Here is a 288,358-nt window from a genome sequence, read left to right on the forward strand (position 1 = left end):
GAAAAGTTGAGCCTGTAAGAAAAACCCTCCTGGCAGCTCCCAAGCAGGCTCTCCCACTGCACACACTTCTCCATCCCAGAAGGGAGGAGAGTGAGCTGACCACAATGTCTCTCAATCACACCAGTGAACACCTTCCCTACAGTGTTACGTTACCGTAATGCACATCAGGGAAGCCTGTACAGGAAAGAATTAAGCCAGAAGCCTCAGGAGTGTTAATTCAGGAAGGTGACAAGTAAAGGGGACATACCCGAGTGTACAAGAGGACTGGCAGGGTAGGAAGGTGGGTACAGAACTCCTGTAAGCCCCCTTGATAGCACCCAAGCGTCGGTGCCTTCAGCATGTTTGAAGGCAGCGGGTTTTGAACTGATTAAAAAAGGAAAAGCCTTATGTAAACTTAATGCATAATTAACCTGAGAAACACACTCACAGAAGACATTATTGAGGTCATGAGAGCATTAGAGCCACAAAAACAACTCCGTTGGTATGTGAAGGATGAGAACATCTACTGTAAAATTATTTGAATATTCAGCTGATGCAAAGGATAAAACCTGCTGTATCCGAACCGGGATGAGCCTCCCCTCCAGGCAGATTATAGGTTTCTTACATCTTCCTCTAAAGTATTTCATGCTGATGGGCAGAAAGGAGGACCTGGGCTGGACAGGCACCTCTGAGGCTTTCTGTCCATGTCAGGTCTCTAGCAGAGATTGTAGGAGAGACATTCCTGCCCTACTGTGTGCACTTGTAGGTGGGACACAGAACTCTGCGTGAGTTACCCTCGGTTGTCTTTGCACTTGTTTGAGAAAACCATCCCTTACAGGAATGATTCCTCCCACCCCACACACAATCAGGTGAATGGTCCTTGCAAGGTGCCAGCCCTGGGGTGCTCCAGCCCCACAAGTTGCCCTGGGCAGCACGTGCAGATGGGAGATGCCGTGGGGTACTCACCGAGCTGTGCTTGCCATGCAGCCCCAGAAAGCAGTGGGCTGTAGGGCTCTGAGTATTTTTAAGCCTTTGCAAGTCTGGGCAAGGACACATAGAAGTCTCACCCTCTCCATTTCACCAACTTCTCCCACAGCCCTGCACTCTCCTTTGCCCCTTCCCTGACTTAACTTCGCTGCCATCAGTGGTTCACAGCACAGAGGCACCTTCCAGACCCACCCAGCTCTCTTAACTTGTGTTTGGGGTCCCAAGGTCCCAGAGATCTTCCTGATGCCAATTAAAATTAAAAAAAAAAAAACACACACAAAAAACTCCTGTTTGCCAAGGTCTAGAAGTGAAACACTCACAGGCTTTGCCCTCCTTGCCATTTCTGGCTGGTTTACAACTGTAGCAGCTGTTTCACATTCCCCACTTTTAAAAACTCTTGTTAAATGAAAGTCTCTCTTGCCAAAATCCAGCTAAACACAGACTTCGTGAAACATTTCAGAGAGATGGAAAGCCATCTTTCCCCCGGCTGCCCCTCTCTCAGCAGACTGAGACTTAACTACTCAAGACTCCCTTTGGAGAAAGCCAACCATGGTACCTGCAGCAAGCGGCTGGCCCGGCATCGTTCTGCACATCTAGTCTTGCTCTCTTTGCTCTGCACCCAAACGTCTCCCGTGCACAGCACCTGCTTGGGATCATCCCTGCAGCACTCCATGGGGTGACCCAGGACGAGTCCTCGTGTCCCCCCCTGCCCTCGGGCAAAAGCTTTGGTGCTTCCAGCACACACCAACTGTGGGCACTGCCAACAGTGCCGAAAGGTCTTCCTCTTCCAAGCAATCCAAAACAATAAAACAGGATTTCCAAATAGTTTTACAGCTAATTTCATCATATTTTGATATAATAAGCTTGGGCTCCTTCTACTTGCAGAAAGCAAGTATTTTAGGGCTCCAGGCTTCACTCGGTGAAGCACCTCTCTGCCTCTTCAAGAGCCAGAAACACTCACTGGGGGAGGAGGGATTGCGATCAGATCACTGGGCTCCAGGAGAAATGAAAACACCAGGTGTCACAAGACTCCTGATAAATATAGCAGCAGCACCACCAGCACAGAACAAGCCCAGGGCCAGGTGAAATCAAGCGTGATCCAAGATCAGCTTATATCAAGTTCATCCCACCACACAGCACAGACCTCTCTACTTCAGCAAGGCGAGGCAGGTGGACTCCTCTACTTTCTTCAAAGGCCTCAAGGACTGGATTATTCCAGCTGTTCAGTGCATTTAAAACCCCAGCTCCACGAGTAGGACAAGCGTATAGACAGGGTGCCAGACCTTGGCATGGGAAGGCAGCAGCCCTGCAGCTGTGGGACCCGGCATGAAATGGGGGACTTGGGCAGTGAAAGCCAGGGAATACCCTGGCTCATGGACCTGCAGTGATGATGGCAGACAGGGCATATCCTTAAAAAGCCTCCAGGAAAGACGAGTTTCCATCTATTGCAGTTACTGGTTGAGATCTGCACTTTCACTCCAGGAAATGAAAGCCTGGAGCAACCTGGTCCTTCAAAGCAGCAAGTGTGCAGAGTCCTGCAAAAGCAGGGCACTTACCACACATTGCAGCCTCACTTCCTTCATCCTCTCTTATGCTGGGCCTCCTGTTACATTTAACGAGGATAGCCATCATCCAAATACTCCTCTCAAGTACCATGGAAGAGCCCCAACAAGCACAACATCTCATGTCCCTCATTTTGCTGAAGAGGAAAACCAGCGGCGGCCCAGAGCTTCTCTGAAATGCAGTTCCCTCACCAACCAAATAACAAGAAAACCCAACCCTTCCTCAGCTCGCATCCATACCTTCCTCCCACAGAGCTTTTGATCCACCTGCACAACATCTGACAACTGCTGATGCCCCTAAGCACCCCACTGGGAAAAGCCCATTCCTCTCCAGGGCTCTGCAAGCACCCTGGATGCCCAGCTCTTCTCCACAGAGACATGACACCACCAAAGCAAACTGATATCTCAGCTTTGGAGAGCTTCCAGAGATCAACTGCTCCTCACTTGGGCTAGTGCAAGGAGCATAGAAATCTCACCCAAATAACCAATGCCATTTTTCTGGCTCAATGTCAGCACTCCAGGCTGCTCCTCAGGTTTAGACCAGCTCCCTCTAAACATCTCTGCGCTTCTCCTCTCCTTTCTTTTTGAGCATATAGAGCTTGCCCCTCTTTTGCACATAACTTCCCTTGGACCTGTTGATTTCTCACCCATCAGACTTAAATTTACCTTACCTGGGTCGCAGCCCAGACTGCCCATGTTGATGGCAGACCATTTCCGCTTCAGTAACCCCGTGCTGCCAGCCCTACGCTGAACATCCTTCCACTGTCAGCTCAGCACAGAAGAGAAAACTCAACATCCCACGTTTAAAACAGGTTTTGGTGGGTAACGGGCGCACACGAGAAGTCCTGCAGGATGACAGGAAATTGATAACAACAGCTGGACTCTGGGCTTGGCATGGATGGCACTGCCCAGGAGATGATTTTTTTGTGTTCTCCTATGCCTGGAGATGGCCATCCTCATTTACATCTCTGAACAGAGTGCTTGTTCTCCCGAGCATCCTATGGCCTCTGCAAGTTAAGGAGCAGGTTGTACCAGCTCAGGGCCAAGCTGTGGTTGTTTTTTGAGAGGCATTTTACACCCAGAGCTTTGGCAAAACCCACTGCTCAGGGCATCCTCTCTGGGCTGTTCCCATTAGCTGGCCACCCTGCAGAGCATCCAGCAGAGAACGGGGGGAGGACTCGGGCCAGTATCTCTTCTTCATGTACAAGAGCACTGCTAAAGCAGCCTCCCATCAAACAGGAACCTGCTGATCCACCGGGTCCTCGTTCCTTCATCAGAGGGTCTTAAAGTCCCCGACATCAAGGGCCCTTTCATTGCTCCTTCCCCAAAGCCAGGAGGAAGCTGCAGATATACTGTGAGCACTTAGGAGGAAAAACATTACAGCATCTAAAGGCACTTTAAATGATTTAGATACAAACTTGCCTGTAATAAGACATCTATTTGGTTAATCTCTTAGTTGCAAATCTTGAAACTCTTGAACCTGCCTCAGGCTACTGTCAGCAGCACTTCATTTAACACTGCTTATTGGGAATAACTGCTATTTCCCACTGTAACCTCCAAACCTCTTAAAGTCTCTCTTATTGCTTTGCCCAAATATACTTGCCTTGAGGATACAGAGGTTTTTTCTCACTAAGAACTGTTAAGATGATTTGAACAAGCTGAATCAGAAGAGACCGTTTCCCAGGTGAAGTGGCCAAGACTCAAAATACCTTCCCCGCAATATTTAGGGAGCAATTCTTTTTTTGAGCCCTTTGCTTGGGTTGTGAAATCAAACTGCTGCACTTTGATCACTGCTCACAAGTGAGGGAGTCAGAAGGATGGGTGTGTGTTCATCTCCCGGAGAGTTGCTCAGGGTCAACCTCCCCTGCCTGCACCAGGGATGCAGAGACAATCGCTGCTCCGCTGTGTCCGTGTTCAAAGCTCTGCAGAGACTGGTGGGGGGTTTAGCACCACCGATGCAGCACTCTGGTATTAAGGTCAACCACATTTTTATTTTAAATGATGCAGAGCCACAGTGGACACCGAGCTGTGCAGTGCCCAGGCATTGCTCCAGCACTCACCCATCCCATCCTGGCTCTGCTCAGCAGCCTTGATTTTAGACACAGCCATTCACATTGCAGGCAGTTGGACCCCAGACATAAACAGCAACGACTGTATCGATGGGCTGTCACAGCTCCAGTCCCAATAACTGATGGGAAATGCAGTAACCCTGAAGCGGGGTGGTGACCACCCTGCCCTGCTGACACGGGGAGCAGCATTAAGCAACTGCCCGTTTTGTTCTCAGGCAGCAGCCACATGTTCCAGGTAAGAGCAGCAGAGCAAACAGAGGTACAAGAGCCCTCCAAGCATGTCTTTTAAATATGATACTTTTAACCATAATAGAGGATTTTTCCAGCCCAGTCCTGTGTCTGAGGTAACCAACCATCTTTTCAGGTTTGCCGACCCTATCAATAGTGCAACTTCAGTTACCATCTTCTCTCTGCTCGAGGGGAAAAGGTCCAGACACTTAGTTTTGACCCACATGATGCAGGACACAGAGAGGGCTATGATGGTGGTAAAACACTGGAACAAGTTGCCCAGAGAAGTCGTGGCTGTCCCATCCCTGGAGGTGTTCAAGGCCAGGTTGGATGAGGCTTTGAGCAAGCTGATGTAGTGGAAGGTGTCCCTGCTCATGGCAGAGGGTTTGAAACTAGATGATCTTTAAGGTCTCTTCCAACCCAAACCGTTCTATGAACCATGACCTCAAAGAAAAGGAAAGGGGCTCGCACCATGCTGGCTCAGAGCACACACAGACTTGACTTGGGATGAGCTTCTGTTCCCACCAACATACCTGATAAAATGCTGCAGCATTAAGGGATCACACAGCTGGCAGGGGCTTAGAGACACACTCTCCCATCTACCTGCACCAGGTTTTACACAGGAGTTTTGATGCAAAAAAAAAAAAAATTCAGTATGAAATATGTATATACAAGCTATGCTTAAATAAAAGTGTAGCTGCGTAGGCTCTGGCTGCTAAAGGACCCCACCTGCCATATAGATACACCTTGGTTTAGCAGGAATGAAAACCATCAATTAACCCAGTCTCTGACAAACTATAACCAGCACAGCAAAAACCAGTGTGCTGCCTGCAAAGTTAATTGGTATCAAACTCAGAGCACTCAGCTTTGGCACGCCACGGTCCCTAGATAGCTGCAAAGGTCTAAACGGTGTCTTCCCAGCCAGTGCTCAAAGCTTCTTCTTCCACCTGTGTCTCCCTGTTCTCTGCTTCTGCCTTGGAGCCTACCCTTAGTCTGAGCTCAGATCACAGATAAGAAATATTCCACTAGATTTCAAACAAGCACTTATCTCCCCTTCCCCCCGAACATCCCACTTTGCATAATCAAAACCAAACACTCCAAACCTGCTTTGTTCCTACTGGAGGCAAAGCACATGCAGCAAGGTACCCCCACTGCCCTGGGCCGCTGCAGAAAGCTGACCCATAGTGCAAAAACTTACATTTAAAGAAGAATAAAAACTCACTGAACCTACTTCTTCACACACGGCAGCTCCCAACTGCAGCTCCAGCTCTCTCAGAAGTTGCCAGCAGGACAGAACCGTCTCAGGAGCTCTGCTCAGACCAGCCCCATGCGTCCTGGCTCAAGGCCACGCTTCCCACCCAACACTCTCCCAGCCCCATCACTTCTGATCACAAGCAGCTGCTGCTTTTAAGCCCTCCGGAGAGTTTAGGAGTGGAGCACCTGCACCCACAGCTGACGGCACTTACTGCTCTTCAATTAAGCTAATTTTGCACCAGGAGGGACAACAACTGTGCAAGTGCTGGTCAGGCCACCTCCCGTCCCCTGGTCCTTGCACTACAATGGTAAGACAGAAGCAGGTACTGGCGCTTGCTGCAGCACCCGGAGATGCCTCCGTGCCCAGCGGATCCTGCCCATGCCGGCAGCAGGAGCAGGGAAGGGCAGCCGTGGCCCTGTAGGAAGAGTCCCTGTGCCCCTTACCATAGCACAGCTACTACTTTTGTGCTCTGTTCCATCAGCAAACCTTGCACAGCCCAGCTTTATGGCAATGCAGAAGCACTCGCTTTGTTGCCCTACAAAAGCCCACGTTGCGCGTGCTCCACAGCTGATGTTTATGATCTGGCATGCTGGCCTGGCTGACAATAGCAAACAAACCCCCTTTAAATCAGCTTACTCCTGTAGCAAGAAGCGCTAAGAGCGCGGTGTGCTCTGCTAAAAATAACAAAGGTGCCAGATGGAGGTAGGGTTAGGTGGCAAGACCAGAGCCTCCAAACCAGTGGGAAGTGTCCCAGCTATGACCGCTGGCACCATTTCAAATCTACCCGCTCCTCCTCCACTCCAGTCTGCAGAAATGCTCAAGAAGGAAACACCAAGAACCTGCTCCCTCTCTTTTCCTCCACGGTGCTGAAAAGACGTGTTCGGTGCCTCTATCTGCTCACGCTGGTGGAGACAACCCACTGCAGCCAGCGCTTGGGGAAGGACCACAGTGGGTGCCAGTGGGACAGGGGTTTCTGTTTGGGAGCAGAAGGCACCTCCAAGGTGGTCTGGTCTTACCTTCACCCACGGACATGTCCCTCAGAGGCAGCAGTGCTCAACATCCATAAATCTGTATATCAGGACAGATGGTCATTAGAGATGTTCCTTCAACCTCCTTCCAAATGCTTTGTATCTTCATCCGTCAGTCAGCTTGCTCCTCTGCTGGACAAGCTCTCTTCCATTTTGGAGAGTTTCAGAAGTCATTTGCAGACGTCTCAGCTTGCTCAATACTTTTGTTCCCTATTAAATATTGCTAATGACAGGGTTTTAGACTCTCGGCCATACATCCACTTTCTGTTCTAGTATAAATTTTAATCTCTCTTCCTTCTATTCAAGTCTTTAAAAAAAATATTACTGGAATAAAAGGAAAGCACCAAATAATTGAAAGGAGCAGCTAAAAACAGAAAGGAAGGAAAGCTGAAGAAAGTTATGATGATTGAAAAGTTCAATAAAATTGGAGGAAAGAAGGAAAAATTGCAATTTTTAACCAAATGGATTATGAAAAGGTCTTTTTCAGCTAAGTATTTTTAATACAGAAAATGTCAACAGGCTGTAATTGTGACGTGGGCCTATTGCACTGTCCTGCACCATTTCTCATTTGTGCAGACAAATCGGGCCACAGTTCTGCCCAGGTAAGTACTTTGCAAGAAAAATCCTATTTGAAATCGCCCCAGCGCACCGGGGCCATGCTATCCCACCACGTGGAGCATCTGCATGACCCTTCACTGGCACACGGCAGCAGATCCCTCTGCCAAGAGATGTTTCCCCTCTCCCAGCTCAGACTCCCACCTCCACAGTCCATCCCAGACACGTCGCCCCACTCCACTCTCCTTGGTTTTATTGTCTGGAGGTGCATTTTCACCTCTCCCTTCATCCCCTGAATCTTTTCAGCTCATGTTTTCACAGCCTAGCGTCAATAAAACGTCAAACCCAATAGAATTACTTGTGGGGAAAAGTTTTCTAGAAAAGACAGAAAGCACGAAAGATGACGGTTTGCAGAAAGCTCTGAGCAGAAAACAGGAGGTTCGCGTTGAACCGCTCATGCAGACGAAGCTCCAACAGTCTGTTCTCACCATAATAATGAGCACATGCATGATTAATGAAAATATTTATCCTCGTAACCCACTGCAGCAAGTTAATATTTAATCCAAAGCCCACGTGAAAGCCCAGCCCCTCCTGAACTCCACAAACTGACCTGAGATTTGGCTCTTTGGGGCTGATCTAAGAACCCCGCTGGCTTTTTCTCGCTTTCTGCATAAGTACCACACCTTTTGATCCCGTAACCGCCATCACTTGGGACCTACAAGGTTTCTCAGATAATCCCGGAGAGTCGGGGCGCTTTGTAACTCATCTCACTTTGATTTTCAAGGCAAAGCTGGACAGCCCACACATGAAAAGACACCCTTCCCTTTCTTCCCAGGCTTAATTTCATCTGCAAATTAAACATATCGAGACAGATATTTATAGAGGAATGCCCTGATCCTCCCGGGAGGGCCGTGGAGTCTCCAATGTGTAATTTTGCTTTAGGAATATGATTTTAATCTTGACTTTCTTCTGAGGCTGGTGGCAGAAGAGGAGAAGGGCAGGGAAGGGGGAGCGCTGGCAGCAGCGCTCACCGGGCTCCTCTGCTCCCACAGCAATTTAAGCCTCGGGCTAATGGGGTGTAAACTGGTGTGGATGTACACGAGGGGACTAAGACTCTTTCTGCTTCCCTGTCTTTGTTCTCTGCAAAGCTATTTCAGGACAGCATTCTTAAAAAGCCACAATTTTTACTTAAAAATCAAAACCAAAATGGGATCTGTAAACTTTGCCAGCAAGAGCTTTCAGCTGTGACTTACCAAAAAAAAACCCCAACAATCCACCCCAACAAGCCACCTTTAAAAATGGTATATGGATTAAAATAACTGCTACGCCCCGAGTCTTGATGATTGTCTGTGAAAAGGAGCTCATGCGCACTCATCCATCTCCCCATATCCCAGCCCTTCCATCCCACACCGGCACTGCGGGTGGCCTCCAGCACCAAAACACTACAAAAAAGAAATATTTTGGCTTATGTAGTTTTCAGAGAAGACTCAGAGGGCAGGACAAAGGACAAAAGGTATCAGTCTTCCTGTGGCCTGACTCCTTCTCCTGAAATCAGCTCTTAACTGCTATCGCTCAGAGCGGTAGTGGATCAGTGATTCCTGCCTGCTCCTGATGCTGTGAAAGCCCCCAAAAGGTTGACCTGGCACCCCGCAGCCCGACTGAGCCCGCTGGATGGCAGTGGTGAAGGACACGCAGGAGCGAGGAGGTTTGTGCAGGGCAGGCTGTGAAAAAACGTGTCCGCTCTCCCGGAGCTGCTGCAGGAAAGCGAGGTGGGCACCGAGCACCCGCGTCTCACCGTGGGCTGCCAGCCCAGCGTATCACTTCGTTAGCGCAGGGTTGATTGTAACGATGCGGGTGGTGTGTTGTAAGGGCTTGGCTGGGGTGTCTGAGCCCATCACCACCAGCCCCGTGGCAAGGCTGGGCACGCGATGCCGTCCTTACAGGGCTATTCGTGATGGGAATAGTTCAGGGGGGAGAAACGTGCAGAAAAGATGGTTTCAGTAATAATAATGAGGGACTTTGGTACGTTACTGCATGCTATAAGGTATGTCTTTAAGCTTCAGTAAACTTTTGGAGTCCCTGGGAAGCTGGTAATGTGCCTTTGAAGGAAGCATGACTTATGAAATTGCAGTTTTTAGCTTAGCTGGGTAATGTTAATGAGAAAATATCGTGGTCTGCGGGTGGAAGCCTCCTGAATCCCATAAGTTAGGAATAAATTATTCTGTTTTCCTAAACGAAGCATCGCAGGGCAATACTGCTCCTAAATCAGGCTGATGGTGAGAATTAGTTGTTAATTTGTGCAGGAACAGACACAAACTCAGCCTAATAAATGCAAAGCAAAGTGTAGTGAAGAGTTACAAACTTCAACTCGCCGCAGGCATGGAAGAAAAGTTGTTGCTGTGGTTTTCAGAAGGAGCAGGCATGCTGGGACCAGCACCCTGCGTGATGGAGGTGGCCCAAGGAGGTAGCCCAAAGGTGGAGATGGAGGGACAAATCCTTCTTTTGCTGGAGCCGCGGTGAAGATGATCAAAAAAACCTCAGGCTTTCGACTGCACTGCAGCAGCTTGGCAGTAATTAAAGCCTGAGCTCGCCAGCTCTGCCTGCTGCAGCCCGCCTCGCACATCAAAAGGAGATGTTTCCCACGAGGACGGGTCTCACGTCACCAAATTCAGGTTTTGATGAGCACTACGGGCCAGTGCATAAGAGCAACGATCCAGAAAAGTCTCTTAGCAGCTCAAACTGAGCAGGTGATGATGCATCATCCCCCGTGGGTACCCCGGGCTCGCAGTGAATCGGCCGTGCCCTGCTTTTTGGTTGGCACAGGCTCATCCCAAGGGACTATTCCTGGAGCAGGGGGTGGCCCTTTGGGGCACAGCGGGCTCCCAGCTCCAAGGGCTTGTGCTCCGCAGGTACCGTGCAGCCGCGACTTCCCCTCCTGCCAGCACCTGGCCTCCTGCCCGGGGAGGATTTATCCCTCTCCAAACAGGTCTCCAATGACGGCATTAATCAGGGAGCTCGACGCGTACAACGCAGCTCATCGTGCACTGCGGATGAGCGATACGTCTGGGTGCCGATGCCCGGGACAGCAATCAGAGAGGGCGGGCGAAAGGGAGAGGAGGGAAGAGCAGCATTATGGGTAAATATCCGTGCTTCTGCTGGTGATTACCCTCCAAGTAATTAGTTTTTGAATCAGGCAGACGTTTCAGGACCTACTCGCTACTCGCTGCTTTAATTATTTATACTCCCTTTTATTCTGATTATTTATAGTCATGCGCTTTGGCCAGTGACGCTCTCTGAGTCGGGCTGGTCAGGTGGAACTTGGACCCATCTCCTCCTCCAATGCCACCCATAGCACCAGGCACCCTGAGAGCCTGGCTGTGCTGGGGGGGGTTCCTCCTCTCCCTCCCGCAGCCAGGCGAGCTCCCGTAGTGGCTGCAGAAAGCCCTGCTCTGGTCGGTCATTAAACTCTCACTCATCTTCATTTCCCTCATCCGTTAAAGCAAGGCCACTCAATAAGCCATTAGTGCAAGGCCCTTCCTGGCACCTACGGCATCGTTTGGCAAATTTCCCTCTAAGAGAGCTTGGGAGGGAGCGGGCGGGGGAAGCAGTCCCTTGGCTGCCTCCTCCTCTGCCCAAACCTTCCCCATCCGCCCCCTCCCCGGCCACCCCAGCCCTTCAGCCAAGGCTCTGGGCAGATGGGGGGATTTTGCAATGGCAAACCCTTCCCCCAGCCGTGATTTTTTTTCCCTCCAGCACCACACAAACCCCCTGCTCCATCAAAGCATCTGGCGTCGCTGCTCTTCCTTCACCAACCCCACCTCTCCAGAGCTTCCTCACATCTGGAAGCCATTCCCCGCACCATTCCCATGGACGCACCGCCGACCCGCCGAGCTCCTCTGGGCTAAACAAAAGCCGCCCTTATTGTTGAGCTCAGGAATTTTGCCTGCCTTCCTCTTGCCCCAGCCACAAACCACTTCTCAATCTGTCACCAGGAGAGCATCTGCCTGGAGAGTCCTGGAGGATCCTCTGCCCCATCTCCCTTCACAGGCACGGGCAGATGCTGGCATTGAGGAAAGCTGCAAAAACCAGACATCAGCACAAGAGAAAAACCACCATATGGGGAAAAGTTGCTGCAGCCTTGTCCACAAGCAAAGCCCATGGTCCGTGTTTGTAAATTACTACAACTACATGTTGATTTTTCCCCCCTCCAAGAGCATTTGCTCTGGTTCTTGCTCTGGTTACAACAGCAAGAACACCTTGATCTCGTCAGGGCTGCTTCTCCCCAACAGACTCATTTGGTAGAGAAGAGCCGTGGGGGTGAGGAGCCTCTGAACTACAGCAACCGTGGAACTGCAGCATAGCACAAAACCCAGGGTATTGCTAGGGATGGTTTTAGCTGGGGTAAAGGTGGCCCATCAACAAACTTTACAGCACACCTCACTGGATGTCCCACAAGACGAGCTGATTCATTGCTCTGAAACCAGGTGCCAGCAGAAAAGCAGAAAACTGTACATAAGTCTGTCTTGTACTCTACACACCCATAAGAACCCAACCCAACCCAACCTGACTTCCATCCTGTTGCTTTTGTCTTCATACAGTTCCAGAATCCCAGAGCTGTTGATGTTGGAAGGGACCTCTGGAGGTCATCTGGTCCAACTCTCTGCTCCAACAGGGTCACCTAGAGCCAGTTGCCCAGGACCATGTCCAGATGGCTTTTGAGTTTAATCGACTTGGGGCAGGGCAAATATAATAGACACGTAAGATACAGATTAAACCACCAGCCTGGATGCTGTCTCATCTGCGACACCAGGGAGAAATGTGTTCAGGAAGGTGAGTCTTCAAAGTCAAGCCAACTTTCAAGGGCATCCCAAGGCCAACCCTACAGTCATGAAAGGTTTTGAAGACCACCTGCCTGCGAAGTCAGAGCCGCATTGTGTGAACTAGGCACAACTCACTTCTTAACCAAAATACCAGCAACTGCAGTAGAAAGAGCTCCACCATGGAAGCAGAGGGAAGGGACCCACCTGCCTCCCTTAGAGTTTGCAAGGACACATGGTGCTGGCTCGGTTCCCAGGGTGCTCAGCACCAGCAGCTCCAGTGTTCTGTGGAGTCCCTGGGGCAGATATCCGAGGTAGGAAGAGCTAAGGGAATTAGGAATAAATAAAACCTTCACCTCAAAGTGGGCAGAGCACAGGAGCTCTGGAGCTGAACCATCCCATTGCCCCCAACCCCAGAGGGTCCATCCAGTAACCATCACACCCTGGCTGGGAACAGACATTTCCAAACAAGTTTCCTCCTATTTGCATTTGAAACATTTATTTTGGGAAATACATATTAAACACTATTATTTATACAAAAATGGACTAAATTTGTCATAATGCTTATAACCCCCAAAAGGCCATTTTAATAGATCTGGATGAAGGTGGGTGGTTTTTTTATTGTGGGTTTTTTTTTTTTTCCCAAAAAAATAATCAGGTTACAAAGGAGAAAGCGGCACGTCTTGCTTGGCCCAGCTTGAGATATCAACTAGAGGGAAACAAAAAAAAAAGTCTGAAGATGACATTTGCGGAAGTGCCTCACACAAGAGACTTTTCTCCCCTTTTCCTAGTCTTTTTTTAAACACTTGAAACGTATTTTTTTTTTCAGTTAATATACTTTTTCTGGTTTCGTTTTTGCTAAAATATAGCAAGTCAGCAAGTAGATAGTTGTTCTTCCCCAACAGCTACATCGTGCTGCAGTGGTGGGGGGAAACATGAGTCAAGGGGGAGAGTGGATTCTCCTTGCAATGAACCCCCCCACACACCCCTTTGGCTGCTGGAGGGGGGCACATATGTGGGGAGCCCCTGCAGACCCTCCGCTGAGCAATGTCATCTGGGCAACCCCAACAAGATGAGGGCGACCTCCTCCTTCCTCCTGGTCACTTGTGCTGAAGAAGGTGGATCTGCCCCCACCGTGGAGACCAGGGGGTGGGCTCCGCGATGCGACACGCTGCCCTTTTAGTATGTGCCCCCCCCAAAAAGGGCGATTTGCAGAAAGTTTTACCCCTTTGAGAGGACACGGAGATGGACAGAGCGGAGAACAGAAAGGCAAGCGGGGCCGGGGCGGGCCTGCAGATCCTGCGTCACAGCGTTATTTAACCCACCCCCTCGTAGGGTCTTATTTACTGGAGACTCATTGAAGGAGGAGTGGGGTGGGGGAGGTTCAGAGCAGGGGGGCCATGGGGTGCAGCACCCACAAACGTCGCCCCAGCCCTCCTCGCGGCTGCAGGGCTCGGTCTCCGCATGCACCGTCCCCCTGCGCCAGGGCTGGTGAAACAGCGGAGCGTGTTACACGTACACGCATCATACAAGGGGTCCAAAAAATAGTAAGTAAAAAAAAAAAAAAAAAACCAACCCAATGGCCTCCTCTGACATAGGGAAAAGCCCGAGAATCACGAGGGTCAGACAGGACAACCCTCCGCCTCCCATCACCGCTTTGCAGAGACGTTCCGCTCTCAGCCTCCTTCGGATAAACCCACCCAACTGAATGAAAAATAAATATACAAGTGTTCCCAGGATGTCAGCCACATCTACGGCCCAAGGGAGAGGGAAAAGGAGTCTCTGCTTCCAGGGGCTGCAAAGCCAGCCAAGGCGAGGCCCCCCTCCCCTCTCCCCACTATTGCAGGGTAACAGTCTGAAAAGGCACTTCTCCCAAAACGGGTCGCTCTGCCTGGCCGGGGGTTGGTGACGGGCGAGGTGACACCTAAACGCTCCCAGTTTATTGCATGTAGGCAGGGTGGAGGGGGTGGGTTGGGGGCTGGCGGGTCCCAGAGGGCTGCAGAGGGCTCGGAGATGGCAGGAGACAAGGATGGCACCATCTTGCTTCTCTTCAGACCACCACACCTCGCTTCCCAAGGCTATGTTCACCTGGAGAAGCCCTTGCCTCCAACGGACGGAGAAGAGCATCTGCACGGAGGGGCAGGTGGGGTTCCCAGGGACACCCCGACCCCACAGATCTACTCCCCGAGCTGGGCTGTCGGGCCAGCACTGGGGGCCAGCAAGAGCCCGACCTCCACGGGGGGACAGTCCCCAGCCCAGGGATGTGGACCTGGGGGAGCTGAGAAGAAAACCCGTGCCCAAAGCGGGGAGGATAAGCGGCTGCCCCGCTCTGCACAACAGAGACGGCGTCTGGTTATTTGGTCAGTTAACATTGGCAGGGGGCTGGGGGGTGGGGAGGGGGACAGTGGCAGAGGATTTATATAAAAATAAAGAGGGAAGAGGGGAGAAATAGCGAGCGTGAGCGAGCAAGGTCCTGGCTACGGAGCGAGACGGTTACATTTCGTTAGCCACCAGCTCTTTGTCGGTCACGCCGTTGGAGAGCGAGCTCTGGCCCTCGTTCAGCCTCTTGACTCTGTAGGCTTCGAAGTGGATGTTGCTGGTAATATCCTTTATGTTCTGCATGTGCGTCCTGCGGGAAAGGGAGACAGGGGCAATGGCACCTCGCTGGGTGTGGGTTCAGCCAGCCCAGCCTCCGCCCCCCCACTCTTGCACCCCCCAGCCTCTGCTTCCAAACACCCCCCACTCCCAAATTTCCCCTCCTGCGTTACTGGTTAACGGTATTTTTAGGGCCCAGGAGGGAAGCAAAGGCACGCATGGGCAGCCAAGACCAGAAGCCTCCACTGGTACCAACAGCCGGTGCTCGGGTACGCAGGAGCCCTGGGTGCACGACACCCACCCGGGAAGACACCCATCCTGCAGCCCAGTTTAGGAGGAGCCCAATGTCCCCTCCAGCAAGAGGGGGCTCAGCCTCCCATCCCCGGCAGCAGGGACACCTCTTTGCAGTGGGACCAGCAATTGCCCAGACATCTCAATGCTACAATCCTGGGACACAGGAGGGTGATGTCTTCGGACTGGGGGTAGGACCTGGAGCTGGTAAGGGATCACTAAGGCTAAAAGGCTTCCCAGCTGCTTGCAGGTGAGCTGGAGCCATGCTGCAGGCTACCAGCAATCTTGGAGACTGTCCTGGCCCATCCACTGCTCCTCTCCTCCCTTAACTCAGCATCATAGCTAAGAAAAGCCCCCTGAAGCCATGTCCCATTGAGAGGGGCCACCCCACGCAGAGGGGCTGCAGCGTTGCAGCAGGCTGAGAGGGGAAGGAGGGAGGGAGGGAGGAAGGGAGGGATGGATGGATGGATGGATGGATGGATGGATAAGCAGAGTGAAGCAGTGGCTGCTTGGATCTGGGCTGGGATTTCCCCTTTCTTTGGATGCCACCTGGTGACCAAAGGCTACAGAGACAGGGCACAGTCCAACCCACCTGATGAGGAGGTCCCGCAGGTAGGCGAACTCACAGTGTGTTGTGTTCTCCACTGGCAGGAAGAGAAAGAAACCCATCAGTGTGCACCCACAGCATGAGTACAGCAACCACTCGGGGTAAGGAGGACCCTGTGGGGCTTCACTAGTGTGTGGAGGGCTGAGACAGGGACTTACCCCAGGGGCTACAGGGTGCAGGACTCAAGAGTCTGCTTTGCTGCTGCAAGGCCAGTGATTTACCCAGGTACCTGCCTCAGCTCAGCACCACCAACTGGCTGGTGAGGTCTGACTGAGCATGTCCAGTCTCTTTCCACCATCTCCCACCAAACGAGGGAGCTCCCAGCAGCATCTCTCACTGTGATCCCCCGCTTTGGACCTACACAAGCTTAAGTGGGCTCCAAACGTGGCAGGAATGGGACAGGGTGAGCTTTGCAGCGAGCGCCGGGCATGGCTCCACAGAAGTGTTTCATCTATAGCTTCACCACGAGCATCCCACGACATCCCAAGCAGTCAGTGACTGTGCAGCTCAGGCTGCCGGCGCGGTGGGAGGACACGATCTTGCCACACAAAGGCCACTGCTGCCTGAACAAGGCTGGGAGCAAGCAAGAGTGTTTGCAAGAGGCAAAAATCAAGGGGCGTTGCTCCACCACAACTAGTCTGACAGCTTGCAGTTTACCAGGCATTTGAATTTCAATGATCAACTCTCTTATTTTGATTTTTTTTTCCACCAAAAAACGCCTGAACATAATGAGAAATGGCAAGACAAGAAATAACGCGGCTCTGCCAAGGCTGCCTGTGGCCATGGCTGGGTCCTGGGGTCTCCCCATGCTGAAGGCAGAGGCCACACGCAGAAGGTGAGTGGTTTAAGGAGCCCCAATACACTCAGAGCTTCCAAGGACAGAGCACGAGAGGGCAGCAGAGCTTTAAAATACATTGATTTCCCAGGCAGCTTCCTTAAGCCATCCCTCAACACAGGATTCCTATCAAAAAGACCCATAAATGAGAGAAACCTACTAAATGAAGGGGAGGAAGATAAGACGGGTGGCACTGGAGACATGCCAGTTGCCTGTCAGGGACAGGGAAATGCGTACACACACTGGACCCAGGAGCCTTCATCTAGCCTTTAAACTATCATTTAAAATAGGGGATAAAAAAGGAAGACCCTGGTGGGATGAAGATGGAAGGAGGAAGAGATCCCACAAGGGCATCAGTCGAATACGTGGTGGAGGGTGCAGAGACCTCCAGATGCCAGGGGAAAGGCTCTAACCTGGGCTTGAGACACCGGGACGTCAGCAATGTACTCGTGTGCCCTCAAACCCAGCCATCAGGCACTTAACGGTGCAGCCAGCAGAAGCCAGGCTACAAGAAACCCAAAAGTGTCCCCTTTGGCAGCCCCTTGAGCCACACAAAGACCCAGGAGCACAGCCTGAGGTGTTTTAAGTCCCCAAACACCAAGGAAGTGATTTTCCTTGGAGGGGCAGGGAAGCACTATATACACCACAACTTCTGCTGCTGGTTTTGGACCTCATCACCTTCTGGCAGAGCAGGGAGATGGGCTCAAAAGGTAGAGAAATGAGGACAAGGTACCTTCAATGGTGCCCCACTTGGTCTTCCTTCCAAGGATTCTTCTTCCGTTAACCTGGTACTCCTGGTCACTGCCCACCACTGCAAACGGGATCATTTCCTGAGCGAAGAGGAAAAAAAGTTGCATTTTCCTCCTCAAAACTGGTCGGGAAACCAAGTTGGCAAGCAAAGTCCTACGTCGAGCTGTTTTCAGGAGAGTTCCATGGGAGGAGCTGGTCTGTCCCCGATGCTCCTGAGCAGCATTACCTGCCAGGGACCGCAGGCAGCCCAGGATCTGTGCCCAGTCCAAAACCAGCCCCAAACCAGCCCAGCCCAGAACCTCACTGGCAGGCGCCAGCGCTCAGCCAGGGCAGAGGTATTGTGATGCCCCAGCATCTGGCAACCTGATCCTTTCCTGATCCTAGGTGGTGTTTTGCACTTAAGAGTCCCTAAAAGACATTTTTTTCCTTGGATTTGTCCAATCCACTCTTTTGAGCCAAAATACCTGTTAGATACTTCCTATAGCAAGGAATTGACAGCCACAAAAGCAGAGCAGCCTACAGGGAAATTCCCTTCAGGTGCCGGGACAGCTGCTCCCTTTGCCAGGATGGGCAGACACTGGCATTCCCTGCCCCAGGAACAGGGCAAGAGGCCACGGGACCTCCCTGTCTGATGATTGCTGAGGGCACCTTTGAGGAACAGGGCTGGAGGAAGGAGCAGGGACATGGATGGGAGAGGACACCTTCCCCAGGTACCTTCCTCACCCTCTTTGTCCCTGCTCTGGGCTCTGGCAGGATCCTTGGTCCTGGGCAGACCCCCTGGCCAGGAGCATAGCAGCTTTGGAAAGAAACAGAGGCACTTTGCAAGAAACCTGCCAGGACACCACCAGCATCCGGAGCTGCAGGGCCCATCCAAACACACCCAAACCACAACACCGCACACTAACCCTGAATTTCTCATTCACTAGCCGATCTTCAGAGTCTTCATCAAACTCCTTCTGAGGATACACGTCGATCCCATTGGCAAGAAGATCGGCCATTATCTAGGAGAGAAGAGCAGAGGAACACATGAAGGAGACACGGGCAGAGGAGCTGCATTCCCACCACAGCAGCAGGATTTTCCCTCTCCATCCTAAACACTGTCCACCTTGGGGAGAGAGACCTGTGTTTAACTGCTACACATCTACCAAGTGCTTGCCCTGGAATCTCTGCCAGAACCTGGTGCCAAGACACGGAGTTCAGCCTGAGAGGGACGAAGCTGTATGAGCTGGGTGTTGCTTTGGGATTGAAAAAGGCAGTAAGACCATACAAGCTGCACCAAGCAACGGGGAATGCAGCTGCCAGGCACGCAACTCAAAATTAAGAAATTGCAGTTGGTGTCTGCTTGTGCTCCTTGGAAAAGGAGTCACAGCAGCACCTGATCCGAGGCGACAGGGACACAGACAGCTTGGAAGAGCGGCCTGTAAGGATGCTGCCTTTGTGCAAGGGGAAGAGATGCTGAAATCTGATTCCTGGGTGGAGGCTCAGCTCACGGAGAGCATGGAGGATCAGCCTTCTCCAACAAAGCTGCAAATCCGAACCCAGCCTGAGGAACCCATTGCTTCCTACAGCAATAAACTCCTCCGTGTCAGCCCTACGTTGCAGGCTGGCAAAGGAAGTGGATCCAGCCCGAAGAAACCCCCCAGCCAAACCCCTACACTATTTTTAAGGGAACAACCCAACAAAGCCAACCCTGCAGGGCATGGGAGCCCATTCCACTAACTCGGTGCAGCAGTGGCACCAACCTGGGCAGCCTGCAGCCAGCCTGGTGCTTCACCATCACCTGCCCACCCCGATCCAAACCCAAAAACCTACCACCTCTCCAAACCACCTACACCTCCAGACACAGCTGGGGCTCTGCTTTTTGGAAGCACGCAGGCAGGCATGCCAGAGCAAAGGGAGAAGGTCCCAGCCTGTGCCCACCTGGACCCATCGCCCACCCTCTCGTTTGCCCCAGGAGATCTGGAGCTTGGGCGTAAGCAGGGAGAGCCCCTTGCAGAAGGAGCACTGCAAACACGCCATGTGGCTCCGTGCTCTCCCTCCATCTGGAAGGATTTTGGGGGGTCTGGTTACAATCAGGAATGTAATTAGAGATGAGACGAGCTCATCCTGCACAGAGCCACTGCAGAGTGGGTGAGCCAGGTGGTCTCCCCGTGGTCTTTCATCACACAGGATGGTATCAGCAGCCGAGAGCACCCAGGTGACATTTTAGGTCCCAGGCTGACTTTGTTGTCCCAGAGCCAGCCAGCCACCCACAGGCACCTGGATACGTGCACTCGTAACCTCTGAATGGAGGTGGCAGTCTGCAAAAGCCACTGCAGAGAGCAGATGTGGCACCGTGGACTCACACCCCCATCCTCCTGCACCAGCTCCTCGCAGATCTCCATGCAAATAGGCTGCCACGCCGACAAGCCCAGGTGGGATTCCCTCTCCGCTCCATTTCCAGCCATCCTCGAGCTCACTGCAAAGGGAACTGCTTGCAGAGTTTGGGTTCAGCCCCCAAAACCAGGCTGGATATTTCAATGCCTCATCCTGCTCTTGAAGAACTGGGAAGAGCACTGCTGCAGGGAGGGGTGGCCCATCCTCTTCTGCACAGAGGCATTGAACCGGCCAACGCGGTGGCCTCTCCATAACTAGTGGAGGTGGCCCCTTGAACTGCCCTTTGGGCAAGACCCCCTCTCCCTTTGCTTCGCCCTGCTGCAGTTCAGACTCGCAGACCAAGAGCTCGGTGGCTCGTTTACTGCTGCAGGGAATGGCGAGGCCACCGCGTCTGCAGCCACATCCATCACCTCTACGAACAGTCTCATGGCCCCTTACTGAGCCCCAAAGTGGAGCATCTCCACCTCTCAGCAGCACCAGGGGTGTGTGTGTGGAGGAAAGCCCATGTCTCACTGGGGATTCACACAGCCCCTCCTCGGCTCCCCACCAAGCGGATTTCATGCCTTGCTTCCCCCATAAATCTTGCCCCAGCAAACCCACACATTTTTTTGCCTGGTTCCTGTATCGGTGCATGATGCTGCACAGGACGGGTTTTCCAGCCTCTCCGTGCAGCACCACCTACCTCCCAAAATAACAGAAACCAGCCTGAAAATAACAATGACAATAACAAAGGAGGCAGGAGAAACAAGCTCCGAGACTTTGAGCTCGGAACTTATCCTGCACTGACAAAGATCCAAGAGAAACACAAGGAACTGCTCGGAGCGCAGAGCCTTTCCTGCGGCCACGTGGGATCGCTCAGAGCGGCAGCCGGAGGAATGCACTGGGCTCCTGGCCAGGCACTCGCCCTCCCAGCCCGGCCAGGGAGGCAGGGGAAGGGGAGGGGGAAGGGGCAGGAGGGGCTGGGGGACGAGAGACAGGAGCCCAGCTAAGAGCCACCAGCCCCTTACCCTTTGTTTGAAGTAGTCCCTCTCCTCCAGCGTTAACGTGTCGGCTTTTGCAATCACAGGGACGATGTTGACCACTTTGCTTAGGCGTTTCATGAACTCGATGTCGAGTGGTCGGAGCCTGAAAAAAATCCAGCAGAAAAAAAGGGGATTTGCACATGGAAAGCGAGGCGAGGGCTGCTGCAATCCCCTGGTAGAGAGGAGGTGTTCAAAGACCAGGCATGGAGGGGGAATCACTTCCTTTCTGATAGTGAAAATACAGACATTTTCCTAAAAGCACGACAGCACGTGTCCGTCTCAGAGGTGGTTTGCAGACAAACACTTAAAACGTTTCCCTTTCTTGTTTCAAAGCACCCTGCGAACCCTCGCAGAGCCCCGTGAAGCAGGAGAGGGCTTTTATCTCTGTGGATTCTCGCCCACAGAGGGCTGCAGGAACTTGCCCAAAGCTACGCGTGTCCTTGGCAAAGCTGGGATGAGACCATGGCGATGTCAGAAAACCTCTACGAGGAATGTCTCAGCAGAGCAAAGCTGCAAAGATTGCATAATCCCAACGATCAGCCCCTCGGGAAATCCCTCCCTTCTGCAAACGCTCCTGCTGACAGCATGGATGCGACCTCCGGTGCCACGCTGCTCTGCGTCCGAGGGCTGCGGTCCAGCTGCGGACGGCGATGAGGGCACTGGGCTGTGACCTTGCCTTGCTCCTCAGGCCTCCCTGAACGTTGTTTTACTGCTGGGGGTTCCCAAGCCAGCTACAGGAAAGCCCTCCTTGGGACACCTCTACTTGCTGCAGGTCCCCCTCGGTGGCTCTGGAGGTGATGAGGACCTCCGGCCATGCGGAACAGTTGAGATGTCACCTTGAAAAAGGAAACTTGGGGGTCCCAGGGGAGACCAGGGTACAGGAACACCTTCGGGCTGCTCATGCATTAAAGGAGCCTGTTTGAAACGAGCCCTCACTGAAGGCGCACAGGGGAAGGGGCAGGAAGGCCAACGCCACAGCCCCAGAAGCAAAGGGACACCTCTGCCACCCGTACATCCTCAGGACCTCCAACAGTGGCACGTGCCAGCAGGACACCACCCAACTCATCTTTGGTGAAACTGGGGCACAGAGAGGTGAAGGCACCTTTTGGAGGAGCCATAGGCTTCAGCAGCAGAGCTGGGGCCAAGAATGAGACCTCCCCAATGGCAGGCCAGCCCTGTGCCACAAACCAGAGCCCCACGGCAACAGGGAAGAACCAAAACTAAATGGGATGGTGACTTAAAATTCCCAGGTGCAAGTGAGTACGCACAGGAGCCCTGCGTGGGGGAACATGGAGCAGAGTGGAGAGCGCGGGAAGAACATGGCCAAGAGAGAACCTGCTGCCAACACGCTCAAGCCAAACCCCACCATGGTCGTCTTGGGCCTTAGGAAGGGCTGAGAGACCCCCTGCAGACCCAGTATGGCTCCTGCAAACCCAGCAAGAGTCACATGAGTGCAAAGGGGGAGGGGCTGATCCTGCTCCTTGGCAGGCACCAGGCAGCGTCCCCATCCCACGAGGCCACCCCTGGACAGCTCCAGTGCCAAGGGAGGGACAGTGAGCCCCGGACAGACCCGCTCAGCTCCAGCTGATCCAAAACCAGCAGCTCAAGGCTGCTCGGGCACAGCCAGCACTGGTGACTCAGCCAAGCCCTTCCCTCGTCAAACCCACTCCTGTCCCAGGGATCGGGCCAGACCATGCCAGGTGGACCTTCTCCGCACACACTAACAGCACATATAGCCCAGAGCACATCGTTAGCGTGCGGACAAACAAGTTCCTAACATAAACTCAGGAGTCACAGATCACCCTGGGCCCCAGGAAAGAAAGAGTTTGGCTATTAAAAAAAAAAAGAAAAGAAAAGAATAAAACACAAGGAAACCCCCATGGACACATCTAAGAAGACTTGCTGCTGGCAAACATTGTTTGGAGCTCTGCATAATGTATTTCCCAGACCTCCAAGGAAGCAATGCAGTTATGCTCCGTTCCCAGCAGACTTCTTTCCCCTCCTCTTTCTTTGCTATTTTTCAAACAATTTTTCCCCTCTAAAAGCCTCTTCCCTACCGAGACTTTGTTCCTGCTTCTTTCATCAGCTCTTCTTTGAGAGTGAAGACCAGGATGCACGTGCAGCTGATGCAGATGAATTCACAATCAGCCAGACATTTGAATTTCAGCTCGACTGACACGTAAGAGCCCTGTTACTGGGGCAGTAACGGAGGATGCTGGCAGAGCCAGAGCCAGCCCACACCCCTGCCCGCATCCACCAGCATCCATGCAGGCACAGTGACTGTGTCCCACACTGCTTTGCACCCATGGCCAGAAGAGCCCAAGGCACCTTTGATACAACTTTCTGCTCCGATGGGCTTCTGCAAGTGTCTCATCCCTGGAGGTGACCTCCCATGGGCACCTCCCTGCAAAACCCTGGAGAACAGGAAGGGAACCAAGGGACTCTCTAAATAAGTAAACTGTATGTTTTCAGGGTATTTTGCAAGTTCCAAATCGCACTCTACCAATTCCTGCTGGGTAGCCTCAAAAAGCCTCAAGTATTTAAAAGAAAGTGATTCTTTTCACTGAGAACAAGACCTGCTGCCAGACGTCATGTTCAAGCGAAGACACTAAAGCAGAATAAACAGCTTAAAGACAATTACGAGTGCAGAGCCTGGTTTGCACTAACGGCCCTATAGAGTCCCAGGTAGACATGGCCACGGTCACGATGGGGCAAGTCCAGACCTAATCCCTCTTAAACTCCTGCTGCGAGGCACTGCTGAGGACAGCAGGGACTTCTGCAGGTACCTGCAGGGATCAGCTTTGGTGTTCAGCCACCATCATCCCGTGACAAGACACAGGCACAGCAGTGCTGGCCTCCACCGGGTATCTCAACTTGGTTCACCTGCACAAAACATCAATGCCAGCACCTGGATCAGCACTGAAACCCTTATACACACAAATATGCAAAACAGCAAGAGAAAGCAAGTTGATTTCAGGTGTGTGCAATCTGCTCCAAGCAGATCATGAAACAGAGAGTAGAGCTCAAGAAGAAAAAGCATCTGTGTTCCTCCCCTTCCCCAAACGTTCCCCGACATTACTGACTTGTATCTAGACACACACACACTTCGGGCTTTGCTGGGAGAGGGTGGAGGAACTCTAAGGGGAGCAGATGGGCTGGAGCAGGAGCTGCAGGAAAAGCTCCAGCCCACCCCAGTCAGTGCTGGTTGCTCCCCCGTCCCCTCTTGCTATGGGGCTGGGGAACGCAGTGCAGCTGGGTACTGGGTACCCGTGACCACGGCTGCGCCCACACTATTTCTGCCTGGCTCGCAGCCACCATGCACAGACAGGATCCAAGCAGAGGCTCATTCCTGCTGCTTCCCTTGGAATTCCATTATAGGAATCACAATTTACATCGAACTGCGAAGTTATTTCCTTTTGGTTGTGCCTCAAATGAAACTAGCAGCAAGAATTTGAGCAAATACCAGCGAGCACCCAGCAGCCACCCAGCCCCATCCCCAGGACCCGCCAGCCTGCTCGAGGGACCCGCTGGGCACCCGGCAGGATGCTGGCGAGGAACGCAGCAGCGGGTGGCAGTCGGTCAGCCAACGGCTCCGGTACAGGCGGCGAAGGGGCTGCCGGGCCCGTTTCAGAGCCGAGTGGTGCTTTGCAGGGGTCGGAGCTCAGAGATTTATGGGGTGGCAAAGAGCCGGGCTCGTGCGGGCGCAGCCAAAAGCCCCCGCGCCAGCGCGTCACTCAGCCTTCGCAAACACGGCTTCACAGGAGTGTTACAAGAAGGACATGGTGTGTGCCAACTAGATGGGTCAAAAAGCCTGTCCCGAACTCCCTGGCAGAAACTTCTCCACCTATTAACCCTTGAGCTGCCCGGCTGGGAGGGTTAGACTGAAACGGGGCCGAGCAACCCTCCATTCCAGCCTCTGAATCTGTGCACTCGGTTAACTTGGCTTTTTTTAGCCCTTTCCTTCCCTTTTTCTTGAAGGAAAAAGCAAGCTCTCGCCCAATGACCCGGCAGGCTTAGCCCCAGCTGCCTGTAGCAGCCGTGTGCCAGGGAAGGGACACCGGGTCCTATGCCGTGCCTGACTACACAAGCGAGGAGGGACAGATGGACACGAGTCACCGCTGCTTTGGCTGCATCACGAGGGGAGGGCAGCAGCTCCTGAAGACAACACAAACAAGCCCCGTGCAATCGCTATCCTGGCACGAATGGCACCAAGCATCCTGGGACAGCAAGTGGCACGGGAAGCACATGGATGGTGCCACATAGGCATAGCGGGGTCCTCCGCAGCCGGCTGCGGCTGTCCCTAGGGCAGGTCCCTGCAGCACTATGAGCCACCACCCTTGCCAGCCGTGCTCCCCATTGCATCCTGGTGAAGTCAGAAGCACCAAAGCAAGGACCTTGATGCCCTTTCCATAGCTTTCCACATGGGATCACGGATCACCTGCCTTGGTGGAGGCACAAACCTGCATTCAACTTTGTGTGACAGCCCCAAGACACAGCCTCCCAGACCCTTGACCTCTAAAATCAGCACGATCCTCTGCTCCCAGCGCTGCCACAGCACCTCCACCCCACAGCAGAGGTGGCCACGTCGTCCATTCCTGTCCACGGACCACGGGCAGCGCTGGAGAAAGTCCATCTGTGATGATGAGAAAGGTAACATGGGCTTCACGACGGAGAAGAGAGGAAATCCAATGCCTGCTTGAGCTCTTGGAGAAGCAGAATTTCCCACCGACTTCTCCCTTCCAGTGGGGTTTGTCCCCCTGCTTTCATCCCTCAGCTTATCTCCATCCCACGGCAGGAGGGGACGCGCAAGCCAGAGGCCAGCTCCGACACCGGGGCAGGAAAGCACAGCCCCCCGAGCCACAGCCAGGGAGCGAGCGCTGGCCCCAGCTGGGCTATCGGGCTACAGGGAAGGAGGATCAGCGCAGAGCTCAGCAACAAAGGCTGCCAACCACTGGGCTCGCTCCGATATTGGAAACACATGTTTGTTGGAGAGAAAGAAAAAAAGCAGCTGAATATCCATGCAATTGCTGTTAGCCGGCGGGTGAGAGAAACCAGAGCGCACGGCTGGAGAGGCGCCGGCGGGGGACAGGGGGACGGGGCAGCCGCCACCGCCCAAAATTTGCAACTTCCACGCAGGTCAAGCATCCGCAGGATCCAAGCACTGGATGCACTTTTAAGGGTTAAAAACCCAAAGTGATGAAAAAAGCAAATGCTGCAACACCCTGACCTGCCAAGGCAGGGTCTGCAGATGGGGGCTGGGATAAGTGGGACCAACACACTAGACTGGCCTAAAAATGTCATCTCCCTTTGAAATGTTTTCTGCTTTATCGTATTAAACCATAAACGTTTCGTCGAGCCCTTCTGCTCCCAATCGGCGGCCGGTTACACAAGAGGAGCATAACTGGCCCATGCAGTCATTTTATTCCAGCGAAGGATGCATTTTTGGTCTACCCACTGACAGAAGCAAAACAAAGTCTTTTCTATTGGAATAAATCTCTACACGGGGAAAAGGAAAAGGCTGACATTAATACAGTGCTGGCAGCTTAAATTTACTTTTGAAAACAGACCCAAAAAAAATCCCCATGCAGACAGAGCCAGAAGTGGAAGGAACTGACACAAATCAGAAGGAAACTTCGGTCTCGTTTTATCTTGTGATACTTTAAGTCACATTTTTCAAGCCACTTTAAGCGCCCCAGATTTTCACTGCGGGCTACATGCCTAGGAAAAAAAAAAAAAAAAAAAGAAGAAAAAAAAGTAGAGTGAGATCTGGGCCTTTGATGCTGTCGCTTGAGAAGTGCCAGAGCAAGGAGAGCTCTGCGCTGAATAAACTGCATCCCACTTGCAGACTAATCAAACCACCTACAGAACAACCTTAAAGGGGGAAGGCGTTCGCTCCCTCGGTAGCATGAGGAAAACTGGCTTCTCCCCTTACAAAGGCAGGGGCACAGCAAAAAAATAAATGTTCTGTTTGCAACAGCAGCCTTTCTGTCCAATTTGAGAGCTCAATGACCGGTATCCATCCTCAGCCGAGCAACCAAGGTGACCAAAGCAAAGCAAGCAGCTAACCATAGCTCAGGGACGTTTTGATGGTGCCTTGGAAGAGGAAACTCCCTGTTTTTCCGGGGTGCAGCAGCTATACAACGTTATTGCGAAGGCTCTAGGTGCTACAGCCCTAGGAGGGACAGCTTCACGCTGTCCTCAAGCTCCTCGAGTCCCCAGGAAACTCAGGGACATCTTGAGGAAGACTCTGATGGCTGAGCTGCCTGAGACTGAAGGCAGGAGAGGGAAGGCACGAGGGTCTGAGCAAGGGGTCAGGGTACGTACGAGTGGCCGGTGGCTGGGATGAAGTATATACAGCAGTGCACGCGCGTGTCGGGGATCCGCTTCTTCCGGTTAATGTTGATTTCCTCCTGCAGGTACTTCTCATACTGGTCGTTGATGAACTTCATGATGGGCTGCCAGCTGTGGGGAGAGGAAGATGGGACACTGGGTTTGCTCAAGGGATCTGGACCACCCCGAAGCTCCCACCTGGCCTGACCGGGCGGAGCAGAGCCTGCTGAGCAGGGGATGCTCAGCATCTTACAGAATACCATAAAACAAACAAAAAAACACAAACCACACTCACACGGGGAACATTTTAGTTCCTGGCAGCTCCCGTTCGTATAGTGACTGCAAGCAGCAGGGAAATCACAAAGCAGGTTCACCGCTTGGCAACTCCCCGCACCATGGCAGGAGGGAATTTACCGGCTGGTTTAGACAATTAAGTACCTAAAAAGTCCTCCCTTCTCTCCTCCAGGATCCAGCTGCTGAGGACAGAGCAGGACTGGGAGCATCCCTCAGCTCCTTGCACCGCGTCACAGCACAGGAGCAAGAGCAGCATCAAACCCCACAAAGCCCAGCCCAGCTCGCGGTGAGAAGGCACTGGGCGGGCAGGGCAGTCCGGCCCTGGCCTGGCAGGGCCATCCCGCACAGCCACCCACTGTCCCGGGGACTCCTGGCAGAGTTCAGCCTTCAGAGCCACATGAGCGATGTCCAGGGACCAGCCATGCTGGCACACAGCTGCTCCCGGCCGCAAACAAAGGTTGTCTCATGCCCGGAACAGCAGGATGCTTGTGGGCTCTCGCAGGGTCCAGGATCAGCCGTGGGGAGCATGGCACCGCGCTGCCACCCACATCAACCCTCTGCCCTGCTCCTCACAGAGCACGGGTGGCACAGGACCAGGCTATGGTCCTTGGTGCCAGCACTGGGTCAGGATGCCCTGGGGCTTGGCCGGCTTCCCTCTGCACCGGACCCCAGCTCACCAGTTCTCATTGTTGATGTGGTCTCCAAAGCCCGGGGTGTCGATGACCGTCAGCTTCATGCGAACCCCCTTCTCTTCAATCTCTGAAATGGAAAAGAAAGCCAGCACATAAGGCAAGTGTTGATGGGTGCTCTAGCTCAGCCTGCCCTCCCAAAATCAGCTGGAGAGCTGCCCCCAGGGGAGAAATGCACTTTCACAGCTACTAACAGGCACAAACCAGTCCTCCAAAGGGATGCAGGACCACATCTGCCCTCAAGTGTCACCCCCCATGGCCACCTCACTTGTTCCCTTCCATCACAGTTAAGTCAATGCTGGTGGATAAAGAGAAAATAGACATTTTCTCAGCCCTGCAAGTGCCTCTGGATGGTCAAAACCCCTTCAGACAGAAGGGGCTGGAGGTTTAGTGGAGGTGCACAACCCCCACGAGCCCCTGGAGACACAAGGCAAGGCAGGACCAAAAGCCAAAGCACCAGGTGGGATCTGCAGAGCCTCACCATGAGTGATGGATTTGATTTCAATGGTCTTGGGGATCCGCTCTTCAGAAGTCGGCTGTACAGATTTCCGGCTGATTTTGGATTTGAAGAGGGTGTTGATTAACGTGGATTTCCCCAAGCCGCTCTGACCTGGAAAAGAGCAGGATAAACCACAGTCAGCACTCACACGTTTCTGGGCTATTTTTCTCAGGGGCCAGAGGACGGGGATGCTGATGGACTCAGCCTGCACTGGATCTGCAGGAGGGAGGCAAGAGGAGCAGCTGCTCCCCTGCAGCCTCCCCGGCTCAAGGAGCTCGAGCCCATTCCAGGCAGGAGGGTGCTGCAGGCAGCAAGGACTCTCCCTGGCTCCAAAGCAGCCGGCTTGCAGGGAGCAAGCAAGGCAAGAGCCAGTTCCCTGCATCCAGCCGAAAATGCAGCAGCTCCAAGGACTGGCAGACACCATCAGGGATGTTTTAAGGGCTGTGGGGACACTCAGCAGCCCTAAAAAGGGCATGGGGACCCAGGAATCCCAGGAAGGAGCATCCCGACACATCTGCAGCCTCCCCTGTTCAGCCGCACAGGGAAGACTTGGGAGCAACTTGGCAAGCACTTAGCTGGACAGGATTAGCAGCAGCAACAGCCTTCCAAACCTCAGCCCTGCAGCATCCACTGCTGCTTCCCGGCTGGATTTGCTTTTGCAATTGGACCAGCTGGCTGCAAGGACCCTTTTAGGCAGGTCCAGGCCAGGAGCTCATCTCAGTCCCACAAACATCATCCCAGGAAGAACATCAGATTCCACAAAAAAAACCCCAGCTTTTACAGAGAAGTGTTTTCATGCTTCATATCCCAGAGCTGAGGTCGATCCAGGCAGTAAAGGACACCAGCAGCTCCCAACTCTCCAGACCAGTTGTATCACAAGCTTGGAGAATAATTTTTCCAGAGCAAAGAAAACAGAGAAACTCCTCAAAACCCAGGGAGCAGACACTTGGCTCCAGAGCAGATGCCCCGTGCCCCCCGCAATCACTGCGCAGCTCCTGCACACACCACGGGGTCCTTTTGTCCCCGTTGCAGCCCCAGCTACGGCGGCACTACACAGGGCAGAGGATTTCCAAAAAGCCCCATCGCAAGGACACGGTGTGGGCACAGTGACCCCACCCCAGCAGTGGGGCTCGATTCCCACCTCCCGTGCAGAAGCCACCTCCCTCCTTGCATCTCCCACCTATAAAACAGGGATTGCAAACATTTCAATGCAAGGACTCGTGGCTTAGACTAGATGGGAATAAAGCAGCCAAATTAATCCCTAGAAGCCTGACCATCCCCTGGAAAATGCAACAGGACGAGGGCTGGCTGCTGCCTCCCAGCCTCGGCAGAGCATCCCCTCCCCAGGGGCGAGGTGCTGCTCCTCCCGCATCCCTCCCCACGTCTTCTGGGAGGGCCAGAGCTCAACTTGTTTATGCTGCCACGAATTCCCCAGCCTGTAAACAGTCAGCCCGGAGCCTGCCAAGGGAAGAACAATGTTTTCCAGCCGTGCTGCGGCACGGGTTTCCATACCACACACAGCGCTGCCAAGGCAAAGCCAGGCCCTTGCCTGAACATCCCTCCGCATCTGCAAAGCAGAAAGCCGAGGTGCCGGCGCGGCACAGCCTGCTCGAGGAGGGATGGGCGCTTCGTACAATCTCGCCTGCAGACTCTCAGGATCCCCGGGAGGGCTGCTCCACCCACAGCAAAGAGCTGTGTTTGTTAAAAAGCCTCGCAAGAGCTGGTTCTGCAGTGAACAGGTTTGCAGTGATCTCCCAGCCCAGGGGAGCCCTCCCCATAGATCGATTTGTGTATGAAAAGATGAAAACGGGAAAGGCAGAGCACCAGAAGAGCTCACTGGGAAGCTACAGCACACTAATATCTTTTACAGAATTAGCAAACTCTGCATCAGGCCCTGCCGTAACCCCAGGGCTGTGGGGGCTCCTACCCCCCTGGCATCCCTGCACAAGCCTGCAGCCCTACGTGGCTCCTCCCAGGAGGAAGCGAGATGGTGAGACCGCACCGCCGCGGCCTGGGCTTTACTCTTCTCATCCCCCTGCACAGCCCAGCCTGGAGAAGCACAGCCCAGTCCACCCAAGGGGCTCTACAGGGCCAGGCCAGACACCGACAGCTGGGAAAGAGTAGAAAAGGCTAATTTCCCTTTTCCCCCTCGCATGCCCTCCCACAGTGCCCGCCTGCCTTTCCAGTATACCCAGCATTTTGCTGGTGAGTGGCTGGCACAGTCTCGGGCACCGGGAGCCCAGGGGCTGCAGGAGCACAGACTCCCTCCGCAAAGGCTGCAGCCACAGCAGCAGCAATGCAGCCAGCGGCCTCTTCATCCCATCTGCTCTGCAGCCTCGGAAAGCTAAGGAACAGGAGCTTGCAGGCAGCTGGGTTTGGACACGCAACCTTCCAGCCATTCCTCCCTGCATGCGGACACCTCCGGGACACTCTCATTCCCTCCTGTGCCACACTGCAGATCCCCAAAGGAGCCACCAGTAGCAGAAGCCGCCCAAGCCGAACAACCCAGCTACACAAACCCCTCTTGCTGGTCTTCATTCCCACCAGTAAATCCCACACGGCATTTCTTCCCTGGTACTTGTACGATGGTGGCATCTGCTCTTTGAGCTGCTCAGCACAATCTCTTAAATACAAGAAAACTCACAGGCAGGACCTTTTACCCCAATTTCTGGAAACGCTAGCAAAGATCCAGGCTCTGGTATACCAGCAGCAGTGCGACTCCTCGAGCCCAAACACGCTCTATGACTGCTCAAACCAGAGCAGGGTTCCCAGGAGAGCCGGCAAGGGAGCTCCCTGCAAGGCTCTGGTAAGTCCTGACACCCCTCGGGGTGATCCCCTCCAGCACTCTGGTGAGTCCTGACACCCCTCGGGGTGATCCCCTCCAGCACATGCCTATGGGTAACGCACCCCGAGATGCAGGAAGATGCACGAGACCATGGGCCACGTCACATCACCAGCTTTAACAACAGCCGGATTCAAGTCAGCTCCCTGGAAGGGGAGTTTGCTGACTGACTCCTAAGGCAGAGACCCCACCGCTGAGCCCGAGGCTCCAGAGAGGACAAACATCATCACAGAAGAACAAAAACAACTCGCTGAGCACGTTGCGGGCAGCTGGCGCGGAGGGAGAACTCACCCACGACCATGATGTTGAACTCGAACCCCTGCTTCATGGCTTTCCGTCTCATCTGCTCCAGGATGGCGTCTATCCCCACGTAGCCGAAGTCCGCAGCCGGTTTCTCCGGCCGCGTCGGCGCCGCCTGCTTGGGGCCGGCATCCCGTGGAGTGTCCGTCATGCCGGATGCGTGGCTGGGAACTGCCTCTGGACCTGTGGAGGCAAAGAGAGAGCGGTCAGGGGTGGTGGGCAGTGCTGAGCACACCGGGATGCTGCTCCTGGCAGGGAATGAAAGGAGCTGCCAGCTGCATCAAAGAGGGAATAAAGCACGTGCGGAGACTCAGAGCACTGGGAGTCTAAAAGAAAGGAGGCATGTGGGATCTTCTTTCACCTGCAATTACATTAAATATGGGATTCCCCTTCTTACTGGATTCACCTTGATCCCTGCCTGCATCACCAACCCTGTCACAGCAAAGGGATGCTGCTACAGGGGGAGCAGGGACACCAGGGCCATGAGTAGTGGACGTGCTGCCACGCAGCAGGGCTCAGCGCTGAGAAAAGTCCTCGGCACAACTCCGGGAGTTTATTTAGCGAGTGATGAAGGCTTTTAGCAGCACAGCCCTGTGCCCGGCGCTGCCGCGGAAGGCTCGCAGACCCACGCAGCCCGCCCGCTCCTCTGTACCACTGTAATTACAGTACGATGCAGACTGCTGGTGGGAACGCCTTGCGGCCACGTTTCAGGGAACTGGATGGCTTTGCTGACACGGGAAAGTCCTTGGCATCTACCGACACGTGCCCTCCTCGAGCTCCAGCTGTCGTGGCACAGCGGCTGCTGGCCCCAGCTCGCTTCCCACCAAAAAACCAAAACCCAACACATCTGCATCAAAACGGGTCGTGCCAGACAACACCCACACAGCCACGAAGCTTTTGCAATCTTGGTCCAATTCTGCTGATATCCACCTGAGGAACTCAGTGAGCTCCTCTGATGTGGGCACGGAGAGGCGAGTTTTAGGAAAACACACTGTGAGAGCCCTCCCCACCGCAGGCTGCTGCTGACCGATGCCCAGGGCCCTGCAACCACCAGTCTAAGCAAGCGTTTTATTTCCATTAAGTTTTTTGCAACGTTTACTTATTATTTTTATTATTATTTATTATATTATTATCAACAAAAACATTATTACATTATAATTTGCAAAGGACTTATTGCAAAGTCCTCATCCTCATTCCTTCAAACAAGAACACAGCGCTCAGCTCATCTCCTCACTCCACTGTTATTTCTGGCCTTTGATGAGGTGCTGCCTGTTTTCCTTCCCCTCCCTCTGAAGGGATTTGTCCGTAGGAAGGCGGCAGGTCCAAAAAGGCTCCTCCAAACACAAGCCCATCATCCCTTCTCCCCTGGTGACAGGCCAGAGCCACGGGAGCAGCATCAGACTGGAGCCTGCCAAGGTGTGCGAGGCGGAAGCGCTCATTTCCTGCGAGCACAGTGCGCTTCCATATGCTCAAATATAGGCCAAGCAGAAAAAAATACAAAAAAGTAATAAAAAGCAAACCCAGAACTGATCCCAAAGACTGCTGGGTCACTTTGAGCACTTTTTTCCAACTGTCAACCCCGGGCTGCGCAGACCATTACTCACAGAGTTAATGCTAGAGAGCAAACACGCCGTAGCTGGCACACACGGTAGCAACATGCTCCTTCCGGGACACACACGGATCCAGGCTATTGCACAGCTGGCAGTGCGCTGCCACGCTGCCCCTTGCAAAGCCCATCAGCCTGGCGTGCCCAAGGTCTTGCTGCAAATCACAAATTAGCCCTGTTCCAAATGGCGAGGCCAAAAGTAAAAAAAAGTCCTTACATACCACTAGAAAAAAAAAGACTAACACATGGAAAATATGCTGCCACGGGCAGCAGCACTGGGTTATGCAACAGTTTTAACTCCTGCAGGCTCCGCTTGCACGCGCAGGAGAGATCTCAAAGCGTGCTGGCCCGACAGCCTGGGAAAGCAGATAAGGTCCAGCAGCATGCACAGAGAAATTAAACAAACGGAGCAGAAAGCCATCCTCTGCTTGCACTAAAGGCCAGGGGCATCTCCAGCACCTCCTGGGTGCTGCTCATCTCTCAAGCTCTGCTAAGGAGCAGCCAGCAGTGCGCGGAAGGGGCTGACCCCCTCCCTGGGCAGGGGGACCTGCAGGAAACCTGTCCCCAGCACAGGGAGCAGACACTACGTGCTGCCTGGCCACATTGCCTCCGGTGTGAGAAGGAGGGCTCGGGCATCCGCAGCCCCCAGCAAGACAAAAGCCGCAGGAAGCGTGGAGCACGCGGACGCGCTGCTGCCCAGGATGCGCCCGAGCAGCACAGCTGGCAGCGTGGCCCAAGCTGCTTCAGCTCGCCTGCAGGGAAGAAGTGATTTAAAGGTCATTTTTTTCTAGTACCTGGCTCCTGGTTGGGAAAAAATAAAATAAATATGAATATATTGCAACTAGGAGCGACTGCAGGACAGCAGGGAGGCAAAGACAAAAACGCTGCGGCAGCACGGGCAGCCTCCCAAGGGACATGCTGCAACTCAGACCTGTGCTTTTCTTTTTAGCTTCCCAGCACTGAGCTGGTCTTTTCTTAGCAAGGACCCAGTATCCTGCTTGGCTCCAAGGGGATTGTGCTGGCAGAGCCAGCATGTGGCCAAGCCACGGGACCACTCTGTGGCACAGGAACACAGGGACGCAGTGCCAGGTGGCAGGGAGCACTCCCGGCAGCTGCTTGTTCAAAATAGAAAGATCCTAGAAATAAATTGGAGCAGAAGTGGTGGCTGCCCGAGATGCGCCACGGGCAGATCCTGTACTTGTTTGACCCGTTGTGTTCTCCGCAGGGACAGCACCAAACCTGCGGCACTCTTGGTGCCCGCACCGCTGAGCTGAGCCTTCCAGAGTGCTGCAAAGAGGGATGGATTAATAAACATCCAATACTGTCAGAAATTCCTGATTGCCACCGAGTCCCTGGCAAGAGCAGGATCGGACCTCACGCACCATCGCTTCACCGGTGCGACCATAACACAGGGCTGCTTGGCCCTCCCGCGGGAGGGAGGCTGGGGAAGCTGCTCGCTTTGCTGATGGGGGCAGTGAGCCCAGAGTCCCCAACTCCCTCTGGCTTGCGCGTTTCTGGACAAACATGAAGCACATGGGAACATGTGCTTGTGCTGTATTTAGACCTCCTCTGCCAGGGAAATGCTCTTCATGTGGGCACGGGAGATGTCGAGACCATCAGTGCAGTGCTGTGCTGAGCAGGAATAGCCCCACGGCTCTAGCCCGGGCATCTGGCTGACTCGGGACAGATGCTCCAAAGTTGATTTTGCCAAAGACTCCGGGCTGTTGCACTGTAATTGATGCGCACGTCAGACACAAGCCAAACCCAACATCTGCGAAGCAGCAGATGAAAGGCACCCTGCGAGGAGGGGAGCCCCAGGGACTCCCCGGGGAGCCTCCCCCACCCCGCTCCTCCAGCCAGCTGGACACCATGCGCAGGCAGCCGTGGGATGGGCTTTGCCAAACGCTGCTGGCGAGAGGCTTAGAGACACTACACCGATGCCACACAGCTGCAACAACCTGGGTCGGCTGCAGCCAGGGGATGCCAAGGCAGTCCCTGGGCTCACCCAGACCCCGGGCTGGCAGTCCTCATTGAGGATTCAGAAAACGGATCTGTAGGAGACTGATGTTTCCACTGCAGATACACAAAGGTTAAATAACCTTTGCAGAGGCTGAACCGGGAACATCTCGCGTACCCCAGCTCCCAGCTAGACCGAGCAGCTCTATGCTCTGCCCCAGCCATGTACGGGGAGCAAGATGCTGGTGATCTGGGAGGGCAGAGCTGATCCTGGAGCAGAGCTAGTCTTGGATCTGGTGCTCAGCAGCTGCATGGAGCCACTGGAGAGAAGCCAGGCGGCTGCACCTCTGCCACTGCCACCAGACTCAAACCATTCGCACACTAAACGGATGCACGAACAACCAATGGAGAAACGCTAACGCTTGCTGGGTAAATCAAAGAAACATCCCTCAAGCATCCGCTGCCTTATGGTGGTTCTGCAGCTGGTTCTGCAGAGCTACAGGCACCCAGAAGACCAGGACGCTGCAGTGGGGATAACTCACTTTCCCTCCACGCAGCAGAGACTGGAAACACCACAGGCTTCCAGATTTTTTGGACGGGTTCACACGAACACAGAGAGAAGATTCCCAGCAGCGAACATCAGTATGTCAGGGCGTGAAAACACAACCGCTTCCCAGGCAGCTGAGCATCCACAGATGTTTTAGAGGGAGCAGTGCAGACCAACTAACCTTTCAATTTTTGGGAGCAGCAATCGTACAAAATTATGTCTGTAGGGTGTAACAGAGATGTTTTTAGAACCAAAGAGTAAATTTATAGTTCCTGGTTAACTACAGCCAGCTAGTGGGACTGCAGCACACGCAGCCTCTGGGGCTTCTCCCCTTCGCACACTGAGCCGGTGCCTGTGAGCTATGGAAATGGAGCCGACCTGTGGAGGCGGTAAAGTCACAGCTCTCCCTTCCAAGGGGACAGGAGTCATTGGGAGGGAGGGAGGCAGGAAAGCCAGGGCTAGATGCAAACCCAGCGTGGCCCAGGCACCACTGCTTTCTTCATGGCAGGACCCCCCAGTGCTGAACGCAGCAGCTCCTACTGGTCCCACAGGGACATGTGGGTACCAGGGGACACGAGGCACAGCTCAGTCTGAAACTGGGGGAGCAGCCAGCACCCCAGAGGAGGGCTCAGCCTGGTGTGTGGAGCCACTGCCGCAGACCCTGCAGCACCAAACTGTAACTAAGGGACATTTCTGTTATTCAACTGCAATCATCTGAGCCCAGCTGGCACAACCAGGCCCGAGCTGGAGCCTGTCCCTTGCATCCCTGGGCACCAGGCTACAGTTGCAGGCTGGCTGTCAGCTCAGGCCCACCTACCAACCGGTTACGTTTCCTTCTCAGCTTGCATTCCCATCCAGGTGCCAACAGACACGACCTAGAAATAGCAGAGGATTCTGAACTACACTTTGTTAGACCAGATGCACGCAAGAGCTGTCAGAGAGGTGGCCAGGCACCTCCTGAGCACGCAAGATGCTCCAGGCTTGAAGCCTTTTACTCATATGGGGGAGGATAAATCCATTTTCAGAGATCAAAAAAGGAGGCAGCGATTCCTGCTCTGGAGCAAGCACTTCAGTAGGTGACCACACAGGGCCACAGCTAAGCCACAGGCACACACCGCGCGCAGCTGCGCAGGTCCAGCCGTCCCCGCTTGTCGCGTGCGCTTCCGTCCTTGCTCACTGCCTGCTTGCTTCCCCCTCCCTGCTCCGGAAACCGTCCTCTGCAGCTCACCCCTTGCTTGCTCTTTCATTCACAAGAGATGGATGTTCCAGGGTTCCCCATCCCCACTTCCCTTCCCAGCTTAACCCTCCAGCTGCTGCAGGCTCCAGTCACGGGTGCTTCTGGGCTGGGATGCAGCGAGCTCATCCCAGAAGTCAAACCCTGGTGCCAGCTCTGCCTGGACGCAACCTCCAGCACTCACAAACTGCTGCCTGTGAGCTCGGGCGCAAGCCCCCGTGCCACCTCGGTGTGCCCTGGGTACGGTGTGAGGCTGACCACCGCCGTCCTGCCCAGCTCAGACATGTGCCCGCCCTTGCAGTGCAGCCAGCAGCCGAAGAGCCTCATTTCTCCAAGCACGTGAGGCAGCAGCTCTAAACCACTCACAGAGACCTGCAATGAGTCGGTGCGTTGTTCTCCTTCTGTTTGCCCAGAGAAGTTTAAAGGGAAGGAGATGATCATCAACGAGCCCAAGCCTTACCTGCTCCGGCCTTGCAAACCGAGCCCCGAGCCTCGGGCATGCAGAGGTCTCCAGCCACAGAGCCCCAACGATCCCATCCCGCTCTGTAAGCAGCTTCCCGCGGAGGTGGAGCAAGAGCTGCCCCCGAGAGCAGCCCTGCCTCGCTGGGCACAACCCGGTCGCAGGGAACTTGAACTCTCCTGCACACCAACGCCAGCAAAAGCTACTCCATCAGCCGGCCCCACGCAGCGGAACTGGGCAGCCAGCACAACCCTTGCTCCCTGCAGCCAGGCTCGGGGGGTCTGAGGACCTACCCAAAGCTGATTCCCCGGTGGGTCTGGGAGGGGAACCCTTCCTGTCCACCCTGGGCGATGGTGGCAGCACAGGAAGGACAAGGAGACCCTTCGCAGCCCCCGGGCAAGAGAAAACACCCCTCACCCGGTCACCACCTCCCCGCAGAGCCCCGGGCTTCGAAAACAAAGGGGCAGGCACCGCTCCTCTGCATCCCGACTTGCCCGGAACGCGCTGCAGGACGAACGGGTCCCGCACGGGCACCCGGGCCTGGCACGGCTGCGTGTGCCCAGAGCTGCCCTGCTTCACACCCGGGGCTGCCCCTCCGAGCTACCGACTGCTGCAGCTACGGCAAAAAAACAACCCAAGGCAGCGGGGCCATGGCTGCCAGCACCCCGAGGTGGGGAGGAACCAGTGCTCACAGAGGGATTTACATCCTGGGGGGTTCAGTTGAGCTTTAAAATTATTTTTACTTTGGGTTTCTTTTTTTTTTTCTTTCCTTTTTTTTTTTCTTTCCTTTTTTTTTCTTTCCTTTTTTTTTTCCTTTCCTTTTTTTTTTCTTTCCTTTTTTTTTTTTTTTTCTTTCCTTTTTTTTTTTTCGTTTTAGTTTTTGAGGGGTAGGGACGTTTTCTGTTTCTCTTTTGTTGTTGTTGTGTTTTGTTTTGTTCTCCTACGAAGGGCAACTGCGTCCCAGACCCCCGAGAGCCCGTTTGTGGGGGGCAGCGGCAGCAGCAGCGCGGGCGGGGCCGCCGGGACCCCGCAGGAGGTGCCCCCCCGGACACAGCCGCTATTCATCCCCGGACAATGCCGGCATCGCGGCCAGGCGGCCGTCGAACAACGGCCCCTCTTGTGGGGCGCAGGGGCGAGAGGGGCCGGGCGGGAGCTGCGGGACGAGCCCCCCGCCGCGCCCGGGTACCCCTGCCCCGGCACCCCCCACCGCGCTCGGGTGCTCTCCGTGGGAACCGGCGGGACGCCCCCGCGGCCTCAGGCCCTTCACCAGAATTATTCACCCCAAAAAAGCACTTCCCCTCCCATCAGCCCCCCCATCCACGCCGCTGCCCCCCGCCTCCGCGGAGCCCCCGCCCCCGGGCACCGGCGACTCACCCGCGGCGGCGGCGGCTCCGGCAGCCGGCGGCTCCCCGCCTCCTCCCGCGCTGCCCTCCGCCTCCTCCCCCATCGCTCTTCCTCCTCCTCCTCCTCCTCCCCCATCACCCTGCCTCCTCCTCCCCCATCACCCTGCCTCCTCCTCCCCCTCCAGCCCGGCCCGGGGGGATGGAGCCTCTTCCCGGGAAGTTTGTTTCGCCCCAGGGCGGTTTCCATCCCCCAACTGCTACGGGCCAGTCTCGGGCCCGGGGAGGCTCTTAGAGGGGGAAGGGTTTGGGGCGATGTGCAGCGGCACATCCCACCCCGTCCGTCCACCCGCGGTCACTCCCGGGCCCACGCAGGCCGAGCGTGGGTCGGTGCTGGGGATTTCCTCGGGGAAAGAGCGAGGCTGGGACAAACTCAGCAGCCCCAGCACGCTGCCATCAGCACACCCTGCCGTCCATCCATCCACCCCACAGCTCCAGGGATGAAGGCACAGGGGCACGTCCCATCCTCAGCACTCAGTACAGCCCTTTTGGCACCCACCAACCCTCAAACTTGCCTTTTGCTTTCAAGCATCCTGAAATTCTCCCAGCAGAGTCCAAAACCCGTCTCCGGTGGGTGTTACCGCCACTGACCGCTGGCTCGATTTGCTCTGCAGCTGTTTGAAGACCCCTGGGCTGCATCTCGCATCCGCTGCGGACAAGACGGCAGCCTGCACATGCTGGCCTGGCTGCTTTTTAAAATTATGTCAATTAAGCTGAATAAAGATGTTATCTGCCTCCACAAGCCCTTCCTGCTTTTTATCTTGATTAGCAGAGCCTCATCACCGCCTTTCTCCCACCAGCGGAAAGAAGAGCCCCCGCCACGGGAGGGGATATGCACGGGGCCAGGCAGGTGGGCTGCACCACCTGGCCCTGCTCCCACCGGCAGCATGAGGTCCCCACCAGTCCCAGTGTGGGTCGAAGCCCCCTCAGTGCAGTTCAGTTCAGCGGTGGTGGTAGGAAGCCCTGGGCAACAGGCGTGCGGAGCCCAGCGATGTCTGCAGGGCCAGGAGCAGAAGGGGCTCTCCCTCTCTTCGCAGCTGCAACGCAAAGCCAGCCAGCCTCTCTGGGACCCCTGGTTCCGACATGATACTTTGACTTATCTCATGATCTTGGGATATTTTTTCCTTCAGCTCCCAATAGTTCTCAGAAGATCTGCATTCCCAGAGAAAGGCCTGCAGGCGATGAAAGGGTTAAGATGGATTTGCACATTTGCAGTCCTCAATACCCAAAGGACTCCATTTCCTAGCACAGCCCCTGCACAGCCCACAGGCCAGGGGCTAGTACTTGCCCAGTTATCAGAATCGACAGGCCACTGGCAAACTCCTGCTCCAGAGGCAAACCCTGCCACCCCCACAGCCTGCCCTGCCTCATCACTCATGGGTGATAGACACCCATGACTGTCACCCATGAGTGACAGACACCCGTGACTGTCACCTTCCTTCTCCCCTCCAAACCAGTGACCACTCTCTCTTCCTCCATGCAGGGCAGCCGCCACATGCCAGGCTGGCAGCATCCTCTCCCCGCCATGCCCAGCAAGGCTGGCATGAGATGCCCTGGAAGCAATGGGTGCTTGAAGCGGTGAGACTTGCATCCCTCCACTTCAGCAAGTGTCACAAATACCAATTTCTGAGAAACCTCCACCCCAGCACCCAGGCAGGAAACCCAGCCTCAGTCTGCTTACGCTGCAGCTGTGCGTAGGTTTCTGCTGGATTACACCACTTTTTATGACTTAATAAAGCTTTAACCCTTATCAATGGGCATTAGTGTTTTAATCTCCCTAATCTCCAGGAAAATCCAACGCTAGATGCCAAACTAGGCTTGCCCGAGCAGCAGCTGGGTCTGTTTGCAAGTCACTCCAGCCTTGCACTAGCTGGAAAAATGCAGGAGCAGAGCCGGAAAGCAGCTCAGCTCAGCTCTGCAAAGCTCCGCTGTGCTCGCTCAGGTGCTGTGCTTGCACGGGGAGTAACGGGGGGATGGCAGGTGCACGTGGGCTTTGCAGATACGATCAACTCTTCATGTTCCTGCCGTTAAATTAACCACATCTGTAACGTTGTGCAGATGTTAAGCACCCAGCACAGGGTTCACTTGCCCAAACCAAGACCAGAGGGGGTGAACGCAGGGTGCTCAGCCACGTGAACCAACACCAGGGATGTCTTGCCTGTGAAGTTGAAAAAAAACTCAACTACAGAAAAGTCTCCCCCCTTGGTCACTGAAGCTCTGCAAAGACGTTTGTAGCAGAATGAGAGCTCACACTGTGAGTTGTTTTTCAGATTAATAATTTGTAGAAAATATTTTGTTTCAACTCATATCTCATTCTTCCCAGAAAAGACCTGAGGTGGGGGAGCAACCAGCTCAGGACAATAAAGTGGCATCCTTGGCCTCAAAGCAAGCAAGTACATTGGACTTTGGTGACCATGCTTGTCCTCATGAAGGCTCTCAGGTGGCTTTGGGGCTGTTTGCACAGAGGAGGCACTTGCAGAGTAACACCTCCCCATCAGGATTTGTTATTAAAGGAGCATCTCTCCATTCCTGCAAGGAGAGCAGGACCCTGCCGTACTTGCTCTCCCACTGCTCGTTTCTGGCTGCAAGAGCTTGCTCTGCAAACAGGCAGGACCGACCGGCGGCAGAAGGAAGCAGCCTTACCCCTACAGTGCAGATGAACAGGAGAAAGATTAAGTGACTCACCCAGGGTCACGCAGAAAACTTACAATAGAGCCAAGAACTGGATCCAAATCCCCTACTCAAGAGTTTTAAAATCACAAAGTCATTGTTCTTCTCTTTAAAAAAGTAATAATCAGAGTTAGGAGCAATTCTGGCGAGGCCCTCTTGCTGTTGTAAGTTCTACCAAGGGATTTGAAGTAACCACAGATCCAGTTCTTAGTCTTGCAACTAATCCAAAATAATAAGGAAGGTTCCTGCCTGCCTTATGCAGTCCCATCTGTACTGCTTCATCTGACATCTCTGCAGGTGAAAGCAGGTCCCCATGTCACAGTCACACCACACAGGGCAGTGGGGATGAGCCCCCGTGCTAGCGCAGGGCTGGTAGGGCTCAATGGAGAAGGTGGTCCACAGGTGGTCCAGCACTGATGCTCAGGAAAGGTTGGGAGGCAGCAGAAGGAGCAGATCACCAGCGATGGTTTCCATAGCATTTGAGTTTTGGGGAAAATCCAACCACCATTCTTTACCTCGCACCAGTAAACTGCCTGACAGCAGGGCAGTTCCTGGGCCACGCCAGCCCTGCTCCATGTCAGCAGCACCGCAGCTCTCCCCTCCGCCGGGCAATGCTCTGCCCTTGGCCAGCACCTGCTCCGACTCCAACCACAGAGCCCCAGCTTGGAGGAATAACAGATCTGCGAATGAAGATAGCTTCACCAGGAGTAATCAGCCTGCGAGGGAGAGCTGCAGCGCTGCCAACAAACATGTTTCACCCTAAGCTGCCCAACTCTAAGAAAATATTAAACGCCTTGAGTGGAGGGAGCATAAGCAGGACGTCTTCTCCCACAGGAATGCTGAAGGGACATTTCCAATTTGTATTGCACCACACCAATCCCCAGTTAAAAGTGCACCGTTAGGGCTTAGTAAATAATTTTTAATCTTTTAATAGTGCAGCAATGCTGACCACCTGCAAGTCCCCAATGACTTCGACAGATAGCTGGAAATCCCGCCAGCTATATTTATAATCTCAGATCAATAGCAGAAGGAAAAGCACATCCAGAGACCTTGGTGAAGCACCAGCAAGCTCAGCGGAAGGAAGCGTGACCAAGAAAAGGAAGTGGGTTTGCAGACCAGAAGACCAAAATTTAATTTTTTAACACTGAAAGAGACACCATCATTTCTAGCAGGAGCAGAAAGTATCCCTCATTACCAGGAACATCTAAAACCGACCCCAGTGCTTTTCAAAGAGCCTTGGCTGCAGGTGTTACCACCCGGGAAGGGCTCTGGCAGGTAGCCACCGCGGTCCCTTCTGAACGTGCCGGGTAACTCTCCAGAAGGTCTGTAATGGTAAGACATACAGCACAACGATATTTCCTCTCTTCTGGCTGTACTAGACTCCCAAGTCTATAAACGATGCTGGGCTTTTTCTTTCAAGCTACCTGGCTTTTGGCACTGAGCAGCTTCTCTGAGCAGCCCATGTCAGAGACACATATCTGCAGGGATCACATGAGGTCCTGCACAAAAGGAGTTATTTGGTGGTTTAAATCTCCCTAGACAGAGACAGCAGCAGAGCAGCAGGTACCACGGGGTGCAGGCGCTGCTGGCAGCATCTCGGGGCCCTGCAGGCTCCATCACACAGAGCAGGAACGTCGAAGTGGATTCAGCAGCAGGGGTAGAGGATGAGTTTGGTGAAAATAAGTCACCTTTGCAAGGGGGGATGGCATGGAGTGAAAAATTCGGCCGTCTGGGTCACCCCACAGCTCAAGCGAACTTGCTCAAGTAGCTTAAACTATTTTGTCCCGAAGTGGCACCTCCACTCTAGATGGGGCAACACCCAGGCAGTAGCAAGGGGATGCTCCAGCGCTGCCCAGGTAATGACATCCCTGGGGGTCACAGCATCCACCTGGTACAAACCAAGCTGCAAAGTGGGCGCTGGGGTGTCCTGCGGGTCCCTGCAGACCTTCTGCACATGCACACTCATCGCCAGCAGCGCGGTGGATACGCGTCTGTGCAAGCCCCGCATAAAGGGCCTTTCTCCATCCTTTGTGTGTGTCCCCTTTTAAACCTATAAATTCCCGTTGGAGGCAAAGAATTTAGGGCACCCTAACCTTGAAAAGAAGGAAAACTCCATTCAAGCTGCCAAGCTGCTGCGGCCGTCTCCTCCAGCTTAATTAATAGCAACCCATCCCCAGCAAGCTGCTTGCAGCCCAGCTGTCTCCTCTGATCGAGGTGCTTTTCTACAAATAATAGTGCTTTGTATTTCAGTGGGGAAAGGTCAGGGGGATGGGGGGGAGGAGGAGGACAAGGGGGAGGGAATGCGTTGCTTCCCTGCAGCTCCCAGCGCTATGAGTGAGTCCCGCTCAGTCCCCATCTGCTCCTGGGGTCACATCTGGGAATGGCCACATCCCTCCATCAGCCCTGGGGCGATTGTGTCCTAATACTCAGCAGAGCAGAGGGGCATGGGGAGAATTCAGACCTGGGGTCTGCAAGGCCACTGCTGCCAGGAAGCCTGTCAAGTTCCTCCTGGGGACACTTTGATATGGTCCAGGACCCCCTGCGGGGAAAACCCTGCTCTGCTCTTATCAGGAGCCGCCCTGATAACAGCACAGGATCTGCGCTGTAGGGAGCGGGTGCTGGATGCCCCTGCCAGCACTGCTGGGACACCAGAAAGGGACGGTCCCTGCTGCCGTTTGGCTTTTGCATAAATACATAAGCCAAGCGGACACTGAGGACAATGTGGATGAAGCCAAGGTGATGCAGCAATGCGGCACAGCAGAAAAAAAAAGGGGAAACAACCCAAGCCCTGGGTGTGCGGCACGAGATGCCGACAGCCACTAGTGCCCAGGGCACGGCCATGAGATCACATTCGTTTCTGCTCGGCCACAGCAGATTAGAGCCAAGCACCAAGAATCAAACCAAGCTGCCTCCTCGGACCCTGGGCAAGGGAGACCAGGGCTTCCCTGGAGCCCTAACGGGCACTTTCTGCCTGCAGTTGCCCTGCTACTAGCTGGTAATTAAGTCCTCCAGCTCTCCTGACAAAATGATGCTCCTGCTCAGTGCCAGCCCCTGGCTGGGCACCAGCCTCTGCCTGGGCACGGGTGCCCAGGGAGCACCACCAACATAATTGCTCTCGGAGGAGCACACAAGCAGCTCTCGCCAGCTGGCTCAGCCTCAGCGCTTGCTGTGACTTTTGTCCCCTCCCTGTCTCACCCATGTTCCTCTGTGCCATCCAAGCAGCCTGGGGCTGCCCCAGCACAGACGGGGCTCTGGTCCCAGCGCAGGACTGGGGCATGTCTCCCCCTTCACCAGTTCATCCAGGGGAATAAAGAGATAAAAAAAAAAAGCACCAAAGAAAGGCAACAGAAAGTGCATATGGGCTGGTCCCTGTCCCACATACGTGCCAACGCAGTTCCCCACCCAGGCATCAAGGCTTTGCCACTTTAGCCCCCGGCTGCACAGGGGAGGACACAGCCCGTCGCCGTGCCCCTGGTTCCACCCACAGCTGCCTGAGAAAAAGGTCCCCGTTGCTTAGCAAAAGGCCATTCATCGCCAGGATTGTATGGGATGAGAAAGGGTTAACCCGCTGCAGCTGGGCCAGAAATACTGTCTAAGACAAAGAGAGACTTCATGTCACCCGCATCCGCCCAGCACAGAAAAAGGGGCCTTAATCCAATTCCCAAAGAAAATGTGGCTTTTACAGCCCCGCTTGACCAGGCCCCTCCAGCAAGTTTTGCATCCGTGGTAAGCGTTAACCCAGTTTGGGAGGGGGCCAGAAAATAAGAAGAGAAATCACTTTTCCACAAGTTTGTGAGATGGCAGAGCTGGGTGGAGGTGGCTGGACCCAGGCAGTGTCCCTGCAGCAGGACACCGCAGGACGCCTTAGCCTGGCAAGGTCTGATGGCCCCAAAGCACCTCCAGAGCAGCCAGACCTTGGCATCGGTTCTTCTGGGATTCATCAGGGACTGGAGAAAGCACCACTGCCGAATTCCCACCGGCTGATGCTCGGCTGCACCCCACCGTAGTGATCACCGATGGCGAGGGTGTACAAGGAGGGACCCGCGAGTGTGCCAGCACCACCTGGCATTTTGGGAACCACGTCTCGGGATGACAGGGGTAAGCCAGCACGAGCTAGAGAGCTTCGGGGTGTTAACAGCAGAGCTCTGCCTCTTCCAGGGAGGACAGGGACCCCAGGGAACAAAGCCAAGGTGCTGCTGGGAAGCAGACAGTGCTCACACCCACTACCACGCAGACAAACTGTTTTTGGCTTCATCCCCCAGCTTCTCCACAAAGCACCTACCAAATTTTAGAGATAAATGAAATAAAGTATAGCTGAATTCAGACATAACATCACAGCACCCAGCAGGCACAACCCCAGAAGAGCTGTCCTTCCCTATCCCAGCCTTGCCTTTCCCACACACCAGGAAAGCTCAGACACGTTACCCAAGGATCAACATCTCCAGTGCAGGTTTCGCCCAGCATCGCTTCAACAGGGCTGGATGCAGCATCACAGCCATACGGAAATCACAGCATTTAAAACCACAGGCTATAAAAATTCCACCGTGCTCGGAGAAGGGAAGTCTGGATTCCCCATGGAGAGGCGTCCAGGAACCGCCGTTGCCGGTTTATTAGCCACCAAGCCATCAGACCCCGCCACATCTGCATACCTCGAGCTATGGCTGGTGTATACTAGTGAGCATATACGTGCTCAATAGCTGTGAGGTCAAACACATTCAACACACCATCAAGCTACCCACCAGCTACACAGGCGTTTTGCTCTCAACATGGAAAATCATGGACTGAAACGACAAAACATGGAAGAGGTCACAGCTCCCACAGCTATTACAGTCCTCCATGTGCTCCAAACATATTTTTTCTATCCCGACATGTCCTTATCAGCACTCAGGATGCCCTTACAGCTGGGTTGTAAACTGGGCACGCACCCTGGATGGGTGTACTCCTTCTGGATGCTGTATCCTGCAGTCTGGAATCACACCTGGATGGGGCAATGGTGTTTAGAGATTCACATGTAATCTCAATTCTTGCCTTTTTTTTTTTCTGGAGTGGTGTCTGAGCCACCACTCATCTCAAAACCAATGCTCAATCGAGCGTGCTGGCACATGCAAATCTCCCGTCACCCAGCCCAGGCTCACCTATCCCACAGGGGAACTCAGTCAACCCAACCAACGGTCGTTAGCACCAGGGAACCCAGGACTCTCCGCCAGCACATCTCCAACAGCGGTGTAAAATCTTGCCCCACCTTAGAGCTGCACCACCAGTCTGCTCCAGCCGCTGCACTCACCATCTGCAGCGGAATTCAATTAAATTAAGCAACTTGCTTAACACAAGGGATAATTAACCCAAAACTTGCCTGGCGCTAGAGCAGGATGTACCTGCGCTCCTCTGGTCTGTGCAAGTTGAACCTTAAAAGCAGTTAGAGCGAGCCCAGCGTGCCGTGCAGGGCACGGGGCTGCTCAGCTCACAGAGGGCTGGACGTCCGTGGCTCTAAGAGGGGTTTGGGGGTGACATGGAGTGACCCATGATTTACAGAAGGGCAGATACAACTCTCTGTCGGTTCCTTCCGGCCTTTAACTATGAAACCGCCAAGGAACCCTCCACAGACAGCTCGGCGTACGCTGAACGTGAGAGCACAGGGAGCAATATCGGCCCCATCGGAGCCCAGCTGCTCCCGCGGCCTCACATCTGCCCTCGCAGAGTCAGAGATAGTCTCGTCCCCAAATACGTCAGCTCAGATCCATCCCGGATGCTTCTTCCCTGAATGAAGTGTGGTCGCACCAGGGACGGATATAAAAAGCCTGGTCTGAAATCCTTTGGCTTTGCGCCTTTCCTGCGCGGAGGCTGCCGGCGGGCAGGACCAGCAGCCACGGCGCGGGCAGGAGCGGAAACCGCCCCGGCTGCCTCCGAGGGGGGTAAAGGTGCCAGGTGACAGCGGGGCACCGGGAACAGGGGAAAGGAGAGATTCCTGCGGGCACGCACCGCACACGGCCGGGGCTGCCCGGGCCCAGCACCCTGCCTCAGCCGGACTAAGAAAAACCATGTGCTTCCCAAGTCCGGAGGGCTCCTACCGCGTCACTTAAACATCCATGTTCCCAGTCTTCCACGATCACTGCGCAAACAGCCATCGCGACCAGCGACCGAACGAGAAGGTGCCATGAAAAATACATTAAAAAAAAAAAAAAAAAAAGAAAACAGGGAGGGGAAGGGGGGGAAGCCAGCTTCCCAGCCGGGACGGTTCGCACAGCCACAATGCTGCGACATCGTGGAACAACAACAGCACGGAACAAGCCCGCGGGCGGGGAGCGCGGTGCCCGCAGCGCACCCACGCGAGAGCGAGCGCGGCGTGACCCGCCTGCCGGCCCCGCGGAGCCCCGCTCCCAGCCCCCGCTTCTCCTCCCGCCCCGGTGCCCTCCCAGCCCCGCTCCCCGCGGGTCCGGCCCCTGCCCCCCCGTTCCCCCCTCCCCCGGGGACCCCCATCCCCGTCCCCCCCAGCCCCATCCCCGCGCACTCACCCGGGCGGCCGCAGCTCCCGCGCGGGGCCGGGGCCGGAGGCGGCCGGGGGAGGGAGGGGGTTGGACGGGGCTGGTTCAAAAGAGCCAATTAAAGAGAAAAGCCGGGGGAGGCGTTCTCGGGGCGGGGGGAGGCGAGCCCGGCTGCTCGTGGGCTGTCCCACGCGTGGGCACTCGCGGTGCTGCTGGGGACAGCGAGAGGCCGGCACACTCCTCCCCCCCCCGTCCCGCTGCGGGGCCGGGGGTCCTGGGGCCAAAAGCCCAAACATCTCACCCCTTGGAAGGGATCAGACCTCCCCGGCAGGCAGCTGGGCGTCCTGATCCTCCTGCCTTTTCTGGGGGCAGTGGGGGTGTCCCCAGGGCTCCGGGTGCCTCCAGTGCACCCCGCGGTCCATGCCCCTGTGCAGGCACGGACACAGATCCTGGGCGCAGGCTGCAGCTCAGGTTTGGGGGGTGCTGCGTGTGCGCTGGGGCAGGATGGGTGAGGGGAAGAGAGAGCAGGAGGCTGCTTTTGGGGATCACTTCCCCCATGGGCACTGACAGCGACAGAAAAGGGCCAGGGAGAGGAGGTTCTCCCCCATCACCTCGCTGGCCTTGTGCCCTTCGCCACCTACCAGCACTCACAGGGATGCAGGAGACGGATTTTCCTGGTGCTCATCAGGACAAGGGACCATCAAACACCAGGAGGTTCCTTCCCCATTAGTTCACAACCAACTTCCAGAACAGAAACCAAGGTGACACACAACCACGGGCTGTCAGTCCTCCTCTACGTCATCAGACATGCTCCCCACGATGCTACAGAACTGTATTTCCCAGGGGAAGTAATGCAGGAGCATCTCCAACGCAGCCAGCAAAGCCCATACAGCCACATGGCTGTCAGGCAGGTGAGGCTGCAGCCCCTTCCCACTGCCTGTGACCACACCTGGCCCCTCTGGCTGGGGCACAGCTCCCAAATTCAGTATGGACCCTTTGACAGGCAGCTTTCACCCTTGCTTGGCATCGCCTGCAACCAGGGTCCCTTTTCACTGCAGGGCTGCAGGAGCTGGGTGAGGGCAGCCTGCCTGTGGCAGGGTCCCAGCCTCCTGGGATCTGACACCCCAGGGACCCTCATCACCTGGACCATGTCAGGGCAGCTGCTGCCACATTTCAAGCCCAGGACCCAGCACCAGCCGCTGTGACTCCCCTCTCCCACCCCCTGCCTGCTCCAGCCCTGGTGCTGAGATGCAGCCCAGCACATCCCCGTCCCATGGCAAACCCAAGTGGGTGGCACAGTCAGCTCTGCCTCCTCCCTGAGCACAGGCCCTAACAAAGCGTTCCCCTGCGCTGATGCCTGCATCATGCCCCTGGTATTTTCCCCTTGCTAAGCCACTGCTCTATTTTCCCCCTCCAACCTCCCTCGCACTCATCGCATGGCCAAGGCTCCAGCTCGCCCGCTCCACAATGGAGACCCCAGCACAGCCCTTGCCACGGCTTTTTATTCCCTGAGGCTGGGGAGAGCCCAGGCAGAGACACTTACTCAGCCGAGGATTACGAGAAGGACAACACACGCTGCCCGGTGTCTGCAAGAGCCAAGGATGCTTCAGCACCTATTTCAGCTGCCGCCCCAGCGAGTCTCCCCGCTACTTCGGAAAAGTTTTGCTCGATTCCCTTCGTAAAGGTCTCGCAAAGCAAATCTCTCCTGGCTCTCTGCCTCCCTCGCCACCAGACATGAAAAGCACTCGAGTTTCTCCCCGGGTAACGCGGGTAAAAGCTTCCAACATCAAAGGCACCACAAAAGTTATCCCCTCCCCGTCCCTCCCATGCGGCAGCGCTGGGGCTGCCTGCCTGGAAAGCGCGGCAGCCTAACTGGTTAAGGCGCCAACTGTGCTCGAGACAATTTTCCTTTTGTTTTCTATCTTTTTTTGGTTCTTTTTTCTTTTTTTTTTTTTTTTTTAACTCAGCCACAAACTGGGGAACTTGAGGCAAATCTCACCCAGGCTTTCCTTCGGGGGCAACGTGAATAGCCCAGTGCTGACGGGGGTTTGCCCACTGTCTGGGGTGTGCGGTCACTCCAAGAAAAGGAGAATAAAAATATTCCCTGTGCCAGTCCTGTCTGCTCATTGCCCAACGTTAAAGGAAGCCACTAAATGTCCTGGAGCAAAAACACAAGCACCCTCTGAGCGAGCAGATTCTCACGGATTCCTCAGGAGCCTCTGCAACTCCGTCCTTCCATCTGCAAAAGAGAAACACCGTCTCTCCCGCTTTGTGACGCACTGGGATATCTCTCCAGCAAAGCAGGGCGAGGGAGGGGTGTTTACCTTCCAGAAACAGGGAGCAGCATTTACACCCAAAACACCAACAGCCTCAGCACAAAACACTGGGGGAGAGGGAGCAGTTGCAGACACAGCAGGAACGGCCGTGGATTCTGAAGATGGGGAGGACCAGAAAATAGCTTCAAACACTGCAGGGATTTCAAAAAGTCATAGGTCCACATGCTTTCTTGGCCCATTTAAGAGCGTTCTCCATCCCTTCATCCCACACAGCAGTTGTTCCTGCCAGATCACCGCCTGCCCGGGCTGCGAGGTTAATTTTATTGCCGGAACATTGAAAAAAACCTTCATTTGCAGGGGGGAGGTGGGAGGGCTCTGCCGTTTTAACACTTGGCCGCGTTCGTGCTGTGATTAATATCACCCGATGCACAGATACCAGATGTTCTCAGGGCAGGCTGGAGCGTATCCTAAATTGCACCAAGATGGAATTTCTGGGCAATTTGCAGGGAGTGCTGAGGGCAGGCACTAATGGGAGAGCAGAGATTTACACAGATACGCAAAAATAAAAAGCTCGTGGGGTTATGGCACCGGTCATAACCCCTGGGCTGGTTGCAATGCTGTGGGCTGCACTTCTTATAAGCAACAACTTGTCATTTTGGGGGCAATTACTCCAATTCTTGTTCTTCAGTGGGTCATAAACCTCTGATTTCCACATGTTCGCAGCAAAAAAAGACTCCAGTTTTGCCCTTGCCTTGGCTGCTCCCCAGAGAGCTCCAGGAGGGAATTGCTGGTATAGGAACAGCAAACACTCATAAGGTTCAACCTCTCCATGTTGTTTCACCAGGGTCCCACTGCAAGCCCACTCCAAAGCAAACCTCCCCCAGCTGAACACCTCACTCCATCAGCAGCTTCTCCCCACCCCAATGGAGCTGCCCATTGGGAGAAGCACCCCGAGGTCACCTACGTGGGCATCTGTTTAATTAGAACCAAATCCTATCATGATGGAGACGGGGTCATTCCAGCTTTTTGGAGGCCACGCGCTGACCTGTTGTACAGCTGACCTCCATCAGGGTGACTTCTCCTGGCTCATCACTGGGTGCAAGGTGATGGGGAACATCTGCCCATGGCGAGTGGAGCTGAGACTGGTGGCCTGTCCATCTCCAGCAACTCAAGGCTTGCTTGGGCAGGTCAAGAACCTCACTGTGCCAAGAGGCCATGGAGCAACATTTGCAGTGAAGTCTCTCTGCAGCTCACACTGCAGCTCTGCAAGCGCGGGAGGGTTCAACTGGCAAACACTAAAGTCCAAGTCAGCAGATAATTTGCTGGAGCATCTTCAGCATGGTAGAACCATGTAGTGCCCAAAAATCTCCCCATGGGATTTCAGAGATCTCTCTTTGCATGGTTTCTTCCTGCTCTGCACCTTCCTGCTGATCCCACACCAGGGCCATGGCTGATGTCCTCAGAAAATGAACTCAGGCAGTCCCAGGACCTGCTGGTTTTCTCTTTTCTTCTTTGTCTAGGTTTGGGAGCTTGGAGCTGAAGTTTGGGTCACTCTCAGGTTTCTCAAACCAGGTCATCCCCATACTTCATACTTAACCACACAGAGGTGGCCAGGCTGTGGTTCACACCACACTTGGACAGTGCTGGGTGCTGATGAGTATATGACTGGTGACAGTCACCAGCACCAGTGTCACCAGGGCTCGTACCACAGGAGACAAACTAGAGACTAAAAAGAGAGTCCAGGGCAGAAAAAAATAGCACCAGTTGAGCCTTCTGCCATAGGCATGAAAAGAAGCAATGAAAAAGAGCATTTCCCATCCCTGAAACACCATCGCTCCCTGCTGCCAGAGTCGGACACGCTTGGTGCCAGCAGGGAAAGCATGGGAGCGTGTGCGTGTCCGTGCGTGACCTGCAGCGCCCGCGGGCGTGAGAAATCCCCCACCCCACGGGGCTGCCTTTTTGTTTCTACTGAAATGGTAACATCTGGCCCGCACCTAAAGCCTCGTCTGGGGTTTGTTGGAGCAGGAAGGAAGGGTAACCTCTCTGCAGGCTCCCCGTCCCTGCTATAAAGGACTTCACCCAAGTGAAGTCTCTCTCTGTCTCTCCTCCAGCTTTTCCCACCATGGAATTGTGCTGCGCATACAAAACCACCACTGAATCGTGAATTTACACCCAGAAACCAAAAGTAAAAGATCTCTGTTATTCACTTCTTCGAGCAAAGGTTAAATCCAGCCAAATACATCAGCTTTCGCAGACAGGACGAACGTTTGGCAGCCAGCGGGAAGGAACGGGAACGTGGGAATTCCTCCTACGACTTGGCAACGGGCTCTTCCCCGGCACAAGAGCCCTCTGGGGTCTGCTCAGCCTCCGCCAAGCTAAGAACTCCCCTCATGCAAGCGCTCCGTAATCTCACAGGACATCTGTAGCTCAGGGAGGAGTTTGGATGAGGGGCTGGATGGATTCAAGCTGCCTAATTGCTGAAGAGAGAAATAGGAAAGGTGGGGTGGCAGACCCGGAGCTCAGATGTCCTAACCTGCTGTTTGGAGAAACACCTCTCTTCCTACTGGTGTCTACAGCAATTTAGCTACCAAGTCGGCCGTGCTAAGCAGTAACACGAGGTCTGCCTGCGATGGGCTCCATCATGACATGAAAGAAGCCACACTAACATTTCCAAGTTCCTCCTTTCATGTCCAGAGACCAGGACAATGAGTGTGTGATGGTCCACGGTCTGTGCATGGTCCTCTCCTGGAAAAGGCTGTCCCCAGCGGGTTTTTTGGGGAGGGGACGTGCCCGGCCTGGCCCCTCCGTGCTCCTGGCAGCAGCAGGACCTGGACAAGCAGTGGCAAGCCAAGTTCTGCTGAAGGACAGCTGGGGTTTGGGTGCAGCCACCAATGGTGTTGGACATGTGATACAAGCTTCTACCCCAGGTTCAAAACGTTCGTGCTGTGCATCCAGCACCAAGACAGGCCCTGAGGCTCCCTAAAGACTAATAATGCCACTTAACTCCACTGGAGCTCCCAGGCCTCCAGTGTGGCATTCAGCCCCTTCCTCCCTCGCTACTTCCATCATTCCACTGCCCATGACAGGGCATATCTTGGGTTTTGATGCTTCTCCAGCATTAGGGTGATGGGGCAGTGCTGTGTTCACAGACTCAGAAGAGCCAAGACATACATCCTAAAAGGTATTGAGGCACCTAATTCCAATTAGGCTGTAACGCTCCCCAGGCAATTTCAGTGTATATGTATAAGCACCAATATTTGAGAGATGTTTAGCAGCAGACTTGGACCACAATCACCAAGTGGGGAATGAAACACCCAGCACCTGCACCCGGGTCTCACCACCACCACTCCACCCATCCCACGCAGCATTACGTGTACGCAGACTGAGACCAGCACTCAGGACTGAGAGCACAGTGTCCACACACATATGACAGAGGCCAGGGAGGCAGATGGTTGTGTTTGTTGGGGAAGTGGAGACACCCAAAGTAGCTGCTACTAAATACACTCTCAATGGATGATCAGGGACCATCGTAGGAGCTGCTGGACAGACAGTCATGTCTAAGAAAGCAGAGCTTGGCTTTAGGTGTGAATAGAAGAAATATTTTTTCAGACCTACCATGCACACTTGGCATGTGTTTTGATTTTGGGGTTCATTTGTACCTGTTTGGCTCCATTGCACCCAATCCCTAGCTTTACAGCACCCACAGACCTAGCATCATAACAGCAGATGATGATTTCTGGTCCCGTGGAAGGAGACACTTTCACAGGACACATTCAGAGCAACTTTCCTGGGCACAAACCTGCAGGACACCAAAGGTCCCCCCAGCCTTGACTCCATTTCCTACAAGGACTGGCAAACGTGGCTAGGGGATGCTCCAGGCTGCAAGTCCCACTGGGTCCCTCATGAGTCCCCAAGGAGAGGAGGCAGCACCCGCCGACCCACAGTGACATGTGTCCCTGGCTCCGATGCACGGGGCACCGTGATGCCCACCAGCTTCCCAAACCCTCGTCTCAACATGGCCAGCACGAAGCGGCCACCGAGCCGAGCCCCAGCACCCCATGAAACCAGAAGAGCCCCGCAGCGACTCGAGCACCGCTCAGAGCCGCCTTCCTCCCCAGGCTGCGATCTGCAGATAAAGGCAGCGGCTTCGCTCTGCGACACTCGCAGCCTCTTAACAGTCACGGGCCCCATCAGGTTTGAGGTTTTTGGTTCCACAGCATACAGCTCTTGTTTCTGACATCCTCTTGTAGCCAAGAGCAGAGAGCGCTGCCAACTTCAGCGTGTTCCTGGAGCCCAGGTTCCCCCACTGTCCCCCCACACCCCCGCAGCACCAGGAGCACTCTTGGGGCACCGACTGTCAGTTGCGTTTTTGGGCTTGAAGGAAAAGCATCAATGAGGGGTCCGAGAACAGATCCCAGATCCAGAGTTTGGGATCATTCAAGCAAGAGCTTGAATTTGGGGCAGAAACTTACTTTTTAGATGAAGAGCAATGGGGAAAACAGCTGTGCCTCTAGTCTCACCAAGGGAAAGCCTTCTGCTCAAGGCAACTCACGTTCTGCCAGGACACTGGACAACTCAAGCTCCTCCAATCCCCATTATAATTCAGCTTCATCATGCGAGGGGAGGAAACTTTAGGAAACAATCCCACCGGAGAGAAAGGCTGGGAGAAAAAGCCACCGCTGCAATGCTCCTGTGGTCTTTTATGTCCCTGGTAACTCATTTGCTGGCAAGACCTCCACCCAAGTGATGCATGAAGCACCTCGGCTCCAGCAAAGGGTCCCTGTGAGTAGGAGAGAGGTTACACACCAGGTATTGCGGTGTCTACCAGAAGAGTCAAAAACCCCACAGCTCAGCATCCCTTCTTCACCCTGTGCGCTGGTGAACGGGGATCAGCAGCCGCATCCCACCACACTCTTCCTAGAGCCCCAGTGCACAGACTCTGAGCTTCTGGAAAGCATCCTTAAAATAACCACTATAACAGCCCTCTGAGCTGCCAGGACCAGAAAATAGGTGAAGCCTAAGGCATGAGAAACAGGAATGCAAAGTCAAGGCATGGAAATATCTGTTTCTTCTCTTTTCATCTCACAGGCTTTGTGTTTGAGGATCGAGGAGCACCAACTTCTGACAGCTTGGCCAGGCAAAGCTCTCTTGGTCTTTGCCCTTTCAAGGGCAAAGGCTGGGTGCTGGGTTTACCCCTCAGGGACCACAGGCATGTCCAGTGCAGCCCCACTCTACCTGATGTGGCATGGCTGTCCCTGCCCTCACCATCCTGTCCTGGGGCAGCGCACACAAGGTCTGGGCAAGGCAGGATCCCAGGATCTCACGGAGACTTGCTAAAACTCATTCTTTGGCCCCAAATTGCCCATTCATTTCAGATTTAAGACAAGCTCGGTGCTCAGCTTTGGCCTCCCTACAGACCTGTAGTCCGCGAGACGAGCACTGGCCTCTGCCCCACGCGGAGCCTTTCAATGAGCCATTTCCCAACCTCTTCCCAAACCTTTCCGTGCCTCTCCCACTGCTGCAGCCCGGGAATCTGTGTCCCTCCGCAGGAGCCGTGGGAAGGAGGGCACGTCCCGCACGGGGACCTGCTGGCCCACAGTGGTAGGGAGGGAAGAGCTGGGAGGAGGACCCCGGGGTCAGCCAACAAGAAAAGAAAAATAAACCAACTGTGCAGCAATTTACACAGCGGCATTCGCTCCTTCCTGCAGATCCACATTTTCGCCACAGCTGCTCAGCAGAAGCTGGGGACGCTGAATCGCCTGAAAGGCTCCAGGATGCTTCTGTGGAAGGATGGTTCCTTTTCCAATGAATTCCAATGAATTTCCAGTTCCATCCAACCCAGGATGTTGCGTATCTGCTTCACCGGTTCCATCTGTGAGGTTTTGCTCCGGGACAGGGTGAGCAGGGCAGCAGCGGGCTTCAACCCAGCACCATTTGGGACAGCAAAGCCTTTTCATCCACCCCCCCAACCATTCTGCATGACCACCCTCCTGGTCCCTGCACATTGCAGCCACGTAGGCAAACAGGGATGATTCCAAGGCAAATAATAGCATTTCTGCCCCAAAACAGCCACAGCATCTGCCCCTCTGGTCCTACAGACCCAAGGCAGCCTGTCCAGCCCCCCCCCCCCACTCCTGCCCCACAGCCCTGCCTGCACAAAGCAATGCCAGGACCGGGGCTGGCTTGTGCTCCCCGAGCTTTAACCAGCCCCAGCACGTTGTGCAAGAGCAGTGGGCACCACTCATGTCTTACAGGGCTGCAGACACAGCTTTCAGTCAGCTTTAACTACTTTCGGGATTTAAATCATCCTCATCTTCCCCTCCCCCAAGTTTGCCAGCCAAAGATATCCCAAGAAAAAGCACCTCATGGAAAAACCTAGGAAAACAAACAGGATGTGCCTAGCCAAATCGCTCCAGCCCCAAGGGCTGCACTGCTCGGGGTTTGGTGGGATTATGTACCATGGTGGAAGGTCAGCATGGGCAACCTGTGCTACCGAACTCGCCGAGCATGGAGCTGCACACTGAGGATGGTGCTTACCCCCCCATCCTCGCTCCTGCAGCGCGGCCGGGGCTCCCACCACCCCACGTGAGATGGTGAAGGAAGAGAAGGGGTCAAGGAGGAAAGCCAGGGAGGAGGACGTTCGGAGCACAGCATAATGCTTCATTCATGGTAAACCCGCCCGAGAGGGCACCCACACACTCAGCTTCTGCTCCTGGAGCTGGAACACACCTCCCAAAGCGACCCAGGTCCCAGCACGGTTGTAAGAGGTCTAATTTTTCTTCCATTATGAGCAATTTTATCATTCTCAATGACTGTTAGGAAGAAGTCAGTGCCAGTGAGCTCAGACCAGCCCAAGGTGCTACAGAGAAAAGCTCCGAACCACGCTGTGCTTGCTCTGCCTGCAGCCACCACCCCATTCCTCCACCGCACCATGGGCTCCCAGCCATACAGCATAGGTATTTTTTAGCCAACTGATCACGTTTTTAATAAAATCACCTAAATCTCCATGCTCCAGCCAACAAACTGGGGCTTGGAGAAGCTTTCCACAACAGGGCAGTAATCCCCAGCAAGCTGAATTACATCTGAAGACACGACACCCATCAGAGAGCTCCAGCAAGGACCCCCCTGCTCCGCAGAACCACTGCCCTCCCCTCCTCCCCACCTGCCCTTCCCCACGCTGCCCACACACAAATACTCTCATTTCTACCCTTGTGCATCCGTGTCCAGCACAGCCAGCTGCTATTCCCTGCCTGGCCAGGTAGATGGTGCTCAGCCAGCACGAAGAGGGGAATTATTCGGGCTGGAAGAATTAATTTAACTTCGCTTAACCCAATAACTCAACGTGGTTTCCGCTGACAGATGCGGAAGGTCCCGTTCCAGCCCCAAATGGCACCAACTCAGACCCTGATGGTCCCCTTGAGACCTTCACCTTTTGCTTCAGGCTGGAAAGCGGTAGATAAACTGGTAGCAAATGTATCATCAAACCCAGTGCTTTCCCAACTCTTATTTTCTGCTGGAAATTCACTCGGCTGACGCTTTGCCCCCCACCTGTGACCAACTCTCCCCACACATTTCCCACAAAACCAAAGCACAGCAAAGCCCAGTTGAAAAGGAAATAATTTGCCATTTTTTCCCCCTACAAAGTCAGGGGGGTGGGGGTCCAGGGGGGGCACTCGTCCTGGGAGGGTACAGGCTCACCCCAGGGTCGCTCCCCTCTGCCGTGCCGGATGGTGGACGTCTAATATTTCTCCAGTTCTGTTTTAACACTCATACCATCTTGGGAGCAGGAAGCTTAAGCCATTTCCTGCAAGGGCTTGCTCTGCCCTTCAAATATTTTCAGCCTCGGTGCAAGCTGTTTTAAAACCGAGCCTGGCAGCTGGAAGTGCGAAATCAGAGGAGGGGCATGTCGAGGGAAAATTCAGTTTGCAAAACCTACCCAGTTCCTGCTGCCACAGAGCAATAAAATAAATATTGTCACAGGGAATAAAAGAGAAGAATTAATTTTGCATGGCTAGAAATGAAAAGGAGAAGCAGAAACTCAAAACAGTGTTCTCTGGGTCCCTCCCAAGGGATGAGCACTGTTCCCCAGCACAAAGCCACAGCTGTGTCCCCTCCGTCTCCGCATCCTGCGATTTGAGGCTTTCCCAGCTTTGGTCTCTCAGTGGAGCCCGAACGATGGCTTGGGTTTGCTGGCTCTTCACCCTTCCATGGACTGTCTGTCCCACAAATGGGCTGAAATAACCCCAAAGAGACCCTTCCCGCTCCTCCAAGTGGAGAAGATAAACGTTCATTCCCTGAAGCTCTGGGGAGCAATTCTGGGCTGTGCCAGGGCAGAGCTGGAAATCCCCCAGACCCCGGTCCAGCGGAGCTCAGCCCCATCCTTTCCCCCCCGGCCCGAGGTCGCCCATGCAGAGGAAGGGTCCAGCCCTGTGCAGCATCCCAGGGAGGCCCTTTTCCAGAGCGGACCACCCTGGCCGCACTGCCCTGGGGTTTTCAGACTGAGCAGGACTGAGATGGAAGGATTCTGGATGGAACCTGTGCAGAGCAGGAACAGCAGGGAGGTAACACTCTACTTCCTGCTTGCTCTGAAGGTGAGGACAGACACAGCCAGCAGCACAAGCCCAGGGATCCCCCTCTGCTACCCCAACGGCTTCACAGAGGGGCTGCAGCACAAACCAGGCTGGAGCCACGGTGCCAGGAGGGCAACAGAGCCAGGCTCTCCTCTCGCTTCGTCCTCCTCTGCTCCTCTCCTTCATAACCCGTGCTCCTTTCCTCTCCAACCAAACGGGGATTTAAACAAGAAATTGGTTTTACTGCACTGTCTGAGCTTCAGAGATATGTCCAGGCGTTGCTGGGAAGGGGACAGCAAGGAGGTGCCGATGGTGATGGAGAGCTGTGGGGCAGGGACAGCAGGGTACACTGCTGGGGACACCAGGACCAGCTTCAGCCCCAACACAAGAAACCAAAACTAATCCCCTGGGGTCCAACACAAACTCGTGCTCTGGGGAGCTGCCGGATGACAGTGGCCAAGGGAGGAGGCAGATGGATGGCAGTCCATCACCCACTGCTCCAGCCCACATGTTGCACGTGAGCACTGGTTATCTCCTCCCAGCTCTTCTCCAGGTGACACACACGGACACGTGGCCTTGATAGAGGGAAACAAAGCCAAGCCCCAGGGTCCATGCAAAGGCCTCTGCTTCACCGAGCTCCCACCCACAGAGCTGCTCGTTTGCAAGACTTTCCTGCCCAGGAACCAAAGCCAAGAAGCAAAGAGGAAACCCCAGAGCTCCTTCAGGGCCCGGCAGGAACCCTTCACCTCCCAACCTCAGGGTGTGCGTTCCTGGACTGTAAATAAACTTTTATTTACTACGCAAAGTAGGGCAAGGAGGATTGTTTCCTCGAGGGATGGTGGGAGGAACATCAGCGTTACAGCAGGATCTCAGATTTCATCTAACTCCACAACGTGACTCCTGGAGACCTCAGTAGGAACCACACAGGGCATGACAACACCTCTTCTGTTGGCCACATCCCACCCAAGTCCTGCTTGTCTCATCGTTTCCAGGAACCTCTCTAGGACATGGCTCTGCCCAGCCACCCTACCCCTAGGACCACTGGGGCATTGAGAGAGAGCGAATTCACCTCCCACAGACCAACACACAATAGAGGTTCATCCTCTGCAGATGAACCACAATGGATCTAACACTGTCCTCCAGGACCACCCGCATCTCCCTGCTCCCACCGCTGATGTGCTGCATTATCGAGGTCTCTACGTTTCAGCGCATTGAACTACCTAAAGCCTGGGCATCATCCTCAGCACTCAACTATGTCCTCTTGTCTTCTCCAAGGCCACCAAAACGAGTGGACAGAGGATCTTGGGGATGGTGTGACCCCAGGGAGGGCCTCAGGAGCCTGTGAACTCGGCCTCCCACTTCCACCCCCTTTATCTGTGCGTTGGGCTGCAGGAGGAAGCGAGTTCAGCCAGAGTTTGTCTAAACAATTATGTTTTATCAGAAAAGCTGCTCTGATCTACTCCTTTTTCCCAGCACAAATCTGGACAACTCAAAGGTAATCTCCATTCTCCTTCCGAACTGCACCAGATGGAAGCAGGGGAGGAGGACAGGAGGCAAAGAGCATCCAAATACCCCACCAGTGCCTGCTCTACCTCCTTCAGTGTCAGCAGTCTCCGTCACTCATAAATCAGGAGGCAGCATCCATCCCCACATCTTCTCCCCACCCATCCAAAGTTTGCCTTCCGAATCATTTTTTTTCCCCCTCCAAACTACAGGTTTTTCAAATTTAGGAGAAAGCAGACTGAAGAGCAGAGTAGACTGGACAAGGTTTTGATACAGAAACCATTTGATACCCTCCTCCTCCTTCTGGACAGCTGAGGACCTCTCTCTTTGTAGAGCCACTCCAGTAAGCTGGGCAGAGCAGCTTCTCCCATCCTGCATGACCCCACTGTGCCTCTGCAACCCGGATCAGCCAATTTCCTTATCACCAGCTGAACCTTGAATAGGAAAGGACTCAATGCAAGGAGCAAACCCCAGGCATCTTGCCACGTTCACCGGCTCCTTGTTACAAAAGGAGAAGCTGGAGTGGGTAGAGGGGTTCACCCAGGACAATGAGCAGCAAAGGCAGGATCCTGACCAGGTTCTCCTGCTATCCAACCTTTTGTCAGGCTCTTGGTCCCTGAACTTATTTCCACTACAGATGGGAACGAGTTACCAGTGAACACCCCTAGTACATCACGCATGCGACAGAGGATGGCAGCCTCTACAACGTAACACCACGAGCCTGCACATTCGTAGCTTCAGAGACTGTAACCAGGGACTTATCCTGTATTTCCATGTACCAGAGCTGCAGAGAAGGGTTCAGAGGACACCACCACTTTGGTGCACCAGTAGAAAGCAGCACAGCCTCCCAGATCAGACCAATAACAAGCAGAGTAAACAAAAATTCCCATCCAGAGTCATAACATGCAGGGGAAGTAAACACAGGCAGGACCTCCAGCCCAAGCTGGGTACGGTGATATCTGTGATGTCCCTCCAGATCTACCCATCACACATGACTCCAGGTGCATTCATGCTGGAGTGGAAAGCACTGCCCTACAATTTAAGACTTGTGAGCTACCACACAGCTGTAACTGAGAAAGCTCCTTTCAAGATCTCATGTATCATTAACATTTATCACTCAGCTCTCCTCCAAGGCACCGTACCCTTTTGGATTCCCATCTAATCTTCTTTCCCTGAGATCTCCCGAAACTGAGCTTTCCTTGAGAGAGGGAAGGAATGTCTGTCCCACTCCATGCACAGCAAGAGACGTGGAGAAAGGAGAAGACAGAACCATCATAAAAAATTAAAGCACTATGGATAAGCATCAAAGACAGTCTGACCCGTGCACTTAAGTAAACGATTGTCCACAGCGACATGTTTGCAGAACAAGCTGACACAAGGGGACTGGGTTTGCTGGGGGGCTGTCAAGCACTATTGATAACAAGGGATCAGTGGCTTGCACAGTTCTGTCCTGCTGCAATACATCTTTTCACCTCCATCTCTTTGACTCTAGAAATAATATAGGAGGGTTAACATTTGTCTCATCTAAATGGAGACATCTCCAGCTGAACTGATTGCCCAGTTTCTCTTTACGTTCAGCAGAGAAAAATAAACCCTTTGAGGACACAATTCACATCAGCCTAAGGGAGACATCAGATGATTAGCTCAAGCGCAGACATCTCAAGCGAGACAGGGTGAATGGCATGCAGTGGGTATGGATGAAGCCATGTGCAAGGGATCCATTGGCAGCAAAGGTCTTGCTCACAGATGGCTAAAGGATGAACTTACAAAGTGGCAAAAGGAGGTAGGTGCTCAGCTCTCTAAATATTTTTGGACCCCTTGGAAAGGATAGCCAGGAACCACATTAGAGCTGCACCATGGAAAGCCTCTGCAGACCCAGAATTCAGAAAATACTGAGGGGCTGGTAAGACCACCCAACTCAGAAGTAACCTGGACACCATCTCTTGGGTTGAAAAGCTAAACATAAATCCAAGGTTATGCTCATATTTGCTTGAGCATCAACAATCTTTGCACTTCAAGGTGTTGAAAGATGCTTTGTTTCAGTCACTCTCCATCCCTGTTGTATAAATTGCCTTTGCTGTGCAAAAATCAACCCAGTGCTTCCACACAAAAGAAACTGCAGGTAATACGAGTTAAGGAGGAGCCAAGCAACCAAAAATCCTGATGCTGTCACTCCCGGACTGGCACAGCAACCTTAGACAGCTTGTTAAAATTATTTGCTTTTCATAAACGCATAAACATCTACAAAGTTTTGCACCAGACCCTTTCGTCCAGCTTTGTGTCTAATATGTCTGGTACTATCTTCATGACAAAATAACACAAAACAATTCAAGAGGGTGAAATATTTATGCATGTGACTCTACAGAAATCCAAGGAACTTCTACACAGAAACCCATTCAGAAGACTAACAAAATGAATGGCCCAAATTCAACTAACCCAAAGGAAAGCAGCTCTCTCCCCAAGTCCCTCCTTTAAAACCTGTAACAGATGCAAGAAAAATTGGGCCCAAAGAAGTCTGAGCACAGGCTGCAATCCAAGACCAGCTGCTTCTTCCATTTATAGCCACGTTCACTTCAGCTTCATCGCAGCATCTTGGACAATACAAAAAGTGTGTGTGTGCCTGTTTGTTTGCTGGAGGAGTCAAGAACACAACTGGCTTGCTGTCAAGTTATCTTTTTTGCTCACAACAACTTTTGATCTTCTCAAAACAAAGTTATCGCTCTATCATCGCAATTAAGTTCCTCAAGTCCTCTTACACAGTTTATAGAGCTGGCACCATACCCAGCCTATGGTGTCCCTTCAACTACTGGCCAACAGAAACATCTCAGGCAGGGACAGAGGTCTAGAAATAGTTTAGAAGAAAATGATTTCTTAGCTACAGAAGGTTCATCACCATTGCCATCACTTCCCTCCCCCAGCAGACAGCAGAGAAGTCACAAAACGAGCGGCCAGGCCTTGCTGCAGCAGATCAAAGCAAACTCTTTGTTTTATCTTGGTCAAGATAACGGATTTTATTTGCCTTATCAGCCTGTAGGATGATTAACCTAAATGTGAGAAAGCTTCAAGATGCCAAAGGAGTTGATGGGCGGAGAGCATGTTCCCCAGCACGACTGCCATGGGCCCCAGACGTGCAGATACCACAAGATAAACATAGAAACTCTTGGGTCTGGTTTGTACACGCCACCCGCAGCCAGGGCTGCATCTCCCATCGCCTTTCAACATCACTTACAGGGACACGAATTCAACGGCAGGCGGGAGCACTCAACCGTGTTTCTCAGCACAGTGAAGGTACGTCTCTGCCCGGGGGCCATCTGGAAGGCAGTGCCTGCCCTGGTTTGCATGCATGGAGGGTAGAGCCAGGAGGGTCCAGCAGCAGCACGGAGCTCACACCCCAACACAATAAGCACAGATCCCATGAGCCTGCAGAGAGTCGACACTTCAGTTGGTCACCTTCTGCCTGGAGCAAGAGGCTTTGACCTCTACAGAGATGCGTTGAGCCTTAGATGCTGCCTGCAAGGCTCGGGAAGCAATGACGTTGATGCACAACCAAGCCCACAGACCCAACCTAGCGATGGAAGAGACCTGCCAGGTTGTGAAGCCCAGCACCAGGAGGTCTCCTCAGCTCAGCATCCATGGGTTCGCCCTCTCCTGGTCTCAAACAACACAAGGCAGGGAAGTGGGAACCGTAACATTTCCTATGGGAAACTACTCCCTCGCATAATGAATCTCCACTGGGGAGATCGCTGCTTTTCCTATGGGCCCTCAGGGACTTCCAACAGGGAAATGAATTCTCCGTGTGTTTGTGCCGGGGTCTGGCTGCCTGCACTGGAGCTGGGAGGCAGCAGGCTCGCTGCCCTGGGGTGTACCCTGCGTGGCTGGAGCACCCACACGGGACCGCAACGGCATCCACGTAAACTGTGCCCACACAGGGGCAAAGCCACGGGAACGCCAACGCGACCGGAGCTGAACACAATGTGATGAGTTCGGGAGCAGCGTTCTAGGGGGAGCAAAGACGTGCAGCAGGAGTTCCATCACATCTACATGACCTGGCCTTCTTCCTGACACCCTCAGCGCCCAAAACACACCCCAAAAGGAACCGAGACACGTTGGCTGCTCCCCGCCCAGCCCGGGACAGAGCATGCGCTGGGAGGGGGGAAGGGGAAAGCAGAAAGCGCCCGTCCCCCCCCGCTGCCCTCCCAGGCGGGCAGGAGGCCATCACACGTGGTGCCCCGGATCAGGCAGCATCTCTGCGATGGGCCACAACTGTCTCCGTCTTTCCAAGTCACTGGCGCTGCAGGTTTCCAGTTTTCCACATTATCTCATTTTTGGCACCTGAGTTCCCAACCCAGGACTCTGTTTCCCACTCAGTCCCTCCAGTCGGTATCTGGGGCTGTAGGCACTTTCCTGTTAAATATAACAACAATAAAAAAAAAAGATTACCCATAATCTAGCCCAAATGTGTCAGCTGGTTTTAAGGAAATGTTTCCCTACAGTTTTAATCTCTTTGTACAGTTAAATTGCAGCACAGCTCGGGGAGCTGGAAACGATTACTCACTGTGACTCCACTCAGCCCTGGCCTCTGCGTTGCGAGGAGCATCACTGTGTTAACAGTCATCCAAATCCCCATCCAACCCCCAGCCCCGTGCTCAGCGTCACCCTCGTCAGACAGCACTGAAGAAAAACCACCCCGAGGCTCGGCTGGATTTGCTTCTCTGTCCCTGGGTGTCCATGGCAGGATGGAGGCTTGAGGCTGGGGGGAGGACTGGGCTGCAGCCCCCACCATGGCTTTCCCAGCAATGGGTCCCTGGTTCTCGGATACAGCCTTCACAAGGAGCTCAGTGGATCTGAAAGGGGTTTTTTTTTTAGTTTTTATGTCTTTTTATTTTAGCTTAACTCTAATGGAGCCTCTAAAATAGCCAGTTCTAAAGAAAAGGCTTTCCACAGGGGTCCAAGGCTGGAGGAAAGATTAAAAAGTTGAATTGCTTCACTCTCCTGATGTTATCCTGCTTGTTCTGCACCAAAATAGGAGGAAACCTTGCTGCTTGTTAAGAGGTGCCTGGCACCCTGCGTTGCTGTCCCAAACAGAGGCATCAGCCAGCGACAGGACAAAGACTCCAAAAAAGCTGAAAGCCCAGAGATGGTTCAGATTGTTTTACACATCACCAAGGTGGGACATGGCTATTGCAGAGGAAGGTCAAGTCTCTGTTTCATGTAAACGTTCCCACTATTCATTTTATCTGTCTTGATTTACCTAAACAAGCTCCAGAGCATCCTTGCAAGAAAGGACCCTGAGGGAGAACAACTGTGGCCCTACAAGTTGCCAAGAGCAGGAAAATGAGGCAAGGGCAGGAGCAGGCAGCGGAGCCATGACGGGGAGCCTGCCTTGCTGGCAGCCTCTGTCCCCGGGGACATGGGCAACGTGACCACAGCAGCTTGGTGGAGACAAAAGGATCATCAGATCAAACTGGCTCTCACTTCTCATCTGGGATTGCTTCTAATCCACCACCTGAGATCCCAGAACTGAGCCTTCAACCCAAAGACAAATAGGTTCAGATCTGGGGGGGGAGCAGAGATGGAGTATTAAACCGAAGTGGAAAACATTAACTGTCCTGAGACCAACAATACCTTCCCCACTACCCCTGACCCGGACCACCACCGTGTTGCAAAGCTTGAAGAACAACAGAAGAACAAGACTTCAACCACACATGCACAACGCCAGTGTCAGCAACAGGAGGCACCAGTGGAAGGAGATGCTAAGACAGAAGGACACGGCAGGATTAGCCACAACGGATTCGATGTGGCTCTTCCTGAGGATTCACCTGTCCCATATCCAGCTCAGGAGGCGCCCACAAGATCCCTCCTTGGCAAAGGGCCGGTGGATGCTGGTGCAGTGGTACATCGCATCTGTGATGTTCACCAGCGTCCCAGCTCCCTCTCATCAATGGCTCAACTCAACATTAAACCCACAGAAGTGCAGCCAATGCTCCTCAGGGAGTGCAGGAGAGCATGAGGTCTCAGACAGGGAAAACAGGGATGGGGAGGAATACTTCTTGCTCTTCTGCCCCATGAAGCCACCTCCTGCCCTCCTCCCACCTTGAGAACCACGGCTCCAGAGCGGGCTCAGCCCACACCACCAGCCGTGCTACCCTAACGAAGCTCAGCGCTATAATTACTCCTTTCCTTTGTGGTTTGCTCTGAACTGCTGAGCTCTCTGTGATTGCCCTTCTCCTCCGACCGGCCCCTTCCTGCACAATGCGCTCTCCTGCATGCCTTTGGCAGCAGGACGGGGGGTTAAGGGCAAGGCAGCTGAGCCCTGGCAGCTGGAGGAAGGCAAGTCCCAGCAGAGGGCTGAGGGCAGCTGGAGGCAGCTGCCTGCGTCCCCTGCTCAGCTGTTTGTGCCGGAGAGCCACCGAGCAACGGGATCGAGGGGTGTCCTGTGCCATGGGAGCATCTTTTGGGTACCTCAAGCCCCGGAACCCGCAGGAGAGAGGAGGATGCCACACCATGTGTTGTCTCTGCTGCACACATCAAAGAGCCAACGTTTTCACTTGGTGGGGTATGATGGGGCCAGAGCTGCAGTGGAGCTGACAAGTGTTGGCAATGTGCCTGTACCCATCCGCAGGGCTCCCTGAGGGTCCCTGCATAGCCTCTCCAAAACTCCTCCGTGTGCTTAACCCAGCAACAAGGAGAGATGCCATCCACCCACCCAGCATCCCACGATGGGTGATGTGGACCATGGGGAGGAGCACCCTGAAATGGGGTCCGGAGTGAGAACAACCCAGGGAAACCTCGAGTCATGGAGATGGAGGAGGTTGGAGATGACTGGGAAGGGGACTGGCAGCAACTCTGCGCTGTATGTCTGTGCTGACACAGAGGGAGAAGGAGCCAGAGCCCTCCCTACCCCTACAACTTTGTCTCCAGGCTCTTCTTGGAGGCATTTAGACTGAAAGCCCCTTTTGTACCAGTGCCCAGGGCTGGCTCGCTCTGCAAGGCAGCCCCCGGACAGCTGGGCTCTAGGACAGAACTCATCCCCAGCAGCTGTCCTGGGCTTCTGGAGCACTGTTTGCTGTAAAGAGCCCTCCCCATCTGCCGCCTCCGGCAGCTGAGGGATTCAATAGTTTCGATGATCTCCTGTTCTTAAAGTGCCCAAACATTCATGGCCCAGAGCTTCCGAAGCTCAGGGCAGCCCAAACCCAGCAGGACGAGACTGAGCACCCATCCACGGGAGAGGATGGGCCTCCTGGGCTCCACGCGCATGGTGGCTGGGGTCAGAGACCCCATAAGGCAGGCCCAGGCTGAACCCCATCTTTGGGCTGGGTCTTGGAGTTCAGCCATGCCCAGCTGAAGATGGACCACCCTGCTGCAAGTGCTTGTCCACTTTTTCAAAGCCAGCTCAGAAAAGCCACACCTAAGTCATACACACGGACAGTGAGGCTTAAGGGTTCAATATGAGCTCCACCACTGACTCCTGATTTGATTTTAGACCATGCCCACACACCGAAACCCGGCTCCTCCACAGACTCCGATACTGCCCTGTGACCGCAGGGCTGCACCCAGAGGAGGAGATGGAGCAGAAGCAGGGACCATCCCATGGTGGGGCAAGACAAAGACGCGTGTTCTAGCTCCAGGGCCAGGCATGGACCTCCCAGGTCCTGGCTTGGCCACCTCACACCATCCCACAAGCCCTAGGGTGGGGTGGGGAAGCGGTGCCCTCCGACTGACCACTGCATCCCTCACAGGAGGGAGCTCGTGGGTGATGGGGAATGGAAAAATCATTTACAGGCTAGGAAAAAAACCAACAACCAGCCTCCAAAACATTAGGGAGAATAAATGACGCTGGCAGGGGAAGGAAGCTGGCTTCAATACGGGGTTAACTGAACACAAGATAGAGCTAATACAAGCCAGGGCTCCAGTTTAATAGTGGCTTTGGTCCACGACGTTATTAGGCTTTGGCTCCAAGGCCAAAACAACCCTGACTCCTGCTAACGAAGAGGCGGTTTCTGCCCCACAACCAAGAGCAACAACACTAAACAAGGAGCCATCACAACAACGCTTCCACAACCGCCTCTCCAGCACCTCACGGGCTTTTTGAGACACTGCACAGGCGGGTGGGTCCGCACACGGGACCCGAGCTGGCAGAAGCATCATCTTCTGCAAGCACTTAGGCTTTCGGCATTTTCTTTTTTATTTCCTTATAGGTTTGATAGCATTTATTATTCAAACTGACAGCTCTTTCAGCCAGGATACACCCACGGATAACAACCATGTGTGCAGACACATCTGAGCACAGATCCAAGACCAGCCTCAAAAGGCATCACCACCAGAGCCGAAAGCAGCACACAACGCTCGGTGTCTCCGCACGGGCTCGGAGCCCTCAGCAAGGGACGAAGGCAGCCATCAGCCAGCCTCTCACCCAAGAAGCTGCCCGGAGCTGTACTCACCTTCTTCTCTCTTTGGTGGGCTTTCCGTCAGCACCGGCTGCGGCTTTGGCTCTGCCTGGGGAGGCTGGTTGGCCAGGGGAGGCTCCGAACTCTCCACCTGCCGCACTGGTGGGGCTGGGACCTCGGCAGCCTTTGCTACCTGAATTTCCACGCGCTTGGTGGCCGTGTCAGGCACCGGAGTGTTGGCCGTCTCAGCTCTTCGCTGGGGCATCTCGGGGATCTTTGATGCCGGCGCCTCCACCCTCCGGAGACCTGGCTCCTGGGGCTTGCCGAGGGTGATCTCAGTCCTCCTTGGGGTGGGCTCAGGGGGTTTGTGCCCCAGCACATCTGCTCTTTTGAGGCCAAACCTCGACAACCCTGAGGTGGAGTTCTCCACCTGCTTGGATGAGATGTCAATGGAGATTTCTGTTCTTCTGGACACCGGCTCGGGCAGTTTGGGTCCAGAGAGCTCCACTCTCCTCAGAGAGGGCTTGGGTGATCTTTGGGCTGTGGGGTCCACATGTCTGGCAGATGGCTCCGAATTCCTGGCACCGAGTTCCTGAAACTTCTGCGTGGAGCTGGACACAGTGGACCTGAGGAGGGGGTTTGGGGTCCGTCTTGGAGGGGTGGAGGAATTTGAAGACTGATCTACCTCCTCGACCTCAAAAGATCTTTTCAGAGCTGAAAAACATGAAAAGGAGTTCAGAATTTAGTTATCATCCACCTGAGCATCTCAAGAGACACTTACAGACGCTGCCTGAGGCTCATAACCCCATTTCTGCTCCTTCACCTGAGGGTTCACAATCCCATTTCAAGCAGGTGGGGACGGAGGGCCAGGCTCTGCCTCTTGAGACAAGTTACAAACCCAGTAACAAAACTGGAACCAGAGCCAATAAATTCAAGCCCAGAGCAGAACCCATCCCCACACTGCCCTCCAACCCATCCACATCCCACGCGCGCTCAGAGAGGAGCAGAGGGCCCATGGTGGCATGGCAGAGCGGAGCATGGCACAGGAGTCAGGGGCAGCCAGTGATCCAGCTCCCAACAGCTCCCTTTCCCTCTCACATCTGAAGGATGCACAGATAAACACAGGCTTCCCAGTGAGTACTGCTAACAAAATCCAAGTTGGGAACGGGAAAACGTTCCCAGGAGAGCACTAAATCCATACAACTGCATCAAGAACACCAAAGGTGGCAGCCACAGAAGCTCATATTCTTAAAAATAAATGTGAATATCACCCCAGCCAAAGCCTGGAGTGCTTTGAAAACACTGACATGAGATCCTGATACAAGGAAGGGGCCAACTGGGAGACCTTAAGGACATCCTAAAATCTAAACATTGTCATCCCATTTTACCGACAGGGAAACTAGGAAGCAAAGAGAGACGGCTACAACATCAGATCGGATGTTCTGATTTACGCTTGAAGAGGCAGCAGTCCTGCCTTTACTGACTGAGCCCCAGCACTGAGCAGGATCTGCCCCTTGCTCTCAGCTGCAGCAGAGCAGATGCACAGGTCACCCGCGCACAGTGGGGCGACACTCGGACAAGTGCCCATCACACGGGTCCCCCCCGGCACACAGAACTCCCCGGCCAGGCAGGCTATATAAGAATGAAACTCCCAAACCCTCTGAGCCAGGAGTGCATCTAAGGAAACCAGATGGATGCTGGTGTCAGACCCTTGGGGACACAAAGCATCGGAGGAAGCCTCCATCCGTGAAGCAATGCTCCCATCCCAGCCACGCAGTTGAGGACCAGTAGCTGCCTGACCATGTCCTGACTCGTGCCTGTACATCCCTGTGTCCCTCACGCAGCCCTTCCCACCCTACTCCAGCCAGTCCTCTTTAAAGAGGTAGATGCCCTTAAGCCCCTTAGATCCCCTGATCTGCACAGGAGCCAGCCAGGTGGAAACAAAAGGTTGAACTTCATGGGAAGCGGGGAAGCGCAGAGAACTACTGCTGGATCCCATCCAAACACCATGGGCTGCCCATACCCCCATGCCCCGCAGCACCTGGGCAGGCATGGGGTTGGCACAGGGTGAGGCACAGCCCCGGGGTCCCAAAGCGACAACCTCAGCGTGGTCACAGCCGCGCTGCTAATGACCAGCACAAGCATCAGTAATGAGTCCACTCATCTTTTACATCAACAGGATGATACCAGTGAGATTTAGCCTTCAAAAACCTGAGCTTGAGATCACACAGTATGCCAGGAGTCAGGGGGAGAGATTGGAGCACAGTTTTCGGGATGTCCATCTCCCTCAGCCACCCCTGCAGTGATGCTGGAGAAGAGCCACCACGCGGGAAGCACCTCCTCTGCCCCATGGGGCTGCTCCGACTCCCCAGGGCAGGGCCTGGGGACCCTCCATCCCTCGGACACATCCATCAGCCAGAGAGGAGCCATCTGGTGTGGCTGGGTCCAGCTGGTGGGACGGGGCTGTCCATCCATGTGGCAGCTTCCCCAGCAGATCCCAAACTGACAGCTCCAGGGGCTGCCTCCATCCTAGGCAGCGAGGGCTGGGGACAGTGATGGCCCCGTCCGTTGCAGTAGTTCCGAGGGGTCCAAAAGGAGACAGTGAGGAAAGCTGGGGCTCGCACGTCAGTCAAGCCATGCAACGGCGGTACGCAGGGGTTAAAGTGTTAGGGTACAGGGTTCGGGCTGCTTTCCCTTTTTGGGGGAAAATACCCAAAACGGTGAAGTATGAACACACCAGGCTGTAAAACCAGCCAGAATGGGCACTGCAGAGCCTGGGGCTGGGACCCTCCCCAGGGTCCTCTGTATTAGTGACCCAGCAAAAGCCCCTCCTGGGAAGCCCTCTGTGCTCGGGGACAGACGGATGTGGGCACGGACACACATCCATGTCCCACACCTCTGGGCCAGACCTGGCACAGTAACTATCAGGAAGCAATGGGTGCCGGGAAGTGGATCCCAGTGACGGGGTCGTGGCTGGCGTGGGCAGGGAGGGACACACAGGGCGAGTCACCTTCGGCATTAACTGGATAGAAATGGCACCGTGGCCACTTTATGGCTACAGAGAGAGGAAAGCGCTGAAGCATGAAGTGAAACATCTACCACGTAAAATCCAGGAAGGACCCTGTGAAAGCCACTTAGCAGTGACAAAACGGCCCGTTCCACATCTCAGAACATTCAGATGTTGGGGGAAGGAGGGAGGAAGGCAGCAAAGAAAAGTAAAGGTCGTTTTCCTCCATTTCATCTGCTCCGTTTTCTGAATCCCATGGGGCCCTCCCAGCCACGTCACCACCGGCTCACAGAGGCGAGATGCTCTCCGCAGCAATCTCTGCCCCGTGCTCTGTGCTTGGCACATCTCCTGTGCTGCAGGTCTGCAGCTGAGTCTCAGTTATCAGCATTCCAGAACAACTAATTAAACAAAAAGAAGTCCCGAACTTGAGAGCTGTTCCATGTCCAGAACTCTCAGGTCTCCGTAACTGAGCTGCAGCCCAGACTCTCCAGCACAGACTTTTCTATCATTTTCCTTCTCCATCACACCCTTAATCCAGAAAATAATACTTTAGCTTTTTTTTTTCCCCAAAAAATCCCGATTAAAACAATGCATCAGTCAAGCCCAGTTTGCATTCTGCAGGAAAACAAAGGGAGCGGAAGGGACGACCCGACAGGGAGCCTTTCCCCGGCTCAAGCAGAGCTGGGCGGGTGAGAGCGGTGGAGGACACGGCCGGGCCAGGCGCTGCCAGCTCCCTGATGGATGGGATCTCAGTTTTACCTACGTCAGGCTTTTAAAACCTGCTCGTCCCTCCTCCAGCCAGCCAGCTCAGCCTCATTTTATTCCCCTTCAACAGAGCAGCCCAAAACCTCATGACTGATGTGTCTGGAGGAACTGTTTGAAAGTAAATTCTCTCAAGGAACCCGATAGCAAAGGAAACGCTGGGCAGCATCTTTCCTTAATGAACATCCCCCTGGAAATTTCTCAGTACTAAGTGGTTTGGGGATTTCTTTTCGGCTTGATAACAAGCTTTGGATACAAACAGCCCTGCTGACCTCCAGGGTTCATGGCAGGAACCACCTCCAGCATCTCAGCTTCTTTTAAGTCACCCTACTGCTTGCTTGCTGCTGCCGAAAGAAACAGCGACCGGCTGTTGGGTCACTCAGTGGCAATGCTGAAGCTGCAGCACATGGCCCTTTCTTTTGACCTCAAACCTCTCCAAATGCCCCCAAGCCTGGGGTAAACCTGTCCAACACCACCAGCATGGTCTTTCTGGAGCACAGCCATCCTCTGCCCTTATTGAAGGGCTGGACTGAATATAACACCCAAAACTGGCTATTCTCCAGGTCCTTCTGGGCTCCGCTGCAAAAAAGAGAAAAAGGTCAAAGCCCAGACACAAAGGGCTTCAAAAAGCCTGAGGAAGAGCTGAGAAACCACACTTACAGCTGAACGAGACTTGAGTCATCCAAATAACACCTCCCATGCTGGCACTGTGGTAAGGGGGTACCAATGGGCTGGCCAAGGAACCGGCACCCCGAGGGAAGGTTAGAAATGGCTCAGCACAGTTTCTGACAGCAAAATCACAATGATTCCCAGGTCCCAGAGCTATTCTCTCTCCAATAGTGTCACTAATTTGCCTGGGGACAACCTGAGAGCTTCCCCACCCGTGGCTCTCTGCAGGATGGGATGTCCATCTCATGTCTCTGGTTGCACAGAGGTTTCGGTACCCAGCTTGTCCTGCTGGAACATTTGGCCACTGCCCTGAGTACTGCGTGGCCTGGAGAAGGTCAAACATCCCACATTCTCTTGGTTCATTCACAAGCATCATTCGCAAGGTCATCCCACAAGCAGAGTTGTGTTTCCACCTCCGAAACAGAGACCTGCTGCCGCGAGCGTGATCCTCACGGATGCCACCCTCAGCCATGATGGCCTCGGTGGGACCAAGCACGGCCTCAGCTCCCCTGCTCAGCATCGCCTCTCTCCTGCTCCTTGCAGAGAAGAGAAAAGGCCCTCAGGAAGCAAAACAACTCTCAAAAAAAGAGAAAAAGCTTAAAAATAGCTTGTCCTGCCCAGAGCCAAGAAAGGAAAGTAAACAGTCTCTGCTCCAGATGACCCTCCTCCCGCCTTCCTGCGGGGACACTGGCGGATTCATTACAACAGGAGCCGAAGGCAGGGCAGCACTGTGGGGCTCAGCACCCCAGCTCCCACCATGCGTGGGAGTGGTTAATGCTGCGGGTCCCAGTGGGGCTCTGGGTCCACATTCCCAGTACTCTGGGCCAAGGTGTCCCTGCCCCAAGCAGTGGCTAGGACAGCCACGCTGCAGGGTTATCCCTGCTATGATATTTTCCAGGAGATTTTTGGTGCTGGCAGGGCTTCCCCAGCCCCACCAGCAGCATCCAAGATGCTGGCCAGTGTCAGAGGTAGCTGGCAGGGAAAGAGGCGGAGGTGCGGAGCATCGCCCTTCCTCCTCTTCCTCTGGAGGTGCCTGTGCTGTGGAGCGTAAGCAGGACTCCGTGTTACCATCCACACGCATTTCCTTTTAACCAATTCCAAACCAATTCAGGCAGCTTCAGCTCAATCTACCATTGTTGGAGGCAGCAGCTTCCATCCCACAGCAGGGAAAGCCTGAAATCCTCTAAAATGAGATTTTTTTGTTTCTTTCTATTCTGTGCTGTGGAGCTGGGGATGTCTGGTCAGCACAGCCTCTGTGTCCTCCCGGTCACCCGACAGCCAGGCACCCACAGGTCACATGCCACCAGTTAAAGCTGCTCTTTAAGGATCTTGCAAATTGGGAAGAGGGGGCAGAGGTCTGGTACAAATCCCAGTAGCTCATACAACAGCCAAGATTTTTTCCGGAGAAGTTGCAAGCAAATGGCACGGCCAGGGCCTCATATCGACACGCCTCTCCCAGAAGGCGAGTCCTTTCTTGGGGGTCCCGGCCAAGCCAAGGGTACCCAGATGCCATGAAGGGCTCTGGCTCCTGCCCAAGGGCTCCACATGTTCTGGTGGGAAGCATCAGGGTTACACGATACATCATCCACCGCGGCTCATCTCGCTCCACAGCCCGGCTCTGGGCACCTGTGGGACCCGGAGTGGGTCAACAAGGGAACATCTGCTCCTTCTTTCTTGCCTTTTTAAACAGAACACCCCAAGCAACAGGCGAGGGGATGCTTTATACAAGGAAACCTCTATGCACAGAGCTCGGGAGGAGACCAAAATAAACAGTGAGGGATGCTGGCTCCTCCGGGACCCGCTTCGCAACCAGAGCCTCAGGCTCTGCCGCGGCCGCAGTGCCCAACTGCTTCCCATTAAACATCCTCTGCCCCTCACGTGGTGTCTGTAACCCAGGGGTTACGTTTGCTTGCTTGCTTAAGCACGGAACGCTTTTCTTGGGTTTTTCGACACATAAGAGCCTTATGGGACCAGGGCAGCCAGGCGCCCCGTTATTTCACACGATACAATGGTACTGTTTGAGAGCGCTGACTTTCTCTAAACTGCTACCAGATGGTCACCTCCTGTTCCTGGGGAGGAAAGAGGGGGAGGCTGCAGGTCTCATCTTTCAAGGAGCCCTTGGAAACCCAACACAGCATTAACCGCTCACGGCCCTTAAAGCTTCCCAGACCCCCATCACCAGGCAGCAGGATGCTCACGGTGGTTTTCTGGCCCAACTCAAATGCAACGAGCGCGGTCACCCACGTTACCGTGGGGCCTCTTGGGTTTGGTTCATCTGAACCCACCGTCCATGATGCCTTTGAATAGCTGCCACCATCTGTAACGGAGGGCATGCATTTCAGTGAACTGCTTATCCAGTTACAGGGACAAGTAGGATGTTCTTCATGTATTTACAGGACGTGTACACACTGTATATTAAACCTATAGGTCCCGCAGCAAACAGGGAAGGGAGCTGCACCCCTGCTGCAGGGCCAAAGCAGGGTACCTCTATCCCATCCTCAACAACAAGGTGCTCCCAACTGCACCAAGCCCCTCAGGGGGTTCAAAATCACAGGGCTGAGATGGGAAATTCACTGGCAGCGTGGACAGCAAGCGACGCTACACACACTGGAGGGGCTTTGTGAGCGTGATAACAGCTTCAAAACAGCCTGAGAAACTCAGATCCCCTCTTACATCTGGGGAAATGAAGGCAGGAAACTTTAAAAGCAACTTTCCTGAAGCTACTGGTCATCCAAAGTAAGAGAGAAGTGAAGTCAGGGTTGCTGGATCCCCTCCCTGTGCTTGTGCCAGGAGGTTTCGCACCTTTCTTTTATCAATAAACCAACTCTGTTGCAATACACACCTATAAACATATATAAATATGTATAACACAACAATCTGGTGTTATAGCATGACCCTCATGCTACCCTGAGTCAGGTTATGAATGGTTTATGCACAAATTAATCCTTTTTCTGGTTTTGTAAACAGCGTTCAAAAGAAGTTGCAATAGATTGCATGGTCTGACACAAATCACATGCAGAAGATAATGCTGGCAACGTGCTGGCAATGTGCAGTGCCTTCCTGAACTGTGCAAAACGCTACCAAGAGCTGACTTACGGAGGAAATTTGGGAATAAATGCAAGTTCAGGGCTCTGACATTAACCAAAGCTTTTCAAGCAGCTTCTCACTCGTAGAAAGCTACAGCCCGAGATCGATGCAGCAAACCCCTCCTTTACCAGAAATGAACATGCAAAAGAAAAGTCGGGACCAAGAATAGAAAAAAAAATAAAATCCACACTCAGATTAATTCAAAATCCCAGCTTTCCAGTCCCTGTAATGCAGTTCTAGAAAGGTTTTAGCTTTGATTCCCCATTACACTTTGGTTTATATAACCATTAACCCTCAACAAAATGTTTCCAGATCAGACCAGTATATTTTACATCTCTTATATTCATTTCATACTTGTACAGAAAATTACATAAAATAGAGGGTATCCAGCCTAGCAGATTGCATTACTGGCCCTGCTACAGGCTCTCTCCAGCTTTTGCCTCCGGTCTGTGCTCCAGTTTCCTTTCATAAGGGGAGGAGAAAGGAGAGAAATAAATCTTTCCTGCACCTCCCAGGAGACTGCAGATTTGGTTTGCTTCACTAATATTTCTCAAATGCCTTAAAATTATTACCCAGAAGGCAGAAGTATAATGCAGATGGTCTTGCAGACCCCAGACTGCCTCGTGCTACCAGCTTCGGAGCTGGTACCACATCAGGTGTAGGAAGCAGCAACCACCCAGACACCATCCCCATGAGTCAGGACTCCCAACGCCCACGCAGGGGACCTGGAGAGTGACTCAGGTGGGTGACCAGCCTTGGTGGTGGGGACTGGGTGATTAAATCATTAAGTGATTATGTCACAGCTTGAGAAGATGCTCTGATGGGTGGTGTTGCAATAGGCTGGTTAAAAAGCTAGAGAAAAGGGTAAATTTGTAAAAGTGGCTAAAGGAAGGACCTGGGAGCCACCCAGCCCTGCCTGTACTGCCTGCTGATGGCTGGTGCCATTGCAGCCAGCTCTGGCGTCTCTGTTGGAGGGGACACCCAGCACTGCAATGCAAGAAGTTGTCCAAAGGTCCTGAAGGCTGGCAGAGAGCAGACCCCTTCTCCTTTCTCCTCCCTGGTAAATTAAACATGCTTTGAAAAAAAAAAAACTAAAAATTAATCCTTTTCACATTTTCCCATATTTGCTCTTCCAATGATCAGATGAAAGAAAGACTGAGGTCCCAGCTCCAGCCCTCTCCATGCTTCTTCCCTCCCAAACCGGTCCAGCAGACCAGTGCCAGACAATGCTGCGGGCTGATGCCCTCACCACCAACCCCTGCCATAACTCCCAGGGTTGGGACAAGCTGGAGAGCATCCAACTCCCCAGGACCAAGGGGCTACACAACTTTGTGATGCTTACTGAAACTGCCACCTCTACTGCTGGTAGGACAATGGCACAGACCACGGTGCTCACAGTGTCGCCTGCCCTGAAATCCACAGGAGGCTGCCTGACGCTGGAGGTGCCTGCACCCAGGCAACAGACTGGTACCCCACCCCAGCTCTCCCTAACTTGGGTGCCAGCAACAGGGCATCTGCTGCAGTGTTGGGAGGATGCAGGGGGACGGACCACCTGACACCCACGATGTCTCACCTTCTGGCATGCAAACCAGCCAAGAGCCAGCTTGGATGGACTCTGCACTTGGACCACTGCTCCGAAGGTGTCCCCAAGTGCTGAGCTTCATCCAGCAACCTCACCAAAGCAATCACAGTAAAAGCCTGAGTCACAGCCATCAAGAGATAAGAGCCCTCATTAATCTGGGAGCAGCTTTTCAGAATAAGTTGAGGGTAACAATAAACCCCTTCGTTGCCCAAGGGCTACTCCTCACCAGCACCATTTGCACAGCAGGGAAGGGAGCGAGGAGGGGTCTCCCGCACCAGCACAGCAGGTGGGTGCAAAACGCTGATGCCTCCATGAGTAAAGCAGAGGAGTGCCAGGACCAAATGATACCCTGTGGGTATGAAATGAGAGCTGGCCAGGACATGACCCTAGCCCTGCACTGAAGGGCATGATGGTCCACTTCTGTCTCATGAAGAGTTCCCCAATGGACCCTGATCCCCACCAAACAGGCGCATCCCCATCAGGAACTGGACTCGGACCCATTGACTCATTTTACAGGCTTCAAACAAGCTTAACCAGGATTTAGGGGCACTTGGCTTGTTGCCTCCATGTCCCACCTCTAAAGTCCAAGAAGGTGCCAGAGCTCACTGCAGCAGGAGAAGGGAGGGAGGTTGGGAGAGGGAAAGAGCCTGTGTACTGATCCTGCAGAAAGACATTGCCTTAAATATCAAATATCAGAGTTAGAAACATGAATATCTGGAGTGATTATGGGCTCTGAAGTCTCCATTACTGTCTTTGGATTTATGACAAGTCCCAGTCCAGGCTTTTGCGGCTGCTGTCTGGGTCCTGGCTCCTGGGAAAACAGACTGAGCAGCTCCCTGCAAGGACGGGCTGAAAAACAAAATAAACCAGCACCCAGAGAGTGTGACCACAGGACACCCAGAGGTGCCAAGACTCTCATTTAGCAGCAGGTTTGCTGGCATGCATTGGCCAAGAGATGTAGACATGGTCACTCAAATATAGCAGGCATGACTCAACGTGTTCTAGAGCTGCTTCCTACTTACTCCACTGCCATAAACCACCAGCGGGCAACAAGCAAAGAGTAAAGCTGAAGAATTACTATATTTTAGGTGAGCTTCTTACTAAGGGAAAGATGCTACCAAGATCTTGGAGACTGGTGAGTACTTGGAAGAGTCAGTACGGTGTACACGCTACAAAACCTTGACTTACCTCTGGGCATCAGCAGTACGCTTGTATGGCCAAAGGAGCTGCCCTGGCCCCAGTGTAAAGACCCATCCTCTCTCTGTCCCTTCCCATCCAGCCACTTTTGAAAGGTTTCTTTATGATTAACGCAACACTGCGCTTGCTTTGCCCAAGACTGATCTCAAATGGGCAGCAAGACCTCGCCCACACCAGCCAACACTGGAAATCCTCCATGCTGACACAGAGCCAAGGACGTTGTGCTCCACACTGCAGTGGTTGCCCATCCCCAAGGACATGCAGCCCAGCCCTCCTTTCATAAGATGACTATAAACAACAACCTTTGGATGATCCTACATCCTAACCGGGGCCAGAGGCTATCCCCTAGAGTCCAGCTCACGTGGATGGACAGATCCGTGTCTTGTTCTTCCCTTTCCCACTCCCTCACAACCTTTTTATTCCCAAGGAACTAAATATACATAGAGAAAAAAATAACAATCCACAACGGCAGGTCTCCGCTGCTGTAACCAGGCAGATGTGATTTTTCCGCTTTGCGCATGAAAGGCCAGTTCTGTGGGAGAAGATACAACTTCTGCTGAGGAAGACACAACTCCTGCCTTCCCACAGGCACCTTCCCCTGGCTCCTGCCTCTCCCATCATGAGTTGATTTGGCAGAAAACTCCCATCCACTCCATCCTTTTGTCTCAGATGCAGAAACATAGATAGGAAGAGGGGAAAAAGAGAGAAAACTCTCTGAAGTGCCTGTAAAGCTCGTTTTTGAGGATATCAGAGGCGACTTGCCGTCTCGGAGCAGCACGCTACATCAATCAGCTGGGAGAGCAGCACTGGCTCTACCCACGCTGGGCTGGCGATGAAGAGTACCAGAAGAGATTAGTTACAGTATAATTTTTTTGGGGGACAGCCCAGGAAATCCAACAATTGATGTTCAGGAACTTTGCTTCACTCCTAGGCTTGAGATGATCCAAGATATAATCTGAAAGATCTTTTTGCATTTCCTTTTCCAGGCGTTGAACCTCTGCACACGTGGGATCGTTAGTCACAGACCCAGTCTCCCAGCCCACTGCCATGCATGTAAGCCCAGGAGAGCACCCATCCTGAAGATCCACAGCAGGGCTTACAGGAGAGACCCTGAACCCAAGTGAGATGCTTACACAAACATGAAGCCCATCTCCTCTCCACGGCTATTCACCATGTTGAATTCAAGCCACATCACCCACATAACATTATGACCATCCCTCTGGCGCGTTCCTGCTAATATTAGCGCAGGGTCGAGTCCCAGCATCCGCAGCACGCAGGCAGCAGCTGCTCCCCATGGCAGCAGGCATGCCAGCCCCGAGCAGCCTGGGGGACGCACCATGGTCACGTGTCCCAGAGACATCCCGGGCATTTGCTCAAGTAGATTTTAAGGATGAGCCCATGAGATTAACACATGTAGAAAACACTATTTCTAATATGGTCCCCTCCTAAAAACAACCTGGCTGATGGGCTTTTTCTCTTTAATGATCCTTAAAACCACAACATAACTTCTCACGACTCGGTACCTCATTGAGACAAAGCCTGTGGCTGAAATACTAGAAATACTGTGTGTCGGGTGGTGCAAGAAGTATGTGCCTGTAGGGAAGGTGTCCAATAGTAGGCAAGAGAAAAAAAAAAAACAACACTCCCTCTCAAAAATAAAACCAACAGAGAAGCCTTCCTACCAGCACTGACGGGTCTGGCAGGGCTGGAGGCTCCTTGCCCTCAGTGCCCAGCTCTGCACAGTACATGGCCGCTCCAATGGCAGCACTGCCAAGGCTTGCCCGTCAGTGAGCACGTGCTCCCCAAGGAGCCGGGCTACAGGAAACGAGTAAATCAGGGATTAATGACCATCAAGGAAGGCTGTCTTGTGGTTCTGCCAGAGCGAAGCTGCAAGCCCGTGTCCCCCCCAGGCTCTAGCTCCAGACATCACATTGAAGCCCATGGCACCACCCTGCTGCTCCACGCGCTTACAGCCCCACTCGGCATTTACCGTCACTCGCAGCTTGCACCCGCTGTGACGTTTTGTGTTTCAACATTACGAGGAAACGAATCTGGTGTTGACTGACAGCGTTGGCAAAGAGCGCTCAGCATCACCGCTGCCGACTCACCATCAGCAACTGCCAGCAAAAACGCACCTCGGTTATCCCTGGGACTCTGCTCAGCAGCAGCCACATCCCACCAGGGAGAAGGGCCAAAGCAGAGCTCCTCTCTTAGTACCAGGCAGTAGATCATGAGTGCACAGTGCTTTAAATCCTTAGCAGGAGGGCAAGTACCACGCCACGGAGTTATCTTTGGGCATCATCACAATTAACCAAAGCTGCGAGCAGGAGCATCTGCCCCTCTCTGCAGTCAAACATCGCACACACCAACACCCCCGGATCAACCAGCCTGCACAGGATCAGGATGGTCTGGGGCTTACACAACATTAACACGCTGCACAAGCATCCCACCACCCAGGTTGATTTGCTGTTACGGGTTCCCTTCCTTGCTGCTCAGGGTTCTGTGTCTGAGGCTCCAGGGAGCTGAGCAACCCCCAGCCCTCTCCGAGGCAGGGATGAGCTTGGGAAGCGCTGCCGCAACTGTGGCTGAACCAGCCACGCTTCCAAAGACCTGCCAAAATCTATAAACCCAAGAGCAGAACCGTTATGCTCTGTAAATCCTGGCAAACCACAGATCTAATAACGCTTTCCTCTATCAGAGACGAGGAAGCTCTTGCCAGGCAATAAGCAGGATTAGTGCCCTCCCCGCAAGACCTGCTGGCTCAGTGCGAGGTGGACGCACGTGCTGCTGCCTGGATGGGATCATCCCCGTCACGGCATCGGGCACAAGGAAGAACGCGCTCTGCCGTGCTGCGCTTCCCTCTCACGCGTTGCTTTGATTTAGAAACTAAACTGAAATTGAGCATCTCATACTCCTTCCCGCTCCCAAAGGGCCTTTGCATCCTCCTCGGGCTCACGGACGCCGCCAGCTCCCACGCTGGCAGCCCACTGCCAAGCCTGCAGCTCTCTGCCTCTGCAACGCTGCAGGTACAAGAAACCTGTCGGCCCTACACCGAGGAGGGATGCTACAAGAAAAGCAGGCAGGAGCAAGCGGGGTGACTCGGGAGGGCAGGCAGCGTGTGACAGACAAGAACAAAGAGGGCTCTGATGCTGGGTGATCTGGTGTTTCTGCTCCGTGGTATTTTTGGCTGATCTTTCCTGCTTGGCCACAGGCTGCCTTGGGCTGAGATACCCACCCAGCAGACACGAACACTGCATCTCCTGCCCTACAGGCTAGAAATTAATTGCCTTGTTCTTGGGAAGCTGCTATGCAACCCAGAAAACTAATTAAATTGTGAAACGGTAGCCCGGATCCCTGCTCAAGGGCAAGGCCAGACCTTTTGGCTGCAGATACGCAGAGCTTTCCCCAGCCTCTCCCTCTACACAGGCAGGAACTATAAAGCTCTCCACGGACTGAAAAAAAAAAAAAAACCAAAAAAAACACACAGCACTGCAGAGCGGCTCGGTGCCACCAAGGAGCACACACAGCCTGAACAAGCAGCCCCAGGGCTCACAGCAGAGCTTTTATCATATCCAAGTAAGGAATTACTCATTCTTCAGAGATTTAGATGCAATTGGGGCAGGCAAAAGAAAAGGCTGTAATTACATCAGCGCTCAGAGCCCTGCGGTGGGGAAGCTCGCGAGCCCCCAAAAGGACAGTTACAGTTACGAAGGCGCCGTTGAACCCCGAGTGCCAAACTGATGGTGTATTTGGGTCACTCTCTGTGTCCCAACTCTTGTTAGTCCCAATCTTCCTACTGGACGTGACTTTCCTGAGCCTCCTGCTAAGCCCTTCACCCCAACTTCGGCTGAAGAAAGTCCAGGGGCTGGAAAAAGGCAGAATGGCTGTGGCTAAATCTTACAGACAAGGGCTCCAGAGGCCCCAGCTCTGCCACCCGTTTCCTGCCTGACCTGGAAGAAGAACCCTCGTGCTCTCAGCTTCCTCAGCTACCCAGCAGGAAAAACACCACCGCGCTCCTTCCCGAAGGCAAGGCTGGATTCCGCGGGAGGCGGTGAACTCGGCTCAGCCTATAGCTACACGCGCAGCCCCTGGATAAGCTTTCACCCCGGCCCCCACATCTCCGCTATTTCTTGGTTGTTTTTTTTTTTTCTCTAGAAACCGCTGCACAAAGCTCAGTTTGGGTCACTGCCAGGACGCGAGAGTGCGCAGAGACGGAGCTGCTCTTCCAAAACTCTGCTCAAGAAGATGAGCTCCCTCGAGCCAATCTCTCAATGTCTGCTTCAAACGAACCCCCCCCGCCCCTCTTCTGCCTGTCTTTAACTCTCGTACCCATCTGGCAGCAGCACGCTTCTCCACTAGCTTATTTTTTTGCCTGAAAAAGCCAGCATATCGGGCAAGAGCCACAAACACCCCAGGAAAAGGCATCCTCATTCGCATGCCATGGGGATCACAAGGAGACAGTTCATCGGAGAGCGAGGCAACGCTGTCGGGCAACTGGAGCTCTGCCATGGGACAACTGCAAAGCTTTCTAGGGCCGGGCAGCTCCCACCATGGACTTGAAACTTGGATTCGTTATCCATCTCCCACTATTCTAGGGCTGCGTTTGCAACCAGAACCTGGGAATCGACAGCAGGGCCGATGCCTGAGCTTTCACAAAGTTTTAGCCGTGGTTTTTTCAGCTAAAAAAAAGTCTACATAAACCAACTGAGGAAAGGCAGGAAAGGAAAAACATCCCGTAAGATCCTGCCTCAGCAGATAACACCCGGGCGCAACGCTGCTCCGAACAAAAGACACCGCAGCCCCGCGGCGGCACCGACAACCACCGGCCCCCGGCTCCGGCGGTGCGGGGTGGCCGCCGGCCGCCCTCGGGCACCCCGCTCCTTCCAGCCCTACCACCGGGCGGGAGCGACCCGCGGCGGGGCCCCGGCAGCGGCCAGGGCCCCCCGGGCACCGCTGCGGCGGCAGCGGCGGGGAGAGGTGGGGGCAGCCGGACCCCGGCAGGGTGGTTGGGGGGTGTCCCAGCCCCACTCCGCCGCGACCGTCCCCAGCCCGGCGCTTGCGAGGGGCGCGGGAGGCTCCGCGCTGCCCAGCCCGGCACAGCGGCAACTTCTCCTGCTTTTTCCCCGGTTTAACCCAAAAAGTAGCACCCTCCAGCCTACGGCCGAGGCCCCCCCCCCCCGCCATCCCCGGGGCCACCCACCTTCGAAGTCGGAGATGATGCCCTCCAGGTGGGCGTTGACGGCCGGGTCGGCCATGGCGGGGCGCGGGGCGCTGCCCCCCGGCTGTGCGGGGCGCGGGCGGGCGGGTACGCGCAGCCGCCGCCGCCTGCGGCCGAATGAATGGCGGAGGGCGAGCGGCTGCGGCCGCCCCCCGCGCCGGCGGGCAGCCTGCCATGCCGCCCGGCCCGGCCCAGCCCAGCCCAGCCCGGCCCGGCCCGGCCCGGCCCCCTCGCCGCGCACTGGCTGCGCCCCACGCCCGTCACACCGCCCCCCCCCCTCCGCGGAGCGGCGGGCGGGACCCCCGCACCGCCCCGGGTGGGTGGAAGGGGCAGCCGCGGGAGCCGGGCACTGCCCGCCCGGGGGGCAAACGGCGTTTTACAAACTGGAGCTCGTCCCGCATCGCATCCCCCCCGCCCGGGGCCGAGCACGGCAGAAAGGACGGGCTGAAAACACCCGCGCCTGTTCAGCGCAGAGCCCGCGGTAAGAGGTGACAACCTCGGGCAACTACGCACGGATGCCCCACCGAAGGGATGGCACCAGCCTAAATGGGTGGGTTACACAACTGTCCTTGAGCACCGATAACCCATTCGCTTTCCAACTCGCTTTTGCTTGGAGAGGAGCAACTCGGCCACCTTCCTCTATTTTTATAATTTCACAAAATCAAAGCAGAGCACTAACTAGCAGTGCCAGCCCATCACTACCGAATCCAAGCCGCTTCTGCAGCCAGCTCTGGAAAACCACCACCGAGGCAGCAGAAGAGGCTGCAAAACCTGTCCCAAAGCCGAGCACACCTGTGCCGAGCCCCGCGCTGCTGCAGCTCGCTCCTCTCTGGCCAGAGCCAGCGAGGCCAGTGCCAGCTCTGGGCATGGCCATCAGCCCCTTCCATGGCACTGCTGCCTTCCCTCCACCTCTCACACCCTCTCCGTTTGTGCATCATTCTGCTCATTATCTGATGTTTCTCCCTTCCCATGTTGATTCAGATCCTGCCCTCTTGACCTCTCTTTTTATCCTCCCCACCCCGTGTTGCAGTAACATCATTTAAAAAGTGATGATACTCACTGAAACGTGTCCAGGCACATCAACAGGAAAATAGGAATTAATGGGCTGGGGTTTTAGTCCACGTTGGGTGAACCATAAAGAAAAATTATGCAAAACAGTAGTACAGCTACTGTCTGTTACTGCAGAAAGTACATGCTTCATCATTTGTGGCACACTTTGAATTTTACACTTCTAAAGTCTGCAAACACCACAGACTCCCCCAGAATGTACGTGAACCAGAAAATGAAACCGACAGCACCAATTTCAGAGACTCAAGAAGTTCCAGGTTTTCCATTCTGTTAATAGCTTGAGGTTTTAATCCAAGGAAAGACACTACTTTAAAACATGAGAACTGCTTAAACAATCTTGAGAACGCACTTTCAAAATAGAAACATGCTATTTTAAGGTAGATACAGTGGTTTTCCACCCCTCTCACAGACAAAAGTGCTCAGCTCTTTCATTTCTTGCACTCCCAGCAATGTCTGAAACCAACATACCCCAGCAGTGCAGAGAGGAGCAGGTTTGCATCTCTGCAATTGCAATATGGAAATGTAAATGCCCCCCCATGCAATACACCATCCGTAAAGCCACCGGCGCTCGTCTCCCCGGCAGCCCCACTGCCCGAATGCCATCGCCTGTTCATAGAATGGTTTGGGTTGGAAGGGACCTCAAAGATCATCCAGTTCCAAACCCCCTGCCATGGGCAGGGACACCTTCCACTACACCAGGTTGCCCAAAGCCTCATCCAACCTGGCCTTGAACACTTCCAGGGATGAGGCATCTTCAACTTCTCTGGGCAACCTGTGCCAGTGTTTCACTACCCTCTGAGTGAAAAATTTCTCCCTTAGATCCAATCTAAATCTCCCCTCTTTCAGTTTAAAGCCATTGCCCCTTGTCTTATCACTACATGCCCTTGTCAAAAGTCTCTCTCCAGCTTTCCTGTAGGCCCCCTTTAAGTACTGGAAGCACCTTGGAGGAGAACAGGAACGAACGTGGCCCTGCAGCTCCCGTGCCGCTGGGCTCAGCGCCCGGGTGCCAGGTTCCTGCCGTCTCCCCGTGCTGGCTGACCCACACCCCCGGCATTGATTTTCAAAAGAAAGTGGCTTTATTCTTCTCTAATGCTCACATGCAGGTCACATCCGCAATCCATTTCAAGCAGGTAAAAATGTAGCTGTCAATAATTAACGCAGTTACTGTGAGAGAAAAAAGTTACTTTGTTAAAAACTGAACTTCTTGCTGGAGGAGTAGAGCCTAGATGAGCCTTTTACAAAGGCTGTTAAGCATGGTAACTCCCTGGAACACTCTCACTGCAAGATGGCAGAATGGATTTAAAGGCGGAGGGGAAACCAACTAAGACAAACTAAAAATCGATATTGTAGAAAAGATTTTAAAAAAGCAATAAGGTTAATCTGAGGAAGGACCAAGCACATTTTTTTTTTTTTTTACGTTCAGGCTGCCCCCTTGCCTACTCCATAAGATTCAGCATCAGACCCACTGCGTGGAGTTTGGTGGCACTCTGAACTAGGTCACGCCGGGATTGGTGTGGCACTGTGATGAGGACTCTGCTTGTGAAGTCAACCAAAGGCAAGAAGTAGTAAATCACTAGAAAAAAAACCCTATGATTTGATGAATTCTGAGTAGCAAGTGTCAACGATGACAGCCACCAGTCTCACTAACCTGGTTGAAGAAGCTCAAAGCTCTTCAGCAGAAGAAGTTGAGGCAGTTTGGTTTAGTCTCGGTTTCCTTGGTCACTCTGCATTACCTAAGCAAAGACCATGTTATCATCTGGGATCTAATAAAGGTTTAGCAAATCAACAGGGCCAGAGGAGAGCCCCAAGAAGTGTGAAATAAAATATCCGGACTATAAGTAGGAGCCCATTTTCATTAAAACCAGCTGCTTAATAACGCACCCATATGCACCTAAGGCACTGAGAAGGGGAGAGAAAGATGGAAAATTACAGCAACTAAAGAATAACAAGAATATCCAGAGCTCTAATAGTAAATATTTAAAAGCAGGAAGGTATGTAAACAACTCACTCCACAGCACATAACCCTGCTAGTAGAGGGTTACAACTCACTCCACAGCCTGCTAGTAGAGGAGGAGTAAGCTTTCCTCCGGGGAGATAAGCCCATCCTTCTCTCTCCTGGAGACTTTCTTGCACCTTTATCCGATTTAGCCACGGTCAGAGGCATGGCTTTACAAGACATGGTCTTCTTACAAGACCCCCCCCAAAAAAATAAATCATTCACTTGTCCACAAAACAACTAAACACCATTTTCATCTGGTTTTCTGCCTGCATCCTTAACCCAAAAGCTTGTGTTTAGCTAGACGTTTCTGGAAAGGCAGGCAAGCCTGGGAAGCTGAGCACCCATCCCAGACGGACGGAGAATCCACCACCTCCCCTGGAATTTGTTTCTGGGGCTCCACGTCAGCATAGCACAAGCACATGTCGTACTGCTCATCCAAACGCCTGGCTTTGCCCTTGTCTGGGAGATCGAGAAGATTAAGGACCCTGAGCCTTCTCCTGATGAAAGATCTCCCACACTGATCACATCACCTACACTCCCTTTGATAAATTAATCAGGTTCTGCTCCTTCTGTCCTTTGTGTCAGGTATTTTCTTTGGTCCCTTACTCACTTATCTGGCTTTCCTGCTCCTTTCTCCCAACGTTTCACAAGTGTTTGTCACTGGGTTTTTATTTTACTAAAGACAGAGAACTCACTTTTCGAAAGAGAGACAGCAGATCACATCTCTTGCTTGCTGCTCCCTTTGCTTACACAACCAAGGGTCTCACTAACTGTTTGTATTGTACCAGAGGACTCACCTCGAGCTCCTGGTCAGCTTAGACCTTCAGGATACTTTACACAGCAACTGCTGTCCAAGATACAATCCCTGTTCTGCAAACCACTGGCTGCAGGAGGGCTTTAAGTCAATGACTTTGCTTGCTGTATTACGTTACAATGGAAATATTTCTTGTTTCCTTACTAGCACAGGCCACCGAGGGCATCGGCTGCCCAGCCCTTTTTCCTTCACCACCACTCTGCTCTTCAGATGAGCAATAAACTTCCTGCAAAATTGCTTTGTTGGCCTAGATATGATTTCCTGCCCCCGAAAAGGCAGGCTGTAAAATCTGCTGATCATTGAGTTATAGACACCAAGCTAAAACTAGATTGATGCCACGATAGCTGGCAGATGCAAGAGACCTTGACTTTTGTCCCCTGGGTACCTTATCCCTGGGCTCTCCTGCCCTCCAGGCAGTGATGTACCTCCAGGGCTTCTCCAGACCACAGCACAACCTCCTCCAGAAGCACCCAGTGCCAGTCACCGCCTCTGCCCTGACACAGGTGTGGGGGGACCAGGATGCAGAGCAGACCTAAGAAGTCCCTCCAAGGAGATAAAAAAAACCCCAAGGAGATGGTAGGTATCAGAGTTAGCAGATCCCTTATCGAGACAGGCTAAGGCAGAAAAGGGACTTTCCTATCCACACGTTTTAAACAGCACCGTACAGTTTCCTTGCAAGCTGCTAAGAATGCAGTTTTTCAGGCAGATTTTCTTCCTCCCACAAGTCAGGGTTTTTCTGAACCCGTGCAGCTCTTATCGGTCTCAGGATCTGCTGCAGTCATGAGCACCAGGCGCGGTTAGACGAGGTGGCATGAGTCATCAGGGCTACTTGAATCTTAAATTCTCTCCTACACAAAAGCAGGTAATTCATCCACAGCATCTTCCTTTTCCGCCTCCTATTTTAATTAGTAAACAAAACTTTTCATTGATTCTGGCCTCTTCATAAAATGCTTTGAAACTTACTGACCCAAAGTGCTACGTAGGAGCAGCTAAATAGTATTATTAACCTCCTAATGTTTCTGTTGAGAGTCCAAATATCTTTTCTTGCTGGTGATCACAGATGACACATCCCTCCCAGCCTTTCCAGGGAAGTGCAGTGTGTGGGTGGAGGCTTTTTCACCGTGCAGCACCAACCCCCAGCACCCATGGTGGTCCAGCATCCCCACAGCATTGCTTCAAGCGGGAGCACAGGGCAGCACCATCCACTCGGCTGTTGTCAGACAGGCAGCACCAATGCAGGGCAACAGGTAGAAACAACAATATAACAACCCAAAAAAGGCAGATTTTGAAGGTGAAGGAATGGCAAGTCACATCTCTTCTTTCTAAGCCAAAAAAAAAGAAGGCTGTTGCAATTGCCTTCCCTTCTGCTCCCCACACCTTCTGAGCTCTTGTGCTTCTGCCCAAAAAAACACTTCTGCTTCCAAATCCACCGAGAAGAGGCACAGTGATCTCCAAATTACAGACGGGGAAACTGAGGCAAGTAATAAGACAAGACCTGACAGCAGTGCTGAATCCAGCCCCAAGCTCCTTAGGAAGTGTTGGTGTTACTGGCTGGGTACAGTGAGCACTCTGGAAGGAAAACTAGAGACCCAGTTCCCATCACCTCCGCCCATGCTTTCATGTAGATGACGGCATCGCTCCAGCCTGGCCGATTACGCAGGAATTGTCACAAAAAAAAAAGGTTCTTTCCCAAGACTTCAGGCTCTTCCTGCTTCCAAAGGAGTAGGAAATACAGCCAGGATGGCCACACTTCAGTGCTAGTCACACTTCCCTTCCTTTACAAGGAAACTAAGATCATGGGAAAAGTTTAAAAAAAAATTCAAAATAGTTTTGCTGATTTGAGATTGCTGGATGAGTAACTGGTTTTCTAGATAAAGGAAACATAGCAAGATACTCCACGGAAAAAGTCGGATAACCTTGAAGACCAGATAATAGAAATTGGATGAAATCTGGAAGAATGCCGGAAGGTCAGTATCTAAAGGGCTTTTAATAAAGTTGTTGTCCATGAAAAGCACATCAGTGAGAAGGACCTCGCTGCACCAGTGGGTCCCAGTGTGACCACCAGCCTCCGACGCCATGCAGGTAAAGTGAGTGCCCTCCTAAAACGCAGTAATGAGATACTTTCAGCAGCAAAGCAGACATCACCAGTGTTTCTTCTTGAGTCATCCTGGCTACCCAGCATCAGTAGCAGTGAGCAGAAAAGAAGGCGGAGAGCAGATAGGACCTTTAGAAGCAGATGTGCCACAGGTGAGAGCTGCTGCAGGCAAAGATCACTGTTGCCAAGGGAACAAAAAAAACCCCAAACCAATCCAAATCCAAACATGATTGTGGTCTAAACAGGTCAATAAGAGCTGGAAAAGAGAAGATTTTTTCTTCTAGTGATGGGAGATACAGAAGGACTGCTGTGAAATCAAGGCGGCAAAAAGCCAAACAAGTTTCAAGCTGCTTACAGGAAAGACCATGCGATACGGGGAAGGAGATGGTCTCTGAGCCTACAGCTTCTCAGATATTCACTGCACAAATAGGGGAAACAGCAAATGCAGTCCTCTGGGACAACGCTGGAGCTGGGAGGCCCCATCGGAGCTGGGCAGATGGAGGAACAACCACAGACACAAGGTCCCTGAAGCCTCTTCTCCCCACCTCCAGCAGAGAGACAGCTGTGAAGAAGATCAAGGCTTAACTTCATCCTAGATTTAACTCCATTAAGTCAGCGTGCAGAGTAGGTACCGGCTTGTTCTCAAACAGGACAAGGGAACGCATCGCTTATGGCTACACTGAGCAGGGCAAGCAGAGGACCCACATGCATCCTCTCACCCTGCTAATCTGAAAACACAGCTGAGGACTTCCTGTGCCCGACGTGCGCAAATTCTTCATGGCCCCCAACACCTCCCCTGCCTCCATGGGGATTGATGAAGTCACCTGGGTTTACACCGGTGCTGAGGTGGGATTCAAACCAGGCACCCGGTCCCACTGCCTGCCAGCAGGAAGGATGCCGTGGGTAAGCACCCGCTGTGCTCGGATCCAGCAGCACACGGCTGGGCTGGGGGGGCACAGCTCTGCTCCCCACGAACACCCTCCTGCACACTCCGAGCCTCGTCAACCCAAACAACTTTATTCGGTGATCTATATACACGAGTCAAGCTCCTAGCAGGCCCCACCGACCTCATGCTGGTGCCAGAGCCCAGCTTGAAGCGTTTCACGTGGAGCTGGCAATTCCGGCTATTGTACATGCAAGAGCCTGGAAAGGAAAACATTGTCCTGAGCCCGGGCCAGGCGCATTGCCCAGCCCAGCCAAGCACACCCCCAGCCGCCTCGGTGCTCCCAGAGGGGTCCCCACCACACCGGCAGAGTGGGCTGGCAGCCTCCGGGCCTGGGAAGGGAAGCACAACTCCCTGGTGTTGATTAAACAGCAGGGGACGTTTGCAGGGGAAGGAAATGGAAAGAGGATCAGGAACTGCATCTGCCTGAACTTCACGCAGTTAAAACAAACTCAGTCTCATGCCCTTGTTCTTCTCATTTGGTTTGAGGTCAGACTTTCCTACGAAACTGGGAGGTGCATTTTAGGATCCAAGCAGAAAAGCTACTTAATTTAATTATTTATAAAAATATTAATTATTAATTACTGCATTTTCAAATGAAGACCAAACAGGCACAAAATCCAGCGTTGCATGACAGCACAGATGTTTTAGTAGAAACAAGAGGCTTCAGAAACCTTGCTCATCCTCTGATGAGTTTAACACACACATGGCACAGCACGTTTCCATTGCGAAGCTGCACGGACTCCAGAAGAAATTGCAGAGCCTGGACCTCGAGGTAGGGAAAACCGCCCCCCCGTTTCTACCGTCTCCATGCCATGGTAGTTGCAGGGGGGAAAAAGGGGAGGCGAGGGTCAGCCAGAACACCAGTCCTCTCGGAAAGTGGCTGTTTCCATTACTGCAAACTTCCCAGCAGTCCCTAATTAGGGAGAACTTGCAGGAATAAACAAACTGGCAGCGCTACACGCATGCACTCCGATTCCAGATGTGCATGTCTCATTTTCACGTGGTGTCCGAGGCAGGGCTGGAAACTTCATCCCTGCACAAGGAGTGGAGGCGGCGGGGACAGCGTGGGCTCCCTGTGCCAAGCCCAACCCTCCGGCAGCCCTGCAGGTGCAAATCCCACACATCCTGCACCCAACCGCCTTGGGCACCATCCCTCTGCCATCCCACAGGGCCACCAGACCCCCGCGGGACCCTCCGGTTCCTGCTGCAGAGCCAGGAAAGCAGCTTTTACAGCCCCTGCCTCTGCGCTCTCAGCTGCCTGCTCACGACCTTTTCAACCCAAAACTTTCCAGTCATAAATATACCAGCTCATGGCAGGAAACTTGCTTTTCTTCTACTTCTCTCCTGCTTCTCAGAGAGCCTTTTCCAGCAGCTCACGCTCCCTGCGCCAGCCCCTGGTCGTTTCTCCCGGCTCCTCCGAGATATTTCAGGCATGCAACAAAATCTGCCACAGCACAAAGACCCTAAAACTCCCTGTAAAAAAAGAAAAGTGCCACGAGCTTCAGGTTAGGCCTCGAGGGCAGTTATACCTCCTGATCTCCCTGCTTACCATCAAAGGTATTATTATTATTATTCCTTTTTGACATAAACCAGTTTGATAAGAACAATTCCCAGATGGAGCCGCAGCCCCACACCCACTGGGCTTCCTCCGGGCAGCACAGACACAGCACAGGAGCTCACTGCACAGTGAGAGAAGGACACAAGGGCAGGAGGAAAGGAAGGAGAGGAAGAATGAACGCAATTTTCCTTTCCTTTTAAAGGCTTTGGCAAACGCCAGCAAAACCACCACTGGGGATGCCGAGGTGTGAGGTCAGCATCTGTGCAGCACCGAGCACCGCTGGCTGCTTCCCCTTTGCTCCAGCTCCATCGTGCAGGGATGGAAAGGGTGCAAAAGTGGACAGGCATTGCTGCAGGCTGCATGCTCCCATCTTCACATCGGTGGGAATTTGGGTGCCCCTGGCATCGCCCTGCGATGGCCTGGCCAGGGGAACCCTGTCCTCAGCTCCACCACCTGCACTGCCGCTGCCTGGGAGAGCTTGGCGGGTCCAACATAGGCACATACAGAAAATGACACAAGATCGGTGCCGTTAAACTCCTGGGCGCAGAGAGTGCAAATGAGAAAGAGATGGGCCAGCCTGGACACAAGGAGGGACCCTTCAGTGAGGGCAGGGTCTGCCTTGGCTTTTACATCTCATTAAATTGTCCTCTTGAAAACTTTATTACAACTCTTTCAGACTTACACAAGAGACATAACCAAGGTAATCCCCCACTAACCAGATGCCAGGTGGACTCCACGGTCCCAGCTAGCCAAACTGCACTGGGCACCACTAAAGCAGCAACCCCAAGCTGTGGGTTCAAGGGATAGACTCCAAACAGAGGAGGCAGCCCGGGTACTCAGCCTCCAGTCGCCTCTCCTGCAGGAAAAACAGGGCAGGGTGAAGGGGATGGCAAAGCCCTCTCTAACTGGGTCTCCCATCAGCACCCAGCCTTTGCTCCTCCCAACATCTCTCAGACACCCAGTGCTGCTAACACAGACTCAGCCTCTTCTACAGATGCAGAAGTTGCGCAGTTGATTAAAAAATCTGGATTAAAAAAAAACAAACCACAAACCAAACTTTATTCAACATATAAGCTTTTAGGGGAATTTCCTTGACTTCCTCTCCCCTTCACGTGCTCAGCCACTTCTGCCAGCCCCAGCTCTCTGTGTGCCTGTGGGATCCCCGCTGCGGGGCACTTGTTTCTGCTGAGATTAAATCAGTACTGCAGGAGGGACCTGATGCTGTCACCACCACCCTGGGGCTCACCCTGTCTTCCAGAAGACACTGTCGACACCAAGCCTTATCCAGGGCAAGACCACACTTGGCCTTCCCCCCTTCCCGCCTGCCCCAGTGCGGCTTTCCAAGAGCCATCTCTCGGCACGTGTCACAGCTGACACACGCGACGGGGGACGCTGGAGATTTCAGCCTCCAGAAACAAAAGAGGATTAAAAAAAAAAAAAGTCATCTGGGAGATGTGCTGCAAACAGGCCAAAAGCAGGGGCCGTCCAATATTTGCCCTAAATGGGAAAGAGGCCCATGAGCACGCCACGGGCAGAGCACCAGCCACGGAAAGAGACGGCACCAAGCCAGGCAGGAGAAGAGGAGATTTCCAGCAAGCAGTATAAGGGGGAGAGTAACTCCCCACTGGCAACACCCCCAACAAGCACAAAGCCCTGGAGATGGGCTGAGTTTGGAGGTCCTGGAATGGGCTGAAACTCAGAGATGCTTCAGCAGCATCTGTGTTGCCATCACTGCAGGACACAGCCCCTCCCAGGGCACTTGTACCAAGCCTCTCGCTGCAGGCTGCCGGGCAACTAGCTCTGCCACTTTTGGCTTTAAAGGAGGACTGCAGAGTCCAAGTGTCCTGAATGGGCAGAGCTGGGTCTGCTCCCTCGCGGTGACATTCAGGGCTGGGTTATCTCCACCGGCACGCAGCCCATCCTCTGTTTGCACCCATATTCCCTGCAGCCAAGCCCAGGAGGGAGAGGACAACAAGGCAAATTGCCCTTCCAATGAGATGTGTCCATCGCCATCACACCAAGCTGTGCCACAACATGAAGTTCATATGGTTCTCACTTGCTGTTAGCGCTTCTGCCATCTCCAGACTGCCCACAGCTGTCTCCACTCGCCACCCCACCTTGCACGCTCTCCGCTGAGCTCAGCCTCACCACGCTGACTTTTTGTTAAGGCTTCATCTTAATTTGCAGCGCTAGAGCCTATAATAACCACACCAGGTCAGAGAGCATCGGACTAGATGTTCCACCGACAGAATTAAACTGCCCTTGTTTAGGAGAAGTTAAAATAAGGTAGAAACAAAATCTGAAATGTTTTTCCTTATAAAGGAACGACAGGAGGAAAGCGCTGCCTGCGTTAAGCATCAGCCTTTCTCGTTCGGCAGGGACTGGCAGTGTCTTAAGCTCGAAGGATGTTGTTATTCCCAGGCAAGGAATCACAGAGCAGACCAACGCAGCCGTGTTTATGTTAACACAGGGGACTAACTGCCAGACCTGAGCTCTGTCTTTACATACCTTCCTTCTAGCCCCAGCTTCCAGAAAAATCCCCCTGCACCACAGAACCCCCAGTTTGGTTGGTTTAACGACCAGCTGACACTCCTGAGAGTCAAATAAAGCTGTCCTGCTGCCTCAATCCAGCACCCGGGTCCCAAGGGAGTGTTCCTCTGCAGAAACACGTGCCTTGACGGATCAGCAGCACCCGCCCACAAGGACCCTCGATCACTCCGCACATGCACACCGTTGCCACCAGCTCCAGCCCTCCAGCTGCAGGTCTGCAAATCCCCTGCCAGGGGCATCTCAGCTGTGGCTCCAGCTTCACTTCTGTAGGTGGTTTCCAAACAAGTCTTCTCCGTGACGTTTACTTGTAATGTAGGAGAGCATTGCCAGCCAGCTGGACGATGGACAGTTATTTCATACACTGCAGAGAAGTGCCACTGGCCCAGAGCAGCTCTGGGTGCTTGCTCGGAGCCAAGGATGGTGACCTGACCATACTAGCAGAAGTAGGGCTAGGCTGTCCCCATCCTCACCATCGCTTGCACCAGCCCGGGCACTTAGCAAGGTCTGCAAGCGTGATGGCAGAGACATGCTCTCGTCCAACTCTGGTGAGCCAAGCATCGTGGAAGCAGCTAGAGGCTGATTCACACATCAGCAGTCAATTACTTGGAGAAAGAGGTGCCCACTTGGTCACTTGCCAGCCTGCAGAAAGATTTAAGACACCAGGGAATTGAACCTCCGGTCCAGATATCACTGGGGCCAAACAGGCCACCTCCTTCTCTGGCCTCTGGGAGAGCCCCTGGCAGCACAATAAAAGGAGTATTTAGTAAAGCTACAGACTCGCTTGAAAAAACTTGAGGACGATGAGCCATATTGCAGCCAAGCTTCATATAAACACGTTGATAATGATGTTAGCATCAGTGCTGGAGACGAAGAGGGCTGCACGGCAACAGGAGGCCTCTCTGTCTGCCTCAAGAAAGCCCCTTTCTTGCAATGCACATGTTTAATCCATGATCTGTGTCTGCTGCCAGCCACGTTCATACCAAAACCTGCTCACCTCATCTATCTTCTCTATATCCATGGATTTACATGAAGTGGGAGTACAGGCAGAATTGCAGGGCTTGCTCACAAATTCCACTCTCTTCTGTGCTGTCCTGCTCTTTGGTGAAACCTCAGTCCTGTCTTCATTAAACACCTTCATCAGAGTTTAATACACAGATGGAGGCCAGCGATGTCGTGCAGCTACAGCACCCTCATGTCAGATACAGCTCAAAGCTTCAGTGTTTTGCATCTTTGATGAGGCCCATCCAAAAAAACCTCTTGGACATGAAGATCTGTTTCTCCAACCTATCCAGGGGACACATTTGCACCTGCTGTCTCTCAGGGCAGAGAGTTGGGGACATCCTAGCACTGAAAGCCAACGTCACTTCTTGCTCACAGAGACCCTTCCTGCACACCACATCCCTTTTGCACCTCTTGGAGAAAGTCTTGTCCCAGCTCTGCTCTGTGGACAAGGAACTGCCTCACCAACCATACCAAGTTGCTTGTTAGCTGAGATACGAACACAACAGCTACAGCACCAGATCATCCTCGGTCTGCTGAGGATAACATTAGGTTTGGAACACTTGGATTCACTTTTAGTCACGTTGGTGCAGTCCCACAATAAAGCCTGCAGGCTCATCTCTAGGCGATCGGTCTTGACTTGGCCGTCGCTTTGATTTGCATCACTCAGCAGCTTTGCTGATTGCTTGAGAAAATGCAGGTTTGCGTAGCTCATCTCTGCAGCCATCGTGACTGAAGATTGATGAGCTCCTGGTCTCGGAGCTCAGTCAGCCGTGTGCTGACTACGCTTCACAACCGCACAAGAACATAGACACTGCACGCTCGTCCTCGCAGAGGAGACAACGTCAGCAGAAGTCAAACTCCTGTAAGTGCACTTGTGAAGACACTTCACTGAGTTCAAAGAAACAACCCTTCCTCCTCAGTTATTGCTACCAGCCTACATCTTTTACACATGCTGACCAGCTACAGCCTGCCACAATTTTCATGGTCATTCCTGTGTAATAATAAACACTTTATTAAAACTATGGAGCAAGCTCTCCACAGTATAATGAATATTCATGCAGCCTTCTGCAGTGATGAGCTGGGATCCCGGCACAGTACAAGCTCTGCAAAGTCTTCCCTACCCGCTTGCAAGGCACAAAAGCGTGGGAGTTGAACAAGGATCAGTATTATCCACTAAACCACAGGATGAGCTTTGCAGGAACTGGCAGGCTGGATTGCTTCCAGTCGCTAAAGAAGGCAAATAGTCCATCCCAGTTCTCGCATACCAGATACGTCGAGCATCAGCAGACTCGAGAATGCCAAGACAACTCATCCCCGTCCTGAGAACCGGGCAGTCTCCCTCTGCACATCCATAGCGATGCACATTACTCAGGGGCAGAGTGGTTCTATCAAACAATTCCCTTTATTTTCCTGAATTAGGCATTAAAAAAGCATTTGAGCGCAGCGCTTTCCTTCTATGTCTAGTGAACGTTTAGCTAATGGAGAGAAGAGCTGGCAAAGCTCAAGGAAGGCTGACAAAAGAATAAAGTGAAAGAAAAACTTCATCTTATAGGGAAACAGCAACCAGAACCAGCCACAGCCGCTCCACACCGAGGCACAGCCTGGGGTTTCACTGGGAAGGTCTGACTGGAGGTTACAGTACACAGCAGAAGGATGGTTAGCAGTGGATCAACTGGGCATCTCCCAGGCAGAAACATCGCAAGCCAGACACAGTTCTAGATGCCCCATGTTGTCTTGGGCTTCCTGAAAAGTTTCCCATCCCAAAGACAGGGACCTCTTTGCATCTCATTGCCACTCCTGATCTTTTACATGACGATAACTCTGCCTTTGCTCCACATCCAAGGAGAGACTGGATGTCTATCTTTCTTCTATCGCAAGGGCTCCCCCAGCCCACACCAGACACCCAAGGATGAATTTCCAGCCCCAGCAGTTAGACCTGTTAGGCACTTACAGGATGTACTTGGTCTGCATTTCCCTTAGGTGTTTCTCCTGAGGGAGCTGTGCAGCTCTCCTGGAGCTGCAGCACTGGAAGGTCCCGTAGAAGCAGCCACAGCATCACCCATCAAGATTCCCAGAGCTCAGTTTTGAGGAGAACAAAATCTCCCAGCCTGGCAATGAAAGAGCCCCACAACACAGTATCTGCGCTTTTACTTCCTTTCCTCTCTGACCTTCACGCCCAGAGCTGGAAGCTCCTCACAGCCAAGCCTGCTTGGCGTGAGCGTTTTCTCAGCTTGAGAGCCAAGGAAATCCCCATGGATTACAGCCTGTTGCTGCATGTGTTGTCAAAAAAGCACAGCACATCAGAAATCACTAGAAGGGCAAAGGACTGTTATGTATGACCCAGACTTACTGCTACTCTCCTTCCCCAGGACCCCTGGAAATCGCAAAGTATCCTGGATTCAAGGCAAACCCATGAAACACAGCTCCTCTAAGCCCGTGTCCTCCTCCTCTGCTTTCCCGCTCCACCCAGCCCCAGAAGCTCCCAGAGGTGTGGCATCCTCCTTTGCCTGCCAGCACGGAGATAAACCTCAACTCCTACGCTTTCCTAGAGAGAATATCCTGATCATTGTGCTGCGGGTATGCAGGTCCAGCTCCTGCAGCATCCCAAACTGATGGCCAGTTGCATCTGCAAGAGGGGTTTAGGAAGACACAAGGAGGTGAGAGACTTCAGGTGGAGCCGTACAAGCATGTCAAAGCTCCTGACGATGACCTTTGCTGTGCAGGTACCCCAGCCTGCTGGCTCGAGCCTCTTGCCAAGTGTGAATTGGCTCCCAAGAGCTTCTGCAGCAGCAGCGGGCACTGGGCTGACCCCAAGCCGCAGCACACACCCCGCAGCGGGATCCCAGTGGCTCTGCTCTCCCCGAGGTCGCTCCCATCCCTCCTGACCTCACAGAGCTGCCGAAGCTTCTGGTGCAGATCTGCATCTTGCAAGGGACCGTCAGCAATTTGCAGATTGCGTGTCCTGGCCCCGTCTATAAAGCAGGGATGTTTATATAACTCGAGGAAAGCGCCAAGCGCAGCAGGATTCCAAGGGACTATGCTCGCTGGTGCTGGTGGAGCTCTGACAGCCCACATCGTTGAGAATCTACCCCTAACTCTCAACACCAAAAGGGCAACTTCCTATTTCATGGAAAACAGCAAAGTCCTTGCAACCTAAGATGTTCCTGTTCACAACACCACAAACAGCTGATGAGCAAGGTACTAAATCCAAACGGCCACTTCCAGCGCTTCCGGAGAGACACCAGCTCCCTGCAGAGCAAATGCTGCATCTCTGCTGGAAAACATCAGGTTTGTTGTTTGTTTTTAAAGCAGTCTCTTTTCCATGTCAGGAAAAGGACTGAAAACCAGTCTGGCTTCATTGTTAAAGTCCACGCAATACGAATGAGAGGGCTATGAAGGGGATGTTTCTGATAGGTTGTTTCGATGATGGATCTGACATATCTGCTTAAAAAACCCGTCATACTCACTTGTGAGCAACTGTGGGCCTCAGAGCGAGGCTTTACAGATACTGGCAGCCCTTGACGCTAATTAGCTTTCCTAAAGACAAGAAAAACACTCAAAACATTGAAGAGGCAATGAAGCGACAAGCCAGGGACCTGGGAGCCAAAATCTAAAGTGATGAGAAGGAAACGTGACAGTCACTGAGAGCTGAGGACCTTGGACAGGCAGAGGTGGGAACAGTGGAGGTACATGGGCTTCGGATGGGGGTGGTGCCTCCGAGGCTCGTGCACCATCCTCACACAGATTGGCACGCTCTATACATCCCATGGACACTGCTGACCTAACCCGGTTTAATGCAAGTCCTATTTACTGTTTAAGCAGAAAAGGAAGCGTGAGAGACAGCGAGACAGTTCAATTAACTCAAATGGCTTCTCCCACATGGCCAGAGGCAATTAGGGAACAGTCCTGCCCAGCCGCGCAGGACGTGCATCAGCTCCTGAAGGGATGGAGGCTCCGTTGTAGCTGGGAAAAGCAGCAACTGGAATTTCAACTCCAAACACAAAGTGAACTTCTGTTAAAGTTCAGGCAACTTCTGCCCCCTGAAGCGATCCTTGGTTTTACACCACTATGCCCTCCGGATTTTAAGCCAGCAGCGGTGAAATTTGATGGTAAAAGCTTGTGCTTTGGGTACATTTATATGTCAACAGCGAGCACTTTTTAATTCGTGGGAAGACCTGTCAGCAGAATGTCCTGAGCACATCCAAGGTGCCTTTGAACAGCACAAGCGACACAGAACCGGATTTCCCATGATTTATGTTGTGCAATGCTCGCTGCTGCCAGGGCACAGAGGGGCTCCCACCAGAAACAGGGCGCTGGCGGCCACCGAGACACCATGCAGCCTTGTACAAGAGAGTTTATCAAAGAAAAGGAGTAAGTTGCTTGGCTTAGATGACTGCTTAGTGCTGTATGATGAACACTTTCAATGCAGAAACATGGGGGCCATGCTTCCTGCCTGTTTTTCAGATTCACAGAGTCATCTGCATCGCTCTGTGGGTGACCAGCAGTAAAACAAGCCTCCTCTTGCTGTGCATGGGGTCTGGCAGACGAGCAAAGCTTGGGGGAGCAGGCAAGCCTGAGCTTTACCAGAGATGGAGCGGGGTCCAGGTCTCTGCTGTCCTGCAAGAGGAAACGCCGTACGCGGCGCGAGGAGGGGGAGGAAGGCATCAAGCCAAGAAAGGGAGAGCTCAGCCTGAGTCCCCACCCCTGCTGCTGCCAAGCCCTCCCGATATCCCTCCCTCGGCCTCTCAGGTCCTATTTCTCCAAAACACTCAGTCTTTTCTCCTCCCAGGTCTGCAGTGCTCCCACCCACACAGTTGCCTTGCAGCTCTTCAGCCTCTACAGCTAAACCACCTCTGCATCGCTGTTGCACACCTCCTTCCTCCACCCCACGGTCCCCGTGCTGCTGGCTGTCCCCTTCTTGTCTTTATACAGGGCAAGATTAAATTTCCTCTCTCCAGCTGCAGATGAAGGCTCCCCCTCTCTGAGCAGCCTCGAGATAGCGGGGGGGCTGCAGAGCAGCAACAGAAGCAAGTGGAGGACACCAGAAGTGAGTCTGAACTGATTTGGGGATCGACTATGAGATAAAAGGCCAGTTTTAGCACCCCAGCTTCAGTACAGCCCTGGGTGCACGTGTGTGTCTGAGCCAAGCGAAGACCAATGCCATGACACACGTCTTGCGGTATCATTTTGGAGCAAGGCTAGGAGCAGGCAGCCAAGTCACGTACCTCAGCCAACACTGAGGGCATTACTCAAGATCCAGCAACGTTCCCCATGTTCTCACAGCACAACCAGTGAATAGTCCGAGCAGAGAGCCCAGCACTACCAGTAACACCAGTCTGCTGGAAAAACACGATGAGTGAAGCAGAGAGAGCCCCTGAGCACAACCTGCCCTTAAACAGGCCGCTCCAGTGGATGTCCCAAGGTGGGAAGAGGTACAAGAAAAGGAATCAGGAACAGCCTTTCTGGATGGAAGCGCTGCTTTCCGCACTTGGCTCTTGCTGCACAGGGGAGCGGAGAGGGAAGGGTTTCCTGGCTCATGGCCAATGCTGCTGTTCCTCTTTTGGAGGATATGCCTTCCCCAGGGTGTGTTTCAACAGAAAGCATGAGATACACAATTTCCATAGTTCACTTTCCCTCTCCACCCACTGGGAATTTTTCACGTTTTCGGAAAATAAAAAAACACAACACCTCAAAACACAACCAACCAGCTGCTCACCAGCCATGGCTGTTTCCAACAGGGCCCCCTTCCCTGGAGAGCAGCTGTCAATACAGATGTCAACCAGTCCTTTTTAGGCAGCTGAAGTTGAGTTTGACCAGTTCTCCACTTGGAGTGGAGAACATGAGGGAGGAAAGAAGCAGTAAATATTTTAGGTGCTGAAGACCACCCCTTCCTGGCCCAACAGTTCATCTGCTCTCAAAGTTGCCTGCTTTGCCTCTATCCTGATAAATCAGTGAATACTTGCTTAAATACAAGCCCTCCTAGTGAGCGTTTCTGGAGTGGCAGCTCTAGTCTTGTAGCTCCAAGTCCCATTGACCTCACGGAGCCTAGAGAAGCCACAGGGAAGGAGAAAAGCAAGAAAACAAAACTGCTAAATGCTTCAGGGTTGGGGAGGAGGAATCAGGGGGACAAACTGGGGGAAATGGCAGGCCCGTACCAGGAGAAGATCATCATCTCCAGGGGCAGAGGGAGCAATGTTTAAAGACTTCGGCTGAAGGTCACCAACGAAAAACAGTAGGGAAGGACAAATGGGTTTATGTGCCCTTCCATCTCTGTGGTGAACAGAGAAGGATCAGATAGCTCTTGCCAATGAGTGCAGAAGAGACGGGACGTGTAAGCTGGTGTTTGGCAGTGCTCTAGCTGTGAACATAGCACCAGCTGGTGATTTTGCACTGCTCAACACCAGGGTTCCTCCAGAGGAAGCTATGCCTGCACTTGCCGTGCCTGTGGTGACCGAGGGACAGACATCACAGGCTAGGAATAAATCCCATATTCTTGCTCTTTGGCCTACGCTCCCCAGCAGAGATGGATCCAGTGAGAATGATTCACATCTCCAGCCCAATGTTCAGCTACTCCCCAGCTCCACATCTCAAGTTAGCACCAGCCATTGCCTTCAGCCCGCAGGGAGCTAAATCCCAGTCCCTGCCAGCATCCCAAATGGGTCAAACTCCCAGCTTTATCGTGACAAATCCCTCCCAGCTGCCCAGCCGAGGATCCTGAAATGCCTATTAAAAGCAGAAAGTGTCTACCTCATTTTCCATATAGGAAGTTAGAGCACACGTGTTAAATGATTTACACAAGGATACAGAGTGACTTAGTGGAAGGGCAGGAAGGGGACTCCAAGAGCTCAGCTTCTCATGGCCACCAGATCGTTCCCTCTCGCTGCAGCTTAAATCCCGACTCCCTGGTAAATAAAAGCCATGCCAAAAGGCGGACCTGTTCGGGACCCGGACACCTCGGTGCTCTTAGCAAGGCGGTAAGAAATCCCTATTTCGGCTGGATCAAACCCCTCCGTACACGCGCGGAGCGGAGTTTACTCGCCCCCGCTCCAGCCCTCGGAGCCGTTCGCCTTTTCGCAGCGAGCCCAACCGCGGTCCCGCCCGCTGCCGGCGGCGGCTCGTACGGAGCTCCCGGGGCACCCCCGGGGCGGGGGCAGGGGATGGGCGATGCCGACCGCGGGCAGAGGTTCGGGGCAGGGCAGGGGGACGCCGGCGGCCCCGCAGCCCCCCCCCCCGCCCCGCGGAGGCTCCGCTCCGCCCCGGGAGCCGGTCGGGCAGCAGACACCGCCACCTAACGGCACCGGCCCCGATCCCGGCCACCTCCAGCCCCCCGGTGGCAGGCCTGTGCAGGAAGAGGCAGCACCCAGCGCACCCCCTGCCCCTCCTGCTGGGGGTAGGCACCGGCGGACAGGACACACTCATCTCCCCCCGCTTTTCCCCGCAGCCAGGAGCAGGGCAGGCATCCCAGCATCGCCGCTTCCCCGGGCTGAGCATCCCTGCCCTGTCCTCGGGACCAGGCATCCCACGACCCGCCGGTGACAGGTCACCGCTGCCCAGCCCATGGGCACCCCCGTTCCCAGCCCCGATGCACCCCTGGGGATGGAGATGAGTCACTGGGAGTGAAAGACTTGTGAGTCAAAGTGATGTAAGACTGAAGCCTCTGGGGATGATGATATCCGCCCTTAGCCCTCTGGGATACTGGGATATGGTTGCTGATAACCTCACTTGAAATGCGAGATGACCCCGTGTAGGGTCTTGCAAAGTCACTCCAGGGACCTCAGTCATCTGGGCCCAGCAGGCACCTACTTCTCAGAGGCATTCGGGGGTTACTGAAGCCAATCAAGAGGATTCTTACACAGGGATCCCTTCCACATACGTGCTAAAAAAGCAGCAAGAAGTTTCCAGACTGCTCTTTACAGGGTACAAGGTTTGCAAAGACCAACTGAAGCAGTTCAAACAGCCTCTTCTCTTTACAGGCGATGTAGTCAAGGAAACAGGTCTCTGGACTGAAAAGTGGGAGATCTGATGCTGATCACTTGTGCAGCCCCAGGCAATTCACTCTGTCTCTGTACAAGTTGTCAGGACCTTGTCTCTAGGTACACCCACAGCAATCATCACTCAAACACTCTGACCAGAGCTGGGGTCCCTACAGCACTGTCACAGCAACATCAGTAACAGCAGTTCACACAAAACACTCCTGGGCAGAGGAAAGCACCGCCACAGTCCAGGATGAGCCTCCCAAGCCAGGATTCCCACCAGGCCAGGCAGTACTTCCTAGAACTGCTTAGATGAGGAGATCTTGAAGCTCTTTGTTCATAGACCAGTTAGAGCCAGGGATCAGCTGGTACAACAGCTCATGGACTGGTTGGTACCAGGTGCTTCTCAAGGTGCAGACCCTCACACAGGACCAGGCTGTTTTTCTGGGCTCAGATAGGGCCCTGCCTAAACCTCAAAGTCCAAGTGAACATCTTGGAGACAGCAAAATAGAGCCTGCGACTCGCTGTAGCTCATACAAGTTTGTGGCACAGGGACAAAACCCCAGACCCAGGCACGGAAAGCAGCCTCACCCACAGTGCTGTGCAGCTCTGCCCAACACAGCTGCTCTCACCAGTCTGATGGTAAAGCAGACATGGGCCCTGGGCTCAAAGCCTGGGTCTGAGTCCTAATTCAGGTTTCCCCACCTGCAGTTTCACACCATCCGACTCCCCAGGGGACCTCTTCCAGCTTCTCAGGTGTTCCTCAAAGCAAGCATCTCTACTAAGCATTCAGGATTTTAACTCTTTCTGTTTATCCCCCTAAACCACTCAGACTCAAACACGTGTTGCCCTTGACAAAGGCTTTGGCTTCATCCAAGATGCTCAGCCACTGTAAATCCCTTCAAACCTGCATACACCGGGCATGCCTGGTGCTCCCCGCCACCACAACGGATCAGGAGCTCAGAAAACACACAGCACCTACTGAGTACGTGTCCCTGGCCCCCAAACCCCCTGTGTCAGCCCCTTTCCTCATCAGCAAGGTCTTGCCTATCTCACCAAAGCCTCTGGCCCAGCATCATGACTATGAACTTGAAGCACGTAGTCCTGAAAAGAAAAAGCATCTGAAACTAATAAAAAAAAGCACGTCCTGCATTCATGGGGAAGGAAAGGAGAGAGTGCTACGTGCAGGCAAGCAGTGCCAGTTGGCAGAGGGTGGGCTGCCAGCAAGTGGGTGCCACGGGCACGATGCTGCCCCACGTTAGGGAGCCCCAGAGGGAGAGCTCAGCATGGGGGGAGTCAGGGGGAGGGACATTTCTGAGTATATGGACCAATACCTTCGTTAGCAGCCACACTTGAGGGTGCCCACACTTCTGTGCCTTGACTCCACTTCTTCAAGCCCAAGGGGATTTTGAAGAATCAACATTTCAAACAACAACAGAACTAAAATATGAGTATTTCTCTGCTCCAGTGCACCAGAAATCAAACTTGGTTGTCTTGATGATACAGTTTAATTTCCTGGATCAGACTGTCGAGAGTGAAATGCAAACAAACCTTTATTTCCACAGCCTCAAGACACAACCTTCCTGCCAGTTCGTGGCCAAAGCTGCAACCTGGAGATGTTGCAGAGCTAATGGCAGGCTCCTCCACAAATCCTGCATCCAAAGAGTCACACTTATCACTCCTCAAATTGGTTTCACTGGAAACCAGAATTTGCTCCAAGAACAACTGCTTTAGTTTAAGGTATCTGGGAATGACGTACTCACAAAATTAACATAGATCTGTTTATGTAGTACCAACTTGACACGGACTAGGCCAAAGGAAATAAAAAATGAAATAAAAAAATCTTCATTTTTAAATAAGGCAGACATTTTTTTACAGTGAGAACAATCAATCTCAAACAGCCTCTCCAGAGACATGGTAGAGTCCCCATTGCTGGAGGTTTTCAAGATGTGATTGGACATGGTGCTAGACAGTCTCATCTAGGCTCCACTTCCCATGAAAGGCTGGATCAAGTGATATTTCGGGGTCCCTTCCAACCTGGGCTGTTGTACAATTCTATGAAAAAAACACACTTTCAGGTTTATTGCGTGATTATTGCTTGTAAAACTAATGCATTTTATTCACCTGTAAAATCATGCCCAATCTCTCCTGAGCCACAAACCAGAGCTATTTATAAATCTCTAACAACACTCTTGGCATTGACATCCCATCGCTCTTTTGAACGTTACGCTGAAGGGCTATTTCTCTTCACCTGCCACTCAAACTGCAGCTCCAGCCAGCAGCAAGGGCTCACAGTCTTCCTGCACCAGGGGTGCAGCACCCAGGTGCTTGCACAGGACAAATAAATATAACAGCGGTAGCCTGAAGTGCTAGAGGAGAGGGGCAGGGGGGTGCCGTGTCCCACTTGGAGACGAGCATGGGGAAATTTATTTCCAGTGTTGGTGCCTAGGAAGGAAGCTGCTCTTGCAAATAGAAGCTGTTGGGAAGAAGCAGTGGGCATAGCCCAAGAAAACTCCCTGTGGAGGGGTCATTGTCCACGGACATCAGTTAAGCACGTATGTGAAGGATGCTGCCTCCCCATCAGCTGTTCAGAGCAGCCATCAAGCACTAGTAGTCTGGGTGGCACAGCTTCAGGTGCCACACACACACCTGTTTGAGAGACTCATGACTCTCTTTGCTGCAGCATCAGAACATCTATGAGTTTCCAGCTGTACTTCCAAGCTCCCCCATGCAGGAAGGCCCTGCTGTGGACCCCTCCACCTATGAAGAGCTTCAGCGCAGAGACCCAAATACCAGATCCTCACCCAAAATCAAAGGGTAATGGGATCACAAACGCCTAACAGAAAATATGAGACAGAGCAGGAAATTTCACTTATGTTTTCTCAAGTGTAAGACTGCCCCTAAAATGGGACTCGCTGCCCATCAGGACCTTCTCAACTGCCCACATGATGCCAGGATCCAGCTGCAGAGCCCTGAACCCGACTACAACACTCACAGCACAAGGCATCGCTGCTCTCTAACAAATTATTCTGTCCATCAGTTACAGCTGCAAGTACCACATGCAGAAGCCAACAGAACATAGATATTGTGCTTCTGAGATCATTAAGGCAACAGAAGACATGTGTTGACCCAGACATACTTCCCTAACTACGTACTTGCTCCTACTCAGCATTATGGTATGCTGGACCTTGGAAGCGCCCTGACTCGTATGAGAAAAGTCCTCCCTCACCCCAGCAGCATGGGAATGGCTCCGAGTCTCCCAGCAAAGCACAGAGCAGGAGAGCAGGCAGCAAAGTAGCTCCTGTCCCGGGGTTAGCCAAGGTCAACAGCGCGGGGTCGAGAAGTGTTACCTGTGCTGTCAGGCAAGAGATGGTTTGTGCCCCACAACGGGATTGTATTTAATGGAGATGAGCAGAAATTCCAGCAAATTTAAGAGCAGACATCAGGAAATGGATAATGCTTCATACCTTGACGTGCCTCAGACAAGCGCGGGAACGCTCGGCAGGCCAGGCAGGAGCAGGCAGCCAAGAGAGGGCTGGGAGCAGCACGGAGCTCACTGCAAACACAACCATCCACAGAGGGAACTCTGCAGCCTCAGGAAACCCAAGCCCTTCCCTGAGAAAGGGTCTGCATGGACCTACCATTAAATGAGCCCAAACCTGCATCACAACAGGTTACTACAGACCATTTAGGAGGAAGGCAAACACTTGAACAAGAAACTCGGGTGAAAAAAGCTGCAGGTAGTTTGTAGAACGTGTAGCACACAAGCCCACGGCCTCAAGGGACGGGGCATCGCACACTGCTGCAAACTGCGGGGCTCAGCACCAGGGAGGGACATGAGCGGCAGGACACTGCCAGCAGAAGGGAGGGCTGAAGACAGACAGGAAGGCGTCACTGGGTGCCAGGGTCGGATGAATGCAGGGGGGTTTAACAGGAGCTAGAAGCATCCAGACTGTAACTGCCCAATCTGGAATCCCACACATGTGATGTGCTGCAAGCCAGAGGAAAAAGAAAAATATTTGGGAAGAGAAGATGCATAGCTGTGAGAAGACCACTAAAAAGAAACATGTCAGGCTTTTAGCTGCCATTTCTAGGAATAACAGAGACATCAAGAAAGCTGAGACAGAAAAGATAGCTAGAGTGAGTGAAAGCAACCCCAACCCCTCTGTCCTGTTACATGCATTTTAAAGATCAACTTCTATAAAAAAAAAAATAAAAATGAAGAAAGCAGCACATCTCCAAAACCCTTCACACCTCCAGCATTCCCATAAAGGGTCTCTGTTCTCCTTTCCTACTGCTCAGTCCGGGCACATGATACTTCCCAGGTGGCTCTGAGGACTGTGGAGGATGCTCTGCCATGATGCATTTAGTCCAAGAGCTGCAGCCTGCACAGGCTCCAAAAGCCACACGCTGCCAATAGAGGCTGTGTCCTCACTGCTCAAATCACTTAGGAGCATGGTATGATGTGTAAAACCATATTAAACTCTGTATGAATATGCAAACATGATATATCCCTAGCAGATATATATACATATAACTGAAAGATTAGGCATGCTCACCAACAGATAGCTGCTCTGAATAATCCTTCCCGCAGGAGTTCAGCAGAGCTTGCAAGCACCTACAGCACACCCAGCTGCTGCTGGGCCCTGCCCAACTCATGCTGCTCATCCCAGTCAGGTGTTACAGTTACACACTCATCTGTTAACTCTTAAAATGAGCTTTCCCAGTGCAATTTTAAAGGTGACATTAATAATTTACCTGGGAGATCAGACCTCCTTTCCCATCAGCGTTGCACCCATCCTGCCACCCCATCATCGCAGTCACTGACCCCCCACTGCCCGGGGTGCTGCAGGCCCTTCCTGTTCTTTAGCAAGATGCCCCATGGCATTAACAATTAAGGCTTTGTAGAAAAATCTGGGCTAGTCAAAAGAGCCATCTGCTAGGGAAAGCCAGGAGAGCCATCTCCAGGCCACTGCCACCAAAGCAGTCTGGCAAAGCAGAGAGGAGCGGCAGATATGAGGAACATGGCAGCCTCAGAGCACAGGTCCCCGGCCCCAAAACCATTGGAGAAGGATGCCCAAAAATAAATGGATTTAGAGCTAAGGCTTTTCATGCAGTATTAGTTTGTGGAAACGTGCAAGAGATGTTTTAACCAGATTAAAAGGGACTAGCAGGTTATATGAGAATCTATTTCTTATATTAGCACACACAGGCACCACCTGAGACCAGTATCTTGTTCCAGAGACCGAGGAAGACCCTCACAGCCTTGGGGCCAGCAGAGAAGGAGGAGCAGAGCTACAGCATCACCCTATGCCTTCGATGCCTTCCTCCAAAGCACGAGGTGCTTATCATCACCAGATCCTGGATCGGACACACCGCGCTCTGCAAGAAAGCCTGAGCTCTCCTAGAGCAGAGGAGACCATGTGGGACATGCCAAGCTCCAGCAGCTGTGGGAAAGCAGCCTTCAAAGGACAGCCCAGGGCCAATTGCCACCCGCCCTGGGGTGCCCTCACCCCGTCCAGCAGCCCCACACTCAGCTCAGGAGTCAGCTATTCCCACCCACAGCAGAGTATTAATTAAAAGCATGTTTAGAGCCAGAACAGTGACTGGGACACGGCCCCCAGCACTGCACAGATCTGCTTTCATCTGAGTCATCTTTTGGTTAGTCACTAAAGCCCCAGCTGTCCCGCTGCCCGCACGGCCACGGCGGTGGGGAGCCCGGGGCAGGCTGAGCTCTGCTCCCTGCTCCTCCCCACCAGCACAGCAGTGCCAGAGCCCATGGTCCTGCGAGACACGAGGTACATCAGCTGGCACAGCCCGCTCACGAGCCAGCAGCGGCAGGACCACTGTGAGCCGAGAGGCTTTTCCTGTGAACCCGTACTGTGCTGCAGACCTGCGAGCCGACAGCGTGACCTGGTGATAGGGTCGCTTTCATGCCCAGAATCTCCTTGGGCACAGTTTTCCTCTGCCCCCATGGACGGGTTTGGCATTCCCTCTGCTGCTGACCCGCTGAGCAGCTTTCCCTGCCTGCACTAACCCCTCCAAGCCTACGGAGAAGACTCAAGACCAGCCCTTCTGCCCATCCGTTCCCCCATCCCATAGTTCATACCAGAGCCGCGTATTAGAAACGCTACCGCGATGGCATGCACAGCTCTGGGGTGCCACACAGCGCACGACCCACTTGTGCTTGAGCAAGAGCAGAGCGGGTTGTGTTCAGCATCCCACACCACCGAGCCCACCCATGTGCCCTGCCCACAGCTCAGCCCCAGCTCAACCACCCACAGAAGAGCCGGTTCCAGCCAAGGTCAGTGAAACACGCATGCCCTTGGACATCACTGTTTGGCAAATGTTGCTTGTGCTCCCAGGGGTTAGCAAGAGCTCATGCATCTTTGCACAAATACACTTGCCTGGGGTCTTCCTGCCCGCAGGGTCCCTGGGTGCTGCATGCCCCAGGAGCAGGTGACAGCCAGCCCAGGCACGAGGGCTCTGAGCTCCTTGCAGAAGCTGAACACAACGCGCAGCTCAAAGGCTGAGAGAAATCCACCTTGGATGCTCTTCTGGAACAAAGAGCCCCAGATTACATCACTTAGGGAGTCCCCTTTCTCAACAGTGACCCTTCAGAGCCCCCCACCACCTCTGCGCAGAGGGAGGAGACTGGGGATGTAACGGGAGATGCAAAGGGCCAAACCACAGCAGGACCAAACCATCCCTGCCTGGCAGAGGTCTATGCGCAGCAGCAGAGGCGATCCAGCCCTGAGCTGCCGAAACACCCACCAGGCTCTGAGTTACAAGCAGCTCTCAGGAATGCTTTGAAGTGGCTCAAACCAGAGGAGAAAGCACAAGTAAGAGAGATGGAGAGGACGAGAAGGTGCCACCCACGCTCTCCAGAGGTGGTGGGGAGTGGAGGATGCTCCTGCAGGTGAGTCCCCAGCCAGGGGCACCAAGCACTCACAGCATGTCCCAGGACGGGGCCCTGCAGGTCTGGTACGGGCCAGCCATGGGAGCAGCTTTCTCTGGCCACAGTTTTGCTCCACCCTGGCTTGAGCGTTTCCTCTCATCCCTGTGGTTTCCCTCCCAGCACCGATGCCCAGCAGCCGGCTGGGAACGCCCAGGAGAAGAGGCCTTGTACATCCCCAGGGCAGCGCAGTGCCATGTGGGGTGGGAGCAGGGAGCCCCACGGCCAGGCTGTAGCATGCAGGGGTGCCAGTTTGGGCACAGACACCCCCTCCCTCACTCTCCCTCTTTGATCCTGGCCATCCTGCTCCTGCATGCAGAGAGCCAGTGTCATAGGTGATGCCACACAACCTGTCCCCTCTTCCTGCTGCTAGAAGAAATTGATCACAGTCATGGCCATCCCAGAAGCCACTCGCTGAAGCATCTCTCCCAACAGCTCTACATACCCAGGAGCAGTTTTTGGAACCACCCAGACATGCCTCATTAGCCAGGATTTGCAGGGAAGCTGGGGAATTCAACAGAGTTACTCAGTTCTCCACTTACCCCCCTCATCCTCCCCCTAACCCGAATGTCCCCACGCATGGCCAGCGAGGTGAAGCACGCGCCGGGGTGCCGGCCACCAGCTCCAGCATCGTGCAGGGAACAGCCGTGGGACACGCAGGCAGCTCCTGCTCGGCCGGGCAGGATGGGAGGGCAAAAGCTGGGGAAAGATACTTTGGCAAGCAGAGAGAGCTCAACCACAACACACACACACACTCAGGAGCCAACCTTCAGAGCAGAAACGCGTCTCCATGCCAAGGGCTCGGCTATTTTCCTCCCTCTTCCCGGCTCGCAGCTCTGAGCTAACAGGCTCAGCATTCATCCCCCTGCGCTGTGCAGCACATGGGAGGGGGGAGAGGGAGACTCAAATGAAATCCAGACCTAGAAAGCAGTTTCTTTTCCCCCCTCTGCTTCCCCCTTCATCCCACCCCCCTCCTCCCAGCTTCTGCTGGAACCACCTTCTGTCTAGAGGGCTCAGGAGGACGGAAAAAAAAAAAAAGAAAAAATGCAGAAAGGAAGTGTTGCAAAAAAAGAAATAAATAAAGGAATCAGCTGAAATCCACCCGGAGTGTGGCTGTTTCTCTTCTTAAAGAGCAGAAGCTGCTGGAAAGGTAGGAGGGCAGAGGCAGAATACAACGTATTAAAAGATCAATAGCTTACCTGAAATCCGGTCCCTCTCCATTACTACAGGATATATTTAGCATCCGCGTGTCACGGCCGTCCCTTTTTTCGGTGGCGTCCCCTTCTTTCCCCCACTCTCCCTCCCTCCTTGCTTTGCCGCCTCCTCCTCCTCTTCCAAAAAAAGCTCTTTGTCTGGTCTAATTTCTTCAATCTGTTGCAATCATGAATGCATCCAAATTACCACATTTCCATGTGCTGATCATATGTTTGTGCTCCAAACTGAAGTAGCTTTGTCTCTTTGAAACGAAAAGGAAGAGTAAGAGCAGAAGAGAAAGAAGGAAGAAAGAAAAAGGGGGTGCATGACCCAAAAAATCCCGTAACTCCCTGAAATACTCCACCAGGCGAAGGAAAACTGGAAATCCCGAGTCCTCTGTAAAAGTCTTAAAGCTACAGCATGCGAGTGTCCAGGGCAGCGCTCCAGCCTCCACAGCTCCCTCTTAATATCCACCAGGAGATGCTTAAGGAACTTGGCTCCTTACAATAACAGAGCGAACAACTCATCCAGCTCCTCAAATCTCTCCCCGCTTCCCCAGGCTTATTTTCCTGCCATTTCCTCTATCCCCTCCTCCTGCCTCGGCTCCGGCGTTTTAAAAGAGCGCAGCTCCTGCGTGTTCCCCCACCCTGCCAGGTCTGAAGTTTCGATTCATGCATAAACTATTCGGTTGATGAAGGCTGACTTCATTCCCAGCACAGCATCATGGGCTGCTGCTGCTGCTGCTACCAGGCAGGACCCGAGCGCCGCACATGTTTACTCGCCCTGTGCAACCCGCTGGAGAGCTTCGCCGCCGGCCCTGGCACCGAGCCCCCGCTTCGCCTTCCCACTGCAAAGCAAAGCAGTGGTAACGGGAGGATTCCTGCAGCCAGCCTGAAAGCGATAATGAAAGTCTCTGCCCAGGGCAGAAGTCCTTGGTCTTCTCCTTGGTCCCACAGTGGAGCGGAGATGGGATTTGAGAGCAGTTTTCCTTCCCTGCGATGCCCAGGCAGGACACGGGGATGCAGAGGGAGGGTAGCAGCCCTGCAGAGCCCGTCGCCAGATCCTCCTCTCCCCGGCTGGGATGGAGGGATGGATGTGTGGCTGCCGCACTGGGCTGGCCCGCTCGGAAACTTCCACTTGGCCGGTGGCCAGGGCAGGCAGCCTGGACACTGTGTTAGCACCTCCACTGAGATGGCGCCTGTGGGCACAGAGCTGCCCAAACCACCCTACGCCACCCTCCCATGTCATCTGTCACTGATTCCTATTGATAGCACGGAGCCCAAGTCACCCAGCTGGACGCGAGGGCACAGCGCGCGTGCCCAGAGCTGGTGAAGGAGCCAATCGCGGCCCTGCAGCCCAGGGATGGCAGATGCCGGGGTGAGGGCACAGCTGGTACACAGGCCAGGTGTGCTGGCAGGACCCCCATGTGCTCAGCACCATACATGTGACACATTTTGCCCCCAAACTCTCACAGTTCACACAGAAAATGACAAGTGTGATGGCTGTGACAGAGAATGGCACCTTCCCCCCATCGCATAGGCAAAAGGACAAATTGTTTCCTGGCTGGATGAATAAACTTCCAAGGAAAGACTGCTGGTGTTACGGGCACTGCTGGGACCTTCGGGCAGCTGGGATCTACGTTGTGTTGCTTTTCAATATTGCGTGTCTCCCCCATACAGCAGCTGATGGAGTATCACCATCACCAAACTGGGGGGAGGAACTCTGCTAACGCCAAGCGATGGGGTCAGTTCAGCACCCACCACGGCACAACAGATAACAAAGCTGGTGGAAGGCAGCCTCAGGATGCTCCATTCCTTAGGGAAGTTTCTCTCCAATCCCCAGTGGGTTATTCCCTGGGCAGGGAGGTTTAGATTCCTTCCCAAAGTCCTGTTCATTTGCTATTTGCTGTTAAAGTTCTGCATGTTTCCACCGCCAGTGCCTAAGGCATTAGAGAGGGCACAATAAGCAACGTTTTTCCATGAACAGCCCGAAACCATGTTTCCTGCCCCGGACCTCGAAGGTGCCGAACACAAAGCGAGGACCCAGGGGAGCCGCACAACCCCAGGCAGCACAAAATCCAGACCACTGCCTCCACCGAGCAGCCTTTGCCAAGCTCCTTATGCTGGAGAGGAAGGGAAAAGCTCAGGGGAAGTATCAGGAAAGGAAGAAGGTGAATGGAAAGGAAGAAGGGATGGGGGCAGCACACATGATTGTAGGCTTTAACCCATCAAGACCCAGGTGATTCAGAGGGACGAGGCAAAGGCATCATTTCTCACAGGGCAAATCACACGAGGCACTCAGGGAAGTGAATCCAAATGAAGTTCATAGCAGTTGAACTTTAAATTCATAAAACCTCCTGGTAGATGCTCCCATTCAAACTTCAAGTCCTCAAGCAAAGTTTAACAGTTTCACTTCAGTGGTGCAGCTGTGTGTCTCTATTTGAAGCAGTGCTCATAAGGCACTCCTGCACTGCCGCACATCCCAGCAGCACTGGGGTGTCGGCGCTCGAGAGAGGGGGGTGCCCAGCCTTGCTGTGCCCATGATGCCAGCATCAGGGTTCGCTCCCTTCGAAGGTGTGGTTCCAGTAATCTGCATGTTACAGGGCTGGGGATCCCCCAGCCTCCCTGGGTTTTGAGAAGCTCCCCACATGCCCATTTAAATGGGTATTTGGTGGTCTGTGCATTGTATGAGTCTATATAGAGAAATATAATATATTGCATTTTCTAACACTACCAATTAAAAGGGTAGAGGGGAAAGTCAGGCACATCCAGGGTCTGGGAAGGGGACAGAGAAGACTCTCACCTGCCTGGAGCTGTTTTCTCAGGGTTCAAGGCCCCCCAGGGCTGTCTTTTTGGCAAATCCAAAGAAGGAGAGGGAAGAGACAGGAGCAACTTTTAGGAAACCACCGTTATCTGCCATAAAGATAAACCCAATTTCCATTTGCAAACGAGAAGCTGAAACAAAGCAGGAGCCTTGCTCTGCCGTCGCGTGCTCGCCGAGGCTGGCACAGGGGTGCACATGCTTTCCCTCACCCCACCTCACAAGTTTAAACATTACCAGGGGTGGCAGGCAGCAGGGAGCACTGCCAGGTGCAGAGAAAGCTAAGAAGGAAATCACAAGAAAGAAAGTAAACCAAACCCTGCTCCAGGCTCGGTTTGAATTTTCTCTCTCTCACCTTTCCTGGGCTCGCCCAGCAACGCCCAAGCCCTTTGCTAAGCAATAAACTGCTGCTTCTGCACGTACGTGTAGACACGCAGGGAAGGTGCTATGAAGACAGCACAAGCTCACCCAGGACCATGGACATAGCACAGAGCCTGGGACATCGGTGGGCACCCAGGAGGGGATGCAGGACTATTGACATTGTCACCAGCCACAGAAGCAGCCACCGTGGCATGGATGCCTGCAGGTATTTGGGTGGATCCTGCTTGCAATTCCCTATCTGCCTCTCTCGGTTTATGCTGTGATTATGTTCCAGCAGCATTTCATCCAGCAGAAATGTTATTTTCTTTTCTATCTGGTTCCCACAGTCACAGCTGGCCACTTCTACCATGCGTTTAGCAAAGCAGCCAGGTATCACCTTGAACCCCTGCCCTGCTGCTGAGCGAGCTGGAAAGGATGAACGCTGCAAGTCCGTGCAGGGATCGGAGGTTCAAACTGCATCGACAAAGGTTCCGGGAAGCAGCCAAAGACCTCCAGGGCCTGGAGAGGCACGAAAAATAGGGATTCAACCGGTTCTCTCATAAGCTCAGCAATCTCAGTGCTAGTGAGCTAGGAGGAGCACAGAGAGGGTGGACAGCACGGCAAAGCAGAGCATACCTAAATCAAATCATGTTCAGTGAAGCATTTTCAATGCAGGTCCAAACCCAAACAGTGCAATCAAGCGTTACTCCATTATATTCCCTCTCTACCATATACCCTCAGGCTGGACCCAGCCAGCAGATGACAGTACCTGAGCCTCTGCAGACTGTTTGCTCCCAGAACCTTTCCTTTACATTTATATGAGCCTTGAGGATGGGGAAGAAAGAGGATGCTGGCTAAAATTCTCCTTTTCATTTGGAAAAAAAAAAACCCACAACAAAACAACACAACCAAACCAAGGAGATGCCCCTCTTTCCAAGGGAGGTCCTTATCCCCTGAATGATGCCCTGCTCTTGGCCAGTTATTTTTTCTTTGCCTCTCCACTCCTCCTTCACCCTCTCCCAGGTGGGCAGACGAGGAGCTGCCCTGCCCTACACCACAGCTCTTGGCTGCTCCACATTTTCTACCAAGCACTGTTTTGCCCCTCCCCAGTTATTTCTTATGAAAACCTGTGTTTGTTAAACACAGGGGAACACAGATTCTCCCGAGTTACTACTTTTCCCAAGCCAAAGACCATGCCCAGGACACAGAGTTCATCACCACCCAGAAGCAAATATGACAGTTGCAGCAGGGAATGACCAAGACAGCAGCAGGACATCTCACCTCCTGCCCCGAGCCCACGCAGCCCCTTGAGATGATGCCTCCATGAGTTTCCCTCTGCCCCGACCTCTCCCACAGAGGGATGTATCTTTAAGGAGAGCCCCTGGTAGGGCTCTCCTCCATGCTGGCTCTCAATCTCTGTGCCTGAAAGCCTCAAACTGCCAGAAATCCCTTGCATATCCTCCCCAGACTTTCTGCTCGCACTTTTAACACTCATATGCTGAAGTATTAATAACAGCTGGCAATGGGGAGCGAGAAGTGAGGCAGAAGGACTGGATGCTCACCCTCTCGGAAGAGCACAGGGAGTCTCAGATAAATGTTAACTCTTCCATGATCCTCCACTTACCTTTTCCTTCCTGGACTCCTCCCTACCATCAGTCTTGTACTCTCAACACTCACTCTTCCCCACCTCACTGCTTGAGTCCCCCAAATGGGGTTACTCCATATCTGAAGGTCTGTGGTCATTCCCCACCAAGCAGTTGCTGGGAATAGCAGGATTCCCAATGGTGTTATGGTGTTTGCTCTTCTTTTGAGTGCTGGCTGTTTGCTCTGCACCCTCCTGCCTCCCAAGCGAGTCATTGCAACGGCTCCTACCTGGCAGAAGGAGTCAACAAGGAGCAAAGTCTTTAAGAGAGTTACCACCTGGGTCTCATAAGCAGCCAGATTAAAGAAAGGAAGCTTGCACTAAGCCCTGCAAACACCTTTGCAAGTTGCCTTTCTGTTTTCTGGACTTATTTAAGAAGACAGAGCAGAAGATTTTTTTTTTTTTTTTACACACAGCAACCTCCACCACCATTCTCAGAGCAGCTTGCCCCAAGGAGCCCCAGAGCAACCCCAGCCGCAGCACCACAAGTGTCCAGTTCCTGCACGTCACAGGTGCCACAGCCAGCTGAGAAGCTGCACAATGTCTGCGCTTGTTACACCTGGGCAGCACGGGCTCGTGGGAAGCAACACTGCTCCCGTGTGTTGAAGCAGCTCCTCTGGCTTTGAAAGCAGACCGCAGCTCCTCTGGCTTTGAAAGCAGACCTCACCCCATGACAGATCCACTGAGATCTTTGTTTCACCTTCATTAGGAAAGCAGCTCTGAAACACTAGGACTTTCAAAATATTGTTGTTTATGGGGCAATCATAGGCAAGGGGCTCTTTCTGCATGGATTTCACCGTGTCACCGTACTGTAACACAACAGAGAGATGCTGCCTTGGTGTGACGCAGCCAGAGGACACCACCATTGTGCTACCTTGCTCTAAGCCCCCATTGCTGAAGAAGGGCCAATCTACTGAAGGAGAGAAAACGCTCCAAAATTGGGCAGCGGACCCTCTTTTCATTTAGTAGCGGAATTATCCAGGCCTGATGCTTCTCTCAATATCATGACATGCTTTTGACCAGAAATTAAACTACAAAAAATTTAAACTGCTCCACCAAGTCAGACAATCAGGAACACCTCTTGCTACTGGTGCTTTCCTTGGCCCTCACTCATTGCTTTCACAGCTTCAAAAATTTCATCAGAGACACTTGATAATTTGCAGGTCAGCCCCGAACATCTTCAGTGCTTCATCCACCAGCCCAACTGCAGAAGTGGCTTACAAACAAGTCATCTCTCTGCAACAAAGGGCATAAAACGCTGCGCTCCCGTCTCTTTTGCAGTGCTAGACTTGAGATAAATATAGCAAGGAGTAAATCGGTGCTCTCTGCCTAAGGTACAATTAGGGGGTTTGGTAAACACTAGCCGCTGCCGGATGCGCCGGCCTCGGAGGCTCAGAGGATGCCTGTGGTGGGCAGCCAGGCTGGAGAATTTGCCTCTGCCCACGTGAGGAGGGACACCGGGCTTTGAGGGGAAGAGGAAAAGTTGAGCAGCCACGAGCTGGTCTGCCAACATGCCCAAGAGCAATTTGCAAACTGACGTTTCAGCAACAAAAAGACAAAGAAAATAAACACCGTGGAGAGACTCATGTATTCAACAGAAGGAAACGTGACCACACGGAGCTGCCTAGGTAACCAGCACATACAGACCAGGTCAAGACACACCAGCCCTTCTTCCTCCTCATTTTATTTGTTTTTCCCCTGTTCCTATGGGGACGGGTGCCAGGCGCCACATCGCACACACAGTTCCATAGCTGTCCCACTCCTCCCAGTGCCTGCTGACACCTTGGCTGGAAGCATGTTCTTTCACTCTCCAGCCCCAGAAGGGCTCCTCCTCACCTGCTCCATGGGCACCTTGAGTCATCCCCATCCCAGCATGGCCATGTCCCTCGCAGGACACTGGCTGGGGCTGGCAGAGGTGATAACGAACATGTTTCTCTCTCTCAGGGCACTGTGCTCTCCTCTAGAGGACTGGGTGGGTTTGTTTTTTTTTTTTCCTCCATCCTTCACAACAAGACAAGACAAAGGAGATGAATCACAGGTATTTTAAAGGATCAGGACATAGAGCTGTTGGAGCAGGTCCGGAGGAGGCCATCAAGATGACGTGAGGGCTGGAGCACATCTCCTCTGAAGACAGGCTAAGAGAGTTCGTGTTGTTGAGTCTGGAGGAGAGAAGGCTCCAGGGAGACCTTCAAGCAGTAGTATCTAAAGGGGCTACAAGAAAGTTGGAAAGGGGCTTTTGACAAGGGCGTGTAGTGATAGGACAAGGGGCAATGGCTTTAAACTGAAAGAGGGGAGATTTAGATTAGATAGAAGGAAAAAATTTTTCACTCTGAGGGTGGTCAGGCACTGGAACAGGTTGCCCAGAGAAGCTGTGGCTGCCCCATCCCTGGAAGTCTTCAAGGCCAGGTTGGATGAGGCTTTGAGCAACCTGGTGTAGTGGAAGGTGTCCCCGCTCATAGCAGGGGGGTTGGAACTAGGTGATCTTTAAGTTTCTTTCCAACCCAAACCATTCTATGATTCCATGACAAGCCAGAGCTCAGCACGTCCCCTCAATAGCAAACAGGCCTACAGCACCTATCACTATTCCTTAATTTCTTCGCTGTGCCCACAAGCGCCTGCGCTTCCTCACTCGCTGTAAGTAATGCACAGCTCCGCCTGAAGCACGTGGGAGCCCCACAGGACTCTCCCAGGCAGCTCAGAGTCCACGTGTCCACGTTATGCAAGCACTGTTCCCGTGTGCCCGTGCAGGAAACCGAGCACCTGAACCGAGAGCAGCCTTTTCGCTTTCACTTCTCATGGCCCGGAGTTTGAATTTCCTGCAGAGCCGTGCTGCTGCAGAAGGGACTCTCCAGGCTGGCTGGTGACCAAGCTTCACCCTCGCAATGAGAAAGACCAAGAGGACACATGTCAAACAAGGGCTTGTCACTAGGGAGCCCGAGCAGAGGGAGCAGTGCATGTGCACAGGGACACTCTTTGGCATGGAGATCTGCACAGCTGGGGTGACCAGTGTGGTGCTTAAAACAAAGGGGAATAGAGGCTGCCCAAAAAAATTCATATGAGCTCATCTAGGGACACATCCAAAGCAATGAGGCTGCAACCACGAGTCTCTAGTTAACCCCTCTGCTGCTCCACCAAGGTGAAAGGCTCATCTGTGCTAAAAACATCACACTGCAAAGAGATGTGCATCCTCACAGCTTCCAGCTAGACCACAAGTGCTCACTCACAGCCTGGATCCCAGTGTGCCAACGGGAAGCTTAAAAATAAAAAGCATACAGTAAAGGTTAGGATAATCTGAAGGTCTAGACCAAAGTTTACAGGAGGGGTTCCCAAACTTGGTTTGCTCAGATACCACGATTACACGCAGTGGGCTATACTGTGTAGTGTGGGCACTCGTGTCTGAGCTGCGGGAGACGTGTGACAGTTCTGGCAGTATTTCCCTGGGGGAAAAATAAAAAACAACCTCAAAACCCTAATGGTTCTTCTAGCACTCTGAATTAGCTTACGTAACGGTAATCATGTACGCTCGACTAAGGAGCCCCTGGCTTTTGACATTTCTTTTGTTTATTTCCACTATTCTGGTTAACCCTGCAACCTCACATGAACTGATTTCTAACGTCGTTCCCCTACAGACTTCAGGCATAAAAAGAGGGGATGGTCCTCAGGGCAAGGTATTAAATCAAGAGATGGAAACAACAAGATCTGCTGCCATACCTACTCTTAACTTGCTGTGTCAATTTGGAGCAGCCCAAATTAGTGAACCCTGCTGAAATCAGATGTTGAAGTGATGATGCCAACTTCAGCTCTGCCCACAGCTCTGTGCATTCAGCTCTTCCACCCACCTGGCTGTATATCTTTCCATTTCAGTGCTATGGGGAAGGACCCTCAGATTCACAGGCAATGCAAAAAGCGCTGCTTTCACCTTCTTTGCTGCTCTATTTCCCCAACTATGAAATGGGAACACCAAATGCAAGGCTTAATCAGGAAAAAGCAAAATAAGACAAGAACTATCTGTTCATCTTGATGAAATTTTCACATAAGACTATTTTCTCCACTTGTATTAATCCCACTTACCAGCTCCTGCAGAGACCTCCTGGGTGCTCTGGGCAGCACGGCAGCACAGTGCCATCATGGTCAACACGGTCACACCCTGAGAAAAAGCTCATGGGCTCACACCACGACCCACACCTTTGATCCATCTCACCCATCCTGCATCTCCAGCCCATACTTGTCCACCCACTGTGGCTCCTGGCCCCTCTGTCTACCACCATCAACCAAAGGGGTGGATAAGGGGCTCAAGGTGGTGCAAACAACAAACATGCCTGGCATGAGAGCCCCTCTGCTTTATACACAAGAGAAGCTCTTAGACAGTCCGATACAAACTGCCCTGATGAAGGTTTCATGACATCACTGAGTGCCCCTTTTTAATGCAACCCAGATAACTGGCCTTCAGTTTCATTCCTCTCGAAATTATGCCCTATGCTTCCAAAAAGCACCAAGACAAGTTGTGGTTGATCCTCAGCCAAATGCTGATGATGCAGAAGTGGGACCACTAGAGCCCTGTCTTTTTTGGATGGAAAATCTGTGTCTGCCCTGGACTGCAGCTGGCCCTGGCACCCTGCCCCTTCTCCACTCAGGCTGGCTCCGGGCAGCCGCGCAGCCACACAAAGGCTGAAACAGGAAAGCTGAGGCACCTGCTCCTCTCCCACTCCTTTGGGAACTCTCATGAACAAAGCACCTGACCCACAAATAGCACCGGTCCCAGAACGGTTCTGCTGCAACACAACTGGAAGGCATCCTCCTCCCTGCCTTCACCTACCCAGAAAAAAACATGTCGTTTTAGCTAAATGAGTAAACTTGAGCTTTTTCTGGACCCTCCTGCATTATCCCTGCCAAGGAAGTTCCTTCCTCTTAGCAAAAATCAAACCATAGCCTGGAAGCAAATCAAAGTACAGAAACAGCTGGCTGCCCAAGAGGAATACGATGCTGATTTCTTCCACTCCAACTGCTCTGGGGCTGTTTTCTGGCCAGCTCAGGAACGTAGCACTGCTCCGGATGGCAAGTGTCAGCACATATTTCTCACTTTCAAATTCATCAGGTACAGTTGTATGAAACGAAGTGGGAATAACTTCCCTGACAAGTCACTCTTAACTCTGCAAAAATATTGCCCCAAGCTACCCTACCCACAGGTGACAGTGGCATTTCAGGGGCTTCAGCGCCAAACTCTGATGGAGCCTTTAAAGAAAGGGCCTCTTCCCACTCCTCTCTCTCTGCCCATGTCCGAGTGCCTGTTGAACAGAGCCTCCAAACCGCTCACAAATTTGACCTCATGGGCAGCATCCCATGTCCCAGTTGAGGGGGGACAGTGCCAAACCCCAGACATCCTCCTTGGCCTTCCAGTCCTCAAGCCAAGGTCCTCCCAGTTCCCACACTCCAGCCAAAGCCCAGGACGGTTCCAATGTCCACAATGAGCCCCAATCCCAAGCTGGCCCATCACCAAGCTGCAGGGCACGAGGAAGGATAGGACCAGCAGTGGTGTGGAAGGAGGGAGCCAGCGGTGAGCCCAGCTTCACATGTCTTCCACTGAATGGGCCCTGGTTAGGTTTAGCTCCGCACTGTGAAGGTGCTGGACATCAGAAAGAGCTTCTGTACCAACAATTATGGCATCCCTTTGTACAGCCAGAGCCCCATTACACTGGTGAGATGCTTGAACACTTTCATGATAAGATGTCTCCTCCTTGCCAGGGCATTCCTCAGTCACACATATTCAGTCCACTTCTGCAGCCAAAGAAAACCAAATCAAGACAGATCATAGGATTTGCGTATCTCTAAATGTAAGTACCTAAAGAAATTATGGTCCCTATAATCTTACGGGCATGTGGGTTCCTCCAAGAAGCTTAGTCTTCCTATCCTAAAGTGAGTGTTCTCAGGCACTTTCTGAGAGCCTCCAGCGCTCTCCATTGACCAGCTCAACGACTCCACACCTCACTGGCTTACCTGAGGCTATGCAGCAGGTCTGAATGAAACAAAAACTGAAGCTCCAAAACCCCAGAATTGCTGCTCGCTGAGCGACACTGGATGCCAATACTCATCAAGAGGAGTCACAGAACAAGGTTTCCAAAAGAGGTCAAGATCAGATCTCCATGTTTCTACCATCACTGCATGCCCCAAGGCAACACATGATATGTGGATGACTCTGTAGCTATCTAGATCCCCAGAGTCGGTGGCTATGGAAATGCATGTCATCCCTTTCTTTGTTTAAGGTGGCAAAGAGCCCCCTTCTGCAATGCCTCACTTGCAACCACTGCTCAGTCATCCCAACCTCAATTTATCTTTTATGGAATAAAAGCTTCTGGGTGCAGGGCCAGATGTGCAGAGGGGAAAATTTGGACCTGAAACAAGGGGAAATTGAGCTGCAGTTACATGGAGTCATAAATATTTACTGCAATGTAAACTGGAGCACTGAGCTGCTCGTTTGATTTTAACTTGAAAAAAAAAATTAAAATTTAAAAGGTCTCTCACCAGAAAAGTGGAAAAGTATATAATTAGATTTAAAGAAAACAAGCTTGAACAAACGTGCTGTGTCTTTCAATTTAGATTCTCTACACTCCAGTTACGTTTGGAGCTGTACCAATTCCCCCCTCTCTCCTCGGTCACATATATACATATATATATGAAAACACGTGGTGCCAGGCCTGAGACTGCAACTTTGTTTTTGCACATGCAGAAGATAAATGTGCACTTCAGTTCAGAACTACCAGCTCCTGCGCTGGTGGCCGAGTTTTGAAGCATCAGCTTTGAACCGCAGCTCAATTCTTCCAGACCAACCAACTGCTGCCGCAAAGCTTCACCCCCCAGACCAACACCCACAGCTCCACACTAAATTATCACTCAACACGTTTTTCCTGCCATTTGACATTAGTTTGGGGTGCAGTGGCCCACTCTGACCCTATTTACATCCTCCCATCGATGCATCACAACATTAGGGTTGGAGATGGCGACTGTGAAGCTCCAGACGCAAAGCAGCGAGCGCCCCAGCAGTGGGACAGCGTCACGGCGTGCCATGTCCCCTGTCACCCTTGTCTGTGCCATAACAGGAATACCTGCCCCTGTGCTTATCACCAGTGTCTGACGAGGGCCAGGCAGGCAGCCTTGCAGCTCCCGGGGCATTTAAGCACACGCTTAACTGGACGGCTGTGACTAATCCCCATTCCACATGTGCTGATGCCTTGATACAGCAAAACGCTGAAGTCACAGCTCCAGGAAGGCATCCCTGGGGTGGCTTTCTCCTCCCACCCACGCAGAGGGAAAAAGCTGAAAGTATCTGTTTTGATAAGTCCATCTGGGAGCTGAGACAGGATATGAGCGCTGAGAAGATGAATTGAAATAGCAAATCGAGCCCGGAGGGAGCAACTGTGAGTGACAGGGAGACAAAGGGGACGGGAATGAAGGAAAGCCCTGAACCATGCGTGGCCAGAGCAGGGTGTCGAGGTGAGCAGGGTTCTTGGGGGGACAGGCTGACTGCAGCAAGCGGAGACAACTGTCAGCATCCCAGAGAAAACAAGGCAGCAATGCCAAGGAGAGGTCATGTGTCTCGAAGAAGCAAACATGAAGGAAGATTTCCACTGCAGGAAAGCACCTGCTAAGAAAGATGAATGTTCATGATGTACAAGAGAGCCCAATTCTGGAGACAGACACTTCCCACAAGGGTTTGGACTTCTGGAGCAGCACAGGTCTGTTGGGGTGCAGGGAGGGGCAGGCAGAGCCAGCAAGAGTGGTCATCAAAAGAAAAAGCCCAGCAATGGGCTATCTCGGCTTCCTTTTGAGTATTTTAGATGAGAAGAGTGAAATTTGCTGCTCTCAGGGGACAATTTGGGTCAGGTCAATGCAGGAAAGCATCAGGGACTTGTCTCTGTCCCTGGACAGTCCCAACCAGTGTCCTGCCCACACAAGCAGAGCTCATGGGCTCACAAGCACCGAGACTTCTGCTACTGTTTTACCAAGGCTGGAAAACACCTTTTTCAAGAAATAAACCCTCCCACCTGCTTCCTTCTGAATCAGAAACATTAAGCTGCAATTAGGAGTGTAAATTTAGTCACAAGCACATATAATCCATAAATCTCCACGTCCAATAAAAAAAATAATAGCTAAGGAGAGTATGAAAGAGCTGCTAATTACTGAAGCTGTATTCCAACCTCAGGCCATTCCTGCTTTCTGTTGCCCTGTGTTAGACCCCTTGAATTGAGATGAGGCTTTCTAATTATTCTCTCTGGATCCATTATTCAGTTATCAATTAATCTTTTCTTTTATGTCACACTCTTCTCATAGTTTGTTTGGGTTTTTAAAAAATATTTATACACTGCTTTCTTTTTTTATATATACTGCTGCCTCTCTCCAGCATAAAGAGCTCTGCATTTATTAGCAGGCAGCTTTGCCTTTCAAACCATGGCCAGTGGACAGAAGGCAGGAGATGCAATTTCAGAGTTGTGTCTTGCATTCTCTCTAATTTTTTTATTTTATTTTATTGGATAATGAAGTTTCAAACAGAGAAATTTGTACGACTTACTTGGACTTGTCTGGTCACTGAGTCTCCGAAGTCTTCCGCTGGAGGTCCGGGCGATTCCTAAAGCGAGAAAAAGGTTTGAATAGTCCAAGGGAGTTCACATGAACATGGCATACGTGGAGCAATCTCCCTGCTATGACTCTGCATCAGGTGAGGTACATTTTCTGTTGGGAATCTGCTACGCACAATCATCTCTGCGATCGAAGGAACATTACATGTTATTTTAAACAGAAAAACACCAGAGAAGAGACCTCCACCTTTCCCTGAAAGTGTCAAACACTATTATTCAAACATCTCAAACCCACAAACGTCTTTAGGGTTTTCAGAAACACCAGAGAAGACTTTTGAAATCATTAAGTGGGACATGCTGCAACCAAGTGCAGCACTTTGAGACAGGTTTTCTTGCTGAGAGAGGAAAACACGGGAATTTAAGGACCAGCACATGCCCTGCACTGGCAGAGAGCTCAGCAAAGGGGCTCCTGCAAAAAGCCCACTCCCAGCCAGCCTCTCCACCGCAAGGACTGCTGCAGCTCCTGCGTTCGGCATCGCAGGAAAGCGCAGGGTGACAACCTTCTGGCCAGACCGTGCCCAGCATCCTGGGAACACATCACACATGAGGACCTTGTCGTTGGATTAGACCGGCTGAAACACGGGATGCGTTGCGTGTTGCAGGCAGATGTTAAACCAGAACACAGCAATCCAGATGTTGGGCTAATTCTGCTCCATCTTTTTTAATGAAAAGGTATTCATCATACTCATCGGGGTGGCTCGTGGTTAATTCATATGCGCTGAGCTGGAGAAAAATATGCAGACATCTTAACTTAACCTACATCATACACTACTTTGAAAGACAAAACCCAGACACACCTGTCTCCTCTATTCCCATACCCATTTCGGAAATTAATCAGTAACTCCCAGACTCGGCGCGAGCCAGTGGGACCTGCTGGCTATGGCAACATTTCTAATCCATCAGTAACTCGTTTTAATTTCTCTACCATCCCAGCTGCCTATTTGTAAAGCGGTGATTGCCACAACACTCATTTCTCAGGTATGTCAAAAAACTCAGCAAGAATCAGAATTCACCTCCACAAGCCTTTGGTTAAAAGCTAGCCATACACAGAAACCCTACATTGATTAGTGCCTTCGTTTTTCTTTTCTTTGTACAATAAAAGTGGACACAAATGCAGTGAACCACCTCATGTGGGATGCAAGACTCTGAAGCTATCCCAAACGCTATGATATCCCAATAAGAGGATGTCCAGGTCTGGCAGCTTCTCAGGCTCTGGTGGGTCCTGCTGGAGGAGCAGCAGCTCCAGGATGGTGTCCACCATCTCAGACACCATGTGCTGGAGCTGTCAAGCTCCAAACAGAGTCATAGAGGCTCCTCAGCTCGATACAAACCCTGAAAATGGGTAAGAAACTCACAGATTTTTGGGGTGATGTTGCTGTTTAATTCTATTATTTCAAGCTATCTTCTCACTATCTGCCAGATTTGTTGGACAGTAAGCAAAGGGATTCAAACCACACCAATTCAATGCAGAACATCCCTAAATTGTGATTTGTAACAGAGCCAAAACCTTACAAACATAGTCAGTTGGAAGAGTGTATCTTACAGGAGGGGAAAAAAAATAAAATAAGGAAAATATATTAAAGGTAGGAAAAGTTTCATACCAGTAAACCCTGAGATGGAGGGAGGGAAGGGGAAAGAGCTGCCTGGCAACTCAACATGGAAAAAGTGTCTCACACTCAGAAGCCTCTGCTTTTATATATATGCATATGTATGTGCATTTTCTCTCTCCCTTTCCTTTTCTAATATAAAAAGCCTCTGTGCCTACAACGTTACGTGGCTGAACCGCAGGGCTGGTCCCAGGGAAACGCCGTGCTGCCCAACCGCGGCGGTGCAGGGAGAGCCTCCGGCCAGCACCACCAGCAGCCATCCCCCCCACTTGGCTCTGCCCCCCAAAACGTACCGCCAGCCAAAGGGCCAAAAATAGAGCCAGGACCATCCACCCACATACGTGAACACCCAGTCTGTCTTCTCGAGAGCTTTATCTGCACTGCAATGGGGCAGGCCACAGCTACGCACATCACTCAGCCTGCGGTTTCCATTACTGACAGCGAGAGAAGGGTTGAAGCTTCTAGGAGCTTGTGCACTATATCCAGCATCATAAATTTAAAACACATTATTTTTTCTATTAAGCCCAGTCCCTAATTTTTTTTTCCCCTCAATTCTTTTCTTCCCCCCTAAATGCCTACTGCTTCTTTGGACACTAGCAAGAAAGAAAAGGCATATTTCCTCTGCTCAACACAGTTTTAAATAGCATTTATTCATACAAGCTGCAAGAACACCCAAGTTCTGGCTCAGCTCCTTGCATAGAGCAAACACCTCTGCTTTGTCTGCACACGGGCAAGGTGCGGGGTTGAAATTCGGCTTTTAAAATTGCTCAAAAACCAGAGAAAAGGGTCCCTTATGGGTGGCACGCTGAAGAACGCAGATATGCAGCCATGCTGAGCTAGTTAAATACATCCTTTTATGTTCAAAGGCTTCATTCAGTCTGTGGCAAAGCAGGACGGAAGCAGAGCGAGGAGCTTACAAGCTTGGACAGGATCGCACATAGGAAATAGGCTTTATTCCCTCTAGCAACGACTCAGTGGAAAAACACACATAGGACTCGGAGCATCCAACGCGGCCCAGCCATCAGAGCACGTACCTTTTATGCAAATTTTTTTTTTTTTTTCTGATTTGCCCTGTCTCAAAGGTTTTCTCTGGGGATCTGTAATTACTATTCGCACCCTTTTTAAACAGGTAAACCCAAAGGTGGACAAGCCAAATTGATTTGCTCTATATTGGAGTCACCATCAGAAGGAAGTTTTTCTGACAGCTGTTGCTTCAACCCCTGTTAATGGTATTAATAACACATAATAACACTATTAATCCCCTTTTGACAAAAGGGAATTTAAGGAGAAAAGAAATAATTTGTACAGGCTGTCCAACACCTTATCAACAAATCTGGAAAGAGGAGGGAACGAACGGTACGGAGCCCAAGCCAAGCTCCCTAACCATGATGCCCCATTGCCCTTCCACCAAGGGAGGATCCACACACAGTCCTGGAAAGCAGATAAACAGCAGGCAACTCTGGCAGGCGGGCAAGACAGAAGAGAAGATCTGTCAAAAAAAAAAAAAAAGAAAAAAAGAGAAAGCAACAGCTAAAAATATGCTGCTTTGAACACCCTGCCAGGAAGCCGGCAATGTGGGCAGGCCCAGGGCCCATCAGCAGCATGCTGAGCACATTCTGGGGTTACCTCTATTTATAGCATGGAAGCAGCAGGCTGAGCCCCGGGTTTGGGCTGTGAAATGAAAATCAAAGGTTTTCACCCCAGACACAGTGTCTGTGAGTCTTTCCTCTTAACGCCGTTCAAACGCCCTCAGGTCATGCTATGAATTTATTGTAGTGCACTGGACTAAGAAACATAATGAAATATGCTTTATTTAGCTGAAATTAGGAATGCTTCCCCACATCCCGGCAGAATGACTTCGAAATGGAAGAGTCCAACAGTTAAAATCAGTCAATCCAAGAACAGTTCATTGAACGCAGCGGATGTGCCGCAGCAGGACAAAGTTATGACATTTGCGGAGTTCACCCTCACCTTGGCTCACTGGCTGAGCAATATTTTTTCACGTTTTATAATCAACGACTAATTTCCTCCAGATCCACAGACTGGGACCATATGGCACCGCAGAAAAGCAGCAGCAGCGGCGAAGCACATTGGGCTTCACCGGGGTCTCCTTTGCAACTGCCGAAGCCAAGAATCCCTCCAACTGGGTTGTCAGGGCGAGCAAGACCCCAGCCAGGCTCATGTTTAAATCACTCCCTCCAGACATCATTGGGCCAAATGTTCTACTATTTTGTGCTTCCTGCAGTGGCTGATGGAACACACCATGGATGTAAAACATTCCAGTATTGAAACAGGAGCATTTTATAGATGCTTGCCCTGATGCAAAGGACGCAGACATGGTGCAGGGCAGCAGGGAGACTGAATCCAGAGGGTCTGGAGAAACTGCCTTTGCTACAGTCTGATTTTTCTAGTTGATTTGGATGAATCTAAACCTGATGCTAACAAGGAAACCACCAGAGACATTCAACTCAAATACAATCAACGTGTATGTTGTCCACAACACATCAGATTTTGCGTGATACATCCCCAACTTTTTTGTATGCATATAATAGTAACAAGACAGGCCACTTGAGATTTATTCTCTCCTCACAGGAAGTGATCCATGCCACTACACTCATACCATGTAAAAATCAAAAGAACAAATGAGCAATTTCTATTATCAAGAGAAACCTCGGGGTGAGGACAAACAACAGAGGATGTAACCCAGGAACTTGCTCTCTCTACATAGTCCAGTAAAAACAAAAACCAAACAAATAAAAGAACCCAAACCAAACAAAGGTCATGCTGGAAAGGGATGAGCCAAAACCAGCTGGAGGCATACCACACTGTGCTGGAGTCAGCAAAGCTGCACCAGTTCATCTGAGCGGCCAGCGTGACCCTTGCTTCTGTTAAATGTATTTACTAGTGGATCTGAGATCAGATAATTCAGCTTCCTTCTTCACCCAGCATGAACATAGCAAGGTGTCCAGACAGCTCTGGACACATGTCTCCATCCAAGCCCACTTTCCTTCTATGGATGTTTCCACACTCCTGGCTCCCCGGAGCTCTCTCCTGGAGCATACAAATTTGGGCCAAGTCACAGAGCCTAGACTCCACCAACTTTGGCACCAGGATGGTGGGAGACAACCCAGCAGAACAACGCTTCAGAGGTGTCTACAGCACCTACATAACACCAGCATTTTAGAGCTGGGTCCCTCCAGGGCATGATCTGAACCAGCCTGCGCACTGCAGAGACACCCAGCCCTACCTCCTCCAACCCATCCTGCCCTTTGCTATCTCCTCAGGCAATCCCTGCTGCCTGCTAGAGAAGATGTGAGATGACAGCAATGTCACTTTGTCCTGCAGCAGATGCAGAGCTGCACAGGTACCAGCGCAGACTGCTGGGCCAGAATTTTCCACTCCCTTTTAGGACGTGCATATCCATCGTAACACTCTTAAGACCATCTGCTCAGGGCCATACAGGATGTGAAATCTATCTCATTTTATCTGTTTCACTGGTACTATCCAGACAGTGGGCAAGAGAAGTGCCTTTGCCACCAGCTGTATTTCATCCGGCTCTACACAGACAAGCTCTAAAAGCTCCTTAGATAAAATGGCTGAAGACGACAAATTCATCAGTAACAAGGCCTAGAGCCGTTAACAGAAGGAGGATAACCCACACGTGGTTTGATCCACACCGCACACCACCACCTCAGTGGCTTCTCCAATGTACCAGACCAGCTGCTGAAGACTGAAATGCAAACCTTTAATACTGACATAGGACATCCATTGCCTTCAGAGGTAGAGAGCTCCGCACATGGAGCTGTGGTGTCACGAAGACAGCTGGTGACAGAGGACTCTGGAGGTGCTGAAGACTGCAAGGGAGAGACATCAGTTTGCAGAGTAGCAAAGGAAGAAGAATCTCTATTTCTTCAAGCCCAAGTCCAATGAACCACAAAACTGCAATTTCACTTCCATGAACTTGAAATTCACTTGCAACATTAACCTCAAAAGGAATATGTTTAAAAAAAAGGAAAATTCATGTTCATTTCCAGCACTAATCAGAAACATGCACTGAATAATAAAAGATACTTTTCCAGATTCTGTGTAATAGAGACTCTTTCCAAAGAAGCTGAGCACAGCTAAGAAAAAAACCTTCAACCCATGTGTATGGTTTCATTCTGGATCAAATATCTCTGGCAGCAAACTGAGCCTTCACTGGGATGGAGGGATGTTGATGAAATGGAGGGATGCTGTTCCCAAGGGACATTGATTACAGACTTAGGAGTGGACCACTACCTTCTCCAACACAGCTACTATGACATGGGTGCACCAACGAGCTCTATGTGTCTAGGTGGAAGGCTAAGCATACACCATACAGCCTAAACCATCAACTATTTAACTTATGTGGGAGCTGGATATCATCAGGCTGGGGCCAGACACCACTGCTAATCAGCACACCATCATTAACACAAGTGGAGCCATGAGTTCACACATAGAAAGAACTTGGCCTAAGGCTGGATTACAGATAACCCTCTAGGAAATCACAGGAAAACTGGCATTAGCAAGATGCAGATACTCCTACCACAATGCTATACTTCTGGCAGGCACCAAACACATTCTAACACTACAAAAATGCTCCAAAAGCTTACAGTAACGATAAGAGGCAGTAAGAATTAAGCTTCAATTTTTCCAACGTGAGAAAGGCTTTCCCAAGTCCAGCAGTGGCCTGCCCAGAGCTACTGGCCACAGCAAGGGGCTAAGTAGAAGGACCAGTCTTGTATGTGGTGGCAGAAGATGACAGGAGACCCAGCACTTCAACCTTGGCTCAAGTTCAGGCTTTGATTCAAGATTTTAACTTTAATTAAACTGTAGTAATTCTCAGAAAATCAATTGATGCATCCATAGAGCTCAAGGCCAGAAAATCACCTTGACTGACCTACAAAACCCACCCCAGGCACTGTCATCCAGTCAGACACATTCAATCTCAATGTCAAGATTAAGATATTGGAGTGACCCCAAGTGCTTTGGCAAATTGTTCAATAGTTAAAACGGCCTTCAAAGAACACAGAGACCATGCCTCTTCCCTATGCTTTGATTCCGAGGTGAGCAAACTCAATCCTCAGATATTCACTTGATAGGAATAACGAGATCATTTCACCACTCTCTGTGATGCTCTGTTCTTTACTGCCCACAAATTCCACACAGCTGATAGTCATTCAGCAATAGCGCTGGACAACCATGAAAGCACAAAAAAAAAAATTAGCACAAGCAGTTTTTCACATGAAAAAGCATGTTAGTCATCATCTGTGATCCTTCTGGTTAGAGTGTTTCAGTAATCAGGCCGGGCAGCAGAAGGGATGCCACGTCACCACACTGACACATCAGATGACTTGTACAAATGCATATTTATAACGCAAGTATCCACACAAATTGGAAGGGACTGGAAAAACGGGTCTTTTATATGTATTGTCGGTTTTGCTGGTTTATGCAATTCTTTTACTTAGCAGCAGGAGGGAAGGGAAAAGGATTTAAGGCAACAGAAGACTGTTTTTGTGAAGCTATACTGATTGGTAACGGACCTGGTAACTACTGTCAAGCCTAAAATCACTTCCAGTCCACTGTTGAAGCTAACCAGACTTCCAAAGAGATCTTGTCCCTCTAAATGGACCCTGTCTTCACCACACTTCTCGTTTGTGCAGTCCTTAGCTTCTGAAATCCAAGAGGGAGAAGCAGCGGGACCTAGGAGCTACAAACAGTGTCCTCATGGCATTTTCACTAAATGAGAGGGTTTTGCAAGAATATGTGACAGAGCTCGCAAAGCCATTGCAAGAGCGGGTTGGATCTGGTCCCGTTTGTTTCCGCAGAACCTGCGTTATCCCAGCAGAGCTGGGAAGGAGGGAAGGTGTCTGAACTCGTCCAAGCTACAGCCTTGCTCAAAGAAGGAAATAATCAAACTCTTACACTAACCAGCTGCCACAAGAGCTTCGGCAAGCTAGAAACGTGTTAGTTAATGATTCACACATACAGCACAAGAGTGCCCAGGAGCCTGAATGGACAAGGGATAAGGCTTAGCACGCAGAGCCCTGCGCAAACAAAGAACAAAACAAACCATCTCCGCTCATCCTTTGCCTTCCAAAAACCCCAAATGTTTACAGCATCCAGGCTCATGAGTCCCCCTGACTTTCTCAGGTTCATCTGGCAATGGCCATGGTTTAGTTGAAGAAAACCACTGTCAGATTTGAAGGAGGGGAAAGGAATTTTAAAACTGCAATGTGGTATTTCCATATGGATGAAATACTCCCAAGACGCCCTGTGGCTCCCCTCCCGCAGGCCCGTAACGCTCTGGCTCTGACCACACAGGAGAACTCTGGGTGCAAACTCCCCAGCCCCGCATCTGGCTCTCTGCTGTGCTCTGACACCCTGCACAGCTTTAGCACACTGAGCAGTGATGTGTTACTTGAGGGGAAAAAAAAAAACCACTCATCCATACTTAGATTTTAAATCAATTTCTTGCCACCTTCTTGTAATCTCAATACAATCCAAATTTTATTTTTCAGCCAGAGCATTTGCTCAGTAACCACTTACTGCTTCCCTGCTCGTTTTGAATACGCAGAACTCCCAGACTTGTGTTTCAGAGGGTCCCCCTGCAACAAACATCACTGGATTTATCATGGGAGCCCCGTGAGCCTGGGGCTGCCATCGGGATGTAATACAGACCCCTTCTGTTTGCCAGGCTCTGAAAGGCAAATGTTGATTTTTCCCAGAGAGGGATCAGGGTGTACAAAGGAGAAAAACCAAGAACAAAGAGACAGCGGCTCACTAGCCGAAGGGCTGTCGGTGACAGAGGGCAGAGGTTAAGGGTTCTCCTGAGCCAGGGTGACCCAGCGGGGTGCTTGGCAGAGGCATGCCAGCACCTGTAGCTAACAGGACACCCAGAGCAGACCTGGCCACTTCAGACTCCCCAGCCTTAGTGAGCAGCACCTCATTCATGGCTGGAGGAGATAAGGGGCAGCCTTCGGTTTTGAGACCAGTGTCTGATACTGAAGACACTGCAAAGAGAAAAACTCAGCAGGGATTTTACTTAGGTGCAAGTATGCAAGTCCAAGTCTCATTCCAGATTCGTGACAAAGTGCTCTTTTCCTCAACGCAGTACAAGAGATGCTCCACTACAGCCATGTAACATCTGGATGAAGTAACCAGCAACAGGGGAAGCAGCAGCCAAGGGACCACGGTTGCTGAGTCCCATTCCCTCCCCAGTCAGAAACTCAGATACACAGGGTCAAAATTCACTGTCCGGCCATTTGCTTGAGAATGGGTAATCTTGGAGAAGCTGTAAGCTCAAGCAGATGATGGTCACTTTTCTCTCTGCATTGAACATGCACACAAAAGCACTTTGGGCTACAAACGCTACCTGGAGCCCTCTCATCTGAGCATCTCTAGAGCAACAGCAGCCTGAACACGTACGCTTTGCCATCGTGTTCATACAACACCGAGTCTGGATTGCTTTAGTAGGAGCCCTGCGATCCTCTGATATTTCTGAAAGTCAGACAGCCCAAGATCCAAGTTGTAGTTCAGAAGCCGGCTCCCTGAGTAGCTCTACACAAGAAATTTAAGCTCAGAATCACAGCTGCCCCCTTGGAACATCAAACATCCACATTCTCACAGTCATCTTTAACCCCGGCTCCAATCACATCTTGATCCTCTGCTCCTTCAAGGTTAACCTGTCCCAGGAAGACACTGAGGTGGGCAGCCAGGGAGGACCAGCTCAGCTAGAGGGGCAAAACCATCTGCAGACAGGAGTCAGGAACCACTCAGCTGCTGTCACGGCTCTACCGCAACTCATTGCACAACTTTCCTCCTCCACGTATCCTTTTCTCTGCCTACAAAATGAGTTGTCAAACACTTCCCTTACTTTTAGGAGCAGGAGAGATATTATTTAATGTTTTTACATTCTAGCTGTACTACAAAGAATGATTCAGGCACTATCTATAGATTACTGAGATAATGTCCACTGGCCTTAAACATCAAGGAAGAAGGGAAGTTACAATTTGAGACCATGATGAAGCCCTGGGCCCGTACAATTGAGGGTTTTCTCCTATTAAGTCTGCCTCAGAAGTAGCCAAGACAATCCAGTTTCATAAGCTAGCAACATTCTTTGAATGTTTTTCCTTGTATCTTACAATTATATTTAATAGTGGCTGCAGCAGGGAAGTCGGAATAGAAGAGAACTTCAGCCAATTTTTAGGATGTATTCAAGTGCCTAATGTTGCAGATCAGCTTACACAAGAGTTCACAAAAGTGCCTTTACAAACTGTAGTATAACTCCACCCCTATCTTAAAAACATCGATGCCGCCCTTACAGTTCTCTCTCCCATCTCGAAGTCAGACGCCCACAGAAAGACCGACCAGAGTCCCGACATCAGCTACACGAGCAGCTTAAGGCTGCATCTGTGAAGGGTCAGCAACCAATGCTGAGATTAAATTTCCTGTGTGCTCCCTCTCTCCCCCAGTCTCTCTCACATAAAGCATTTAAAGGCATTTAAAAGGAGGACTAGGCTTCTCAGAAGGGCTCTCATTGCCCATGCTGAGCCCCAGAATACGTCTGTTGTGTCCTGCTCCTGCATATCAGAGGAGTAGGGCACTCAGCATAAAAGCACTAAATTAATTTAAAAACAAGATGTAAAATCAATACGTAAGTGCTAATATCTTATTGGTTTATCCTTTTGAAGCTTTGTAAGGGACAAAGTAATTGTAGACCCAACACCTACCTTTCTGCCAAGCCATGATCTCCAACAGTCAGCTCTACAGAGGGGCTGCAGGAAAATTAAAAATAGGTTCATCTAAATAAGCCCCAGCTGTAGGAACCCCCACTACAGGATGCTAACTCCATGATTACACACTGTTCTCACCAGATGCCAAGCAGCTCGTTCCTCTAATGGGTTTATGCAGCTGCCAGCAAGGGAAAGGCAAAGCACCTGGCACCACCAAACAGCTCAGCCCTGGCAAAAGGCAGAGTGAAATCACGCCTGGCACAGGTGAAAACCATTTCCAAGCATGGAGCACTGCCTACAGCCTCTGAGGAAGCTTTTCCCTCTTAAAAGAGGGCTCACACAAGGAGACACAAAGCCTATTCTGTAGGTCTGGCTGAAAGGCAGCATTGTGCATGGAACATGGCACACTCGGTGTAACGGAGCGGGGTGGCGGAGGTCCGGGCCCGATCCAGAACCCCTCCCTCTGTTCAGCCTCCACTATGAAAGTCCTCACAACAGAAAAGGCAATTGCTGCTATTTCTGTAACAAATACGCATGTAGTCACAGAACTGAGATCTGCTTCACACTGGTGCAGATTCATGGAATCATAGAATGGTTTGGGCTGGAAGTGACCTCAAAGATCATCCAGTTCCAACTCCACCTGTCATGGACAGAGACATCCTCCACTACACCAGGTTGCTCAAAGCCTTACCCAATCTGGCCTTGAACACTTCCAGGGATGGGGAGTGGATTCTCCCTGGAAAGCTCAGCCTGCAACCCTTGAGTAGCCCAAACCTCCATGCACTGACCCTGGCACCACCAAGACCTCATGCTGTGCTAAGCCGCTGCACACGAGGGGATTCCCAACATGGGGAAGCTTATGGACTTGCACCTTACACCTAAGTAATGAACCACACTGCATGCGACCTACCTCGGTGCCTGCATGGGCTGCTGCTGGGCAAACCTGAACAGTTTTTCCTCTGTCTGGAGGCTCAGGTCACTTCTGATGACTCCTACACCACTGCCAGAGCTTATTAGACAAGTTGACCTTTCACGAATGGCATCTTTCACAGTCAGAGTACTCCAAGACCTCTTGTCCAGAGGGGATCCATGACACTGCTGAGTCCCTCCAGCCCAAACCTGCCCTGAGCCTTTGCTTCCCTGCTGGAGCATCTCCCAGGCAGGAACCTCCTCTCCCCTGTCCGGAGCCGCAGGATCAACGAGGGGCCAAGGGAGGGTGCTCTGAGGGGTGTCAAAATTCCAGCCTTATCTCCAGAGGCTGAGATCATGGGTAGGAAACGTTTCTGTGTTGTCTCAGTAAGCTTCTTGCTGGCACCCCTCTTCCTCACCACAAAAATCACTCTTTGTAGCAGTGTTAGAGCCAGAGAAGAATGTACACTGGTACAGACTGAATGTATTTACTATTTCTGAGTCACCAAATCTGTGACAGTTCCTGTCGCCAGCATGACCCAGCTGTTCCTCAGCCAGCTCTGTCCTGAGCAGGTCAGGGCAAGCAGCCCCAGCTGCACAGAGGGATTTCTTCTGAAATCTGCTGGTACCCCAAGCAGTCACTCACCACACCACTGCTCCAAACTGGTGGCCACATGCTTTAGCATCCGTGAGGGAAGGATTGCCACCATTTTCCTAAGCCCTGGATTTGACTCTGCTCTGCCACAGGTACCTAAAAGCCTCAGGGCAGCACCCGCCTGAGTATTTGTGCATTAAAAGTCTGAGCAGGAGTCCTAGACACCATCAGCAGGGAAAAGACGAGAGAGCACTGCAGCCAGTGACTCACCTCCATGGAGATGGAGGTGGGAGATAAGATGATTCATCCGACAGCCCCTGGCTAGAGAGGCTGCAGGGCCAGCTCTGATTCAGAGCTGCTTTTAGATCGCTCAACTCAGGCAAAATTAAATTCCACTTTGTTTTTTTCCAGGCCTCAGTCCTCTGTAATAGAGGATCTTTGCTCTCTCCAAGCTTGAAGATCAATGCCTGAAAGACTGAAGACGCTTACAGGAATAGGACTTTGGTCATTAGACAAGGAGCAGGAGTCAGGATATCTGATTATGTCCCAACCTGGCCACACAAACCCAATGATGCAGCTTCTTTCTCTGCAGCTCGCTTTTGTCAGCAATAAAGTGGCATAAGCATACACCTTTCACAGAGACTTTCCCATGGACGTTTGGAAAAGCTTTGGGAGCACAGGAGAAGAGGTGATGTTTATTCACAAAGCGCTTCTCCTAGAGGAGCCCGAAGCCTCTTGGTCAGGCTCTGCCCTGGCAATACCAACACAGAGCAGGGCCACTGCCAGGTAGCCCCGGGCTCCAGGAGAAGGTGAAAAACAGCCATGTCCGTCTCTAGAGGGAATTGTCATCACTTGTGCCCTGTCTCCTGTGTGTGAACAAAGCACTGACCTCCAGGGCTCTTAGGCATCTGTCACGATCGGTTTATTCCATAAGAAAGTGAATTAAAAAAAACCCACAAAAACCATCCAGAGCTGAAACAGTGTTTAATCTTACAAAGATTATGATTACATGATTTGAAAAGCAAAGGAGGCTGTTAAGCCCCCAAAGCAGAGGTCTCTACTTGGTTTATAGTCTTATTTTGCCCATAATCTATAAGCAACAGGGTTTGGATGCTCCCAGGATATTCTGAGGGACTTTGCCAAGACAGTTTTTAATCCAAAGCCTGATCTCCCAGCTGTGTTTTGATCTAAGGATACATCATTCATCACCATCAGAAATGGGAAACAGAAGTTATAAAATATGAAGATGATCCCAAGTGGGGATGAAATGCCAGTATATTACAGAATCTTAGAATTCAAATTAATCCTGATACACTGGAAACAGGCAAGAAACACACAAACCCAAATAGAATGCAATGGGACTCAGCAAGGACCAGTGCAAAGGTCTAGTCTATGCCCTAGACTTTCTCAAGGCAGCAGTTGCAGGCAGTTCCAATTAAAGACTCTCATCCTACCTGGGCTAAATCGCCAGATTTTATCATCATCGACTACAGAAATAGCTGAGGGTGCTTGCAGGAGGGTGGGATGGAGCTGACTGCACACTGAGGTGTGGGAAGGCAGACTGCCAGAGCCTTGTAAATGAAATGGCCAACAGCACCCAGGCTCAGTCCTGGAAGTTCACCTCGTAGATGATTAGAATTAGACCATTCCCTTTGCAAATCTCCAATGCTGTACACTGGATTCTGAATGTGAAAAGCCACCAGGTGCCAGGCAGAGCAGCTCTGCTTTAAGAGTCTGTTTGCACTTAACCGGTTATCTTGTCTAGCCAGGGTCCTGCCATACCCTTAGGATTCCCTCCTGTGTAAGAAGCCAGGACAGATCAGCTACATGAAGAGAGCCAGAAAACCTGACCACACATGGCCAGCCTTGCAGCAAGCAGACTGTTCCCATCGGACCATAGAACGGTTTGAGTTGGAAGGGACCTTCCAGATCATCTAGTTCCACCCCCCCACCATAGGCAGGGACACCTTCCACTACACCAGGTTGCTCAAAGCCTCATCCAACTTGGCCTTGAACACTTCCAGGGATCGGGCAGCCACAACTCCTCTGGGCAACCTGTGCCAGGGCCTCATCACCCTCACAGGGAAGAATTTCTTCCTTAGATCTAATCGAAATCTTCCCTTTCAGTTCAAAGCCATTGCCCCTTGTCTTGTCACTACACGCACTTGTCCAAAGTCCCTCTCCAGCTTTCTTGTAGCCCCTTAGGTACTGGAAGGCTACTCGAAGATCTTCCCAGAGCCTTCTATTCTCCAGGCTAAACAACCCCAACTCTCTCAGCCTGTCTCCATAGCAGAGGTGCTCCAGCCTTCAGATCATCTTGATGACCTCCTCTGGATCTGCTCCAACAGCTCCATGTCCTTCTTATGTTGGAAGCCCCAGATCTTTCCTCTAGATCTGGGTGCCTGTGTGCTCCCCCAGCCTGCCCCCATCCCTGCAGCCCTATGAGCAGAGGGAATGGCAGAGCCTTGGGGAAACACTCAGACATCCTCCACTCCACAGGGCTGGCATCAGGAGCTCCACCAGGCTGTGTTAATAAGCCATGATTTTGCCTTGAAACTGTGCGTACTTTGGAACAGGACAAGGTCCTGCACATCACCTGCTCCAGCTCCATGTCACAGCCAGGTATTTGCTCAGAGAGAAACACAAACAAACCCACCCTGGGGAGCTTCGTGCTCTCCTAGAAATTCAAACAAGGTCATCTCCAGACAGAAAGCAGGAGAGCGTGGAACAGTCCCAGGTAAAGCAGGTGCCCCAGTGCCAACTCGGGCAGCCCTGGCAGCCCACAGTCAGCAGAGAGGAAGAGGAGAGGAAGGACAAAAGCCACAAGCCCTTTGCAGAGTATCTGAGCATCCTACTCTCCATATGCAGTCACAGTTTGTTGCCATACTGAGCACAAGATGAATGTTTTTAACACTGCATCTCCTGCTTTTCTGACCCACTTCTCCATCCAGTAGCACCTTTTGAAACAAACCATGTAGATTTAAAAGGAACACGCAACTTCTGGTCCTGAGTGCTCTTGAACTAAGAAACCAGTGTAGCTTTTCCCTGTGGTTGTCATTTCTGCTGTTCAGCTAAGAAGAGTTAAAACCCCACATGTAATAAGGCATGTTAAAAAAGTTAAAATTCCCACATGTAGGAGCCTGAGGTCTGTCTGATAAGTTTTTTAAGAGAGCCCTGTGCCCTCTACCTGTGCTGTGATTGTCCAAAGGAAGCTCTGAAGACAAGGCTACAGACTGTTTATGGCTCCTGTGCTATTCATGGGAAAGACAAATGCCTCTGGAGATGTTCAACCTTGCTGTGAAGTGCTCACAGAGCAGAAATCATCAATAAAAAATTTCCTTCTGCACACAAGAGAACTCATACTACCTCATCAGACTATCAATAACAACGTTTATAACAAAGAAACACTACTGCAAAATAATTCAAGTGTTACTCTTACCTTCCCAGTAGCTATCACAGCTCTCTTCCAGCACCCCTCCTAGTATGCCTCAGTACAGCTTCTGGTTATTCTAATTCATTCTAGCACATAACTGAAGAAATTGTTTGCTGTGTTGATGTTTTTTCTTTACATCCTTACAAGATTTGATGCTTTCTACTCTTCTTTCCTTAGAGTTGACCAGCTTCAGCCCAGAAGCACATGGAATCTGGTTCACCTCCTGTGCCTCTCTTCCCCACCCTCAGTGCATGTTGAGAGCGCACTGCAGAAATACTCAAAAATATCTACAAATCCTCTCCATTCAAACCCCAGGGCAAAGATCAACATGCCCAGGCTCACACCCTGCTCTGGGGTGTCTGAGGAGGAAACACGCTCAGTTCATCAGTGAGGTCGTTTACTTCCTTGCATCCCTGCTCCCACCCTGAGACCAGCAGCACTGTGAGCTGGGCTCTGCATCCTCCTCTCCTGCCCTTCCAGGCCCAGTCCTTGTTCTTGCCTTTCCACATTCCTGTGCTGGTTGTCCCCCATCGATCTCCACCGGCGTACGTGCTCTGCCAGCACAGCTCCTGTTTTCCCATCCACTGACCCATGCTCCTGTGTACACCTGACCCGTGGGAAACACTTCTCACCCCTGCTACACCTCTCAGCACCACTCTATCAGATGGATGGGCTTTGGACACAGAAATATCTCAACAGGCTTAGAAACAAGGATGCTATTTATTCTTACCCAAGACTAAGGTCAGGTTTTCCTCCTAACTGACCAGGGGCTGTGCCACTATGCCCTGGTCCGGCCTTCCAGCTCCTTGCTTCCTGGTGTCTGGAGCCACTAACCCTTCTGTGTTACAAACTCTGCCAGCAGCAACCAGTCCACCAAAGAACAGGAGCAGTCTATGAATGGATCTAACAGACACCTGCAATAAGCAGCACTCAGTACGTTGACACAGGAGGCTTTTCTGGTCTCTATCCATTCCCAGGGGCTCCCATACTTATATTTGTGGCCCAAAGGACATAAAAGGCTCAGTAAGATCTGAAGTTTAGTCCAGACACATATTGTGAAACAACTTTTTTACTACTGCCTCTCCACTAAGGCTTAACACCAGGACTCTTACTTTTCCCACGATGCTTAAAAACTCAAAGCCAAAAAAAACCACAACCCACCAAAAACCTTTAGCCAGAGACATCCCCCTCTCCTCCACATACACACTGTCCAAAAAGCCTGATATATATTTTAAAACATCAATGCCTGATGCTGATTTCCTAGAGAGCAGCTGGTACGTGAAGCAGCACACGGAGCAGAGCAGCTCTGCTGCAGAGGCACGTTTGAAACCTCTGCAGATGGGTCAAACTCACAAGAGCTGAGCTCATCTTTCCCAAGATTAACTCATCGCTCCCAACATTAACTGCAGAAATCAGCTGTCAGGTTATTTCACATCACTGTTGGGAGGTTTATCTGACAAAAGTCCACTCTGGGAAATAAATCACAGTCTTGCGCTGCAGCTGCCAAGCGGGACGGGAGAGACCACCCAAGCCATGACAGTCCCTGACAACCCCCAGCACCCACAGCCTTTCTGTGTTCCCATGTGGGACTTACCAACTGAAGCATCTCACTTGTCAGTACAGCAATTTGGGAAAGCGTTTACAGATGCAGATGTAGTTGAACGACAATTAACGTCAAAGGGCAATTAGCTACACTAAGTTAGTCCTTCAGGCTGCGTAAGCCTGAGCTGTTCAGTAAACATGCAACAGCTCTGAAAGTCATATCGTATCTGCTAAAACAATAATTTAATTATTGTTAATTAAATTATTAATTATTATTATTAGTTATTATTATTAATATGAGGTATTTGAAATCCCACAGTAAGATGCAGTGATTTTGGTACAGCTTAGGCACAACTCAAACTCGCATTTCTCAGTATTACGTGCAATTTGATAAACTGTACTCTCTTATACATGTGAAGGCAGGACATCAAAAGGGAAAAAACCCTTCACACAGCAGACAGGGCTGTAAAGGTCTGAATTTAAGGATTTCCTGGTGCTTCTAGCAACTGACCTTAGATAAAAGCAATACAGCACATGTGACTCCTCCTATCACTAGAACACTGAAAATCAGCGAGGTCAGAAACCCTCCTCAAAGCAAACCAGAGGATGAGGAGGATTCCGGCATTTCAGGCTTGCACTGGCAACATCAGCTTTCAAGGCTTCAAATTAAATTCTATGCAGGCAATGAATTATGTTTCATCCTCATTCCTACTGATCTAAATATATACATAAAGCTTTTAACTTTAAAAATTAATTGAAAGTCATCTTTGAAAAAAAAAACAGATATAGAATGTGAGGAGAGCGAAGCAGTCAGAGTGCCAGGGGCTGACAGTCCCCGGTCACAGACCTGGGCAGGTTGGGAGCTCCCACCAGTCGAGTCAGTGGGTGACACTTGGTTTTCTGCAGCCCAGAGCAGGCAAACCCAGCTTAACTCACAGCTTTTCATCAGCCTTAAACTCACTCGAACAAACCCCTGCCACCTCCCATGGTCTGCCATGTGCAAGTCCTTTGTCCTGACTTGTAACGCACCAAGATCTGTTAATCTTCTCAGCAACTTTTATTTGTACATGTCTAGGCGCTTACAACTCAGCCACTGAGTCATTCGACAACAGCTCTTGGCAGTAATTGCTGAGGGCATCTCGTCCTCGTTTCCTTTGTTTATTCTATCCGTTATATAAAGCTATAGGCAATGCCCATTTCCCTTGATAACATCAAGACCAAAGCAAACTTGCACCCAGAGGCCACTCTCAAGGATCAGGACTCCAGCTTGCTCCCCAAGTCCTCGAGCTCAGCATTTCCCTGGCATCACCGCCCCAGCCTGCAAAGGGATGGGACTCCAGATGAGCTGAGGGAACATCAGAGCATCTGGGACCATCCGTGTCCCCAGCAGCTGCTTTGGGGTCAGCCCTGCGAGGCCTCAGGGAGAGCTGCTGGGTGCTGAGCAATTCCCAAAGGGAGCTGGTTCCTCTGCAGATAATCTCTTGGTGAGCACTTTCTCCCTCGGGAACCAGAGCCAGAGCTCCGTTATTCCCTCGGTCCCCAGAACAGCAATACTCCCACACCAGGAAATTATGGACTTTCTTGAGCATTACTGTGACCTTTTTGATTTCCATTATGCCTTCAGCTGTCTCCTCCCACTACACTCCTTCTCTAAACAAATCTCAGAGCTGCACAAAGTGTTTCCTGTAAATAATATTCATTTGGCATGGACAAAGGAAAAAAAAAAGAAAAAAGGAAAAAAAACTTTTGCTGCTAGTTCCAGCTTGCAGTCATCCCTCCAGTTTAACTTCTATCTGTTCCACTGGGAACCTGAAAGGCAGCCAGTGTTTGAGGGAAATGGAGGGAACAGTTACATGTTGTGGGCATCAGATTTGAACCTGCCCTCACTGAAACCGAAAGTTCAGGTCACGGAGGTAACTCGTATCATGCTTCCAACTGCTGTAGTGCAGTGATCAGGGTTAACACTTGAGCAAGAACTTCATGAGCCCCTATCTGCCCAGCACAACCAGCTATTTGCATAAAAGTAGCATCACTAGATCAAACTTGTCCATCCTCCTGGAGCCATCCCACCCTGATACCAGCCTCTGCTCTAGCGATGTCCGAATCCCACTGAGCTCTGCACAGGGCGTCTTGCACATGTGACAGCGGAAGTTGCCTCACAAGCACAAAGCTGGAATTCCCTTTTGGGCTCCAGCAGCAATAGACTGGGTGCTCCGTCTCACAGCAGCTGCAGGAAAAGCCTGCGCTAGCACCGGAACGATGGGTTATGCAGAAGGAAGCAGCTTCCCAGGCAGCAGTAAATCCCTCTCAAGCACGAACCCTTTAAAGGGTGCTCCGAGTCATCTTTGTCACTGGTAAGTCATCGCAGGCCAGCGTGGGAACGGGCTGACTCACCAGTGACCGTGCCGCCTCTCTCCCACCGCACCTCCGCTCGCAGCGTGCGGTTTCCGTAGGGAACGAGGGCTGCGGGAGCACGGCCGCTCTTCCCGAGGACGCTGGGCCCGGGCAGGAAGGGAAACTCCCTGGTGCGTCCTCTCATTTTCTACAGACTTGCCCTGGATTTGGATCCCACCTGATGTTGCAAAACCCACGACATCTCTCAGCCAAGAGGGGACAGGTTTGCCTCCTGCAGAAAGCCCCAGGGGCTGGCTGGGAACCAGCAATGCTGCTTCAGGAGGGATTTCCCTGCCTCACAGCCGATAGTCTCTGTGGAACATCTTCCCATTCCATATGGCACCACTTCTTGCTCACCCCAGCATTTTGGGGAAGCAGATCATCACCCTGTTGGGCCTCACATGGCTTTTTGTTATTTTCTGCACACGTCTGCACATTGCAGTTTCTTTTTTGGCTTTCTCCACAGGCTGGATTCCCTTGCTTCTCTCCAAACTCTTTCCTAACAGATGTTGGGATGTTTCACTGAAGCAAAACTCTACAACCACCTGCACACACCAGCCAAATCTGGCAATGGCAGAGCACCCAACCAAACCTGTCCCCCTGATCCTGCCACCCCAGCACAGCATGGCACTGCCACAGGAGAAGTTTTTTTCTTAACAAGATGGCATCAATCACGAGCCGTCAGAAACATGTGACGGCAGATTGCGCTGACATTTATGGCAATGTATTCTGTCAGCAGGCAAGTAAAATATAACAATTGTGCTTTTTGATTGGCCATCCCACCGTCCCACCTCATTTTTTGCAGCAAGGAAGTGCAGAGGTAAGTTTGCCAGGACTGAGGCCAGCTGCCATCAACAACTCTGGCTATCTGCTAAGCCACAAAAACAGACTGCGAGGCCCTGAAGGCAGCTGAGAACGGTCGGTCTGAGGATCAGGGTGTTTCCATCCATCAGAGGCTCCAACAATTCATAGCGTTCTAGGAAAGTTACAGGTTTACTACCACAAGAGAGGACAGGCACATTAAATCTAGTTTTCTAAAGCATACCTTTTTCATTTAAAAAGCAATCAAAATCATTGTTAAAGGTTTTTAGCCGTTAACCACACAGCAGCAGCCTGGGCAATGCTGCCTCTTGGCCAAGGAGCACAGTTTTCGACACTGTCCTGCTCACACAGCCTTTGTCTCTGCCAGAGGTGTGGGGAGGGATGGACATGCATATTTCGACCCTGCATCCCCAAAGCATTCAGGGCAATGGTACCCATTCCCTCTGGGCATCTCTAAACATTGCTCTAGCTCAAACAACAACCCTGGAGGCAGCAGCCAGCAGGAATGTCAAAGGCCAGTCCAACCCTGCATGCAGGGATGGGGAAGTGACTCAGGCAGGAGCAAGGAACAGTGTGATGTGATAGATGGAGTAGTAAAAAAAAAATTAGATGAAGGGAGTGGGGGAAGAAAACCCATCAGGCAGAATGTGTAAGTGTGAGTGGGCACCGTGGCTGCTGATCACTGTTTGGAAAGCAAGTGTGAAGCAGGGAGCAGTCAGAGATGGGGTTTTCCAAAACTGAGCAAGTGTTTGCCATGCAGGAACTGTGTCATGTTTGTTCTCTCTTTGGGGGTTTGGGAGTTCAAAGCAAGGACAGGGGGCCATGAATATTTGTTATCAACCAGCTTTCACACAGATCTGAATGACACAAGATCATCCACGAAGCTGGCCAAGCCAACCTGCGGAGCTTTCAGCATCCTGAAAATAAGACTCAAAGACCTTTGTCTGTACACCAGCCTCCTGCTATTCTTGGATTATCAAGAAACAAGTTCATTTTGTAGTCCTCGTTATTTTCCTTCCTGCTACTTCAACAACACAAGGTGATACAATGCCAACACAAAACCACATCGTGCAAAACTTCCACAGCCTCAGGCAAGGGACCAGTGTTCGTGGGGCAGTCCACCTCAAAAGCACTGCCAGCACCACCATTCCTCCTCTTCCCTCTACTCCTGGGCTCCAACAACTCTCCACTATAACCCTTTTCCTTCCCCTTCGCATCCCCTACACTCACACTGACTTTACAAAGGCTTCAGCTCTGCTCTGCCACCGATGGGAAAAGCAAGAAGCCCTGGCCAGGCTTCACTGCTCTGCTCAAGTGCAGAGACCTGGAAGACGGAGAAGGAAGGGATGTGGCAGCAAAGAGCCAAAGTGGCACCCCCTGAGCAAGGTGAGACAGGAGTCCGTGGTAAGCAACACAACAACCCAGCACAGAAACTTTTGCCTTTAATAAAATCAGAGACACACAAACACCAGCTCAACAACCCGCATGCTGGGATCTGCAGGAACCTGCTCCACTGCCCGTGGCTCCGGTGGCAGCTCTGTCCCACCAAGCGGCGAGGATACAGGATGAAGCAGAAACCCTGGCACTTCTGAGTGCAGCAGAATTTTTCTGCTCCTGCTATTCTGCAGAAGCCTTCCTGAAGGCTGATGCCTTTCCTTACTACACCGTTTATTTGCACCAGCATTACACACCCATGTCAGTGGCTGCTGAGTCTCTTCATTCACCAGCTTGTTACTGCAAAACTGCCAAATTACTGCTTTGGTCTCAAGCCACAGAGGCTAAAACTGCAACAGAAACACCATGGATGTGCTTTGGTGCGTCAGGCACAGGCAGGGCTGTTTCACACAGAGAAAACAGATGGAAACGGGGCAACGGGACAGTTCATTCATCTGAGCTGGTGGAGGCATTGCTTGCACTGAGTTCAGGTTCTGAGCAATCAGTTCAAACAGCCACAGACTGAGGATCCAGCTTCTTGCGGTTGACTGCAAATCCTCAGTACAATAATTTATTTTTTGGAATGATAGCTCGTTGGCCCAGCAATGCAGGGTTTGGGGGTAAGAGCTAGCTGTGAGTTTGAGCTGAAAAAAACAGCTTTTAAATTTTTATTATTTCAAAACAAACTGTTTCAAATTTCTGTTCAAAATTACGATCTAAAATTAAATGGGTGTTTTTGTTGGATTCAAGCAGTATTTTCTCCTTGATTCTGCCGTTTGGCCAGTGAACTAAAATTTAAAAAAAAGAAAAAGAACAACTGTTCGTTTTTCCATGGCTTAGACAAACACAGTGCCAGTTAGCTGCCAGGAGAGTGGTCCCATTCGGGAGAGAAAACTGGGGCTCTGTAAACACCAGGTTTTTTCTGCCCCACCCAGCAACTTTGACAAGGAGGTTAAAAGCTGCTGAGGGAATCACGCTGGGCCTCCCTCCTGCAGTATCAGTCTGAAAAAGATTCAGTCTCAGTTTTTCCAGATCAGCTCAGAAGACCAGCTGCAGCCAGAGATGTACCGAGGCCCCCCTCAACAGGCAGCACCCATCCAGCCCCAGCCCTTGATGCTTATATAGGGGGGGGCCAAGTCTACCCACCACTTCTTCACTGCACTTTGGTGAACTCCTTCATTTACTGCCAGACAAGCACTTGCTGCAGCACGTGTCCCTGTGCTATCGCAGCCACACACCGCAGCTCTCCTTCATCCCCACCAAGAGCTCACCTGCTTTTCTCCACCAGTTGCAGGTACTGGAGCACACTCAGGGAGCCCTTTGGCCGTGTACAAACCCGACTTGCCCTCCTAATGCCTGTCACTGCTGCTGCCTTGGAGCAGGGCTGCAGGTGCCCAACATCTGCAGGGTGCTGTGCAGTGTCAGCACCAAGGCAACACAATAGGTCTGGGGCAGGAGGGGATCCTGAGACACTATAAAACTAATCCATCAGGACAGAGCTCTTTCCCCACTAAAGCTTCCCAGTCTAGATAATGCCAACAACTCGAAATTGACTTACATCCTATTGCCCATGTTTTATAGGGAATCATTTTGCAAGACATGATATGACAAAAAAATGTCCCCAAATCCTAACGCGAGGATCAGATCAGTTTTGTTACTCCCGCATTTGTTCCTATAGCCTTAGCTCATGTATGAGGAGCTGTTTCTCCCTATGTGTCTAAGCAATAAATTAGGAGTCCAGTTTAGATAAGGGTGGGTCACTCCTAACCACTATGGATAATTTTGGAAGCAGTGTAATTAGGGCAATCCTTATTTCAGTGCATGTCAGCATCTTACATAAACCTGAAATCACAAACAGTCCTTGGTCAAAACAGTTTGCACCATCCTTGAAAATACCTATAAATCATTGTGTCATTTATCATGAATCCTGTCTATTGCTTCTTGGGCAAGGCAATTGTACTTGAGTAATGGAAAATGAGATTCAAAAAATCCTTCAAAAAATAGTATTCCAGGACAAGTAAAACATCTCAAAACAACTCTCCTTGCCTCAGGAACCTGAAATAATAGACATCCCTAAAGCAGACATAGAAGAGCTGGCTTTGATAGCTATTACTGCTCGTTTTTAACTTGCCATGTAAAATCGCCTTTTCACCCTTTCCCCTCCTCCTACTGTTGCTGCCAGGAAGTTCCAGGAAAAAAAAACATGCTACCAGGCTGAGCCACACGCTCCCGCGGCTACGGCACAAAGGTCTGAGCCTCTCTCTGCTGGTAAGAGGTAACACATCCGAAGGCAAACTCTTTATCCCAACCACACCTACATGGCATGTGCTCAAAAGTCACAGCAGATGGGTAATGATTTCCCCTGAAGTACTTTAGAAAAGGTAACTCCAGTCCGGGGTGGGGAGCAGCCTGCCAACAGGACAGAGCTACGGCAGGAAGGAGCTGGAGCTTCAGCCTCATGAAGCCAAGTGAGATTCTCCAGCTGGGTTCAGTCAGACCCTGGTGCACAGAACAGATTCAGGATATACTGGGGAGCAAACAAGGCCATCAAGGGATGCTCCCTAACCTCAAAGAGTGTTTAGAAAACACTTGTTGTTTCCTTTTGTCATCATTTTCAGGAGATTGTCTGCCAGGCACTGCGTTTCCAGCCTGTCAGGGGTTGTCAGCGCAGTCTTTGCAGCTGAGAAGTCACTTTGTCACCTCACCAGTTTCTCTGGCAGTAGCAAGCTCAGAGGCTCTGCAGCACTCTCTATTTCTTACTCATGTCTTGGAGAAGTAATCTGGATTCCCAGTGAAACTCCCTAAAGCAAGTCACCACCACTGTTCCCCAGTTTGTAAGACCACCAGGTTTATGGGACACGCAGTGCTGGCTCTGCCCCACACCCAGGTGGCAGGTCTCCAAAGGCAGCCTCCCCAGCACGGTGGGTGATTCATCCAGTGCCTTTCTGCCCGATGAATCAGCGAGAGGCAAGGCCCCAGCCCAGCGTGGCCAGGAGCTGCGACACCAAAAGCAGAGCCCTTGCAACATGCAAACAAGAGCCACTCAGAAGAGCTGCAGGTGCTTTTTACAACCTTAGTGGTAGCCACAGTGCAGTTACTCTGTTCCTTCAATGTAGTGTGTCCTGGCTGGTGCAATTTTTCAGTTCATTTTCCTTAAATAACTGCCCTGTGCCAAGAGAAATCTCAAGGCAAACAGAGTGTTTCCAAAACACAACTGCAATCCCTTTTGAACTAAAGGTACTGACCAGATGTCGGCTGACCTCAGTTGCAACACCACACGAAGGTGGGTTTGGACACTGACCAGATACACAGACCACAGCTTCACTCCAGCACAATCAACCCAAAGCAAGCAAAGCAATCAAGGACCACTTTGTCTCATTAGCAAAAGTCATAATATTAGGTCACACAATACTTGACAGCCAGTTATCTCCAGAGTGGTTCTTGCACTGCTCCTGTCTGCTCCAGGGCTGCTTTAGCCACCGCCTGCACCTCAGGAGGTCTGTACAAATAACAGGCTTCCCTACGCACAATATACAACCGTTAATACTCACTTTAATCCGTTACAATGTGCTAATAATCGTGCTTAGGCTTTCTCAGGTTCCAGTATACAGGCCCTAATAAAACCTCCCTGGCAGTCCATTTAGCAATGCTAATGAGAAAAGAGAAACATCTAAGAGAAACTACTAATTAATTTTAACAATAAACAGGCAGCAGCATCGCACAGGGAATTTCCCGAGTGAAGACAAACCCCCAGCTCCTGTGACTTATGAGCTCAGGCAGAGCCCAGTTGGCCACGACGTGGCTTAAGTGACTCGCAGCACAGCAGCTGCCCCGAACACCCCTGCGGTGTGGCCAGATGTGGGACTCAGGACATTAGGGAGAGACCAGCACAACACTTTGTCCCCACAGCAGCCAGAGTGAAGTGGGGCAGAACCAGGCTCATGGGCTGGTAGCTGGAGCCAGCAGAAGGCAGCTGCAGAGCGAAGTCCTGCACCTGGAGGAGCTGCCAGAGGCACCTGAGCTTTACAGGGTGAGCGATGAACCTTTCGTAGGAGATGTCCGCTCTATCACACACCAGCCACTTCTTGGGACTGTTGGCAGGATTTCACAGAAGGCTCAGAGAAATTATATCGGTCATGGTCACTTGCTTCCACGTTAGCTGGGGAGGAAGGAGCCCGCGAGAGCAGAGGGCACAGAGCCCTCGTCCTGCAAGGCAAGACCAGAAAAGCCAGGACAGGGAGCAGGGAGAGCAGCATCCCACAGCAACAGGGGATCCCAGCCTTTCCATCCCCAATTTGGAAACCCCTCCAGTCCCAACAGCAGCCACCATCACACACAATGCCACCATCCTGTTTGACTTTCAAGCTGCCGCCCGGCACTGGAGCTCACTCCGTGCTGGCACAGGTGCCTTCCAAATAACAAGCTCCACGCCACCAGCACCGAGTTTTGCCTGGAACAAGCTGCTCCCTGGCTTTGTTTTGCTTTTTAAGCCTTTTCCGCTGACCAGCAGGTTTGTTTATGCCCAGTGAAACAGCCACTCGCTCCATTAGAGCCGCTTAGAGAGAGAAAGACTTGTGCAAGTTGTATTTTTAGGGTTGGGGTTTTTTTTAACCCTTTTCTTTGCCCAGTACAGACACAGGAGGAGAGAGCCGAGAGGAGGAGGAGGCAGCGGGGCGGCCGCTCGCTCACCTGAATACGAGGATTTCTTCATGCCGGCGCTCGGAGCGGTGCCCCACGAGCGGGGCCGGCCGGGCGCGGCGTCGGGGCGAGCGGCCCCGCGGGCGCGCTCCCGTTGTCGGGGCGGGGACGCGCGCTCCGCCACCGCATCCACGCGCGCGGCTGCAGCCGAGGGGCAGCCCAGCGCTCCCATTAATTAGCGCGCACCTTTCCTCATCCCGCACACGGCGACGGGCTGTTCCAACTCTCCCGGCGCCCGCGGGGGTAGAGCGGGGCTCAGCCTGCCCGCCGGCTGCGCGTTATCCCCTCCGAAAACAAACGGTCCCTCGGGGATTACTCCTGCCAACTCCCAGCCCTGGAAATCCCGGTGTATTTAGCCGGTGCAGCAAAGGGAAGGGAGGGAATTTCACGCCTCCGAGCCCGGCGCACCCCACGGCTTTGATCCGGCCAGCGACCGGAGCCAGCGCCGCGCTCAGCCCAGCCAGTTCGTGGTGGTGCAAAGTGCGTTACCGGCCCGTCAGCACCCCGCGGTGTAAACATCTCTTTCCTCTTCAAACCCACACGGAAAGGGCTCATTCAGGACTAAGTTGAGCAAAACGCTTGTTCGTGCTTACATGAGCAGAGCTACATGCGAGCGGTTACTTGGTGCTTGCAGGGATGCAGAGACCCCATAACCAGCTCCCCAGAGCACTGGGACCTGGCATTACCCCCGGGTTACGGGGGATGAGGAGGCTCCATTTGGCTGTTCCTAATCTGCCGAAGCCCAGAGCGCAGACACGCTCCTCATCGCTCCCTTGTGAAACGCACGTTGGACAATTAGTTATGCAAATGCAATAAGCTGGTGGCGTTATTAACACGGGCAGGAAGAAAGAGGAAATTAAGCGTAGCTATGACTAAAGGCATACTGAAGTGCAGGAGCCTGAACTGCTGGGGGAAGGACTGGACTGATCACTGGAAAGATTCCCACAGCCTGCTCGGGCAAGACACCCATGTGAAGGTGTGGAGCACAAGTCCCATCCACATGAGAAAATTCCACAAACTCAAAAGTCACGATTTCGGTAGGAAAAGCTTTCTATTTGGTTTTAGACTTCTACAGTAGGAGAAAAACTGCTCTGTCCCCCAGCCCTAACCCTGGCATTGCAGAGGGACAGGGGACAAGAGTAGATGAGCTGGATTAAGATGATACCGTCCCATCAGTATTTGTTCCTATTTCTCAGCCATAGATCATCATCTCTATAACAGACATTTTAAATAGGATTGTATGAGCCTCGCTCAGGCATTTAGTGCAAAATCTGAAGAGCCAGAAGAAATCACTGGGGCATTAGGTGCAAAGCAGCCAGACTTTGCACTGAAGCAGTTCAGGAGCACTCACACATTCCCAGTTTCTCAGCAGCAACAGCTCTACCCACCACTGCACAACTACACTGCATCACTGCAGTCTCCCACAGGGAGATGTCAGTAAAACACTCCATCAAGAACACTTCTGAACCACCAAAGCTTTGTTCCTTAAGTAAACACACATCTAAGCCCATAGTAACAATGTATTACTCTTTCTGCAGGTGCTTTTGAAATCATTAGTCACAATTTATGGAGGAGAAACAATAGCACCACAACTTGCCCCATCTCGTATGCCAAGTAAGGGCAAAGCCAGGAGCAGGATCCACTCCTGAACGCCAATGCCCATGCTCTTGCCTGGGCACAGCTACTTTTAATACTCAATATTAATGGGGATACACTTTATAGAAAAATCAAAAGACAGCTTTCTGTTCTTCTCACATATGGGTATGTGCCTGCGTGCCTGATTAAGTGTGATTACATGTGCACGGTTCCACACGTGTGCACGATTATGTGTGCAAAGTTTGCCTGTGCCTTTGCAGAGCTGCTGGTGAGCTGCGTTTTTGGAGCTGTGGCTGTGGTACAGCCATCTGATCAGCTTGACTGCACAAATACAAACAGCAAATTGTGGGGCAGGCTTTCTAATACAGGGCCAAACAAACACGATGAGATAGAAAATGGCTGAAGGGATTTTTTTTTTTTTTTCCTGAAATACTGCCTGACAAAGAATCCTTTTCTTTGGCTGCCTGGCCTCAGAATCACCAAGAGAATCAGTTGCTTGGCTCAGAAGGGCAGGTTAATCTTTAATACAATGCAGAGCCCACAGGCTTCAAATAGGTAAGTCATTTATAGCTTCCTCCCCTCCTCCCCCCGCCCCTTTCATAAGATTAGTGAGGGAATCAGACCTCTGGCTCAGCCCCACTGCAGCACAGACAGGCACCGTGTGAGCCTCATGCATCCAGCCCTGCCAAAACAGCTCGGATCTGACCTGCCGTATGCACCCGTCCTGTGCCAGCGCTGGACATCCCTTCTGCCAAGTGCATCTCACCCTGGCACTCCTATGCCAGCACGGTGCTGGCAGAGGCAAGAGCTGACTGCTTTTCAGAGAGGCCACTCTGACCTCGCTTGTCTCCATCTCAAGGTGCCCCACTCCATGCACGCTGCATTGATCTTTTCCACAGGGCAAGGGTGGGCATGCTCCTGTGAGCCCAGTGGCACCTGCACCCACCAAGGCTGCACCTCCTGCACCAGCTGCTAAGCCTCACCCAGCTGTGAGGCCCTCAGCAACTGGTTCTTCATGGCTTAGTCTGCAACATGTGTGTTGCAGTTTCATGTCAGGCATGAAAGGCATTTTCTGCAGGTGGTATGTGCTGTCTCTCCCCCAGCAGTATCCTCTAGGCAAGCATGTTTCCCAGCATGTGGGAGTCCTGCACCAAGATATGCAATCTCTAAAATTAAACACAATACAGTCATCAGAGGAGCAAGAGAGATGAGCACCACCAGCTACTTAAGGTGGGCTGAGGCAGGGAACCAGAGGCCCAGGAAAGGGTAACAGTGAGATAGAGACTGAGGGATGCAAGAGCACCAAGTAATGCATACTGGAGTGAGGAAGAAAGTATAGAAATAAGGAAAGCGAAAGCCCCCAGAGAAAACACGGCAATCTTACAGGCTAGCACGAAGTAAGACATTAAGGTATGCCAAGCCATGTAATTGCATCTCTCCAACTGACTCAATCTCTCAGACCAAATTTCTCATCTTGCAAAAGGGGAGGAAGGTTGAGTTTTCCCAGGGAGAGGTGTGGGGAGGCTGTGCATTACTCAGTGCTGCCCTGGGGCTCAAAGGCATTGCCTGGCAGGCAGTAGTGGCGGTTATGGCAGAGAACAGAGCTCCTCAGGTAACCAGCAACAAGGACAAGCAGGAGTTTATGCTGCAAAGACTGCCAGAGAGCAGCAAAGCAGATCTGAGCCTCCTCTTTGGGGAACAGTATCTCTGGACTGATTCAGAGGTAGAAACTCAGGTGTCAGGACTATAAACCATCCACATCTCCCTCTCCAGCTCTGTCTAGTTTATATATGATCCTCCAAGCTTCCTTTTCCTGACCAATTGCTTTGTGGCTGCAAGGCTGGAGAGAGGATGCAAAGTTTCCCATCCAACCCTGCAGCAGCAACCCATCCTGCCCAGAGCTTGGAGGCAGCTGCTGAACTGGACACGAGATGAGCAGTGGAACTGCACCCCAGACAGAGATCATTGCAAAATCTCACAAAACCCACCTTGTGGAGCCCCTGGATTCAAGGGGAAGGAAGTAAGAGGGGAAGGGGACCATGCAGAAGATGAGACCCTCTGGCTTTTGGCCAAGAAAGGGCTACTCTCACTGCCCAGAGCCTGCGATTGCCCAGGCAGACTTAGGGTGGAACAGGACCTGACTCACCCACATACCTGGGTAAGTACAACAACTCAGAGGCACTAAGTCAGCAGGAAAGGGCCAGGCAGTTCAGGCAGCACACTGAGCCCAAGCACAGGAGCTCTGTGCCAGCAGCTCAGCTCAAGGCAAAGTTCAGTCCCTGCTCTGTGCTCTTTGCAGTGCACTATTCCTGTGGTTGGTGCCCAGGTCAGCAAGATGCTTGTGAGAGAGGACAAGAACAAAACAACCACCACTGGACACTTGCAGCACTGGCACAACATGCCCTCCTTTGTGCCACCTTGTTGAGGAAATTCAAATATTATGACACCTCCAATTGCTCTCCCTTTCCCCTGCAGCCCTAATAGAGTGCTTGCTCCCACAACACAATGGTTATACCACAGTTAATCCTTACAATGTCCTGGTTACTTAAGATCATCATTATCCTCATTTAGTTAAAAAAAATAATCATAAAAACACAAACTTTTCTTTTTAATGGCCCTGAAAAAGGGTTGCCAAGGTGGGATTAAAACTCAAGGCTAACTTGTTATTATCTAACTTCACAGGCTCAGGAATACTGGGCCTGCCTGCTCTCAGCTCAGCAGAGCCAGTCTCAAAAAACCATACCTGCCCAGGTCTCGGAAAGGGAGATAAAAATCAGTTTGATGATCAAAGTTTCTGATAACATTTCTGGAAAATGCAGGTTTTGCAGAACGCAACATGCAGAGGTCTGATCAGCAGTGACCTGGAACCACTTCCCCCAGCACTTGGAAATTCATTGTGGATTCAGCAGAATCCACATTCAAGGAGACTCCGAGCCCTGACTTTGTCAAGAGACACATATAAATCCTACAGCTGCTCCTGTTCAGCAGCCTGGCTCTCAAGCTTGCAGTAAGGAATAGTTTTAAGTGCATTCGGGATGCCATTCCTGAGCAACACAACAACTGAATCATGGAGACAGAACATGAGAGGAGCTCAGGTCCGCATGGATGGAGAGCCTTCTACTTAAAATTATAGCTAAGGTCTGTTAAGTCCATGTAACTGAGCAAGTCCCATTTACCTGTCCCCAGTGACACCAATAAGTCCTTACATAGACAAACACATGCGAACCTGCTTGCCAAACCCAGGACGTGTAAATGCAAAGAACAGCAGTGACATAAACCATCACCACAGCTAAGGCTGGCCATACTCCAGTTCCAAGCCACTTTCTTCTTGCCAGTGGCTAGCATTTAAACACAGCTCTCCCCTTCCCTGCTCCACAGTGGGAGAACACAGATGTTCAGCCTCTCAGCATCAATTCACAATGCTCAGATACAGGAGGCAAGGCAGCTGTGTTGATCTAAAGCCTCATACATTAGCTCTCTGCTTTTTCTGAAGACTGATTCACTTGGTTAGGACACAGCACAGCCAGGCTCTCTGTGGTCTTAAGTGCACATGGTTAAGAGGTAAATAATTTAGCTGTGTTTCTTAACTCCTTTCCCATGATTCCATCTGACAGCACAGCACCAAAGACCCACAGCATTACATTACCATCATATATGGTCTGATGGTCATGCTGTTCTCTTCTTTGGGCCAATGGTTGTGGTGAGGAAAAAAATAACTTAATGAAGCAATTACTCATATCAAATCAGCAGGTTTTGTTCTTTTCTTCTGCCTTAATTATGAGGAACCAGGAAGAACATCCAATTACTCAAGGCAGAATTTCATTACCAAACAAGATAACATCTGCTCAACCACAAGGTACATCAGATGGCCGTTTTCATAGAACAGCCTCTCCATGGTTAGGGAAGGGAATACTTCAACCTGAAATTAAAGTTGAAGAGTGTGTTAACAGGCAATAAAATAAAAGTTACAAAGAATAGTCAATGCCCATTCAATAGAAGGAAAATCCCTGCACATATGGGAAGTCCAAATGAAAGGTCATAAGTGTTTTCCAATTTGAATAGTCCCCGTCTCTGAAAACAAGACCCTTCAATGTGCTCCGTGAGCTGACTCACATAAATGCACCTCCTTAAGAATCATTGTAAAAGCCCTGGGCTGCTTTCAGAAATGCCAGCTGAGCACTTCTGACACGAGCTGCTAGTTTGAAAAACAAAACCAGGTCAAAGTCAAACTCTCAAACCCCTCAAAGCTCAATCCATTTTCCACAAACATACAACCCCATTTTACAGCTTTTATAGTCCAAGTTTCGGTTGAAACTACAGGAATGAAACAACAGCCATAGCTTTGCGTCAGTTACATCCTTCCAAAGTGGTACAGAAGAGATCTGGATCTCACTTGCTACCGAGTGTATCACTGGTTTTGCGCCCAAGCATCACACATAACCCGGGGCAGGGGTTTACCCCAATACCTGCCCTTGGTCAAGCTGGATTATCAGGTACATTTTCACAAGTGCAATTTGGAGAAGTGAACACACATCCCTGGGCAGGAAGAAAAGGTGGAATGAAAGTAAAGCGCTGGAGCTCCAAAAAGCCAGGCTTACTGATCCTGCTGCACAGGAAGGAGGCACAGAAAGTGTGGGACTAAACTGCTGCAGGGAGAGGGACCATTCTGACCCCTCCTCAGCAGCAGCCACCAATCTGGCTGCAGACTTGAGCATCTGCCGAACAAACAGCCAGGCATGATGGTTTTGCTGCTGTTGCAACTGTTTATGTTTAGAGACATCCACGGGTACTTAGGGAACAGTACAATCATCCTTAAAGCTGTGCTTAACCGTCTGCCTGCCACGATTTCTAAATCCATCCCTTAATGCAACTCCCAGTCCTGCAAGTGTGGTTCAGAGCATGTTCTTTAATGCAGGAACTTACGTGTTTGCTTCCCATATTTGCAAGTGTGTAAGAGGCACGGGATGCCCCTTCCCCCTGACAACTCTTAATGGAAAGGGAGACCCAGATGCAGCGGGGACTCTGCCTGTGACTTGGAGGGAAGACACTGGACTGGAGCCATGAGGCCTGCTAGAACTGGAAAAGGGGAGCAAGGAACTGGGAAAAAGGATCAACAACAATAAAAGAGCCCACAGAAAATGTGGATAAAGGAAAACCACAGAAGGATCAACAAGAGTCTGCCTATAATCACTACCAAAGCAATTACAGAATTCAGGAAGATTTATAACAGACTGAAGAGCTGGATACTTGGCACATGAAATGGAAAAGCTGTAAGGAGGGAATTCTGTATGCTGGCAGCAAGCTCAAGAGCCACAAGTGATGCAGCCTCAGCAGTTCTGTCCTACACAGAACAAACTGAGCAGCATTTTGGATGTCTCTTCTTGTACCTCTCAGCTTCCAGCTATAATTTGGTCCAACCATCAATTCCAATTTTTAAAAATCAAAATAAATAAAGTTTATTTATGCAGAATGTTGGAAAAAATACGAGTGATTAATAATAGCCACTGTTTCCTTAATGCTATAACACAGTGCAGTTTCTAGCCAGCACTGGCAGCTCTTCTGGGAGGAAATTGCTATTATCCAACTTTACAGGTGGGGACAGAGAGACAAAAAGCTACAGAAAGCAGCTGGTTTAACCCAGATCTAGAGTTATAGTCCTGGACTATTATTATACATATAACTCAGTACTCCTGGAAACTGATGCAGGTTTATCTGTGATATACTCTCATCCAGTATTAGCCATCACTTATGTCTCTGTCCTTGCTAAGGACATAATTCCACTGTTATTTTCTCTTTTCTTATACTGGCATGACTTCATTTCTTACTGTTCTTTTTCTTTTATCTATATCATTTACTCTAGAATTTAACAGGATTATTTTGCCATCAACTAGCAGCAACTAGAATACCTGCACAAGACTTAGGGTAGTAGACAGACCAGTCTCTCAAAACCAATACACTCATTTCCAACCAACTCATACATGAACAAGCCCTAAGCCTAAAAGTCTAAGATTTCCAAATTAGTTGGGTACAAATACCTTTGGAAAGCTCCAGTAAGGCCCAGAGGATTTTCCCATTGATAGCAAAAGCAACAAATCTAACAGAGGAGCTGCAACAGGCAGTGGCTTCAAAAGGGGGGGGGGGCGGGAAATCAGCTTTATTCCAAGCTCAGCAGTGCCAAGAATGAAGCAGTCAGGGCTGCCTTCACACCCAGCTCAAAGCTGATCAATCAAAATGAATCAGCACTTGAGAGAGATGAGCAAAGAGGTAATTTAAACACTGAAACAAGCCTGCTGCAGTTCAGCAGGTAACAGCATGACTGGGCTAACATACCCACCTCAAAGAGGGACTTAAACAAGCTGGGGAGGGAGGGCGGAGGGAGCACGTAGCACAGCCGTGGTTAGCAAGGGGCTTGTGCTGCCCGGATGCTCCAAGTCCCAGCAAGGGACAGTCCCCGTCTTGCTGCTACAAAAGCACCTTAGAGTCTGAATATGTATTTTCTCCTTATGCATTTGTTGAAAATACCATAAGCTTTACAAACTGCGGCAACTTTTTAGTGCTGACACTCAACACTTTCTGGGCAGTTCCTGTAACAGCAGCACCAGCAATAAATTGAGTAAATACAGTCACCCTGGGCAAAGCTGCCTTTCTTCTTACTGAGAAAGGGACAAGGATAGTATTAAAGGCAACTGAGAAAATAGAGCTGGAGTTTGATTCCAGTTCTGTACGACCTGGCAGGAAATACAAAACTGCTTTGGGAAACTACTGCCTGAGAACAACAGAGAACTCTGGTCTCCTTGCAGCCCAGACCCTGGGCCCTGCCAAAACAAGCCAGGCAGCATCAGAGGCTCTGACCGCTGTCAGTGTGTGTGTTTTGTGGGGCTTGAAGGAGTCAGCTAGGGCTCTAGCTAGAGCATGAATGGTTTTCTAATAGAAATGATTTCAGAGTCTGGAGCGGTTTCAGGAGGAGCTTGCTGAGCTGGCTGGTGCCAGGAACCATGTGAATGTAGCAGCAAGGAATGCTTTCTCCCTCCTCATCCCCCCGCGCCTCTGGGCTGCTCCCGAGACAAGGCTGCGCCGAACAAATCAGGGGGAAAAAAAAAAGTCAGTTGTCATCCAGGAACCCCAGGAGGGATCTGGCCTCTGTTTCCACCCAGGCTGTGAAGGGAAACTCCACGGAGTAGCTGGAGAAATGGTCACCTGCTGACAGGGTCACAGCACAAACAAACCCTCATCTCACCCTGCTCCAAGGAGAAGGAAAAACCAGGAATTCTAAAAGGGATGTTGTACAAGCCCTAGTGCAAAAGCCTTCCTGCTGTTGTTGCTTTTTAATAACTCATATTTCCGAGAGGAGCTGCCTGCCGTGACCGTGAACAATGGCACCAGCCAGACCTCGCCGAGGTTCCTCATTCATCGCTCTCCCAGCCCCACTCTCTGTCTGGGCTCCGCGCTCTGGCACAGCAGCCGCCTTCATGCAATTGTTTCCCTGTCTGATGGACTAATTTTCCCTCAGGTTTTTGTCACCCTCTTGCTCTCCAGTGGCTGGCCCATGGATCGAGTGCCACCCCACAGACACACGGACACAGACCCTGCTAGATGTTGTGGTCACTGTCCGCAACGGGGTAAGAGCTTTAATCTGTCTCACTTTGCAGCCAGTACTGCACACTGTGCCTCCTCTGATGAGATCATTCCATGTGTATCCAAGTCAACTACAAATACTTTTTTTGCCTCCCTTTTCTTTCCCTATTAAGATAAAAAGTACAGAAAGTAACTAGAGTTGCATTTACCTGGCAATAGCCTCTGCCATCTCCTTTCTCAGCTGAGTACGTGTGAATTCTGAGGACCAACACTTTCTTGGTGTGGAAAAAAGTAGTGGAAAGGACCAGTTTAAACTGCTCAGGGACGCAGCTTCAGGACACCTCACATTTCAATATTTACTCACTGATCTGAGCCCTAGTGGATTCAGTTTTCCTTTCCCCCAAGCAATTATGGGGTAGCAAAAAAAAAATCTGTTATGTAAATAATTCTTTCTGAAGCATTCATCAAATTCTGGTCTCACTGGGATATACCTACAGCCACACTGTAGGCACTGCCAGCCTTACTTGTGCTGGTTGGTCTCGGTGGTCACAGGAGTTTTCCCAAGGAGTCAGACCTAAGGTTGTTCATTCTGAACTGGAATACAGGCTTTTGCGCAAAATTTTTAGCAGTCACCAGATGGAGCTATTCCTGATATTTCCATTTCTATAGGCATTTAGATCGTGAAGAAATATGGGGAAGTCAGCTAGCAGCGTGGTGCCTGGCTTTACAGAGGTTGAGCATAAATCAGTCTGATCACTGTCTACAAGCCTCTGAACAGAGTAATTCTCAAGCCACTGCTTTCAAGCAAAAAGGCTACATGGTATAAACATATTGCTTCTTCCATTAAAACCAAAGCATTTTTTTAGTAATTATTGGCAACATACAACCAGTGCCTCACAGCTCACTGTTCTGGTTCTAGTATTAGAGGCCACTAATACCCATGTTCTTTCAGCAACATGGCAGTAACCCAACCCTATTAGATTTTCAAACAGCAAATTTGCCTTGCTGCTGAGCTGTGCCCATTTCATTGACACTTCGACTTGTCTAACCACAAAAGCACCTCGGCCAATGGCAAATTACACTATTTATACAACTAACATTTCTGAAAGAGAGTGTCTCTTCCAAGAAACCATGAGCACTTGCAAACCTGTCTTTTTACAGAGAGGAAGAAAGCCAATGCAAAAGAGACACATGTGACTGCCAGTTATAATTGAAATCATTTTAATAATTCATGCCTCATTACCTTACCACATGGCAGTTCAAAGACCATCTCCTAATCCTTTAACTCTTTTCTCCTCTGTCGTTTGGTTTTTTAGTTTAATCAGGGAAGAAACAAAATGGGGAATGCTCATCAGCACTTACCCATGGGACCAAAACTCGAGGGGGGCTGGTAAGTCTAAGATCTTCATCCTCTTCCTCCTGCCCTCCCAGTTTTCCTGATTTGGTGCATGACTGTCAGCTGAAACAGCAAAGAAATTAGGAAACTATCTGTTATATACCCCAAACTGTTGGCTGAAGCCAAATTGCTTTGTGTGTATAGGTACTGTAACGCTAAGGGCAAGGGAGACTTGTTATTGAGCAGCTTTATATGGCCAGTTAAGAACTGCTGGAAGCTGCAGATTTCACATTGTGTGTCTTAGATCCTGGGACAACTCTTAGGCAGCTCCAAATTCTCCTCCAGGTACTGAGTCCCATGGCTGTGCCCTTTCTGGTCAGGCAGAATTAAGTTTCATAACTCATAGGAACAGAGCATTATTTTTTTTCACAGTTTTGAAGCCTTCTTGTTGCCCCCATAGCCATTTAGGGAGAGAACACCTGATATCTATTTACAATTTCTGTCCTACATGGGGAGACTGCAAACAAGAAAGTAAGGTGTAAAGTTACTTATGGGTGCAAGTATGGTCCTGTGCACTTATGAAAAGGAAATAACCTTGTAAAAACACATTCATTTTAAGCAGTGTATATTTACACACAGGAGGTGTCCCTCCTTTTTAACTTACATGTATGAGGGAGGCCAAGCTATGTATACACAAACATGCATCAACACGTGCAGAACAATAGCACTAGCTTAAGATTTCAACACCAGAAATGCCAACGACAGCAAAGACTATCATTTATAGCTAGTTACTCAATATGTTCCAGCAAGCAGACACAGAGCTATAGATAAACCGACTGATAGCCTAATGAAAGCTGGAACATAAGGAACAGCGCAGTCTGTGCTGTTACCATCTTACCTACAGCACACTTTGCCCAGCCTATGCCAGGTTGCCCGTTTCCTGAGCCACATGCCTCTCAGCACAATACAAACCCTGTCTTATTAGCATCTCACCAGTGTTCAAGTTTCTCTATGCCCCAGGTCCTGTCTGCATCTCTGCAAAGGCACAGGGAAGGCTTGGGAAGAGCTGATGGCACAGAAAGTGACAGTGCCCTCAAACTCCAACAGAAGGAAGTGAAAGTGTCTACTGATTTTCAGATGGCAGAGACTCCTGAGAAACACAAATCTCAGTCAGCTGGCAGCAGAGCCAGGGTAGGGGTCACCTTGGGGGACTTTTCAAGTAAATACAGAACTTGAGCCTCAGGTGATGGAAGCCTGCACACCTCTAGTGGCATCAGAAGAGGTGATTTATACCAGCTGTCCCACGGTATTTTAAGCCTATCACTAAGGTTTGTCTGTTGAGCAGCACAGCTGTTTCTGTGCCCCAGCTGGACCAGGTAGAGGTGATTGACCTGCCTACTCTCTATAAAGCACCTGGCAGAGGATTTGCTGTGCCTATAGATGGTCTGGATTTGGATGGGCAGGGAGGCCCCCATGCCTTTTCCCAGGATGGATGAATGCCTAGCAAGCAAAGTGATCTTTATAGGGAATTTATTAGGCAGCCTGAGCAGCACACCAGAAGCTGCAAGTTACCTTTGAAGCCCTAAATTAAGATCTATTGACATCTCTCTCTACCTGCAGGGTGAGGACAAAGGTGATCAAACATAGGCTTGTTTCATGAATAAGCTCTGAGCTGAAGCACTCCCTTTTCACTTAACAGGAAAGAGACTAATGTGATCAGCGTGACTCATGGAAGAGCTGGCTTTGGTAATGCACTGCCTGCAGGCAGGGTGCTCAGCTGAAGAGGCCATTTCAACCTTTAGACCCCATCTGGCATGTCATGCTCCTCCTTCTCAAATGTTGCAGAACCAAGATGTTCAGGTGAGTATTTGCCTTCAGAATACTAACAAGAATTCTTAATTTCCCTTTTTATCACTACTCACAATAACAACGCACTGCCCAGCGACAAAAATATTGAAGACTTGCAAGCACCATCAAGTTGAATTTTCTAGTTTGTAGGAGGGTAAAAGTAAAGGTCACAGCCATCATTACAGCTGTCTTCTTAGTCAAAGCAGAGTGTTTTACAGTAGAGTTTGGCCCCACTTCCAATCCATATTCAGTTCTGGAGAGCCTGGGGCTCCTCTGGTCTCGGCAAAGGGCCAGGAAGTAACTCTGAACAGAAAAAGTACGCAAAGTCCATTCTAATTGCACTGAGCAAACCAGGTGAAATACAAAAAAATAAGTCAATTAAAACACAAAGCTCTAATTCAGTTTTATAGCGTTCTTTCCACTGTAACAACGTTAGCAATTAGTTACAGTAAAACAGACAAGACAATTGATCTCTATTTTGGTTGTGTTCTTTTAAGGAGGATACAAACGGTGCCTCAGAGAAACCACTGCCAACAGATAGCACAACTCACACAAAGGATCAAAAAGGAGCTGTGGATCATGGAACAGATCAGGAAAGTCCATCTCCTGATTCACAGAGAGGTGCCAAAGCCCTGCTCTGAACTGCTGTGAAAGATTTTTTTCTTCCCAAATTCATTCTCTCTCTCAAAGCTGGCTACTGATCCCTTCTCACAATTCCCAGGCACACTGCACTCTTCAGCCTTCATCCAGCTTTTTATAACTGAATCTCCTCCAGCTCTTCCCCTTCCAAAACCATGTTAAATTTTTTTAAAGGACCCCAAACATTATCCAGTTCAACATGAAGAGAGAAAGCCGACCATTTCTCTCCTCCCTCCCTGGCTACCCCAGCCAGCTACACTGCCAACTTCCAACACATCATGACCATACTTAGTCTGCAGTAATTTGCTTTGCATTGTCTCATGTGGGTTCCAAGCACAGGGATTACATATCCAGTGAGGCATCTGCCACTCTAAAAGCCTGAAGTTTCAGAAATTTGACTCATCGTGCTTCTGCTGCCAGAGGTTGAGAGACCACCTGGTCCAGGGCACCACTGAGAGTCAGACAAGTCCAATGGCAACTCAGGGAGACAACCCCAAATCCATGTCTGTCTGTACTGACAGAGGGTATGGAGTAGGGCGAGTGTCACCATTAAACTTGTTCAAGGAGGGGGTCAATGCTGTGGCCACTCTGAGGGCCCTTGACAGTCCTACTTGCTGCCTTCCAAAATGAATGTCCTGAACAGGGCACAATCATGGGCATTTTGTGGCATAGGGTCTTAGGCACGGTAGTCACCACAGAGCCCTTAAAATGCCAGAAAAAGCCACCCAAAAACCTCCACATTTTCAACCCAGACTCCTTCACTGCCTTTAGATTATAAGGAAAGATCAGGTTGAGGCACATGTTTGGAGATAAGTGACTGCCACTGATGTCAGACACCTTATCCTAAGGAATCCAACACCTTTGATTTATTCACCTATAAAGTGGGCAGAACCTGGCTGTCAAGGAGTTTCCAACAACTATTCCTGAAGAACTCTTACTCTGCTTCCAGGCCAGCCATCATCTCCCATCTAAGCAAGGAGGTAAACCTGATAGACCAAAGCAGATCAATAGAAGAATCACCTGCAGTGACTCAGCACAGAGTAGATGTGCACCAAGGCTTGAGAGCAGGTCAAGGAGAGATGGGAGGATGGCAGGTCAGGGTGGTGGTGGAGCACCAGTGTTTGGTACTGGTACTGACTTCCTGGATACTTCTCAGCTGCAGATTGGATTTAACAAACACCTCCAAAGCTGAGCATAATTCATTTCCCAAGAAGGGGTGATTCAAGGGCTGATTAGGCTGACCTGTGTCCTCTCTCCAAGTTGGAGATACAAACAGATGGGAATTCAAAGCAGAGCCACCACTGCCCCCCTGACCCCTAAGGCTTACAGCCCTGAACCAGCACGCTGCACGTGAGACTGGCTTGGGGAAAGCAAGATCCCATGTGCAGGAACAGGATGTGCTTATCCTGAAGATAGCTCTTCTCTCAGCACTGCTCCATACGCTGTCAGGAACCATAATCCCTGCCTGAGGCAGAAACAGTTTGTTTTGCTCTGTGCTTGTCAAGCATTTAAAGGTGGTGCAGTCAGCAACGGGAATTCAGGCATTTGTGCACCACCCATGGAAGATGTACACACTCCAGGAATGACTAGGACCCAGACAGGACACCAGCTTACATCTCTGAAAATACATGAGGGAAGGGGCCCTCACAAGGGTCTCAGTCATGTCAGAAAAACCTGAAATAATTGCTGTTGGTCACATTAAACAGTTGTGCAGTTTCCCAGACAGAAGGTCTGGTCAGAGATGAGCAGTAGCTTAGAGGCAGCATGTCCTAGTGTCCACCCATCTCCAGAGCATCCTCCAGCACCGAACCAGTGTCAAGCAAGAGCCAAGCTAACCCCCACCAGCTTAGAAAAAAAAACAAAACATGGTTATTTTCTCTCTAAAGCACGTTCCCCTACAAGCCTGTTCACCTTACAACACGCTGGTAGACCAATTCCTGAGGAAATATCACCCTCTTGTGTCCGAGTCGAAGCTAGCAAGAAACGCTTCCACCAGTGGAAAACAAAGCAAGCCATCGCATCGCAAAGAGCCACACGGGGGCTGTTGGGCTCGTTATTGTTTAGTTTAGAGAAGTCTTCAGGCTGTGGACAAGCTGCTTAGCAGGAAGGGGTTGAGGACCTGCCCTCCAGAGCACCTGCAAAAGACAGGGAAGGAATGTACGCTACGGTTACTGGTTTAGATTCACTAATCGAGAGTCTCGGCCTCACTTGAGGGAGTCTACAAATTGCAAAAGGTGAAAAGCACCGATTTCACAAAAACACCGGTCAAATAACGTGGAAAGTAATGAACCCTGCATAGTAGCAGAGATCTTCAAGGTTGACACTGCTGCCATCAGACATCACATGCAGGAAAGGATCAGTGCAGAGGAATTAAATACTAACAGTTCTGTTACTAACGGTTAAACTGTTACCAAAATCTATTTGCTTGGTGTCTCCCACCTGCGACATTTCTGTGCTTATCTTCCAAGGACCTGAGACACCTCATGTGCTCCCAGTGCTGCGTGTCACAGGGTACAGCTGCACAAGACACAAATGCAAAGGGGGATTTGCCAAGCTGCAGTCCTGTGACCTATCCGTGATCTAAATTGCGCTTTCACTTTTAATTGGGATGTTAATATGCCACTCGGCTCACTTCAGACATGAGCTGTCGTCATTAACCACAACTTCATGTTCCTCCGTGTTCTTTCTCCATCTTTAACCCTCAGCAAAGGGCTGTCTACAAGCAGAGCTTGAGTAAGGTAAACCCGTTTTCCTTTGAGATGACATTTCCCCCAGGGATGCTTCTCATGGGCTTTGCAGGAGGGTGGTGTCTCTCCAGCTGCCACTGCAACCAGGCGGTGGGACACACCTTGGGCTGGTTCTTAGCTAACATCCACATCTCGCACCATCATCAAGACTTCTGCACGCAGGTTTTGGTTTTTGGTTTGGGGTTTTTTGTTTTCCTTTAGTCCATGAATATTTCTTCATACCTGTTACTATCATACTTGGTGCTATGTGTGATAGTATCTCTTCAGGGAGAGTTACCACATCTTCTAATGCATTTGGCTGTTTCATTTGGTTTCGTTCACTCACCAGCAGCCAGTGTAAAAACATTCCCTGCTGTCCCATCCAGCATAGTTTGCTCATTCCAGGAATGCACAAGATGCCCTCTCCATTTTGCTTCCCCTTGGCCTATCTCCTACAACTACTGAAAAGGCCACAAACACACAAGTAGTTTAGCTTGGGGAGAAAAAAAAAAGAGTGATAAATAGCAATAAAACAGCCTACTGCAGAAGTGAGATCTACAATGTGTAAGTCATTTTGATTTAATCAGAATGTTAATATGCATTAAATGGTGTTGGAGAATTTCAGACGTATTTAATACAAGGGGATTTGCATATCTACCACTGAGTTTTTAATCCTTGATAAATGTGTAGAATAATCAATTATTCAATGAACATACAGGAGTTCACTGATTAAATCTCAATTATAAATGCAAGTCTTACCCACTATTTATTATGACTGTTCTTCCAGCATTGCCTAATTAAGCCATATTTGATTATGGGGTGAAAATCATATATTGCACATATTGTGGCTCTGTAATTGATGTATATCTGTGGCCTGGTTGTTAAGCCCTAATAAATACATTTTCAACAGCTAATTATTTAATTAACAACAGTCTCTTCCAATCTCAGCATAAAGCATACTGAAGTCATTTCACAAAAGCCCTAACAGGAACAAAACTGCTGGAAGCTGCTTCATTGTTTTCATCCCTCTCCCACACACGCCAGTGCTGCTGGGATGCTTCCAGCTCCACCACCAATGCTTTGAAAAAGAGATTCCACTGCACAGGATGGGATCCACCGCTCCAGACTCATCTACAGTGCAGACTTCTACATCTGAACCAATTGTTTGTCTGTTACAGTCCATGCAGAGGGATAGACCATAGCAGGGGACACTGTTTTCTTCTCTAGGAGACATCCATCTCCTCAGGATCTTTTGCTGCAAACATCCTGCTGCTTTTGCAGACTCTGAAGCAGCCTCAGAGGTACACTTCTCCACTGTAGACAAGTGAAGGTCAGCCAGGTGAGGCCCGCCTACAGAATTTTCATATCACTTGTGTAATCATGTGTTTTGAACTTGGTAGGTTCTCACCCATTTCTTGAAAGGTTGGCAAAACATTCTAGGTCAAGTTATTTCTAGTCACTAATTGGCCCATGGCATTGGAGGCAGCTGTGTGTTGTTCCCCACCTCCAGTTAGCAGAGGTCAAGAGAGACAAAAGCAAGGAATTTAACTCTTCCATGGCAGGAGCCTTTTGCATGCAGGAGCTCTGGCAGCTCTTGGACATGACCACATCAAGTGTCTTATTTTCAGCCCTCAGTACAGCAACTTGAAACACTGCTCAAAAACAAAGACCTCTGCAACATGCCCAAGGGTTGGTTTGTTTTCCTCCACCTATGAGAGTTTAACTCTTCCTCCTTGCTGAGATCCTTGTACCAGAAAAGCTAACACATGAAGAGTTATAGAAAATGGAAAGGAAAGAACCTGGACGAACTCTTCTTACATATACAAACATATCCACAACACCAGCTCCCAAACAAATACACATATAGGGTACACATGTTGTAAGGAGAGATTTAACAACAGCTGCTGAAGCTCAACAGCTCTATGAGTCCCTGGTGCTTGTCTCCAAGATTTGAGGATTTGTAGTTTTGTCTACTAGGCTGCTGTCTTTTACTTGTGGTTTAAAATAAGCATTGCTTTAATAGTTCCCATATTCTTCAAATCAAAACATTCAACCTGCTCTAACTACCCAATATTAGAAGCACTTGACTAGCTCGTATCCTTTTAATGATTCACTAAATTGAAGTAAGATTTGCTAATGGAAAACCAGTGGGATACAGTCACAGCTGACTCCAATATAGGCAGATGAAGTTAGAAAACTTTTTTGCTTAGAACTAAGGAAACAACCCAAGAGCTCCTCAGAGCAGCCTCCAAAGCAAGTCTGCCTGTGTTTCCCAGGTGGTATTTCTCATAACAAGTGATCTTCAAAAATACCATAATTTAATTATACATCTGTTTTCTATCAGAGAATTATGTGCTTCCATTTTTTCTCCCCTAGAAGACAGGAACAGTGAATGTTTGCAGAAAGACACCTGAAGAGGATGTCAAGCATCATCCCCAGTCCCAGGCAAAGCCTGTATGTCCTCTGGAACCAGCCTGCCCAGGCTGTGCTCAGAACAGAGGCTGTTTGTCTTATTTGGTACTTTAGGTAACAAACACTGGCAACTGTAATATAATGCAGTGTCTACCAAATTCAGTAGAGAGGAAGCTGTGCACAAGTCTATGCATCGCTCACCCAGAGATACTGTTCCGACCACATTGTGCCACAAAGGAGAGCAGAAGAGAGGTAATAAACAACCTGAGCTGCTTTTATATATATAGATGCTATAACAGTTTCTCTTCATGTCAAACATCCTGGTTTGCTTGCTAGTGGATAATCAAGCATGAGAGGCAAGTTAACCTCTTAAGGAGCTCTGTATGCCCCTTTATAAAGTACCAAAAATTATAGTATCTTCATGTTCTCAACAAATTTGGGGCTATCTGTTGTCTGCCCTTAAAACCAAGTTTTAAGGCAGCAAACAGCACATCTGCCTTTCAGAGGATGGAAAGGATCCTTAATATCTCTAAGCAGCAAGTCAGGTGCTTTACAATCTCTGAAAAATCACGCACTAATGTATCAATCAAAATTCTGTATGTAAAAACAAATACCAAATACTAATATCTTTTAACTCAGTTTGAACTGGCTCAACATTGTCTGTTTTGTCAGTGTCTCAGAAAATTACTCAAAGGAGAATACTCTCATATTTTTACCCTGGGGGAGGAGTATGTGGAAGCAGCAGCAATCCATCACACACTGGGGTTAAACACAAGGCCTTTGGGGTACGGTAAACGTTGAAAAGAAATACAGTGACCTGCATTATCCATCCATGGCTGCTGGTCAAATCTCAGATTTCTCTGGAGTGGGTTCATCTGTTTTCAGTTGCAAGCTTATTTTTCCTGGGAGGAAGACTCCAAGTTAAAGATCTATCATTAAAGAATTTCAAAAGAATTTTAATGAAGCAGAAATACTAAATGTAGAAAATTAAAGAGGCTTCTGTTTTATCCCTAGTATCTGAATCCTGTAGGCAACATGAAAGTCACTGAAATACTTCTAAGCCTGAATAATGCAAAACGTACAGATGAAAATCTTCCTCTGATGAATATTTGATAGGAATAGACTCAGGATGGAAGGTGGAGAGCACGCCTTCCTAGCCACGAGTCTGTATGTACATGCAGAAAGCTCTAGAGATTTAGACACTGCAAGAGCACAACTGCCAGCTTCTGTTTTCCTTTCCCAGCCACAGAGCACATCCTCCTCCTCACTATAGTGTTTACTGCTAGGTGAATCAATCTGTCATCTGTCCCTTTAGCCTGTTTGCTTATCAAGCCCCTCCACATGATGCATCCATCTGCTCTGTCTTAAACTGCTTTAGGAATTACGTTTTCTTATTAAGTACAAATTGCACATCAATAATATCTCTCTCATAACAACTCTTTTGTGTTGCTACCAGCTCTGCACAAGGTTCATTATGAGTCTCGCTCCTCAAGCAGCAGCACCTTCAAGGTCCCCTGTTCTGGTCCAAACCCCTTCCACTCATATCACTCAAAGAGCAGAGTAGTTTTGTTTGACACTCCTAGTTACATGCTGTATTCTGAGCACAGCTCAGTATCAGGTCAGACAAGTAACAAGGAAATTTAACTCTACCACAGACTTGATGAATTATGCCACTAGCAGGAGTCTTCAGGAACAGGTTGGGCAAGCACTTAAATCCTGGGATGGTCCAGACCTAGATATAGCTAATTATTTTTTGTAGTAGAGGTGTAGGCCAGGTGACATCTCAGAGTCCCTTCTAGCCCTACACTTCTATCAGCTCTGATCTTCTTTCCTGGCCCTAGCCCATTACTTTTGCTTCAGCATTCTTCAAGATGCCTCTTCCCATGCTTTGGTAAAATCTTAAGTCTTTTTCTATGCTCTTAAAAGGACATATTTTTAACAAGCCAGACGGTTCCCTCGCTCTTTAACAGGGATACCCAGAGCAGTGGCAACTGGTGTCTCAAACCAAGCATAGAAACAGATATCAATAAAAACCTTTATACTATCACACCATTAGACACCAATATGCAATCAAGGGTTTTCCTGTTAAGTATTGATGTCAACTCCTACTATAATAGTCACCATTTAAAGTCTTTTAAACATGCTTTCACAGGTATGAAAAAGAGCAAAAGACCACAGAGTATTAAGTATGGATTTCCTGCTAATAGCCACTGGTATTTCCTTTTCCTCCAGCTGTAAAGAGTCTCATAGTAATAACCCTTCACCTCCTTTCTCCTCAACTTGCCAAGCTTCTTAACAGTGTTAAAGGTAGCTTTAACTGCTATTTGATGTAGTAAATTGAAGCATCTCAGAGCTAACTTGTTGTTCTTGAAGACACATCCTGTTTTGTTGCTAAAGAAACAAGTAACACACAAAAAGAGGAAGAGAAACACCAACAGGAATAAAAAAAACCCGCAGCTTCCAACTCTTACAAACTAAACTTGCTGTTGAGGAAATACATTGCCAACATAAACATTATGGAAAAATTCACAACCAGTGTCTAGTTGCTCAGGCACTCATATGCCTGCCTTTTTGATCACAGGCTTGCAGCATAGTGGAAAAGGGTAAAATTCTCTTAAGGACTAATTTAGACACCTGCTAGACAAAGGACAGTCACAGAGAAAGTGAGCAATGACAGCAGATCTGCAAGATACAAGTTGCTGCACCTTAAGCAGCAACCAAGACACAGCAGAGCTGTGAAAAGTTATGTCACCATGTTTGCTCGCTAGCTCCGTCAAGACCACTTCCAGAGCAAGCACAAAGCAAGCTCAGAGCCACACTAGCTGCTGGGTTTGCTGAAGACAACAAGAAAGCACAGCACCTTCTTCCAAACAACACCACACCTTCCTCAAAGCAGAGTAATCTCTTCACTCCCCACCTTTTCCAGACACCCCAAGGACTGCAGCTGTGAGCTTCTCCCCCTCTTTCCAGATATCTTTGCAATGACAATTATCACAGCCAATTCAGCTTCAAAAATTCATCATATACCTGCCCACACAAACTCACATTTCACACGTTTAACACAGCAGGTTAGCAGACAGAGCTGGGTTGTTTATCTGAGACCAAGCTTCTGCTGGAATACAGCAATGGTGTTTCATACATCCCTCTAATCAGGTTCTGCCCCATAACCACTGCAGACTGCCTCAAGGAGGCAAGAAGTCAGTTATTTTTGTATCAGTATTACTACCCTAGAGTTGTAGAACCTGCAACTGCTAGAAGGACACACACACACACAAAAAAACACAACAAAAAAAACCAACTACAGGGCAAAACTAGAGAACATTTTTGTACAACTTTTATAACACAGCTTTAGAACCAACAAGAATCACACAGCACTTACCTGAAAATCCTGATGGTAGCTCAAACAAACCAATCTCTTCTGCTGCTGCTTCTCTGTTTTATGCTGTGAATCCCTGCACACCTAAGGAAGCTTCAGCTGCACCTCATTACCTGCCCATTTAAACTGCAAAGAACCTTAAGTGGGGAATTAGTTTCCTGCCTGTGCTGGTCTGAAATGGCCTCTACACCCAGCTGTGTAATGCAAGGAAATTAGAGTTGCTTAAGGGGGAATATATGTACAACTGAGCACACCTAAAATTTACTATAAAAAGTTGCTTCAACCAGCAAAGGACATTTGAGAACTGATAATATGCTGATCAAGCAGATACAACTAATCTGCAGGTTGGTCCACAGATGACTCAGGCTGAAGAACATTCCAAGAACCTCTTTCTTACAAGCATATTAGCATGAACCTTGGGATGATCAACCAGCCAGGCTACCTAACAGCTGACAGAATTCAACTGCAGATCCTGAGTGTTACATCACAGCTTAGCATGACCAGTACAGTCTGGTATCAATAGAAGGCCAGGGCTGGCAGGCAGAACGCACAGCAGATCAATGCACAAGTATAGCTGCAGAAAAGTAATTGCACGGTTTTTAAATGAACTGATATTGTATAACATCTTCCATCCCAAATTATTGACCTATTGAGTCTTGGGCTCACACCTGAAAGTGCCCAGTACTGCAATGAATATTTCTACTTTCCCTATAACCCTTTGAACATAACTGCTGAACATCTTTGAACCTAGCAGACAGCTGTGTATGTAGGAACATGATTTTTCCCATCCAGCAATCAGTTTTCAATCACTAAAATAGGTCTGCTTATGTTTAAAAAAAGAAAAAAAAAAACCCACCACCACAAAAATTCTTGTTTAGTCTCTGTCTCTTAAGCTGCTGCTTTGTTACTACTCCAGGCTGCGGTGGTTCCCTCTGCGCACGTTGTCCCTGCCAGACTGGGAGCTCACGATTCTACGTCATGCAGGGTGCATCCACGCAGCAGTTGGGGTACATGGCTTTAACCAAACAAGCTCAGGCACTGGGAAGAAGGCAGCTGGGCCATGCTGGGGCTCAGTGTGTGCCAGATGCTGGTGGATTTACTCAGGATCCATACAAACGCCAAGCCTTGCGAAGGGCAGTGCTGCTGCAGCGGGAGTTGACCATTGCTAACAGATGTGCCTCAGCGAACTCCACCTTGCGATACCGAGACACTCTACACTCCCATGAGACCCCACCTGGAATACTGCATTCAGCTCTGGAGTCCCCAGCACAAGAACGACGTGGAGCTGCTGGAGCCCAGAGGAGGACACAAAGATGATCCGAGGGCTGGAGCACCTCTGCTATGAAGACAGGCTGAGAGAGTTGAGGCTGTTCAGCCTGGAGAAGAGAAGGCTCCGGGGTGATCTTATAGCAGCCTTCCAGTACTTAAAGGGGGCCTACAGGAAAGCTGGAGAGGGACCTTTTACAAGGGTGTGTAGTGATAGCACAAGGGGCAATGGCTTTAAACTGAAAGAGGACAGATTTAGATTGGATATAAGGAAGAAATTCTTCCCTGTGAGGGTGGTGAGGCACTGGCACAGGTTGCCCAGAGAAGTTGTGGCTGCCCCATCCCTGGAAGTGTTCAAGGCCAGGTTGGATGAGGCTTTGAGCAACCTGGTGTAGTGGAAGGTGTCCCTGCCCCATGGCAGGGGGGTTGGAACTAGATGGTCTTGAAGGTCCCTTCCAACACAAACCATTCCATGACTTTATGATTCTATCTTGCCTGCGATCCCTAGGCAAACCTTTAGCACAATAGTATATTGGATGTGGTCTAACTGTGGGCAGAGTATCTGAGCCCAGAAGGAAGTTAGGGCTGCAAAAGCCAGACTGCTGCTGCTATCTGAACTAGCAATCTGCAGAGGAGAGATGCACCAGTGTGCTGCAGAAATGGCCAAATAAAGTGATGCAGCGTGTGAGCTGAAAGGCTCTTTCTCTCGGCAGGATATGCAAGTGGTCATAAATAACGTATGCCGAATCTTCACTCTAATGTCAGAGGTGCTATGTGAGATAAATAAACCACATCAAAAGAGAAAATCTCAGATCATATCATTTATGACTGACAGAGTAAGGTCACCCCCGATAATAAGTTTTGGTGACAGAGATGATACAGTCATCAGCCACACAGATCAGCCACTTACAACGCGCCACTGGCACATACCAACAGCTCTGCTGAAAAAAACCCCAGGCATGGTGTAAAATCGGGAGGTACTTTCTCTTAGGCCTTTGTGCTAGGAAGTAGACGAGATCAAAGATTAAAAATCGAGCCCTTTAAATGTGAAGCAATGAAAGTGATGCCAGCTCACAGCTGAAGACATTTGATTGTTACGTTACCCTCCTCTACTTCATCCCATATAATAACAGAACAGAAATATGAAGGACGTGTTCATGTTGGTGGGCTTGCATGATATGCAGGAACGAAAGCTGCTTTACTGCCTGGCTCAGCCTCTGATGTGCTGTGTGGCCTTGGTCCAGTTGCATCAGCCATCTAGTGCCTCAGCTTCTCTTCTTTAAAATGGAAAAACCAGATTGAGTTAATTAATGAATGCATCATTCTCCGAGCAGAGCAAGCCCTGTTCAAATTCTGGCCACTGCCAGCAGAACTGCAGCTCTGCCCAGACTGCAGGAGCTATCAGAGCAGAACGTGGCCGTGGTAAGACTGCAAGATTCATCGTGTGTTCATGCAGTTCTTTACTACGATCTGAACTCCGTCCTTGACATATGCTTGTTAGCGAACCACAAGGAGAACATTGTTGACCCAGGCTTGTCTTGGGCCAGCAAGGAGCTCTTTCTACTGACTAACCTCATGGCCACAGCTGTGATACAGAGCATAACGTGGGAGGGTACCAGTGAGGGGCTGCAGGCCGGGTCACCTGCTGACGGCGGGTCAGGGCAGGACTGGCGAGGCTGTGCTCGGTGAGCTTATGCACGTGAGTTTCTCTGCTCTGCAGAAGCAGCGCGGCAGCCCTTCCTAGCACACAGAAACCACCATCTTCTGCCAGAATGCTTCCACGGGTCCATCTCTCAGGATGGCGACACGCCAGACCACTGAGCTCCCTGCAGCAGTGCTGAGCGGCAGGTAGAAACATAACACCTCAAGCACCTCTGCAGCAGCCCAAAGTCTGTCTCTTTACCACAAAGACCACAAGTTTTTTCTTGAGGCATGAGAGCAGCCTAAGAGCAGCTAGGTGAAAAGCAGGTTATTAATGAATTTTATTACGATTATTTCTGCCTCTCTCTTTGTTCCACCAAAGTGGTGCCCTGAGGTCCAAGCGTTGGAGCTTGCCAACGCTTGCTGGTTATTAAAATAACCAGCACTGAAAGAACAGCCCATCTCTGTCTTCAGCCAAGTGCACTAAAACTATTTGCTAACTTGCCATGATCATAATGGCAAGATTTTCCAACCAAAGAACTGGGAGGACAACAGACATTTCGAGGATGCATCCCTCCTGGTTCACTTAATTCTGAACAAGTCTAGAAGTTGCAAAGCCTCAGTTTCATTTGAGTTTCTCTGTGAGCAGAAAACCTCCTAGAAACTCTCCTCTATTTTGTTTTGCCTAAGATAGAAATATAATCATCTATTTCTGCATGCAACAGCTTTATTTCCAAAACAGCCTTAGCAAGGGAGGAGCACACACTCTCTGAGGAAGGTCTTTGTTTTTGACTGTGGTTTCTTCACCCACAGTGTGTACAAATATATATCCACAGTTTCTAGTTAATGGCTTTTTTTAAAACCTTGAACTGGTTTTCGTTTTTGAAAAAAAGAAGTTAGAGTCCAAAAGCTGTTAGAGTTTAGTCGCTGACTGCTGCCACTTTCAGGAGATCCTCTACAAAATCTTGCACTATGAGTATTACAGCGTATGAGAATGAGTAGCAGAGGACAGGGATGTTATGTGTTTCTTAAATAAGACTCTTTCTCAGAAGTCACGGACATTTGAGCAAAATGTTGTCTCACCATCTGCCCTTAAAAACCAGCAGAGAACATTATAGCTATATACCTTAAATGTCACTAACCCGCAAGGCTACTGTCAATTATGTCTTTCATCAAAGATAATACAATGCAGGTGCAAACCATGAGCAGAGAACTGGCCTTTGCGGTTTCTCAGAAGGCTTGTCTAAGAGTTGTAAGGCAATATGCGTAGAGAAAGAGCACCCCAAAAAACAAAGCTCTCTCTTCTGTTATATTTCAGCAGAGTAACAAAATCTGCCATCTGAGGATGAAATGATTACTCCTGTTGATTAAGTATTACTTGCACAAGTAGCCCCAGAGTAAGCTTTTACAACTTGTATGAGAAAAGGCTGCATAATTCGGCCCTCCATGTCTTAACGGATTTGTGGATGCAATACTGGCTCCTGAACCCCAGAGGTCAGTCAGATTCCTTGAAGAAACAAACGTGGTTTTCCACTGTGTTAAGAGGAGAGGGACCAAATGTCTCAGGGTGGCATGATCTGCTGAGAGAAATGAACTTAAAGGCATTTCCAGACAGTTACTAATTATTGTTACTAATTCACAGAAAGAATGAGAGAGCATCCTCCACTTGGCATCTCCAATGTTTAGGTATTATTCCCACTATAGTCAGAAGCATGAGAGTATAGCAGACCATTTCTAATACCTCAGGTGGGTATCTTCTCTGGGGACACGGACATATTGTTGCATCCATCCAGTTGTTGCAATCAAATACCACTCAAAAGCAAAATTATTGTTCTTGTGAAGTAGTTGAACAGGAAGGAATTAGCACCATCCAGGGAGTTCACTCAGTCCTACTAGCAGTTCATTTATACCTAGTGGAGTCCCCTCCCGTCCTCAAGATGGACAGATAATCTGCTTGTACAACAGAGATGATAACATTGTAAAATTTTAATGTTAGGAAAAAGTGTTTTAGTCACTGTGATCAATATTTAGGCTAGTTACTTTATCTTACTTTCTAGAATGAAAAAATCGTGATTTCTTAATATTAAGCCACTCTTCTGCATGTGAGGACATTGTAAATAAGGTAGGATGCTCTGGCTATATGAGAGAGTTAAGATCAGTAATGTACTATCAGTGATTTACCAAAGACTAAATTAAAACCTGTTGAGATTTCAAGCAGAATTTGGCAGATTTCTTGCATGCTGCACACAGCCAGTGTCCAGTCATTACTGAAGCATTTAAAATAGTGTTAAAAATCATGCATGGCAACACAAACACTCTTAAAATTAGATGTTGAGCAGTAGAAGAATTCATTAACTAGAGCAAAAGCACATTCACCAAAAATGACAGATTAAAAAAAGGCACCAAGAATGCATTTTCAGCACTACAGAGCTCTAAATGGTGTGAAAACCAAATCTGTGAACTACAAGAAAAAACTGTGTGTTTTCAACTTGACTGTAAACTGACTGCTACTACATGCAAGATGAGTGTTAACAAACATTCAGACATTCAAAAAGAAACTAAATGCCTTGAAAAACAAGGGCTTACAGAAGATTGTAAGCCGTGAATGGAAATATTTTTTTTCATTAACACAGGGACCTTGAGAAATCATCAGTCATCAGTCAGTAGCTTGTTGCCCAGAGAAGTTGTGGATGCCCCATCCCTGGAAGTGTTCAGGGCCAGGTTGGAGGAGGCTTTGAGCAGCCTGATGTAGTGGAGGGTTTCCCTGCCCATGGCAGGGCAGTTGGAACTAGATGATCTTTGAGGTCCCTTCCAACCCAAACCCTTCTATGATTCTATGATCTTAGGACCTCTCCAACCCTCTTGAACAGCCAAATACCCAACTCCTTCTTCTGACACTGTTCAGCAAATTTCCTGACCTGTTCTCTTCAAGCAGTTCATCTACCACCGCTTGGGTTAATTGTGGGGTTGATCCTATCCCTCCACACAAGTACAACTCACGGAATGTCTCACTATATCTCATTTTCCTCAGCTAAGCTTTACTTCTTTTAAAAAAAAAGAAATTACGCTAAGGCAAAGAAACCACCTCTACTACTGTTTCTTTTCACAGCTTGTTTTTTTCACAATTGTGGTCACATTTGCACAGTAGTATTGCTACAGAGAGCTGATGTCAAATGCCAGATTGCTCGTCTCAAACCTCCGTACCTCGTCTCTCTGGAAGTATTGCCCTTTTCTACTAAACCTGCACTTTTTTTCAAAAATTAAAATGTTTGACAATGGGCATTTTAGTTCCTAGATCAGTATCTAACTGGTTAAATCCCCTTACCTGGCTCTACATCAGCCCCTGAGCTTGTCCAGGGGCAAAGACAGAAATGGTCGAACTGCTGCAGGGGACATTTAGATACCATGGAGAGAGGGACACGGGAGCCCCGTGAGAGGACATGGGACCCTGCGGGGTCATGCTCATCAGGACATTATTAGACGGGGGCAACAATGGTGAGGTGCCACCTCCTGCTCCAGACTTAGTGAATCCTGTGGCCATCAGACCTCACGACCGGGCGGCAAGGTGCTGCTCGAAGGAGCTTTCCCAGTGCTGTCTGTTTCTTACCCGTCTCCATTTGACATTTATAGCTCTTCAGGAGTTTTATCTTAGCCACCACGAAAGGATTGTACAAATATACATCGTCTGAAGTGGTCTTTGGTATTTTCTTCAGTGACTAGTTTTAAAATGAAAAACCCCCACAGGCAGATTATGTAAATAAAGTGGAAAATAGTTATTATGTTGTCTATGAGGTGCCGTTAGGAGCAAGTTATACTGCATTCTGCAAGAAGCCTTTGAATCACTCTATTTAAGAAAAAAAACCCAAAACACACTAAAAGAAACAGTCCATCCAATAACCAGCATTTATTTGCAAGATATATGAAATAGTCTTAATACGTGTATAAAAATATTGAGCACAATTTTATTCAGGTGAAGACGGGAGGGTCTGCAATCAACAGGCAGCTCTCTGCTTACGAGATTAACCCATTCCTCCACCAGCCACCCGAGTGAGCGGATTTCTCCCTCGGGCCCGGTGCGCAGCATTTCACCAGCGACATTAGAAGGGAAATGGGCTCTCCCAAGTGGCAGGCTCGGCTCGGCAAGCTGAGACCTCAGCAGAGACCACCTCCAGAGGCTGTTCTCCAGCTACACGCTCTCATTGACGGCAAAATGGCCCTGATCAGTCAAACACTAAATAAATACATGAATAAAGAAAAATTCTAGTCTCGGCCTGTCCCCAGGAACCACAAGCCAACTCCGTCAATCCTGCCTTGTAACAGGGCAATTTGATATTCTTCTGGGCATGCGAGATTGTTGACTTTCCACAGCAACTCAACTCTGCAAAACCAAAACACCCCGGAAGAAGCTGTAACCCTTCCTTAGCTAGAGCTACGCAGCAACCTGTTCTAAGCCATTACTAAACCAAATTTAGTTTCTACTTGACTGATGTGAGTTTTTGATAAATTCCATTGTTAAAAGCGATTTTTGGGTCAGACTCACCCATGCCCAGGATGGTACGCAGGCATTGGCTTTATCCCAGATTAGTTCACCTTGTACTGTTCAACGTAGAGCCATTGACCTGGAGAAATGCATTCTGCTGTGTAGCTCTAAGACATCAGGAGTCTGAGACAACACTAACATGTCACAAATATTTCTGCTACCCCCCAAAGCCATCATGCCCCAAACCTAGTCATTTTGCATGTCAATCACGACAAAATTCACAACAATATGTCAGTATCTCTGACAAAGGCAGTAATTTAAAATCTAGACTTGATTACATCTTTGTGGGACTGTTATCTTTGAATAGGTAAGCCCACTCATATCTAACACTTCACTTGTAATGCACTCTGCCACAAAGTTTCTTGATTCTGTTCAGAAGAGATTTCTCTGCTGCAATTCTTGAGTAGTTATAGCTACCGGAGCTCTTGGGCAGACCCATGACGATTCATAAGAGAACTGTAATCCATGCATACGTGGATCCATTGCATATTATTAAACAGGCCTGTTATGGTCTTCCTGAGCATTCACCAAAGCTCAGAATCAGACCTCTCCATCTATCCCACCTTCCCTGAAAGGGTTATTCACCAATCAAAGAAATGAGCCCCTATGTTGCATTTAGCTAAATGTATGGTCCAAAAATACTGCTTTCCATACTGCACTGCAAACACACGTGCAGGGTACCTGCATTTCACTACATTTTCTATACATTGGAAAAAAGAAGTATTTACACGTGATCAAAAAAGCAGAAACAGCTTTGGAAATGAGGCAGGTTTTTCTTTCCACTGAAGAAGAGAGGTGACAGCTACCACATCGAGTTGCTAAGGCAGGTCTCGGAGAAACCTGTAAAGGACTGGTTGATCCACGCGCGGTCCCAGTTGGCAGAAGCTTAATTGTCAATAGTGTAATCGTTAGCTCTGATCAAGGTGTTATGTCTAGAACAGTAAGACATATCTTCATATACCTGATTTGGTTTTCTTTTCTGGAAATATTTCTTTATCTGCAAAACAAAGCAAACAGCCATTCAGAAGAGAGCTTGGAAAGATCCCAACCAAGGAGGGAGTCAATTTACATCTTAGGAGTCCCTCTGTTTGAAGTGGAAATGTACTTTTAAAATTTCCCTGATAATACAATGAGGTCTTAGAGGACTAGGTGGAAATCATCAACCTATTTATTTAACTTTGTGTTGTCAGTCTGATGTAATTTTGCTAAAAGTTCCTTCAAGAGTTGGATGTAACTGTGGCCCCAACATAAATAATGCTTATCCTTAGTTTGTTACTGATAACACAAGAGACTAGTTTCCACGAGGCCACTTGGATTTGCCAGAATGATGTTATACTACTGGTTCTTAGTAGTACTGAAGCCATATATAGACAACAGGCTAGGAGCCTGCCGTGCAAATCTTACGCTGTTAATTTTGAGTAAACTTTACGGAGCAGAAGGATCTATCAGATACAAAGAATTTCTGGGCACTTTCTGCAGAATATGGATGTAAATAATCCCAGTAAAGGAAAATTTCTCAGTCATCTTTTTTTCCTAGGACATGGCAAAATTCAGCTACTTTCAGATATTAGGCTATTTTACGACTTTTTGTGGTTCTTGTGTCCTCCTCCAACATTCTCTTGCATCTGTTACAAGACTGGTATATTGGTATATACAGCTCCATTCCAACTGACAAAAAAAAAAAAGCAAAACAGAATAATGAGGTGCTCCGTTCAGAGAAATACATACAACACACGGCTGTGTTGTTGGCTGTGAGGCTCACTTAAGGTTTGTTATCAAAAGGCAAACAATATCTCATTTACTCAGAGCTACAGAAACACAAGAACACATGGTCATACTGCCAAGAGCTTGGAGACATTAAACAAGGGCAAAGAGGAGACAACAGAAAGCCATGATTCCTTAGGGTTACCAAATGCTTTCTTGACTCAGTCACTATTCACAAATAATATCAAAGGCACCTACTCACTCAGACCAGGTTCAGTTTTACTTTGGCATGAGAACAGCATACTTACATCGACATGGTACATGGCGTAGCAGATCAGTGAAAAAACCAGTAGCACTACCACCATGATGAGACCATAGATACCCCAGGAACTATAACGGCAGTCTGTCTGCTCCACTTCTGCATGTAAAATTATATTGTTATTATTAATATGAAGAGGTAGAATTCTATTTTTATTATTAAAAGAAATTTTTACTGATCAGCAAGAAATCAGATATCAACGGCGTGCCACACAGCCGCATTTTGTCATCCCATTAGTATTCTCACTGGCATTCCCTGTGCTCTTCTAGAGGCTGGTGATGACTGCAGGTGGCATGTGAAGGGTCAGAGAGGAGCACTTTACCTCTACAAAGGTGACAGCTTCCATACCACTGATCAGAAGTAGGACCACACACTCATAACGGAGATAGAAAATGTTTTACTGCAGTATTACAGCAATACTGAGGGCTCAGCCCGGAATATGTAGCAATTACCTAACAGCTGGGTTTGTCAGGCTGCGAGCAGTACAGGCAGACATAGGAGGCTACCGTGATCTGGAGTACACACGCTGAGCAGCGTAGTGCTAGTGGAAAGGGTCACAGCTCTCTAAAACCTCAATTAATCCATATCTGAACAATATATCTGGTAATCACTCCCCTGCTTTGATGCATAGCTGTTGTTTTCCCCAATTCATGTTACTGAGTTGTTGCACCAGTTCTGGCTAGTGGCACAGAGTGAGGCCACAGTCTTTTTTGCAGACTGCAGGTAGATCCTTTGCAACTCTTAGGGCCTATGTGAACCTTCTTTTAATTGCCCAAAGATCTCATCGAAGCCCAACACCCAGGGTTAAGTTGCACCAGTAAGATCAAAATCAAGCACTATATTGCTGGTCTTGCCTTCATCTTAGCAAACGGTTACAACATCATCTTGCAGAAAAGAACCCCAAAAAACTACCTTTGGAACATACACTCACAGTGTGCTCAGGGTATAACAAGGGTGTGTGAGATCATGCCTGCTATTATCTGTGGTGCTTTAAATGAACACCTGAGGACCTGTTCTGCACTCCCTATTGCGACCTATTTTTAAACACAAAGACTTGCTATAGGGAATGGTTTCTAAAAGACATTTATGTCACATTAAGGTCAAATAACTGATGCTAAAAATACTCATTCATTTTCTAAAATGGACAGATTCTTCACAAGAAGAATCAATGTTGTCTGATTTTGACTTTTTTTTTTTTTTTTTAAGATCCAGGATTATAGCAAGTTTTCGCTTTTATAATTCCCCTCTAGTTATACAAGGCAGGTAGAAACATAGTGCCTGTTTTTGTGCCCTAGTACAACAGGGTGTGGAGGAGTCTGAGCACTCTCTCCAAACTTTCCTGGGTACTAGAAGTTGTCTAGCCATAGATCAGTGTTTTACCTCTCCTGACTAAAGTTCTGCAAGCTTTTAGTTCACATTTGTATTACAACATGCCTATAGATATGACAAACAAGCAAAAAGAGAGTACCTTTAATCAGGATCATGGTGCCACTTCTATTTACTGAGAGAGAAGAGGAATTTTTCAACACCCCAGCACAAACATATATATCACTGTCATTTTTCTGTAGGTTGTGTAGAGTTATCACTATTTTATTTTCTTGCTTTGAGTACTCCAAGCGATTAGCAAAAGCAGGAGAAATAGTTGAAGCATTCTGACTTGAAACATGTAACACTCTTTCAGGTTGCATGTGAGTCTTGAGCAAAAAGATCCCTCCATCTTCATGTAAGCTCTTCAGTGCACAGGTAATGCTGATAGACTGTCCTTGCAGAGGATTGACATAGAGTGGTGACTGTTCAACAACTCCACTGGTTTCACCTAAAACAAAGAGAGATTAATGGGTACTACATGCTTAACACAGCGCATTTTCACTAGAGAGCAAATACAGAGGTCAAAGACAGAAAGAACAGAGCGCAGAAATTTAGAAAAAATGGTAATTTTTTGAAGGCTACCTTTATGCGTGTCTATGTCAGTGCACCCTGGCATATTTCCCTGCCCCAGGATCTGAAAGCAGGACTGACCAAACAGGACTAGCTGGTTGTAAAGGGTCTCCATCTACCTAAAAAATACATATACCGAACTCTTCTAAGGGAATACGGCTTCATTAGCTTGCCCTTGAGACGTGGATCTTTGCCTGCTTTCTCCAGTAAGGTTAAGCCATAGAAAGATCTTGGGACCATAGGTCTGGATGAAATCACACAATGTGAGTACCACAAACTTTGAAAATGGTCTTCAAAAAGTAGTTATTAACAATTCGCTGTCCAGCTGAAGACATTTTACTGAGTTCCTCTGCAGACATATCTTTTGACGTTATCACTAATGTTGATGAAGCAATAAAGACAGAATTTATCACATTTATACAAAAGATAATTCTGGGAAGGTTGCAAGCATTTTAGAGGAGATAAGAATCAAAGAGACATATAAGGTAATTAAAAAAAATAACTTGGAGAAAAGTATATAATCAACAAGACGGAACTCATTTAGAAAATACAGTCAAGGAGTTTGAAAAAAGAAGCCTAAGGAAGGACATGATAAGTCTTCCTAGATATAAATGACTGTTATTGACCCAGCAATCAGTTAGGTTTTGCATGCCTTGGGGACAGGAAAGGAAGAAAACCCTGTAATTTTTGGTAAAGATGTTTCAGGTTAGATGGTCTCATCAGAAGGGTAGGTATGTAAAAGAATAAGCTGCCAAAGAATATTGTGGACTCAACCCTCTTCTAATGTTAAAAAAAAAAAAAAAAAGAAAGAAAAAGAAAATGAAAAGGCAGAAAAATTCTCCCTGCAACCAGAAACGACTGTCAAAAGGAGCACTTGTGCCCATGCATCAACTCTCTGTTAGGAACAGTAAAAACCCACACCTCTAACCACTGGTGCCCAACTTGCAAACCCTGTCTAGCATCTGTTTCCCAATTATTGTTAATTTATTACTTAAGATGAAATAGTAAAAACAAAAGAGGTTTGCAAAAACCGCTACCAAAAAAAGGCTCCTTGTTTCACTCGCTATTCATAAAGACGTGACGGATTGTTTTGGAAAGGGCTATGGGTCCTCACTGTTTCCAAACTGCTGCAGCAGCCTATGAATCATGTGAAAACCTGTAGCTAGGATTAAATTAGTCATGAATTGATGTTCTAGGGGCTTTCTTGGTACTGTTCTATCTAATGTATTTTCTTCATCTTTTCAAGGAACAGACCTACACTTTCCTTCAAATCAGTACATTACCTAAGCAGACATGGGTGAAGTTCTGTCAGACTCTTCCTCTCATCACACTTTCTTTCAATCTTTAAAATACATATCTGTATTTATTAATCCAAGACATAAAAGGTGGAATTGCAATACCTTTCACTACTACTATGGTTGTCTTCCCATTCAGCTTTTTGTGATGGTCATTGTTTTTAATAAACCTACTGCACAGGTAGATATTGGAATCAGATTCCTGTGCATTGTGCAGAGTTATCCTGAGATTCCTTCCTTCCTTCAAACACTTTGTGCGATTAGCAAAAGCAGGAAGGATATATGGATTATTCTTCCACTTGGAAAGCTGCATCACATTGACCGGCTGTATGCTAGTTGTCAAGAACATTCCCACTTCATTTTCTGAACGTTTCATTGAGCAAGTTATGCTGATGGAATCTCCTTCCCAAACACTGATAACGTCTGTTGACTGTTCATTTTCTTCACCTAAAAATAAGAAATGCAATTGAAATTACAGTATCAGAGTTCTCCTTAATCTATTATCAAAGTAGTTTTCAAAAAGACTACTCTGTCAACAGAACAGCTCTGTAAGACTGGACCTTAGTCTTGCTATCCTGTATATGTCATCTCTCGGCTGTCCTGAAACCTACGGTGCCTTTCATTCCCAGTGACCTGCCAGACATTCCCTGTGCAATTCAACGCCTCCCCAAAGCTTAAAAGGCCTTGGCAAAAAAAGTGGCTTCTGTCATTCATGCAAAAAATTTAGTCTGCCCTGCAGATTCCCAGTCTGATCCTATCAGTTCCCAAAATACAAGCTTCATTGAACTCAGCCCAATAATTGGAGACGGGTGAGGATCTAAATCTGGAATTCAAAGGGATCAAACAACAGCAGAGAACAGAAGAAAACTACAGTTGTTTTTTTTTTAAAGGACGCCTTAGCAACATCAGGAAACTGGATAACGCAGCCTTTTAGAAAGAGAATTGCAGAAGATGTAACTGCAGCCTATACTACAAAAAAAAGGTGTAAAAATATATTAATAAGATCATTTGAGTTCTCTAATGAGCTCAGTATCAAAAGAAACTGAACAGTAAGTACGCACGCAATGAATTGGGAGGAACAGAGGAATCAAATGGGAAACACCAAAAGAAATTACATTACAAGCAAGGGAAGAAAAATCAGAGTATTGCATATCTAGGACAAACATGGTATAGAAAGAGTAGAATTATCCAGTGTTGACAAGTAAATTAAGGACCCTTACATACTTAAAACAATTTATTTAAATAAGGGAACAAACATGAAGTCAAACACAGAAAGATCAGATCATGGGAATTTAGATACAGTAGGTCAATCCAACCTGACCAGACATGAAGATATTCCTCCTACAGCACTTAGAGAAGGAACTAAGGCAACCCAGTTGTCAGCAATTACCTTCCAAAGCAGCAGAGAAACAGAGTGATGGAGAAGGCTGGAGAGGCACAGAGCACTCAGACTTTACAAGAGGGGAAGAAAAGCCCAGGAAATTCATCTCCGTTAGCCTAAAATCAGTTCTCCTAAGCTGACCCACACTTGTGTGATCTAAGAACCCAAACAGCTAATGACAAGCAGCCACAGCCCATCAATTGTTTTCTCCAAAATATCAGGGTAGAAGTTTAAGAGTTAAATTGTAGTTGCAGAAATCAGTATTGATCCTCAGTAATCACTAACTGAAAAATGGCAAACACACTCAAAATAAATATTCTCACCAGTTTAACTGCATCTTCCTTTCAGACATGCTGATTTACGGATAATATTTTTTTCTCAAGTCACCATCCTTTCCAGTTATTGTCAATTGTCATGGGGGAAAAAGGACTGAGTGTTTGGAAACATCTTTTTCCTCAGCCCGTTCTTCTCAGAGATTCACACACTTTTCCCCCAAACGTGCCTCCAGCTTGTACTCTAAATAGCTACTTAGAAATGGATATGGTGATTTTAGTACACCTTCAGTAATTGTGTTCCTAGTAAATATCAATAATCATTTCTATCCAGTAGTGGGCTCCCCCTGTCAACAGATTCCTGTTGAATTACTGGGAAAACAACTTCCACTCTTTCTACAGAGAGTAATTTCTGTGTCAAAAAGTCATGATCACAAGAATTTTTCATTTTTTTCTAAAAACTCATTCTATAATTTCACGGAACGTTTTTCAAAGTTCCACCTGGTTTTGCTAACCAGGTGAATTTGTCAGGAACCTGTTTGAGACAACAGACTAAGGAGGGGTGGGAAGAGGAGGAAAGAAAATACTGGAAAACATTGAAACTTGTGAAATGTAAGAGTGTCTACGTTGTACGTACCTTTCTGGCCAGGGAAGCACAGGAGAAGCAGAAGAAAGTGAGATGTAGTTGGGAGACACGATATCCACAGCATTTTCAAAGGTCTTTTTAGTTGATCTCTGTTATCTGACCGATGAGTTAAAGACCCGAAGAAAGGGTTGTATGCCACAAGTTGGCCTGTTTTCTTCCAGCTACATGAGCTGTCTATTAAAAGAAGTTAGCAACATGTTTCTTCTGCCTTAGTATCACAAATGAGACAGAGAGTGAAGAGAGATTTCTCTCGAGAGGTGCATCTTGGTTTTGACTCGACACTTAAAACACCCACAGTTTCCTACTACGAAACAACCCCCAACACTGAGGACTGGATTAGAAAGAGTGTCTCTGGTAAGCAACTACTTCCCCTTTACAATCCAGTGAGAAAAGGTAGGCTCAAAGTTGCTCTTCACAGTGCCAAAGTCAGGCAATTATCTCCCTGTTGTGGCCTTATGGGAAACGTAGGCGCCTGGTACAATCCATTCACTCTGTCAGTGTTCCCACGGGCTTAGCGGGCTGCCAGCTTGGTGGCTACAAATGCAAAAGTCTTGGCTTTGTAAGGAGAAAGGAGATGAGAGATGCTCCGTTACTTCAGGTAAACCTTAAATTATGATACCAACTCTGCTCACAAAACTACAGGTTTGATCTGCCTCTTAGCAATGACAATGTGTATAATTTCCAAGCAACAGCACAGTAGCTACCTCCCACATGCCTCCTGGCTTCGTGTCCAATAACACATTCCATAGCGTCTGCAGTACACAGGAGCTGCTAAGCGCCAGCAAACGGGAACCTCAGCTACAGCTCACAGGCAGCTCCTGCTCCCACCCTCATAGGATGAAAAGCTCTTCTTGCTGGCACTGTTCTCGGCGTGAATACACAGGGAAAGGGGGTGTTCCCAAAGACTTTCTTGAATCTTGAAAGCTTAGAAATGTCATCAATCATCGTAAAGAAAACAGAGTTCAGGCAGGCTGTGAAATGAGCCCTACCATTAGCCCTACAAAGGCTCACTACTGGATACAAAAGCAGATGCCGGGAGACATCTCTTACTCTCTGTCTTTGCTTCTGCAATATTTAAGAAGGGAATGATAATATTGGATTATGAGTTTGGGAATCACGTGATGGTGATGCTCTATAAAGGAGATCAACATACCAAATGACAAAACGATCAACACGTTGTTGACTGAATAGCCAGTTTTTAAGCTGATGTTTTATTTGATGAGCATAATAACACAAAACAAATTTAAAAAAAAATCATTACAATGAAATCACAACCATCGAATTATGACATTTGGTAAGTCAGATCACTTAGTATCTTGAGTAATTTTTTAATTTCATAAAGAAATATTTGCATATTGCAAAACAAGACAATGCATTTGCTTAGAATAAACACTGTGGATCTTTAAAGCTATTTATAACAGTTTTTCCTGAGACATGGGGTGATTGGTGTCTACCAACACAAAACAACTCAGGAGCGGCAAAGTGAAGCAGTTGGTAGTGATGCTGCTATGTACTACAATCTATATAATCATCAGTAGAAAGAAGAGATGCAAAGGAAAGCGTGCTGGAGCAAGCCATAAAGATTGGTCTGCAACTTGCATTTGTGACCAGTTTACTCAAGCAAGTCTCACTGTGCACAGGTGCCCATATAACCTTTTTTCTCAAAACGTGCCCAGCTCTCTGGTCCTAACTGGGGTTAGAGTAGAAATTAAATCTGCACGTCATTAAACCTGAATCCCTCAAGTTAATAAAATGTGAGTTCTCAAATACCACTTTGTTTCTTTTCCAAGGGACTCAAAATCTGAGTTTATATCAAAACCACCCAGTGTCACCCATCAGTTTGAACCCCAGGTATACACACACATACAGATTTTGCCACGCATATACATAGACACATTTGTTTTTCTCATTAAAATACCATACAAAAGAACTGCCACGGCCTTCAAGACAATATTTTTCTAGGTACAGGAAAATATCGTGTACAGCACTGGAAATCTCACTGGAAAGAAGCACAGTATCCAGCTTGATTGAGTAAGCTGGAGCACTTGGCACTTCCTCAAAGGCACCCACAGCAACAACTTAACAGCAGAGGGAAACAGAACCAAAAGCAATAGCTGCAGTGGGGTCAAGAAGTGAAAGGCTCATACTCGATTTGAATGCTCCTTTCCCAGGCTATAGCAGCAGATATCTTATTTCCTCCCAAAAAGATGACTTTTAATCCAAATAAACCACTTCCTCACTCCTTCTAGACACAGCTCTACTCTGTTGAAAGCTTACAGTGAGGTCCTGCTCAGGGAAAAAAAAACAGAAACTGCAATTGTGCTAAGGCACTCTATAAAGAGGAAAAGTCTTTTTCCTTCTGCATCTCAATCCTTGCACAGTCTGGGCTCTTCACAGGTAACGTTGGCTTTGGCTCATTGAACAAACATAGAACGTTCCTCATGATATAGCAGAGTTCACAACTGGATCAGTCAAAATAACGTACTCAGTAAATACCCAAAAGCCTTTGAGTAGCTGGGGTTTGCCATCTCTTCATGAAGTTTTGACTGCATTCCATCATGATAAAAATTGAAAAGACAAAAATCCAACAAATAAGGTGAGAGCTGAGTTAAAAGGGCATCTCAGATCAGCATGGGTGTAAAGTCCCCACTAGGGAGGGAAAGAAATCAGCCCATAACAGCACTAGTCTCCTGTGCCAAACACAAGGACAAAGGCTTTCCTATATTATTTAAAAACATATTTTTGGCTGGTTTTCATTATGAACTTTTCCCTTTAGACGTGGTTGTAGCAAATTTCAAGAGTCACACACCATCCTACATCCTTTGAGATTCCCTGCTGGAAGTTTCAGGTTTATAGGTAATTAAACTATGGGAAAATTATTCAGCAACTCTGGATCTGCTTTTCCAATTGTGCTGCCGCTGATTTTTGCTCAAAAGCCTGATACTCGGTTAGGTCTAATGCAAACTTTCGATGTCCTATTCAAATCAAGCGTGAACGATCAATCATTTGAAGATGACATACCACCTGTGAACTACCAAATGAGGATCCTTGAAGTGCAGTAGTCATCACATACTGTCTGCATGCAGGACACCAAAACCTGTCTTCAGACGGGGAAACATTGTAGTCTTTTCTGATAAGGAAACAGAGCAGGTACATCAACACGCTTTTCTATCCACTGGAGTTGCTGTTGAAAGTGTCCTACGCTAAAATTGCCAGTATTATAACCTAATTTGTCAGAGTGATTGATACCATGCTTCTGTTCAGCGTGGGAGGGGGCTATGACCTCCATGACCCAACGCTGTTTCTGAGGGAACTGGATATAGCCCTCCCGTCCATCTTGCACAGGAACAAGCATGCAGAGGAGATGTCCTCAGCCTGCAGGTGGCTGAAAAATCAAATATCCGTTCAAAAGGCCAAACCCCTCTAATTCAGCAAACCAGTCACTTGTACAAAGTGATTTTTTGGATCGAGGCCACTTGGGAGTTAAAAAAATGAAGACCTATGGACATGCTATTGCAACATGAAATGGAGGACATGCAGAGAGCATCTGCCTCAGGGTTCAACACATCCCTCCTGAGCACAGATACGGCTCTCTGAAGAATTTCAGATTAACTGATAGTTTCAATCATAGAATCATAGAAGGGTTAGGGTTGGAAGGGACCTCAAAGATCATCTAGTTCCAACCCCCCTGCCATGGGCAGGGACACCTTCCACTACACCAGGTTGCCCAAAGCCTCATCCAACCTGGCCTTGAACACTTCCAGGGATGGGGCATCCACAACTTCTCTGGGCAACCTGTTCCAGTGCCTCACCACCCTCAGAGTGAAAAATTCCTTCCTTATATCTAATCTAAATCTCCCCTCTTTCAGTTTAAAGCCATTGCCCCTTGTCCTATCACTACACGCCCTTGTAAAAAGTCCCTCCCTTCTCCAAGCTGAACAGCCCCAACTCTCTCAGCCTGTCCTCATAGCAGAGGTGTTCCAGCCCTCGGATCATCTTTGTGGCCCTCCTATGGACCCACTCCAGCAGCTCCATGACCTTCTTGTGCTGGAGACTCCAAAGCTGAATGCAGTATTCCAGGTGGGGTCTCACGAGAGCAGAGTAGAGGGGCAGAATCACCTCCCTCAACCTGCTGGCCACGCTGCTTTGGATGCAGCCCAGGACACAGTTGGCTTTCTGGGCTTCCAGCGCACATTGCCAGCTCATGTTGAGCTTCTCATCCACCAGCACCTCCAAGTCGTTCTCCTCAGGGCTGCTCTCAATCCATTCTCTGCCCAGCCTGTACTTGTGCTTGGGATTGCCCCGACCCGCGTGCAGGCCCTTGCACTTGGCCTTGTTGAACTTCATGAGGTTCTCACAGGCCCACCTCTCAAGCCTGTCAAGGTCCCTCTGGATGGCATCCCTTCCCTCCAGTGTGTCCACAAGATCACACAACTTGGTGTCATCTGCAAACTTGCTGAGGGTGCACTCGATCCCACTGTCCATGTCACCAACAAAGATGTTAAACAGCACTGACCCCAGCACTGACCCCTGAGGAACACCACTCGTCACTGGCCTCCACATGGACATTGAACCATTGACCACAACTCCTTAAGAGCGACCATCCAGCCAATTCCTTATCCACCGAGCGGTCCATCCATCAAAATCATGTCTTTCCAGTTTAGAGACAAGGATGTCATGTGGGACAGTATCAGATGCTTTGAATAAGTCCAGGTAGATTGTCATGGTTTGATGTGGAGGGGGTGCGGGCTCTGGTGGCAGGAGAGGGGCTTTGCTCCCTGTGACCTCCCTGGTTTTGGAACAGGGTTAGACTTGGTTCTGGCCACCAGATCAGACTCCCATCCCCCTCGGGGTTGAGCCAATAGGGCGCCTCTGCGAATTGCCCTATTTAAGTCGGGACAAAGGAAACAGAAAAGGTGCTTTGCCCAGGATCGACCAGAGAAGGGAGGAGGGCACTGCCCCCGCTCCCTGGCTCCCAGCCGGGCGGCTGCCTGCATTGGGCCGGCGCCGCCCATGGAGAACGGCGGCGGTGGAGCCAGCTGGGGAACTCGGGGGCACCCCACTCCCGGGGTGCCCACTGGGCTGAGTTCACCCAGAGAGGACTGAGATCTGAGAGAAACAGCCGCATCGACAGCAGGTCAGTGAGGATGGAGCGGGAGGAGGTGTGCCGGAGCCGAGTTTCCCCTGTGGCTGGTGGTGAGATGGCGGGCGGCCCCCTGCAACCAGGACGGCCTCGGTGGAGTAGAGACCCACTCGCAGCCTGTGGAGAGGAGATGCCTGAGCCTGAGGATGGTCGTGTTGGGGTGCACGACAAGGCAGAGAGGCATCTGGAGTCTGCGTGACGACTTATGCCGGAGCGAGTGGCTACAACTCCCTAAGTATCTGAGACTGTGGTAAAGCCCACACCGGAGCAATCTGTGGGGAAGGATTGCTTCCTGTGGGCTGGACTCACGCTGGAGAAGTTTGTGGATTTTTCCTCGTGAGCAGGGGATCCACTGGAGCAAGGAAAAAGGGTGTAAGGACTCCTCCTCCTTTAAGAAAGAAGCAGCAGTAACAGCACGGGATGAACTGACCTGCACTCCCCCAGTCCCTGCCCCCTGTGCTGCTGGGGGGGGTGGGGGGGAGGAAGGTGTCGTTTTTTTTAAGATCTGGCTTTGTTTCTTTTTATCCTCTCACGTAACCAGTTTTGTTTCCCTTTGTCCTTTTAAGTAACCATCAAGAAATTGTTTTGCTTTTAAGAAAGTCAAGTCTGTTTTGCCCAGGACCATGGTTGGTGGGTGCTCCCTCTGTTCTTGTCTCATCCCTCAGTCCCTTTATTATATTTTTCTCCTCTCCACTTTACTGGAGAAGGAGAGACTATGTGAGTTTTAGTTGCTGGATCAGCCTAAAACCACGACAGTCTTTTTGGCGCCCATTGTGGGGCTGAGGAATTCGAGGTGCAGCTCCAGGCACTCTAGCTGGTCTTTGACATAGAGGGCAACACCTCCTCCTCCTCTCCCCTGCCTATCCTTCCTAAAGAGCCTTTACCCCTCTATTCTGACACTCCAGTCATAGGATTCATCCCACCACGTCTCCGTGATGCCAATAAGATCATATTCCAACAGATGCGCACACACTTCTAACTCCTCTTGCTTGTTCCCCATTGAAAACCATTGAGAGAATTCAGCTGGTTTAAACATCTTTCCATGACTGCTGTCCTCGGCAAAGCACCAGCAGAGGATGGGAGATCCAGGGAGCTTCTCCTGCTGTGCACGAAGGCCTGGAGCTGGATGACTGTGGCAATCACAGACCTCAATGAACCCATGGATTTAGTGAAGGTACATTTGTGAAAACTACCATGAGGTCTCGTATAAAATGAGCACCTGTTTCTTCAGCTGAATGTTGCACATCACAACTGAGGAGCGTGCTGCTGGTACAGAGGCCTGGTTTTCTCATTTGTAGGAGTTTTCCAAACAGGTCTGAGGTTTTGCATGTCAGGAGCCCGTTTGTTTTTTTCTCACAACTCAGAATTGAAGGAAAAATATCTGTGAGGTCACCAAAGGCACAGGTTGACTTCAGTGAGAATTTTTTACCTATCACACCAATATATCTACTAATATGTCTTACTATAACAATTGCAATGAAACTGGTGTGGTGTTATCTTTAGTGGGTTTTGCAAGCACTGTGCAACTCATTTTTCACAGATAGCCTTGCCTTTTATCTAACTGTAGATGTTCAAACATCTCAGCTTGTTCCCATTGGCTTCCTTTAGAGTTACCAGAGAGAAATAGGCACCTTCACAAGGTAATTAATCTGTTTCATCTTAAAACCATATTAAGGTGAGATGAATCATCTTCTCAAGACAGCTGTTTTTCTCCATTCATTAGGGAGGGAGCACACACTGACCATGGTCCCTGGCAAAACGGACTCAATTTGGGGACAAATCAATTTAATTTGTTACTTGAGAGGATAACAAGAAACAAAGCCAGATCTTAAAAACATCTTCTTCCACCCTTCCCTTCTTCCTGGCTCTACCTCCTCCCCAGCAGCACAGGGAGACGGGGAATGGGGGGCTGCAGGTCAGTTCCTCACACATTGCTCCTGCCACTCCTTTCTCAAAGGAGGATGACTCCTGACACTCTTTTCCCTGCTCCAGTGGATTCCTTCCTCACGGGACATTCCACAGACTTCTCTAACACGAGTCCTTCCCGCAGGATGCAATCCTTACCCATCAGATTGTCACTGAAAATCGGGACGGAAACTCTCTAACACAGTTTGTAGCGTTGGAAAGTCAGCATTGCTTTATTGCGGCACCGGGTGCGTGGGGATATCACCCCCATCACGTTATACATTGTCATCATACAAATTCATGACGTTTCCCCAAAATCATATATATTCATTGTTATTCTCTTAAACAATTGACTAATTTTCTCTCGCTTTACATGCAAATTCCTTTGCATGCTCAGTCCTTTTCCTCTTCTGAGTCTGGGGTATGTTTAGGGTGGGTGGTCCATGAGTCAGTGGTCGGGATCTATCCCTGCCATTTGAATTCCCTTTCCCCTAGTTACTGCTGCACACGCTGACAATCCAAAAATGTGATAACAAAGTTTATACATTTTCTGGGATGTTCCTCTTTCAAGGATAGCCAGTTCTTGATAAGGGGTCTCTCAACTAATCAAGCTTCAAGGATGGTCATCTTGCTCTGTCTTCTTTAGATATGTGCAAACAGCCTACTAAATCCTTCATGAAATTATTTCACAACATTTAACCCTTTAATTGTTGGATAACAAGATTGCTCCAGCACAGGCTCCTTCTCCACAGAGTCACGGCTTCTTAAGGAGCTGCCACCCGCTCTGGCGTGGGGTCCTTCACAGGCTTCAGATGCATCTCCACCTGGTTGTCAGTCTCCAGCAGTTCACTGAGATCTTTCTCTATGACCTCCTTCAGACACAGGCATCTCTGCTCCAGCATGGGATTCCTCAGAGGTTGCAGGGGAATCTCAGCTCCCGTTCCGTCTTTGCTGCCCTTGCTGTTTGCATAGCCATTTCTCTCAGATCTGAGTCATCTCTCTGCTGCAGCTGTGCCAGGCCCAACCAGCCTGACAAACCTCAGCAGTCCTGGCAGGACGGAGTCCGCCCAGCGGGTGTCCCAGGAGCAGGGCACTTCGGAGCTCTCCAAGCCGTGCCGCCATGGCCATGTCCAGTCAGATGGTGGCAGAAGAGCGTGGGCAGCTGCATGCCTGGGAGGCCAAGGAGCCAGTCCCCTGCCTTCCCACTCTCTTCACTGCAGGTCCAGCCTAGTTCGGGCTCCTTTGTCTCTGTCTTAAATAGAGCATTCGCAGAGGCGCCGATTGGCTCAGCCCTGGCCAGAGGGGATGGGGGGTCTGACCTGGCTAGAGGCTGGTCTGAACAGTTTTGGAGCCGGGGAAGCTTTTTTGCAGCTATTTACATGGACTATCTCTGCAGCCTCTCCTGTGCTACCAAATTCCCAGCACAGTTACCCGCAGAAAACATAGCATTTTGTCAGAGTGTACCTTGACCATTTCGGTTCCGTCGAACACAATACATTGCCAGTGCTGCTGCACAAACCACAGGAATCAGTACTGGGATGATGATGTCAACATGGCTCTCTTCACTGATTGAAAATTGAGGACTACCTGCAGAGTAGAGGAAAATAAAGAGTCCAAGTGAATCAAACATGTGCCAAGAAACAAGCCTGCCTCATAAGCACCAGCTAGGAAGCCTGGTACCTCTGCAATGTACCCCCCAAGAGCTGATAATGAGAGAAGGAACTGATGAACAAGAGAACAAATAGCCTCTGGCTTAGGATATCCTAAGGAAGATGTCGGTAACCAAACAATATCAACGTTTGAAGCTAATCCTTGACTCCCCAACACAAGAGATACCTTTGAATATCTATCTGATCTGAAATAATCAAAACCAGAGGTGCAAGATCTTGCATCCTCAAAACGGAAGGAGGTCATTAGCTCTGCGAAGTCTTTTAGTGATATTATTTTTAGCTAGTTTTTCTGCTAAAACAAGACATGGAATAAGTAAAAAATAAAAGCTGGAAAAATGTTTTTCAGGTCAGCATCGTTCTGGAACGTGTCTGGATAGTGTATGTTTCAGAAACAAGGATCTGGTAAGGACAAGACATTGAACTAGGTAATACATCCTTAATGATGGGTTCAAAGGCCACTAAGAAAACCCATTTTGATTGTTTTTTAAAGACCTCAATGCACGGGAATTTAAAAATATAAATATCTAGAAAGGTTATTTTAATACTTGTCTAATTTGGAAGAGAAAGAATAGAATTGCCCAGCACACATTCAAAAATTACCAAAGAAAAGCCCCAAAACAAAGAAAAACCACACACACCCAAAGAACACAGCAAAAAGTGAAGAGCCATAACCCTACCAATGACTGTCCCCAGAAAATAAGTATTTACTTGTCTCAAAGATGCCCTGTTTATCCATAACATAAGGAAGACAACAGGGATTTCTACAGTGAAAGAAATTTGGATATAAAAATAACTGAGAGATGAATGTCCTCTTAGTCTGGAGGTAACATCTCTTTTATCGTTTACTGGAAAGTAGAATTATTGGAAACTTGTTGCACGCCCATCACGTACCGCCATCCCTCTGTGTCCCTGTATCTATAGCTATGGAGCTACAGTGACAGAAACCTATCTCCAGGACTGGGCACCTACACGGGCTAGGGGCAAGTCTCTGAGTTAGGGTGGCTACAGCATCTGTGGGTCCAAGGGATGAACGTACAGTACATCCGCCCCCCCTCCACGCAGAATTCGTTCACATAAAGCTGTCTGGGCAAAACGCTCTCAAAGCAAAGGGCAAACAAACATGTGAAGAGATTAACCTAGATTTCCCTCATCGGTGATGTCGGCTGTTAATTTTCTGGTTTTCTCATCTGACTTTTCAGCACAGCACTTCAGAGGAAGGTGGGGCACTGAGAGGTCTGTCTCTGCTTTGCAGCAAGTTTTAATGATGTTACCCCTCGCGTTTTCTGAGGAAGCTGAAAGATAAAAGAGGTTTTAATTATAAATATGGATCATTTATAAGATCTTCTGTCAAGGGTGAAAAAGGTTAAAGAGGTAAATAGGCTAAAAAAGTGGATCCTTCATGTACCACAAAAAAAATTGGAGGTTGCTGCAATCATATTTAATTCACCAACTGTTCAAATCAAGCAGTCATCTTTTAGATTTTCTTCTCACTAAAGCTGATGAACTGTTCTATGAACCACTAATAGAAATCTTCAAATTTGAACAAGGCAAAAAGTTTTCACAGGTAATTAAGAACATCGAAACATTTGTAAGCAGCTTATCATTGCCTTTTTGCATTTCCATTCTATTCAAATAATAATTATGACAAAATTTTGCACCTTCTGTTTACCCACAGGAACCAAAGAAGAGGAAGAAGCAAATATAAAGCATAAATCTCAGAGACCCTGGAGTACATCTCCCACCCAGCCTGCACCCCACCATGCCATTGTAGAACTTCTCCTCTTCTAAGAGGTGGGAAACGTAAAGAATGTTATCTTGAAAGCTCCTTCCTACCTACACATCCCACACAGCACATCCACCTGTTACACTCTCAAGGGATACAGGCAACTGTGTCTACAGCAATCTCGAGTTTTCACAATGGATGTTTTAGTATCATCCAAGCTTTACATAGTGCTAACAGCATGTAGATATTTTGCAGTGATAAGAAAAAATCCAGGAGAGAAATGGTTTACAGAGGTCAGAAATTAAATACATGAGGAATTGTTAGGCTGACCAAAAGCATGTGTAGGTTGAGAATTTTCTCTTCTGTCAGCAACAAGATAAGGACAAGTCTGACAAGAGGGGTGATGAAAGCCACTTTCAGAGAATCATCTACAGCCAGGAGGACAAAGACAAATATAAATTCAATCGGATGTTAAGTGGTGAAATGTCGTTGACTTGAATGAAGTTCAACTAAATTACACCTGTGCAACCTGATCCACCATGAAGTTTGCCCTCTTGGAACCACTTGATACGTGTACTGACAGGCACTTTTATCTGAATTTGACACTTTTGTGAGAAAGCTGGAAGGTTACCTCCTGGTTATTCACTGAATTGTACAGAAGAGCAACACAGAATGGCTCTTTAGGCTGGACCTGGATTTCAGCGCGTACTGACTGAAGTAGATGGGATTTATACATTCCCAACCGGCACAGATTTTGACCAGGAGAACTACTGTTGCCGGAAAAACCCACAAAGTATCTTTCTAAATCACAGTAACATGAATTTATCTGAATCTCTACCAGTGTAGTTTTAAGCAGTGTTTGACCTGAGAGTATTTAATTTATTTTTGCGAATGACTTAACGACTTTTCTCACAACAGAAAATCATTTTGACAAGTTAGTTCACTCATTAATCTCACTGTCTGCCCCAATGTACAACAGTTCAGTTTCATAACCAGAAATATGATTTCCATGTGTTCATAGCCAGGTTCCCAGTAGAGCATACCTCCAGAATTCAGGATGCCGCATGAGTCTCCTATTCCCACGTGTTTCTCCCAGACGATGGCATAAATTCCTTCACGAAAACTATTTTCTTGCTGAAAGCACATAGTGATGTGTGTTTCACTGGTCGTCAACTGAATTCTTTCATTTGAAAATGCCTCACTTTGTGTTTCAACAATTATTTCAAAGCCTTCATAATTGGACGATTCGCATATGTTGCTCTCACAGTCTTCACAGTAGTAAACTGTCACGTTTGTTTTGCCAAAGGAAGAGTCGTGGGACGTTTTAGCAGGGTTGTCACAGGGCATGGCAACATCTAAATGAGAAAACAAATAAAAATTATTTTCTACCAGTTTTCTCCCCAGACTTTTAGTGTTAGAGAATGGGACGAGTTTTGGTGGACAAACCCAATCATGGCTTAGGAGACACTGTCTGCCAATGGGCATTTTTTTACATGTTACTGGATCCGGTCCCTAAAACCATTTTTTTGAGTATAAATATGACATAATTGCCCACTGCTGCCTCTGGGGTTTTAACTAGGAAGCTGGCAACTTGAGAAGTGAGTTGAAAGACATTTCTCTTGCTGAGCTAAGAGGTCCTCTACCCAAACAGGCTCAGAAGAATCATCTGTTCTTATTTTCTTTCCTTCCCAGACTCCTTGGCACAATCCTATCTGGTACATCGCCAGCAGACATCCAGATCCCAGGACAAATGAAGTTCACAGCTGAGCTGCCAGACTACATACAGCTGGATGCAGTGTCCCAGGCCACCGCCAACCACTCAGTTCAGTATTTCTGCAGGCAACAGTTTTTACAGCCAAGCCAAAACCCACCAGCAGCCTGGCTGAAGTGCTGGAGTATACTGGGTCTGGGTGCTGAGAGTTGACAAAGGGGTTTCACTCATTCAGACTGCCCTGGGAAAGCACTAGTCCTTAGAGAGGACTCACCTCAGCCAACTTCAGACAGATCCAAAAAGTTACCCTTCCCAAGTGAGGTGATTGCGACAGGTCAAATGAATCAACCTTCACCTTCTCAGTTTCTTTTCTCACCTCAGTGGTTTGTGGTCTTAAGTTTTATCCAGATACAGCTGAGCTTTCTAAAAACAGTTTAAAAGTTTTTAGCTACTGACACGCAGTGAAAAGCAATGAGATCAAACAAGGACACTCACTTAGACGAGGAGCTGCAATGGTCAGAAGCAGGAAACACAACCAAGCAAAGCGGGGAGAGTCCATCAGGCTGTTCTGGGTGCTCAGCTCCAGCAGCGCTGGATGCTCTCCTAGATCCTTCGCGATCCCAGGGCAGGCTCACCAGGCTCCTCCCTCAGTCATTTCCCTGTTTGGACATTACAGTGGTTAGCATCCATTATGTTTCTTATTACCTTTTTCCAGTCAAAAAGAAAATAACTTCCAGGCCAAGTACATAAAGCTGCTTCTTGCCAAGATAGCTGAAATACAGGCAAAGAAACGCTCGTGTGCTCAGCTGCTACTGCTCTCTGAGATGGCTTTTGCAAATGCCAAACTCACACCCCTTTGCATCTCAGGGTCAATCACAGCAGTAGAAGACGCATAGTCTTTCTGCAGGGAAGGGGAAATCCCTCCAGAGCCAGTCATGGACCCCCGAGACCCAGAGCTGTTCTCCAACTGTAGACACTGCATTTTCCTGTTCCTTCTCTCTCTTCCAGCCACACACCCTGGGGGTCTACAGCTTTATGAGTGCTCTAGTATGTGGCTTATATGGTCAGGCAGAACTGTCTTGGTGGACTAGTGCAATACATTTTCAGAAAAGATTTATCTGGTATCCTAAGTATCCCATGGAGAGGACTTAAGTTTCAAACAGGTGGAAGAAAATAATGCTACAGAAGAAAGTAAGGAAGCAACAAAATAAAACCCAAAGAACTTCAGAAGATCCTACAGGTTTTATTTTCCACTTTAAGTTCTTTCCTGGAAAAGGAGTGGAATTTATATAAGAGCTAATTTTTTTTTATTACTTTCAGTATCAGTTTCACTCTATCAAATAACACTCTCAACAAGCTTCTGCAATATAAAACAACAACAACAACAAAAAATCACAGGAAGAGATTTCCAGAGTGGGCAAAGTGCAGTTTGTTTCAACAGTTCCAACAAGTTGGTGCAGAAAGTAATCAGCAGGACACCGTGCTTGAGCTGAGAAACCCCTGCAAAAACCCTGACACTAAAGCACAGGGCTTCCCAGCAACTGCTCTCAAAAAGAAAAGTTTCCACTGTAACTATTAGAAAACACTATTACCATTTTATTTTCTGCTTGCAGCACTTTAAGGCAAGTAGAACAAACTGTTTCACTGGTTTAATTTCTTTTATTTTAAAACCAATATCCTTACTGACTGACACTTTCTGGTTTGGTTCTCTGTTTTGTTTTGTTCTGAACTTGGAGCCACCGAGGTCCCACAGGTCCCTTTTGGGACGGGAACAGTAGCCATGGGGAAAACATTGAACAATTGGCTCCAGCTTGGATATGAGCTGCTCATTGAAAACGAAGAGAGTCGCAAAGATTTCTACTGCAATCCTCCTGGCAAAGCATCCTTTACTTGTAAATATGACAGGACAGCAATTTTGGAAAAGGAGATGTTAGCAAAACGTGCTAAGGAGCTATCAGAAAAGAAAAAAAAAAAAAAGGTTAATTGGATGTGGGAAAAATTATTTGGGAATTACCTGAAGATAAAAATGCCCTAATAGACTTATTGTTACCTCTGTGGTCACTCGCACCACTTAACGAAGCTGTTGGGTTTTGGAATTCCCACAAGCGATGCGAAAGCAGCACAGAACCGCACAGAAACCGGCAGTCAGGGCAGCGAAAGGCGGTGTTAGTTATTTAGCAAGATCACACGCACAAGTAACACACACTCGTCCCGAGGGAGAAAACGTGAAACACACTAATTATTTCTCTTCCGTCGCACGATTTTTAAATGCCTGTTTCTAAGTGCCCACTTACAAAGAAGAAACAGCAACAATTGATAAGAGAAAAGACTGGCTGTAGGGCAGGATCCATTAAAGAAGAAGACAGTGTGAGTACCTCTGCAGTTGTTTGCATCCAAGGAAGCCTTCGGACCTCTTCCCTTCCCTTCTCCATGCACCTGAGCAGCCTTGTCAGCACCCAGTTCATTCAGCACCTCTTCCAGAGCCCTGCACAGGAGATGCAGAAACCACTTTTACATCCCAGAGAAAAAGAGACACCACCGGCTTCTTCCTTCTTAAATAAGGGATTTATTTTCACTTTCACTTCTCGTGGATCATAGGGCAGCAATGGTACTGAGCAACACAAACAAGGTAAGTCCACGCTGCTGCGTGGGGCTCTACAGCTGGAAAGCATGGAAAAAAAAAATCATCCCCTCTAGGAACCTGCTTATGTATAGCTGGGTGGTAAATCTGTCTCTCTGTGTGAACAGATTTGAGATCTGCTCCTGGGTCTCCCACTAACCGGCAGTGCGAGGAGCCTCAGCACGGGAGAGCCTGAGCTTATTCCCTGGCAGGGATCGATGTTGAAAGATACCCTGCCAAAACACGCATGCTTCCGCAGCGCGTCTGCTGCTCGACTGAATTGGTGCCCACCACACACCCTGGCATGAGCAGGTGGAATCAGAGGGAGGGCAGAGAATCCGCACAGCCCTCGGTAAATCAAAGAAACCTCTCTAATTCCCAAACTCTTTACAACTCAGGTAGACTGTCGCTCATTGGCCTTGGCCAAACGCTTTGAGATTAATGGTACAGGTATTCTTTTTTCAATGGGCCACTTTACATTTGCTCTTGAATAGAGAAAATGTTATTTATTAGCTCTGACCATGGAATTAAGTCTTCAAGGATCTGTTCTGCAGTATTTTGCCCACTCTGTGGTCTGCTGTCCTTCAGCTTATCTTCTCTGCAGGGACTAATAGGGCTGGTGGGAGGCTTCTTTAAACACCGCCTTCCTTATTTCCCTTGTCTTGCACCCTTCCTTCAGGTAGGGCCAGGGCTGGCCTGGAAGGGTCACCTCCAGCATGTACACAAGGCTTCTAGATCTCTGAAGGAGAAGGTAAATATTGACATCAGCAAGTCAAGAGGTGTATGCATCAGTTTCCAGGAATGAAACACAAGGTGATGCAGCCACTCACTCAGTAGGTCCCAGGACTACAATTTTTCATCACCGTCTGCCACCCTGGATCTCAGAATAGCCTTCAACTTCACAGCAAGCTTACGTTAAAAACAAATGTTTGTGCTATTCACAAACACTCCAGACTGCCAAATTCACACATACTAAAAGAAAACAGGATTAAAAAAAACAGTAACTGAAGCTAGCCACAGCTATTTTTTCACCTTTCTTCCTATTCATGGTTGGGTTGTTTTTTTGCAATGCTGGAAGACCTCTGTACACTCAGCAAGGAGTACCCAGTTCCCAGTGGTGAGGAGAGGGAACATTCTCTATCCTCACATTGTCTTCTTGGAGGTTGCAGCTGGAAGGACCTCCTCCAGTAATCAGGCTCAGGGAAAAGCAAAGGAAAGTTCCAATAAACTGGGTCTCAGCTCAGATACTACACAAGAGCATCCTCAAAGTAGCATTATCACAGCAGCTGCCAGATTTCCTTTCCACATTCCCTTGCATCAACCTGCTTTCAAATTTCAGGACAAGTACCCTTGCCCAGACATCCTCTCATCTGATTCATTTTCATAGTTTTCCTTCATCAGGGATACACCTGTCTGACCTCTCATGCTTTGTGCCTGCCCGGGCTCGATTCAATCATTCCATGAAGCCTTTCCCTTTCCGACATGACAAGTGGTTACACCGAGCCCATTCACAATGCTTTACACTATCTGCCAAGACACTTGGCAAAACATGTTGCTCTTTCTCGGACATTTTAAAGATGGGAGAAAAGTGTGAGTTCATAGGTGGGATTTTTTTGAGGGGAAAAAAAGGAGGATTCCAGTATTCAAATTGCTCAGAGGCAGATGGCTAAATAGATTATATTAATTATAGTATTGAATATGCAATAGACTCATTCAAAAGCTGTGAACAGGCCAGTAATATGATTTGCTGTGTATTGGGAAAAGTGGAAAGACACTGACTCCAGTATAATCCCTATGCCTCTGCTGCCAAAGTCTTCCCAAAGAGAAATAAGGAAAAATATGACAATGTCCTTCACAGCTAACTTCAGGAAGGGGTATCCGGTGCATCCTTCTGCACCGGTAGCTTCCTGACTGGTTTGGACAAGTACAGAGTAAGAGAGAGATGAAAAAAAAACATAATTAACCATTCTGAAAGACTTAATTTTCCAGGCAGAACTTAAGGTCTTGTGGTGGCATGAAAAATCACTTTGGGGACAACCACCTACTCAGAAAGAAATCTTTTGCAGATCAATATTTGGTTCCCACACCCATGAGTGTGTTGAAGTAGGCAGAAAAAAAACACTAGGAAAAAGAACAAAGACCTTTCTGCTTCCTCTGAGCAGCTTATACCATGTTCAGCAGAGAAAAAAGGCTGTAGGTTAAGTGAGCAGCTCTCTAGAAACATGAAGTGAGAGACCTGTTCAAAAAATCAGTATTGTTATAATAAGCCAGTCCCAGCCTAGCTGCATAACCTCTGTTGGAGACCTTTCTTCTTTCACTTCCTCCAGGATAAGGCCTTCCACATTCCTCCTAAGGCATGTTGCTTTCTTGAGAAAGCATGCTACACCAGTTGTGCAACATGGTTCCCTCATGTTAAAGATCTCCTCGTCTAGCAGTCTGAGTCTGTGGCTCCCGGGTAGCAGTGCTCTCATCCATAAGCAGCTCAAAATAAGCCACTGTGACAGTCTTTAGGAGGGATGCCATATGCCATCCACGCTGCCCTGCATGGCAGAGCTAGAAGGGGCTACTAGAAACGAATGTGGGTGGAAGAGACCTGCAGGGCTGTAAGAGTGTTGAATCGATGAAATTAAGTACCGTAGGACACACCGCCAGTACTGAAAAGCTTTTCGTGCACACAAAACATCCACCTGCTGTCATATAGCTTGTCCTGGAAGCTGGGATTTTGTCAGTGGCAAATCAGTTTTTGTCTCAAAAAGCCAGGGGAAGTCAAAGAACTGGTGTGACATTCAGGGTATGTGGCAGAGGTGACAAGGCAGAAGAACCCCATAGAGCTGGTTTGGGAATTGATAGCCAAAACCTTCCGCTGGGTCAGTGTAGGTGGCTGAGATGAAAGAGCTGCACAGTACTGAAGGGTAAATAGCACCTCTCAGTAGATAAAAAAAGTGGGAAGCCTCATCTCAAAACCAGGGAACAGTCAGGACACAGACCAAAATCCCGCTCTGCAACTGGCTACTAAGAAGTAGCTGCAGGCAGAGCTGTCCTTGTCCGTTCGTTCCCAATGCCTGTATAAACAGACTGGGCAAAAAGAGGAAATGTTTATAAGTCTATGTTGATAATCAACAATCCAGTTATTGTTTCTTTATTTTTTCTAATTCTGAAACGCAGGAAAGGGCTTACCATTTCTGCACTCACTCAGAAACGCCTACTGTCAAAATAGTTTCCAAGAAACTGAGACGTGTAGGTGGGAAGTCACTGGAGCAAGACAAGGCAAAGCCTTGGCAGGGGCTGCCCTGCTCTACACGACACCCTAGTGCTCCTGGCATGGCCAGGAGAGACAGTGGGATCCCCTCCTTGCCCCTCCAAAACAGGGCTAAGCATCTTCTCTACTCAACGAAGGGTCAGAGCACACCCATATGGGAAATGCTCCAGAATTTACCACGGGTAGGATTAGGTACACACATATTATGGGGTATGGTTGGCACTCACTTAAGATGCCCGACAGCAGACCTCACTGGCTGCTGCTGGCAGGGTCGAGTTCCTCAGCTCACCCCGAGCTGACCCATCACACGTTGCCCCTTTCCCTGCCACCTGAAACAACCCAGAATTCCTCATTGAAAAATAACTTGCTGTTACAGAAGAAAAACAGGTCTGACAGAGCAGTCTTCAAGTTGATTAGTTAATAAAGAAACCAAAAGCTCTCTTGTACGTGATGTTTATGCCAAGTGTGGCCTTAAATGTACTTTGGCACGCAGATAGGGAGAAAGCACCTTGTAACACCTTGTTGACTCAACACCTCTACCTAGGAGTGGGCAGAACTGTGCCAGTGACATGAGTCTGAGCTGCTGCTATTGTCACACACAACCTCGGTCCCACATACCACAGCACACAGCATCTCCATCAGGAGACAGCAGCCCTTTTGTTCCCCTGGGAATCCCACACCTACCCTCTTTCTCTGGTATACCATCTGTTGATCCCGTTTCCAGGTTGCAAGTGGTCTCAAAGAACACCCAGAACAAGGGAAGGAGAAACGCACCGCAGCTCCCTACTTCTGAGCTGTATCCCCATATGTTTCCAGAAAAGGTTTTCAGCCACGTGCACTATTGCACTCCATTGCCCATCTCAGATATGACCTTATGGAAACTAGCAGATGAGAGCATGTGCTAGTGCTGGGTGAGGAGCACTTCGGAGCTTTCTCAATCCTTTAGCTGCTCCAAGCCAGAGCAGTCCCTTAGCATCCCTCAGCTGTGAGGCACTCAGGATGAACCGTTTTATTCACCAGACAAGAATGAAATTTTTCTTGTTTACACACAAGGGAACAAGTTGTATGTAAGCAACAAAGCAGCAACAATGCACATTGGGTTTTTTTGGACCTCTGGAGGACTGAATGGTTTGAGGAATTGCAAACAGGACTAAACTCTTTACTCAAATCCAGCCAGTCTAAACAGCAGCTGTGTTCAAGTTCTAGTGCGAGTTGTCATTACAAAAGATATAAATATTCTGAGAATTTGACTAAAAGCTTTAGTTTTTCTTTTGTCTTGATTCATTTTTCACAGAAAAAGTTAGTTTCTAAGTACAAACATTTGGTAATACCCAGCCACATAGGAAGCGGTTCAGATTAGCCTCTTCCTAAGGGAAGTATTGAGTTCCCCTGGCCCTGTTTTCATGTGGATTTTCATTTTCAGTGTTGTCTGTGAGTAATATCCGATTCCTCAAATGCCTGCTTTCTACAAGCATGGAACAGAAATCCAGGGGAAATACATACTGCCTAAACTAAAATCAACTTCAGTATCCAAGAACAGCTCTGAGGAGTTGATTTCGGTTTATACGGTTAGAGATTGCACTGCATCCTTTGACCATAAATTAAGTAGCTGATAAATAGAAAAAAATATTATTAATTTATGTCTTTGGTGCAGAATTCCCCCCTCTCTTAGTCACCCAGAAATACGCTTTAGGAATTTATTTTCCTTTATGGGCTGCAGAATCTTCTTGTCTTGCATTACATGACAAGAGGCTTTCTGGAAATAAGATAATAAACAATATGCCATGAACCTGCTAAACCATTTGTAAAACCTCTGGAGCACCTGGAACAGCTAATCATTAGCCTACTCCTGCATGGGCACCAATTTCTGCTTAAGGCAAAATTTTCAAGTTCCTTACACAATTTTCTCCTCAAAGCCCAACCAACTTAGAGACAGCTAACTTGACGGATGAAGGGCAGACAGTTGTATTCTGTTTTACTACCATTAGGGTCCTTATTAGACTGCATTTATACTCAATAATCCTAGAAACTCTGCTCCTGAAGGAGGCTTCATTTTGACTGCCAAGAGAGACCACCTCCAACATGAACATTCTCCTATGGCCAAGGAAACTTCCACTTTGATCCACCCTGACACTACAAAATCCCTTTCCTTTAATCCAGAAATATTAGCCCAGAATTAACTTTAACTTTAGTCAGAACTTTACCCAGAAATTCAACACGAGAAATGAATCAGAAGACATGAGATCGAAGTCAAATACTAGGAATACAGAAGAACCTAGAGTTTTTCTTACGCATATGCATGACTACAAGTAGTGTTTTGGGCTTCTATTCCTTTTTGCTTCAGAAAACTGTTACTTGGGATTTTTATCTATCTTATTTCATGCTCCAGGAAATAGAGAGAGTAATAATATGGCCCAGGGATCTATCCAAGTCTCAGCATTAGTAGTCATTGTCCCATTATATCATTGGTCTCAGTGTCTTTTGCCACTGATTTTGGTTTCCAAATCTCACATAGCTACAACATCTTCACTTTCATGTTTGCAAGGGAATTCCCTGCTAACCTGGTACATGAAGAAAATAGCACATGAAGTAATTTATGTCTGAAACAAAGATAAGAACCATAATTGTTTATGACAACCAACGTAGTTTCATAAAAGTGATCTTCATTGCTAAGTAATTCATCAGTCAGGCATCATGCACAGCAGTGAACATAAGGAAAAATAGAGCTTTTTCTGGAAAAGCTACCCTTACAAAATTGATTATACACAGAAGAAGGATTCTTTGTTCAGAAGAACAGTTAAGTGATGCTATATGAACAGCAGTCTCATATCTCTTGGCACTTGTGACTTACTGCAACAGAAACCCATGGAACTATCCAAAACATTGCTAGCAGAAGGAGTTTTTGTAAGCTTGTCCAAGAACCACATTGTGAACTTCAGACAGCTATTCCTTTTAGTTAATAAACTAAGTCTTTAAAACCTTTACTAAAAGGCCAAAAGTCATCCTTGATGCGAGCCCAATACTTTGAAAAGAAATGCAGTGCTTGGTTCTTCACCATGTGGACAACTGAGCAAAGATTCACCAGATGCATTTCCCCGAGGTTTCTGTATCACCATATTAGCGATTTCCCCCCCTCCAGCTCTGTATCCCGCAGATGCTGCACTGTTCAGCGTTTACGCAATATCCGTACTTGGAGATCCCCTCGTGCTAAGCCCCTGCAGACACCCCATGAGGCAGTCCTTACCTCAAGGGCACTGCCCTTGAAGCAGAAGATAGGCTAAGCGCAAGAATGAGGAGAGAGAATCTTCTTAACCCCACAGATAGATGGATTACAGCCATAATGTTGATCCTTTACTTCTTTGGCTTCCAGGCCACAGTCAGTAACAAAGACACATGCTGCAACCGTAGGGGTGCACGTCCTCTACTAGAGAAGCTACTCTTTGCTGCTGCGTGGGGTAGCACTGCACAGGGATCTCCTTGTGCCAGTTATGGCTCTGGATGCCATATAAATCCTCAGCCTCATTAGTTTCCAGGCTAGCCAGGGCTGGTGGGCCATGCAAAGAAGCTGCACCAGCTGAGCAAGACCCTGTTGCCAGGGCAAAAGCATTCCGCCAGCTTTGTGACTTTTGATGCAAGATGCTGTAAACAAGCACAGAACTGGTGTGATGTCTCCCACTCCAGAAGACTGCAAGATGCTGGATGCAAGAAATACTAGCAACTCCAGTGTTCGTGGCAACGCCCTAAAGCCTCTGAGACACCTGCAGCCGAGCTTCCTCTAAAAGGCAGATCGTTTCCTAGAACAGCACCAAGAGCTCCAAGGATGGCAAACAGGAACCGTATCTGCAGTCGTGAACCTTCTACCTAGCGTTTTGTTGGGTTTTCAGGAGAAACGCTGCGGCGGGTTAACGCACGGACTCCGTAGATGTGATCCCAGAGACGTTCATTACAATTTACAAGCAGCTCATTTGATTTTATAGATCATTTTTCCAGCCACGATGTGTCCACGCGCCCTTTGCTTAGTTATGATGGGTTACAACCAGTAGTGCACGCATCTGTTAAGCTTTGCTATTGGCTATGCCTAAAAAAGCGTTATTTTCTATCTGCTAAGCTAAATGTCAGCTTCTCACACTTCCTCTATCAGCTTCTCACACTCCCCATGCCAGCTGCTCACATTCCCTTTTCCTTTTTATCAGCATTCTTCCTCTTTATTAGTGTTTCCCAGCTTCATCAAGATCAAAGGCTTAAATCATCCAAGTCAAACCCTAACCGTAACTGTGTGTATGATTCCACAAAATACCACCTTTTTCCAAGCATTCACGCACCCTGAGTGTCCAAGGGGTCTGGTTTTGATCGGGGACACAGATACAGCACAATTAATATCCAACAGCATCTCAGAGATCAGAATAAAAGGGAGTAGAGATCCCAAACATTTCCAGCTTTGCAGACACGCTCATAGACAACAATCCTATAAACAACACAGTTTGGCTGGGCAAATACATACAGAAAGCTTTGGATCCTGTTTTAATGTGAAAGGAAACTGAAAGGACGTGGCAGAATTAGTATTACTTAATACTAAAGCTAGCTATTAAAATTTCCCCTCTGATAATCAAGATTAAGGACTATAAAAGAGAAACTGCAATTAAAAGCTAGGATTTGGTTCCTTGTTACTCTGATTTCTCCCTGAAAAAACACTGTGGTGACTATTCTTTTTTTTTTTCCCTGCTAAACAGGGCATAAGGAAAGGTTTTTAAAATCTTTATTACATGTTGTGTAATGGTGGCAAGTTGCAGTTTCATGTGCCCATAAAATGAGCTACTCTGTGGCAAACCCTGCTGCCAGCACCACAGGAACAGGGAGGAGGAGAACTTCAGGGCCTGTAAGCACAGGGTACAGATGAGGAGAAAATCTGCTGCTTGCTTTCTCTGTTTTGTTTATTTATTTTTTTTTTTTCGTGAAAAGGAGGCAAATCAAGCCATCAAAGCTCATTTTAATTACCAGCAAGCGCAATACAAGGTTACAACAGGAAAGCCACCTGGAGAGTGACTGACCCCACTCCTTTCCCTCTTCCCTGTAAGCCTACATAGCCTCACAGAGCCATAAGCTCTTTTCCTTGACCTGGCCATTCCTTTCAGCACACAAAATGACCTTTCTTGGTCCCTTCCCATCACCACGCAGTGCACAGCCACCCCAGGCAGCGTGACCTGCAGCCGCTCACTAGCGGCAGCCCCAGCTCCACACTGCTACAAGCTTTGGCTACTCCTTAGAAAAGCAATGCCTGCTCCCAGACCACACAGTCTGCTCTTACACTCAAGCCAGTGTTTGTTCCTCCTTATCTCTGTTTTTATTACCAACAGTCCAGACAAGTTGATTGCATTGGAAAATTGTGCTCCAAGAAGAACGCGGAGTTCCCGGAAGGCTTTATGTGCTTGGTCTTCCCTGAGCACCGCACGCTGAGCCCTTGTAGTCGAAGGGGCAGATGATGAGCTTGGGGACTCACAATTTCAGGGCTTTTTTTTTAGCAGACATCATTCATAAGTGATCAGCCTTCAGTTTAACCACAGTGCTGCAAAACGACTGCTGTCGCTTAGGTGCATCTGCAGACAATTTGCTTTGCTCTTACAGTCACAGCTCAGGATTGCAGCTTCTGTATTGGAAAAATACTCCAACACTGGGTCATTTGTCTACCATTATACTCTCATGTTCCATGCTCAGGGCATTAAATTAGAGCTGTTTCTTTGGGGAAAAAAAAACACAAAACAAACCAAAACAAAACGACCTGATTCCCCAGTCTTTTTCTGGCAGGCATGCTGGCTCTGGTTGAGACCCCACGTAATAACCATGCGCACAACGTCGAATTAACTTCCCTCTTCACTACATTCTTACATCTACTTTTTTTTTTTCTCCGCACCTATTCTTAGATTTATTGCAGGCTGCCTCCTCCTTTCCAAAACTCCTAGATGCTTTGGCTCAGGCTTTTCTACTTCCTTCTCTGCTCAAGTCAAAAACCAGCTTCATCGAGACACTACACTGCTGACAACGGTGACGGCATACTAAAGCAGCTGAGAGATCACTTTTCCATAGATTTTCATTTCATAGATTTCTAGGTTGGAAAAGACCTTAGAGATCATCCAGTCCAACCGCCCCTAATCTCCCATTAAACCATATTCCTAAGTAGTTGGGATATGTTTAAGTTTTGTTCTCTGGGAAAGTGGGACTTGCGTACTTTGGACCATAACCGAAAGCACTTCCAGCACAAGTCATGAGCAGTCTGAGAGAAAAAGGGACTGTCTTTAAGGAATGAACAAATAATTTTGGTTCCTCAAAACAGAGGCTTATGCAGTGTGAGACAGGAAGAGGACCATGGGAGAAGGCAACTCCTAATGAACAATACCCCAACTTCAGATTTATTTTTTTTTTAAAGCACTTCGTCTGATATCCACAGGAGACTCAATCTCACCAACAGATTTACTGCTCTGAGAAAATAATGGTACAATCCTTTCAACCCCAGCACAAGAGGACTCATTCACCTCTGCCAGCATAAAAAAATCACTGTGTGTTTGCACATCAGCCCACCCCGCCAAAGGCCAAGAAAATACAGTGCTGGGTGGAGCAGCAGGGTGGGATTTCGCTTTGTGAAAAGAGATGCTCAGGTAGAATAAAATCAGCTTTATGCTACTGTCAAGCTTTCCCCAACTATTTTTCAGCAGATAAAGAGTGCATCTGGGAGGACAAACTGCAGCAACAACTCTGCTCCACTCCAGCCTTGGCAACATCAGTCCGGGCCACATGTTTTGTTTTTGTTTTCCTTGGCCAGAACAGACAGCAGAAATAACCAGCAAAAAAATCCCTGGGAACACTTATTGGACAGTAGGGGGTTGGTGGCCTAGAAAATTTTTAGACGTAGAGAGTTTTATGCCTGTTGTCCCAGAATTTCAGTCCTAGTCCCAGTACTACTGACCTCTCAGGCCAGTGTGGGCAACAGATCACAATCCAAAGTCACAAACCGAAGAGCTCAGTATGAAAATAAGAAGTTAACTGATTTCTCAAAACAGTATTCAACAGAAAAATGGAGTGCTTTTTAGATACCTACTTTCTTATAGGTGTCATAAAATCATAGAACGGTTTAGGTTTGAAGGGACCTTCAAGATCATAGAATGGTTTGGGTTGGAAGGGCCCTCAAAGGTCATCTAGTTCCAACCCCCTGCCATGGGCAGGGAAACCCTCCATTACACCAGGTTGCTCAAAGCCTCATCCAACCTGGCCTTGAACACTTCCAGGGATGGGGCATCTACAACTTCTCTGGGCAACCTGTTCCAGTGCCTCACCACCCTCTGAGTGAAAAACTTTTTCCTTATATCTAATCTAAATCTGCCCTCTTTCAGTTTAAAGCCATTGCCCCTTGTCTTATCACTACACGCCCTTGTAAAAAGTCCCTCTCCAGCTTTCCTGTAGGCCCCCTTTAAGTACTGGAAAGCTGCAATAAGATCACCCCGGAGCCTTCTCTTCTCCAGGCTGAACAGGCCCAACTCTCTCAGCCTGTCCTCATAGCAGAGGTGTTCCAGCCCTCGGATCATCTTTGTGGCCCTCCTCTGGACCCGCTCCAGCAGCTCCATGTCCTTCTTGTGCTGGGGACTCCAGAGCTGAACGCAGTATTCCAGGTGGGGTCTCACAAGAGCAGAGTAGAGGGGCAGAATCACCTCCCTCAACCTGCTGGCCACTCTAAGATCATCCAGTTTCAACCCCTCTGCCATGGGCAGGGACACCCTCCACTAGATCAGATTGCTCAAAACCTCAACCAACCTGGCCTTGAACACTTCCAGGGATGGGGCAGCCACAGCTTCTCTGGGCAACCTGTTCCAGTGCCTCACCACCCTCAGAGGGAAGAATTTCTTCCTTAGATCTAATCTGAATCTCCCCTTTTTCAGTTTAAAGCCATTACCTCTTGTTCTATCACTACATGCCCTTGTCTAAAGTCCCTTGTGTCCTACTGTGCACTAGCAAAAAGCCAAGCATGTTGCTCAGCAGCACCAACCAAACCTGCCTGTCTTCAGAACAGTCAAAGACTAAGCAGAGGCAGTAGAAGTCTTCAAAACTAAGCAGAGGCAGTAGAAGGCAACCAGCAGCATCACAGACAGCAAAGGAGAAGTCTGCAAGACCTTGTAAGGCTAGAATAGACTGTTGGCATACTACTGTCTGCTCTCCTAGGCAAAACCAGAACAGAATACACACAGATAGGTCAGTGTGGAGGGAAAAGAAATTAAACTAATAACAAGAAAAACGCATGACAAAACACAGGAGGTGGCTAAGACAAAAGATTATCCCATGAACAAGCCATAACTTCTGGATCCACCAACTCTGACAGGGGTTCAAGTTTGCCCCTTGCAGTACAGCCACTTTGGTGAGGTGAGGGGAACAAGGTTTGAGAGGGGCTGTTGCCTCCTGATGTCTTGCTGTGCACAGAGATCTCTCCAGTGGTCCCTGGACAGAATCTCTCTTCTTCAATCATTGCTAGCAAAAAACATCTGGGGACATGCTACAGCCTCTGGAATTCTTCCTTGTATGACTCATACTTCAAATCTGACTGTTAAATTGGCTGTTTATAAGAATAGGATGTATTTGTGATGTGGGTTTCGCTCTCAGAGGAGATAACTTCAGCCCTGGCACGAAAGACAGGGCATTTTGTGCTTATTTTCTTGATGTCCCATCTCACACTGGAGCCCAGTGATCCAAGGAACTCTCATGCTTCTCTGAGATATCACCACCGCTTGCAGTAAGAAACCAAGAGCCAGTTAATGTTTCCCTTTTCCTACCAATATTCCAGAGGGTAAATATACATAGGTTTAGTGATACAGACATCTGACCTTTTGACATCATTGGGCCTGTTGTCTGCTCCCCTACTATACAGACTGCATCAGTACCAGAAATCTGGAGATTTTTAACCCTTTTTCTTTCTCTTTAAAAAGGGACATTTAATCACAAGTCTGTGACTTTATTATATTTACTGCACACTGAGGCTGCAGCCCAGGCCCCTTGATAGCTGTTGCAGATGCCACCCTCAGCAGTCAGGTGGGGAACACATGCTGTGGTGTCCCTTGACACTGCAAGAACTTGCACATCCTCTCCAACACAGCTCCACTACAGGCACTGTCTGCAGCAAGGCCCATTGGTCCACCACTCCAGGCCAGGCGGAAAAAATTAAGAAGAAATTCCCTTTGCACTGGGTTTTCCTCTCTGGTGTGCTCTGAGCTGTGCTCACCTCCTGCTCTCCCACCTGGACCAAGCTGGTGGTGTGGTCTCCCTTCAGCTCACAGTGCAAAAGGATCTAGCAATGGCTATGTAGATGCCAACACTGTTTCTGAAGCATTAGAGCAGATCTCAGTGTCATCAGGCTAAGAGACAGGAATCCAAGCAAAAGACTGCCCGTGTTTCAAAAGTGAGGCAGCTGTGCCACCAGGAGAACCTCTCTCAGAGCTACATCTCAAGCAAAGAAGTGTCTCTAGAGCTGTTTTCTAGCTTAACTTCCAATCAGACCTCTAGGTCTCATGATTTCCTCCACATTTTTAACTCCTCAGAGAAGAATCACACTCCTCTTCTCTACTGAGGTTGCACTACAAGGAAATCTTCCCATAGAGAGATGCTGTGGAGAGAAGAGGTTCAACATGATTCATGAACCACAAATTCCTCAACAAGAAATACCAGTCCACAAACGGCCACAGCCCACTACAGCTTCTGGCCACTGCAGGCCACACTGGGAAGGGGTACGCTCCCAGAACAGTTGGGTCTTGAGAGATTATTTCTACAGCCTGTGCTCAGCCACCATTTCCCAGATCAAGGGGGGCATGGAGGTCTTCCTTGAACAGAGTTCATTAAACAGGACACTGTTCTCCACCTGAGGTCTCATTTTCTGCAGTAACCACTCAATTTATTGTAGTCATGTTCAGTTTGGGATCTCTTACAAAGCTCAGTTCTTGCAGAGCTGTCGCCAGTGAGTCACTCCCCAGTCCAAGATGGCACAGTTGCTTATTCAAATACTGCCGACAGACACAGGTCTGTACCCACAAACATCGGGCAGACTGCGCGTTAACTACATGACCACCTCTGCCTCTTGGACCAGGTACTCCGGAGAACATCCAAAGTGAGGTGGGTTCCCAGCTAACACGAGCCGTGGGGTCCAATCGTGCCACTTCCCAGACAGGCCTCAGAGATTTCACAACGCCATCTTCGACCCAGCAAGGGGAATCCATTGCCTATTTAATCATAAACTTATCAGTAACATTATCAGAAACATCATCTAAACAGCAATCTGCCAAATTTAAGGATTCTGCTTCTCCCATCTTGTTTCAAGGCAATGGGATGACGATGCCTCACGTCATCAGCTTTGTCATGTGAAATTTAGTAATATTTGTTCATGCTTCTTACACAGAAGATGAATCTTTACATTTATATTTGACCAATATTCCTGCACAGACAACAGGAAAGCTGCTCTAGTTTGGGTTTTTTTATTGCTAAAAGGATAAGGACACTGTTTATAAGGAAGCAGAGCACATTTCCTGGTCAATAGCAGCTGTCAATAGCAACTGCCAAGAGAGTCTTGACTCAAAGAGGAAGTGAAAATCCCTATAGAACATCTCCTTCTCAAAATACATCCTATGCCTTGATTAATGGGGGGTGAAATGTATCCTGAGAAAGGCACTTTGACCTTTCCTAGCCCAGGCTCCCAAGCACTGACGTGTACGTAAGCGAGTGAAAACACACCTGCCACGACGGGGAATCACCTCTGAGTTCAACTTTCCTATGGCAAAAGGAAATGATTAAACATGAGAAGAGTTTCACTTTGTATACAACATGGACAAAACCATTCTCTCTGCAATTACAACTGAATGTATTCAAGTCAGTAAAACGAGATTTCATTCCCCACGATCTGATTGTATTTGCATAGATTCAGAGAATTGGTTAGGTTGGAAAAGACCTTTAGGATGATCAAGTCCAACTGTTAACCTAACACTGACAATTCCACCACTAAACCATGTCCCTAAGCACCACATCTACTTGTCTCTTAAATACCTCCAGGGATGGTGGCTCCACCACTTCCCTGGGCAGCCTGTTCCAATGCTTTCGAATCTGGTTGAAGCACCACATGCAGGAGCTGCATAAAGGACGTGTTTCATTCAGAAAGATGATCAAATTCAGACAAAGGAATTGTTTCATTTTTCTAAGCATTTGTTAAACAAGATTTTTATTGACATAATCTGTCTAAGCATGAGACGCTTGAGAGCACAAACTACTTCAGGCTGAGCTGTAGTGTAAAATCTGGAGGAAGACGTGTTTTACAGTAACATGAGCTTTGTCCTACCCCACGGTAAACACCAGGTAAATCACCCCATCCTTCATTTGAGGGCTTGCTACAGGCAAAACCTTGTTGCTGGCACACCTCAAAGTACCCATTCTACAGTTCCATTTTCCCAGCAAGGGACACTAAGCCATTGCTTGCGGTGGGATGTCTTTCTGGTATCCAAATAGGAGATGAGGATGCAGAATTCAGGCTGATGCTGGGCAGTGGGGCTCCCATGAGACTCCTTTGCCCTGCAAGAGCCTGCCCCACGCAAGGTGCCATCCTCCAGAGCCCATCAGCACAAGGCAAAAAGGACCATGGAGTAAAAGAAACAGGGCTGCACCCTGGACAGCCACTGCCTGACTCTGAGGCCAGGACGCACAAGAGGTCTGAGCTTTAGCTCTTCACAAGTCCATGTCCTGGGTGGTGGGAAGCATTGTGCAATGTTCTGGTGGTTCAGTGGCTGATGCTAAACCTTTTGTGTAAAATCAACAGCCAGATAGCACAAGATTTGTAGATTTTGTGGTTTGCAACCAAAGGGGCCCTCATTTGAGCATAGCTTCTCTTTCCTGCCCAACACAAAGATGTCTTCGACCCAAACAAATTATAGTTGTTCTCAACTGACCTTTTCATATCAAAGTCTGAGTCTTGCTAAGGGCACAGATTTATTTTTTTTTCCTGACTCCATTTGCCATAACTGGGGCTCTCTAAAGACTCACACCAGTTCTTCCAACGTTAGCTTTCACCCTTCTGAACCTTTCCCTCTGTAGATTTGTTTTCTTCCATAAGGCACAGTCAGATGTCACCATGCTACAGGTCAGTCCCTTAGGACACTCGCTTATTAGCACACCATGTGTTTTCCTTGTTGCTGTCATTCTTGCTAACATATTTTAGTGGAAGTCTTAATAATCGTATAACACAAAAGAGGTCTAAGTTTCAGATGAAAATGTGACTTCAGGCAGTACAAACCCAGCAACTCACAGCTCCATTATTCCCCAAGACTTTTTACCAAGCAGGGACTGTCCAAATGAAATTGCAAGACAAATCGAAGCCTTTTGGATTTTCATTCCTGCTTTAGAAACAGACATAGACCTACACCACTCTTTACTGCTTTTTTCTCTATTAATATGGCAAGAGATCCGTTATCCAGATGCACGCGTGTGAAGGCACAAGCAGGAGAGGATTTTTGCCTGAAGAGAACGGAAGGGAGGAAGCATGGGCAAATGACACAGTATCTGACCATCACAGCAGTGAGCTCCCAATCAACTGTCAACCCTTTGGGACAGAGACATTAGGATTACAGTACATATGCTAAAAACATAGCCCAGTGCTACCTGCAGTTATAAAGTGAAACAGAACATCAGGGATTGCTAGGAAGGAAATAGAGAACAAGATAATAAAACCCACAGTGTATCCACATCTATGTGCATATTAGCTCATGCTCCAAAAGGATAAAATTGCACCAGGAAAGATGCAAACACAGGCAAGAGATGAAACATGGGCTGCAGGAGGAAGGGCCCAGAAAAGCAACAAGGATCTGCAAGAGATGTCCATGAAGCTGTGGACAACCCTGAGGAACAAAATAGGGAATATTACCTCCTCTGACTCTGCAGGTAAGAAAGTGAGGTTCAGAAAAACCACCGTTGTGCTGCACTCTTGAAACAGCCAAGAGAAGGGCCCTTTGCTACAGCACAAGGTGCCGGTCCAGAAACCAATAGTTCCTTTGAGATTGGGCAGATCCATGGAGGAAAAGCACGATGGAGGCTCTTAAATGCTATGGCTTTGATGTGAACTCCAGCTCAGGGAGCCCTCGGCTGCTGTCTGCCAAGAAGGTACATTGCAGAGGTACGCTACCACCGAGACATTTGCAGATAGATGGTCACTCTTACAGACAAGATGTTGGGATCCAGCCCAAGCCGGAGATCGTCTGGGCTTGCCATGTGCCAAGTCAAGTTGTTCTTTATCTCTGAAGTAAACAGAGGTGTAAGTGGGCTTGGAGTTTTCACTTGGTTCCTTTTTCTGATCAGAAGAGCATGGGGGGAAAATGGATGAAACAGTTGAAGCAGCAGGCACTGAATCCAAAGAGCCCCAAGGTTTTGAAGGATTAGCGATGGGAGGGAATGGAGTTAGCCAAGAGGCACTGTATTTGGATTTTCCATACATAAACCCACACATAAATAATACTACTTAATACCACATTATTAAACGCACTTGTGAAACATCCAAACTACATACAGAGTGCATTTAGTCCAACACAAAGTCAGTTCAAATCCAGAAGCCATTGAAATTCACACCACAAAACAGCAGCAAAACCCCTGGCAACATGAACATTCAATCAGGAGCTGAGCCAGGACCCCAAATGCCATATTTCCAATAGATTCATTCCCAAAAAGGCTATGAACTTTTATGTTAGACTATGCCCAGCATTCCCGAGGGATTCTTTGGACCACCCCTCCTCACTCACACAATTCAGATTAGCTGCAGACGTTACCCAGATAAGACGTGTTTTTCCAAAGCTCTGAAGAATAAAATCTGAAGCTTCCAAAACAGGAAAGATCCAGGAAATAATTTTATAACAAACATGTGACTATGGCTACCCATACACCTACTTTGCACCAAAGGTCAGTTAGCGACCTTTGTTCCCATGGTCCTGCTGGCATCACTTCTCCAAGAACAACCCTTGCAGGAGCTGGCGGAATCATAACATTTTGGGCCCAATCAAGACTAAGCCTGCCACAGGCATAAAAGACAATAAACATCTGTAGGGCCTGGCCATTGCAACAAATAAAAATCACTGTATTCTTTTCCTGAAATATTTTCATCATCACTGTAGGGTTGGGAGAAAAAAAAATATATACAGCCAAAAAAAACTCTGACTACAAAAGGATCAAGTGATGCCAGCTTCCAGGTGAGCAAATTCATCCCAGAGAGCTCCGTCCTCTCCAGCTGAATTGTGGTTCTAGCAATGAAACAGAAATCCCCTAATGAAGTGAGCAGCTGCACTAACGAAGTGCTCTGTCTCAACAAAGCCATGAGCTGAGAAGGAGCTCTGTGGAACTGCGTGCTGGCTGACTTCATCACGCGTCTGACATCACTTAAGGGAATAGCTAACATGATAACCTCAGCATCAGCTCAGCTTATTGTTTCAGTTCATTTTAAAACGAAAAACGTAGACAGAAAACAAATATTTTGACATGATAAAACAGTGAGAAATCACATTTTTTGACGTAATAAGGTCTCCAAAATTACACGGGAGAATGCGACTTGTTGAATCTCCGACACATAGCTGCTGCTGTTCCATCACCTCAGGGAGTCGTGCTCATCTCCCATGGAGAGCCAGGAGCAAAGTACTGACCCTACCTCCACCGCAGCTCCGGAGGAGAAACTTGGGTGAAAGCTGCAGGGTTGGAGCTGCTCTCAGTGGTCTCCCACAGTTCAAGCCCGTAGATAAGAAGAGGAATAAAGGGAAGAGGTTGATTGTGCAAAACGAAAAGCCCAGGAAAGCTGAGGGAGAAGCCACGTGCTGCTCAAAGCAGAAATGCACTTCAGATTTATCTCATATGTGCTTAGGATAGTCCCCTTGCTACAACTCCATCTCCAGACATTTCGAACAAACAAGTACCTAAACCTCCATTTCCTTCCCCAATCGCTCTGGCTCTGGGTAGAGATCAGATGTATAGTAGATGTTATTCTCAGAGTCCAAAATAATCCAAAATTACCCAACCCAGTGCAGAAAAACTGCATCCTTCAAAACTTGCTACTACAAGTGTCGTGGTTTTAGGCTGATCCAGCAACTAAAACTCACACAGTCTCTCCTTCTCCAGTAAAGTGGAGAGGAGAAAAATATAATAAAGGGACTGAGGGTCAAGACAAGAACAGAGGGAGCACCCACCAACCATGGTCCTGGGCAAAACAGACTTGGCTTTCTTAAAAGCAAAACAATTTATTGATGATTACTTAAAAGGACAAAGGAAAACAAAACCGGTTACGTGGGAGGATAAAAAGAAACAAAGCCAGATCTTAAAAACCGACACCTTCCTTCCCCCCCACTCCCTTTCCTTTTCCTCTCGTCTCTACTTCCTCCCCCCAGCAGCACAGGGGGCAGGGACTGGGGGAGTGCAGGTCAGTTCATTCCGTGCTGTTACTGCTGCGTCTTTCTTAAAGGAGGAGGAGTCCTTACACCCTTTTTCCTTGCTCCAGTGGATCCCCTACTCATGAGGAAAAATCCACAAACTTCTCCAGCGTGAGTCCAGCCCACAGGAAGCAATCCTTCCCCACAGATTGCTCCGGTGTGGGCTTTACCACAGTCTCAGATACTTAGGGAGTTGTAGCCACTCGCTCCGGCATAGGTCGTCACGCAGACTCCAGATGCCTCTCTGCCTTGTCATGCGTCCCAACACGACCATCCTCAGGCTCAGGCATCTCCTCTCCACAGGCTGCGAGTGGGTCTCTACTCCACCGAGGCTGTCCTGGTTGCAGGGGGGCCGCCTGCCATCTCACCACCAGCCGCAGGGGAAACTCAGCTCCGGCACACCTCCTCCCGCTCCATCCTCACTGACCTGCTGTCGATGCGGCTGTTTCTCTCAGATCTCAGTCCTCTCCGGGTGAACTCAGCCCAGTGGGCACCCCGGGAGTGGGGTGCCCCCGAGTTCCCCAGCTGGCCCCGCCGCCGCCATTCTCCGTGGGCAGCGCCGGCCCGACGCAGGCAGCTGCCCGGCCGGAAGCCAGGGAGCGGGGGCAGTGACCTCCTCCCTTCTCTGCTCGCTCCTGGGCAAAGCAGCTTTTCTGTTTCCTTTGTCCCAACTTAAATAGGGCAATTCGCAGAGGCGCCCTATTGGCTCAACCCTGAGGGGGATGGGAGTCTGATCTGGTGGCCAGAACCAAGTCTAACCCGGTTCCAAAACCAGCCCCTCCCCATCAAACCATGACAACAAGTTATTGCAAAATTGTTGTCTATCATTTTAAAAACGTTATGCTTATGACTACTATACCAAATATTTTGGAAGACGGAGCAGAGAGCATGAGCTTTTGCTCTAGGAGAAAAGCTCATTAACAACCCTAACGGTATATGCACCAAAACTTTTTAAATCTGAAGAGCCATCATCATAAAGCAATCCCAAATCCAGGCACCTCTGCCCCAAACCTCCGGCAGCAATTACAGCAGAGCTGTACAATGATCGGAATAGAAGTAGTCCTTAGCTGGCCTGACACCTCTGCCTCTCCTTGCAGAACAGGACTGGGATTTCTCATCCTCTCCTGGAGCACTCTGGGGAAAAAAAAAAAAAGCCAAACCAAAAACCCCCAACACACACAAAAACCCCAACACACACAAAAAACCCTCCAAACTCCTATGCCAGTGCCAGCTTCAGCCACTTGATGGCCATCCTGCTTCAGCAAAGAGCAGCACCGAGGCACTGGGGACAGTGCCAGGGACCCCCGAGCCAGCAGGCGGGAGCAAAGGGCCCCAAAGATCCCCCAAGCAGCGCTCAGCAGCCGCCCCGTCACACTGAGCCCTGGCCCGGGCTCCTCGGGGAGCATCCCGCACAGCACGGCCCCCAGTTCCCCTCTGGATTGATCACCCCCCCCCCCCCCCCGCAGTCTTCCAGGTCCACTGCAGCACTGGAAGCAGAAGTGAGCATAGGAAAAGTTGAGGAACAATCCTGGACAGAGCCCAGGTGTGCTGCCAGTCGAGCCCCGTGTCCCTGCCCAAGCTCCTGCCATGTTAAAGCTCGTACACAAGTGCTGCAGAAATCCCAAGCAAGGACATAACCTCCCAGCTCACCCACGTTACTGGGAACGTGCAGGTTTGCTCTGGAGACAACACCAGAAACAGAGTACTGCGTCTGCAAAGGCCAGTCACCAGGTGCCAGCTCTGCTTTTCCCTCACCCAAAGACCACCACAGCAGGGAACACCCCCTTGGTCCCCTCATGCTGCCACGATCACCCCGAGGTATTTTTGAAGTCGGTGTGTTTACAAGCTCCAGGCACCCTGCTCCGATGAGGGCCAGGAGGCTCAGGGCAGGAACGGGCACTTGTTAAACAAGCGCCTGATGTTTCTGTCTTACCTGGCATCACTTCTCCCTGGGCCCACTCCTGTGAATGCACCAAGGACAGTGTGATCCAAGGCTGTAACAGAGGGCACTGGAAATGTGGGAGCACTAAGTACCAACCAGTCTCTGGATGCTCTGATTCAGGCCAGTTTGATCTCCAGAATAGAGGAGCCTGCAGCTCTCCTGCCTCTGTGCTCAGAGAGGAGCCCAACAGTTACAATGTATTTGTACAACACTGAACCAATCCCCAAAATCACTTATTTCCACAGACATAATCCTGACAAGTTGCTAGATCGCATCAAAGCAACTCCTTACACAGGGCTTGTTGGGATGTATCAGCGCTGGTGGCTTGTGTGCAGCTTCTGGTGACACCGAGGAGGGCAGGGACTGCCAACGAAACACGGGAGTCGCATCGCCAGCAGGTACCACACCCAGAGTGGGATGCATCGCTGCCAAGGTCCTCCAGCACTGCTTGGGCATGCCCATCAACCCTGGATACAGACAACGTTCTGGTGAATCCCCAGTGCATACTGTGCAGCAGATGCTGAGGAATTGATGTTGTGGTGCCCAGGTAGGTTCCTCTTAGACAGGTAGGGAAAAAATCAACCAAAAACAACAAAACAAAAAAAACCCCAAACAAACCAAATGGAAGAGCTCCCTCAAATGAGGGATTATCTCTCATTTTGTCTCGCTACAGGGCCTTCTTAGTGGGATCCTGGTCACAGCCAGGGACTCTACGTGATACTGTAATACAGGTATTGTCAAGTCATAAACCACAACAAGCATCACATGTATGACTGGAGTCAGGCAAAGTTACCATTTAATTCTAAAGCAGATGCTCAGTCCAGATTCTACATCCATTTCAGTCTCAGCTGGGCATACCAAAGTCCTAGCTATGCAATGCATTGCAACATCCCCCCAAAACTGTGCTGCTTTGGAGCTAGAAAAGCACTAATAGTGTTATTGTGTACCTGCTGGATCAGTTTTGATAGGCAAGATTGTGGTGACCAGCATGAAGAGGGGATAAGGGTGGCAAGCTCTGCTGGACACTGGAGAACATCTCTCTCCTGGAAAGGCGTCACCAAAGTAGCTTCATCTGCTTAAAGACTTTCTGCAACATGATCCTAAAACCACAGTACTTCATCTCATGGCTTTCTGCTGCACAACCCAATTTCCACAAAGCTCCAGCTAACCAAGCTGCAAACAAGCCATTCAGGAATTCCACATCCATCCTGTTTCGTTTTGTTTAGCTTTCACTTTAATCCCAGTGTCAACACAGCAAAACCTCAGCAGCACAGATTTGCGAGGCTTCTCGCAGCACCACTCGTGTTTGTTTAAAGCACCTCATCTAGCAGGTGTATCTACACCAGCACATGGAGCTACAGCAGCACAGAGCACACAGCTAAAGCCACTCTTGCTCCACTTTGCTCCTTGTACAGTGAGTATGAGAAAGCCAAGAGAGGAACCAGATCATTTCATCACTCCACTGGCTACAGCAGAAGTTCACAGTAATGCAATCACTCCTTTGGCAGCTCAGGAAGAATATTTCCACAGGAAACAGCGATTTTAAAAACAGTAGCGTACTTCCAAATTAGTGGGTTTCAAGGAGAAGCTTCCACCTCTGCTGCACACCACCACCATCTCGCTTCCCCAAGGGCTCTGCTCTCCAGCAAGGGCAATGGGGGCATCTGGCTCACAGGCCTCAGCTCCGTCTCAAACATCCTCCTTCCTGCAAAGGACAGGTCAAAGACAACATCCAGCCTCTTTGGGTACCGAGTTTGCCTCGTGCTTCTTATTCCCCTTGTCCCCACCCAGTGACCTGCAGAGATGCCAGCCAGTAGGACAAACCAAGTAGGCGAAAGACTGCAACTTTGACCTTACAGAAAACACCAGAACCACTTCCAAACACCATGGTCCTAAAATTCGGAGAGTCTGCCTGGTATGACAGTATTGAGGGGTTATCTTTAAACCAGCAGGCTTTGGGCTCAGTAGAGCATCACTCTTCATGGTTCAGAAGGAACACACCCATGAGCCTACACTTTCCAGTACCTAAAGGGGGCCTACAGGAAAGCTGGAGAGGGACTTTTTACAAGGGCATGTAGTGATAGGACAAGGGGCAATGGATTTAAACTGAAAGAGGGCAGATTTAGATTAGATCTAAGGAAGAAATTTTTTACCTTGAGGGTGGTGAGGCAGCGGAACAGGTTGCCCAGAGAAGTTGAGGATGCCCCATCCCTGGAAGGGTTCAAGGCCAGGTTGGATGAAGGTTTGGGCAACCTGGTGTAGTGGAGGGTTTCCCTGCCCATGGCAGGGGAGTTGGAACTAGATGATCTTTAAGGTCCCTTCCAACCCAAACCATTCTATGATTCTATGAAGAGCACACCAATGTTTGTGAACCCACAGCCTGTGACAGTTTGGGTCTCAGTCCAAATGACCCCAGTGCTCAAATACCCTGGGTCTCCCTCCAGCTCCACAGCTCACTCCTGGATCTGAGATTTCTTCCCAATGCACAACTCCACCACAGTCAACAGCAGAGCCAAAAATGCTGCCGAAGTGCATCCATCCCCATAGCTTCAGTCACCAACTGTGATGGTGAAGCCTCTCCCACCGAGCAACAGCACTGCTTACACATTTAAGCACCACAGAAGACTCTGAAATGAAAAATGTTTTGGCATCCACCAAACCTATTACATCCAAAAGAAACAAGACTCTACTTGCTTTCCAGGGAAAACAGGAGGTAAAATTAGAAGTGGCTGTTAGAGGAAATATGAGTTATACTGTTCTTACCAGCTTTGGTTTTATCCGCACCTCCCCAGTCTGAAGGGTCAAGCTTTCATCTGGAGAATTCCCTTTTTGGTGGTTAGATTATTGCTGGGGAGAAAACAGTTTTTGTTTGTGCATTTGTTTTGTTGCCTTGTTGTGCTTTCTAAAGGTTTGCCCATCGGCTTTAAAGGTGAACACTTCCCAAGCCAGCCTGAATGGGATTCTGTATTTTCTTTGTTTTTTAAAACTTGAGCCATTTTCCTCACTTCCCCTGTTCCTCTGAAAGACCGACAGTTTGGCAGTCGCAATCTGAGAGCAGGGATGTAACATAAAACTAACGCTTGTCTCAATGAAACAGCTGTCGGGCTCGGGCAGGGAAGATGCCGCTCGTTTCTGCGGTAGCACTGCTGGCGGCTGGGACAGCAGAGCCTTTCCAGCAAAGCTCACAGACAGCATCTCCAGCTCGCCCCAGAGCAGGGCTTGACTGCGAGGATCCTGGCTGGAAGCTGCAGAGAGGTCTCTGGACCTTGGCAGTCTCCCCCAGCATTTATTGCAGCCTCCGCTCGCTTTCCTCAGCAAAACACGGGATAACGTGCTTGTTGACAATCGTAACTCCCCACCTCATTATGAGGATGGTGCGTGTTAAACAGTTATTAAATGAGGTCCCTGAAGACTAAGCTGAAGACTATAGCACACCACTTGGCTTCTGCGGAAGCAGTACAGCGCACTAAAAACATCTCTGTATCATTTGTCAGCTCGGCACAAAGGTCAACAGCCTCGAGAGCCTTCTCCTCCCTCCCTGGGGAGATGTCCTCCCCATGGGGCAGCTCAAGGGAACTTCTCACTCAGCCCAAACTCCCACTGCCTGCACAGAAGCTGCTGTCAGATGAGTTTAAATAACTTTTTTTGCTGTCGGTCACTAAAGAAAGTTGTGGCAGACTCAGATTTTAAATTCTCATCTGTTAACAAAGAAATTCAAACTTTGTTGTAGAAGCCTGGAGATCTTTCAGAGAACACCACCACAGAAGCCAAGGCGATCAGTGGTGGAGTTTTTTTATATTGCTAATGTAAATGTATCCTATTACAAGAGTACTGCTGGTGTTGGACTTCTTTTGCTGAGGATTTTGGGGGAAAACATAGCCTCAGGCTGGTTGCCCCAAAATACCACAATTATTTTGCTGAAACTTTTCCAACTTCAGGTATTTTTGAGCATAACATTATTATTAAATTACATGGTCTGACCTTGAACAAGCGCAAGGGAATATTCCCAATTTATGGAGGTAAATTAAAGGGGATAAAAGATAACAAGCAAGGGAGAAACCATTCCACATGAGATAAAGTGCTGCCACTTTCCCTGTTTTGAGAGGCCTTTGAAAACCACCTAGGCAGAAGAAACGAGCTGTGTCACCATCTCCAAACAACACCTAAGCATGGCTGGGCACAGGGGAAGGAGGTGTTCCCTGCTACAAGCGTTGATTTTTCAAAACATATGGAATAAGGAAAGCCATTGTCAACAATACTGACCCTATTCAATGGGCAAGAAGGAAAACTTATCCTGTGGGACAGTGGAGTTTGGCAGGTTGACTTTGCCTTCCTCTAAACCGCCCCTAATGCAAAGACCTTCCAATCAGTGTTTGCAAGCAAAGAAGTTTTACAGTAACTGTCACCGCAGCAGACCATGGACCCTGTATGGAGGCACCAGCCGTGACAGCTTTGGGCCAGGAAGGAACAGAGAAATCCACATTGCTGATTCCCAAATACAGCGCTTCAAAGACACGATGAATTCCTGACGAGCTGACCAAGAAGGCAGCCTTCATGCCCGCAAATAGCTGCTCTGCTGGGCGCAGCACACAGAAATGCCGGTGAAAGAACGCGCTGTCCTTCTACGCCAAGGCAGGACAAAGTCAACACTACAAGGAGGGACATGCCAAGACCGATCAGGCGAGACCAGGGTAATGCTGCTCTGAGACCCAAACCCGTTTTTGGCTAACGCACAAGCTCAGTGACAAGCAGACCCGCAGCACCTGGTGCAGAAGAGCAAGCCTGACCCCAGCTTGTTCCTCAGCCACCCCATTACAGCCCCAGCTTCTTCCACAGCAACAGGGTAAAAAGCAAGATGCATGTTTTGTAAGTGGTGCAGAAGGGGAGGAAGAGTCATACAGGCTTCACCAGGATACAGATGAAGCCAGGAGAAATCAGCCTAGAAACGGGCACCGCAGTTATGCTCAATTTGATTTAGAAATTTCATTATAGGCTTGTTTTTTTCTCGTATAGGTTATACGTCCTTCAGCAAAGAGGCTTGATTCGGAACATCATTTGCCTTGTTCTACTGCCCCTCCTAACCCACCAAACAAAATTAAAATTCCTTCATGGCCTTGCTCTGGAAGCACCAAAAGCTGCTCCCCACATCGCCTCAGAAACCAGAGGTCTGATTACTGTTCAGTCCCAGTGCCACAAAAAATAATGACACAATGGCCAGGGAGCAAAGCTGGTGATGCTGGAAGAAGCACAGACAGGAGATGCAATGTTAACCCTGTCATCACCCTGAAACGCAGGGGAGGCACTTGTGTTTGCAATTCTTTGTAGTGTAGCATCACCATGTCTGTACCAAAACATGAAAAAGGAAAAAAAAAAAAAAGAATTCAGCACATAAGGTCACATAAGAGATCAAAGTCACTGCCTGACATTACAACTTTGTAAACATTAATCTACAAGTCTTCTGCAAGAAACAAGGTAATTACTACGTCAAAGAAAGATTTTTAGATCTACCTTTTATCGGATCACTCTCCAAAAAATAATTAAATAAAAATAACTAAATAAATCACAGCTTCAGTCCTTAGCAAGGAAACATAAGCCGAGAGTCATGACTACAGGGAAAGCAGGCAATGCAGGCCAAACAGCAGCGCTCGCTTCCCAGAACCTGTTCCCATTTTCTGCTTGGTTTTACTTTGACCATGTCCAATCACAGGGGTAAGACTTCTTCCAGCAGACTTCCCCTGTCTTGGCCCTCACAGCCACCCATTGCCTTTCTTCAGTCACACATCCCTTCTGTGCCACGTCCAAACTCAAACCGGTCCCTGAGCTTTCATGGCTGTACCCCTGAAAAGCGTCACGGGGCAGCTCAGTCAACACACCAGCAGGGACAGGAATAATAGGAAAGACTTAAACACAGGTGACAGCTGGCCCAAAGTCACACAAATCAAAATCACAGCAGATGAAGAGGCGACTGCAGCTGACAACTACTTTGCCCGCGTCTGGTTTGCAACAGGCAACTGTTTATTTGCAACATGTTTCCTCTGAACCAAAGCTGAGGCTTTGGCAGAAACAGGTGAATATGTGCAGACCAACTCCTTTCCTTAACCACAAAAGGTCTGACATATTTGTTTCCTCCAGAATTCCGAGGCCAGGGAGAAAAGAGATGAAGAACTGGGTAGCAAATTATTGCAAGTGCAAACGGCACAATGTGACACCCATGTGAGGGGCAGGAATAGAAAACAAATGCTTTATGAGAGATTACAAGGAATAGGAAGGAAGTTCGAGAAATCAGGAAAAATGAGATGAGCTGCTCAGAGGACAGAATCATGAATCCAAAAGTAAAACACATCCCATGCTCTCAGGATTGAGCACGTTCTTACTGATTTCCCTACTTAATCTGGCCACCAGGGTTTCTATAAGAGACAAGAATACGTCTGATCTATCTCTCCTCATAACTTCAGCAGCTGCCCAGGTTGATGACTCAAACACAAGCCGTCATGGGCATGAAATCACCAAAGAATTTTACACACATAAAAACAGAACTGCACATACCTTCTCAGAAATACTTGCAATGGAGGAGGAACATTTTGAGCACCCTAAATATTGAGCGGTCCTCAAAAACGCTTCAATTGCAGTTGGTGTATATTGAATATAAACATCTTTATCTTCTCCAGCCAAGTATAGCATCCTCCACAATAAATGCAATTTACTTTTACATGAAAACTATTTTATTTTAATAAATTGCACTCACTCTTATAATCATAGCGATCCCTAACCAGCACAGATAAGGACTGCTGTACTTCACAGCAGAAGACCCAAAAGCCTTGCAAATATTTTTATATGTTTATTCCCCAGCAGGCTTTTCCTTCAGGCATACAGAAATTCTTAAGTAGTTCCCAGAATTTGAAAGTGATTCTGACACCATTCTGCTAACGTGACCACTTGTTTTACAGTATGGCTGCCGAATGGCTTTCTCCTGGCTGGTGCACACAGTCCCGCTTACGCGGTAATTCACTCTTGAATACTAATGCCGTGACTCAGTGGCATACGGGGTAACCAGTGATGGGAGACCTGTCCCCACAGCCCAGTTCATCGTTAACACAGCAGCAGGAGCAAACACATGCATTTGATTAATAGCTGCACAAGAAGCATGGCCAGATATGCCTCCATCAGGACGTCCCTCTGAGATGAGCCATTGTGCTCTTGTAGCACCAGAGAAACCAACGGGAAACAGAGCGTTGGGTTTGAGGAACAGCCTCATGCAGGGGAAAGATCTAGTTGCTCTGCAGAGAGCAAGGAGAGGAGAGATTTATTTGTAGCCATATCCGTTTCTAAGAAGAAGAGACACCCTATTTCCAGTTCCCATCATTGTTACCGTCTCCACATTGCAGGGTGCCCTCTCCTGCTTTCCGATCTTGGCGCTGACCAAGACTCCTGCTGACAGAGGACTCCATGTCTGTCCATCTCACGGAGGACATCCAGGAGCAGAGTGCAGCCCAGAGGGAATGCCACCACAGCTGAGATAGGGAGATGACTCAAACCCTGGCAGATATCCAGTTCCTTTCTCCAAGAACCAGCAGATACAGGAAGAGCCTCAAACAGCCTCTTCATACAATCTGGACCCTTTTTTTTTTTTTTTCTTTTTCTTTTGGCAGCTCTCCAGAAGATTCACAGCCTATTTGGATTGCTGCAGCCTTTGGCTGAAAGGTCTTATACTTTCATCACAGGGACAGCTGCAGAGAGGACATCCCAGCTGCTCCTCCTTCCATCTTGGAACAAGCAGTGCTGCTGTGGGAAAATCCCAAGTCTTCTGTACCCAAAAGGCTCCTGCATATCCCCAGTCAACAGCCAAGGACTTGTGCCAGGGAGGAGAAGAAGGAAGAATCTACGTAGACCTCACCTTTCCTGGGGAAAGGAAATGCAAACATGTAAAGATTATTCACTGAACAGATTGGATTTCTTCTTGCTGGGAAGGTCACCACCTTCTTTTTCCACTGGATTTTATTTATTTGTTGCTGTAACTTTCACATTGAATCTCGCAACTTAAACCCCTTTATAGGGCCCACTCTGTTCCCAAGTGACTCTGCTTCGGTTCAGCTGTCAGGCGAGGCAGCCGTCCGTCAGGCAATGCCCCCGTGTAGAAAGCAGCAGCTGTTTGGGTCAGTGTGTCAGGGACAGAGCTCTTTGGGGCTGTAGATACAGGAACATCTATGTCAGGGTTGAGGCATAAATCACCACCCAGGGCCTGGCTGATCCTCCTCCCAGGGAGACGTGCATCTCTCATCACCGCCCGCGGTACGCTCGGCTGCCCCCAAGCCACGTATGGCTGCCTTGAGGAAACGCATCGCTTGCTGGTTCCCCAGGGAGGAGTTTAAGCTTTCCTCTGTCTCTGCATCAGCTCACAGACGAAGCCTGAAGGGCTGGCTCCAACCAGACCTGTAGCTTTTGCATGGGTGATTCAAAGGAGCTGAATCCCCTCCAATACGGCTTGCGCAGGGCTGTGCACAAAAGGATGGGCAGAGCTGGGATGTACCAAGTCTCAGCTTGGTGCCTCATCCACAACATCAGCCTCTTGCTCTCTTCGCGGACACAGTAAGAGAAGTTTTCATAAAAATAAAAAAGCAATAATAGTAATAAAACCAGCGCACACCCCCTGAACGTGGAACTAATCCCCAAGGATTTGACTAGGGATTACTCCCTCGCCATTGTCAGCTCCCTCTCCAACAACAGTTCAGAAATTTTCATTGGTCAAGTTAAATCTGTTTGAGCAGATATGCAACACTGGGAAATGTCGAACTTGAGGCTTCATTTCCCCACTGCACAGGGCCACACAAACAGCCCTCCCTTGCAAGAGAGAAAAAGCAGACCCTTGAACAAGTGCTTCCTATACAAATAAAAAGATTCCATTTTCAAACTTCCCCTGCCCCCGTGACACTGGATTATTTAATAGAAGAGGCTGCAGGAGAGGCAGAGGTAGAGTAACAGAGCGCCGTTCGTATCAGAAGCACTGAAATCGAGGTCAGGCAAGGCACGGCTGCTGGCTGGACTAAACCAAACTGGCAGAGGCACTAATCAAATCCATCATCTTCATCTCTGACTATTTAGGAATACCTCAGAACGCATTTCAGACCAGGACTAACAACATCGTTACAGCATCCAGAGTCGCTGCTGAGGTAACTTCAAGTTACCCAGGAGCTGCTTACCTGCGATTCAACCGGTATCCACACAGAGACAGAGACACGAAGCTCGTCAGCTTCAGACACCAGCTGCTCTGAGCAGGTAGGTAAGATCCAACAGAAACTGTGGCACGCAGCCCCCCTGGCAGCACCCCCAGCACATGGAAGCGCAGGGGGCATGGACAGCCTCGCTCCCTTCCCAACAGCCCTCCCAACCCCACCGTTAAAACCTGCTTGGTCCTGCTGGCCAAGGAACACAGAGAGGAGAAGGAACAATCAGTGTAAATCGTGACCTTGGAAGAGGAGGCAGAGATGAATAAAGAATTTGATTGAGCCACAGGCCTGACCAAAAGGTCCATCAAGATAAAGGATGATTTCTCACTGCACTTTGAACCATTTGCTGTAGCAAAATGAGACTTGTAGTGAGTTTTTCTACCTGTTCTACTCTCTGCTTCTGCCCTTTGAAGTAAAATCTAAAGACTGCGTTTAATAACAGAACAGGAAAAAACAATGTGGCTTTAGGATTGTGGGGGGTTTGGTGTTTTTTGTTTGTTTGTCATGTGACTTTAAGGGGTGTGATTTTCTTACTTTTTTTTTTCTAAACCCCTCCCTCCAACCTTTGGGTGGTGATCAAGGAGCAGCATTAATTTGCGCGTCTCATACCAGCAAGAAGCAGCTCTGTCATTTCGCTCTGTCCACCAGGCATGGTGGGGAGAGAGTGGAAATCTAAAATCATCCTGGAAAACTGGCAGGTGGGACAACTTGCAGCTCCCCATCTTCCCCCGAAAGCCATGGGATGCCTCCCCACTGCTGCCTCTCATAGTTGGGAGGAAACAGCTAATGGAAGCATTGAGATGCCAGGCAGATTGACACTGGAAGCAATGAGAAAATTACAGCTGCCTAAGCAAGAATCACTGCTGGGCATGTGCTGATAACACAGAAAAGCCTTAAGAAAGAAAGAAAAAATAATAAAAAAAACCCACAAACTACACTCCACTCCCTCCCACACTCCTCTGTCCCACTAGATTAAGGTTTCCCAGCCTAGAGAGGGAATTACTCAGTTAAACGTGCCAAGATTCTCAGAGCGAGAGACGAGCTCCAGACAGGGAGAGCTTTCCAAGCACTGTGTTTTGGAGATATGAGAACAGCTGCAACTGCTCCTGTCTCCACGGAAGTTACACCCAGCACAGGGAGAGCTGTGCTGAGTATCGGTGACCGCCTTGGGATGGTGAGAAAAGGGCTGGGGAGTGATGTACAATGTGATACAGGACAGAGGCTACAAACCACACAGCACCCACGGAGCTGCTCTTGTTTACAGCCGTTTGGTTCTGCAGGGCAAGATTTAGTCACTGATCCAAACACGCATGTGATCTGCAGTAGGAAAACGCAGTATCTTCTCTGAATGGGACTGAAGGGTCATAGCACAGCTCCTGCGAGCAGGGATGAGGATTTCCCAGCCCCTGAGCTGGGCTTAAGCCCCGCACGGAGCCGTGGATGCTGCCCACCAGCCAGGCAGCAGGGCTCAACACCTGCGAGGACCTGGCAGAGGCCGAGGGATGCTGCAGAGCCTCTGACCAAAGCAAAGCCTGGGCACTTGGGGGAAGATCGAGCAGGATTTTAGGGGGACTCGTACAGTGCAAACACCGCACAGCCACTTTCATAAATACATCAGCCTTGGTCCCGAGAACAGCTCAGACTTTGTCCCTCCAACCTCCTCTGAGCAGCTGCTCCGGCAGGCAGGAATGGGCCAGGGACCCCTGAACTGCCACCTACTCACTCATTTACGAGCTAACCCAGTCTTTCTGTTCAAGCACCTTTTCCCTTACCTCACCTTTACCTCTCAGGTCCCAGCCCTCCTCCCAGTATCTACTCCATGAAGCAGAGTAAGCCCAGCAAAGCTTCCCTGATCCCCTCTGGGGACACGGCCACACTTCCCCCTGCCTGCACCTGCTCAAATACCAGCTTCTCACTTCAAATAAAGTCAGCTCTTATCCACCAAAACATTTAAGACCCAGCTGCAGACTGCGGCTAAATGTCCAGCATAATATTCAAAATCTTTATCTTTTCAAAACAAGACAGACATCCCCTCTTCAAGGGCTCACCCCAGAAGAGGCAGAACAAGCAATACCTCCAGGTCCTTCACCCTGAGAAGGTTTCAGTGAGAGATAGTTCAGGGTTCAGAGATTTCTATTTCCCATCTCAATTCTGCAGTGAGGAGAGATGAGGGCTGGCTTTGCAGTAATCCTCCTCTCCTGCCTGTGCATCTAAATGAACTCTAAAATTGGGAAGCAGGATGTCCAAGCATCCTCACCTGCGCCTGGCTCCCGAGCCAGCCCCGCATCCACCTCAGCAGTGGGAACAGCTGCCCTGCACGACGCTGAACCTCCGCCCAGCTCCCGCTTGCTCTGCCAGCCCAAGCGTCATGAGAAGCCCAGAGGGAGGAAAAAAGAAACAATTAAATCAAGGCAAAACTCATCCTCCTCTTCCCCTTTCCTGACCATCTCCATTAGAGCAACAAACTCAAATCCCAACAGCTGGTACCCAAAGCCAAGATGCCTGTAAGGAACACGCAGGGAGAGACTGGTGCCCTGGTGATCTCACACAGCCTTTTCGGAGAGGACAAAGGTGCACCATGTGACAAACACCATGATGTGCTGCTGTCAGGGCTGATGCAATTGAACATTGACTCCCATTTTGAAAGACTATTAAGAGAGATCATGGAATTTGATTTCTGAACTGTCTGCTGCGAGGCAAAGACTATGCACATCACTCAGTGACATATAGCGACTGTCCTCCGCTATTGTCATCTGCACGGACACCCAGGAGCAGCCTTCGAGAGGATCCCAGGGCTGCTGTCAAGGGAGCTGGCAGCAGTTAACCCAGCCTGCACCATCGCAGCCCCTCAAACCTCCGACCTTCTCCAGCCCCTGGGCAAGCAGGGCCAGCACCTTCAGAAGGTAAATACAAACCGCTTCAACCTCCGAGAGTGAGCACAGGCTCGGAGCCGGCTGCCAGAAGGAACTTTGCTGCCCAGTGCAGCTGCAGTTTTCGAACCACCAACACAAAGTGGAGACAGAGACAGGAGGAATGCTCAGGTGAGCCGGGCAACCCAGAGATTAAAACTTTGGTCAAGACAACAATTCTTCATAAATTGCTGCTCTGAGCAATAACAGGGTCTGACAAGTGTTAATGGCCTAAAACTAGGAATATAAGGGGAAACATTTTTTTTTAATCCCATTTTCTTCCTTCTTTCTCTGCTGGTAGGAGCCTGCAGGGCATACTTTTGTAACCTCTCCACATTCCCTTGGACGCGGATGAGTGCTGAGACCCCTTCCCTACAGAGCCAGCCAAAGCCTCGCTTGGTCACAGTCTCATCCATGCTTCAAGGAGACACGCAGGTAGACGGAGGGCAGCCCAACACAGAGGAGCGAGCAGAGCCCATTCAACTGCCATCACAAAAATCATCCCAACGGATACATGGAGCATACTGGAGACTGGAACTTGGGCAGAATCACCTGGATTCGGGAAGTCGTTCCCAGAAGCGACACTCTCACAGCTTTTTGCTTTACTGGGACACATGATGCCTTGGGGAATTGAATGGTGTACACACTAAAAACTGGCTATGAGCATTGGGAAAGAGAGAATTCCTAATGGGAAAAGGGAGCATGCCTGCAGACCTGAATTTGCGACCGGACTGAATTGCTGTCACTGCTGCCGTAGAAAGGCTCTGACCTCAGGCTACAGCTATTTTAATCCCGTCGCACCGTGCTGGCTGCGGCATCTTCAAATGTAGCAGCTGCCCCCGGCCCCATCGCACCCTGCCAGGCCGCTTCGAGAGAGCACACAGAGATCAGGTGTCTGGGGGCTTTGTCCAGCACAACCAAGATACCCGACCCAGTCCCCAAAATACAAGGAGGTGCAGAAGAGCTGAGCTCCTTGCACAGAGGTTACTCTGTTTGGTCACAGTAGTCCTGGACAATGTTTTCTTTCTCTGAAGGTCTGACCAGGGATCTGACCACAGTCCTGCTGCTCCCAGTGCTGCCAGGTAGGAGGATGGGGGGAGCCGTGGGACAGGCATCTCACCCACATCCCTCCAGTTCTAGAGCTCACTGCTCCATTCTCTCACTCCATCAACATGTGACACCTGCAGCCACAACCTCCACATCCATCAAACCAGGTCCCGTCAAGTGCCACTCAGGCATTACCATAGGTTACTGAGCAGCAGGGTCTCCACAACGCTGCCTGATCAGGTTCCAGGCAGAAAAACTGCCCCATGCATCGACCTACTCCCAAATACATGCTATCCCAGACATCTCACATCCCAGCATCCAAACGGGCAGCTCGTAGCTCCAGCAGTTCAAGAACAGTCAATCTGTCAGGCTCTAGGCACGGGGAAAAGAGGAAAGCAACATTTGATAGCATTTGTATTTGGCTCTACGCACATAAAAATACAATTGAGGCTATTAAATAAATCAATTTATCTTTCTGGGAGCATTCTGCTGGCTAGAGCTAATGCTCAGAAAACCGCTAGACTCACCAACATGATTCGTGCTGGGAAGCACGAGGCAGAAGCATCACTACACTGCACAGGTTAAAAGGACAAACATTAATTTTCTTGTAGATACTGATTTTCTTTAGATTAGGGAAACACTTACATACACTGATAAGTTAAAACTGAGCAGAAGAGAGAGCAGATAACTACAATACTTTCTTCCTGGTGTTAATTCCTTTTTGGAGCTAAGTGATTATTTTCCTCATAAAAGTTAAGACATTTGAAAGTACTTTCTACCCTAAACTAGAATGGAAAGCTGGACTGCCAAGATCTCTCATGAACTGCAAAATGGGACATTATAGAGCCCTGGATGAGAAAGTCTGAAATTGAAAGTTTCTTTTCAATAGAAACATAATATCTTGCTAAATCCAAACACCCTTTTCTGAAGATGAAGCAATAGGAAAAAAAGCTTTAAAAAGTTCATCTCAATGAACCTTTAATTGAAAAATGTGGTTCCACTGATATTTTCCATAGTAAAAGACTCTTTACTCTGACATTTCTCATCTGTTTTATTAGAGGGCTTTGGAGAAGGTTGAGATTTTGGAGGAGGTATATGAATTGATGATTAACTTGGCAGGAGGGCTGTGAACCTCAGAGCTGGAAAGCAGCATTTGAAGAGGGCAATTGTGTCATCTTTACATCATCTGTAGGCAGGGAGTATGGCAAGAAGACAAGTATGGGACATGTGGGGACTGCTCTTCTTAAGGGATTTAAGTGCAAGTACAGGAAGGATTTCAGACTAACATTGATGGCATGGTTGGTAGCTGCAAATTGGTAAGTCAATACCAGCAGGACAGATGCTTGTCTTTCTGGAGTCAAAGTCTTACTAGCTACAATTTTGGCTCATTATCTTCTGGCACTTTTTAGCCAATTTTACTGGAAAGAGGAGAGGGAAAAATAAGAGAGATACCTGCATACAGGCTGCTGCAAGACAAGCAGGAGAGAAGTTGTACCCCACGCTGACAGCCAAGTGCCCGTACGTTCCCCTCGTGGACAGTGTGTTACTTCATACCCATAAATAACGCAACAGAGCTGTCTGCAAAGAATTAGCCTGTGGTTATTCTGTTATTCAGTGCACACACAGCTCAGACTTGGGCTCCTTAACCTGAGCAACATGAGAAGGTTACACGAGATGTCAGCACAGCCCAGCCACGGCCACAACGTGGCCAAAGGAGAGGTGGCAGGAGGATTTGGGAAGATTGTGCTTCCTACAGCTGGGAGCTTGGGCTGGTAACAGTGAGCATCGAAGCGGAGCAAGACTGAACTGTGGGTCAAAGGGGCCAGACACCTCCTAATTTACGATGCACAAGCTGTCATTGCCAAAGTACCACATAATTCAGCTTGTCTCTTCCCCACCCCCCCGTGGGAAGGCTATCCACTGCAGCAGCACGGCACAGGCTGCCGAGCGGCCCCAGGACAGTTCAGGGAGATGCCCGCCCTGCTCCAGTCTGTTTCAAAGCTATTTCATTACTCCACACAAACCACACTCACAACATCAAATCCCACAGCTCCTCATCCTGGGTGACCACTCCCCAGGCTCCTTTCCTTTCAGTCTCCTCCCTCCTGCGGTTTCCTTCTCTTTTCTACATATAAAGCCCTCAGACCCTCCCTTGCTTGATGCTCTGTGGCCCCACAAAGATCACTGCCATGCCACGAAGAGCACACGAGCCTGTTGAGGACCAGAAGCAGCATAATCACATTCAAGCAGGCCTGCACCCAAATTAATTAGTTGTAATGAGCTGCAGGGCTAGTTAGCATAGGCATCACACAACACTGGTGTGCCTGCCCTGCTTTGGGGACCGGAGCTCAAAACAGAGCCAGACACACCAATTTGCTCAGAGCTTCCTCCTGCTGCTCACCACAAAATGGTCCCACATCAATGGGCAGGGGTGTATCCAACAGACACTTTTTCTGTAAGAAAAAACATAAATTTTCCCTTCCACCTTCTATCAGGAACAGCCCAGGACAGACATGCTGTCTGGTCTACCTGGTTCACAGAAGTGTCTTTTCTCCTTGGCCTTCAAGCTGGAAGCACAAGGTGCACACACGTAACCTCAACACCAGGCTTGACAGTCCCCACAGACTAAACCTATGTGTACTCATTTTACACTCAGCTACGTGACTGGCCTCATTTCAAGGTTTCATCATGATCTGGGTGGGTTTCAGTAACCTTTAGACAAGCCACTAGACATGAGAACAACTTTCTAAACTGAAGCAATCCAAAGAAAATCCGCCAGATTTTCCCCTTTCCTCTCACTCTCTAACTTCACTGTTCTTCATGGAACTTCACACAGAGTTCCTCACTCTATAGTTTCATTGTTCCTCTGCAATATCATCTTTTACTGCACTCTCCTACAAGCCACTGGGTCGTACTTGCTACCTGCCGCCAGATTTTTGCTGCTGTGTCACAGACACAGGGACTGTTACTTGGGCACAGGGTTGGGAACAGCAGTTCTTGGCAAGGTCAAGTCTCAAAGCAGCCCACAGAAAAGTAAAGCTCCCCAAAGAAGCACACGCAGGAGAGGCTGCCAAGGATCAGAAGTCACCTGTCCTGCCCAGTCACTAGACTGCCACCCACACCAGTACATGTGGAGTTTGGTCATTTGGAGCACTGGAGTATGGATGCAGACAGGGAAGAATGGAGCAGTGACAGAGAAAGATGAAGTCTGGCATGATGCAAGGGTTGTGCAAGATGAGAGATAAACAGGTGAGGTGGGATCTGGCACATAAGAGAGGAACAAGCACTGCAGATGTAAGTGTTTGAGAAATTCTGTCTCCCAGGTGCTGGCACACGCCAGCAGAAATCACAGCAAAACTTCTCAGATGTTCTGACAAGAACCTCTGTCATGAAACGCTGACCAGTGAGAGCTGGGATATTTTTGAACAACATGCTACCAATTTTGAGAGAGCAGGCGAGGAGTTCTGGTTTGAAGGGGAGAAACCCCCTTTCTTTTTTTCCACCTTTCTATATTCTGACGTCTTGAAAAATTACCCTGACAGAAAAGCTCCGTGTTGTTCAGCTGTGAGTTACAGCTCCAGGCAACGGCCAGCGCAGCCGGTGCAGCTCGTGGGAAAGGCTCCAAGAGCAGAGTTTCTGCAAGTTTACTTGTTCCTTTGGCTTTGGCAAAACTATTCACATAGGCTGCTCTTGCAGGAGAGAGACATGAATCTACACACATCTCCTGTTCCAGCTTCATCTGGCTGGGAAGGAGGGGAGAGCATTAGCTGTAGCTCAGGAGGCCATGGTTTTTCACCAACCTCCTTCACCCTCTCTACTCAGCAATGAACGGCAGCTGAGCAAGCTTTAATGTTTAGTGTCACTAACCTGCAGCAAAGAAGAGGGAGCACCAGTAACTTAAATACTGTCCACTTCGAGATTTTTGTAAAGAGGAAAACAATACAGTTATCTTCATGAAAAGTCACAGGAGGCTTCCTCATCTTGGCATTTCCCAGACATGGAGGAAGCTGAGTCAGCAGAGGCACAGCATCTCAGCAGGTTGCTGTCAGACCAAGTGCACAAACAGTGTGCCAGCTTTAGGTCTCAATTCTCAGGCACTCACGACAAAACCAAAGTGACCTGCATTTTAGTCTGCTTTATGACAGTCTGAGCCATAGCAGCAGGAGATGGAGGGTTGAGTTTTCACGTGAGATCTACAAAGACACCAGCTACGGGGTCAACTCTATCTTACCCTGGGAAGAAGAAAATAGTGATGAGCAGAAACTACAAATGCAGAAAATCCAAGGCAGATGGATGACACAAAAGGGGAAGAGCTGAAGCGCTCTGGCATTCAGAAGACATCACATGCCACAGTGAAATCACCTGGAAACAGCACAAGGGAGAAAAACAAAATTATTCTTTGTGCAGAACTGGGGCCCTGAGAGGAAACAGAGGGCTTCCCTGCAGAGAGACAAAGAAGAAATTATTTCCCAGCACAAGGGCATGCTGGAGGGCCAGACTGGAGCTGGTGGCAGCAGACAGCTGCCTCCCACCCAGCTAGATGCTGCTAAACAAGAAGGGGCAGATCTGCCACCATGGTGGGACACTGCATGCTCTCAGGTCTGAGCAAACATGAAGACCCTTCCTTTATCACAAGATAAAGTCCTTTAGACTCTGCTTCTGAGGGTTCAGAAGGAGCTGAGGCCATTTCACTTCATTCCTCTCCACCCCAGTTGCCCTCTTACCTTCCCCACTTACACCCTAGAGCTGCCTCCCTGCCCCTTCATCACCAAATAGCCCAGGAGTACATACATCCACGGGTACAGAGCAAACCGGCTTCTTTGAGGACATACCAACTCACAGAAAAGCAACTGCCAGATAGCAACGTGATGGTTCTTTTTGCAGCCTGTAGTTCCCCATCCAAGCCACCCCAGAAAGGGCAACCATTCCATGAGAACGGATGTGTATGAGAGGGACAATCACAGGAGGGGTGGGGAAGGGAAGGGAAGGGAAGTAATTCCTCTTACAGGAAAGCAATTGAATACTTTGAGACAGCTAATAAAATCCAAAGGTTTTAGTCACTCGAGTTTCAAACTTCAGCAAAGTACAAGGTAGGTAGCAGTAGGATAAACAGTGAAAAACAAGTTGGGGACTTAACCCTTTCTGGAACACAAGGAAAGTGGAGGGGAACATACAGGTCCCTCATATGTTCCTTATGTTGCAGCTTCCACTTACATACCTACATCTCTGCAGCAGAGATGAAGTAACAGATCAGATTTTACAACTGTCGTGGGTTAGGCCGCTCTGGCAACCAAACCCTACACAGTCGCTCACTCCCTCACCCCCAGGGATGAGGGAGAGAATCAAAGAAGAAAAAAAGAAAAGAGACCCGTGGGTTGAGATAAGAAGAATTTATTACTACCGCTACCAATATATATATATATGTACAGATATGTACAAGGATAAATACATACTAACAAGTGACATACGATCTAATTGCTCACCACCCCTTGACCGAGGCCCGTCTTGTCCCAAAGCTGCAATCCCAAAACAGATAAAACCCGATACCGCAATCCCGGATGAACGGGAAGCCCCGGGACAGAGAGTGAGAGAGAGAGAAAACACTCCGAGAGTCCAAAAGTGAGAGTCCCGGAAGGGCAAAAGCCCTTCTTTCCAGCTGACCCTCACTTTTATACTGGCCATGACGCTGGATGATACGGAATACTAATTGGCCAGTTTGGCCCTCAATCTTAAGTTCAGGTACAAATCATAAGGAGAGTCGTGGACCCCTTGTCCCAGCTGTGCTCTCCCCATCCTGTTGTGCTCCTGCACACTGGCAAGAACACGGCAGCTGAAAAGTCCTTGAGACCTCAGTGCCAACTACAAACATCAACTTGCTATCAACATTCTTCTCAGAGTGAGCCTCCGAGTAAAACCAAAACACGGAGCTCTTCTAGCTGCTAAAAAGAAGAGCTAACTCTGTCCCAGCTAAAACCAGGACAACAACATTACTGTCTGCACCCTGCAAGTAGCTCAAACATCAACCCCAGTTTTAATTTATTATAAAGATAAAGCTCTTCTGCTACCCCCTTGCCCAACTGCTACTGGGTACAAACACAAAACACAGCAAGACCTTTCATTAGGCATAACAAAACTTACAGATTTGACACGCTCACACTCCTCTTTTATGACTCCTGCTGCCTCTCAGCCCCCCAGGACAAGCAAAGCTCCAGCAGCTCCCTGAGCCACAACCACCCCCAAACGTGGCCTTGCCCAGACAAAGCTGGTACCGCTCCTCCACAGTTCAATGCCCTAATTACAGCTGAAACAGATATTTGCAGCTCACATCACAGCTGACAGGTATTAGCTGCTCACATTCACTAAGCTTAAACAGCCAATTTGCATTAACAGCCTCTGTAGGGATTTGTTTTCCAGACTCGTGTGCAAAACGTACAGAAAATGCTTCTAAGGAGAATGTGTAAAGACACAGAAACACTCAGGTTCGTGACAAGATTAATGATCACAGAAAGCAAAGAGCGAGCTGCAAAGCAGGCAGCCTGGAACAGCGAGAGCCTGGGCATGGCCAGTCCTAGCAGGAAAGAATATGTTCTGCACAGGAGAAAGATTATTTCTATTTTTCTTCCTGTTTATTGTTCCTTTTCTTTCTAAAGTCCCCCCCCGATATTGCCAGGGGTTATGAATTAACAGCTGCAGATATTCAAAAATGCTCTCTGGTACATTTAGCAGCTCCTTTATCCCTTCGAAAGGACATGGGGTCAGCAGTCCAGACTTGATATTTTCAAAAGAATTTTAAAAGCAACATTCCCCGCCCAAGTATTCTTAAGTCAGTGTAATGCACCGCATGTCGTAAAACACAGATTTCTCTTTATGCAGGGAGTTAGAGGCCAGACAATCGATGAAGTAAAATAAATACATCAGACTATGATTTCCTCTCCTGTATGAACTTACTTCAAGGATGCCAGATTTAGAACTGTATTCACCTAAAAGCTAGAAAGAAGCCCAGGGATGAAATACCTTCAGCAATAACCGTGGCATGTTACTTCTCACTTAAAACTCTCCGTGTAGCAGATGACTGAAAAGTGGTTAATGTGATGTCAGGTTTCCAAAAAGGTTTCAGTGACGATCTGGGGGACTACAGAGGAGTACGTGTGATGAATGAGGAGAAACTGGAATAAAGAAGAGGGTGAACAGGCACATGGATAATCATGCTGGGGAAGAGGCAGCACAGGTTTTTGAAAGAGAAGCTCTGCCTCAGGAACAGGTTGAAGGTCTCTGAAGGAGCCCACAAGCATGTAGAAAAGGGAAACATAATTACGGCAGTTTGCTTGGATTATCAAAAAGCATTAGAAAAGGTCCTTCAACAACTAATCTTCCATGAGACAAGAGCAAAGGTCATTATACAAATCAACAATTGGTTAAAAGATACAAAAAAAAGCAAAAGAGTAAGCGCTCAATTTTCAGAGTGGGCAGTCACCTGTGCCATCCAGCCATGCGGTGCCTTCATAAATGATCTGGAAAAAAGAAGCGAAGAGGAATGACAATGTTTGCTGATGATGCAAAATGATTCTGGAGAGTAAACACAAAGTCTGACTGGAAAATTAAAGTTCTTTGCTTCTTGATTCCAGTAGTATCTTTGACTCACAACTAGGTCTGCATGCAGAACATGGCTCCAGCAGCAAAAGTCCCTCTACACTTCCAAAGGTCATGACGGCCCTTTGCAATGTAATTAATTAGAGGCAATTAAAGCAGTCGGGTGGGTCCCTGCACTGTGTGCCCCTGGGCACAGCTGTGGGGCTGCAGAGGTTCAGCGGAGCCAGCTGCAGGGAGCAACTCATGAGAAGGGCTAGCAGTGAAGGGCAGGTGAGTTTGGAAGTGATACTGCTGGCAAGAGCTGCCACCTGGCACAGGGAGCAAAGGCAAAAAGACATCCCTCCCTCCCCACCAAGCGAAATGCAGTCAGCTCCCCTTGCTTTCTGTGCACAACTGAACAAGGAGCTCTCGCTACGCTGCGAGGAGAGGGCATGGCCAGATGTTGCAGTGGCACACAGCCCTGGATCAACACTTGGGTAATGTCCCAAGGGGACAAGGACTCAGACAGGGTGAGCACAGGTCACCACAAGCCTCTTTGCAAAAAGTCATGGGATACCTAATTGCAGTGAGTCACGCACTGCTAATGCAGGCTGGCAAAAGTAGCTTGAAGTCGCTAAGATCCTTGAGTATTTTGCTTGCAGTTAACACTTGAGGTGTTTAAAGGCTCACAACAGCCATGGGCTGTGCAACAACCACCCATCCCATGCAACAGGTGCCCAGCATTGCTCATTTGTGTTGGACACAGATGACTTGCAAAGTAGGAACTGCTTAAAAGCATCCTGCCAGCCCGTCTCTACTCCTGACCTTCTATGTTCTAGTCTGGAGAATCATTTTACTCAAAATACTCTGCTAAGGGCATGCAAACAGCGCTGGCAACCCGGGAAGAGCTAGGTTGTGGGTTAACAAGAAATTGTGAGGGCTTGGGTAGCGGGCATGGGAAGGGTGCTGATCTGCTCCCCTCTGCCAGGTACCCAGGTGTCACCGAAAACCAGACAGAATCTCTCTAACACAGTTTGTAGTGTTAAAAATTGCGCTTTACTTCATTGTGGCACCGGGTGCACAGAGGATATTCCCACCCAGGATGCACACCATGCCCCGGACAGAAACTTAGTTATGCACTACAATCATGCATATTCATAACATGCTTACATATTCGTTGTTATTCCCGTAAACAATTGGTTAATTTTCTCTCGCTTTACATGCAAATTCCTTTGCATGCTCAGTCCTTTTCCTCTGCCCCTTTCTTTTGGGTCTGGGGTATGTTTAGGGTGGGTGGTCCGTGAGTTGGTGGTCACGATCTCCCCCTGCCGGAATTACCTTTCCCCCAAGTCGCTGCTGCACTTGCTCACAACTCAGAAGGAACATGAGAACAAAGTTTATACATTTTCTGGGATGTTCCCTTCAAGGACAGCCAGTTCTTGATAAAAGAGTCTCCCTCCTAATCACATCTGGCAGCTTCAAGGATATCATCTTGTTAGGTTCTTTAGGTATATGCAAACAGCCTACTAAACCTTTCATGAAATTCTTACACAAAAATTTTAACCCCTTCCTGGTTGGATAGCCCGGACAGGCACCATGGCCCAGCTTGCAGCGCCCAGAGCCTGGGAGGTGCAGCTCCCAGCACACACATCGGAGACAAACATCTCTCCCTGTTCATACATGGAGCAGCCTCGACAGTGAACTAAGATACGGGAGCATTGGGAATGAAGCACTCCATTTCCCTGCAAATCTCTTCCTTTGTACAGCCCCGGGGATGCTACAGAGCGAGGCAGGATCCCAAACTGGAGGAGGAAGCAGGAGGCAGTGCAGGTGCAGCTGGAACAGCCACCCCCAGCGACGGCAGCTCAGTCATGTGGCCAAAAAATGCATCTCGCATCACCCTGATGGGAATTGAGAGGTGACGTGCTCAGGATGTGGGGACACAGAAGAGCACTTCAACCTGCTACTGATTTCTGCACTGAGTGGGATTTTTTTTATGTTTTGGGTTTGTTTTTTTTCACTGATGCAGGTGTTGGTATATTTTGGCATTTACGGGCTGGAAGGCAAAGGACGCGCAAGGGATGCTGCTCCCTTTGACTCTCCAACAAAAGAGCTGTGGCTTTGACACCATTTCCAAACCCCCAAATCCCCACTCTTCAGCCACACGCAGCACTAAAAGGCCACAACACGCTTCAAAGGCAGTTCCCCAGCCCGCTGGGAACAGTCTATATCAAACATAAAGATTTCACAAGACCTCCAAACGTGCAGCAATGGTACAATAAAAACGTTTCAAAGTCCCCAGGACATTTCATGCTGCAGCTTTGCGGTGACTTTTATGCAACGGTTTCGTGGTGACTTTTTTTTGCAGCTGCTGCCGTTAAGCTTTTCTGTGATACGGCACAGCAGGACTCAGCTCCTGCTGGGAAAGCAGCAGAGATGAAACAAAATATTTGCAGCGAGGCTGATCCAGGAAAGAAGATAGTGTGTCCACATGCAGAGTTTAGGTGAGGGGAGGGTAATTTTGAAGAGTACCAAGTACTCCAGGAATAAGAGGAAAATGATCTCACAGTGCTGGCAGGCGCTGTCAGAGCGGTTCAGCGCGGTCGAGCGTGGGCAGGGAGGCAGGAGCAGGGAGCAGCACAGCTGGGGCAGGATGAGCCTGTGTGCACACAGCGTTTCCCTTCGTGCGACCAGCAGCCTCAGCCCCCAAAATGATGCAGACACACAATAAATTGAGTTACACTGGACTGGCCAGTCTGACAGGAGCAGAAAGGTGTTGCTCAGGCTGCAGATGGGCAGTTTACCATCGTGGGCTTCCCTACACTCCCCTGCAGACCACCCCCTCTCGCTCAGGATCAGTGCTGGGGGCAGCAGCAATCCCAGCCCCATCCTCAGTCCCCACTGTTGGCTGCCTGCAGTCCCTTCCCACTGAGCTGTGCAGCACTCGGCTACCAAAACTCCTCCGTTAGGCAAAGTGTTACTTTGGACCAAACCAAGCCAGAGAAAAGTAGTTTGAAACAATGAAACGTGCTCTCCAACCGTGAAACCAGGCACCTGCTCAGGCTTCCTACTGCTTTCCACCAGGGAATTAAGCTCCTTTGTCACTGGTAGAGCCGTTTCCAGAAGAATTGCCCTTTGACATAAAGTGCCAATGGCCGCATCCTTCTCTGGTAGGCTTTATAAATCGCAGGAGCAAGAAATGGTGGAAAGGGACAGGGGGCAGAGGAGTGCTGTGCGCTGGCAGAAGGGAAGCAACCACTGCCCGAAGGGAACAGGTCCCTGCTCAGGGTGAGGTGCCACGTCCACTGCCCACTTGACCCAAGATCCTCCAGCCAGCCACTACATCAAAAAGCCAATAGAGGGAAGAATGTCACACGGCCATCGCCCTCCTACTCTGCCGGCTCCATCACCGCTGCCCAGATCTTGTCCTGGTGACGCAGAGGTCCCTGCGGAGAGCGTCTGTTTCACCAGCACGGGTGACGCATCTGCTCCCTGGTCCTCATCACAGGAAGCAACCCGCAGAGGGAAAAATGCTTTGTTTAAAAACTGGCACATGTTTTTGAGTCTTTTAACTAACACCTGTCATTTCTGGCACTGCTTTTAGCTCAAAGTCTTTCTCTTTCAAGCACCTTGCATGCAGTTCTTCCCACGCGCCTCAGCAGGGACCCCACAGCAGCGCACAGGGTATGGGAGGTAAAAGCACAAAGCCCATCGTTACCTGAGGACAGATGCTCCACTGCTGGATTTTGAGGAGAAGCAAGCCTTTATCTCACTCGAATCACTCACTTGGTGGGTGACCCAACCTGTCCTACAACCCTCTCTAACCACAGGTTGGTACCCAATGCCTCCACTGCTGCCATCACCGGCAGGGCACATCTCCATCCACTGCGACGGCCTCGCACGCCACAGACTGAACCACCGGGCCAGACCCCCCATGCCAGGCGGCCATTTCAGCTGAGGCTGCCCGTTCCCTGGAGCGTCCACACCATACAGCCCATGCCACAGCTGGGGACAGCTTATGGAGGGGGGCAGAGCCTCTGCCTCGGCTTGGTGACCCCCAAACTGCACTGCTGGGAGGGGCTGGATGGGTGAAGAGTGGCCCTGAAAAGACTCAAGGGAACACAGTGCAGAGCAGAAAGAGGGCAGCAGCCCCCGGTGGGGCTGAAACAGCATCACGAGGACTCTGGCTCGGAGTTTGGTGACACTGGCACAGAGCAGGCAAAAAAGGACTTTACTGTCTCCTTTATTGTCTTCACAGCAGTGTGAAGACAGGCACTAGAAGTCAGCACTGAGCTATCACCAGTAAGAACAGAAGTTGCTCATCAGAGTCAGCAAGGAAATGTATTACGGGGGAGTATAATTTGTTACAGAAAAGCAGCTTTTCAAAGGAGAAATTGAATTAGCATTGGCTGCTTCAGAGAGGTGACCCCCACCAGCAGCAGCTGTCAGCAGCTGTCCCCATCCCCAGGTCCTTCCAGCTCTACCCCTATACATGTGGGATGGCAAATGTCACCACAGAGTCCACAGTGCCATAAACTCTATGCAGTGACATTTGCTGCTCTTCACACGCTGCCAAACAACCTTTCACGCTTCACCTTGTGCATCTTGTGAGAGGTGTTGGAAAGCTCCAGCAGAGATCTTTGGTGCCAGGCAGAGGCAGCAAGAGCTGAGGATGGGTCCTGCCCTCTGTGCTGAGAAAACACCCAGGATCAGCAACAGGAGCTTCAGCTGGAAATGGTGAGAGCCTGATTTTTTCTCTACAAGTCTTCTGGCTCCAAATCACTTTCCTGAATCCTCTAATTCCCAGCTATGAGGAACCAGGCTAAGAAATACAGAATGGCCTCCCAGGAAGGAACAGGGAGGCTGGAGAGGAGTAGAGGATGACTGAGGACATCGAACAGAACTGCAAAGCAGCGGTGTGGTCAGCACGGCCGTGCAGACTGGAATGTGGAGGTGCTGCACAGGACATATGGAACAGCAAATAATGGCAAGGAAACTTTTTAGTCCAGCATCAGGTTTTGGCCCATGGAAGGTGCTTTTCTCAGTGTGGCTGAACTCCCCAAGGCTTTTCCGATGATGATTTGGAGGAGAACTCTGCTGCAATTATTTTGTTTGTTAATCCTGAGCGCTTTGCAATGAAGAGAATTCAGTAGCATTTGTTTGTGTCCCCCTCCCCAGTTACTCTCAAAATACTGTCAAAAAGATTATAATTGGCACAGAGGAAAATGTGAAATATTACGCAGGCCGAATCTTCTTCCATGCTGAAGCAGTTCTCCCAAAAGGCATTTGTAAGAGGGAAGCGATGACCTCTTCTGCTTCCCACAGCCTGCCCACCTTCCCCCAAGTAATCAAACCTTCTGCAGCTCCTCAAGGAACTAAAAAGGAGGTGGGGAGGTCAAAGGATAAAGAAGCTCAAATAGCATGTTTCAGACCTGGCTAATAAAAATGTAAACGGGGCTGCGGAGACCGTGTGGAGGGGGAAGTGTCTTCACAAAGTCGTGGAGGATCCGGCAGGATGGCTTGATCTAGAAGCATTAATGAAGCAGCTGTGCGCATGGCACTTTGGCCACACTATACCGAGCCAAAGGCTGCCGGCAAAGTCACCGGATTCGAATCAGCAGCACCCAGCTGTAAGCGCTGCTGAAATAGCTTCGGCACCGCTAAAACCTCTCCAAAAACCAACGGAGGCGAAGACGAGCTCACAACTTAGCACGGGCCACGACAGGCAGGACCCATCTCTCCCACTGCAGGCAACGGCACCTGCCCAGGGACGTGCTCGACTGAGCCAAATCCATATCCATCCGTAGTCACGGATGTCCGATACAAAACCACTCACGGCTAATCACAATTCGCTATGCTGATATAAAATACATGCTCGTTAGCAATGGTGTCCAGCACCCTCAGCTCTGTCCTCCGCTGTTCCCCATACCCCAAAGAACAATTCCTGAAGTGGCAGTAGAAAAGAGGTGAGGAAAACTTCTCGGCAGGTCCTGGATGCTTTGTCTTTTCCGGGCACTGAGGGGTAAATGGATTTGGCAAAGCAGACTTGCAAAGCCAAAATAAATTGTAAATCAATGTATTTAAGTTCTTGTTTGCATTTGTACCAAGGCCCTTTGGCATTAGATACTGTTCATAAATGAGCACATTAGAGACTCTCTGTGCATGCAAATGACTGAGAAGTGTAGCTGCTGCTCTGCCTCCCTCTTGGCAGAAACTTTTACGCACAGATGTGCTATTTGGCCAAGCCCCAGTTTGATGCAGTAACACTGAGCACCTTGACTTCTGTGTTAGAAAGAGCACCCAGATTAGTTTGTTAGTGTTGTTCTCTGCACTTTATTTCAGACTGAAGTCACACAGAATGTGTATATTGCTGTCCCGTCTTCCAGCCTCATTCAGACATCCAGCTGCTGTGCAGTAAGGATCTCCTCATTCACCAAAATCAGGGACAAAGCAGGGTTCAGGGCATCCTCTCACCACTGAGCAGCCCACACACACAAGGTGAGTGTGTTGGTACAACAGACAGCGATGAAATGCATTCACACCAGCCAGGATACACCCACACCCTCATTTTCCAGTGAATACCCAGTCCCTGCGTAGGGGAAATAACAACTAAGCTGAACCACTTCGTTTAGTCTGATGGACACACAAGGCCATCCAGTTCCAGGTAGGAAATATCACCAGCTTCTGCCTGCCAGCAGCAGGAGCGGCACGGCCACAGACTCACCTGGCCAGGGCTTCCCTGACCATAACCTGAGGGCCATCTAAGCCATTTGCAAAGAAAGCCAAACCTGGAATGAGCACTGACAGTCTGGGACAAATCCAGCCTCAGCCTCGCCCATCACAAAGGCTCGGAGAAGTTTAACAACTTGGACATCTAACATCAGTGACCCTGGAGCAGGAGGGAGGATGAATCTCCATGAGCTGGCCAGCTCAGCACATCCCACTAGGGCAACCACACAGCAGGATGGTTGGATGAAAGAGGATGCAGATACAGTAACTGTTTTTCGAATTGCAAAGTTATTTAGGATGCAGATGTGGGTTTCTTGGAGGGCAGGAAGAGAAGGAATTAAGGAAGCTGTAACTCCCCCTTATCACCCATCATCAAGGTGGTCTGGGTCATACCTGGTAGTTGAGGCTCCCCTCCCACCTTTGCAGAGCAGGGTGGGACCTGGCTGTGACACAGAATTAGTGATCTCAGTGTAACAGCTCTGCAATATGCCTTGCTGGTTAGACAAGGGACAAATTCTGCCTGCCTGGTGGGTTCATGGGATGCTCAGCCAGCATCGTACTGCCATCCTACCAGGGAACTGGGACAGGAGGCAGGACTTGGATGCTCTGCAGGTTGTGGAGGCATCAGACCTCCTCCTGGAGAACAGCCTGCACCCCAGTGCATAGGAAAAGGGATTGAGCAGGAGGATCCATGCAGGAGGCAGGGCTGCTCCCTCTCTCGGAAGCTCCCCTGCTCCTGAGCAGCTGTGGAGGAGCCCCTGCTCCATTTTATCTCCCCAGAGGGACCAGCAGTGCCTGTGCTAGCCCCAGACAGATAAATTCCTCAATGGGGAGAAATCATCCCCATTCACGTGTCAAACACCAGATGTTAAATCCGAATATCCAGTACCTTGGGTCCCTGGCACAACCGTGGGAGCGTTCCCAGCCCCGAGGCAAGTGCCAGAACGCCTCGCAGAGACTCAGACCAGTCTGCAAATGTTGAGGGTTGCCAAAACGGAGGCCAAATATCCCACTCATTCATGTCACACAGGAAAATGAATGCCATCCTGTCCGCCGTCCAGAGTTCAGGGCTGGAGTCAGATCAGCTGTGGAGATGGAATAACATCTCCTCCTAATATGGTTTGTCTGTAAAGCACATCCCACCTAAGAGCAGCCCAGAGCCTCCTTAGTGGGATGGCAAAGGACAGCAACTGGGGGCAAAGCTCCCTGAGCTGACTGCGTACCCTGCACGAGGGTAGCAGAACCACAAACCCCCCCCGTCCTCCCAGCTGTGCGGGACCTCGGGGAGCATCAAGGCAGCTCAGCCCTGCTGCATTCTGCACCCCTGTCCCACTGCCACCGCACAAAGTGACTCCACTCGCTCCAATTCCCCTCATCCCCGATGGGCATGACACGAGTCTCCATCACATGCACCTTCCTGGGAACGCAGGGACCTGAGCCTTGAAGGGAAAACCCACGGGGTGGAGACCAGCCCCTGACCACATCAGTCTGGGAGGGCAGTGGTTGTTGGTCTCCCAACACCATATGGCAAAGCTTTAGATCCTACAGGAGGCCAAAAATTGTAACTCGCGTAAGAACAGAGGTGATCTGAGTGATCTGGGAGACCAAGCTGAAATTCAGGAGACAGAGGAGCAACAGTTCATTAGAGACATAAAAGCAGTCCCAAGAGGAAAGCTGAGAGAAGCTCTGGCCCATTCTGCTCCTTCCATCCCTTCAGGACCAGCCTTCACCATGCTCGAAGGCTGGAGCTAGAGCAGGTTTTACCTGCACATCTCAGAGAATCAGAGCTTAAGCCCTCTGCCCTTTCCCACCCAAATTCCAGGACAGCAGTGGGGAACATCTGGGTTGCTTCACCTGCCCTGGACAGTGACACTATTTGGGTCAGAAACACCAGACTTGGTAGCTAACAGCCCAGGACAGCACCTCAATCCCCTTTCAGCACCACTCCTCGAACTGTCCGTGCCATTTACCCTGGGCAGGGGAAAAGCCGATAGCAACACACGAATCCTCCTGGGCTGGCAGAGAGCTCAGCACGGGATGAACACCCTCCATGAGCAGGGCTGCCATAAACCCAGTATCTGTGTAAGTGATCCAGGATGAGGGAAAACAAACTGGTGATTTCAGCCCCCAGAGTCTCACTTTCACACAAAGCAGCCAAGATTAAAGTCCTACCAATTCAGAAAGGAGAACTGAAGTTTCATATTGAAAAAAAAAAAAAAAAAAAACCAAACAGGAAGAAAGGAAACAAAAACGCCAAAAAAGCTCAGTGAAGTCTCCAAATGTGTTGGCTGAGTTTGGGTGGCTCTTTCCCTGGCAGGGACCGATAGCAGGAAAAGTGAAAAAAGCAGTTGGGGACTAGCTGGGAATTTGGATATCACATTTGCATGTGTCCAAGACCATGAGTGCTAGAACAGAGGGATTTAAATGCAACCTTCCTAGGAACAAGAGGCGACCAGGTGACTGCCATCTCCTGCATGGCGAGTCACAGACACCTCACCAATGCTTTTTCTCAGGAGCTGCTGCCATTTGCTTGTGCTCCCGGCTGCCAGCGTGGCTCCAGGAGGACCTGGGCTCAGCATGATGCTGCAAATGCTTGGTGTCCTTTGGGCTGATCCCAAAGTCAGGGCAGTTTCTCAGAGCTCATTTGAATTTCTGTGTGACCATGGTAACACTTGCAGTGGAGAAAAGATATTTGCTATATCAAGACTACTTCTGGGTTAGCATGTCCAGAGAAGTGCAACGAAGCTGGTGAAGGGGCTGGAGCACAAGTCTTATGAGCAGCGGCTGAGAGAACTGGGATTGTTCAGTCTGGAGAAAAGGAGGCTGAGGGGAGACCTTATCGCTCTCTACAACTACTTGAAAGGAGGTTGTAGTGAGGTGAGGGTTGGTCTCTTCTCCGAAATAACAAGTGATAGGACAAGAGGAAATGGCCTCAAGTTGTGCCAGGGGAGGTTTAGGTTGGATATTAGGAAAAAATTCTTCACCAAAAGGGTTGTCAAGCATTGGCACAGGCTGCCCAAGGAAGTGGTGGAGTCACCATCCCTGAAGGTATTTAAAAGACATGTGGATGTGGTCCTTAGGGACATGGTTTAGTGATGGACTTGTCAGTATCAGGTTAACGGTTGGACTTGATGATTTTGAAAGTCCTGTCCAACCTAAATGATTCTAAGTCAGGTGAATGGGAAACACATCTTATCCCAAGTTTCCAAGTTTGCACGTGTTTCTAGACCTGACCCAAAACAAGAACGCAGACACATTCATGACATTCTTCTCTTTTATCAATTTTGGCTGCATTTGTAGGAGGGACCAGCACTTCATTACGTTTTTAAAATGTGATACATAGACAAACTTATCCTTCCAGCTCAAAGCAGAAGGGAGCCCATGGCTGCTGGCAAACCTGGCCTCAAAACTGCCCCAGCAGAAGTGGAACGTGCCAGAGGGGCCCTACGTAGACTGGGGGAGGCAGCAGACAGACAGTGGGGTGCACAGCTGGCAGGGTGCACAGCTGGTGAGGTGCACAGCTGGCAGGGTGCACAGCCGGAGGGGTGCACAGCTGGTGGGGTGCACAGTCGGTGAGGTGCACAGCTGGAGAGGTGCACAGCTGGTGGGATGCACAGTCGGCAGGGTGCACAGCCAGCAGGGTGCACAGCCCAGCTCAAGAGACACAAGAGGTTTGACTGTTCAGCTGAGGTTTGAATCAGAAACCAAACACAATCAAATTCACACAGCACTGGCATAAATCCTTATATCAAAGGGGAGAAGGAGTCTTTTTTGCCCTATACGAAACAGAATAATAATGGTTATTACCTTTGCAGTAACTTCAGAAGGCCCCTACGCAGAACTGAAGCCCTGTAGCAGTGGACGTTGTTTGAATGATTAAACAGACCTGCTCCACATGTCAGAGGGCTCCTACCTTCATCTGTTACTGACAGTGCAGTTCCTAGTCCGTTACAGCTCACGTGGGCTGGAACTCCTGTCTATAGCGCTAATGGCATCTGACAAATGTGAAAAACCCTGAAACTCAGGGCACCGGGAGATGAGTGAGCTCAATGATCTCTGCTTTATTGATGAAGAAAATAAGGGGAACAGAAGCAGCAAAACTACAACCACAAACAACCCTCTGAGCCAGGGCTGAGGAACTGACACTGTCCACACTGCTCTCGAACGCCTCTCCAGACACCTCTAATGACTCCAGCAGGACACAGACTGTATGGGAGAATCCAGCTTCCCTTAACGGCAGCCCCGTGGGCACCGAGATTTCCTGATAAACACACACACTGGTATAACATTTTTCAAAAGGTTTAAACATTGAAAAATAAAGTACCAGATTGGGAACAACAGGTCCAGGAAACTGATGGGCTGGCCAGAAACCTTCCCCCATCCCATTGCCCCTTCCTTTCCCTGGCATGGGTCAATCCCAGCTCAACTGGCACCTCTGTGACAGAGGATTGACAGGAGTGTGACAGTTCCAGCATAGGTGTCTGGAGACAGATCTGCGCACACCTGCCATGTGCTGGAGATTGAAGCAGCCTGGCCGAGCCGTGCCCAGCGGAGGCCCCCACCTCCCCAGCCAGCATCGCTGCATTTGCACGGAGCTTGTGCCAACATGCCCTTTGAGTTGCATGCAGAAGGCAGCAAAGGGATTCAAGGACACCAGCGGGTTGTCCCTGTTCTGTATGTGAAAAAGAGACTGCCACATGAATGACCTTCTCACTCTCAGTGGGCCACCCACAAATAAAGCACTTTGCCAACGGCTTCACCATCGGTGCTCACCAAGGGACCGCTCCTGCTCACTGGAGTCCTGCAGTCGATGGGCAGCTCCATCCCACCCAGAGAGCAGCGTGAGAAGCAGCTTCCAGCTCACGCTTTTCCAAAGATTTCTAAGGGACAGTCACAAAATGCACATTTAGAGCAAATCTTTAGAACAAAACACCATACGTTTGAAGGTGTTTGGGCTGAGGTTTTATTGCTCAGCCAGCCCTTGTTAGAGCCAATAACATAAAAACTATTTTCACTGTAAAAATCAAGCCTCCACATGAGGATTCTCTCCTAACCTGAGTCCTCAGCACACTCAAAAGCCTGTACATCAATGAGGCCCTGCTTTGCACACCAGCTACCCTGCCTTGAGGACAGCCACCAAGTGCTCACCAAGCTTTCCAGGTGCCACCAGAGTCACCCAGCACAGCTCAAGAAAAACTGGGTTCACACTGCAGGAAGACAAGATCTTAGACCCAAGATGCATCTGAAAGCACCTGGATAGCAGAGTGTAAAAGGTTGAAAGCAAGGAAGAAACAATTCGAGCATCCAGAGAAGGACTTAGAAAAGGAAACAGTTCTCGTTTAGTAACAGCGATGCAGGATGGATGAGCTGGGGCCGGCTGGTGCACCGGGTGCTGCCGCCTCCCAGGAGTCCCATGCTGGGAAGCATCACCTAACTGCAGTGGTTGCCTGAACTCAAACCAGTGAAGCAAGCAATGGGCCTGGCAGGCATCTCCCACCTGGCCATGTCCAGGAGGAGACGCTCCAGGAAGGTGGGTGCTCCTCACTTCCGCTGGCATAAATCCGAAACAATTTCCCGCAGTCCACAGAGCTAAAGCAAGGAACTGGGAGGAAGAGTAATCCCATTGTGTGCAAGGAACCAGCGCAATATTCGGCTGCTGACAAAACAATCCAGAGTTCAGCTTCGGCATTTCTCAGCGCCAGCCCCTTCCTCAGATGTGTTTTTTTCTAGGTGTCTGGTTATCTCACTCTGCCTTCACCCTCCCGGAGTATCACTGGGGAAAGGTGACCAGCTGACCCCCAAACAACCTGGATAACATTTTGTTACCGCCAGTCTGAAATATCCCAGATGCCGTGGTGTGCGATACCACCGCACAGATCTGCCTGCTAATACGCTGTCCAACCCAAATAAACTTTGGCTTCACTTTGCAATTGATCTCCGAATCGGAGCTCTGCGTTTCCCTGGGCAGCCGACCCTCCCGCAGGAATTTAACCCTCCCTGGCCCGACGGCTCTCCCCTGCCACAATGGTTTTGGCTCAGGCAACGTTAGAGGCATTTGCGCTCTTCAGCAGGATGTAAGGAGGGGCGGGATGGCTTTCCGTATCACCGGTCCTGGGATGAAAACAGCCTTGACATCTTGCACCCCAACTGGCGGGTGGCCAGGCAGGGGGAGCCGGCTGAAGAAGCCACGGCTACCGAAATGCTGCTGCTTTAAAAAGGCTCTTCGCTGGCTGCAGTCAAAACCACGCTACGCCTAACGTCACTGAGCAACAGAAATAGCAGGCGTGAGTGAAGGGAGGAGAACGAGAGTATTAAGAGCGCACAGATTTCAAACATACTTGGCTAGGCAGCACGCTCCCTTCCTGCCGCTGCCTTTCCAGATGCGACGGAGCACGGGGATCTCTCGCTGTCTGCCCATGAAGGAGGATTCTCTTCTTTTCTTTTTTCCCTTTTTTTTCCTTTTTTAAGTTTCAGCTTTAATACTACTAGATTCATTTTTATTTTATTTCCTGTAGGAAACTTCATCTACTGGATTTAAAAGCAAGGTTTGAGCAGGAGGAATTCATTTATGTTTGTAGCTACTGGAATGTGCATGGTACTCCGGTGTGATGATAACGTAGAGGGAAAGGCAGGATTGGCTGAGAAAACTGCGTAGACCGTAAGATGCTTGAATGGCTGCTTGGAATAACAAGCTCTTTACTGTGTGTGTGCATGTGTGTGAGTGTGTGCATTTATGTACGAGCACAGCAATGACAGTAACTTTAAAACAATGCAAGGTTTGCCCACCTCACTTCATTTCCTCCTCCAGGAGTGAGGATTTGCATAGCTGTGGGCTCTGCCTGGAGACAGGCGAGTGTCCGAATTGAATTAGTGCTGCAGTAACTTTATGAATGAGGCAAAAGGCAGGTTCAGTGGAAGAGGAGCAGAGCAGGGAGATGCGGCGTGCCGAGCTCTCTCTGGCAGGAGCTGTCACACCAGGGAACTGCACAGACGTGCACAGGCACGGCACGGATCTGCTACAAGTGCCCGGAGCACAAAGTGAGGCAGCTGCAAGAAGACAGCACCTGGACCACGGAAACATGCTCCTGAAAATGAGCTATCACGAATCCAACTGAGCTTGATAGCTGCGTGCATGACCAGCTCTGGGCTTAGCTGGAGCATCCCCATGCAGAGCCATTTGCTTCTGACCAACCGTGCCAGCGATCGTGTGGCAGAGGAGCAGGCAGAGCTCCCTGAGCATCCATGTCTCCTTCACGCGCGACGCCTCTGCTGCCAGCGCAGCTCGTACACGAACGTCGACACAGTGGACAATGAGGGAGCAAGTCGGTGCATGGACAGGCTGGCTTATCCATGTCCAAAGCCAAGCAGGAGGAGACCGCACAGCATGGCAGGACGAGGAGGAGGCAGATTTGGGTTTGCAAGGTCCAAGAAAGCCGAGATGCTGGTGAAGCTGCTGGAGACCAGCCCAGAAGAACGACATCCCAAAGGAGTACTGACCACTGCAGGACCACACTTCATCTCTGCCCCTCAGATGTCTGTACCCAAGGAACTTGGGTGGGAGGGGGGCTCTGGGTATTGTGTTTTTTCTCTTTTTGTCTTTTTTTGCACCTCTAATCCCATTGTTAAAGCAAGGAGAAATCGCACTCTCTCCTGGTTAGCTTTCTTTTACGCAGAGTTTTTGCATGCCATCTCCACAGCTCTCATCACCCACAGCAAGTGGTAATGGGAAGAAAAGAAGATGAGGGCAAGCCATGGAGAGGATGAACATTGTCCATCCTCTAGTGCTACAGAGGTGACTGTCAAGGTCTTTGACACAAGGGCAGCGGAGGAGGGCCTGGTGCCGTAACCCTGCTGCCAAGGAGCAGGTGGGAGGCAAGAGGCAAAGGAGTCGGAGCTGGTGTGGAGGCACAGAGACACCAAACTCGCTGGGAAAAGCTGCAAAACTTAGCAAATCCCCAGGATAAAACAAACCCCACCCACCTGGTGGAATGAGGCAAAGGGAGGTCTCTGCCTGCTGAGCCCTGCAAGGACAAGGTGATCCAGTATCCCCTCTCGCAGTGTTTTCCAAACAGAGAGACAATCTGAGCTCCATAAAACGCATAGTGCAAGTGCAATTCTGTGTGCAGTGACCTTTAGGTTGACACAAGCTTCTAGTATGCCTTAAAATTCAGGCATTTTAGTACTTCTTCAGTGTTTATCTCAGGTAGGTGTGATCTCCCTTTGCCTACCTCCAGAGCTAGTATAAATTCAAAGCAACACAGTCATGACTTGTAGAGTATTGGGCTTGAACTAACCAAAAGCTCCCACATACAAAGAGTGACTACCTGCCTAACAGGCTGCAGAGCAATCTCACACCCGCTGCACAAAGCTGTTTAGATGGTTCATAGACAGGTCTGTCTGAAATATATCTGTGCATGGACACATGGAAGTCCATGGGATCACACTTGAAAGAGAGCATGAAAAAAAACTCATGGGTACAGATGTACAAAACCCACAGTGCAACCTACAACTTGCTCGATAGATAGAAAATGCATTTTTTTCTCCATCACTCAACGACAATTGGCAACTGCAGGTCAGGACATAGCAGGAGCTTCTCATTCAAGGAAAAGTTACTCTGTGAAAACACTGCAGAAATGCTGGACAGCACTTGGAGTGTATGACAAAATAGAAACAATTTGGCTGCGAGTGGTAAATCCAAAGTTTTTTTTCCCATTTTTGGAGTTCTTTTACCCCTTCAGGGTTAAGAGCTTAGCAAAGAGCTTCAAGCAATCACACTGGTAGATCTGTAAGTTGCTGTTATGACGCCTTTTTCCCCAACCCCAAATAAACTTTAAGGATTGCAGCAAGTGGTTTCAATGAACCACGCAATTTCTTTTGTCTCTTTTCCACAGACACACTAAGACACGTTACTCCTCAAAGCTGTGCTCTTGTAACAATGGCATGAACCCTACATACAAGTGGCCTCAGTGCAGAAGACTTTTGGTAGATGAAGATGTGCACTCAGGGACAGCTAACTTCTAAATGATAATTTGTGTTGCTATGGCAGATTTCTAATATGTTGGTTTCTGATGTCTTTCCTCTAGTGGAGAATGCAGATCTTCGTTGGATGAGACCTTGCTAAGAAATGGTTCACCATCTCCCAGTGGTCACATTTCTCAAAGCAGAACAAACAGATCTTCAGACCCCAGTGGCATGAACAAAGCCTCCAGCATTAAAAGATCAGCAGGATGTCGCTGACCGACGAGCTGGACAGCCACTTGTCTGCAACCCCCTACATGGTGACAGACACCAGCGAGGGCAGTCTGTTCAGAATCAGACCCAATGCCTCCACCAATGCCACCGGGGACGGCACGCTGACCACCGGCTCCATGGAGGACATGATCGCCATCTGCACCATCGGGACGATTCTCTCCCTCATGTGCGTGATTGGGGTGACAGGCAACGTCTACACCCTGCTGGTGATGTGCCATTACTTGCGATCATCTGCCTCCATGTATATTTATATCATCAACCTTGCACTGGCGGACCTGCTCTACCTTCTCACCATCCCCTTCATCGTTGGGACCTACTTCATTCAGAAATGGTACTTTGGGGATATTGGCTGTCGCATCCTGTTCAGTCTGGACTTCCTCACTATGCACGCCAGCATCTTCACCCTCACAGTCATGAGCACAGAGCGCTACTTTGCTGTGCTGAAGCCCCTGGACACAGTGAAGAGGTCCAAGAGTTACCGAAAGGCCATTGCTGTTGTCATCTGGCTGGTGTCACTGCTGCTCACTCTCCCAATGCTCATCATGATCCAGCTGGTGCAAAGGGACAACAAGAGCATCTGCCTGCCCACTTGGAGCAAGCTGTCCTACAAAGTCTATCTCACCATCCTTTTTGGTACCAGCATCGTGGGTCCAGGGGTGATCATTGGCTACCTTTACATCCGATTAGCTAAGATTTACTGGGTGTCGCAAACAGCATCCTTCAAGCAGACCAAGCGGCTGCCGAATCAAAAGGTGCTCTATTTAATCTTCACGATAGTGCTGGTGTTCTGGGCTTGCTTCTTGCCTTTCTGGGTATGGCAGCTCCTCTTCCAGTATTACGAATCCTTCCCTTTATCTCCCAAGGTGATGAAAAACATTAATTATCTGACAACCTGTCTGACCTACAGCAACAGCTGTATCAACCCTTTCCTCTACACCCTGCTCACCAAAAACTACAGGGAGTACCTGAAGAACAGGCAGCGGTCCCTTAGCAGCAGCAGTGGGTATTTCCAGAGGAGGAACCGGTTTCAGAGGATTTCAGGGAGATCCCTGTCCACGAGCAGTCAGCACTGCACAGAGACATACGTTCTTGCTCACGCTCCTTTGGGAAACAGCAGTGCCTGAAGGTAAACCATATCTTCAAGAACAATCAATACTGACTTACATGTTGCTTTGATTTAAAGTGTACGTTGTAAAGGCAAAGCCTTAGCAGATCCATAACGTGCACACATTTAGTCCAGAGGCTGTACCGTACGTCTGTTCCCATTTTCTTTAGTGCCACTGATTTGATGCTAGCAACATTCAGCTCAACATCTATCTAAATAGCCTTTCACTTTTTATCTTCATACTTCATAGTGTGTGTGTCTCCTCAAGTAGCCATCAATAATGAAAGCCTATAATAGGGCCATGGTTTTTAATAGTATCAGTCGTCTCACAGAGTTTAAAATCATGTTATCCCGTGAATGGCTGTAGTTTGCTCTTTCTTTTCTCGAGCAGTAAAGCTAAATTTGTAGTTGTATGAGGACTGAAAACAACAAAATAAAGACAAAGCGGCTGATGTTTGTGACATGCGATCCAGTTTGAATTAGGGGTAGGACTGGACAATGTGGATGAGGCATAGCCAGGGGCATTTGTCCTGGGTTTGGTTGTATTCACATTTATTCTACACTCATGTGTATGCCCTGGGTTTGGTTCTCCATTCGCACAGGTGTCTGGAGTGGAGTTACACCACAGTTCACGTTAGCAAGACAGGCTTCTCGTGGCAGTGCCACAGTCAGGGAACACTCAGCATCCCCTAAACCGCTGACCCTAAACACATGAGCACCCATGTAGGAGAGCATCCATCCAACCTGGATGAGTGAATCTGCCCTCCGCTCTCCTCCAAGGAGGAATCAGGAACCTCTGACGTTGTTATCCTCAGGGCATCTATCGACAAACTGCAACATCCACCCTGAGGGACCAGACCTACATCACCAAGTCCAGGAGGAAAGGACAGATGGAGAGGAGAGGGGGTGAGGAGATGTGCTCTCCAATGGGCAAAGCTGTGCTATCTGAAGTCCCTAATATTCTCAATTATAAAAGCACTAGTTGCCTGTTAGTGACATCACTTTTTCCCTTCACAGGAGGTTAGTGAATCTAGTCCTGCCTACACCAAGAACACTTTGCCTGTCCTGGCTTTCACTGATGATTAAACATCATTAGTATAAATATATCCTCCATGATGTCTGGCGCTTCTCCAATGGGTCTAAATGTACCTCCTCGGGGACGCTGCCAACATCTGCACAGGAGCCCTCTGCTTGCATTAGCCCTGTTACCTCATCAGCAGGACACAACGATGCAACGCCAACACAACTCTAACCGAGTTACAGAATTAGAAGCAAATTAATGCTTAGGAGCAAATTCAGAACGGCAGCGTGATACACCATTTGGCAGTGAACTCCATTTGCTTACATAGAAACTGAATTTAGGTTTTAACCATCTAGTGCCCTTCAAGGCATTTAAATTATCATTGGTCATGGGGACAGCAAAAGCTCTGCTACAAGCCTGCCTGGGTGATACACTTGGGAAAGAAATTGTCTCTTTCATGCCCCGGCTTAAACTTTGTTCTGTATGGGGAAGATGGCACATGTCATGAAAGAGGACTCACGTGTGCAGTTTGAACGTTGAACTGTTGCAGAAACCGGAAGAGCCTCACTTTGTGTTCCCAACCACCTCCATGCACACCATCCGCAGTGGTCCTGCGGGGCAGGGCACCTTACCTGCCCCCTGCTTGCAGTGCAGTACACTGGGCAGCAAGTCTGACTTCCTGACTTCAGAGGGGCAGATTACCCTTATATTTGGCTATTTCCTACACTGACAGCACTTGTTGGTTTTCAGACCCTCCTCAGGCTGGAGACATGCTAGTCAAAGCCCATTAGAGAGAGTAAAGCATCATTCACCCCACTGTAAGGACAAAGGAGACCATGGATGGGAGGGGAAGAGGCTTGTTATATTCATGCACCCATTTTCCACTTCTGTAGTCAGGTGTTTATCACGGGTCAAAATGTAAAATTTGGCCTCCTTTTTTTCAGAAATTGCAATTTTAATTTCTCCTTGCTCAGAAGTAATCAGACAAGCTCAAGGCAAGCTCAGCACGAGCAGTTTCCATTGTTGTAAAGGAAAGCTACTGTGGGCTGAGCCTTTAGAAAGCACAGTCCATCTTTTCTAAAACCAGACAGTCAAAATGAGAGGGTGGTTTGCAAATCTCAACTCATCCAGGCTTTGCACACCCAGGAGGACAGCGCAGAAGAGTTACCAAAAGCCACAGGAGCAGCTCTGTCTCCAGAGTTAACCAGTCGAACCCCTTTGTCCCCAGCAGTACTGCTCTGATTAACATCTCCAAGCCCACCACAACCAACAGGTCTCAGAAAACATTTGCAAAAAGCCTGCCGTGGCTCTGCAGCAGGATCAACGTGCTGTGGAAGTGAGGCCATGCCAGAGGCCTCGCCGTGCCCTGGGAGGTGAGCTGGGAAGACACACAGCCTCAGCCCTGGCTTCATGGTCTTGTTTCTTGTTTGACGCTGGTGCTGTGCTTTCAGCAGGGGCTTGCAAATGCGTTTGGCAAATCAGCACAACAAAGCCCAGAGAAAAGAAGACACCCACAAGTCAGGGAACCGTTGCAGGTGATGTTTCCATCCATACTGGGTCATTTCTGAATGCTGAGATGTTCCATTCAAGCCTTTCAATCTCCACCCCAGGCTGGGGTTTTATCAGTCTTTCAAACACTCACATCCATCACCACTCAGCATGGGCAACAACAAAAGAATATTATCCCACATCTACAGGTAAAAGCAAGGCTCTGAGCAGCTCACAAGCCCCAGCTCTGCATCTCCAACTAACTTTACCGGGCATCAGCCACACTGATACCGAACACCAGCCAGCTGTCCTCTTCCTGAAACCAGACAGCAACTCAGCCTCAGTTGCTGCTGCACATAAACGGGGGAGCCAGAGCCTTCAGCGAGGTCCACAGAAGGAATTGCCTCCTCCAAGACACAGATTAATTGCTTGGTTAACAAAAGCCATAAAAGGATCATTGGCCCTATTTATTCCTCCTTGCAGAAACCGATCATCAGTCAAAGACCCGAGAGCTGATTTTTGCATAAACAAAATTTGAAATCAGTGCGAAAGGGACGTGTGTGCACGCGTGGCCACGTGCTCGCCTCCCTCAGACCATGCCCCTACACCTGCACCCTATTTGCTGGCTCTTTCTTCTCCGTGGGGTGAGACCAGGAGCTCTTTCCTCATCCTGAAATCTTAAATCCCCTCATCTTCAGGGCATTCAGTGTCCCACAGACTGAATTCTGTGTCACAAAAATTCAGTGTCACCAGTTGAAATTCAGGTAGAAGTCCAAACTCCCTTTTTTTTTTTTTTTTTCTAATTTAAGCCAGCCATTTAGCAATGCCTAAAGACTCAAAGAAAGGACAACTGTAAATACACCATCGGGGTGTCCAAAAAGGGCCAGGCCAGGGATGCCCACCCCTGCGGTGCTCTCACCAGCTAGGAAAGGCCGAGTACCCACTCTGATGGCTGAAACAGGCATCAAACTACAGCTGGAGCCAGGCAATGCTTTCAGCTGGATAGAGGCTTTGCCAGAAAAGGATGACGTTTGTGTTTATACAAACTATTTGCAAATCCATCCAGAAATTTAAGAATCCTTCTGGAAATTCTTTCTTCTTTTTTTTTCTTTTCTTTTTTTTTTCCTCCCAAATACTGAATTGTCTCATTTCAGCCTTTAGGAGGCAAAACAACACAATTTCTCACTTCAAGATGAAGTTTTAGTCATCAGTTTGCTTACACTTAATTTAAAAAAAATCCTCTGTCCATTTTATTCAAACCACAGGACTGTTATGAAAAGTTCTGCAGTTCAAGTAGCAAAGCAGAGAGCAGCAGCTCACTGCGCTGTGCAGTGCTCCGTCCTAAACCTGTCTGGATGGGGTGGGCACCCACAGTGGGGAGTGGGGCAGCGCCCACCCTCTGCCCAATTCCCACTCCCAGAGTTGCAGCAGAGGCACAAACCCCCCTCCTCGCCCGCTCAGGGAGCCCAATTTAAGCTGATCGACAACCCGTGTCCAGTCTGAGTCCTATCCTTGTTCCTGCAACTCGTTCACTGCAAGGGCTGAAGATGAGGTTGCTTTGGGTCACCCTTTTAACCTATGTGGGTGTCCCACCTTGCTCTCTGGGAGATAACCAGGCCAGCGATTCCTCAGCCTACCTCTACATCAGACTGAAAAACCTTGGCACATGCTCCCAGAAGAGGGTCTGGGCAATAATAAAATAATAATAAATAAATAATAAATAAATTAAAAATAAATACTAAAAAAATAATAAATCTGTGGATGCCCCATCCCTGGAAGCATTCAAGGCCAGGTTGGATCAGGCTTTGAGCAACCTGGTATAGTGGAAGGTGTCCCTGCCCATGGCAAGTGGGTTGGAACTAGATGATCTTGAAGGTCCCTTCCAACTCTAACAATTCTGTGATTCTCTGATAAATCAACACACACAGTTTCGTTCCACTTACAGCTGCACGATGGGCAAAGACTGGCTGAGTGAGGAGCAGGGATATAAGTTCACTAGTTCAGTACGTGGCCAGGTTGTGAGAGGTGGGATTTCAGATCGGCAGGTGATCAGCTTCCATTTCTCTGAGGTCCTTGCTAGGAAACTTCTCATTTCAGTGTTTGCTTAAGGGCATTAAAATGAGAGGCCAAATGTTGAGCAGATCTTGGAGAGCAAATCTGCACCTTGACAGAGCTGCCTAGAAAAAAGTTTCCTCTTGCTGGTGCTGTCCCACTTGCATCTGCTGCGACTGCCACACCGGGATGCCTCCCCTGAAATCATCTGCCCCATCCATGCCTGAGCCCTCCCATGCAGCGCCCAGAGGAGCTGCTACAGTGACACACGCTCAGACTGGCTTTTTTTTTTTTTTTTTCCTTTCTTCTTAAAACACATTATCAAATCCCAAGACCCTCACTCAGCTCTTATTCCTCCAGATAAATGCCAGCTGTCTCCAGTTAAGACTGGAGAATCCTTTGGAAGAAAAGTATCAGACTCTCTCGTATTTGGCCAGCTTTGCTTTAAAGTGACACCCAGGCATGCTGAATATTGTCCTATGCACAGCTGGATCTGGGCCAGCTCTGCACGGGAATCTTTGCCATCTATTTATTACATGAGCTGACATATCCTGGCAAAAAGTGTCAGTTCTAAATGATTCTGACCACTTTTGCATCTCCAAATTCAATATCTCGACTGTAAGTCCTGCTTACACCCTTGTACACCTGATTTGCAGTTAAGAATGCTGATTGAGGCACATCAGAAATGTGGTGGACTCAAGACAAGCAAGGAGGTAGTGTGATAGCAGAGAATAAATTATGCTGCAAGAACATAGGGGCATATTTGAAAGTGGGCTGGAAAAGGAGAGGTAGAGCGAAAGCACGCAATTTGTTGCTGATTCCCTGTTTTTCAGTGTAGTAAAACTGAAAGCTAACTGCAAATGTTGCAGAAAAAAAAACACCTTACATTGCTGAGTGAGTGCCAAGCAGCAGATAAATCCATTGCTGATACTAGCAAAAAAACTCATACAAAGAAAAATAGTCTGAGTTTTACATAATAATGGACCCTCCGCTAACTTTCATTCCTCTGGAAAGAAACCTCAGAGCTATAACGAGTCACCAGCTTCGTGCTCAGCAGCGATGCAAGAAGCAAACACGCCAGTTGTGTAGAAAGACACCAGTAGCAAAACTGGTTCAACCCAGTCTGGCCATTTCTGGTTTAAAACTGAGAGATTTTTCTCAGTTTACCACTCCATCAGACTGTCACGTGCTCTAACCAAAGCTACTTCACTTCCCTTAGCGTATCAAGTGAAGTATCAAGCAGTTATCAACCAAAAACACTACAGGTCTGAAAGCCACAGGGCAAAGTATCTAAATCCGCAGTGCATGTGCAACTCCTGCAAGCATCCCCAGGCAGCTTTAAGGCCGAACAGCAGCAGTTGGCCAAATGCTGTAGGTGCTGTAAACATTTTAAGAGAAAGTTGAGCTCATCTTTATTCTGCTTTCCCAGGCACAAACACCCCGTCAATGTAGTCTGAGATCAAGGAGTCCAGCAGTCAAAAAAGTCAGAGTTTTATATGCACACTGAAGGCTTGCTGCTAAACCCTGGCTTCCCAAACAGTTATCACCTGGAAAGCCACCTGTCTGCCAGGAGAGTTCATGTTTTTGTCATAAGAGAATGTGCAAATGTCATAAATTTTGTTTCAAAGACCAAAACACTCAAGCATGTGTAATTTTAACTGTCATTAGATTTAATTACACGTAAAGTAGCTGCTGTTACTAGTTTAAAGCTGTCTAGGAAGATGATAAAATAACACAATAACAGTAAATATATAAAAAAATCAGGGATAGAACCTGCCTCAATGATCGAGTGAAACATGCACTGACACAGGATCAGCCAGGACGGGGTCACAGCAGCTCTGACTGTAGTACCTGATCAGGGCATCACCCGTTTCACACAGACATCCTGTAACTCCCATAACACACTTGATTCCTGGGCACCAACTGCAGCTCCAGCCACAAAACATCCAAGACCTGTTTCTTCGGATGTGCCAAAGGCAGCACAAGTGGTGCATCCACCAACTGACAGATCCTCAAAACAAATTCATCCTCATGGAAAAGAAAGGCAAATGCCAGTAGGGAAGTACGAGCACCAATAAGGTAGTTCTTTGAGCCCTATGAGCATGAGGATCAAATATTATGACGAAGATTTCTAACTCTTAATCAGTACACCTCAAAATGGACAAAAAAAGAAGAAAAAAAAAAAGAGGGAGGTTTCATCCATAGCACAGTGGCAGCAGGTACCCACATGCTTTGGGAACCAATGTAGCAACATTCCTTCCAAGGTTTTCTTCTGCAAGAAATCTGGATTGCTTTCCACTCTTGAATCTGGTGTATAAATCTGAGCACGCGTGGGCAGCAACAGTGCGCTCCGGCTTTTCCTCTGTTTGTGTTTACTCAAAACACTCAGGGAATCACATCCAGCCAGCCTCCTGCTGATGACTTGTTTAGTTTATGGTTTACTGCTCAAAAGAGAGTGTAACATAATTAATTCATTAACTGCAAGCATTTTACAAGCAGGATTGTTGCATCCAAAATGTCTACGCGAGCTGGTGAGTCACTAGTGCTCTGGGATATCTTTGGAGGCAAATTTCTGTTCTGTGTCCAGAACAGGGACTGGAGAGAGCTCAGTGCCGAGGACAACCGGACTATGGCAGCAAGGCACACCATGCCACAAGCCCCAGAAGCTCCGGCAGCTGCTGACCCAGATGTTCTCACAGGACAACCTCTCAGGGGGGTCAGAAGTGCACCAGGGGAGCACTCCAACAAGTCAACTTTGGAGACGCTGGACCTGACTTCAGACAAGAGAAGTAACTCTGCTGAAGTCAAGGGAAGAAAAGAATTTTCTGGATTTCATCCTTGCCCCACATATTGCCAAAATATTCAGAGAGTTTGGTGACATATGGCAAAACATGGAGAGGAGTAAGGCAGGAGGTGGAGCAGCAGTGGGTCCCACCTGGTGTTGGCTGAAACGTGCAAGTAGCCCATGGAAAAGAAAGTCTGACTAGGGAGGTTATGGGCCAAACCACACAGGGAGCCCAGGACTGACATGGAGATATATTACACTTCAGGCACGTTTGTGTTTGTGCAAAGCCTGCCTATCCTGTGTGTCCAACTGAGGTTATGAATCTCTGATTTCATGCAAACTGTGCTCACCAAGGAAAACGTATGGAGCCAAGACTCTAAACAATACAAATAGGTTGATTTTCACTGCAGTCAATGCAGTTGTTGTACCAATTTATGCTAAAAAAGAACAAACCAAAACCCAAACCAACCAACAAAAAAACCCACTCAAAACATTTTGACTAAACATGAATTTCAGTTGTCCACATTAGTACCCGTCAAGATAGCAAATGATCCCGTGAGTGATAAAGTCATCCACTTACTAGGACCTGCACTATTCAAATGTGAGGTCTACCCTAAGTCACAGTAGAAACAGTGCAAAACAAAGTATCATAAGGTGGAATTTCCAAAGCTTTCCAGTCCTTGGAGCATCCGAAAATGGTACGTTTCCTCTCTTTAGGGCAGCCTTTGCTGAACCTTCCTGTGCTGTTCCAGACTTCTCCTCCATGGCTGGATTTCAGTACAGCAGCTTTGGCCATCTGGCTTCATTAAAGTATCATCGTGTCCCTGGCTTTTTTCGATGGACCAAAAATAGTAAGAGCAGTTTCCCATTTAGCAAGCCCTCATTAATCAGAGCTAGCTGGTGGGTTGATTACAATTTAGTTTAGCTAATTAAAGAAGAAAACATCATTGTAAGCAGCTGGGGCTTGATTTGCTTTCTACTGTCTAAAAATTCTTCCTTGATTTGAAACCTAAGTCTGAAAAGATCTGCTTTTGGGCCAACCTGCAACAGAACATACCCTGGAGCAAACACCTAATGCTGCCACACTTTTTCACCGCAGAAAGACAGGAGCTTTCATTTATGCTACCCCTGATCGACAGATGGAGCTAAAACCTAAATAACCCCTAAGAGAAAACAACCGGCATCAAAGCACCATGCAGCAGGACCAGCCACGGGATTTTGGACACTTAGTGTTCATACAGACCCCATTGTAGTTGTTCTTTATGGTGGCCCTTGCCCAGATAGGTTGGGCTGAGAGGTAAGGGGCATGCCCATGTCCAGCTGGGACAGGGCTCCAAGGCCCCATCCCATCCCATCCATGAGGCTGCCACTCAAGATAAGGCTCTCTGTTTAACTGTAATGCATGAAGAACAGTACTCAGCCACCAAAGACCTAAAAAGTTATCTTTGTCCTATCCTGCAGGAACACTAGACTATTAAAATCATAGAATTATAGAATGGTTTGGATTGGAAGGGACCTCAAAGATCATCTAGTTCCAACCCCTCTGCCATGGGCAGGGACACCCTCCACTACACCAGGTTGCCCAAAGCCTCATCCAACCTGGCCTCGAACATTTCCAGGGATGGGGCATCTACAACTTCTCTGGGCAACCTGGTCCAGTGCCTCACCACCCTCAGAGTGAAAAATTCCTTTCTTATATCCAATCTAAATCTCCCCTCTTTCAGTCTAAAGCCATTGCTCCTTGTCCTATCACTACATATCCTTGTAAAAAGTCCCCCTCCAGCTCACGTGAACCCAATTTTTCTGTGTTCAAAATTCTCATGACTAAACTGTCCTTACTTTCCCCCAACCTTTGTCCCTTTTTTCTGTTTAGGATATGAATTCCCCAGGATACTGAGTACCTCTTGCAAAGCCTATGTAGATGTTCAGCACAGTACGGCCACAAAGGTGATCCACAACTTCAAAAGCAGCTGTGATACAAACAACACATTTCAGCTGCTAACATTAAAATCAGAGCTATTTACTACAGAGAGGCTTTAATCCTGTACAAAGCTGGTGCCACGGTGTCAGATACCCATCCATAGGTAGCACACATCCTCTGTGCTCCTGAGCGAGGAGGCAGCAGGAGATGTCTCTGCAGCAGAAAAGACCTCACTGTGCATGCTGCTTGCTAGGAGCTCCATGGGACAGCTCTGCCCTGCCCAAACCAGGTTCTACAGCTGCCTCCAGAGTCATTGCAGTAAACAGCCACCTTTTTTTTTCCTCCTCTAACGAATAATAAAGTAAACTTTCTGCCCCGCTGTGAAAAGAACGGATATCTCTGGATATGTGCTTATGTGGAAGAACGGCACTGGCGTATTTGGGGCTGCTTTGACTGGTCAGGTAAATCCATCACTGACATGCAAAAATGCTGTCCAAACGCCCAAAGCTATCACTTTTCATATCTTGGCTAGGGAAAGCGGGCTAACGTCAGATAACCCCAGGATTCACTAAATGCAGTTGTTTCTCCTTAGGAAGGCAAGCTGAATTTGCAGTTCGGGAGCCTGAAGTATCCATGGCATGACCCAGCGCTGCACTAACACCCACCGCAGCTGCCCATGGCCAATCCGAGTCTCCAGCTGCACCTGGAAACTGGCTTTGAGGGGTTCAGACACTGCAGAAACTGCCTTCCGTGGGGCTTCTCCGCAGAAGCCTGCAAGCGTCTGTATGCGTTAGTCCCTGCTGTAGCTCAGCCAAGTGCAGAAACGCTCCTCTGAGAGCGGAGCTGGGAACATCAGACCAGAGCAAACCTCCCTGCGCAGCTGTGAAACAGCGAGAAGAGACGGTGTGCATGGAGGAAAGGACTTTTGCAGCTTTGGGTAATGATCTGTCAGACAGGGATGAAGAAGGGCTGTGGGTATCTGTCTCCTGGAGGTAAGCAAACTCCTCCAGAATAGCACATATCTCAGACTGCTTAGCTCCAAACAGGAGGAACCGCGTGTCAGGGATGTCCTCTCTGCCTCTCCTGCAGGGACATGAGCTCCTGTCCCAGCTCTGGACCTTGAACATGTACCACCACATCCCTGTCAATAAGGAAAAGCTCACAATATTGGCTTTCCTTACCGAAGTCCTTTGAGATCAATGCACGAAACAGAAGTATGTTGTATACTTCTTGGATCTTTTCTTTAGCATAAACTAACACACAGTTCTATGTGGGTTTTTTTTTCATTTCTGAGTGAAATAATTTTCAAGAAGAGAAAAGATCTGTCAGGTTGGCTTGGAAAGGGAGCAAGTATCATTGGGGTACAAGCCAGGGAGACCTGAAGGCTCTGCCCAAGGCCATGCTGAGCCGAAACCGTCTACCTAACATGGTGCAAGACAGCTTCAGCACCGAGAAATTTAGCACCTCCTCACTGCAGGATCCAGGTGAGTTTAAGGAAAAGCCTGTCCTCCTGGGAGGCAAGCTGAAATGTGAGCACTGCTCAGCACGCTGCCGCTCGCACAGAGGCAGGAGAACGCTGAGTTATCCTTGGCATGTCTCCCTCCAGCTGAAGTGATGTTTATAAGGGCGCTCTTTTAAATGAAAGAAAAATATACCCAAGCTGAGTTAAATGGCAGATGTTTCTCTAGACTGAAGTTTGGCGGGGGATGCAAAACAGGATTGTTCTGGCACCATCCAAGGCGGCACTCTTGTGGAGGTTTCTCTGTCTCCATTTTATTTATTTATGTACTTCTTGTGAATTTGTAGTTCTCTTTCAGGGCTGTGCAGTGCCTGCGTGGCAGAGGGTGGAAGGGACTTGCGATGCCCATCGATGGGGGAACCAAAAATTGTCTACGGGCACCAGAATAACCACGTAGGAGAGAGGATGTGTATCAGTGGGCGCATGCACGTGGTCGTGTCAGTGTGAAAGCGTTTGGGAGAGCAACTGAGTCCTTTTGTGCATGACAAAGGCAGGCAAGCGTGGTGTTCAGTACACACATGTGGCTGTGCACGTGAGCAAAAGCACCACACAGCCCCTAATCCACTCTGAGGCAGCTTTGTTGACATTCCTGGTCTTTCAGTCCTGGAAAGAGCAAGTGTATGCTTTGGGTAAAGGGTCACAGCGAGACAATCAAGAGCCACTTGCACTGATTTTCATCCAAGGAATTTTCCAAGACTTTCACATCTGCTTAGCATCACCCCCCCCAGCCTCCAGGCATCTCCTGCTGCAAAGTGCCAAACCAGCTCAGCAAAGCCAGGGGAATACAAGAGCCTTGTAATAACAGCACCTAAAACCCTCACAGGGAGGAACAATGTGTCCTTTATCATAGAATGATTTGGGTTGGAAGGGATCTTCAAGATCATCTCATTCCAACCCCTCTGCCACGGGCAGGGACACCTTCCACTACACCAGGTTTCTCAAAGCCTCATCCAACCTGGCCTCATCCAACCTGGCCAGGGATGGGGCATCCACAGCTCCTCTGGGCAACCTGGTCCAGTGTTTCACCACCCTCATTGTAAAAAATTTCTTCCTTAGATCTAAACGAAATCTCCTCTTTCAGTTTAGAGCCATTGCCCCTTGTCCTGTCACTACATGACCTTGTAACCAAGGTCCTGTAACAGAAAGCTATACTGGGCTACAGTGAATCTCTATGTCCTGTGCATCCATTACGCTGGAAAACCCTCGCAGCAGTGATGTGTCAGAAGTACCATTACAGCTGGCAAACCCAGCCCAGCAGAGCAAGCGGGGTACAAGGGCCCAACTCTGCATGCAAAGGGCAGGCAAAGCATCACTTGCAAGCACTTTGCTACATCTGTAATTACGAGAATATACAAATGGATGTAAAGACTGCCCACATTCAACGCAGCCCAGTAGCTCAGTCAATTAACAGCCAGAGGCACAGGGATGAGACCCCATCCCAGCCCCAGGAAGGTGACCTCTATGTCCATCCCCTCCTACAGCTGATGATGTGAGTGCACCCCACGCCTCTTCTCCATAGGGACTAGACTTCATGGGGGCTTCACACACAGCTCTGGGATAGATGTGCATCACACAGGAGTCTGCATCATGTCTGACCCTTCAATTTGATTCACAATTTTGCAGGTAGCACAGGAGTTACAGAAAACACGGCTGGTTCTGAACACCTGTGTCGCAGGAACAGCGTGCACCCACTGAAACTAGTGGAGCCTGAACACTGTTAGTCAGTAGCTGAGAGCAACAGAAAGTCAGTGCAACTGGCATCATACAGTACGTGGTTATTCCACAGGAAATTGGAACTTGCTGGACTAAGCCACAATAAAAATGTTGATATAACGCTGCAGCTCGATGCACCGGGGCCCTACAGCAAATCACTGTTATTTGAGGCACAATAAATATGGGACCAGCTCAAGGTCACTGCAGATGGCGAAGAGCATCCCGCTGACCTCAGCAGGCTTTGGATCAGCCTCCTTGGGACTGTGCCTTCCTGCTGTCTCACGTTCTTGCCCACGTTTTGCAGCACACGGGTACCCCTCCCAGAGCCCCAGCTCACCTGGGTGTGGAACGAACGCTGCCCGTTTGGGCAGAGACACAGACAGGGAAAGCAGGAGATAGCACACAGAGGGAGCAAACCTTTTTTTTTTTTCTTTTTTTCCTCTTGACTGCTAGTGTTCTTTGTGACAATCCCCATGGTGTTCAACACCTCAGAAATGAAAGAAGCTACTGTAGAGAAACAGCAGGTGTGCATGGGTGGGAAAGCTTTAAAATAAGCACTTTTAAATTAATTATTAGATAACAGTGTTGTATCTGAAGCTACTTAGATAACAGCACATTAACAGCCGGCAGGACTGACAGCGCCTATTCTGCTCACACAGGCACAACAGACACGTGCTTTATCTCAGAGCAATGCTGGGTGCATTTCTCTGAAGATTTTCATTCCTCCTCAAAGCACTTTGAAAACACGGAGATCTGTTTGTCCAGTTACACACCCAGCTCCTCCCTTGTCCTCTCTCCTCCTCAGCGCTGCAGTTTGAGCAAAAACGCTGGGTACATCCTCAAAAGCATGCTCCTTTTCGCAGTCTCATGCACGTTCATCTGTCTGCCCAGTTCCTGGCTCCTTGCTCTTCTCATCAAACCGAAGTATTTAACCACAGATTGCCTCAAGAGGCTGGCAAAAAGATCTACCTCGTGCTTAAGACATGGAAGCTCCTCCAGAGTCAGAAAAGCCAACTGCAGAAACTCAAAAACTATTGTAGATCAAGTCCTAATCTTACAACCTATAAAATAACTTCAAGTTTTTTCAGCATGGCTCCCAGAAAAAGGAAGGGGCTTGTTCTCGGTTTCCATCCTGTAATCTTCAGAACTATCACTGATCATCCCTGTAAGCACTTCGAGAACAACCTTCCCGCAGAGCTGGGCTGTTCCATCAGGCTCAGATATCCACCAGCAGCACTGGGCTAGACGTGTGGGGGATAAAGTCCTCTCTACTGTCAGCAGGACAGGCTGGCCGCAGGACACTGGGATGAGGAAAACATCCAGGTCCTGCCTTTTTTGAGGCCTGAGGAACAAATTACCATTTCAAGGCATGGTGTCAAGAGACAGATATCCAACACTTTGGCTGTTGGTGCTACCACAGCAATGAGAACAGATTAGGTAGGCAGATGTCTAGAAACCAAGACCATATACATCAGGTGAGAAAGGAATCTGAATCCTTCCCTAGAGATGGATGTTACCATCACTGATTTTTTAGCTAGGAGTCATCCTGGAATGTCATGTTTTATGGAAACATTACCTTGGCATGCACCATGGGTCTCTTCAGAAGGGTTGGGTAGTTTTAACTTTCTCGCTAATGGACACTTTTCCACCTTATGAAGTCACCGATCTTTTTAATTTAAGACAGAGCAAGGACTGAAATCCCTGCGCAGTGGGAGCAGGAAGGCTTGGCCCAGTGGCAAGACTGGGAGACACCCACACTCACACAGTGCCTGCTCTGGAGAGGGCTTCTGGTCTCATCTCCCACGAGCAGTGAAACTTATTCCAGGTTTTTGTTTTCTTTCTCTGCCCCCCTCCCCGCCAATGATCTTAAGTCTCCAGTGGGACTCCGCATCCTGTTTTATTCCAATCAGCAGCAACACTAGTGGCTTCTGGACTGCAAAAAGCAGAGTGAAAAAGCAGACAGCAATGGGAGAAACAACACAGAGACGTCCTAGTGCCAGCACTGATGTCACCCTGAATAGATGTTTGAAAGAATTTAGTGGCTCGGTATCATTTACTCCCAGAAGCAGCAGCTATCCAAAGCACTCCAGCACAATTCACTCTCAGGAATTCTGGTCTCTACGTGCCCAACAGGCAGAACAAACTCTGGTTCATATCTCACACTGCAGGGACAGGACAGGTTGAAGTCTCCTGGACTTTTGGTGTCCAACTGGTTTTTGGCAATTTAAAGATCTTGTTTTCTGGCTCGAACATGAACTCCCTCCTCCCCAGGGGGTGACCTGAATCAAAAGGCAAGACTGCACGGGGTAACACCAAGTGGGACCCCGTTGTGTCTCTGCAGAGCACCAGGCTCGCTCAGCCTCCCTCCTCACTCCCTCTGCAGGGAATGGTCTGCTGGTGGCACAGAGCTGGGTGAGTCTGATCCTACAAATAAAGGGCAGGGATATGCTACAGGTTTAGCAGAAAGGAAAAATTGAAAAGGCACAAGGAAGTGACACTAGGAGATGCTGTCCCCTTCTGATCTTTCATATGTCACACCCTAGCCCAGCAGAATTAGGGATACACTGCAGAGATCGGGGATGGAGCCAGGACCCCAGGGCAATCAGGACCTGATGGCATCTGTCCTGTGCTCCCCTCCAGCAACATGCCCCAACCCCAGGCCATTCATCGACCAGTGCAGCTGGGCAAGAGCCATCTCAGCATGTTCCAGCAGTGGGAAGGGCTGGTTTCCAGCAGCAGGACCCCGGACGTGGCAGGGAGCGATGGTGGGGAGGGCTGCTCATGCTGGGTGGGGGTACAGGCACCACGCTGCATGTGCACAGGCCACTGCCAGAGCTTCTGATGCCAGCATGACAGCATGCTGCAGAGGCTGGCATTGCTTTTCTCCACCACGAGAGCTGGTAATAACGAGCTCCTTTGCCTCAAAGAGAACACACACACTTTCAGGATGAAGTGGGACCACTGACAGGGCTGGGGATGCTGGGAGAAAATATCCTATGGGGTAAGTAAGGTCACTCCTACTCTTGTTATACCACAGCTTTACTAGTCTATCCTTGTTATTCCGAGCAGGTAAAACTCAAAAAACCCCTGTGTTGACAGTGGGCAAAAGCTGTCCTGCTTCTGCATCATCCAGTAGAAAGAGGATAAAGTAATTTACAGTTAATTATTTACCTGACAGACTTCACATTCAAAAATTCTCTCTTTCCAGATCCTGACATAAATATGCATTAAAAAAATTATTCATCCTTTTTTCTTCCATCAGTTATCTAACATGGCTTGTTACTTGGCCATTACTGTTTTCTGTACAGGGAGATTTCTAGCAAGTGTCACAGTGTAGTCAAAAAGCACAGTCTGCTCTCATGGCACACTGAAAAATCACAGCTTTCTGGTCTGATCCTAAAGCCCATTTTGAAGGCAGTTGGATTCTGAATCAGGTTCTAGGTGACTTGGCAAGCGTGCAGAGGAACGCCTGGTTCTGAGTGAAAAAGCAGGAGCTGTACAGAAGAATGAGCGCCCAGTTGCTTTAGCTCTCCTGTCGGTACTGCCTCTTCTGGTGGTCTGGGATGCCTCTCCATGTACCCACACCTATGTTTGCTCACCCACTGCTCCCTGACACAGTATCCTCCTTATTTTTTTGGTGCATAATACATGTCATTTTGCATTTATTTAAAAAACCCTCAAACTCTAAAACAGAAAAAGCAGCACAGACCAGACTACTGGGGTGCATTTCCAAGAAATTCAGTGTCTTTGTGTTGAAGAACAACAGAGTCTGCCCTGAATTTAAGAATATACAAAGAACTTTGAAGCTGATCATTCAAGATCAGAAAGGAACCTTTTGCCTCTGGGCTGAGGAGAGCCAGTTCCCCCCATCCCTTCTACCAGTGAGCACAATTGTTTTCTACCCACCCAGTAAGTGGTGGGGTGGGTCTTCTCCAGAGGCCAGCCCTGCTTGGCTGCATGCAGTGGTGGGGGACACTGGGACAGTAATTAAAGCTGCATCACAAGAGCAATGTAAGCCACAGAGCTCCCCCTGCTCACAAGAGTATTTTTTTCTGCAGCCTGAAAGCCCTGAGGGAACCTGAGCAAAGCCCCCAGGCTGGCCCAGAGCTTCCCAAAGGCTGAATGTGATGCTGCTGCCCATCAGCTCATGTCAGTCCAACATCAACAGAAGAAAAGGGAGGCTTTGCTGCCAGCAATTTCCTTTCCCTGCCCTTTCTCCACCTGTTTCCCCCACTCCAGCACACATTCTCCTTTTTGGATCCTCACAGCAGCCAATGCAGGATGCAAGTGCCACCACCCAGCAAAGAGCTCCAGCATCCCAGCAGCAACACAGAACTCTCTTCAGCCTTAAGCATCATGAAGGGCCAACAAACATCTGACCACAAGCAGCTGGGCAACACAAAGGCTTTAAAAATAGACCTAGGTACAGCAGTGAACCCCATCCTCAGCCTTGCCAGCTCAACTTCCCCGTCATTAAGATGATGTAGCAAACTAAACCTGGAATGAAGGGCTCTGTACCAAGCATGCATTTTGCATGCAACCTGGCACAGGATACTCAATAGGCACACACCTTGTACCAGGTTTTCTAATAACGTGTGTCACTGGTCTCTTGGTCTAGTGCCACAAGTTGGGAATAGGCAAATCACTAAAATCCTGTGGCCAAGACCAAAATCATGAATGAGTGTATCCTGGAGAAACTTTTGGCAGGAAGACGGGGATCCATAATCTGTGGCTACCCCAGCCAAACCCAGACATCTGGTCATCCTGAAGTAATTCCCTCTTTGCCTTGCTTCGTGTATGTGAAGGACTTGGAAAGCAAGCACTGCTTAGCATTAACAACTGCAGGTCAGGGAAGAGCAGAGACACCAACAGATACAGCCTGAAGCACCAGATGAGTGGAAGATGCTATTGTACAACACAGCTCTGCCAGTACTTCTGATGCTGCAGCTATCATAAGCATCTCATACCAGTTTTAAATACAAGTGGCAGATAGAGACACCCACCAACCTGCCCCCCCAAGCTACAGTACATAAATACAACCAACCAGTGGCATCTGTATTCTTTTATCCAGCATTGATTAAAGATCAGTTTTTCCTTCGCTGCTCCCAGTTGAAACACACCAAATGGTTGTGGAATGAATAACTTTTGATGATCAAAAACATAAAGAGAAATCTCAGTAAAGAGAATGTACCCACACCTGTGTTTGGTCACCCACTGCTCCCTGACACAGTATCCTCAGTAAAGAGAAATCCCCACCAGTGTTTCTCACCATAGACTTAGCTGGCTGGGTGTAGGATTAACTTCCCTTGAAAAGAAAAACAAAATTGTACCTTATGCTGATGCACTAAAGCCACCAGGCACACTCTTCCCTCTCATGATCTCCTCTAAATAATTCATCTGCACTAGGAAACAGAAGTCAATAAACTCATTAAACTACCAGCGTGATGTATTTGCCCCACAAAACTTTTTGCCCCTCAGTTAATGAGTGTGGGGAAGAGAAAAGGACAGATATGGGAACAGTTTCCTGGCACCACTATGGAAACAGCAGTCACCTTCATGCTCTGGGCAACTGATGTATTAAGGGTGTATTAGAAGTGACAAGCTCCAAGGATTCATGCAATGGAGACAGTCCTCATTTGCCATAATAAAACAGACTGGGAAAGCATCCGTCGTGATGCTATTAACTGGATCCTGAACCCAATTGTCCATCCTGTGACTTTGCATCCAGAAGAGATACATGGGCATCAAAGTAGTGTAAATTAACTATCAGCAAGTGCAAGGCGGCCATAGCCATGCCTCAGAGTGAAGCAGAGACAATAATTTCTTTCATATATTTTCCTTCTTTTCCTTTCATGATTTACAAAAGACCCAGTTATTTTCTCAACTGGATTCATTTCAAGCAGGTATTTCTTCAAAGTACACTCCAATTTTTGCTGCTCAGTTTGGATGGGACACCAGTGTCAGATGGAATTGCTATTGGTCCCACACTCACAGACCTGGATCTCTGATGAAAATTTTCATGCTTGCAAATTGACACATTTGCTTCCAGCAAATAATCACTCACAGTAACTTTTCCCAAAGGCATTCCTGCCAGCAAACGCATTAGCTCAAGTATTTGGGGATTTGACCACAAAGAAGGTCACAAAAAAACAGCAAAAGCAAACACAATATTTAATTTGACAAATATTTACCAAAAAAATGGCACCCAGCCTCCATGGCAGCCATCCCACAGTAATTATACTCCTTGTATACATGTTTAATTTAGAAAGCTTGAGTGGAAGGAAATCATCAGTTTTCTTCTGGGGAAACAAAACATACCTTGAGTAAAATCTAGCTCATGCAACCAGCCACCAAGAGCCCCGCCGAGCTCCCAGGCAGAGCTTAAGGACTAATTTTGCCAGCTGCAGGTTACAGAAGCCCATGTTTAATAAGCGTTGACTCATCAGTAAGTCCCCGGCAGCAGTCAGAAGGGAAAGTGTGGCAGGTTTTGAAAGGCACCAGTCTGAGGGAGCTCACAGATTTGTACTTGTCACTGATGACAGTGAGAACCTTTGAAAGGGTACTCTGAGAAGATTGGTCTATGTAGTTATAGAGATTTATGTCTCTTGCAGTTCCCGGAGGTTCACTGCTATCCTGGAGCTCTCAATGCAGAGGAAGCAACAGAAGAAAAATGTCATGTTGTCTTTGGATGGAGACCGTACGATCACACTCATGAGGTAAATAAATTTAGGTGGGAATAAAGCAACCTCTCTCTTGGAGGGGGCAGAGACCAAGGGAGGGGTCTCCCCGTGGCAAATCACTGGTGTGCAGACAAAGCCATCAGAGCTGGGAACCAGCAACCGCATTTTGGTTTATTTCTGTAAGACAGACAGAAACAGTTCCTTATCGAAGGTGCTGAGTTTGCCAAGACTTCTCCTTAACGTTAGGTGCACACTGATGAGGTCAGTCTGCAATGGTGTTCGTGGTTTGAATGTATTAAAGACAGAGTGTTGAGGTCTCGTTCAGGGGCAGGGTGTCTAGAGTAAACGTCTACAGCTATAAACTGCAGGAGTCCTGGCCACAGCCCTGAATTTGTCCCATGTTGTACAACACTAAATTCACCATTTAAATAGCACTCCAACTGAGATTTCAATGAGTCAAATATATGGAAAATAAATGTCAAAGTCCATCTGTGTTATTTAGTCTATACACAGGGCAGAAATAAAGAATCCACAGAGATGGAAATTAAGGACTTCTAAAATCAGATCTGTCATTGCCCTATCAAGATTACAACAGGACATCGTGCCACCAACTCCCACACTTTTCTACCGAGTCTCAGATATAGATTATTTTTTTTTAACACACTGGCTCTTGAAATCCCTGGACTGCTGGAAAACCTCATCTTTCTTCAAAAGAAAATACACCATTAAGTTTCTAGCCCTCAGGTTACAGAGAATAGCTCATAAACATGACAAAGACAACAAAGAGAAGCTCAGGTCTATTTTCTCATCCCTTCTTATGGCACCTAAGGCAGTCCCAGGCCAGACTTCTGGCTCAGCTGGGGGCTGATGCTCCTGCTCCCCAGCATGCACATTCACCACCTGCCCTCAACCCCTGACTCAGCACAGACATCTTGAGAAAGCCTTGTACCAAAGACAAGGGCAGGATAAAAGAAACGAGGTAACGAGAAAAAGCAAACTAAAAAGCCCACTCGGGTTTTCCCACGCACGCAGCCTTTCCTCAGTGAGACGGCAAATTCCTGGAGAAAGCACCACCAGAACGGACCCAAACCAAAACCCTGCGATGGGAGGCTCACGGGCTGCAAGGAATTTGAAAGGCTGGCTTTCAACTGCACTTACATGTTGATTATAACATATGGCTACAGACACTTCGAATGAATAACCCTTTGAATTTGATGCCTGAGCCCCGGGGCCGGGGCAGCAGCCCCTCTCCTGGACAGCAACGCTTCACTCCAGCTGCGGGAGGGGACTCGCTCCCTGGGGCAGGAGACTGAAAAGGCTTCACGCAAGCACACTGCTGAGGTTTTCTCCAACTGGAAATGTTCCTCCTGTTATTCTGAACAGTCTGTCCACACTTCACAGCAAAAACTGCTTTAGAAATTACAGCCCTGGAACGTAAAACCGGGGCAGGCTGGCTGCTAGCCCTGGCCGCTCCTTGCAGCTTCTTTGCCAAAGGGTATCTGGTGTCGGCGACAGAAAGAGGGGCAGAAGCATAAAGAAAGCAAACACCTCGCTCCAGCAGCCATCCATGCTACTGACCAGGACTGTCTGCGTCGTGCCGCAAGAGAGGAACGGACAGAGCTCCCATTTTGGACAAAAGTCCTCCAGCAATTCTTCTGTAATATACGCTCCCCTCACATTTCCACTCCACATCTGGATTTTGCCCCAACGTCATACAACTGAGCCTCTTGAAACGGCTTCTCGATCCGTCAGCATTGAGTTGCAGAGCATGCAGGACTAACTCCACATGTTCCTAGATAAGATAAACTGGTTTGCACCACGGAGATCAGATTTTTCCTCCCCTCTGCTCACTCCCAATTTGTCAAGAGTTCAGAGGGCTAAAGTGCATCCACATTAACAGTGTTCAAATGCAGTAACCTACCCCGTACTAAGGCAAAAAAAAAAAAAAAATAGCATAGCCAAAGTAAATCATGATAAAGGGTTGCATTCCCTAGCCCCTGTGATGGCCCCTCTTTTATACCAGCCAGAAAAGAGGTTTTGGCCCCAGATGATCTGCAATAATTATCTTGACAGCAGTACTTGAAGGACGTATCTTCTATATTACTGCCTGTGTTTTTCACATTAAACTCTCTATCACCGTACTTAAGGCCAACAGAGGGTTTACAGGACAAATGCCAAATACGTTAAAAAGGTTTCATCACATAAAATTACATCTTAAGCACTAAAGAGAACAAATGAGAAATTGGGTGAAGGCAGATGCCAGAGACAAAGCTAATACTGGAACTCTTTATCTTCCCAGAAAAATGACCGGGTAGCTGTTGATTTGATATGTAGCAATTAAAGAGTAATTTACACAGTGCCACTTAGTGACAAGTATAATTATGTTCTACTCAGGGCACGTATCAGATAATAATTGCCTCCAGCTGAGCTGGAGTTTGTAACCCTCTAAAAGGGACTTTAATGATAGGACCAAATATGGATTTCAGCTAGAAAGTTTATGACTGACCAGAAGATCACAGAAGTTGCTCACAGCTTTGCGAAGAAAATTGCAATAGCAGCTTTATCTCCTCTATACAAATAATTGCATTGATCTATGCACAAACCTATAACAAAGACAAGAAGTTACAGAAGAAATTATGACATTTCTAGGACAGATCATACAGGGATTTGTTTAATTCACAAGGCTCTGGTGCCTATAAGCTTTAACAAATATATTAATAATTGGTGCAGCCAAAGTCTGGTAGACAAAGGATGCTACCAGCCTCATGAGTGCCCTTTAGAAACCTAAGGAACACCTACAGAAACTGCCTGGCATATACAGGGACATCCTTATTTCGACTCTGCAGTGTCTCATTTTGGGCTATAGTTGCTCCGAAAGACATCAGCTACCACTCCCAGGATGCTGCTGGAATTAATTTTTACAAGCTCCCATCGAAATAAAGTCCCAGAGCACTGAAACCAGCTCCTCAGCCTGGCCTCTAACACTTGCATGGAAGATGAAGTCTTGTCTTAAGCTATGGACAGACTTGAGCTCCTGTAGAGCAGAAGTTCTCAGCTACATACTATAAAAGAGGCCTTCAGAGTGGGTGTAGCTCTGTAGGTATCTATCCCCAAACTTTTTCAATAAGAAGGAGAAACTGAAAAATGTAATGGTGTTTTTGAGAATGTATTCGGTGTTTCTCTCCCCAGACTCCACTGGCCTTTGCACTGCCCTCAGCTGGGAATTGCAATGTGAAAGGGCATGGGATGAGGTTGTGGCAAGAGGAGATGTAACGGTAGCAGCATCATTGAAAGCCAAGAGAAAAAGTTGCTATTTAGTTGGGTTTCAGAACGTTTCGGGACAGTGCGGCTGGTGCCCTAACAACACAACTTAAAGCTAAGTAGGACCTAGGCCACACACAGAGATTTGGGAGAAACACCAAGAATTTCTTCAAAGGGAATAAAGCCAAGCCTACCCTTTCCCCCACAACCCACAGCTGATACAGAGACCTCATTTACCATCAACACAAAACATGCAGTGACATGAATATTCATGATGAGCCCAAAGCAAGCGTGAAGCCTGCGCAGAGCCTGCTGGGTATGAGCAGGCTGCAATACGATGCTGCAATTACGTGAGCTGGCAGAGGTACCAGAGTCAGTCCAGCTGTGTAACCCAGGGCGAGCACAAGCTCCTCATGGAGCAGCACATGGACTTTCAAACTCACAGCCTAGGCTCACCCTCTGGCTCACCCTCATCCCCCACCCCTCCACACCCAGAATCCCACCAACCTACTTGTCTGTAAGCACATTGGTGTTAAATTCGTACGATTTGGGGTGTACTTGTATGATTGGCAGCTCAGTCACACTGAGCAGCAAGAAGCACAAAAATAAAGCAGGACTACAGCACAGGTCAGAAAAGCTGAGCTTAGTAACGTTTTGCATTGCAAATTAAGGAGCCTTAGGGCTTCTCCTAGATTTTATCAGCCTGTTCAGGGGAATAGCAGTAGTACTAGAGGTAGTTTTGATTAACTACCATGATGTGACTCAAATGCACAAGTGTAGAAATGCATCAGAGCATCGGACCTTAGCTCAACAGAACAAAGTCACTTTAAATGAAAGCTCAAGGAATCTTCTCACACTTATTTACCTTCCTTCCCTTCTGACGTGAGGACAAGAGATGGCACCAGTCAAATTTTATCTCTCTCCTTAGTTCTGGTTTCTAAGTGGAAAGGATGCTCAAACCAATTCATTGAAGAGGTGAGATGGCTCAAGAGTTTACCACACCTACTCATCACTCACTGTGCCACTGTACCACGGACCACCCCACGGAGGAGAAACAACACAACAGGACCCAGGGCTGTAACTCCTCATCACTGCCCATGCACACAGGGTCTCCAGCCAGGACAGTCTGGGACTCTCTGTCTCTCACCTCGCTGGGTGATAGCTCCAGACAGGTAGGTTTCACTCTGCAGCAGGACCTTGCTAAGCCAGTGTGGCCAGATGTACCAGAGACCTTGTGTCCAAGGCCTTTGCATGAAAGGTCCTCGATGGCTGCGAGATGTCACAGCAGTCTCTCGGATTTGGGTAACTCAGTAAGGGTACAAGTAGGTACTGTAGCAAGACAACAAGTTTCATCTGGCACTGAAGTTTTGCTTGTCCTTGCAAGAAAAGGTCTGCTAAGGTTAGCCTAGGGTGAGGAATTCCTCTGTGATGATGATTTCAGGAGGAGTCCAATGACTGCTATCATTAGATAAAGACTGGCTTAGCCAGGGTGGACATAATGTCCTGTGACCCTTTGTACACTGTTCCCATTGTAAAAATAACTTCATGTGGGATCATGCTTCCTGGTAATGTGTGTAGCTCAGACAGTCCTGTCCCCAAGCTCAGTGGGGATGAACATCCTATTCCTGCTTTTCACCATCCTGTCTCTGCTTCCCCAGCCCAGTGGATGCTCTCCCTCAGCCATCTGCTCAAATCAAGCTAACCAGGCTCCCCGGGTCACCTCCAGCTGGTCTTCCCTGCTGCGCCTCCCAACGCAGCCAGAACAGCCATCCCTCGGCCCTTGCAGCCTCAACCAAGGCAAACTCTTCATCACACACCATCTCAGCTTTTATGCCAATTCTTCCCTGATTTGGGAGACAGTAGCACACAAGACCCTGGTGTAAGCCCTGGGAGGGATACGTTTGCTTTTACAGACATATCCAAAGCACCTTGTTACCTGTGTTAATACCGTACTGAAAGGTGTCCTGGGCACTCTCCACAGAGCACTGGTAATTAACACATTGCATTTCACAAGCTTCACAGGCATTTATAATTAATCTCTTTTTTTTCCCCCAGCTGTACGATGCAAAATCGACTGTTTTTCTAGTAAGAGCTGAGGAATACATATTAAGCCATCTCAGCCAAAGCGGGGCAGAAGCAATTTAAAAGACAATACAGGCAGGAAAGGTGATCTTTGTTCTCCTTTCCTCAAGACATTGCACCAAAGAAAAAATATGCCTTGACTCCCAGGCACTACTTTAAGGGCAAGCAGCTCACAAAACCCCCTCCAGCCCATGGTGCAGCTGGACAAGGCCTTAAATTGGAGAGGATATACCAAAACAATTAAAAAACCCAATTATCTAGGATTGATTGTACTTGTAATTGTTTGTTGCCTGGTTTAAAGTGAAAGCCTTAAGTTCTTCAAGCTTTAATCTTGCTAACTAAAATCTTTACTTGTTCTCCTGTGAGCTTCACATTGCATTTTGCCTAACGAGTCGAGGCAGAAGAGCTGAGTTTGCTGAGCACCATCAGGTCAATGGGAAGCAGGAGGAGGCTGCGGCAGGAGGGCAGCGCTCGAGGTCCGGAGGAGTCTGCTGCCGGGGCTGGCAAAAAGCCTAGTGCCAGCCTGCAAAAGCTTTGTCCGTCTCTAAAGCTTATGCTACCCGCTGTGGGCTTTGGGGAGGAATATCTCTGACCTGCAGGACACGCACAAATCACTTTTCTCTGAGCAGATGGGGCAGTGAAGCTATTCCCACATCCAGCGCAGACTCCTAAGTGATGGCGGGAGGTAAGAGGTTACTCCAGATCAGAGATCTGCAGTAGGCGAGAAAACACACAGTGCTTTCAGATAAAGTACAAAATAAGAACATACACCAGCAGTGGTTAAAGGCACTATCGATACTGGCTGAAAGTCATGTAGAGAAACCCCCAGAGCAAACTGATACAGTCAGTCAGTAAAAGCACTAACATCCGACATCAAAAAATAACCAGCACACTTAGCAAACATCACACCGCCAGCTACAGGGGATTTTACCTCAACCCTTGTTGCAATTGTGTGAAAAAAGCAATTTTTCAGTAATTCTGCTTCTTCTAATTTCTTCAAAAATAACATGTTTATTTTCAAAGTAAACTGCACGCAGCAGGCAGGCCAACACCCTGCCACAAACAAGGGAAAAGCTCGATATTGCTCCAGAAAGCAAAGGGGACGGTGCCACGCTCATGGCTTGCTGTGCTCGTTGCTGGCCATGGCTGATGCTTTTTCATGGTCTTAGGAATCTGTCTGGAGCACAAAAAGGTCCAGCAGCCCCTTGAGTCATACACGTTGTTTCTTTTCCGTCTTACGAAAGATAGCTTTATTCAGAAGCAGTTAGGAGCTAAATGCAATATGAGCCCGATATCGACGGTGTTAATCGTGCAGTGCATGGTGAAAGGTACACTGAAGGAAACACAACCAGAGCAAGGCTCCTCCGGCTGTCATGGGACGAGGTTTCTCATCCTGCACCAAAGGTTTCCTCAGTCATCTTTGACATGGTGCTCATTCCTCAGAGCCTTCCTCCCACTCTGAAAACAGGCTGTGCTTTGCCATACTCCCGTCTGCCAGAGGAAGAAAAGAAATCCAGACACTTGAAAACACCAGTGGCGGCACAAAGGATAATAAAACCACTGTGAATATTTTCTCAAATTCTCAATATATTCTCAACACACTCCCACATTGAAGATGTCTCCACAACCGAAGCACAGGAGCATGAGCAAAGGTCTCCACACGCGTTTGCAGAGCCATCCTTCACTGTCGTGTTTTCCACCCGTCAAAGCAACCTGCAGCGGTTGGTGGCATCGGCAC

At 49.4% G+C, this 288,358-nt stretch overlaps 4 protein-coding genes across 7 annotated transcripts; 1 reads left to right on the top strand and 3 right to left on the bottom strand.

The window, feature by feature from the left end:
- Positions 1 to 14,958: 14,958 nt before the first annotated feature.
- On the bottom strand, positions 14,959 to 152,344 carry SEPTIN9 (septin 9). Of its 3 annotated transcripts, XM_086623885.1 has the most exons (12): positions 152,308 to 152,344; positions 126,063 to 126,119; positions 69,056 to 69,715; positions 31,902 to 32,093; positions 28,751 to 28,879; positions 28,258 to 28,339; positions 27,281 to 27,418; positions 20,942 to 21,059; positions 18,464 to 18,559; positions 17,542 to 17,638; positions 15,959 to 16,010; positions 14,959 to 15,109 (listed from the first exon to the last, which is right to left on the bottom strand). In XM_086623885.1, exons 1-12 carry the CDS (start codon positions 152,327 to 152,329, stop codon positions 14,974 to 14,976), a joined length of 1,779 nt encoding a protein of 592 aa, XP_086480011.1. In that variant the 5' UTR covers positions 152,330 to 152,344; the 3' UTR covers positions 14,959 to 14,973. The 3 variants fall into 3 exon arrangements, with proteins under 3 accessions (XP_086480011.1, XP_086480009.1, XP_086480010.1); XM_086623883.1 differs by lacking the exons at positions 126,063 to 126,119; positions 152,308 to 152,344 and adding an exon at positions 112,251 to 112,344; XM_086623884.1 differs by lacking the exons at positions 126,063 to 126,119; positions 152,308 to 152,344 and adding an exon at positions 84,506 to 84,560.
- A 28,741-nt stretch (positions 152,345 to 181,085) lies between these two features.
- On the bottom strand, positions 181,086 to 189,064 carry CD7 (CD7 molecule). Its single transcript, XM_009977801.2, has 5 exons — positions 188,818 to 189,064; positions 186,633 to 186,974; positions 184,763 to 185,110; positions 183,284 to 183,393; positions 181,086 to 182,268 (listed from the first exon to the last, which is right to left on the bottom strand). The coding sequence occupies exons 1-5, from the start codon at positions 188,888 to 188,890 to the stop codon at positions 182,158 to 182,160; spliced, it is 984 nt and encodes a 327-aa protein (XP_009976103.2). The 5' UTR covers positions 188,891 to 189,064; the 3' UTR covers positions 181,086 to 182,157.
- Positions 189,065 to 191,125: 2,061 nt separating this feature from the next.
- Positions 191,126 to 203,514, bottom strand: LOC147527361 (uncharacterized). 2 transcript variants are annotated; one of them, XM_086624020.1, is made up of 6 exons: positions 203,354 to 203,514; positions 201,474 to 201,637; positions 200,311 to 200,622; positions 198,681 to 198,836; positions 197,339 to 197,461; positions 191,126 to 191,956 (listed from the first exon to the last, which is right to left on the bottom strand). In XM_086624020.1, exons 2-6 carry the CDS (start codon positions 201,535 to 201,537, stop codon positions 191,892 to 191,894), a joined length of 720 nt encoding a protein of 239 aa, XP_086480146.1. In that variant the 5' UTR covers positions 201,538 to 201,637; positions 203,354 to 203,514; the 3' UTR covers positions 191,126 to 191,891. The 2 variants fall into 2 exon arrangements, with proteins under 2 accessions (XP_086480146.1, XP_086480147.1); XM_086624021.1 differs by lacking the exons at positions 201,474 to 201,637; positions 203,354 to 203,514 and adding an exon at positions 201,253 to 201,380.
- Positions 203,515 to 260,968: 57,454 nt separating this feature from the next.
- Positions 260,969 to 262,117, top strand: LOC104384097 (urotensin-2 receptor). Its single transcript, XM_009992416.1, has one exon. The coding sequence runs from the start codon at positions 260,969 to 260,971 to the stop codon at positions 262,115 to 262,117; it is 1,149 nt and encodes a 382-aa protein (XP_009990718.1).
- Positions 262,118 to 288,358: the final 26,241 nt, after the last annotated feature.

The sequence above is a fragment of the Tauraco erythrolophus genome, chromosome 20 (assembly GCF_009769465.1).
Source record: "Tauraco erythrolophus isolate bTauEry1 chromosome 20, bTauEry1.pri, whole genome shotgun sequence".
Classification (NCBI taxonomy): domain Eukaryota; kingdom Metazoa; phylum Chordata; class Aves; order Musophagiformes; family Musophagidae; genus Tauraco; species Tauraco erythrolophus.

Excerpts from the sequence above, each read along its gene's own strand:
- SEPTIN9 (XM_086623883.1), bottom strand. The coding sequence starts at position 112,344 with ATGAATGCTGAGCCTGTTAGCTCAGAGCTGCGAGCCGGGAAGAGGGAG. Across the intron at positions 28,880-31,901 it reads GTTCAACATCATGGTCGTGG|GTCAGAGCGGCTTGGGGAAA; the intron begins GTGAGTTCTCCC and ends GCTCTTTTCCAG. Across the intron at positions 17,639-18,463 it reads TAGTGAATGAGAAATTCAGG|GAAATGATCCCGTTTGCAGT; the intron begins GTTAGTGTGCGG and ends CTCTTCGCTCAG.
- CD7 (XM_009977801.2), bottom strand. The coding sequence starts at position 188,890 with ATGCTGTGGATATCGTGTCTCCCAACTACATCTCACTTTCTTCTGCTT. Across the intron at positions 185,111-186,632 it reads AACCATAGTAGTAGTGAAAG|GTGAAACCAGTGGAGTTGTT; the intron begins GTATTGCAATTC and ends TCTTTGTTTTAG. Across the intron at positions 182,269-183,283 it reads ACGCCATGTACCATGTCGAT|ATAAAGAAATATTTCCAGAA; the intron begins GTAAGTATGCTG and ends TTTGTTTTGCAG.
- LOC147527361 (XM_086624020.1), bottom strand. The coding sequence starts at position 201,537 with ATGGACTCTCCCCGCTTTGCTTGGTTGTGTTTCCTGCTTCTGACCATT. Across the intron at positions 198,837-200,310 it reads CGGCATCCTGAATTCTGGAG|CTTCCTCAGAAAACGCGAGG; the intron begins GTATGCTCTACT and ends TTTATCTTTCAG. Across the intron at positions 191,957-197,338 it reads ACGGAACCGAAATGGTCAAG|AAAAGACTACAATGTTTCCC; the intron begins GTACACTCTGAC and ends TTTCCTTATCAG.
- LOC104384097 (XM_009992416.1), top strand. The coding sequence starts at position 260,969 with ATGTCGCTGACCGACGAGCTGGACAGCCACTTGTCTGCAACCCCCTAC.